This window comes from Schistocerca piceifrons, chromosome X (assembly GCF_021461385.2).
Source record: "Schistocerca piceifrons isolate TAMUIC-IGC-003096 chromosome X, iqSchPice1.1, whole genome shotgun sequence".
Lineage (NCBI taxonomy): Eukaryota > Metazoa > Arthropoda > Insecta > Orthoptera > Acrididae > Schistocerca > Schistocerca piceifrons.
This window is the reverse complement of record NC_060149.1, coordinates 646,823,013-647,111,370: the sequence shown is the minus strand read 5'-3', so window position 1 is coordinate 647,111,370 and position 288,358 is coordinate 646,823,013. Positions and strand designations below refer to the sequence as shown.

General features: G+C 42.4%; 1 protein-coding gene across 1 annotated transcript; it reads left to right on the top strand.

Moving 5' to 3' along the window:
• Nucleotides 1-51,469: 51,469 nt before the first annotated feature.
• LOC124722569 (BTB/POZ domain-containing protein KCTD12) lies at nt 51,470-178,514 on the top strand. The gene is made up of 2 exons (XM_047247709.1): nt 51,470-51,898; nt 170,398-178,514. The coding sequence occupies exons 1-2, from the start codon at nt 51,470-51,472 to the stop codon at nt 170,818-170,820; spliced, it is 852 nt and encodes a 283-aa protein (XP_047103665.1). The 3' UTR covers nt 170,821-178,514.
• Nucleotides 178,515-288,358: the final 109,844 nt, after the last annotated feature.

Sequence of the window (288,358 nt, the reverse complement as noted above, 5' to 3'; positions counted from 1 at the left end):
ACCATTTGTCAAAAGCCTGAATAACCACCTCTTGCAGTGTGGACAGACGAGAGGAATGCAGGAAGAGAGTTAATGAAGTTCTGGAAGGTGCTGACAGACATGTGGAGCTAAGTCAATTCCAGTACCATTGTCATTTGCACTAGCTTTCTCGGCTGAAGATCCATGGCACATACATCACGATCAAGATGGTCCAACAGATTCTCGATTCGATTATAAATCCGGGGAGTTTGGTGGCCTCGGGAGTACGGTAAACTAATTCTGGAGCTCCTCAAACCACACAAATACCTGTGGGCTGTGTAAAACAATGCATTGTCCTGCTCATAGATGTCATTGTCTCAAGAAAAGCCAAACTGCATATAGGATAGGACATGGTCCCCAAGCATAGATGCATATTTGTGTTGATTCATTGGGCCTACAAGAATGAGGTGAGATCACCCAGAGAATGCCACAGAAACATTCCCAAGACCACAATGCTTCCCAATCTGGTCTGGATCCTTCTGACAATTATTGCAGTGTACTTGCTTTCAGGTATTTCACGCTGTACACACTAGCATCCATCTGTCTGATGCACCATGAAAATACCACCCGTTGCCACATATTAGATGTCCACTTCTGGTATTGACATGCAAATCCCAACCGTCGTTGCTGACAAATAGCAGTCAGCATGGTTGCATGAACCAGGTGCATGGTGTGTAGGTCCATACGCAGCAACATTCGCTGAACGGTGATTGAGGAGACATTGTTGGTACCTCTTGGTTCAGCTGGGCAGTCAGTTGCTCAACAACTGCATATCTCTTCCCCAGTAGAGATCTCTGCAGCCGTCATTCACCCCTGTAATCTGTAGCCTGTGGTACACCACAGTTCCCTCAGGGCCAGTTTTGGATAGGGCTGTTTCGTCATTCACGGCATACTTCAACCATAGTAGCACACAGACAGTTTATAAACTTAACTCTTTCGGAAACGCTTCCACCCTTGGCCTGAAAGCCAATGAGCAAGCCCTTTTCGATGTCACATAAATCGCTTCCCGCCCACATTGTAACAATGACTACATTGTTGTTGTGTCCTCCAGACACACTCTATGTGCCCTCCACTGCTAGTGCTGCCACCTGCCGTCTGTGAGTGGTTGTCGTACGTTGATGTCGAACATAGGTGGTGGTCACATTAATGTGATCGTACTGTGTAGAATTAATTATAAATGCTACTTGTAACCGAACCCACCCATTTCACGTATGACCGATTTGCCTTTGTGTTTTAAATGTATGACTCGCGTGTAATCGAACTCTTTCTAAGATTACGTAGTAGGGAAAGGTATGCTTTTCAACTACTAAAGTAACAATATTTAGCCGTATACCTGCTAATATTGTTTAGAATGGAAGTAATAATGCGCAGAATAATTTTTGTGTATCTCCAGGAGTGAAAGTACGGCGGTGGGGCACTACGGAAAGTGAACCCGGTTGGTGGTCGAATTTACGATACCACGCGTAGCCGCTAGCCGCAGGGACTTCCTCAGAAAGAATAACTTTCGTCCCTATCGCACTGCCTACGTGCTGCATCTCATAAAAATACAGCTTTTAGTTCGCCCAGTAGAGCATTTTCATTACAACTGCACAACATTACACTGCTTTTACTGATATTAACAACAATCTCTAACAAAAATTTTGAGCCGTATTACGTGACAGAATACTATTATTAGCAAGACATCTGTTTATGATTTAAACTTTCCTCCGAGGCAAGGAGTGGATAATGGAGTTCGATTTTCAGGATTGGTGCACCACACAAGTTATTACACACACAATACTTTATATAGCCTACCTGGATTTGGTCTTATCCGCAACCCCAAAGCAAGCAGCTTATAGCTACGTAGCTTTACCTTACGACAGCTCCACTGAAAGAAAAACTATATGTAAGAATATTGTTCCGATCAGCACCTCTGAAGCAGCAATTTAAATACTTTCTTTCAGTTTATGTTATTGTAGCCCGGGTTCCCGGGTTCGATTCCCGGCGGGGTCAGGGATTTTCTCTGCCTCGTGATGACTGGGTGTTGTGTGATGTCCTTAGGTTAGTTAGGTTTAAGTAGTTCTACTAAGTTCTAGGGGACTGATGACCATAGATGTTAAGTCCCATAGTGCTCAGAGCCATATGTTATTGTATGTGCCACGATGACTTTTGTGGCAACAATTTTCCTTGGATGCAAGATGGAGGGAGACTGAGATATTCTTATACAGCCTAATGGCATTATCTCTTCAAAATGAAAATAAACAATTATTCTTGGATTTATTTTTATAAGACACTGAAATATTGTCGTAACACGAAAATTGATTAATTAAGATTTTTTTTGACAGTACAGAATGACACAAAATTTACATTTAACACAATGGACAGGGAACACTGGATCCGTATATGACTTTGGGATAATGATTCTCAAACACTTTTAACAAAACTATATTAAAACTTTGGCAAACTATGGGGTGGACTGTAACATCCTGATAGAGTGCTGAATACAGATAATACGAAAATGTCCTGCCTAGTTGGTTGCAGTCGTATCGGTGTTGAAGTTGTTGCTTGCTGAATGAAAATTTGGATGGGCTCTTCACGCCTCCACTGATGGAATTAACTGATAATTATCGTGCAGACATGGTAGCCATGTTAACTTGCTGAATCGTTTGCACCAAAATCCATCATATAAAACCATTTAGATATTCTTACTTTCCGATACAAAAAAAATGGGGACGATTTCAGGAACTATAAGCCACTGCAACATCAAATGTTAAGCAATGCGCCAGGCATGACACTGCAAGGATCTACTGCATTTCTCCCAAATTTACTTCTTTTCCTGCCTTGCGCTTCTCGCGCCAAGGTCAACCAAAGGACTGACAATCGAAAACCAATATTGGATTCCATACCTTAATGCTTTTAGTTTTTTTAAATGAATTACGTGCTCTAATACCCTTCGAATGTATATTCATAAATCAAATTCATTTCCATATTTTATTTTCCGTAAATTTATTAATGCTTTCACAAAATACACTCTCCTTCCAACGAACATTTATCACAGAAATAAAACTTTTAGTTATAGATGTTTCCTTAACACTAATCTTCAGTATAAGATCAATGAATTTACTGAATCGTTTTCCGTTTGATACATTTAAAAAAATTAAACTTTTATTTGAATTTAACTGTAGCATCACAAACTCTCGGCAGCGTCATTAGAGGTGTGAAACAGCGAAATTAAAATACACGCTTAACCACAAGCTGCATCGCATTCCTACATATACTCTGGATTAAGAGTAGATTTATTTGGAATACATGGAAGTAAGGAGAACGCCAACCAAGAAAATTCCAAAAGCTTACCAACTGTCTTTGCAGTATCTGTAAGAGAAAGCAATGCCATGACAACATCACACATATATGGACGGCTTGTGTTGAAATACACGCATACTTAAAATCAGTTGAACAGTTTCCTGTTATATCTTAACTCTTACTGTATTACAATTGCAAATCATTTGTCCCTTTAAGGACGTACCCTATCAGTATGGTTCATTACCAATACATTCTCCATGTAGACACATAAAATATACGGTTATTAAAGGTATAAATGCAGATATTTCTCTTGATGAGTGAGGGCTGTGTACTAAGCAATGATACATCAGCATTTCCCTTATTTTCAGAATAAAAATAATATAGCTATTACTATTAGTATGTTTTAAGGTTGGTTAGTACCACAAAGTATATGTGACACAAGCAAACTACTAATTTTTGTTTTCCCCTGAGCAGCATATCACGTATCTAAAGTATAGACATGTTGACACAAAATGGATAGTCTATAAGGACAGGTGTATTCCACTTAGTGGTGCAGTTATGATCATTCAGAAAATATCTGGTTTTAATTATATGATGTGTTTGTGGAAATACTGTTAGACACACAGAAAAAACAATTAACACATTGAAGTGGTGACGTATTAAGGTACCAGTTAACACAGTTTCTTTACCTATACCCCTAGTACCCTGAATATAAGAGCATAGAATTGACATCCAAAACATTGAAAGTTAAGTCTGTACACTATATGGCACTATATGTCCTGATAAAAGCACAGATTTGTACATCATCAAACACATTACAGTACATAATCATGGCTGTATTTGAATATGCAAATATTAAGACCTCATGGTTAAAATTGAAAACAGTAGAAAAATGCTCATATCATCACTAGTGTCACTGTGTAATCAGATTTAAGTATGGATTTGTAAATTAGTGTCATAGTTGTGATACTAAATTGAACAAATTATGGAAATGATATTCTCAACATACACAAGATTATTTTCATATTTGATCAGTCATAACAAATTGTTTTAAAGTTACAAACACATAAGAGTTGCGTGGTCAACACAATAACAGGTTCAGTATCAAGTTTGGTCCACCCACCTCTCACAGGTTTTTTCATGTCTCAGGTTGACTTGCACTTTCCGTGGTATTTAACACTGCGGATTCAGATAAGTGGACCCCAGAAGAATAGCTCCTTGACCTCAGAGTTGGCTGTCAACATGGTTGTTCTAAGTACAATTAACAGATCGATATCTCTTGTTATACAGCACAGGTACTTGACGGTGGGTCGGCCAGCTGAAGAAACCGGTCCTACCTCGTGCAGGTGTGATGGCCCCAACTGGTTCCATGTAGTGGGAACAATGTGCCACACAGGTAGTTTACCTTGGACGGCAGACCGAGCTGCACATGGGTGACAGCGTTCCCGTCTTCCCTATCTCGGTAGGTAGGGCTCAGCGGGTCTCCTGATTTCCCCATGCTTGCCCAACATCAGTGAGTCAATGTCAGCTTGCTTCCTTCCGGCACTTGCCTCCTTGGTCAGCCATCTACTCATTCTCATTACATCAGCAGTGTCGAGTGTTTTGCTGTGAAACAGCACTTTACAGATACATCAGAGATACAAAAATACCGTTTCTATGATCACCACAACACTCATTTCCCTTTACCATAAAAACTTCTCCTAATGAAAGAAAAATATTAGAAGTACATTAAAGCTCCTTAAGGGCCTCCTGAAAATGAACACGTAGAGCATTTTGGCTCCTTAGCCTCTTGAAATGAACAAACTGAATACCAAGGCTCTTTGGCCCCTTGAAAATGGACAACTGCATCAGTAATGAATAGAGTAAATACGACTTCCGCTTATGAATATAGTGGTGCAAACTAATTTTTAACCACTTTAATTAAACTAACGTTGGAAGAGAATGAAATTATTGTATTAGTGCATAGTTATAACTTTGCAGACATACTATTAACACGTAGCACATGCAAATACCAGTTCCCATTTAGCTTTCCAACAACGCTTGTCAGAATCCTCTCTGCACTGTCGTGCATGCAAATAACGTTGCCTATTGGCGCGCCATATCACTAACTATTGTGTAGGCCACATGCACAGATATAATCCCTTATTTTTGTATACTTTTATGCCTACATACAATGATCAGCCAGAACATTATGACCACCGAATTACTGTCGAAATACACCTGTCCGGGAGATAGCAGTGTCAGCTGGCGAGGAATGACTGCTAGTCAGACACACGCACGGTACATGTAGTGTCAATGAGTGTGCTGTCTGTGTGTAGAATGGGGAAGGCGTGCGTGCGATCTGTTATCTGTTTGAATTTGACTGAGGACAGATTGTGATGGCAAGGAGGTTCGGCATGAGCATTTCAGAAACTGCACGAATTTTTGGGTGTTCGAGGAGTGCTATGTTATGTGTCTTCAACACGTGGCTTGACCAAGATGAAACTATATCCAAACGTCTTGGGGTTGGGTGGCCACCCAGCATTACAGATGTCAGACGACATAGGCTGAGTAGACTGGTAAAACAGGACAGACGGTGAACTGTGACGGAATTAACATCAGACTTTAATGCTGGGCAGAGTACAAGTGTGTCTGAACACACAGTGAACGAAACACTACTAACAATGGGCCTCTGCAGCTGACGACCCTTGCATATGCCAATGTTAAAACCATGACATTGGCACCTACGACTGAAATGGGCATGTGACCATCGGCACTGGACATTGGCGCAATGGTAGAGTGTTGTATGGTCTCATGAATCCCTTCTTCATCATGCTAACAGGAGGGCGCGAATCCGTCATCTCCCAGGGGCACAGCTCTTGACACCTGTACTGTGGGACAGAGTTAATCTGGTGGCTTCTCCATTATGCTCTGGAGAACATTCATGTGCGCATCTATGGGTCCAGTGGAGCTCATGGAAGGCAACATGAAGACCAAAGAGTAATATACACTGCTAGCAGACCACGCACACTCCTTCATGACGATCTTGTTTCCCGATAGCATTTTTCAACATGATAAAGCGCCATGTCACAAGGCCAGGAATCTGACTGAGTAGTTCGTCGAATATAGTGACAAGTTACAATTGATGTGCTGGCTCCTCAACACGCCAGATCTGAACCCGATCAAGAACATCTGGGATGTGATTGAACATAGCGTCAGAGCTCACCGCCCCCTTCCCCGTACTTTACGAGAACTGGGTGAATTCAGTATACAGATGTTGTGCCAACTCCCTCCACCGATCTAACAAGGCCGCATTGCTTCCATACCACGATGTGTCGCCGCTGTTACCCATAACTGACATACTGGCTATTACGTTCAAATGGTTGAAATGGCTCTAAGCACTATGGGACTTAACATCTGCGATCATCAGTCCCCTAGACTTAGAACTACTTAAACCTAACTAACCTAAGAACATCACACACATCTATGCCCGAGGCCGGATTCGAACCTGCGACCGTAGCAGCTGCGACTGAAGCGCCTAGAACCGCCCGGCCACAGCGGCCCGCGGGTATTAGGTAAGTGGTCATAATGTTCTGGCTGATCACAGTATGTATGCTTTTGTTTCCTGCAATTCTGAAATTAAGTAGGTCACTCTAATTCTTGGATGACTCCTCTGAAACACATAAGACATACAGGCATAACTCATGACAGACAAAGCAAGAGATCACAAATTTCCTATTGTAACATACAATACAACAGCTAAATGTTTAGTAAATTTATTTCTGTATCTACGTTCGTGGCCTTACCTTCCCTCTAATTCCAAGTTATAGTATTCTTGATCAAATCATTTCCCCCGAAGGCTGCCCTTCTCCTTTTCTGTGATATTCATTATTACATTTAAGGACTTTCTCCACATCCGCTGCTAACAGCATAGACAAATAACACACAATAATCCTGCACCATCATTTGATAGGTTTCACATGCTTTTACATGATGTGATGTGTTCGTGTGTGGGTCTCTCTTCTAACATTCCACAATACCTCACGCTACTGGCTTTCTTAAACACAATAAGAAAGATCCTGACTGCCTCGGCACTCCATCGTGTCTGGCAAAACATCCATAGCCTGGTGCTACAGTGCCATTCCCAATGACACCTTAGTGCTTTCCGTTACGGGCTACTAATAACAAAACTACATCATGCAGATCGTCCTTATAGGGAAAACAAACCCAGATGTCATCCGATGCTATCATCTTCCATAGTGTTACAATGTTTTTAACCTTCATTGTACATGCACCGATGTGTTTGAGGCTGGTTGGTTGGTCCCTTACATTCTTGCTCAGTATGTTTTTTGAGTTGTGAAATGTCTTGCTATCCCTTTGACATGTAGCTTTTGAGGCTATCAATCTCTACTATGTTGTCAAGTATTATCTGCCTTACGTGGTACATTCCACGGTAGATGAAAAGAGTTCGCGACTCACATGCTTTTTCTTCTGCGACCTTTTCCTTGTCTTTAGTAGAACTCTGTTGCCTTCAACAAACTTAATTTGTCTTTTGGCGCTCTTTTTATTCATCACAATGCAAGCGTTTAACTTGCACACACAAACACATATCGAAATTCCCAACACTAACAAACTTGTGATACATATTACTCTACTTCCAGCGTTTATTGGTAGGCTCATTTCTTAAGACTAATAACGTGTCCGACAGTTCGTCTTCGTCATCACTGTGTAGCGTTACTTCTACCTTCTTCTCTCTTTCTACCTTCAGAACAACCAGACTTCGTACATGCACAACACAAACCTTCTCTCGTTGTCTCATCATCAGTTCTCCGTTCATGCTTTAAAACTTATCTCCACTCAAATAATCATCTTCCTCTGGTAATTGTAACGTGGTATCTGTCCACTCTTTTGTGTGGAGAAATATGTCAAACGTTTTGCCAACGTCTGCTAATGTATTATATCCCAAATGATTGTAATTTATTTCTTCATCTTCAGAGTCGCTGGTCCAAACATATTCCCGCTCGTCATCATCTTCACAACATTCTTCTAACTCCAATGCATTTCCCTCTGTTACTACTTCTGTCATCGCCTCTGTTCTCAGTACTTTTGATGAAATGTGTGTCACTCCTTCTTCTTCTCCTTTTCCTGATTTCTCATCGTCTATTTCTATTAACTCTTCATTCTCCGAACTGGTAATATTTTACCTTCAATTGTCAGTACGATACCTAACATTTCGCTGTTGCTGGCTGAACCATACTAATTAACCTTGAAGGTTAGCTTAATTTCACTATCATCTAAATGTTCTAATGTGTATCTCTGCTTCAGTTACTGCACCACTCAGTAGAATTTCGAGAAGTCGAGCCAGAGAATCTCCTTCACCGTCAGGTTATGTATAAGTAGAAAACTGGGACTTTATGTGTTTAACACCTGAAGATGGCTCTGACTTGTTCCTTAACTTCCGCACACTTCCTATATACTGCACTGTATACTCTCATTCCCTGCATCCTGAACATCAGCCACGTTTTTCTTTGTTGCTCACTTTTACACATCTTTATCAGGTATCGAGACTGGCCCTCCTGAGTCCAGAATACATGGCACCGTTAAGTCTCTCAATCACACGTCAGTTATGGTATAGACAATATCTTCTGTTCGATTTTGAACTTTGTGACAACTTCTGACCGTTTCCGTTCCAGTTCTTCACAATTTATGTGTAATGCTGCACGGTGTTGGACACCATGTAACGGCGAAGTCTCTACCTTAGCTGTTAATTAATCTGACCTAGTATTTCTTTCTCTGTAATTGTATCACTAATCTCTTTGTGGATCTGGACCACATACCTCCACAAGTTGTGTGCACTCTCTTTGCTGGTCATCTTCGTACTACATGATTCTATCTATTATTCGGACAACATGGTGGCTTCCATGATCCACGAGGACTGTTCCTGTAACATTTATTTCCTTTCTTCCAGAATGGACGCCTCATTTTCCATTTCGCATTTGCTAGTCTATGGTGTATTGGCTCATAGTGGGTTTGCAGGAAATGCACTGTTTGTCAATGTCTACTCCAAAATTGCTCCCAAGTCCATACAAAAAAAAATGCAGTAACATACCAACATCATTCATCTCTCAACCTGGAAGCCTAATATCGTTCTGTATTCTTTTCAGCAAATTTGTTTGGCAGGTTTTCAATAACTGTTTCCGCTCATATGGTGCGTCCAGGAACTGGTTTCGTTTCTCCATCTCCTGAATGTATTGAATTTGGTTATGAAACTGTGGTTCAGCATAAGGCTCCATTACCAGAGTCCCTAATTTCCTGCCCTCCTGTTTCTTTTGTACTCAGTACTCACGCAGAAATTCTTGTTTAAATTCTTTATAAGTCCTGACTGAGTCGCGGTTACGCGTATCATGGCTGGTGCTTCTTTCTAGAGATGTACACATATGAAGTTTATTTTGTAATCTGCAGACCATGACCTCAGAAGTCCATCTCGTAATTGTCGTATCCAAATGCGAACTGTTCGATTGATCTGTGAATAACGAATGCTTCTGTACCGATACAAAAGGCTTCCGAATATCATCCTCTTAGACTTCTTGGTATCCTATTCCTACAGGTATTTCTGCTTTGCCGCAGTGGTAATTGAGTTTCGCGTAAAATCACCGAAGTTAAGCGTTGTCGGGCTGGGCTAGCACTTGTATGGAAGACCATCCAGTCTGCAGAGCGCTATTGGCAAGCAGGGTGCACTTCGCCCTTGTGAGACAAACTGTGGAGCTACTTGACTGAGAAGTAGCGGCTCCGGTCTCGTAAACTAACATACGGACGGGAGAGCGGTGTGCTGACCACATACCCCTCTATATACGCATCCACTGACCCTGTGGACTGAGGATAAAACGGCGGCCGGTCGGTACCGTTGGGTCTTCATGGCCTGTCCGGACTCTCACGTCATTGTACGTCGGTTAGCTGGCGTAACTCTTCTTCTCGTTTTCACCTATCTTCTTCATTCCTTGATGTTTCTCCGATTCTACCACTATTCCCTAACTCACGGTTTCGTTCCTTTCCCTTCACTTATTCTAATAGTTTTTTCGATTTCGACATTTGATGTCCACCAGTTTTTCTTTAAAATGGAGTAACACCCTGTCTGAACCCGTATCGCTGTATAACGACAGCTGTTCTACTTGTCTGTTCACTTGCGTTACATCGTCCGTTACTTTGTTCTTCCATCCGTTAATAACATCTACATCATTACGCAACTTATTTGTCATGCCCTCATCGCTTGACACAACGCACGTAACTTATTCATGAAACTACTCATTTTTCGATCAGTTATTTTATTTGGTTTGGCCTGTGACTTTTTGATTTCTTTGCCGATCTTTTTGTCAGTTTCTACTGCCTTGTCGTCACACGCTGTAACGTAATTCGGTAACTGTTGCTGTATCTACTTAAAGTGTTTCTTATTTTCCTTGAATTGTTATTCTATCATTTTGAACGCTGCCTCGCTCTTCTCGTCTTGTTGTTTACCGATCAGTGTCAGTGCTGCGACATTTTCTTCCATCGTTTTGGAAACTCTCACGTCTTTATATAACGCTGTCTTTTTATAAGGCTCAATCGCTGTTTTGCAATGTTCTTGCGCCCTTTTGTACTGCTCTTCTCGCCTTTCATAATTTCGGTCGTTTTCTCGTACTGTCGCTTATTCCCCAAAGCAATGTTAATTAGAAATGATTAGAGATCAAAAGGTGTCAATAATGGAGCTATTGATGCATTATCTCTGTCAATCTGCGTCACTACCTCACGTTCAGCAGCTCCGGAGTTTTCTGTTGCTGCGACATTGTTACACTCTCCTCACACAACGACTAAGCATCCAACTACTGACCTGCACATTATTTGATTCATCGTCTAATACTACTGATCCCTGCAAATTTGGCCGGCCGTGGTGGCCGAGCGGTTCTAGGCGCTTCAGTCCGGAACCGCGCGACTGCTACGGTCGCAGGTTCGAATCCTGCCTCGGGCATGGATGTGTGTGATGTCCTTAGGTTAGTTAGGTTTAAGTAGTTCTAAGTTCTAGGAGACTGATGACCTCAGATGTTAAGTCCCATAGTGCTCAGAGCCATTTGAACCCTGCAAATTTTAACTTTTCCTAAAATTATGACTTTTCCTAACTTCTATACTACGCGAACTGTGTTGCGCAACTTCAATATTGAATTCATCAGTGGCACTTACGAATGGACGTACCATTTCCCTATCAGTTTCACTCATTCTTTCCAAACTATGTACATGCGTATCGGTTAAACTCGACGCACCTAAACATTGATAAAGATAAAACTCTTTCTCTTGTTATAAAGTTTACAACTTACGCATGTCACGAAATACAATAAAATCCTGAATGAAATTTCCAAAATGGCTCTGAGCACTATGGAACTTAACATCTGAGGTCATCAGTCCCCTAGAACTTAGAACTACTGAAACCTATCTAACCTAAGAACATCACACACATACATGCCCGAGGCAGGATTCGAACCTGCGACCGTAGCAGCAGCGCGGTTCCGGACTGAAGCGCCTATAACCGCTCGGCCACACCGGCCGGCTGAAATTTTCACTCTGTAGCGGAGTGTGCGCTAATATGAAACTTCCTGCAAGATTAAAACTGTGTGCCGGACCCAGGCTCGAACTCGGGAACTTTGCAAAGGTCCCGAGTTCGAGACTCGGTCCGGCACAGAGTTTTAATCTGCCAGGAAGTTTCACAATAAAAACGTAATAATAGCAAAAACACATAACATTGTTCTCCCAGAAGTTTAACATCGAAACTCAGGACAACGACTGACTCTAATTATCTTCCTTCTTCTTGCCGTAAGAGGAGCACAAACTAGTACAGCACATGCAACTTAAGTCTCAACGGTGTCCCTCTAGCAAGTATGTCCTCTACTCTCCTCTAAAGAACTTAGATGGTTCTTCCAGCGTTGGAATCTCGGAGGCCAATTGCAGTAAGCAAGACATCCTCACTCCACCTCCTGTAGGATGAATTACACATGCAACCACTGGCAGTTGTGATTACTGCTTGCAGTTTTCATGCATGTACTAGTTAGATATGCACACGTAATAATAAATACGTGCCAGTTTTTAGAAAGATCTGCCACATAACAGTAGCTATAGCGACTGGGTAGCCCACTGCTGCCTACACCTACTACTCCCAGCCGATCGGGTTCGTCGGCCTCATTTACTGAAGACTTTGGACTGGCTGCTGAATTCTCCCCATCCCATCGGCTGCTGCAGTCACTGCCTGAAGTCTCATCCACCGGAAATCATTCTCTCTGCTGTGTCGCTCTACATCAAAAGCAGCGCACTGCTTTCACCAGCTCTCAATATTTAGTAAAAGCATCACGCTAGTCGTGCAGTCAGCTTCTGGAAACGGATACATCACGGCCATTTGTACCTGCCAGATGGCCTGATAAGTGCCACGATGCTGGACCTACTACTTATAATTTTCAGTAACTCTGATGCAACAAATTTACAAGCTGCTGCGTAATTGAATACGTCTGCACCAAGTGATTTAAGCAGACATAGCATATGTGTGACTTTAACTCATTTTTGATGTTGTTCATTTACTGTCAAAAAGTAAAATCAAGGTGCTGTTTTCACATAAACATATCCCAGCTTAATCCTAAATCTCAGTATTCCTTCCTGACGGTCAAATGAATTAATTTAGCAATTTTTAACACTAGTAATTTTATTTTTGTCCTTTGGGGCGTGTTTTCACAATATTTATATTGTATTTCCCCATCGTCTTCTTCCACTCCTGCAGTTGGTATGCGTTGATGTTTCTTCCTGCTTTCAACTTTCGTTGCTTGTTATAGAGAATTCTTATGCACATGTTATTTCATTTTACTTTCTTCACAGCGATTATTTCATAAGTTCTTGCTATTCAGCGAAACTCCTTATAGTTCTCTTAGTCTTGTTGCTTTTTTCTATTATAAAACTGGTGATATCCATTAATTCAAGTCACATCTCATTCTTGAAAGTTCAGCTTCTTCTTTATTCTGCTTCGTACATCGAAATTCCATTGCCTTGATTGGTGATCATCGTTACATATGGACTGCTGGTTATCCACAAGCCAAAGTCGGTATATCTCCAGCGTCGTTTCCCATACAAAACATGTTTGCTATTTATCTTCCTACGTCTCATAATTCATTTCATTTCTTAGTAATACTTCATAGTCACATACCCTCATTTCGTCTGAATATTTCTTCATAAGTCTTCATAACATTGCGTCAATACACCGATGATTTCTTCATATAAATATGGCGTGAAGATACGTCCATGCAGTATATTTGTCTCTAACAATTTGCAAACGAAGCAAGCGCCAACGTATTGCATACTGTATTTAAGCCCCAAGTACATCAGACCCGCTTCGATGTCCTCACGTTTGAAGTCCAACAGTCTTTGTCCCCTTTGTCCCCAGTGCCTTTTTTGTTTTATATCCAGTCACCGGAAAAAATCTATTTCTGTTCTTTTCTTCAGTACTTTCGTACAGATATTATTAGCTTTGGCATACAGATGACCAATCGAATCGATTATTCACTTTATCATTCGCCCACATATTTTAATTTTAATACTCGCATAATTGCCGCCTTCTTCTTTAAATAGTTTTATTTCTTCTAATGAACGTCCCATATTAGACTTTTGTCCTTACGATTTATATTACTTTCGTGGCACTGGTTGCTTGTGGGCCGGTATATTTTGTATCTTCTCACTAGCGGGAGATTCCTGTGCTCTGACTGGCTGGCTGCTGCGATCCCATTTTCGACTTTTACACTTCCTGCCGTAACGGGACATCCTCCTCTAGCAGTAATTTTCCTCAACAATAGTTGTCGATACCAGTATTATTTTTCGCATTTTGGACAGGTCAATATTATCTCAGTTGCTTTTCTGAAAGCTTTCATACAATTTTATACACAGTGTGTTATACTTCAAGTTACAATTTGTTAAAATAAATAAAATAATAAAAATAAATTACTTTATAAAAAATTTTAGTTCGGATGTACAGTTAATTTTTTTTTTTTTAAGGAACCTTGGAAATGACGAACTTTTGGCACACTTAAAATTTATATTATTGATTACGCCATACTGCACTGATTACTATGTTTATTTCTGGATTCATTTATGAAATAATAATCGAATGTAATAATGTAACAGAAGCTAATAGAAGTGCATTTGTCAAGAAAAATTGTAAACCCTTTGGAATAATGTTACTTCCGCTGAGCGAGACAGTAGTAAGTACACCTCTGATGTGATCGGACGTGTGAACAATGTAATTTCGGCTTTCTTAATGTGAAATTTCAAAAGACTGTATGATCACTAAAATGTGACAAAATACATTAACGTAACAACAAAAATTCTGCAACAACAATCATCAAATTTTTTAGATAAATCCATCTATGAGGACCTTAAGTGTGACATTTTCAGCTTCAAGAATTAGACTCATAGACAACAAGAACTGAAGGTAAATCTACACGAAAAGCTAAGTAAACTAGAAAGTTTATTGTAATTCTCGCTCCTCCCAAATTTTTCATAGAAGACTTAGCTTATTGTAGACAATAGCTGAAAGTAGGAAGGAGGGGGTGCTATTCTTCTCCGCTCGGACCAATCCATACTTCCCCTTTGCATTCTACGAGTATATTCAATTCACTGTTGCATCCGTAACGACATACACTGCATTTGTTGTTTCTTCCTACTTCGCGGGGGTTTCTTTTCAACTGTCCGCCTGTATCGAAGGTGTTTGGCGTGCCCGACAATCTCTTTATGCGCTGTTGCCGCATGCGCACTATTCTTCCTCACGCCACCGTTCCTACATTACGGCCTATTAAGAGGCTTCGTACATCGTGTTCGATCAGCTTGAATATTACTCGTTCTTGTTCTATTATCATTTCCACTGTTGCTGTTCGTGTTTCTATTTCAAAGCTGCGTTTTTGGCGTGGAAGTTGTTGCACAGTCCAGTGCACTACGTTTTGTTCTTCCTCCTGTGCGTCGAAAAACTGCTTTGTTTTTATTACTCTTTCAAATAAAAGGCTATTTTCCGATAGGAACTTTCTGATTATGCATCTTCTCACTAATTCAGCCGAGTCGTTTCTAGCATTAACGTCGTATTCTTTTCAATAGATTTTATTGCGGACTGCAATTTATTCTCTAGTATTTCTTATTCTAGTGTCTTTTCCACTCTTACTTGTACTGGTTTTTGTATGTCGTGCCTACTTCAGGTTCTGTCGTCGCTAATTACTTCAGTACCGTCTCGGCGCCGGCCGGTGTAGCCGAGCGGCTCTAGGCACTACAGTCTGGAACCGCGTGACCGCTACGGTCACAGGTTCGAATCCTGAGGTTTAAGTAGTTCTAAGTTCTAGGGGACTGATGACCTAGAGAATAAATTGCAGTCCGCAATAAACTCTATTGAAAAGAATAGGACGTATTGCTCAGAGCCATTTTTGAACCGTTTCGGCTGTTGTCCCCAGCTCTCCTTAACTTCACTTTTATTTTCCACAGGAACTGTTGCTCCACTCAATTCATTATTTACTGCTGGCTCTGCCCTCTGCTTGCAGAGTTAGTTGTGTGTCCTGTGCTACCAGGCTCACGCTGTCTGCATCATGTTCTACCATCGCTGCTTCCTTTAACAGCATTTCGTTTTGTTGTTCCGGGTTATCCACAATTTACGTTATTTCCTCCTTCTTTCGTAGTTATAACTTTATTCCAGCCTTGGTTTTCTTATGTTCTTCCTGTCCTAAATTTATCTTCTCATCTACTCCTCTCTCCCATGTTTTAAGCATTTGCTCAAAACTCGGCACTAAATTTTTTGATTGCTTGAAGTTTTAATTTTATCTCCATGTTCAATTTTTTATCAATTGATGATTTGAGTTCTTTTATTCGCTTATCTGAGTTTTCATCAACTGATTATTTGAGTTCGTTTACTCGCTTATCTAATTTTTCATCCGTTTCCATTACTATTATTGATAAGAGTTCCTTGCTTTCATCTCTCATTATCGACCTCAAATCCTCCATTATTTGGACGATAACTATACTAGTTTCCAACTTTGTCTTTGGTGTTTCTTCGTACGTATCATGGATGCTATCTTTGCTTGTCACTATGACAAGTTAGGTTTAAGTAGTTCTAAGTTCTAAGGGACTGATGACCTCAGAAGTTAAGTCCCATAGTGCTCAAAGCCATTCGAACCATTTTTTTAGAACAATATTCCGCCTCGATGTAATCTAAGGTTTAAGTAGTTCTAAGTTCTAAGGGACTGATGACCTCAGAAGTTAAGTCCCATAGTGCTCAGAGCCATTCGAACCATTTTTTTAGAACAATATTCCGCCTCGATGTAATCTAATTAAGTTATATACAGATATTACGTGGCTGTAGAAAGAAATAACAATCCACAACTAATCTAATAATTAATCTTGTAAAAAGATATTTGTGTTATAAAACTACTATTTTGAGTACTATACTTGTTAATTTTGTATGTTTGAAGATTCTGTTTGTATATGTCATGTTCTGCATTTGAAATGTTGTTAGCGATTGCATTCAGCCGTGTTCATATATCTGTAATCCTCAGTGCTTCGTATAATCTAGTTTCCGTTATGCCTTCTATGTTGTTAAGTAATAACCTCTATCTAATGTATTTCTACGATTCAGGGAAAAATAATACCCTTAAAATAACGGAAATAATGGGCCAATATTACCAGTAGATAAGACCCAACAGGAGGATGTGTCAAATGAAGACGATTGTCAGCTGAATGAAGGGAAAACACAATAGTCTTAATCAAGGAGTGAAATTAAGCAAGAAAACACGTCCAATGAGTAGGCGTACCCGATCGGTAACTCAATAAGGCTCCTCTTTGAGGACAGCATGCGGCAAGAAAGCGCGGGAAGTCTGATCACATCTCAAACAATAAGCTCGAGAAGCGTAACACAAAGGTAATGTGAAAAAGCAAACAATAGAACTCTACGCAGCCTCAACTCCACGTGGTGCTGCATGGGCAACAGTGCCAGTGGCCTCAACTGCGTAGCATAATTTTGTTGCGCGTTGGTGGCCATGGATGCTGGCTAAGAGGTATGTGTGGAGCACTACGATCCGCATAAAGTAATAAGACAGCGGGTTCTAGTATTCAATACACAACTTGGAAAAAAAATGCAGTGCCACAGTATACGAGTAATGATAGTTTCTGCAGCCGGCCGGTGTGGCCGAGCGGTTCTAGGCGCTACAGTCTGGAACCGTGCGACCGCTACGGTCGCAGGTTCGAATCTTGCCTCGGGCATGGATGTGTGTGATGTCCTTAGGTTAGTTAGGTTTAAGTAGTTCTAAGTTCTAAGGGACTGATGACCTCAGAAGTTAAGTCCCATAGTGCTCAGAGCCATTCGAACCATTTTTTTAGAACAATATTCCGCCTCGATGTAATCTAATTAAGTTATATACAGATATTACGTGGTTGTAGAAAGAAATAACAATCCACAACTAATCTAATAATTAATCTTGTAAAAAGATACTTGTGTTATAAAACTACTATTTTGAGTACTGTACTTGTTAATTTTGTATGTGTATATTGCGTAATATGCATGATCTGTCGCTGTTATATATTAACACTGTTTGAATTACTGCTTCAGCACTTAACATTATATTTTTATTCTATTAACGTTATTACATTTATCAGGATGTGTTCATTTACATTGCTATTTAACAATAATTTTTTCACGTTTAGCGTGGATTCTAGAATAATGTCCACCCAAGGACTATTCTAATTACTTCTACTTTTGATTACATTCGTGCATAATGAGATTAAATAAATTGCAATCTTTGTGACATTCACGTTACTTGTTGTGAATTTTTTCTGTATTTTATTGTCTTTGCTGTATTTGTCTATGTTATGTCAGTGTTATCACTAACACTTGTTTCATCGTCAATAGTGGAGCTTCTCGAGCTATCTATGTCGACCCGTCTTTGTCTTCTGCACCTTCTGTATTGAAGATTCTGTTTGTATATGTCATGTTCTGCATTTGAAATGTTGTTAGCGATTGCATTCAGCCGTGTTGATATATCTGAATCCTCAGTGCTTCGTATAATCTAGTTTCCGTTATGCCTTCTATGTTGTTAAGTAATAACCTGTATCTAATGTATTTCTAAAGGAAGTTTTCTGGGGAAGCAATTTCCCTGCATGCTTTCTGAAAGCGACATACGATCCAAATACTGTATACAGTCACAAAATGAACCATGCCTCGGCTAGGGTTGACATGGCGCATCCACAACCGCACCCGGGTATTGGAGAGAAATGAACAGACTCAACGACCCTTATCACTTTCTTTCCACACTGTGTCCAGAAGCCAATTTTTTAGTTTGCATCTATCTTCTATGTGCTTGCCGGTGATCGGCAAGACTGTCTCAGGTCTACCCATCTTCAGCTAGTATGTTGCAGCCCGATATCTGATGGTTATGTCGATCATGTATATGCCAGGCACCAAATACATCGAATCGATCAATGTGACGCCGAACGCCCAAGTCTACGTAGCACACACCTCTGTCCCCGCTTACCTGTTCATGACCACAGCGAGTCTGTGTACGCATATACTAGCTGCAATGCTCAATACTGACTCCAAAAGTGCACAGCGGTTAATTCTTATGCAAGTGGTAATCTGTATCATGTCGAATTTAATATCACTAGTTTGTGAAGTACACTTTCGTCTTTGTTCAATGATTAGTCGCATGTGTTCCTTGAAGCTATGTCGTTCGTCAATCTGTACACCCAGAGATTGAATTACAACTTTGCGTTCTACGTTTGTTTCGTTGAATTTAATTGTCAGGTGTCTTCGAAGTGATCCTTTAAGCATTATGTTGTATGTATGTTGTATGTTAACCGGGGACCACAAATGTCGGAGAGGCTCCGTCCCCGCCGCAGCCGCAGTGGTCCACAACCCCACGACGACTACCGCAGTCCACTTCACCCCTCCCCCGCCCCACTGGACCCTCCTAGCGAACGTCTCACACCAGACGAGTGTAAACCCTATGTTTGCGTGGTAAAGTAGTGGTGGTGTACACGTACGTGGAGAACTTTTTTGTGCAGCAATCGCCGACATAGTGTAGCTGAGGCGGAATAAGGGAAACCAGCCCCCATTCGCCGAGGCAGATGGAAAACAGCCTAAAAACCATTCACAGACTGGCCAGCTCACCGGACCTCGACACAAGTCCACCGGCCGGATTCGTGCCGGGGGCCAGGCACTCCTTAACCCTCCGGAAAGCCGTATGTTAGACCGATCGGCTAACTGGGCAGGCGTAGCATTATGTTTACTGTTTTCTGTACTGCTGTGTATAATGTTTTTGGTTGCACCGTTGTTGTATTGTGTGTAAGATGTTGCTGGCCTTGTTTTCCAACATCGCTCTTGTGCTGGTTAATATCACAAGTAACAGATCATCTGCACACGCAACGATTCTGCCTGAAAGTTCATCTCCCTCGATTAAATTCAAGAGACGTTCAGTTGTGATATCCCGTAAGACGGGTCCACAGACAGAGCCTTGTGGACATACTTTGGTAAACTTTTTGACAACCTTGCGGTTGCCCTCTTGCCAGTCGGACACCCTGTTCCTACAACAGTCTTGGAGACTAGTGCACAGGGATCCGAGTACCTGGATTTCTCGAAATCGTGCAAACATTGCTGGCTACCAAAGATTATCAAAAGCGCCAGTAACGTCTGTAAGAATCGCAACTTTGTACTTCTCTGATGTCTGCTCCACAATACGGAAAGCCCGATTAATTGTGTCGCTAATAGATTCTCCTGGGGTATTGGTGTTGACAAAGCCCATGAAGTTCGCTGTGAGCCTGGAAATGGTTACACAAAAGCTCCTCATGGATCTTAGACAAAGTAATTAACAAGCAAATTGATCGGTATTATTTGAGTTCTGATGGATCCGTATCTGCGGCTTTTTTAATAATAATTATGTTGGCTGTTTTCCAGACTACAGGCACCCGTCCTAACTTCAGGGCATTATTTATTAATTGCTGCACTTCTAGACTACTCTCTACAGCAGTGATTTTTTAAATTAATTGGCTACAGCAGTTTGCAACACTTACATTCGCTGTTTTCTGGTTCTGCTGGCTGCTGTGTGCTGTAATGTGGCATTCACTTGATCCACTAACTCTTCCTATGGTCCAGCTCCATCTTCTCTCTTGTTTCTTCTATCGGTGATCTCGGCGTATGCTAACGTTTGGAAATTACTTCTACACTCGTTAACCTTATCTCGCGATCGCATCTGCAGATTAAAGCAGTTCACGCCCTTTCACACGTGGACAAATGTAAGTTATTCGCCTCTTTATTCAGGCTATCTGTATTTTAGAAGGCAACAGGACTTGATGGTTACGACAGCATGGAGGGCGAACTTACACCCAAGGTACACATGCCCGTTAAAGAAATTTCGTAACCATGTGCCTCCTGTTACGGGCCCTATCTGCAGCTCCAATTACTCTGATCATAATTCCTACCAAAATACTCTGTTATCATAAATATTATGAGGTTAAATGAATTTCACACTTAAATGAATTTCATACTTATTTGACAGTACTAGATTTATTGTACTTTTAACACAAGCAAGCCTAATCATACTCGCTCCACATTCGCATTCATTCGTTTAAAACAGTTTGAATCGAGTTTATCATTGCTGGTAAGTCCTTTACAGGCGGCTTTAATTTCAATCAATCCCTGACTCTCTAAATAATCTCAGTTCTATCAATTAATATCTTTTACACGCTATCGCGCACAAAGCGCACTTCGCGATGCCCCCTTTCCGAAACTCAGGCCGCGCCTCCTTTATGAGCCAAACAGAAAGGCCGACGCCAATCAGTGCCCTAGTAGTACAACGGGGCTTGCCCGTCAGCGATGCTAACTCGCTCGATCAAAGATGCGCAGAGGTCCGGGAGAAGATCGATATCTGTACTCTTACAGTAGTTACCTGAACTTACCACTATTTTGCAGGAAGAGGGGTACACAATTACCTTGAAAACCGTACAGGACCTATATTTACCCATTCCGAGACGACTGCCAGGATTGCAGTCTGCGACCGTAGCAGCAGCGCAGTTCCGGACTGAACCGCCTAGAACCGCTCGGCCACCGAGACGACTAGAAGGTTTTTGAAGGTAAACGGTTTTTCTACGTCGTATTAGGCATAGTAATGTGTTTTGTTTGTAGTTTGTCTCATATTTCTCTTGACCCTGCAAGTGCACAAAGCTCAATCACATTATATGTAATCAACTGCATAATTTTCCTTATTATTCAAGTCATTCACACAGCACTTAATGTTGAGCTAACTGTTCAAATAATCTTGTGTGATTTACGAACGAACTACACGCTGCTGCGGAATTCTTACTACTAAAGGACAATTCTGGAACCCGGAGCACAATACCCCAACTCGTTTGCAAGTTGTCTTTCTAACGTCTTCCGCGAACAACAAATATTTGATTTTCAGTGTTTCGCGTGGTTATTGAGCGAATTTAAAAATTTAAAACGCTGTGGTAATCTACTCATCAAGAGGTATAATCTTACGTTAAAAGTTTGACGCTATAAGACAGGTATTTAAGTTAGCAACTGTGTGTTTGCCTCGAGACAGTGCGCAAATGCCCGCAATATATTCATCCAGTTGATGAGAATGCGAGCACTTCGCGACTTTCAACCGACTTTGATATAATTCCAAACTCTTACCTGACATTTTCCTGCTGACAACCCTCACAAATGACGAAGGGAAAAAAGTTTATCGCTTACTACGTTTTCGTTGTTCGTGCAGTAGAAAGGCAGTGTCAGACGTTACGTTTTTATTTATTACATCATTACTACTAACTCTATTAGTAACAAACTCTGCAGACAGTGTCAAAGTTATATCATTGTACTAAGCATAGTTCAGGAGATATTACATCATAAACACTGAGATGCATGATAAACTAGATTTTGCTTAAAATGCAGTGTAAATTACCCAGTTTATATTCATCCAGTGCTTCGTAATGAGAGAACTTGGCGACTTCTAACAAACTTCAAGCATGATTTCAAACCTTTGCTAATCTTTTTCTCGTTTACATTAACTTATTTGCAATCAGAAGTTTGAAGCTGTGTTATACGTGGGAGACCGATTCCTCAAAGACTCGGGGATTTACTTGTATAATACCGTAGTAAAACAAGTAAATCCACCTGATGATGGGCATGGAAGCCAGAATTGGTCGTGGCATTAAAATAAAGCTTTTTAAAAGTACTTGTGGCCGCCTGCGTTCTCCACAAAAAATCCTTTATTGAAAAACAACGAAATTCCACAGTATCCAGCATAGATAAAGTACATTAAACAAATATTTATAGCTACTGAATATTTGATTTACTAAATAAAGATCTCCAGCTCTTAAGAGTCCTGTTTCTGTCTTTTAGTAAGCTTGAAGAATTCACTTGCTTACTAGAAAAAAATTCTTATCGTTATTCTGTTTAACTTTCAGCAGTATGACATAATTACACTTTCTTTGTCTTATCACGGCAGACAGCCTTGTACGTAATGTCTCGGATTTCGATGTGCGGCTAAGGTGTCTTAAATATTGGGGGAGGTTCCTTTTTTTATGCACTGGAGTTTCATTGACTGAAGTATAATTGTCTTCAGTGATGACTCCCACTTCGAACTGCACCCTGATGAACAGTGAAGTCGTGTCTGGAGACGCCATAGACAGTGGTGCAATACCCGCCATCCGGACCGACAACCAGCACTGATGGTTTGTCGAACCATTTCTTTTCGTAGCTGGATCCCTTTCGTTATCATGCGCGGCATCCTTATAGCACAGCGATACGTCGACGATATTCTACTCCCCGTTTTGTTGCCTTTCATGACTTTACATTTCAGCAAGACAATGTCCGCTCACACTCGGCCAGAGTTTATGCTGCTTGTCCTCGTGATTGCCAAACCCTACCATTGCCAGCAATGCCGCCGGATCTCTCCTCAATTAAGAACATCTGGAGATCGGGATTTTGACAATGTAACGCGTCATTTGTACAGAATTTGACATGACATCCCCGAGTAGGGCATCCAACAGCTCTGTTAATCAATGCCAAGCCGAATAACTGCTTCCATAAGGGCCAGAGGTAGTCTAACATATTATTGACTAACTCGATTCGTGAAGCTCTTTCCCTTCAATAAATCATTCAGTTTTTCTGAAATTGTAATCCTTTATTTGTCTGTTCATGCGTATTACTTTTTTTAGTGTATTCTCAACCCAAATACTTGTTTCTAGTGAGTCAAGGAACTGAATGTCGTCTACAAGAATTCAAAGAGATCTATGACTAAATCCCTCGGATTTATTATTTAAGTCAGATTGTAACTGCTGCTTTACACCTCGGTTAAGACTCTCCAGCTGATCGAATTTACGATCTCCGAAAATACTGAGTTGTTCAAACATTTCTACTAATGATTCAATATCAGCTTCAACTTTTTCTTTTTCCTATTTTGAAAGAACATGTTTAGCAACATCCTCAATTCTAGTTACTTTTGTGTGTGATTCTTTTAGAACATCCTTACTTAAAGTAGCTCCACACGTCCGTTTAACTAATATAGTTCTCCTACGTAACTTCGTTTTGTGAAAATGCTGAATACATTTAGTAGCTGCGTAACTAGTTTCCATTCTAGCATAACTATAGTAGCGATATCCACACTTAGTAAATACACTGCTGGAAAAAAAATTTGTGTACCTGGAAGGACGAATCGATTTTGATCCTATGACGGCATATGCCACATGCGCATTAGTGATAAAAGTTTCAACGTCGTCCTCCAACAGATAGCGTAGTGGCATAGCTACCAGAGTACCATCTGCGTCTACCCTTTAATAAGGAATGCTCACAGTCAGAAGGCTCAGCGCGGTGCAAACGTGTGAAGCAGGAAGGCAACCATGCCACGGAGACCCATTCGTGCTTCTTACAGCTAAATGAGCGAGTTTCAGAGGGGTCCCGAGTGACGGAATGGCCCTTTCAGTGAATCGCCAGAAAGTTGGACGTTCTGCGTTAGTTGTACAATGACGCTGGTCTCAGTGGTCGTGTAAATATTCTCACATGCGTATACGAAGTTCTGGACCTCCACACAGCTCAGACGCCCGGCAGGAAAGGCAGCAGTGGAAGATCGTACAGCTGCCACAACACAGATAAGAGGGGTTGTGAGGCCAGACGTGTCAATACGAACTGTTGCAAACCGGTTTTTAGCAGTTGGACAACAGGCAATGACACCTGCAGCGCATCTTCCACTCATGCCACACGGAGCGAAGTGGAGCAGTGGTTAGCCCACTGGACTCGCATTCGGGAGGACGACGGTTTAATCCCGCGTCCGGCCATCCTGATTTAGGTTTCTCTTGACTTTACTAAATCGCTTCAGGCAAATTCCGGGATGGTTCCTTTGAAAAGGCACGGCCTACTTCCTTCCCCCTGCTTCGATAACCCGACGGGACCGATGACCTCGCTGTTTGGTCCCTTCCCCCAAATCAACCAACCACTCACGCCACAGCATCGACGTGCACGGCTTGACTGATGCCGACAGAGGATCACTTGGAAGATGGAACGGCGCACCGTGGTCTTTAGTGATGAAAGCAGATGCTGCCTGCATGCAAGTGATGGTCGTTTGCGCGTACGACGTAGACATGGTGAGGGCTGACTTCTAGAGCGCATTTGTCGAAGACACACTTATGGTCTGGGATGTGATAAGCTACAGTTCTCGTTAACCTTTCGTGTTTCTGGAGAGGACGCTAACCAGCGCTCGGTACGTCCAGAATGCTGTTAGACCTGATCTTTTGTCATTCTTGCAACAAGAATGTGATGTGTTGTTCCAGCAGGATAACACTCACCCACATACTGTCCGTGAAACTCAACGTGCCCTGCAAGACGTGCAGCAACTTCTGTGGCCAGCACGATCTCCGCACTTGTCTGCAATAGAGCTCGTGTGGGATATAATGGGACCCCTGTGACATGTCAACCGACAACTCTTACAGGACTACGTGAACGTGGCATAACGTATCCAAGGACCCTATTCATCGTCGATTGGATGCCAGAGTCAGTGCCTGCATTGCTGCCCGTGCAGGCTGTACCGCATATTAATATGGGTGTTTCAGCATCTGTCGGTACCTGATATCTCAGAACTGTTTGTGCTGTTGATCTATAAAAGTTATCAGTTCATGTATTCCATATGCATTGCTGCAACAATACATCATGACTGAACTGTAAACCTCTAAAAGGGTGTACAATTTTCTTTCTTGGTAGTTCAACCGATCGAGGTCTGTTGTCATCGTCGATGATGACAAACCCCTAACCCTAAAGTTACTGGCAGTGGTAGTAATATATATCAACTTCATCATGTTGCAATTTTAATTCCTAAAATTCTAATTTCTTTGGGCTATTTGAATAATACGTGAAATGTATTCGTAGTTGCGAATGTGGACAACCGTCAGCAGAATAACATCGTAGTTCGGAATAACACAAGCACTACAATATAGTATTTGGAAAATTTGTTCATGATAATATGAACACTGTCGCACTGTCATGTACTACATAACCAACAAGTGTTCTGTATTATTGCGTCCCCGACTGACGATCAGTACCACTCATCGTGTTAGTTGTCCCTTAGTGGTGCCCTACGCTCCCCCTACACGCTGCGACGACAACGTCGTAGTCGGTCGCGACGGCTGGAGGCGGCAATAGGAACGGAAATAGCGGCGGCGTCGGCGGAGCGGCGGCAGCAGCGGCAGGTACCGCAGCGTGGGCGGCGTATGCTGACAGAAGCAGCAGCAGCAACCGCTGTGCAGGCGAATGGGGGGCGGCAGCAGTGGTGGCAACCATGGCTGCAGCAGGAGGGGACGATAGGAACAGTAAGATCCGCAACTGCACCGACAGCCAGTCAGAGGCCGTGGCCTAAGTGCGCCGTTACAGCAGTAACAGCTGTAGTGACAGCAATGGCAGCTAATGCAACAAAATCGATAGCCGAAGCAAAACCCATTACCGCAGCCACAGTTCATTCAGACTGAGCTCTGGACCAACAACTCGACCTGTCACCTCTTCTTCTTTATATCGTCTCCATGTGCACACTGCTTATTACCCTCTCTCCCGCTATCCTGTCACGGTCACCACGTGCGTAACGATGTGTAGGTGCTCAGTCCTGCCACGGACATGAGCCACGTATGTGATGTCTCGGACTTAAATGTGCAGCTGTGGGGAGCGAAACGGGAAAATCCCTTCGTGACCCTTTTACCGTCAAAAATCTCTCTCTCTATACCACGACAGTTCTCTTGCGACTGTTCCAGAGAGTTTACATCATTTCGAAATATCAAGCTTAAACTTCCCTGTTGTGGGGACAGCCCTCGGTCACGTACTTTATTTCGTACCACTCCCTTTCGATCATTCCATCAAAGAGATGATTGTGCAACAATTTAAAGCCGGCCTCTGTGGTCGAGCGGTTCTAGGCGCTTCAGTCCGGATCCACGCTACTGCTACGGTCGCAGGTTCGAATCCTGCCTCGAGCATGGATTTGTGTGATGTCCTTAGGTTAGTTAGGTTTAAGTAGTTCTAAGTCTAGGGGACTGATGACCTCAGATGTTAAGTCCCATAGTGCTTACAGCCATTTGAACCATTTTTTTGAACAGTTTAGACTGGGGAGAAAGACGTTGATAATCTCCTGTCTTCCTTTACAGCATCGTAAAATAATCAACGATTCACTCCTAGACCCTCCCATTAGAAGGCAGAGACTGGAACTTGCAGATCTATTGTAGAAACAGTACTAAACAATTTCTGAACTATATCAGAAATTCCGTACGTAGTAACAACTTAGTAACAACTTTTCTTTCATTTCTCTACAACATCGAAGTCAACAAAATTAAGAAAATTATATCTATGAGACAACTTCGGAGTGAACTATATGAAAAAAACGGGCGCGCCCAGAACAGCGACGGCCTTCGGCTCGCCTCCAGCAAAAGCCGGATATCCGTGGCATTCTTCGATCCGGCTATGCGCCACGCCTTATCCCACAATCTTGTGGCACGTAATAGAGATGTTCACGCACTTAAGCGGTGTGATGCAAAAACACAAAAAAAACAAAAAGAGGAACACGCACACACACAACACCAAAGTCAGTAACAAACAACAGCATACCGGTACTTGTCGTCATTTCTCCTTCACACAGTTCACACGACTCACTACTCACCACTGTAGGTTCTGAGTTACAATTCACCATGGCACACGTAGTTCAAAATGTTCAAATGTGTGTGAAATCTTATGTAACTTAACTGCTAAGGTCATCAGTCCCTAAGCTTACACACTACTTGACCTAAATTATCCTAAGGACAAACACACACACCCATGCCCGAGGGAGGACTCGAACCTCCTCACACGTAGTACACAGCGTCAATTCCCAGTACCTTAAATGATTTTGTATTAGTCAGAGGAGCTAGCTCCAGTGTACACATCAGGTTATTTCTGAAAGATTAAGTTAGAAGACTAGTTTGTTGATGAGCATCAGCAACAGTCTAGAGGACTTCAGTAACGTCCAACACGAAGACTGCATGTAGATACATGCATTTGTTCTTACGTGATGCAATGTTAGTGTTGTTGTTGTTGTGGTCTTCAGTCCTGGACTGGTTTGATGCAGCTCTCCATGCTACTCTACCCTGTGCAATCTTCTTCATCTCTCAGTACTTATTGCAACCTACATCCTTCTGAATCTGCTTAGTGTGTTCATCTCTTGCTCTCCCTCTACGATTTTTACCCTCCACGCAGCCCTCCATTGCTAAATTTGTGATCCCTTGATGCCTCAGAACATGTCAAGTTGTGCCACAAACTCCTCTTCTCCCCAATTCTATTCGATGTCTCCACATTAGTTATGTGATCTACCCATCTAATCTTCAGCATTCTTCTGTAGCACCACATTTCAAAAGCTTCTATTCTCTTCTTGTCCAAACTATTTACCGTCCACGTTTCACTTGCATACATCGCTATACTCCATACAAATACTTTCAGAAACGACTTCCTGACACTTAAATCTATACTCGATGTTAACAATTTCTCTTCTTCAGAAACGCTTTCCTTGCCATTGCCAGTCTACATTTTATATCCTCTCTACTTCGACCATCATCAGTTATTTTGCTCCCCAAATAGAAAAACTCATTTACTACTTTAAGCCTCTCATTCCCTAATCTAATTCCTGAAGCATCACCAGATTTCATTCGACTACATTCCATTATCCTCGTTTTGCTTTTGTTGATGTTCATCTTATATCCTCCTTTAAAGATACTGTCCATTCCGTTCAACTGCTCTTCCAAGTCCTTTGCTGTCTCTGACAGAATTACAATGTCATCGGCGAACATCAAAGTTTTTATATTTTCTCCATGGATTTTAATACTTACTTCGAATTTTTCTTTTGTTTCCTTTACTGCTTGCTCAATATACAGATTAAATAACATCGGGGAGAGGCTACAACCCTGTCTCACTCCCTTCCCAACCGCTGCTTCCATTTCATGCCATTCAACTCTTATAACTGCCATCTGGTTTCTGTATAACGTTAGTGCACTCTCAAAATTTTTAGCATTTTTCTATACGTTGTCGCAGGTATTCGACGAAAGAAGTGAGTCCCGTCAGCTATCAGAAATGTATAGGAAATTTGTACTTCACTGTCGTCGGTAATGTAACGTCGTATGGCGTTATGACCTGGTAAGTCGTCTAGTAGTACAACGTCTTAATTTTGAAAAGTTTTATTCAGTCGCATTTAATACCGTCTTCCTCTATTTAATTTCATTTAAATATTGTGTTAGAACCGCACTTCTACAGTCTAGATTGTTATAGTAAATGCGTGTAAGAAATGCAGGGAGATTAGGAGTAAACGACAAAGTCATCAGAGAAAGATAGGTCCGCATACAGTATGCCGTTCGTGTTTTCTTTGTTGATGACGTAAGAACTAGAGAGGTCAAATATGTGACGCCTCATACCTTACTTCTCTGGACTATCACCTAGTAAGTCATTGGCATAAACATCTCAATATTTAGACAGGTTTAACGACGAGTATGGTGTGACTGGTTAATTTAATCGAATCGGGCAATTGCGGAGTGCCCACATTGGATAATATGTTGGTCTCCGAACGACGCGTACTTTGCTGTCTAAATGTTCTTATTATCAACTGTATACGATGTTTTTTGTCATCAGTGGTGAACGAAATCTTGAAAATATATCTCAATGATTAATTTTGATTACTTAATCAAAATTAATGGTTGAGACATATTTTCAAGATTTTGTTCACCACTGATTACAAAAAAATACACAAATAGTTTAAAGATATTGTTATCATTAAAAACTTTATGTTGAAAACATTTTAATTAACAATCTAACTAATATGCACGACAGCTAACTTCTATGACGAGAGCTGTTGCAGTCGTTTATATTCTTTACACAAGCGTAGTATATCACGCGATTTCAGTTACACATGTCTCATGCTAATTTAAATACATTAGAAGGCACCCTCTAATTTTATTATCATACTCAACAGCGGTTGGAGTTGTTTACTTTCTATAAGATAGCGTTGTGTACTGCTCGAATAAAGAATGAACTGAATTACGTCGACGTACGTCATCACAAGTACAGTCAGCTCCGATAGCTGAGTGGTCGGCGGTGTCGGAGATTTTCTCCTGCGTGTTGTGTTGTCCTCATTATCGTCATCTCATCCTCATCGACCCGCAAGTCGCCGAAGTGGCGTCAGCTCAAAAGACTTGCACCAGGCGACCGGTCTACCCCCACAGGAGGCCCTAGCCACACGACATTTCATTTCGTCACAAGTACATACTGTTTACTTTTATAACTTGATTTATTTAACTTTAAATTCTTTTACGTTACATTACGCTTTTACTTCAATGAAACGACCACTATTCCTGAACAATGTTATTTTCATTACGATAGTTTTATTACCACCGTATTCAGTGCCACAGAAATCAATGAACAAAGCGTGTCGCAGTTCTAATCAAAGGCGATTCTACGTCGAAAAAGGTATGATTGCTCAGCAATTAACAATTATGTCATTCCCAGTTTGTTATATGGAGAGATAAAATTTATCTCAGTTCTGATTCTGCCCAACATGAAGAAATACACAATGTTCAACCGTACGCCGTAGAGTTACTGAAATCTTTAAATCCATCTGGGTTACCACAACATCAATTGCTTTCAAAGAAAAATGCTAATATTATGTTAATTAGAAATGTGCACGCTAATCATGGATTAATCAATGATGCAAGATTAGTAGTAACTCACTTAGAGGAGTACATCATCATAGTTAAATTCATTTACTCCAATAAAGCTGTACTCATACTCAACATTAACTTCACACCTTCTGATCCGACACTTTATTCAACTTGTAAACGTCACTACAGGTATTCGGATTTAGGTTATGACATGTTCGATATGCCTGCCATCATTAGCGATGATGTGGAGCAGACGAATAGCGGAATTCCGCTATAGTGTCGAAACGTCGATGCTGTCGATAACCTAATGAATGGCTGTTTCCAGCTCAGCTATGATTTTGGAGTTATTGCTCTACACCTTGTCTTCAATATAGTCCAAAAAGTCGCATGTGTTCAGATCTGGAGAATATGGCAGCCAATCGAGGCCCATGCCAGCGGCGTCTGGGTACCCCAGAGTCAGAATGCGATCCCCAAAGTGCTCCTTCAGGACATCAGACACTCTCCTGCTTCGATGGGGGTCGAGCTCAGTCTTCCATGTACCATATCTTGTCGAAATCAGGGTCACTTTGGATAATGGGGATGAAATCATCTTCCAAAACCTTCACGTACCGTTCAGTAGTCATCGTGCCATCAAGGAATATCGTACCAATTATCCCGTGACTGGACATTGCACACCACACAGTCAGCTGTTGAAGGTGAAGAGACTTCTTGATCACTAAGTAGGGTTTCTCAGTCCCCCAAAAGCGCCAATTTTCCTTATTGACGAATCCATCTAAATGAATAGGGGTTTCGTCGCTAAACCAAACCATACTGATTCCCATCATGGTCCACGGCCAATAATGCAGTTTGAACGTCCTAACGTAAATCGTTCGGAAATTAAGACGATTCTATTTCATATAGTTCACTAATTGTAAATATTTATGTTTGTGCTAAAGACACAAACAACCAAAAAGTAAACGATGATCACATTATAGCCACTTACATTATTTTCAAAATCTCTGTTGTAAAATAAAGAAGTTTTAGAAACCAAAATTAATCTGCTAAAGACAATATCTGATTTTTATACGTTTTACAATTGCCGTATGAATCACCAGTCACCAAAAATTCGATTGTATTTAATGGTAGAGATATTTTACAGTGAGGCTAATATTTGTTACTACTGTCCAAAATGTAATGTCTTTTGACTGTTAGTGACTGATCAGGATAGAGTAGGAAATATTCGCATGGGTCAACTAGTCATCATAAATTATGTAAAAAAATTAAATAAGAAACTTCGGGATGGTACATAGCGTACCATGAAGAAAAATTGACGATGGGAACCAATGTTTGGAAATGTCATTCAACTGTATTATGTACAAAAAGAAACATTTTGACAGACATCTACAGATAAACCATCCACGCAACACCCTTGGCTTCGTTAGCCACTGCAAATAATAACACTCATTCCCCTTCCCTACGTGACGATACCAATAACAGGGAACTATGACAACGAACCTAAAGTATAACGAATTCTAAATTCGTAGAGGTATGTACCGCCTATGCAACTAAATGAAGGCAGTTTGTTTCTTTACCTCCACGAATTTAGAGCAACTAAGGGAAAGACGGAAAACAAATAAAAATGATGAAATCTAAATTACTTTTTATCAGTCACCACAGTACACAGAATTGGTTTCAGTGGATAGGAATTTCACTGAGCGAAAACTGTAAGAGAAAAAAATTAAAGTACAGAATTACAGATGGTGTTCTAAAGGTACGTTTACACGGGCAAAAAAATTGCATATTGCACTGTGGCCTCAAGAATTTCAAGCACATTATCGACAACGTTGCCGGCCACTGTTGCGTGACAACGTTACGGCAGTCCATCTCTGGGTCAGATGTGTTTATATGGGCCTCATTATGGCCGCCAAATGGACGAAAGGTAGTTAGTCCAAGTGGATGCAGCGCTCCTGCATTTGCATTCCACAAAGAAAAAAGTTAGCATCACAAAGAGAACTCGAGCTCTGTAGATGTGTGCTTTTTTAAGTAAGCGAACTGCTTCCGAAACTTTAACTCGTGACTCATGCTGGATACATGCATTTTCCAGAATGCAGAAACACTATTTTGAATATATCGCTTAAAAGCAGTTCGTCCAAGAATTGGTACGAGTAACACCGATGTGTAAGACTGTATATCAGACTGACAATCACACTTCAATTGCCGGCCGGGGTGGCCGAGCGGTTCTAGGCGATACAGTCTGGAACCGCGCGACCGCTACGGTCGCAGGTTCGAATCCTGCCATGGTCGTGGATGTGTGTGATGTCCTTAGGTTAGTTAGGTTTAAGTAGTTCTACCTTCTAGTGGACTGATGACCTCAGAAGTTAAATCCCATAGTGCTCAGAGCCATTTGAACCATTTTTGAACACTTCAATTTTTGGCCATTGCTGATTCATACAGCAATTTGCTGTACCTCTCTAATATGTATTTGTCATCGATATGCCTCGAGGTATTAGGACTTTTCAACGCTTTGGTGGATGAACTTAAGGAATTCATTAAAGGAGTTTGCAATAACAGTCAAATGTTTATGTTAATATTTTGTTGTGGTTCAACAGTACCGTGACAGGACCATAAATTTCATAAATGTGATACATCTATTATGGGAAATGAAAAGTAATTTATACTAAGACGATAGTAAAAGAAGGCATTTGGCAAGTTGCTGACGACGTAAACGCAAACGCACGCGAGGAAGCTTCAAAAACGCTTAGAAGCCTTAAGAACATACATAGAATACAATTATGGCTCACTGCAAATAATCTACTACGACGGTAACAGTGAGAATGTCCTATTTCACGTTTCTACCATTTTATACATTACCTTTTGTGTTACATAGCTCTGGTAAATGGAATTTATGGTTCACCCACTTCCGCATTACTGTAGACAAGAAACAAGTACGCAGCATGTATCGAACTGAAGTACAATTATATTGTTTCACTGCTCACATTACGTAACTTGGCACTCCAGGGCTGTCGGCGAGAGAGCAGGAAACAAACCTGAGAGATGGAGGGAATTATTTACAGACAAGGACAGAGCTAGATATGACCCGGAATAACACCGGCAACACTTCGGCAAACGTTGACAACTACCTTCAAAGACCTGGTTAATCAGCAATGGTGCTACGCCACACTGAAATATTTACGTGTATTGCGGCCATAAACCAGCAATGTCGACGGAAACGCTATTGCGACCACATGTTACCGTAAAATATTGCTCTTGTCATCTATTTAATCTGCTGGAGTCTGCTTCAGATGTCCCATAGAAATAGTTTCTACACATCATCGTCAGGAGTAGATGATGGCTATAGTCTAAACCTAATTCTACCGATCCTCCTTCCGCTAGCAGCAGCCGGCGTGGGAGTCATACACGCCCTGACGTTGAATAATGCCTCTTCCGTGGACGAACTATAGGCACCGTCAATCCACAGAGTGGGTCAACGCTGTAAAATCGTTACTCAAAGAATGAGAAATAACAGGAAAACAGGTATGACGTAGGCACACACTCAGATTCTTACGTTCGTTGTTCGGTGAGGCAGTGCAAACGAAATACGTATCAGTCTTTTGGCACACGATCACTATCTGCATTATTCAGTATTTCAACGGAACCCTATCTGCGAACAGATACCGCTGTTCAGTCGTGGCAAGTCACCCTGACAACCGTGCCGCTAGCTCAGTTCACAGGGAGCTCTCTATCATCTTACTACTAAACACAAATAATTTAATAACGCCTGTGTTGTAAGAGCTGAAGCACCTCTAAAGTTACTGAAGGGATTGCCACCTGTGTTCTGTCAGCGTGAAACCTTAATTGATCCACATGTCTTCAGTGTTCTAAATATAGCTGGATGACACTTCCGGAAATGGATTCCTACAATAAATTGTTAGATGGTGCAAATGGCTCTGAGCACTATGGGACTTAACTACTGTGGTCATCAGTCCCCTAGAACTTAGAACCACTTAAACCTAACTAACCTGAGAACATCACACACATCCATGCCCGAGGCAGGATTCGAACCTGCGACCGTAGCAGTCGCGCGGTTCCGGACTGCACGCCTAGAACCGCTAGAACACCGCGGCCGGCTAACTTGTTAGAGGTACAGTGTACATGATTCCAGCAGAGCCCTCCCTTGTATTATCGGATACACCAGCGTAGTAGTACTCCAAAGTGAGTAGTCCTCGCCCGTCAAATGAAGATCAAACGGCACATCAAACGCAAGTACTGAATATGTTAGGGAAAATGAAAACTTGTGCCAGACCAGGACACGAACCCGGAGTTCCTGCTTTTCACTTTAAACGTTAAGTTTTCTGAGCACGTTTCCAGGCCTTGCTGCAGCTTTCGTTGTTACTTGTGTTTCATTCCACTATGTCCCAACAGTGCAGCCAGAAATTGTCCCACGAGGTATGGATATGGTGGGCTAAAGAAGCTTACCCTGTCTAACTAAAATTACTAAATAAATAAAGTAAGTGAAAATACAGTTGCATGAAGTTTTGTTTGCGAAATAATTTACAAATGTTGACTCTGTCGTGAAACGAAAATTTTGTGACAAGTTCGAGACCCAATTATCTCATAAATTTTCATTTGTCACAACATATCCAATAATAGCATTTCTGAACGGTTGTCGCTCATTTTCTTTCATGCCATTGTATGTTCGTTGACGCCATCAACATTGATTCCTTTTTATTTCAACGACTTTAATTCATTTCAAATGTCACTGTGCCTCATCGATATTAGCTTCCGAAACATCAAATACTGAGTGAATTAGGACTGAATAGAATGACAGGTGATAGACGTGTCATACCGTAATTTTTGTGCTTCCTACTACGACAACGATGCATGTGTGGGACCAGTGAGCACAGGGAAGTCGTGCTTAATGTGACCACAAAGCGACAAGCCGCGAACGCGTACACATACTCTAACGGACCACCAATCTACGTCCACTGTTTTGTCTTGACGCTGGAGCACTTTATACTGTCATCTGCTGTGGGATGAACTGATAGCGCGCATGACGAACCGTCGGCTTTCATTTTTCAGTAACCATAATCGCCTTAGACTGCAGTGAGCAGATGAAAGCTACTGTTTTCGTGCGTAGTGTTTAAGGACGAGACGTATAATGACAACCACATATGTGTTATATGCTATCGTAATGGTCATAATTACAATTGTACGGTAAACTATCATAAGTAATATAAAGGAACACTTCTGGAACACGAAAGTGCGGTGTTGTTGGAGAGCCAAAATATTACGCTCAAAATACCAGATCTGTTCCGCCGGTTGAAAACGTAGCAGACACACGTCTGTATCCTGAACGTGGCAGTTCGCGCATAAAGGCAAATCGGTAAGATGGATCGTATGGCGTCTCTCGCGAATAATCTGTTTTTTATTCACCATGACGTACCAGGTCGAACGTATGTCTGAATGTCTGAATTTAGCGTTATCGCCTTGACAGTGCGTCATACTAGCTTCTAATGCGTTAAGATAGTTAATTCGACGGCATTACGACCACTCAGCTATAGAGACAAACATTCATCACCTGGAGTGACTGGATATCATGGGAGTATTTCATTAGGCTACATTTCCGTCACCACAAGGCTTACACACGCGAACCTGCTATCATCTCAGGAAAAGAAGGTCGAAGTTTTGTAGCGTCACTGTATGTACATAATACGACACTCGATACATAACGCGACGGACATTTAGGCAGTACTTTCGTTCTCAAGCCCTCTGAAACAGGTATAGTGTGATGGTTCGATCTCTACGGTATTGGGGTACCTAAATTCGGCAATGTCTTTTTACATGGAGTAATATATGACTCATCTTTGACGAAACACAATGAGTGGGAACCTAAGTTCCCGCCAGTGGGATGGCTATGTGCAGAAGGTGTAAGATCAGTACTTCGATTTGAAAGGTGTCACACGACGGTGAATTCGGAGCTCGATATTGTACTGAATGAACAAGACGGGGTAGAATGCACAAGTTATGTTGGAAACGTGGAGCTCTAGTTGCGGGTACTGTGACACTGCGTGGGACAATGAAAATGATGTTAAGGAGGTCACGATCGGAAATGAGACACGCAGAGTGTCAGAATCACACAATATTATGCAGTTGCTGTATCGAGTCGCCTTAACTGTATAAGGCGAAGGAACAATAGCACCGCTAGCCAGAATTTACTACTGACACAAAACACGAATTCCGCTCACTGTGTGTAAAATCAATACATATTATATATGCACAGGTTGCACAGTTTCCAAGCTAGCGAAAGTAATAGCTCATTTTAGTATTGAAACATCGACAATTATTCTTCAGATCCCAGAACAGAGGTGGTTCCAATTATCTGTGCCCTTTCCGAATTTCCACCACTCACTTTTTGACATCAAATATGCTAAGATCATCGTGAGTTCAAAACCTACTCATCTCGCTCTCGCTGGAATTCTTTTGTCATAGAAATTCTTTAAAGTTCTAAAATCTGCGCATGACACGATGTTCAAATGGTTCAAATATCTCTGAGCACTATGGGACTTAACTTCTGAGGTCATCAGTCCCCTAGAAGTTAGAACTACTTAAACCTAACTAACCTAAGGACATCACACATCCATGCCCGAGGCAGGATTCGAATCTGCGACCATAACGGTCGCGCGGTTCCAGACTGTAGCGCCTAGAACTGCTCGGCCACCCCGGTCAGCGTCCCAGACGTGTTCCACCGAAGTTCAGACCAGGGGACTTTGGTAGTCAGGTCATCAATATGATTCACTATCATGCTTCCCGAAATACTTTTTTTTTATCGCGATTCTTGCGATGTGACACGGTCATAAATCCTTGATGGAAGATGCCGTCAACGTCGGGGAAGACATCAGTCATGAAGTGACTCACGTTGTCCGAAATAATGTTCACGTAGTCCATAGCTGTCACGCTACCTTCGATTAGTACGACACGTCGCATGGAAGGTCAGGTGAACGAACCCACTGCATAATATTTCCCCACACGTTCTGTGTCGGTGGAGCAGCGCATGTTTCGAGCAGCCGTTCGTCTAGATAATGGTGTACCTGGACCCGGCCATTGATCTGTTGTAGAAAGAAACGTGATTCACTCGACCAAGTGACACTTTTTCATTGGTCCACGATCGAGTTTCGATGATCACGTTCCCACTGGAATTCTAATAGACGATGTCGTTGGGTCACCATTGGAAAACGCAGGGATCGTCTGCCGGGGAACCACACGTTCAACAATGTGTGCTGAACGATGTGCTCCGAAAAAATTATGCCTGCAGCAGCATTGTACTCCGTGGTCAGGTCTATCACACTCCGTCGCCTATCCTGCCTTAACGGGTGAGCAAACCTCTGACCTCTGCGTACTGCGATGAGGCGTGGACACCCAACATCTCGTTGCTTACTCGTTATTTCACCGTTCTTCTACCGCTTTCCGTAAATGCTCGTAACAGTGGCACGCAAATAGCCGACCAACCGTTTTCGAGATGTTCGTTCCTAAACGTAGGCCTATGACAATCCGCCCTTTCTGAAAGTCCATTTCACTAACAGATTATCCCGACTGAGACTAGTCTCGTTATTTGAATGATTCCCCATTCGTCTGTTCACCGCTTATATACTTTCATTATGACGCCACAATCCGCAAAGCTACCATGCGGCATTTAGTCTCGTGTTTGGTGGTGGTTCAAATGTTCAAATGTGTGTGAACTCCTAAGGCACCAAACTGCTGAGGTCAGTCCGCAGCTCGTGGTCGTGCGGTAGCGTTCTCGCTTCTCACGCCCGGATTCCCGGGTTCGATTCCCGGCGGGGTCAGGGATTTTCTCTGCCTCGTGATGACTGGGTGTTGTCTGCTGTCCTTAGGTTAGTTAGGTTTAAGTAGTTCTAAGTTCTAGGGGACTGGTGACCATAGATGTTAAGTCCCATAGTGCTCAGAGCCATTTGAACCATTTTTGCTGAGGTCATCGGTCCCTAGACTTACACACTACTTAAACTAACTTATACTAAGAAAAACACACCCACTCGCGCGTGCCCAAGGGAGGACTCGAACCTCCAGCGGGAGGGACCGCGCAATCCGTCTCATGGCGCTTCAAACCGCGCGGCCACTCCGCGCGGCTTTGGTAGTGCTCATAATATTTTCGCTCATCAGTGTACAACTCTTGTATCTGTACAGTAAACTACTACCTGTTTAAAAAATAACTAAAAACGAAATGACTCAGCCACGTTGCAATAAGGTTGTGACAAGTGTGTAGTGGGTCAGTGAAGTAATGTCTCATGCATCTACATCTGCATAAATAATCCTCAAGCCACCTGACGATGTGTGGTGAGGGGACTTCTGGTACCCATAACAGATCCCCCCTTCCCAGTTCCACTCGCATATGGTGTGTGGGAAGAATGAGTGTCGTTAAGCGTTTGTATTAGCTCTAATTTCTTGAATTTTCTCTTCGTGATCATTTAGCGAGATGTATATTGAGGAAGTAATATGCTGTCTGACTATTTCTGGAAAGTACTCTTTTCAATGCCAAAAGTAAGCCTCTCCGTGATGCGCAACGCCTCTCGTGTAGCGTCTGACATTGGAGTTTGTTAAGCATCTCTGCAACGCTACTGCGATCACTAAACTTCCTTTGACGAAACGCACCGCTCTTCGTTGGATCTTCTCTATCTATTCTATCAGGTCTACCCGGTAAGGGTCCCAGATAAATGAATAACGCTGAGGATCCGCTGGTACAAGCGCCTCGTAAGCAACTTCTTTCGTGGATGAGTTACATTTCCTTAAGATTCTTCCTATGAATCCCAGTCTGGAATTTGCTTTTCCTTCAATTTCCTGTATGTGGCCATTTCACCTAAGGGTGCTCTGAATAATTACTCACAGATATTTTACGGTAATACTGTTTCCAGTAAATTATAATCAGTAGTGTAGTTGTACAATAGTGGATTACTTTTCGTATGTATACGCAATGTGTTACATGTATTTACGTTCAGGTCATCTGCTGGAGTTGCACCCTTCACCATTCCCCAGTACGCAATTTTGAAAATCGATACTGTCTTCTGGCGTTGTTACTTTTTTTATGGACTACCGCATCACCGGCAACAGTCTTAAAGAGCTTCCGACGCTTTTTACTAGATCGTTTATATACTCTGTAAACAGTAATGGTCCTATCATTTTCCTTGAGTTACTCCGAAAACTACCTTTACATCTATCGAATTTGTTCCGTTAAGAGCGTCGTGTCGAATTCCGTCTGCATCGAAATCCCGAACCAAGTGGCAAATCTGGTCCGATACAGGGTAAGCTCGTATTTTTTTTTTCAGTATTCGACAGGGCGGATAGGTGTCAAATGCCTTTCTGTCGTCAAAGAACACGGTATGAATCTGAGCGCCGTTGTGCAAAGCGCTGTGGATCTTATGGAGGAACAGAGCGAGCTGAATTTGAGCAATCCAGGTTGATTCTTACAGAAGAGATTTTCTTTCTCCAAAAATATAATTATTTAACACAAAAAATGTTCCATGATTCTACACTCCTGGAAATGGAAAAAAGAACACATTGACACCGGTGTGTCAGACCCACCGTACTTGCTCCGGACACTGCGAGAGGGCTGTACAAGCAATGATCACACGCACGGCACAGCGGACACACCAAGAACCGCGGTGTTGGCCGTCGAATGGCGCTAGCTGCGCAGCATTTGTGCACCGCCGCCGTCAGTGTCAGCCAGTTTGCCGTGGCATACGGAGCTCCATCGCAGTCTTTAACACTGGTAGCATGCCGCGACAGCGTGGACGTGAACCGTATGTGCAGTTGACGGACTTTGAGCGAGGGCGTATAGTGGGCATGCGGGAGGCCGGGTGGACGTACCGCCGAATTGCTCAACACGTGGGGCGTGAGGTCTCCACAGTACATCGATGTTGTCGCCAGTGGTCGGCGGAAGGTGCACGTGCCCGTCGGCCTGGGACCGGACCGCAGCGACGCACGGATGCACGCCAAGACCGTAGGATCCTACGCAGTGCCGTAGGGGACCGCACCGCCACTTCCCAGCAAATTAGGGACACTGTTGCTCCTGGGGTATCGGCGAGGACCATTCGCAACCGTCTCCATGAAGCTGGGCTACGGTCCCGCACACCGTTAGGCCGTCTTCCGCTCACGCCCCAACATCGTGCAGCCCGCCTCCAGTGGTGTCGCGACAGGCGTGAATGGAGGGACGAATGGAGACGTGTCGTCTTCAGCGATGAGAGTCGCTTCTGCCTTGGTGCCAATGATGGTCGTATGCGTGTTTGGCGCCGTGCAGGTGAGCGCCACAATCACGACTGCATACGACCCAGGCACACAGGGCCAACACCCGGCATCATGGTGTGGGGAGCGATCTCCTACACTGGCCGTACACCACTGGTGATCGTCGAGGGGACACTGAATAGTGCACGGTACATCCAAACCGTCATCGAACCCATCATTCTACCATTCCTAGACCGGCAAGGGAACTTGCTGTTCCAACAGGACAATGCACGTCCGCATGTATCCCGTGCCACCCAACGTGCTCTAGAAGGTGTAAGTCAACTACCCTGGCCAGCAAGATCTTCGGATCTGTCCCCCATTGAGCATGTTTGGGACTGGATGAAGCGTCGTCTCTCGCGGTCTGCACGTCCAGCACGAACGCTGGTCCACCTGAGGCGCCAGGTGGAAATGGCATGGCAAGCCGTTCCACAGGACTACATCCAGCATCTCTACGATCGTCTCCATGGGAGAATAGCAGCCTGCATTGCTGTGAAAGGTGGATATACACTGTACTAGTGCCGACATTGTGCATGCTCTGTTGCCTGTGTCTATGTGCCTGTGGTTCTGTCAGTGTGATCATGTGATGTATCTGACCCCAGGAATGTGTCAATAAAGTTTCCCCTTCCTGGGACAATGAATTCACGGTGTTCTTATTTCAATTTCCAGGAGTGTATAACAGATTGACTTCAACGATATAGGCCTATAACTATGTCCATCCGTCCTATGCATCTGTCCTACGACTCTCCTTGAAAACAGGAATGACATACGCTTTTTTGGCGTAGCTAGGTACCCTTCGTTGTTCCAGCGAACTACGGTAAACTGCCGCTGGAAGGGGAACAAGTTCTTTCGCATAATCTTTGTAGAATCTTACGGGCGTCTCATCTGGTCTTGATGCCTTGACACTACTAAGCGATAGTACTTACCTTTCTATTCCGCGATCGGTTCTCTCAATATCTGCCATTTCGACGTTCGTACGATGACTGAAAGGAGGGACCGCATTCCGATCTTACGAGGTGAAGCAACTTCAGAAGATCAAATTCGGTGATTCGACCTTTCTTCTCTTATCCACGTCTTTTATTTCCTTTGTTACTGGGTAGAATGCTTCACGTGCTCAAACTGCAATCTCAGCAGCTTTGAATATGTCGTAAAGGTATTTAAAGGTCCGTAGACACGGAAAATTTTCAATATATAACAGTACAATGCAAAACAAGAGTAACTGTCTCTTGATTACTGTGATATCTGCGATTAAATGCACAATAAAATCTCGCAATGTCTGCCATGTAATTGTTTTCAAAAGTTACGGCTGCCTCAGAAGTTGCAGTTTCAAGATAAACCGTGTATCGAAAGCTGTTGGGCTGTGTGTAGGTTGCACAGCTGGCTCCTAGTGAGAGGCGGGACTATCTGTTGTGGAGTCAACGATATCTATACCAGTTTATGAATGAATAGGGTGATGTGGTCTTCACTGATTTATCGTGCTTCAGTTTGAAGAATGATTGCCGTCGAAACCTCGGCAGGACGAAAAGTAGCCGCTACAGCCATAGAAACACTGTGGAAAGGTACAAAGAATATATACCACAAACATATGTGAGTTTTGCAGAGGTGCTGGTAATGGAGATATCCTTGCTATGGACAATAAAGCCCATCGATCTACACCGGTGAATGACACTGGTGGCCGGCCGGGGTGGCCGTGCGGCTCTAGGTGCTACAGTCTGGAACCGCGTGACAGCTACGGTGGCAGGTTCGAATCCTGCCTCGGGCATGGATGTGTGTGATGTCCTTAGGTTAGTTAGGTTTAAGCAGTTCTATGTTCTAGGGGACTGATCACCTCAGAAGTTAAGTCCCATAGTGCTCAGAGCCATTTTTTTGACACTGGTGAAGGTATTAAAAACGTCTACCGGCCATTGAGGACTCTGGATCTCAATCCTTTAAAGCAAGCAAGTAAGTCTGAGACTCAATTAGGAGAAAATTTGTAACTCGCAAAATGCTACTAAGACTCCTAAAAATATCCGGATACCTTTGTGCAGACATCCAAGCCACAAGACCTTCAGCCCTCACAAAAGAGACTGTGAAAGCCCTTCGTCAGTATGCGTCATACAGGAAGTCACAAGAAGATGTTGATGTAGAACAAGGTAATGCAACCGGTGCCTTGAGGAACAACTGGAAGACACCACTTCCGGATTCGCCATGGTGAGTACCACGTAGGAAGAAACATGAGCGACCACGCTTGCAGTAGGCCACCCGCGCAGCACCTGCTTTCGCCACTCGCCATTGCGACAGTCAGTCGACCTCCGCAGTTAATAATACAGCTGTGAGGAATTAGTCAATTGCATTTCCTATAAGAGAATGAACGCAGTTTTACACAAAAAGAAACTTACCGTTTTTCTACAGTACGTAGGGGTCACAAAACTAGTTTTCAGTATAAGGGGAATCAAAAAGTTTCCGTTTGAAGGCTTTGCTGTAGCGTATATGCAACGTAGAGTGACTCCGATTAGAGTACATAAGCACCGACATGTAGGTAAGGGATTAGAGTGGCAATGCGGAAACGTGAAGTAGTGCGACGTTATTACAAAATGCGCCCAAACAAGTCCAACGTGCTGTTATCCTTTTCTTGGCTGCCGAAGGACGAACACCGGTAGATGTCCATCGGAGAATGAAGAATGTATATGGGGCACCGTGTGTGACGAAAACCGCCGTTGTGGAACGGTGCGCCAAGTTCCGTGCTGGTCGCGATTCGACACAATACTCCGCCGTATCGCAAATGCCGTAACGCAGAAGTTACGCCGACTCGTGGGAGACCCTGGAGCACCTGCCCTATAGTCCTTACCTCTCCCTCATGCGATTGTCACGCCTTCGCATCCTTAAAAAGGGCCTTGAATGGTCGACGATTGATGTAGGACGAGGATGTGCAGCAGGCAGTTGCGGACTTCTCCATATAGCAGCACATGGCTTTTTACCAAACGGGTACCTTCAATCTAGTGCATCAATGGGATTATTACATCAATGCTTACGGCGATTTTGCCTCATTGGCGTACCGATTGAGGACAGTACGGCCTTCTAGCATAAACTTTGTGATAGCCTCTTACATGTTAAACGAGGTGGAAAGAAAACAAAATTAGAAAAGGAATTCAGAACGCCTACGTCCTGCACTGCAGCAATTTAGACACACGCAAGCCATTGACTTGGGCACTAATTCGAAGATGATGCCATTTTTACAAGGTACTTTTCTCTCGTCAGTGAAGTCCTCGTCTTGTGCTACTCGAGTCTGATAGACTCGATCGATATAGTATCTCCAGTTATCCGCCAGGTCTTTTCTCTCTCCGCAACACTAAATTCCAAAGACGCTCAGTCGCGTTGTATCTAAATACTTTCATGAATTTCGAGCAGCAGTATCTACAAAAATAACAGCACGATTCCACGAATTTAGCTTACGTAGCTATTTCCAGTTAATTGCAAAGTAATATTCAATGCAGTTGGTAAGGTACCAGTTCACTCGTTTGTAGACCTCTTTTCTGTGACATAGCAGGGGTGACGATTCATGACCTTCCAAATAACCCAACTATGAGCGATGAAAACATTATCTTCGTAAAACAAATTCCCAAAGCTTTTCCTACTCTGTTGTGGAATGGTGCTCTTTGAAAACTAGAAAGGGCATTTGACCTGGACGCGTACGAATCTGTAGGTCGTCATTTGGTTGTTTTGCAATATCTGTGTCAACGTGTGTTTGTGTGCTATCAACAATGAATCTCTTCAAAATGTCATTTCCAAATCTCGGCGTGCATGAGGAGGCGACTTGTAACTTCGTCTGAAATGTGTTGTACATACCTATTTTGCTTTAACTTAAGGAAAAATCATCGCCATCTGAGCTTGAAAAGCGCTGCTTGATGACTCCGAACAGGAAGAACCAATAAATGAACATTTGGTTCTAACATGATATGCTAATTGTACCCCATCCTCTTGCCACTAAGGCTCAAAGCTTACTAACCACTTGTCATTAACTGTAACGTGCGAAAGCGAAAAAAATTCAAATTCTGAAGTGAGACCACAGCTACTCCTTTGCAGTTTTGTTGGATAAAATTTGGACTTGGTTTTTATCCTCATCTCCCTCATCCATAAACCTGAAACTTCCTAGCGAGGTGGTGGTGTATGTAACGCACCAACATTACCATGCAAGATCCAACAGTTGGCGCCTCATTCAAGATACGAATCCCCTGGAGGATGACGCTGCTGCCTTGTAACTTCCAACACCGCCATCTGACTTCAACCACCCCACGCTACAGCGTCGTGACCGAGGAAAGTCAGTGAAAGGTCGACCGCAGCTGGAAAACGGTTTTGCGACTTTGTACGTTACTGTGGATCCTTAACATCATCAAACTACACTCCACCACAAGTTACCGAGGCTAGCGTACGCTGAAAAAATTACAAGTGCCATGCAAGTGTATTTTGATTTAATTCTTTGAAAATCATAGCTTATCTCTCCGTGTCTAACTGAATTTTCCAAGCAATAACATTTACTTGAAGTTATTGTGTTTCGCTGTTTCCGAACCGTAATTCGGATGCTGTATTTTTACTGCATACTGATTTAAATATAAGTCATCCTTCGACAGTTCAACTTGAAACAGTGGATTCGTATTCCATAACATCAAGGTTCAGTCCCCGTCTGTCTACCTAGGTTTATGTTACCGTTGTTTCTCAGATGACATTGGGCGAATGTCAGGTAACTCCTTAGAACAGGACATAGCCTATAGTCTTACATATTCTCATTTAATTCGTATTGTGCTTTCTTTCTGGCGGCTTTACATTAATGTATAATCCTCCCTCCCTTTTTGTAGACGTTTGTAAATATCAGCTTTTTACGTGCTTTGCCATCACTTGACAGACTCAGCACAACGGACGAATCTTCTTCAGATGTTTCACCTTCCTGCTCATTTTGAAATGGAAAATTTTGCCCACAGTGAGAAGATCGTAAATTCTCTTAATAACAATATATTTGGTACAGGTCTATTTTTGTAAAGCCGAATTACTTATGCATTTTCATTATCAAAACATGTTGCAATCTAGTTCTCTTCACTCATCTCAAATTTTATTGCTTCAGTTGTTCTCTCCTCTCTTGAGTATAAAGAACAGAATGTTCGTACAATTATGCGAAACTATATGAAAAGTCATTCTTTGTGATGTTGCCCAGCTCGCGTATTACATTCGCTCTTACTTCAGTCTTGGCGAACCATCAGAAACCGATTCCGCAATTTGTCGTTTTATGGTAGGTTCGTATTGATAACATCAAATCTCGTCAGACGTGATAAATTTTTTACACATTTTATGTCAATCAAGTCGCGGTAGGCGTCCATGCATCGTTGTTTTTGCTCGGGAGTGAAGTTGTGTGGAACGAACTTTGCACATACTTTTCTCTTCTTCAATCCGTTATGGAGAATTTCTTGAACACTTGTTTTAGACATGTTTAGTTCGTTGCTCCATTGCGATTTGTGACACAGAAACGATGACACACTACGGCCACACGCTCACCACTTAACACTACCTGCTCACAACTCACTGGTGGAGTGAATGTCTGTTGTTTCCAGTTATTGGCAGAAGCTGCTACCGTAGTTACAGCGCTTATACGCCAGAAATATAATCAGTCTTGGAAATTTTTGGACGAACGGTGTATTGTACCATTCCACCTTGTCCAGAAAAGGAATGAAGTCGATTTGGTAACAAATAGCACGGTTCGTCCCGCAAAATCTCTGAGGTTGGACATTATAATCACTAGTGAAAGGCGAAAAAAAGGGGCTTGAAGCCATATTGTGTGCCTAACAGCCGATTACGTAAAAATTAGTCATAAATTAGAAGCACGCCCTCACGAACACGCAACAGAGATGAAATCTACACTACTGGCCATTAAAATTACTACACCAAGAAGAAACCGTATGATAAACAGCTATTCATTGGACAAATATATTATACTAGAACTGACATGTGATTACATTTTCACGCAATTTGGGTGCATAGATCCTGAGAAATCAGTACCCAGAACCACCACCTCTGGCCGTAATAACGGCCTTGATAAGCCTGGGCATTGAGTCAAACAGAGCTTGGATGGCGTGTACACGTACAGCTGCCCATGCAGCTTCAGCACGATACCACAGTTCATCAAGAGCAGTGACTGGTGTTTTGAGACGAGCCAGTTGCTCGGCCACCATTGACCAGACGTTTTCAATTGGTGAGCGATCTGGAGAATGTGCTGGCCAGGGCAGCAGTCGAACATTTTCTGTATCCAGAAAGACCAGTACATGACCTGCAACATGCGGTCGTGCATTATCCTGCTGAAATGTAGGGTTTCCCAGGAATCGAATAAGGGGTAGAGCCAAGGGTCGTAACACATCTGAAATGTAGCGTCCACTGTTCAAAGTGCCGTCAATGCGAACAAGAGGTGACCGAGATGTGTAACCAATGGCACCCCATACCATCACGCCGGGTGATACGCCAGTATGGCGATGACGAATACACGCTTCCAATGTGCGTTCACCGCGATGTCGCCAAACACGAATGCGACCATCATGATGCTGTAAACAGAACCTGGATTCATCCGAAAAAATGACGTTTTGCCATTCGTGCACCCAGGTTGAGTACACCATCGCAGGCGCTCCTGTCTGTGATGCAGCGTCAAGGGTAACCGCAGCCATGGTCTCCGAGCTGATAGTCCATGCTACTGGAAACGTCGTCGAACTGTTGGTGCAAATGGTTGTTGTCTTGCAAACGTCCCCATCTGTTGACTCAGGGATCGAGACGTGGGTGCACGATCCGTTACAGTCATGCGGATAATATGCCTGTCGTGTCGACTGCTAGTGATACGAGGCCGTTGGGATCCAGCACGGCGTTCCGTATTACCCTCCTGAACCCACCGATTCCATATTCTGGATCACGACCAACGCGAGCAGCAATGTCGCGATACGATAAACCACAATCGCGATAGCCTGCAATCCGACCTTTATCAAAGTCGGAAACGTGATGGTACGCATGGTTGTAGGTGTCGCCACCGGCGCCAACCTTGTATGAATGCTCTGAAAAGCTAATCATTTGCATACCACAGCATCTTCTTCCTGTCCTGTCGGTTAAATTTCGCGTCTTTAGCACGTATTCTTCGTGGTGTAGCAATTTTAATGGCCAGTAGTGTACAAATGAACCACTACTGTCAGCCACCTCCGGTTCAGTTGAGTCGTCCCAGGTCTTTCTGTTTCGATGAAATCGAAGTATACTATTTGAAGTGGAACCCATTTTTTCATCGCAGTCATGGGTGTGCTGACATATAACGGTAAATAAAATTTGACGGGTTCCCAAACTACCTAATATTTGCGGAGAATTATAATTCTGCTTTTGTACAGGGGGATTTCATTATGAAATATGAGCCAGATTTCGTTGTCGTGAGAGTAGAAAAACTAGTTACCTCTATCATTTATATTTTCATACGCATCAACAGAGTTCAATTGTAGTTGACGTCTGTTCCTGACGTTGACCTGACAGAGCAATCAAGAATCTCAATTTTGTCTCTACATATGTCGGCAGCATACTTTCTTTTCAAGAGCAGATTAACACAGTGCAAGCACAATATAGATTGGATCCTAGCATAGATGACTTTCTGCTGACTCAGTAACTAGTTTGCAGCATTTCGCGTCTGTAGCACGTCATCTTCGTGGTGTAGCAATTTTAATGGCCAGTAGTGTATTTAGGGAGTAAAGCAAAATAGGTATGTCTTTCGTGTCAGGCGTTCACCGTTACTAAATATAGTTCCAGTAGTTTGTCCCTAACGTGGATGTTTACTTCCGTACCAACCGTTAGTATATTTCTGTGGTGACTTGCTCCTGGTATTGCCACGTGTAAATACACTCCTGGAAATTGAAATAAGAACACCGTGAATTCATTGTCCCAGGAAGGAGAAACTTTATTGACACATTCCTGGGGTCAGATACATCACATGATCACACTGACAGAACCACAGGCACATAGACACAGGCAGCAGAGCATGCACAATGTCGGCACTAGTACAGTGTATATCCACCTTTTGCAGCATTGCAGGCTGCTATTCTCCCATGGAGACGATCGTAGAGATGCTGGATGTAGACCTGTGGAACGGCTTGCCATGCTATTTCCACCTGGCGCCTCAGTTGGACCAGCGTTCGTGCTGGACGTGCAGACCGCGTGAGACGACGCTTCATCCAGTCCCAAACATGCTCAATGGGGGACAGATCCGGAGATATTGCTGGCCAGGGTAGTTGACTTACACCTTCTAGAGCACGTTGGGTGGCACGGGATACATGCGGACGTGCATTGTCATGTTGGAACAGCAAGTTCCCTTGCCGGTCTAGGAATGGTAGAACGATGGGTTCGATGACGGTTTGGATGTACCGTGCACTATTCAGTGTCCCCTCGACGATCACCAGTGGTGTACGGCCAGTGTAGGAGATCGCTCCCCACACCATGATGCCGGGTGTTGGCCCTGTGTGCCTCGGTCGTATGCAGTCGTGATTGTGGCGCTCACCTGCACGGCGCCAAACACGCATACGACCATCATTGGCACCAAGGCAGAAGCGACTCTCATCGCTGAAGACGACACGTCTCCATTCGTCCCTCCATTCACGCCTGTCGAGACACCACTGGAGGCGGGCTGCACGATGTTGGGGCGTGAGCGGAAGACGGCCTAACGGTGTGCGGGACAGTAGCCCAGCTTCATGGAGACGGTTGCGAATGGTCCTCGCCGATACCCCAGGAGCAACAGTGTCCCTAATTTGCTGGGAAGTGGCGGTGCAGTCCCCTACGACACTGCGTAGGATCCTACGGTCTTGGCGTGCATCCGTGCGTCGCTGCGGTCCGGTCCCAGGTCGACGGGCACGTGCACCTTCCGCCGACCACTGGCGACAACATCGATGTACTGTGGAGACCTCACGCCCCACGTGTTGAGCAATTCGGTGGCACGTCCACCCGGCCTCCCGCATGCCCACTATACGCCCTCGCTCAAAGTCCGTCAACTGCACATACGGTTCACGTCCACGCTGTCGCGGCATGCTACCAGTGTTAAAGACTGCGATGGAGCTCCGTATGTCACGGCAAACTGGCTGACACTGACGGCGGCGGTGCACAAATGCTGCGCAGCTAGCGCCATTCGACGGCCAACACCGCGGTTCCTGGTGTGTCCGCTGTGCCGTGCGTGTGATCATTGCTTGTACAGCCCTCTCGCAGTGTCCGGAGCAAGTATGGTGGGTCTGACACACCGGTGTCAATGTGTTCTTTTTTCCATTTCCAGGAGTGTATATTTTTAAACGCAGAAAATGATACCACGGCTTTCTGTCAATTGTCCTGTGTTTGAAATGCAGACTGATGGACAATTTATTTTGTTCCCGATTACACACGGGAAATAGCTCACCGAACCAGAACGCGATGATAATGGAGAAAAACAAAAGCTACTTAACGTCCGCAGGGAACATCGTTAGCCCGTAGTTAGCCACAGCGCTGCACCTCGTCGATCCGAGAGGCGACTTTGTGCAGCGCTGCCAGCACAGTCAAGGGTAACCGCAGCCATGGCCTCCGGGATGATAGTCCGTGCTGCTGTAAACGTCGTCGAACTGTTCTTGCAGATGGTTGTTGTCTTGCAAACGTCCCCATCTGTTAACTCAGGGGTCGAGACGTGGCTGCACGAGCCGTTACAGCCATGCGGATAAGATGCCTGTCGTCTCGACTTCTAGTGATACGAGGCCGTTTGGATCGAGCACGGCGTTCCGTATTACCCTCCTGAACCCAGCGATTCCATATTCTGCCAACAGACACTGGATCTCGACCAACGCGAACAGCAATGTCGCTATACGATAAACCGCAATCGCGATAGGCTACAATCCGTCCTTTATCAAAGTCGAAACGCGATGGTACGCATTTCTCCTCCTTACACGAGGCATCACAACAACGCTTCACCAGGCAACGCCAGTCAACTGCTGTTTGTGTATGAGAAGTAGGTTGGAAACTTTCCTCATGTCAGCACGCTGTAGGTGTCGCCACCGGCGCCAACCTTGTGTGAATGCTCTGAAAAGCTAATCATTTGCATATCATAGCATCTTTTTCCTGTCGGTTAAATTTCGCGTCTGTATCACGTCATCTTCGTGGTGTAGCAATTTTAATGGCCGGTAGTGTATTTAGGGAGTAAAGCAAAAAAGGTATGTCTTTCGTGTCAGGCGTTCACCGTTACTAAGTATTGTTCCAGTAGTTTGTCCCTAACGTGGATGTTTACTTCCGTACCAACCGTTAGTATATTTCTGTGGTGACTTGCTCCTGGTATTGCCACGTGTAAATATATTTTTAAACGCAGAAAATGATACCTCGGCTTTCTAACAATTGCCCTCTGTTTGGAAAGCTGACTGATGGACAATTTATTTTGTTCCCGATTACACACGGGAAATAGCTCACCGAAGCAGAATGGAGAAAAACAAAAGCTACACAACGTCCGCAGGGAACGTCGTTAGCCCGTAGTTAGCCACAGCGCTGCAGCTCGTCGATCCGAGAGGCAACTTTGTGCAGTGCTGCCAGCACAGAGGGGACTTCTCGATTTTTTTGCGCAGCGTTTGAATGCGAGGTGTGAACCGTGACGAGGCCGCCAAAGGTTAGCTAATGAGTCGCCGAGGCGGGACGGCACGCCGGAGCCGCAGCAGCCGCGCGCGCGCGCATGCGCGGAGCGGCGGCCCGCGTCGGCCGGCCGCGGGCCTCGGCGCGGCACTCGCAGCGGCGCGGCTCAGCAGTCAGCATGCAGGACGACAGCGGCGACTGCTCCGCGGCGGCAGCGGCGGCGGCGGCGGCCTTCCCCCCCGTCCTCGAGCTCAACGTGGGCGGCGTCTACTACACGACGGCGCTCAGCACGCTCACGCTGACGCCGTCGCTGCTCGCCGACACGTTCTCGGGCAGGACGGCGGTGCCGCCGAGGGACGCCAAGGGCCGCTACTTTCTGGACCGCGACGGCGTGCTGTTCCGCTACGTGCTGGACTTCCTGCGCAACGGCGCGCTCGTGCTGCCCGACAGCTTCCGCGAGGGCCAGCGGCTGCGCCAGGAGGCGCTGCACTTCCGCCTGCCCGCGCTCGCCGACGCCGTCACTCGACAGGTGCGCCTGCGCCGCGCGGCCCGCGCCGCCTATTACTCTAGCACTTCGCGGCGAGCCGTGCCCGACACCTAATGTCGCCCTTATTTCTCACTAGACGTATTTACAGCAACTCTCCCGCAAACACTCATTTACTGATAACTCGTTTGTTACCACAATAGTCTCGTACCAGACGTCAGGTACAGATACATAAAAAGTATAATTAGTAAAAAATAAAAGGCTGGTAAAGACTCCAAAATTTACGGTTAACCACTTGTAGAGAGGGACTACGAGACACTTGCAAGTCAATACGAATGTTTCAAAAAATTCAATTAAAATTACAGACTGAGAGGGCATAAATTTGGTTTCCTCACAGGACGTGTGACTGTCTTGAATCGTTATAGAGCACACAGGTTTGCGGTAACAGTAGTTGCATCAAAGTCCGGATCATTTACTAGCCTTATATGTTTCACTATCCGTAAGATACGATATCTCTGTGTAGCTGTACCTGATGATATGCGCACGCCTGCAACTAATACAGCAATATTGAACTAATTAGCGCTAAGAGACCAGTGGCGGGCAGTTTTTTATTACTCTGAGTATTTCATACAGTCACTGACAAATACAGAGCATTAGTAACGTTGAAAATTCGTCGTGAATCTCAACTGATTTTAAATATTGCTAGAATTTATGTTAGCTTTCTACTTAAGTGCAACCACTAGAGAGAGTTTTTTACCACTAACTTTGTCGTCATTACTTACTTCCATCACACATATGTTTTAAGAGCTCGACATATATACGTTGTGTACATTTTAGCACTACTTTTTTTTTTATTTCTGCACCTGTACAACCTACTACTGCCCAATAGAAATGGGACACAGAAAAATAAATAGATCCCAGGCAATGACACGTATAGAGGAAAATCTTGAAACGTATTGCTAAATGTCTTCACGACTCTCTAGCCTGTTAGTCTGCAATATTTTGAGAAGGAATAAATGATACAGCATTTCCGGAACTACTATCTGTCACTGTATCTATAAATGCGTCTGGTTCAAAATTATAAGTCCTGGTGTATAACTCAAGTATCAGTAATAAATTGTCTACTTCCTCTTCTTACTTGTACACAGTATTCTGCCAAAGCCAGCTTGTGTATTTCCTTGATAGAAGATTGATTAAACAATAATTTTGTATTTATGCTGCTGAAATTGTGCACTAGGATGATGAAGCTCTTTTAAGCATGACTATGGTGAAAGTATAAATTAAAAGTAAATTTAGATCTATGCCTCATCTGCCGTTGTATAATTGTAGCCTTCAGAGTAACAAAATCAAGCATTTTATTAATGGAACGCGATTTAAAACCAAGAAAAATGTTTTTGGAAACTTAAACATCCATTCTTGCCTTCACTGAACATTTTCAGTGTCGAACTATGAGGAAAGTAAAGATAAGCGTTTCTAGTGTATGTAAACACTGAGACTGTTAGTTTTACTTGATATTATCTGGAATAATAACACTTCATTTCATGCTGTGTCAGCTGAAACTTTTATTGCTGCCTAACAACTAACACATTACTTGTATTTCAGATTGACTCAGGCATCTAGCGTCACAGGTTAACTATCCTCTTACGTGTTCCATGATACGCTGGGTCACATACTGCTCTTTTTTTTCCCAAACCCGCGTCTTGGTCTCCTGTTACATGTGAATTCGTTTTTTCCTCACCCCTGATGGAGAAAAAAAATACGGAGACCTCATTTCTGATGGTTAACGTCCCGTAAAGGTCACAACAGGCACAGCATCACCTCAAGCTTACTCAGGAAACATTCCGCGACGGCGAAGAAGAGGAGATGGGGTAGCCATTGACTGTGACCTTCTCGGAGAAAGCAACAGTCGCCTGATGGGCCTGCCGGAAGCACTAAATTTTGTACGTCAGGATAAGAGCCTGCAATGACACTTTTAAAGATATATTCACATACACTTGCCAATTATCTGTGTTAAATAAATTACAGCTCAAGTCCACTACACCAGACAGCTGCCAATGATAATATAATGTAGGGTCATAAGACTAGATGATAGCACTTCATCATTTTCCCCCAACAAACTGCAAAATATGATTAACTGGCACATGGTTAACACCAAAAGATTATATCCCAATGCTAAAAAAATTCAAATAACTTCATACGTACACTACTTTTTGTGCCGTTTTATAGCCACAGAAGGCTATTACTGCATCAAAGAACTATCCTCTCTACACCATTAACCTCTTCGAGTTTACTGAATTCTCAGTTATCTGCTACATACTGTACGTGTAACACCTACGTTTCATATTAGTCCCACTAACCATGCAAAATATTACTTCTTTCATTTATTGAAATCCCTATTAATTCTGTCCAGCATCATTGTCATCCTAGTATGACAGGGTTTTCTGAAAATTCTTTCCTTCTTTAAAGCATCAAAATTTACTCTTTCGTGCAACGCTGTCTGCTCTGTCTCAGGGATAAAAATCACAGATTCTGCTGCTGACGGAGCAGAAAATGTCTGATCAAAAGAATAATTTTCATAGTACATCCCTTGCACAAGCAGTCTTCAATCAAAAGTTGAGTGAAAGTAGGGAATTATTTTTAGGTCAGCATAATTAAGCGTTACGTGCACCGATTCAAAAGACTACAAAACCTTTACCACTTTAATTTTCCCAATTACAAATAGCAGGACTTAGAACGACGAAACGTCCTCATTTATTTTTAGAAAAGTAACATTAAAGCTACATGTTGGAGTCGTTCGCAGTGCGTAAACCAGTTTGTTTTCGCCTTAATGATAGCACAGGAAATGCTTTACGGTGAAAGCGATCCCCGTAAATGAAAATCCGATGGGCACAGGGGATCTGCTTATCACTTCAAGCATACCTGCTTGAAACAGAAATGTAGCTCAATTATTTGAGATATCAAAGTAAGATAAGTAGGTTCACTGCATTGATTCCCATGAACTAAATGGTGGTATATTTGTTTCTAATCTTTTTTGATGATTGTACAAGATATGAGTCCCAAGAATACTCAACGATAGGGCCGTTTTTCTTATGAATGAGAAACACAAACAGTGGATGTTGTACAGTGTTAATTCATTTCGCGAACCGGTTCCCGGTTTACAAAACCATCATCAGAGAGTAACTGCTTCAGTCATCTACTGTCTTATGATATTGTAAGCAGGGAACAGGTTCACGAAATAAGGCAGTAAAGCGGAACGACTTTAGTTTGTGGTTGCCACTCATACATATGGAATCGTTCTACCAAACAGCGACCCAAGAATCCATTAAAGAGTTAGGGTTCTTATTTAAAATAAAGACGTTGCGAAATTTCACAATATTTCGGATTTGATTTTAATCTTCAGTGAACGTAATTTATGACGCTGATACACGAGCAACTTAGTATTGTTTATGAATGGGTAAAATAACTTTTCAGTTAATTGAACAATGTGCTAACATAATGAACAGACATGGTTACCTGACATGATCATTCAGTGCAGGAGGCAATCTATAATTTTGTATTGTAATCTTCTTTCGAAAACCAATTTATTTGCCAAGGTCGCTATGTTAACACAATAACGGGATTACTAGTTTTAGCAATATGTATTGCCACCCTCAGATCCATAAAACCGGACGGTGATAGTTACGTCATGCACTGCTTACATCGCAGGAGAACTATAAAATATGTATAAAAAATCAAGGTATTAAAATGACATTCCAGGTGTTCTGTCGTAAAGTATGTACAAGTTTGAGTACGCTTGAGATGTATCTGTCTTGTTTGACCCAGGCGTAGTCAAAATTGTAGATACTTTATGATAGAACACCTGTTATGTCATTGTAATGCCTCGACTTGAAGCAGATTTTATAGTCCTCATGTGACAGAATGGTGTAAGCATTGCATGATGTAACTATCACTGCCCGGTTTTATGGGTGTGAGGATGGCAATACATTTTACCGAAACTAGTGATCCAGTAATTATGTTAACACAGCGATCTTGGCAAACAAATTGGTTTTCGAAAGGAGACTATATTACGTAATGAAGTGAACCTATAGAAGGCTATGTTCGAGAGTTTTCTGTAACAAATTGAGATGGAGAAATTGAAATAAATTGTGACTGTACGTTTCAAAGAATCAAGAGGTATAGCTGCTGTGATAGTAGCGTGTGATTAGCTTCCATTTTCGTAAGGAGATTATCCTTTCGATAATTTAACAGTTATAGGGCACTTCGCAGCAATTACTTATAAGAAACTGAAATAAAATAATCTCATAATATGTAACTAATTACGTTCCGCTGAAAATGAATAACACGTATAAAACCCGTGAAGACTGTGATCAGACACTCAGTTATAAACAACTTTTAAGATGATTATGACAGTAACGCGTGAAGATTGCATTTTGATGCCGTTCATTGTCACATACCATCTCGGTTGGTCAATTCATATTATTTGAAAATTCATACGAGGTGTTGTTAAGCTTACTACGTTCAATCAAACCCGACTGCTGTACATAGCACCACAACTGATCACGTAGGTAGTACTTTATGGGTAAATTACCGAACCAAATTTCCAACCAAAATATTACCACATTCGTTAGTTATAGGGTGAACATTAAAAAAACCGACAAACTGCAGGTATGGATTCCTGGCTGAAAATGGAGAAAAAAAGGTGTTATGAATATGTGTCTGGAAACGGACGGTGTACGTGCAACGACGACAGTTGTTGGCTCTGAGCACTATGGGATTTAACATCTGAGGTCATCAGTCCCCTAGAACTTTGAATACTTAACCCTAACTAACCTAAGGACATCACACACATCCATGCCAGAGGCAGGATTCGAACCTGCGACCGTAGCGGTCGCGCGGTTCCAGACTGAAGCGCCTAGAACCGCTCGGCGACACTGTCCGGTGCAACGACGACAAATCGTCCCGGAACACAGTACAGAGCTACATCGCATCCACGACATAGCAGGTGTTCAAAGTGGCTTTCATGGGATGCAATGCATGCATTCACAAGTCACATCATCGTACTTCGGCTTACACCATGTTGGCGCGTCGCTTCCCTCGAGCTTTTACTAGGGTTCGTCGCAATTTCCTGTAGAACCTGGTCCTCGAAATCTGGTGTACGCACAGTCGGCCGCCTCCATGCACGTTCGTCTGTCGTAAAGGACCCATGATCACACAAAAGCCCGAAGAGATCCTGAAATGTTGTGTGATGTAGTTGGTGTCTGTGAGGATACTTGTTTTGGTATGACCGTGCTGCCTTTCAACCGTTTCCATATGCCTGGCCGTACACAAACACCATCTCGGCTCGTTCTCGACATGAATACGGGACCATTCTGTTACTTACAGTACTCTGCTTCGTTCACCCAGACTGCAACACGCAAATAATACACGGCGCTTGGTCAGAGGAAATCACCGAAGTTAAGCGCTGTCGAGGGTGGTCGGCACTTGGATGGGTGACCATCCAGGCCGCCATGCGCCGTTGCCATTTTTCGGGGTGCACTCATCCTCGTGATGCCAATTGAGGAGCTACTCGACTGCATAGTAGCGGCTTCGGCGAAGAATGCCATCATAACGACCGGGTGAGCGGTGTGCTGCCCCCACGCCCCTCCTATCCGCATCCTCCACTGAGGATGACACGGCGGTCGGATGGTCCAGGTAGGCCACTCGTGGCCTGACGACGGAGTGCTTTATTTGGTTAGAGGAAATGTCATTCGTCACGACCATCTACCCTGGCAACGATGCATTTGCGGACACATGTTCATAGGACATTTTTCTTCCATTTCCGGTCAGGAATCCGTCCGTGCAGTTTGTCGGTTTTATTAATATTTACACTTTATAAAGGGCGGTCAAAAACTTCGCGTGCGAAGACCGTACAGTCCAAAATAGTCATGCCAATCAGGCAGCATCGCCGTGAGCATTGAGGCAATTATACCACCGACGAACCAGGTTGAAGATACCCGTTTGGTAAAACACTGTGTGTTGCTGCGTGAAGAATTCCGTAACTGCCTGCTGCACATCCTCGTCGTACAGAAATCGCTGACCATTCAAGGCCTTATTCAAGGGAGCGAAAGTGTGATAACCACACGGGGAGGTATCAGGATTATAGGGATGGGTGCCCGAGGGTCTCCCACTTGGGTTGGCGTAACTTCTGCGTTACGACATTCGTGACATGGGGGCGTCACGTGTCGAATCGCGATCAGCACGGAACCTGGGGCACCATTCCTCAGTGGTGGTTTTGATAGACATGCTCCTCCGTAAACATTCTTCATTCTCCTATGGATGTATACCGGTGTTTGTCCTTCGGCAGCCAAGAAAAGAATAACAGCACGTTCACACTGTTTGGACGCATTTACTAATAACGCCGCCATCGTTGACGTTTTCACATTTAAAGAATGCATATCGGAAAGACACGAATGTCACTCTAATCCCTTGTCTACGTGTCGGAGCTCATGTACACGCTTCGGAGTCACGCTACGTTGTTTATACGCTGCAGCAAAGCCTTCAAAACGACGTAAATTTTTGATCGCTGCATATAATTACGCATGAATATTTTGTTTGTTATTACTTGAAGATATTAGTATCCAATAGCTCCGATACGAGAGAGGAAGTAATTTCTTTATTCAGGTAAATAGCCTATAGATATTAAACACCCTAATTATATGTTGTGATGACTGGGTGTTGTGTGATGTCCTTAGGTTAGTTAGGTTTAAGTAGTTCTAAGTTCTAGGGGACTGATGACCATAGATGTTAAGTCTCATAGTGCTCAGAGCCATTTGAACCATTTTTTGAATTATATGTTCGACTAAAACTGCACAAAGATTTATATACTTGTTGATTTGAAAAGAAAGAGTATGACTTAACGGCCCGTCATGACGAAGACATTAAAGACGGAGCACGTACTTGGATGGTGGAAGGAACTCGGCCTCTCCCATGCAAGGTATCTAAACATTTTCCTTAAGCAACTTAGGAAAACCTAAAGCTTGATGTGAGGATGGAGATTTAAACGCCGTCCTTCAATGCGACTGGATTATTTATTTTGTTTGAAATGGTTCTATGAGCGTGTATAGTCTCACACCTAACGTGCTAATTTACTGGACTCATATATGAGCCAAAACTGTATGGAATACAGACACATGACCGATGGCCGTTTGTGTTGTACAGGGCTCACCATTACTGTATTTCTGCGGTGGTATAGAAAGTTGCCGTAATGATTCCCGATCTGCACTCCGAAAATAGGGCATACAGGCATCTACAGTGCGCAGAAACACAAAGTATTTTTTACAAAATTTATGTAAAGGAGGAATAAATGAATTTCTCTCTCAGGTTAAACTGACGATAGGGCAGGAATAATAAACAATGAAAAATCCGGGGCGCGTAACGCGGGAAAAATTCTAGGAAAACAAAAAGATACCGTGTGTCATCCATTCTTCGCTGCTCGAATTCAGACAATGTGCTTTATTTCTAGCGTATCCTAATATTTATACTACGGATCCCGCTAGAGAATGAGCAGTTGCAAAAATTACTTGCTGCTGAATATGCTGCAAACTAGTTATAGAGCCAGCAGAAAGTCATCTATGCTGGGATCCAATCTATATTGTGTTTGCACTGGGTTAATCTGCTCTTGGAAAGAAAGTACGCGGCCGACAAATGTAGAGTTAAATTAAGATCCTTGATTGCTCTGTCAGGTCACCGTCAGGAACAGGCGTCAGTTACAACTGAACTCTGCTGATGCGTATGAACATATAAATGATAGACGCAACTAGTTTTTCTACTCTCACGACAACGAAATCTGGCTTATAGTTCATAATGAAATGCTCCTGTACAAATGCAGAATTAGAATTCGCCGCAAATATTAGGTAGTTTGGGAGACAGTCAAATTTTATTTACCGTTATCTGTCAGCACACCCATGACTGTGACAAAAAGAAATGCATTCCACTTCAAATAGGATCCTTCGATTTTGTTGTTGTTGTTATGGTCTTCAGTCCTGAGACCGGTTTGATGCAGCTCTCCATGCTACTCTATCCTGTGCAAGCTTCTTCATCTCCCAGTACCTACCGCAACCTACATCCTTCTGAATCTGCTTAGTGTATTCATCTCTTGGTCTCCCTCTACGATTTTTACCCTCCACGCTGCCCTCCAATGCTAAATTGGTGATCCCTTGATGCCTCAGAACATGTCCTACCAAACGATCCCTTCTGCTAGTCAAGTTGTGTCACAAACTTCTCTTCTCCCCAATCATATTCAATACTTCCTCATTAGTTATGTGATCTACCCATCTAATCTTCAGCATTCTTCTGTAGCACCACATTTCAAAAGCTTCTATTCTCTTCTTGTCCAAACTATTTATCGTCCATGTTTCACTTCTATACATGGCTACGCTTCATACAAATACTTTCAGAAATGACTTCCTGACACTTAAACCTATACTTGATGTTAAGAAATTTCTCTTCTTCAGAAACGCGTTCCTTGCCATTGCCAGCCTACATTTTATATCCTCCCTACCTCGACCATCATCAGTTATTTTGTTCCCCAAATAGCAAAACTCCTTTACTATTGTCTCATTTCCTAATCTAATTTCCTCAGCATCACCCGACTTAATTCGACTACATTCCATTATCCTCGTTTTGCTTTTGTTGATGTTCATCTTATATCCTCCTTTCAAGACACTATCCATTCCGTTCAACTGCTCTTCCAAGTCCTTTGCTCTGTCTGACAGAATTACAATGCCATCGGCGAACCTCAAAGTTTTTATTTCTTCTCCATGGATTTTAATACCTACTCCGAATTTTTCTTTTGTTTCAGTCACTGCTTGCTCAATATACAGATTGAATAACATCGGGGATAGACTACAGCCCTGTCTCACTCCCTTCCTAACCACTGCTTCCCTGTCATGCCCCTCGATTCTTATAACTGCCATCTGGTTTCTCTACAATTGTAAATAGCCTTTCGCTCCCTGTATTTTACCCCTGCCACCTTCAGAATTTGAAAGAGGGTGAACAGAAAGACCTGGGACGAATCAACTGAACCGAAGGAGGCTGACTGAAGTGGTTCATTAGTACACTACTGACCATTAAAATTACTACACCACGAAGATGACGTGCTACAGACGCGAAATTTAACCAACGGGAAGAAGACGCTGTGATAAGCAAATGATTAGCTTTTGAGAGCATTCACACAAGGTTGGCGCCGGTGGCGACACCTACAACGTGCTGACATGAGGAAACTTTTCAACCGATTTCTCGTAGACAAACAGCAGTTGACCGGCGTTGCCTGGTGAAACGTTGTTGTGATGCCTCGTGTAAGGAGGAGAAATGCGTATCACGTTTCCGACTTTGATAAAGGTCGGATTGTAGCCTATCGCGGTTGCGGTTTATCGTATCGCGACATTGCTGCTCGCGTTTGTCGAGTTTTTCTTATTGAAAAACTTTCGAATTTTTTCATTTAAAAAATCTGGGGCATTACTTTTCAGTACTCCCTCATATTTACACTACCGGCCATTAAAATTGCTACACCAAGAAGAAATGCAGATAATAAACGAGTATTCATTGGACAAATATATTATACTAGAACTGACATGTGATTAAATTTTCACGCAATTTGGGTGCATAGATCCTGAGAAATCAGTACCCAGAACAACCACCGCTGGCCATAATAACGGCCTTGATAAGCCTGGGCGTTGAGTCAAACAGAGCTTGGATGGCGTGTACAGGTACAGCTGCCCACGCAGCTTCAGCACGATACCACAGTTCATCAAGAGTAGTGACTGGTGTTTTGAGACGAGCCAGTTGCTCGGCCACCATTGACCAGACGTTTTCAGTTGGTGAGAGATGTGGAGAATGTGTTGGCCAGAGCAGCAGTCGAACATTTTCTGTGTCCAGAAGGGCCCGTACAGCACCTACAACTTGCGGTCGTGCATTATCCTGCCGAAATGTAGGGTTTCACAGGGATCGAATGAAGGGTAGAGCCACGGGTCGTAACACATCTGTAATGTAATATCCACTATTCAAAGTGCCGTCAATGCGAACAAGTGGTGACCGAGACGTGTAACCAATGGCACCCCATACCATCACGCCGGGTCATACGCCAGTATGGCGATGACGAATACGGGCTTCCAATGTGCGTTCACCGTGATGTCGCCAAACGAGGATGCGGCCATCATGATGCTGCAAACAGAACCTGGATTAATCCGAAAAAATAACGTTTTGTCATTCGTGCACCCAGGTTCGTTGTTGAGTACACCGTCGCAGGCGCTCCTGCCTGTGATGCAGCGTCAAGGGTAATCGCAGCCATAGTCTCCGAGCTGATAGACCATGCTGCTGCAAACGTCGTCGAACTCTTCATGCAGATGGTTGTTGACTTGCAAAAGTCCCCATCTGTTAACTCAAGGGTCGAGACGTGGCTGCACGATCCGTTACAGCCATGCGGATAAGATGCCTGTCATCTCGACTGCTAGTGATACGAGGCCGTTGGGTTCCAGCACGGCGTTCCGTATTACCCTCATGAACCCACCGATTCCATATTTTGCTAACAGTCATTGGATCTCGACCAACGCGAGCAGCAATGTCGCGATACGATAAACCGCAATCGCGAGAGGCTACAATCCGACCTTTATCAAAGTCGGAAACGTGACGGTACGCATTTCTTCTCCTTACACAAGGCATCGCAACAACGTTTCCCCAGGCAACGCCGGCCAACTGCAGTTTGTGTATGAGAAATCGGTTGGAAAGTTTCCTCAAGTTAGCACGTTGTAGGTGTCGCCACCGGCGCCAACATTGTGTGAATGCTCTGAAAAGCTAATCATTTGCATATCACAGCATCTGCTTCCTGTCGGTTAAATTTCGCGTCTCTAGCACATCATCTTCGTGGAGGTAGAGTTTGGCAAGCACGAAGACAAGTAGTAGAAACTCTCACCGTGTGCGGGAGGGCATTATCTTGCTGAAATGTAAGCCCAAGAAGGCTTGTCGTGGAGTTCAACAAAATGGTCCTACAGTATAGTCAATGTGCCGCTGTGTTGTAAGGGTGCTGCAGATGACAACATATGGGGTCATGCTATGAAGAGACGTGTCGTCCCAGACTATTATTTCTTGTTGTTGGGCGTCACCAGACACGTCTTCGCTGCTCATCGAGGCTCATTTCTAAACGAGGTTTATCACTGAAGACAATTCTACTCCTGTCAATATGAGTCCAGACCGAGGACGTGTCTGGAACTGTGGGATACCAACCTGACTGTCGCCCACCATAGGGCCCGACCACCAGGAGTGATGGTCTGGGGTGGCATTTCTTTTCATAGCAGGATTCCTTTGGGTGTCTTCCATTGCAGCCTTACAGTTTAGTGGTGCGTCGACGACATTCTACGCTCCACTTCGTTGCCCTTCACGGCAAACCATCCTGAGCTTACATTACTGCAAGGTAATGCCCGCCTGCACGCGGTACGAGTTTCTACTACTTGTCTTCCTGTTGGACAAACCCTGCCCTGGCCAGCAATGAAGCCGCATGTGTCTCCAATTCAGAGCGTTTGGAGCATTATGGGTAGGATCCTCGAACCACCACGGGATTTTGACGATCAAACTCACCAATTGGACAGATTTTGGCACGATATTCCTCATGTCGTCCAACAAGTCTATCGATCAATGCCAAACCGAACAACTGCTTGCGTAAGGGCCAGAAGTGGACCAACACGTTATTGAGTTTCTCAGTTTTTCAACCTCTTTCTCTTGAATAAATCATCCAATATTTCTGTACATGTATATCATATTTACCGATATCCGGACCATTCGGATAATTCCTTCGTGATGCGTTGCATCGTTTTCTTTGTCTTAGAGTGTAGTTGACAAGCGAATGTTTAACAAAGCGAAAATGATGTCAGAGCTTGACATTCTCACATTCGCTTAAATACCTTGCCACTGAGTGGTTGTAGAACAGTGTGACCCTAAGTTCTCGTTTCCAAAGCAAAAAAAAAGAAAAAAAGAAAAAGAATTGTTCACTCGCTAGCTCGTTGTCACGAGAACCATTGGCAGAGGTCTGCTCTGGATTTCAAATCATTTGGTCACCTCTCTCCTACCTGTCGTCCATGACACATCACTGACAGATCATAATCTCTCGTTAGATACAAAAACTCACTTTGGGCAACATGTAACCTATTGAGTTTCAACATCCGTGTGCTTACATATTTGTTTCTACATTCGTTCTGATTTTCGGACAGTATATCTGAATCTGAATTCCACTATCCACCGTTCAATGTTTGATACCGGTAGCATTACGCAGCAGTATCACATTACTCATAGCCATTACCAGTCGTGAACGGTATGCAGGAAGTAAGAACGTTGTTGTTACACCTTCGTTAATACCCAACTTCTTCCAACTTTATCGTTGTCGATATTACGTAGGATGATTGGAGAAACTACTACATTAATTGATTCGTCTTGGAACGTACATTCTCGGAGAGATGAAAGTAAGCCTTTTTCTTAGAGTTCAATGTTTTTCCATAGCGGCTCCTGCTGTGCCACTGATTATATAAACGCATAGTTCTTTTTCGAGTTTTCTCATTGTAGATGTCTGAAATAGACGAATTATACTCAAAACAGTAATTAACGAGAATTTAGAAAAATATTTCTATAAGATAGTGATATACAGTTACTAAGGGCCCTAGCAATAAATATAAGTCCTGCTCCTGCCTTCTTCATGCAAGATTTACGTGTTCGGTTCACCTTAAATCGTTCCTCGGTGTAACGTTACTATATCTGGCCCTATAGGTTATTTACGCATATTTCATTGCTTTTATTTATGGTATGTCAAGCCAACAGTCTCTGCTCCCAGTGTTGGCTGTCAGCACAACTCCCCGCGTTTAGGGACAATTCTCTAAAGGTACATCGAAGTGGTTTGCAATTAATTCATCTGCGAGGAGTCTCAAGGAGCGACTGACTTTAGGTGTGAAATTCTTCATACGTATACTGGACCGTAACGCTACTGTTCAACTTTCTTGCGGTATACCTGACGCTGGCTTATCTTCTAATTTTATCTTGTACGTTAAATGTATCCTCAGCAATTTAAATGATGCTCAGCGCTCCAGCTTCTACCAACTAATAACTTTCATGTGTAGCAATTGACATGTGGAATGTTTCCCGATTTGTAGAGCAGCAGTCACTAGATTTACCAAGAATATATCAGCTTATCTATCTACTTTTTAACTTTCCTAGCACTACTACAGTCCACAATCATTTTCCTTTTGAAACAATGTATACGTTTAATAATTGTTTTCTTCATTAACAAATTAACACTGTACTATTTTATTTTAAATGACTTGTATTACTTTTCTAGTAGTTGAATTATTCGTTCCTAGAGAGGATTCCACTCCAAAAATCATCTAAGCATACATTATTTCATTTTTGTTAGCACAGCTGTATTTCATGTCTAGTTATCCAAGTAATTTCTTACGAAGCTCGGAATATCTTTGCACATTACAAACAATTGCTTTGAATCCATCCAACACAATACTTAGTTTCGTTTTTAATTTTCTGTTCGTCAGTGAACAAATAAATATTATAATAGCCTTCGTTTCCGATATAAGTTCCTGGCAGCAAGTAATTCATGAACAGAAAATCTTCAAAGCTAAATTACATCTTGCAGTCAGCGTTTTCCGCTGCGTTCATGTTGTCTGGCGGTTTCGAAGAGCTGATCTCTCCTACAACCCGAGAAGGCAAATGACACCATAAATTGTGAAATATTCCAAAGTAAATCGCTCCTTTAAAATAAGCAAAAATTTTTCCTGAAGCTTCTAACATTTACTACTACGGCTACGCCTTGATGTTTTATTTTTAAAAACGTTTTGAGAGAAAATGAAATTATTATTCTGTGATAGCAGTAACGTAAGCATTTCCATTGCATTGTTGAAGGATTCAAAAGAAAATAAAACAACATGAAACAATATTAATTTAATCCAATCTTATGGCTTCAGAGGATTTCAAAATATTACTTCCATCTTTATTGAGACATCTATCCTTCTAGACACCGTTTTCAAGTACTGGTTGCAATTTCAGGGCCATTGTTAACTAGCTGTATTGACGTTGATTATCAGTTCTTGTCGCTATAAGGCTTTCTCTTTCCTAGTTTCCCTCTACAGTATTCACCGTCGGGATGGTGTCTTAAAGCAATCTCCAAGGTGCGTTGGCCATTAGTCATCTCTCTTTTGTATATGCGATGTATACCTAAGTTCCTTATGTTTTTCGATTCGATTCCGGCCCCTCGAGATGACCAAGCAGTTAATATTCTGTTCTCTTATTCAGAAACAGCGGTGTTCAATTCAAATGCGGCCGTCCTCATTTCATTTTTTCTGGGTTTCTTAAATCAGTTTAGACTAATGCCGGATATCTCCATCTTCGATCGTTACCAATCGAGCTACTCCTTCTCTAATAATTATGATATCGATGAGAAGTTAACATTTGACATTACCTCATTTCAAAATAAAGGATTTGCATACTTTAAAAACACTTTCTACAGTTTTCGTATCATTGTCTGTATTTTGTATTCGTTCATAAATGATTAGTTCTTCAACATAATTATTGATCTCACACTTTATGGTAATTCCCCTCTCTTTGGGGCCGGCCTTTGGTGGCCGAGCAGTCCTAGGCGCTTCAGTCTGGAACCGCACGACCGCTACGGTCGCAGGTTCGAATCCCTCCTCGGGCATGGGTGTGTGTGATGTCCTTAGGTTAGTTAGGTTTAAGTACTTCTAAGTTCTAGGGGACTGATGGCCTGAGATGTTCAGTCCCATAGTGCTCAGAGCCATTTACCAGCCCTCCCTTTGGGAACAAAATTGGAAATTTGAGGTAAGTTCTTATGGGACCAAACTGCTGAAGTCATCGGTGCCTACGCTTACACACTACTTAATCTAACTTAAACTAACTTACGCTAAGGACAACACACACGCCCATGCCCGAGGGAGGGCTCGAACCTCCGACGTGGGGAGCTTCGCGAACCGAGGCAAGGCGCCTGAGACAACGCTGCTAACACGCCCGCCACCCCTCTCTTTGTTTCATCGCAGGTACTCTATAAATTTATGAAAATAACAGCCGGATCAGACAAGATAACTTGATATGTCCTGCAGGAAATGTTGCTTGTGGGAAAACCGGGAGTTATAAAGTTCAATATTACTGCCATCAGAAAAAGGTCACATTGCTCACCCAGACATCTCTGTTTGTCACATGGCAATAAAACCGACATGGTTCGACACACTAGGGAAGTATTTGCTCCTCTTATTGCTTATAGTTGCGACATTTTATTGAGCTACAAGGAACTACACTCATTTTATTACCTACACAGTGACTTTTGTCCCACCTCTGCGACTTGCTTGCAATATTAATGACATTGTAGGGTAGAATGTATGCGTTTCCGATTATATATTGGCGAAGAGTCTTTACATTTAAACTGAATTTTGCACGTCTACTCTTCAAATAAAGTGTGAGTCAACAATCATTACACTCTGTAGATATACACGTAGGCCTCAGAGCCCACACTTTTTCTTCTGTCTGTAACGATTAGAACGGCATTGTAATAGTGGAATATGAAATATAAATACCACTAATGTGACGCAGAGGTAAACTGAGGCAGTGAAGGCAATTACACAGAAATGCGGACTGCAAATGGCGTTGGAACATTTACTGAACATATAACCCGCCAAACCTGTGAAAACCGTATTTTCTTGCTAAAAGAATACTCTGTTGCTTAGAGAATGTTTCAAGGGTTACTCAGTCTTGTGGACGTGCCAGAACGGCCTACTGTAAATATATGAACGTACCCAGTAATCTCTGTTAAAACATTCTGGTGATCAGGCTTTATCAATTTAAAGGCAAGTAGTTGGGCCAACACATCAATGCCACTCGCTCAGTATTTTACATATGAACTGTATTTTTCGTCTACCTTCCCAATGACAGAATTGAGTGTAAGATTTGCGACCATGCAACTCTTATTCCTATCTTTACGAACTTATATAGAGATTGCTATGCTTGCTATCTTCAGTGCATAGGGGTCGAGATCACTAGTTGCATTCAGTGGCGACCTAGATGATAATACTTGACTTTATTTTGTCTACTGTGCGACTCAACAATGCAAGTTGCCAGAGTACAGTTACCACGGTAGCACTTAACACGTATGCAGAAGCAACTGTAGGACAGGCTGAAGAGAAACATGCTTGCTGCCACCACATTTTGCCACTCAGCACGTCAGCGAGAACGTGATGTGCCCCATGCAGTCAGAAGTGGTTATAGATGCTGGGTAATGGAAACAAACGCAGTGGTGTGAGTCACACGAGTTAAACTTCACAGAAGACACCATTTCACCGTCGACACAGATAGATCCACATCCTTTACAGTGATTTAGTCAAGATTGTGGACGAAGCTGTAAAATCTACAAAAGCCATGAATATGTAATGGCGGACATCCCGTTCTGTGGTCACATTGTGTGGTTCAGTACCCTCTCTTTGCTATGTGTGACCTTATTCAGTACAATAGATCCACACACGCATCATTGTCGTGGCAGTAAATCCTCTACAACTGAAACGATAAGAAATTCTCACTTCCCGAAGACATATCACCGTTTGAACTCACTCATATACTGTCGTTTGGGCCTTTTGGTGATAAGTAGATCTACCGGCGCTTGATTTCGCGATTCCACTGCGTCTGGAAGCTGGGTATGGCGTAAATCTGACTTTTCGGCCATGCAATATAGATCGCCGCTATTTCGTATATGCAATTTCTGCCGTCTTAATCTCTTATTTCTCTTTCACTTGTCTACAAATCCCCCGCGTATAAATTTATTTAGGTCATTCCTTCTAGGTGTTGTATTTTCACGGTCATTTTCTTTTTCCAATATTTTCTTATCACAAACGCTACTGGCGTTGACTACAACAAGCGTGAGTGTTAAAAAGAAACTAAAGCTCTTTGATGTTAAGGAGCGCAGTACTTCATATTTTTCTGCATTTAAAGTCATTACCAGATATTAAATCAGACTTCAATATCATTTGGTGCTTAAGGCTTGTCGACGTGAAATATCGCCTCAGTGGGCGAATATAAATGTGGTGCCATTGGTTATAAAAGATATCGGTCGCGTATAACTGCTTTATTCTCAAGTGTTCCGGGTTGGAACTCAGTTATGCTAAGTGACCACAACATGAAATTAATTATTTTATTCTAAAATACTAATTTGAGACACCGGTATCCTTGTGACGTTTAATGTTGATGGTCGACATCTAACCTAGTTCATCCTCGGAATTAGCTAACGACAATATATGATCTGAAATACTACACTGAAAACGTTAGATTTTCTAGAATATTATGTTACCTAGAAGATTCCTCAGCGCTGAGAGAGGCACTCGTTCTATCCTGAAGGGTTTTAGTTTAAGTGATTTTCAAGTAAGGTACGTTAGGTTATACTACAAGGTGATTTTTTATTCCGTTAAGAAATCTTAATTGCGTTCCTTGATTTTACAAAATTTTTTAAACATTAAGTATCGTACACGGTCTATTACTTCTCATTGCCTAGCAGTTGCTCATCTGTTTCTGCTTCTTTTAGTGTCTACACTTTACAACTGACCGTGTGCGGAGGACCATGTGGACTACAGCGAGCGAAGCACAGAGGTCCTTAATGGAATCCAAGTAATCTTGAGCGCTATGGCGAAAATTATTTACATCTATGTGTCTACGCCGCAAAACACAAAAAAAAATGTTCAAATGTGTGTGAAATCTTATGGGACTTAACTGCTAAGGTCATCAGTCCATAAGTTTACACACTACTTAAACTAAATTATCCTAAGGACAAACACACACACACCCATGCCCGAGGGAGGACTCGAACCTCCGCCGGGACCAGCCGCACAGTCCATGACAGCAGCGCCTTATACCGCAAAACGTCTTATGGAATGTGTCTGAGAATATTTTAGGTATTTCCCGCTTCATTCGCAAATTTTCTGCGATAAATATTCATATGACCTCGAATTTCTTTCATTTCACCAACATGGTTATTTCGCGAGATACATATGGAAGGAAGTTGCTTGTTATTTGACCGTTCCTGGGCAGCACGCTCTCGGAGTTTTAATGGAAAAGCCAGCCACAACATTCAATGCATTTTTTGTAGTATGTTCTACTGTAGTTGGATGAACACTTCCGCAAGTATCGTGCTTGCCAATACGACCTATGACGAGACTTGATGCTGTTCCTCAAATAATTCTAATTAGTAAGTGTTCCAGAGGGGCAAACAATACTCAATATTCGAACGAATAACGATTTTGTAAGTTTAGTTCTTTTCGAGAATGAATTACGAGTACATTTCCATAGGACTTTTGCTATGGATCTCAGTATGGCTTCAACATTCCGTAAAACTAGTTCTACGTAGTAATAAAAATATAAACCGTTTGCGGCCGAAGGGCCTAGATATTTATAGTTGTAGCTGTAGACCAGTTGTCTATTCGCAAGCCAGAAAATACGTGAGGTGCACGAGCAGTGGGACTCAGTAAATTATCAGTAAAAGTAGTAGTAACCAGGCATTAAGCTTCAAAAATAAAAGTACATTTTTCCAAACGACATTAAAAATTTTTCTTATTGTTAATGTTTTTTTGGAGATAACGTATTCCTCAGCCTAAATTGTTAGCCAAACAAGTCTCCAAGTCATCTTACGCAGTAAAGACAATCTTTTAGCGTTGTGATACAACTGTATCATCCAGCAACTGCGTCAAGGGGCTTCCTATATTTTCCGCTAGATCTTGAACAGTAACTGCCCTATAACATTCACTTGTGCTACTCTGAAAGTTTCTATTGCACTGACGTTTCTATCCATTAGGAAGTTACGAATTACTCACAATGCTGGTCCCATAGTCGTAAGATCGTACCTTCTTCACTATCCGAAAGTGTAGAACTGTGTGGTATGCCTTCTAGAAGTCAAGGAACAAGGAATCAACATGGGCGCTTTTATGCAAGGTCCTCAAGATCTAATGTGAAAAAAGAGCGAGCTGTTTCACAAGACCGTAATTTACAAACTCCTTGTTAATTACTACAGAGGAGATTTCCAGCCTCGAAAAAGGTAATAATGCATGATCATAAAATATTTCCATCGTTCAACAACAGATTGGTCTACACTTACGTACCTTTGTTCGATGACCATTCTTCAAAACCAGAATGACTTTTTTTTTCAGCACATGGAACCATTCGTTGTCCATCGACCTGCTGGTATGATGGTATCAAGTTCTTTCACATACTCGCTATAGAATCGTACATGTACATCATCAGATCCAGTTGCCTTTTCTATATTGAACGATTTCAGTTGATTTTCAATCCCACGAGCGCTCATCGCAATGTCTGCGCTTCCCGAATACATGCGACAGTCGAAAGAGATCCCATAGTACTATCATACTGAGTGAATCAATTTCATAGAACCGAATTAAGTATTTAGATCTTCTCTTTATTAACCTGCGTCTCAGTTGTTGTATTATCACTGAGGCACATTATTTGTTTACTGACTTTATGCTAGATTTATATTGCCATAGGATTTCGCGTCAGATCAGTAGGTAATATTTCACTATCGACTTTACTGCACGTTGGTGGTGGTGCTTTCTTTACGCATAATTTGTATTCGTTCAGTTTCTGTTTATTAAGAACGCCGAACTTCAGTTATATCAGTGATTTCGCCATCTTTGCATATTTAAGAAATTTTAACACGGCTACTGAAGCACGGCGGGTTTTCTCGTCCTTCATAACCTTCCACATTCTCGTTTAAAGCTTATTGTGAAATACCTGTAAATTTTAGCAGTTGATACTCCACGTCTTGGACCTCTCTCTGAGCTGTATGCGACTTAACGTCTGAGGTCATTAGTCGCCTAGAACTTAGAACTAATTAAACCTAACTAACCTAAGGACATCACACACATCCATGCCCGAGGCAGGATTCGAACCTGCGACCGTAGCGGCAGTTCGGCTCCAGACTGTAGCGCCTAGAACCGCACGGCCACTCCGGCCGGCGTCTTGGACCTAAAAAAGACTGTAATATAATATAATATAATAATCATTGGTAAGGTAATATGACATCTGTTTCTTGCCACAGATGCGTGGGAACAATATTCCTTTATATTCTTTTCAACATCTGTGTCACTCGTGTCATGACAGCAGTAAGGCAACTGATTCCCTCCTCTTCATTAATTGAACAGAAACCATATATACACATCAAAAAAAGTTTTGAATCACCCCGGTTCCCAGAACTCGTGAAGATAGACGTTAACTGTGGGCATCACAGAAACAGTCTCTTTGACTGTTCAGAGATGTCACTAAACCCGCCCAAAGATGTAAACAACCATGCATGAGCAACGCCTATTAGACGGAAGATGTCCGACAGTCAATCAGTTGCAGTCATTCCACCAGGAAGGAGGTACACGGCTCGTGTTGTCTGTAGTTCAACCATACCTAGACGGTCAATACCGTGGTTCGATCGCGCCCGCATTTTTATTTTATGCCAGGAAGGGCTCTCAACAAGGGAAGTACCCAGGCGTCTCGGAGTGAACCAAAGCAAGGTTGTTCGGACATGTAGGAGATACAGAGAGAAAGGAACTGCCGATGACATGCTTCACTCAGGCCGCCCAAAGGCGGATTATGATGCGGAGGAACCCTGTCAGCAACGCCACCTTATTGAATAATGCTTTTCGTGTAGCCACAGGACGTCGTGATACGACTTAATCTGTGCGCAATAGGCTGCATGATGCGCAACTTCACTCCCGACGCCCATGGGGATGTCCATCTTTGCAACCACGACGCCATACAGTTCGGTACAGATGCCGAATTGACCGCTCAGGATTGGCATCACGTTCTCTCCACCGATGAGTGTCGCATATGCCTTCAACCAGACAATCGTCGGAGACGTGTTTGGAGGCAACCCGGTCAGGCTGAACGCCTTAGACACACTGTCCAGCGAGTGCAGCAAGGTGGAGGTTCCCTGCTGTTTTGGGGTGGCATTATGTGGGCCCAATGTACGCCGCTGGTGTTCATGGAAGGCACCGTAACGGTTGTACGATACGTCAATGCCATCCTCCGACCGATAGTGCAATCATATCGGCAACATATTGGCGAGGCATTCGTCTTCATGGAAGACAATTCGCGCCTCCATCGTGAACATCTTGTGAATGACTTCCTTCAGGATAACGACATCGCTCGACTAGAGTGGCCAGCACGTTCTCCAGACATGAACCCTATCGAACATGCCTGGGATAGATTGAAAAAGGCTGTTTGTGGACGACGTGACCAACCAACCACTACGCCGAATCACCGTTGAGGAGTGGGGCAATCTGGATCAACAGTGCCTTAATGAACTTGTGAATAGTATGCCACAGCGAATACAGGCGTGCATCAATGCAAGAGGACGTGCTACTGGGTATTAGAGGTACTGGTATGTACAGCAATCTAGACCACCACCTGTGAAGGTCTCGCTGTATGGTGGTACAACATACAATGTCTGGATTTTATGAGCAATAAAAACGGCGGAAATGATGTTTATGTTGATCTCTATTCCAATTTTCTGTAGAGGTTCCGGAATTCTCGGAACCAAAGTGATGCAAAACCTTTTTTTGATGTGTGTATTTTCTTTTTGTCACGTTACGATCACAATTAGATTCTCTAGGTGCCCATGATGTTTAGAACGATCTGAAATGAATTAATATTCCTGGAACCTCTTTAAATGAATCACGTCGCCCTCCCTGCAGCTGGTAAGTTTAAATCTCTCACTAGCACCAAGTGCAATATCCTCCAAATGTTCAATTATGTAGTTTATAAAAGTGATGTATAAAAGTATTTGATTACCAGCTTTGTCTCATCTCAGATTATTGCTTTCACCAGAATATTTCGCATTCAGAAACTGTAAGAACCTCATTAGATACTATAGAGTTCTTTGCTAAATAAATCCACAGCCACCACCACCAGCGTTCAAGCTATCCTCGCAATACAGGGTGTATCAAAAAGAATCATCCAATTTAAAAAAATCATAACCATTATGTTGTTTGATATACGTGTGTGAACAACCTACTGTTGGAAAGAGCAAACTCTCGAGTCTTACATGGCATGTGGAAATGCGGAAATTTTTAAATCAAAGGATTACTGAATGATGGATCGGTCACACTGGACCAAATGATTCAGCCTTACATTACTGGCCTCCAAGGTCACCGGACCTGACTGTATGTGATTATTTCTTGTGGGGGTTTATAAAAGACTCTGTTTATGTGCCTCCATTACAAACAACAATGAATGAACTGAGACATCGCATAAAAGCAGATGTGAGAGCTGTAACTTAAGACATGCTTGCTGCAATTTGTGAACAATTTGAATACCGCGTTGACATATTCCATGCATCTCAAGGTGTAATATTGAATACCTATGAAAAGATATGAAAAAACTGTTTCAGTTTCCCGTTCATCAAAAAGCATAATTCATTGTATATGTTTATTAGTTTCAGAAAACTAGACGTGCCAAATCGGATGATTCTTTTTGATACACATTACAACAGAAAATTAAGATTTCACTTATAGTCTCAGTTAGCTGTTTGTTCCAAGTAGTGTGTGAGCGTTGTAATATTTAAAGAGTGAGTATAATTCCTAGACCTTACGCTCGTCCATTTAAATAATACCGTATGCTCATGCCTGGACTCACTTTCGTGAGGACGATGGATCACATCCCCGTCCAGCCATCCACAATTAGGTTTTGCGTGAGTTCCCAAGATCGCTCCAGGCAAATACCAGAACGGTTCCTTTGAAAAGAGCACTGCCAGTTTCCTTCCCCCATCGTTTCGCACTCCGAGGTTGTGATCCGTCTCTAATTATCGTGATATCGACGGAGAGTTGAAGTCTAATTTTCCTTTCCCTCGTATTAACGTTTTTTTTTTTTTCACTGGCAGGACATTGGAAACAAATCAGTACATACTGTATTTTAAAGTCCCCAGCCGCGTTATTCGGTCAGTATGTGAAGGCTAGTCTCAGGAAACACCTTAAGGGTTTTAATACGGTTTTAACCAATAGATAAATTCATTCATGAGAAATGTTTGTGTATATAATTTATTACCACTACACCAGACAAGTCGTCTGGCCATAGGTTCTTAGTGCTTCCCGTGCGAAGCCGGGGCGGTTCGCTAGCGGACAAATAAATATTAACTCCCATCTAAGGAAAGGAACAATATTTTGAGCAGACATAATGAACAGTTTGTCTTTATCACAAATTTGCCAAAATGTCGGTGGATGTATGCAACATATAGTGTACTGATGGCGCTTATCGCTACATTCTGCTTTAGGTCAGAGAATAAAGAAAGACAATAAATAATAATCATATACAAACGCAAATAACTGTATGAAACAGAAACTTTACATAAGGCAAGACTTTCTGTTGGATTCTTGGGACGTGAATTAAAAGTGGTAATCAAAGAAAACCATAGCTCATGGCTCTTACGTGTTAAAAGTAGTAGATATTTCTAGAAATAATCAACAAAAGAATTATTGTGTGTGGTTTTGTAGGTGACAGAAGGCAGGCAATAGTAATACCGTAAAACGACCTAATAACTGGCCAAATCTAATGCCATAGCGATCTGTCCTCTGTGAGATTTGGAAATGGCATCGTTGTGCAGAAAATTTTAAAGCAGATGTAGTTCCTCCTTTAAAAGGCGTCGGCGTATCGAAATTATTAACCTGATGTAGCGTCTAGCGTCTGGACGGACGTTTCCATGAGTACTTCACGAGCGGTACCCTTCCACCTTCACGGAAATAAAAAAAGGGTATATAAACACATAATGAGGAATGGATCACAGATAGGATGTTGTTCCGTTTACATACTGCTGTCTTGCTCAGCGTGCACACAGGGTGATTCTTTCCAACGTGTACAAACCCCAGGGACTGATCGACGAGACGATATGCTCTAATGAACTTATGTCCGGAAATGCATGGTTTCCATGCTAGAGCCCATCTATTCAATCATACATCGTTAAAGAGCCTGCGGTCTAATACGCATTGTACCATGTAGCCACAGTTACAGTAAGCATGGTTTCCTCCTAGAGGGTGGTACCGTCCCCCATACGTCATGCCCTAGTGCCCTCTCCTGCCATAGTAATTGGTAATGTTGTGCCTGATTCACTTCTCTTGCTGACTCACCTTGTAGCGTATGTGATAAAGCGTTGTATGCAATGGTTCCGTATTCGAAGCACGAGCTTCCCGACATGATGTTTACTTGTGGAAAGGCAAATGGCGAAGGGTGGCGGACAACAAGGTTGTATCAGGAGCCCTATCCACGCTAACAACCACCTCAGCATTCAATGTTTGCAACAGTGTTTCGCCGTTTGGCTGAGACAGGGTCGTTTCAGGAAGCAGAAAAGCATGAAGGACGTACCCGACATGATCGGACACCAGACTTGGAGGAAAATGTGATTAACACTGTGGAAGGCGACCGCCGTGTCAGTACCAGGCAGTTGACCCACCAGTACAGAGTGAGCCAGACAACTGTGTGGAATATTCTTCATGATAGTTGTTACTACCCATATCACTTACAGCGTGTGCAAAACTTACTAGTGACGGACTTTCCGCATCGGGAGCAGTTTTGTCACTGGTTGCTTCACCAGGCAACCACGATTCCAGGATTTGTCATCCATCAAATTCACAGATGAGGCCACCTTTACGTGCAGTGGTATCTTCAACTTTCGTAACAGTCATCTGTGGAACAGTATGCAGAACCCCCATGGTACGGTGACAGCGAATCACCAGCATCGGTGCAGCCGGAATATGTGAGCGGGATAACTGGCGACCGTATTTTGGGGTCAGCCTTCCTTCCACGTCGCCTAACAGGCCGGAACCGTAGGCGTTTCTTGCGGGTGACTTTGATTTCCCTGCTGGAAGAAGCGCCGTTGGTGATTCGAAGGGTTATGTGGCTGCTATATGATGGTGATCCAGCTCACTTCGCCGTTAACGTCCGGATGCATCTCAATCGTGTCTTCCCTGGTCGGTGGATCGGACGAGGGGGTCCAGTTGCATGACCTGCTTGTTCACCGGATCTCAACCCATGCGATTTCTGGTTATGGGGCTATCTCAAAAGTATCATGTATGTAGAGCCCATTTCAGATGTGGAGACACTAGAGCAGCGTATTCATGCTGCCTATGTCACTGTTCGGATGCAGCCTGACTGATGTGAACGTGTGAGACAGAACATGCTACGGCTCATACACGCGTGCTTTGAGGCACATAGAAACCATTTTCAACACATACTGTAGCTGTGGCTGCGTGGTGCAGCGTGTATTGGACCGCAGTCTTTGTAACAATGTATGATTGAATAAATGGTCTCTAGCGTAGAAACCATGCATTTCCGGACATAAGTTCATTAGATCTTTTTTGTTCCGTATTCTCTCATTGATCAATTCCTGGAGTTTTCACATGGTGGAAGAAATCACCCTATATAAATAAACTGAATAATGTTCCTCTTTCTAATATGATGTCAAGTAGATAGAACTGCGACCCTTCTCTTCATAGATAAATATATGCTCTGACACCACGTTTGCGCTAAATATTATTAATTACTGTTAAATGTCTAATGAAAATATTTGAGACCACAGCATATACGATCTCATTGTGATTCTTAATGTGAGCATGCAGATGTTTCACAGCAGAATACCTGCGAATTTTTAAACAACCCTAGAAGCAATATAAATTAACATCACCTGCGATTCAACATTAACGTGTTTTATACATCATTATGTATCAAAGTATGGCTGCGACCATCTGAACTATTATTAGCAATTGATTTATAAATTCGAACTGCTGACGATGCTTACTACCAGGCCAATAAATAACGATTCATAAATAGACATTTCTCTACGCAAGACACAAGAAAAGTTGGTTTGTCACTTGACAGTACCATCAAGTAATACTAAGCTTTGAGGTAAATAAAAGTTCATTTTGGTTCAAAACAATTAACAATTACAAATTTCCTGTTAAAACTTTTGAAATAACACAACACGTAGAAACTACGACTAGGAATATTTTCTCCGAACATATTCTTCGTTGTATTTCACCAGTTCCGCAGAAAGTGCTAGGCAGACGCGTTGAACAATTCTCACGTATATTTCCACTTCTGCAAGTCGTTAGCCTTCAGTTTTTCGTCTTAATCAGTAATTTAACTGTGATTATGTTTAAAAACTTCATCTTTAACATTTTCATACCGTTCTTTATTCAAAACGCTTCTGTTTGGATGTATATGTCTTAACGAATAAGCCGTGTAGGAAACTCATCGCAATCCCTTTCACTAGCTTATTCCTTGGTATGTAAGCTGGAGTCCTATATTCATCGTCGACTGAATAAGCACTATCAGAGTATCACGAAATATGTGTTTACATCATTCTGTAGAAAACAAAACAGAAGAAAGGTTAGTCATATTTCAAAGTGCCAGTAAAAGACTGCCCACATCACATCCACTTGCTGTCTGATTACCCATTTTACAAATACCTCTTGGTGATTCTTGTATAACTCAGTGGATAGAGTTCATCATCTCATGAGAAATTTGATTTTATTGAGCATTTACTTTTTCACAAACTTGAATTATTACAGTCTACAGTTTAGCTTTTTCGGCTTCCAGAATAACTTTCTAATGTTGTCTTAGTAACACAAAGGACATTTGGGCATTCCTCAGTAAGTTGCCGGCCGCTGTGGCCGAGCGGTTCTAGGCACTTCAGTCAGGAACCGCGCGACCGCTACAGTCGCAGGTTCAAATCCTGCCTCGGGCATGGAGGTGTGTGTGATGACCTTAGGTTAGTTAGGTTTAAGTAGTTCTAAGTCTAGGGGAACTAATGACCTCAGATGTTAAGTCCCATAGTGCTTAGTGCCATTTGTGCATTTGAGTCAGTAAGTTGAATAGTATTTTTTTTTCGTTGGCATTTTCTAAAAGCTAGAAAAATGTGTTGCAACTGTGTGGTCACTAATTACTGTAGTAGTATTAATTGCATTGGAATTTCGGGGCTTGTCAATTGTCGGAAGACCAAAGACGAAACCATTACACTTATGTTGTCTCATTATTTGAGACACATAATTTTCGTTAGTTCGTTCAGGACAGTTTCGCAACAATCTCCAGCTCATACATGTAACAGTGCAGTGCGGTGGCTTACGAGTTACGAAGATGAGACAAACCTAGATATAATCTGCGTGACGTTTAACGACCATTTTGGATTTTAACCTATTTTACGCATTTTTATAGGCGGATGCCGGAACGATATCCCTCGCCTACAGCGACCGGAAAGACACGTGACCATAGGATTAAAGTAAAATAATTGCAGAATTGTAGATGGTTGATCGCTTGTCACTAGCGGGCCGTAACACAGGCAGGTTAAACATTTAAGAAAAGAAGAGTATTTATCATTATTTCCTGCGATTCATGTTCAATATCATTTTTAAAACTATAAATCTCAGTATTTTATTATGCAATCAAGGGGGGAAACTTGACTGGATTTTTCGCAAGGCGCTCCTCGCGTCACATCTGATCTGTTACCGATGAAGTCACTTCCAGCGTAGTGGACTTTGACCTATTTAGAGAAGATGGACGTAGGCAGTTTGCCGCTTAATCCGTCACAGAGGCAATGGGGCCTCCATCGGAGACGATTCCTTTAATTATCAACCGGAGAGTGCTGATCAACTGTAACTGTGATTATGTGCGTAGTGACATTTCTTGAGCGGGTGCAAACTTTCGCGTTCTGAGGAACGATTTTGGCCTTTCAGATGGAATATAATACACCACACTCACTTTGAAAATGATATCTTAAAACAAGCAAGCGAATGTAATCACTATCCTTGTACAGTATTTGCATCTCGCAAACTCGCTAAACTATCACAGGAAATGTCTTTACATCATTCTATAGCAAACAAAAATACGTGCAATAAGGCCATATGCATTGTAATGCTAATAAATGTCGTGCATGTGTACTTCTTGAATGTGGCCATTTTCAATGCACCAATGATTGTTACAAGAGGAATAGTACGACAGCTACCAAAAAAGTTATTTCTCATGCTACATAAAAGAAAAACCCACGAAAAATCAAGGTAATAGTGTTTATAGCACCGGAACATAATTGTAAGTTCCTGAAAGGTCATTTCTACATATCAGTGAACAGACACTTATTACACCTTGGGACTTGCACTTTGGTAGAGACGAATCGGCCATGGCTCATATCCATTATGTTTCCTTCACGTGCAACAAGGAGATAGCAAAACTTCTGACAGGACTATACCATAAATCAAACGTCTGGATTCGACAGTTTCAGCCTGAGCACCACCAAAAAGGCACTGTGTAAGAACTCCACGTTTGGAATCTAAACTGTCTATCAGACAATATATCAAACATGACTATAAACGGTCGTCCGAGGCGATGCTATCACACGGCTGATTTAGAACACGGCGAAGCACATGTGTAGCTGGAGCAACGGTCACGCGACCGCTGCAGTCAGGGACGCACGCGAGGCGAACACAGAGTCATTACTGAAGTTACGTAGGGAATCATCTTCTGTGAACGCCAGCGTTTGGAAAAGAAACTCGTCTCGAGGAAGCTGTCAGCATTGGCAGAAACACTGCTACAACGTAAAGTAGAAATAGTTCGCCGCACAGTTTAATGTGTTGGCTAGTACTAAAGCACGTGAGACGTACCACTAGAAAAACTTAAGCAACCAACCCCACATTCGTCTCAAACGTGTAGGGCGTCTACGGGAGATCTAAATAAAGATAATTGGACGCGGGTTGGAAGCTCGCTCGGTCAAAATATAAGTTCAGGGTCATATGGACTCCTTCATTGTTGTATAGCTTTTCTATCCTTTTATCTGGTACAGACAGATTACTTTTTTAAATTTTTTTCGTTTCGCTTTAAGTCTTTCTCTATCTTTGATTTAAAAAAACATAATAATGTCTTTATTGTTTATCGTTTGTCCTACTTTTTGTAGTGTCAGCTAATGTTGGGCTGTCATCCCCCTCGATTTCTGGATTATTATCGTATTATTTTAAGGCAGTTTGCCTATTGCTTAATGATGACCATCAGTTTCCCTAAGGGACGAAAGCTGTGCGTAAACCGTGTGAACTATGTCATTCACGTATTAACGTGTTTTCAGTAGAACTTATTATTAAAAAGTAACTCAAAAATGAGTCATTTTATCAAGTGTAGCATTCTGACTGAACTACTTTTTAAGGCTATTTTATTTGTAAGTTCTTAGTATCTTATTTGTCAAACTCAGATGAAATGAACCTTTTTCTGATCTCATGACATATAATAAATGTTGAAACTCATTGCCTATTTTATGTAGCAACGAGATGGCCACTTTATGTCATCAACGAAAAATTAAAGTGCTAATGAAATGATTTACAAACTACAGACACCACAAGAATATTTACTTGTCTTAAGCTATCATTTTCTAAGTTGGAGCGTGTGTATTCCATTCGACCCGACAAATGGAAACAGTTCGACAAAAACTGCATATTTAGACTCCGTTCAAGAAACATCCAAAATCATAATCATAGCAGTGGCTTATCAGGACTCTTCGGTTTGTAGTTAAAGGTCTCGTCTCTAATAGTCTGCATTTCCTCCTCAGCAAACTAGGCTCTAGCTTGCTTGATCTAAAAACTTACGTGCGCCATGTCTGGATAGGCAAAGCGTCCACTACACCGAAAGTTACTTCTTGTCTATGAGTAATTTTCTTAAACCATTCAACTCTCCCTACGATTCAAATGAGTTTCTTTCCATATCATTTCGTTCCCTGCGGCAATAGTCGAAGTTGCAAGACGACTTATACGAAAATTACTCCATTCATGCCGTAATAAAATATGTTATTTGAAATAATCTTTTTTTTAAAATTGCAGTAGGCAAAGATATAATTCATATGACCTTTTTTTTAGCGTTTGAGGTGAAACCCCGTGGCACAGTAGTAAGAAAATCGACTCGTATTCCTGATGATGGTGGATCAAATCCCAGCCCGGCCATCCATCTGTGGGTTTTGCGTGGATTGCCTAAACCACTCAGAGCAAATATCAGGACAGCTTCATTGGAAAAGACACGGCCAATATCATTCGACATTCTTTCATATTCCAATCCTCAGCTCTCTCTCTAATGACCTCGTCGTCGACGGGATTTTAAAACGTAATCTTCCCTTTTTAAGCATCTGTTTACTGTTGGTTGCTGGAACAGCTAAATGAATACATTTACGCAGTAATGCACAGAACTACAGAACTGTATTGTTCACAGTACTGTAGTTTAATGTAGGGCTGTGAAATTTCGGGAATACATTTGGCTAGGCAACATACTTAATTACTTAACATTGCAAGATCACAGGTTAATGTAAAGCGCGAGGTAAGTCATTGCAAATATGACATTCTGGTATATTGATGGTTCAAATGGCTCTGAGCAGTATGGGACTTAACTGCTGAGCTCATCAGTCCCCTAGAACTTAGAACTACTTAAACCTAACTAACCTAAGGACATCACACAAATCATTGCCCGAGGCAGGATTCGAACCTGCGACCGCAGCGGTCGCGCGGTTCCAGATTGTAGCGCCTAGAACCGCTCGGCCACTCTGGTTGGCTCTGGTATATTAATAACCGGTGTAACCGCCAAAAGGTTGAATGCAAGCATGCACATGTGCGTGCGTTATGTTGTACAGGTGCCGGATATTAGTTTGTGAGATGGAGTTCCATGCCTATCGCACTCGATCGGTCACTTTAGGGACGGTCAATGCTGTTTGTGGAAGACGCTGGAGTTGTCTTCCGATGATAACCCATATGTGCTCCACTGGAGACAGATCTGATGATCCAGCAGGCCAAGGTAACATATCGACACTCTGCTGAGTATGTCGGGCTACAACTGTTGTACGTGGACGAGCGTTATTCCGTTGGAAAACATTCCCTGGAATGCTGTTCATGAATAGCAGCACAATAGGTCGAATCATCAGATTAACGTACAAATTTACAGTCAGACTGCGTGGGATAACCACGAGAGAGCTCCTGCTGTCTAACTCAGTGAGATGTCAATAATGGCGTCTCTGTCGTCTTAAAGACATTCTTGATTAACATCAGCTCAACACGTCCAAAGACAAAGGTAACTAACGCTCTCGACCGTTACAGCGTATATTTAAAGCAAATCTGATTTGTACTAGCGCCACTGTCATGCGACTGGCGTGAAATTTGAACAGACATCATCCTTTAGGCGTAACTACATGCCTCCCGTCTTTCATTTATATCGCACAAGTCCTTCCTGATACTGTGATTTTTTTCCGTCAGTACATTATAGCTCACAAACAAGAATAAAGTCTCTGCACAGATCTTTCAAAATTAATGTGGAACTCACTCTCTTTATTAATGAAATTATGTTGGGTTACTATTACATATATGTTTTATATAGCAATTTTATATAGCATAAGCGTGCACTACAGCCGCCATATGTTTGACATGTCTTTACTGCTATGAAGTTATGTTGAGTGTGTTCCTCATATATCATAAACATCTGTTGTATAAGGTTCATGTAGACACGAACTATCACAACAAAACAACAAAATGTTTTCTCATATATGAACGCCATGTTCAATCACTGCGTGCACGCATATGAGGAGCTGGAGGGTTTAGAATTCACAGAAATGTATAAAAATAATCTACAAATTAAACTATTTGTGAAAATTATCAATTTCATTTTATATTCATAGGAAAGCAAAACGTCGCAAATAAATAATCAGCTGTCATGCCATGAATGATTAACAATAAAAAATCGAAAACAATTAGTCAGAGGACTAGACGAAGGTGGCTGAAGTAAACCACAGGTAGCCGACTATCATAGTATCTCTGTCGGCCTGAAATAATGAAGATGGATTCTCTGGTGGTTACTACAAGGGTGTGGTAGGAATGTTAATGTGATTTGGCTGTACTCGGCGAGAAATTGATACAGACTTTATAATACCTTACAAGGAAATTCAGAGCCTGTCCTCATTTGGAAACAGAGTGAGGTGGCGCAGTGGTTAGTAGATTGGACTCACATACGGGAGGACGGCCATTCAAATCCGTCTCCGGTCATCCAAATTTAGGTCTTCCGTGATTTGCCTAAGTCACTCTAGACAAATTCCGAGGTGTTTCCTTTGAAAGGACCCCACCGATTTCTTTCCCCATCCATAACAAAAAAATCTGAAGATGTACTCAGTCACTGATGATCTCATAGCACAGATTTTACACATCCAAGTCCATCACGTATTGAGGTCAAACCAGTATACACTATGTGATCAAAAGTATCCGGAAACCTGGCTGAAAATGACTTACAAGTTCGTGGCACCTTCCATCGGTAACGCTGGAATTCAATATCGTGTTAGCCCACACTTAGCCTTGATGAAAGCTTCCACTCTCGCAGACATACGTTCAATCAGGTGCTGAAAGTTTTCTTGGGGAATAGCAGCCCATTCTTCACGGAGTACTGCACTGAGGAGAGGTATCGATGTCGGTCGGTGAGGCCTGGCACGAAGTCGGCGTTCCGAAACATCCCAAAGGTGTTCTATGGGATTCAGGTCAGGACTCTGTTCAGGCTAGTCCATTACAGGGATGTTATTGTCGTGTAACCACTCCACCACAAGCCATGCATTATGAACAGGTGCCAATCGTGTTGAGATATGCAATCACCATCCCCGAATTGCTGTTCAACAGTGGGATGCAAGAAGGTGCTTAAAACATCAATGTAGGCCTGTGCTGTGATAGTGTCACGCAAAACAACAAGGGATGCAAGCCCCCTCCATGAAAAACACGACCACACCATAACACCACCGCCTCAGAATTTTACTGTTGGCACTACACACGCTGGCAGATGACGTTCACCGGGCTTTCGCCTTACCCACAACCCTGCCGTCGCATCGCCACATTATGCACCGTGATTCGTCACTCCACACAACGTTTTTCCACTGTTCGATCGTCCAATGTTTACACTCCTTACGCCAAGCGAGGTGTCTTCTGGCATTTACCAGTTTGATGTGTGGCTTATGAGCGGCCGCTCGACCATGAAATACAAGTTTTCTCACCTCCCGCCTAACTGTCATAGTACTTGCAGTGGCTCTTGATGCAGTTTGGAATTCCTGTGTGATGGTCTGGATAGATGTCTGCCTATTACACATTACGACCTTTTTCAACTGTCGGTTGTTTCTGTCAGTCAACTGATGATGTCGGCCTGTACGATTTTGTTCTGTATGTATACCTTCACGTTTCCACTTCACTATCAAATCGGAAACAGTGGACCTAGGGATATTTAGCAGTGTGGAAATCTCGCCTGAAGACGTATCACACAAGTGACACCTAATCACTTGACCACGTTCGAAGTCCGTGAGTTCCGTGAAACGCTCCATTCTGCTCTCTCACGATGTCTAATGACTACTGAGGTCGCTGATGTGGAGTACCTGGCACTAGGTGGCAGCACAATGCACCTAATATGAAAAACGTATGTTTTTTGGGGGTGTCCTGATACTTTTGATCACATAGTGTATGACTTCCACCTTTTGTAGTCACGCAGACGGACACGCTAACGTCGAAGCAAACATAAATATGAATGGCACTAGTTCATCGATGTCTGTTAGGTTGTAATCCACATAGCCTGACGTAAGGTAGTAATGCAGTGCAGGCTCCGCTCCTGAAGTGCAGATAAACTACTCGTCACCACCGACGCTAATCGTTTGTAGCAATAAACTTCGCCAAACTATGTACTCACTCATGTGTCTATGAGACTGATAAATTCTTGAAGAATTATTGCGTGAACACATAATATGAAGAAACTGGCCATCCCTTCACTAAGCAAAACATGTTTCGTAATGAAATGGTAACGAAACGATTTACCACGCATAGAAGAAGAACAGTTCGTAGAGCCCTTGTTGACTCATGTTTCAATTCTGATAACAGCTATACTTATTGCCATTGCATCTGCAAAGTTCGAATGATATATTTGTCAACATGGAAACGATATTAACCGTTACAGCGTAGTGTAAAGTACACAGAAATGCCAACATCTCTGACTCTGTGGTGACAGCAGTAAAATCTCTTCGGCTGTTGCTGCTTGTATGTTTGTTTGATGTTCTTACCAGTAACAGTAATTTTTCCCCGCTTTGAGAATGTTCGTATGCACTTTTGTTCCTAATATTTGAGGATATGAATTTATCATAGCTGTTCGTCAGATTACAGGTCAGTGGCAGCGCAAATATAGTGTATTACGTTTACCCCACCGCATATTCGCTAAGCTTTATCTCAGATAACTATCCACAAACGTATCAATTCCACGTTAACAACATATACGGAACATTGCGTTTTAGTGATTCAAAATATTATCTCGTATTCTCGTTCTTTTTCTCGTATACTGCTACTCCTACTTCATTTTCTTTTCTTTTCGTCGTAGCTTCTCATTTGCATTACAGTTACTACAATAATAACAAATTAATTCTCATATTTATTGCCATTCTTTGTCATTCAGAATAAGAGGATCCTTGTTGTACAACTTAGCATCTGAGTATCGCTTACTGCGGGTGTATATGAAAATGTAAATAATGGTAGGAAGATATTTCTGCTTAGTAACAGTTACAAGAAATAAATTTCAGATTTCTTATGCGGTCAACATGAAACATTTACCTTCTGAGAGTAAAACTGTTGAGTTCTAGGGTAATGTACAGACTAAAAAGCAAAGCTGTTCGCATGTCTTGATAAGGTCGCGTATCTTCCGTTGTGTACAGTTCGCAACAGTAGGAAAGTAACGCACGCTGGCAAAGGCGGCAGCGCCACATGTAACACACTTTTAGTGTTGTACTTGTTCCCTTCTTATTGTAAAGTTTTTGCTAATAGACCTTTTTGATTTTCTCTGATTGCGTATAATTACCTCATATTGTTTTATATATACATAATAACGTTTACTTTTATGTGTTTGAAACACCGAGATGTTTCTGTCTGTAGTAGACAAATAAGAGCAGCGCTGCGTCATAGTTACGTGATAGCACCGTGGGAGCGTTTGAGGATCTGGATTTATACGGGTAATTAAGGTTCATGTCGCCTCATTACCATCTCTCTTTCATGTTGTATTGTTTGTTGATGTGTTGCAAGCGTAACACGTATATAGCTGAAGTATGTCGAACGTGATACCATACTGCGTCACATACGGGTAAATCGCAGTCATTTACTACCAGACTGTCTCAACATACACAGGCCACGAGAAATAGCGTCCTGGCACTCCTCCAGTGTGATGGGTTCAGTGCGCTATTCCAATAAAGTGATTCAGTTCTAGCAGGACCATTCGCAATGGCCTTAGCTTCGAACGACTTTTGTAATTTACTCTTTCTGAAGTCCCGACGTATTTTGTGGAAAGTGATGGTCTTATAAAATTCTCTTGGGGCACGCTCGAAGTACTTTAACATCTAAAGGCTTGTTTCCGTTCAGAATGACATGCTGTGTTCTGTTTGCAAGTAACTCTTCAATCCAGTCCTGATCTGATATTCGGTAAGTTTGTATTTTGTCCATTAACTGACCTTTCGGGAATGCTTAGAACAACTTCCTGAAGTCACGGAACACGTCATCAGTCTCGACGAGCTGTGTTTCACATGATCTCTTTTTGCGGAATCCACATTGATTTCTACACGGGAGATTTTTGGTCTCCAGAAATTTGATAAAAAGCAAGAATAGAACGTCTTCTAAAATTTTAAAACGGACCGTCATCAGCGATATAGGCCTGTTGTTGAGTGTGTACTCATTTTTTCAGTTACTAGGAGCGTTTCGCTCCTCCAGCGACCCACGATACACGGATGCTAGAAGAGGAGTAATTTATTTCACACGTAAATTCGTAAAAATATCCCATCAGATTCACTCGCCTTTCCTCTGATGAGCAAATTTACTCAATTTCGTATTTCATGGTCACTTAATTCGATAGCTGTCATTTTCGTCATTTTTTCCAGACGTTCACACAGCGGTTCTAGAATGGTTCCGTGACCAACGAGTGGATTTCTGTCGTCGAGAAATTGAACGACTGTAACACTTTCCGACCAATGTTTACAGAAACTTGGTGATTATGTGGAAAAAAGTGTCATGTATCTGTGTCACTTTGAAATGTAGAGCGGCATTCAATAATAGTTACTTCGAAAGCCATAATAACGTTTAACTTACTTTCTGACATCCTCTCGTATACAGGGTGTTACAAAAAGGTACGGCCAAACTTTCAGGAAACATTCCTCACACACAAAGAAAGAAAATATGTTATGTGGACATGTGTCCGGAAACGCTTACTTTCCATGTTAGAGCTCATTTTATCACTTTTCTTCAAATCACATTAATCATGGAATGGAAACACACAGCAATAGAACGTACCAGCGTGACTTTAAACACTTTGTTACAGGAAATGTTCAAAATGTCCTCCGTTAGCGAGGATACATGCATCCACCCTCCGTCGCATGGAATCCCTGATGCGCTGATGCAGCCCTGAAGAATGGCGTATTGTATCACAGCCGTCCACAATACGAGCACGAAGAGTCTCTACATTTGGTACCGGGGTTGCGTAGACAAAAGCTTTCAAATGCCCCCATAAATGAAAGTCAAGAGGGTTGAGGTCAGGAGAGCGTGGAGGCCATGGAATTGGTCCGCCTCCACCAATCCATCGGTCACCGAATCTGTTGTTGAGAAGCGTACGAACACTTCGACTGAAATGTGCAGGAGCTCCATCGTGCATAAACCACATGTTGTGTCGTACTTGTAAAGGCACATTTTCTAGCAGCACAGGTAGAGTATCCCGTATGAAATCACGGCGGTGAATCGAGGAAGTACAGTACATACTGACGAAAGTAAAATGAGCTGTAACATGGAAATTAAGAGTTTCCGGACACATGTCCACATAACATCTTTTCTTTATTTGTGTGTGAGGAATGTTTCCTGAAATTTTGGCCGTACCTTTTTGTAACACCCTGTATAAATGACCTACTGGATGAAGTTGGAAGCTCCATCGGGCTGTTCGTGGATGATAATGTTGCAAATAGAGAAGTAACAACACTAGGAAATTGTTACGAAATACAGGAAGACCTACATTGGGTAGATGCTTGGTGCAGGGGCTGGCAGTTGAATCTGAACATAAATAAATGTAACGTCGTACGCATAAATAGGCGAAAGACCCATTACTGTGTGATTACACAACTGGATAACAATCGCTGGTAGCAGTGACGTCCATTAAATATCTGGGAGTACGCATCCCGAACGAGCACGTAAGAGTAATCGCAGGAAAGGCAGATGCCGGACAAAGATTCATTGGAAGATCCTTGTGATGGGGCAAGGAGTTAGCCTACAAAAGTCTCTTTCAACCGGAATTTCAATACTGCTCTTCAGTCTGGGATCCATAATAGATAGAACTGATAGAGAAAACAGAGAGTAGCCAAAGAAGAGCAATACGTTGTGTTACATGTTCGATTAGTAAGCGCGAAAGTGTCAGGGAGATTCTCAGCTACCTCCAGCGCCAAAGGCTACAACACAGCCGTTCTGCTTCACGGAAATGTTCGTGTTCTTGGTATGATATTTATTCACTTGTTTATTTTACCTTGTGTATGATATAGGATCGAATTCGTTACTGTGAACTCTCTGCAGAATAATTTCCTTCGAAAAACGTTGACGTCGTCTTTCCGGACGATATCTCAATTAGCCATCGAACACGCCTTCTACAAAAATGGTTTGTAGAGCACAGAGAAACATTGAGCGGTGCCCAGATAACTATGCTCTTTTGAACAATTATGGGAATTCGTGATATGAGCCATTCGGTTACTCGGTCAACCATGAAACATCACTTCCAAAGCTAGGCTTCGAATAAATTATGAAGAACCATTACTCCTTACCTCGTTAGCAATAGCTGCATAGGAAATTTATTAATGGTACAATACTGCTTTTAGTTACTTTTTTCAAGAATTGGAGTTCTCTTTGAGGTAAATTTGACGAGACAGAAGTTTTGTGGGCCTCAACGCAATTAATGAGTAAAAATAATATTTCTTAACGTACATTTCTTATTGCAGTTCTTTTATTGCCGGCCGAGGTGGCCGTGCGGTTCTAGGCGCTGCAGTCTGGAACCGCAAGACCGCTACGGTCGCAGGTTCGAATCCTGCCTCGGGCCTGGATGTGTGTGATGTCCTTAGGTTAGTTAGGTTTAACTAGTTCTAAGTTCTAGGGGACTAATGACCTCACAAGTTGAGTCCCATAGTGCTCAGAGCCATTTGAACCATTTAGTTCTTTTATTTTTCTGGTGTGGTTCTGAATAAAATACCACCAGAGATTATGCCATTGTCGACGAGAATATACGTTAAAGTTGACTAATTGTGTATTCTGTTTCAATTTAATTGGAGCCAGATGGAAGTATCCACCCCACAGCTCAGGTTAGTTGTGCTACGTTGAAGAGTAATTACACTAAGTTCTTAAAGAAATGTATACAGTGGGGAATTTTTATTAACGAGGAAATAGTTTTCAGGTGTGAAGGCAAATAACGTTACCTGCTATTAATTAATGAAACTAAAATGTACAAAGGGCAGCAGCATTGTCTGTATGATAGGTTCCAGATATATACCAAGCGGATCGCCTCACAATCATTATACCGTCAAAGAAATTCGCGAGACCAAAAGCTTTGTTCCTAGAAAAATTTGTCGGAGTTAGAATGTTAACAACTAACTAGGAAAACTAACGGCATAAAACAACGTACGAAGAAATTAGCATCATTCCAAGCATTTTTTGCTAATAATTCTCACTTAAAGTTCACTCTTCCTGTAGCTTATTAAATCAATAGTTATCTATATCTACATACGTACACCGCAAGCCACCGTACTGTGCGTGGAGGAGGGTACCCTGTACCACAACCAGTCATTTCCTTTCCTGCTTCACTCTCAGACAAAGCGAGGGAAAAACGACTGTCTATATGCCTCTGTATCAGCCCTAATTTCTCGTAACTTTTCTTCGTGGTCCCAGCGCGAAATGTATGTTGGCGGCAGTATATCGTTCTGTTGTCAGCTTCAAATGCCGGTTCTCCAAACTTTCTCAGCAGTGTTCTTCGAAATGAATGTCTTCTTCCGTCCATGGATACCCACTTGAGCTCCCGAACCGTATCCGTAACACTTGTATGCTGATCGAATCTACAGGTAACAAATCTAGCAGCTCGCCTCTGAATTGCTCCAATGTCTTCTTTCAATCCGACCTGGTGCCGATCCCAAACACTCGAGCAGCATTCAGGAACAGGTCGCAGTAGCGTCATGCGTGCGGTCTCCTTTACAGATGAACAACACTTTCCTACAATTCTCCCAAAAAGCCGAAGTCGATATGCACCTTCCCTACCACATTCTTCACATGCTCCTTCCATTTCATATCGCTTCACAACGTTACGCCCAGATATTTAAACGACGTGACTGTGTCAAGCAGGACACTACTAACGCTGTATCCGAACATTATGGGTTTGTTTTTCCTATTCATCCTCACGAATTCACATTTTTCTACATTAAGAACCAGCTGTCATTCATCACACCAACCACCAATCTTCTCTAGGTCATCTTGTATCAACTGACAGTCACTTACCTTCGGCATCTTCCTGTACACCATAGCATCATCAGTGTACAACCACAGATGGCTCCCCACATGTATATAGAAAATACACTACTGGCCATTAAAATTGGTATATCAAGAAGAAATGCAGATGATAAACGAGTATTCATCGGACAAATATATTATACTAGAACTGACATGTGATTAAATTTTCACGCAATTTGGGTGCATAGATCCTGAGAAATCAGTACCTAGAACAACCACCTCTGGCCGTAATAACGGTCTTGATACGCCTGAACACTGAGTCAAACAGAGCTTGGATGGCGTGTACAGGTACAGCTGCCCATGCAGCTTCAATACGATACCACAGTTCATCAAGAGTAGTGACTGGCGTACTGTGACGAGCCAGTTGCTCGGCCACCATTTACCAGGCGTTTTCAATTGATGAGAGATCTGGAGAATGTGCTGGCCAGGGCAGCAGTCGAACATTTTCTGTATCCAGAAAGGCGCCGTACAAGACCTGCAACATGCGGTCCTGCATTATCCTGCTGAAATGTAGGGTTCCGCAGGGATCGAATGAAGGGTAGAGCCACGGGTCGTAACACATCTGAAATGTAACGTCCACTGTTCAAAGTGCCGTCAACGCGAACAAGAGGTGACCGAGACGTGTAACCAATGGCACCCCAAACCATCACGCCGGGTGATATGCCAGTATGGCGATGACGAATACACGCTTCGAACGTGCGTACACCGCGAAGTCGCCAGACACTGATGCGACCATCATGATGCTGTAAACCGAACCTGTATTAATCCGAAAAAATAACGTTTTGCCATTCGTGCACCCATGTTCGTCGTTGAGTACACCATCGCAGCCTCTCCTGTCTGTGATAGAGTGTCAGTGGTAACCGCAGCCATCGTCTCCGAGCTGATAGTCCATGCTGCTGCAAACGTCGTCGAACTGATCGTGCAGATGGTTGTTGTCTTGCAAACGTCCCCGTCTGTTGAATCAGGGATCGAGACGTGGCTGCACGATCCGTTACCACCATGCGGATAAGATGCCTGTCATCTCGACTGTTAGTGATGCGAGGCCATTGGGATCCAGCACGGCGTTCCGTATTACACCCGATTCCATATTCTGCTAACAGTCATTGGATCTCGACCAACGCGAGCAGCAATGGCGCGATACGATAAACCGGAATCGCGATAGGCTACAATCCGACCTTTATCAAAGTCGGAAACGTGATGGTACGCATTTCCCCTCCTTACACGAGGCATCACAACAACGTTTCACCAGGCAACGCCGGTCAACTGCTGTTTGTGTATGAGAAATCGGTTGAAAACTTCCCTCGTGTGAGCACGTTGTAGGTGTCGCCACCGGCGCCAACCTTGTGTGAATGCTCTGAAAAGCTAATCATTTTCATATCACAGCATCTTCTTCCTGTCGGTTAAATTTCGCGTCTGTGGCACGTCATCTTCGTGGTGTAGTAATTTTAATGGCCAGTAGTGTAGCAACGGTACTATCACACTTCCCTGGGCCACTCCTTCTGTTACCCCTGTCTCCGATGAACACTCACCATCGAGGACAACACACTGGGTTCTATTACTTAAGAAATCTTAGAGCCAGTCACATATCTGGGAGCCTGTTCCGTATGCACGTATTTTCGTAAACAGTCTGCAGTGGGGTACACTGTAGATTGATTTTTGGAAATCTAGAAATATGGAATCTGCCTGTAGTCCTTCATCCATAGTTCGCAGAATATTATGTGAGAAAAGAGCAAAGGGTTTCGCACGAGCGATGGTTTCTAAAGCAGTACTGATTCCTGGACATGAGATTTTCAGTTTCTAAGAGGTTTAATATATTCGAACTCAGAACATGCTCTAGAACTCTGCATCAAACCGCTGCTAAAATTTTGTGGGTCCGTTCTTTTACCCTTCTTATATACAAGAGTCACCTGCGCTTTTCTCTAGTCGGCTGGCACTTTGCGCTGGTCGAGAGATTCGCCATAAATGCAAAGTAAGTAAGGGGCCAATGATGTAGAGTACTGTATGTAAAACAGAAGCGGGATTCGATCCTGATCTAGTGACTTATTTATGTTCAACTCTTTCAGTTGTTTCTCTAAGAAAGGGATGATTATTACTATGTCATTGATAAAGGACTCTTAGTGGTGGTCAAACGACGTTACGTTTGTATGATTCTCGTGCCTGAACGATTTCTTAAACGTGGAATTTAAAACTTCGGCTTCCTTTTGCTACCTCCTACTGCCAAACCAGACTGGTCAACGAGGGACTGGATGGAAGCCTTGGACCCGCTTGGTTATATAGTACTGATTTTCAGTATCGTTTGTAGTACGCTGATTATTTTCTCCTGCAGGTAATTATATTGAGTAGATATACTGTAAATGAATTTCGCCGTATGTTTCAATATGATTGATTTAGGTTGGCAGTTGTTCCACTGGGCTACACCTAAGAGTCAATTATTTGCTAAGATAATGGTGGTAGATTCCGAGAGACGCGTTGTATGAACCGAGGTAAGAACAATATATACACTGCCTGACAAAAAATGTGAATGACATGGTCAAATGTCAGTGTAATTTCGTACTTATCATTGGCGGATATGTAAACGATTAGAGTTGCAATTCTCTGTGACCAATAGAACGTCCACCAGCATGCATTATCGAAGTTATTGTTTAGTGTTGTTACCACGCCCGGTAGAGTAAGTAAGGGGTGTGAACATCGTCAGATGCAGAATGATGTTCGTGAAGAAGACGGAGATTACACATACTAGTGTAAGACAGCGTTATCAGTACCTGAGAAATTTTGAACAGGGCCTCATTGTGGATCTCTAATTGGGCAACTGGTCGAATTGTGCAATATCCGGATTTTTGGTACAGTCGGAACACACAATGGCCCGAAATTGGACTACATAGGAACATGAGGACAAGTATACTCGTCGTGAAAGTTCCGATCGACCACGTCTGACCACCACAAGGAACGTTCGTCGTATTGTGCACCAAGCGCTCAGTAAGCCGTTCATATCTGTGCCAGCAATCCGAGAGCAAATATTGGACTAGCAGCAGCCGAAACAGGAAATTACAGTCCCACCCGTAGGCTGCCGGTAACACCACACCACTAACGGCTGCGTTTGGTGTGAAACATTAATCAGGAAGCATGGATCGCTGATGAATGGCATCGTGTTATGTACGGCAGGGCTTAACAACTGGCTGGTTTTGAGCGCGAGTACTCGCGTCTGCTCAGTCTGCTCAGGCACGTGCTCGCGAGCAGGTGCAAGGTCGCGGAGTAGGGAGGGAGGGGAGGGAGGGGAAATGCGCGTGCGCGTTTGAATAGGGCCGCAGCGTGCCTATTGAATTCGCGCCGACTGTGTAACATTTAAAGTACTACGATCAGTTCTAACAGTCACTTCGCTCGTTAAGAATCATGTCAAGTCACCGTTGTGTAACCCCAACCATGCTTTCGCAGTTCAACCCCCACTGGGAGGAATTGTATCTGTTTACAGAAAAAGATGGTATTGCAAAATGTTTAGTATGTCACAAAACGCTGAATTCTTTTATGAAATTTAATTTTGCAGCGACATTATATGTCGTACCACGCGAAAGACTACGGAAGTGGAAAATATGATGGACCAGATCGTGCACAGGGAGTTATTAAACTTAAAAGGAAGCTGTCCGAAGAAGATCTGGACGACGAAGAATAATCAACTGAGGCAGCTCTCAGAGTGAGTTACAAAATTGCTTTGCTTTTAGCAAAATCCTTGCGCCCCTTCACTGATGCCGATTTAATAAAAGAATGTTTGGTAGTTGCAGCGGAACATTTGTGTCCATCTCAAGTTGAACAGTTTCGGATTGTGCCATTATGTAACATGACCATTATGCGTCGCATACAGGACATGGCAGACGACGTCCAGAGCCAGCTTGCAAACATCTGTAAAGATTTTATGGCGTATTCTCTAGCTCTGGACGAAAGTGTTGATATTACTGGAACAGCGCAGCTCGCCATATTTATTAGAGGTGTTAATAGAGATCTTCAGGTGAGGGAGGAGCTTCTCAATGTAGTAGCCATGAAGAACACTACAACCGGAGGTGATATTTTAAGTAGTGTTGAAGAAAGTGTTGAAAATACAGGATTGTCGTGGAATTCTTTAGTTTCAGTGTCTACAGACGGTGCACCAGCGATGACAGGGAAAAAAATCAGGTTTCGTTGCGCTGTTGAAGGAGAAAATGCAAAAACTGACCGTGCCGAATGAAATAAGGGGCGTTCACTGTGTGATCCACCAGGAAAACTTATGTGCAAAGAGTATCACTCTAAAAATGTGATGAGTGTTGTTGTTCGTACAACCAATTATATAAGGAAGCATGGGCTACAACACAGACAATTTAAAAGCTTTCTTGAGGATGTAGAAAGCCAGATGGTAGCCAGCCTTATTACAGCGAGGTCTGCTGGCTTAGTCGTGGCGAATTATTAAATCGATTTTTTTGCCTATTAGATGAGATAAATATGTTCATAGAAATAAATAACATGTGTGTTCCTGAATTGAAAGGGCCTTCACGGATATTTGATCTGTCATTCTTAGTAGATTTAACTAGCCGTCTGAATGCTTTGAACATTTCACTACAAGGTCAAGATCTGCTAATTACTCATTTCATAGATCAAATACGAGCTTTTAAAATGAAATTGACACTTTGGGTGAGTCAGCTGGAAACAGGAAATCTAGCTCATTTTCCTAAATTATCATCCATGTAAGATGTTCACAAAGACTGTGAACATTATTCACATAGTTTAGTTGTCCTTAAGGAAGAATTTGATCAACGCTTTCAAGATCTGACAGCATTAGACAGTGATTTTGATCTGTTCTCCTCTCCATATTCAGCGAATATTGAAGAGATTCGTCCTGAGCTGCAACTAGAAATTATTGACCTGCAGTGTGACAGAGAATACAGAGACAAATTTCAGAACAAGAAAAACATTTTGGAATTCTACAGACACTACCCTCAGGATAGATTTCCTCGTTTGCACAAACTGGCGGCTACAATAATATCATTGTTCGGTTCCACGTATGTTTGTGAACAACTGTTCTCTGCAATGAAATGTAACAAGACGCGCCTGAGAAACGCATTGTCTCATCGAAATTTAAACTGCACGCTGCGCCTACAATGCACAAGAACAATTACTCCGAACATAGACGCAATTGTAAAGGGCAAAAAGTACAAGATAACCGAGAATCCCACACATCAGTGACACCTTTTATTGTGTAACAGTTCACAAATTAATACGAATGTAGAGGCATACACTAAGCTAATAAAATTATGTGGCACCTGTACATTCTCCTTTATTTGTTTCATTTGTCGCAGTAATAATTCGTGAGTGATATCCCTGCAGGTGGCCGCGGATTTACATTGACTGGCGGCAGCTGTTGTGTGCCCCACGTGACTCTCCCCACTCTCCGCTCTGGTCCGGTAGTGGGGGTAGCGTGCTCGCGCTGCTCCGTGCTCGCGCCTTGCTGCTCACAGCTTGCTCCGCGATCACGTATGTTGTGAAGCCCTGAAGTACAGCTATGAATCACGGTTCTGCACTACCCTGGATGACCATCATCAGAGAGTATGGTAGCAACCTGGAGAGATGTCCGATACTTCCATTGTTTTGGAGAGGCACAGCGGTGTTAGCCCTGGAGTCATAGCGTGGGGAGCCATCAGGTATGTCTTCGGGTCACGGCTGATAGTAATTGAGGGAACCCTGACGGCACAACGTTACGCCACAGACATCCTGCGTCCTCAGGCATTGCCTCTCATGCGACACTATAGCGGTGCCATTTTGCAGCAGGAGAATGATCTTAAACATACGGCACGTGTCCCTATGCACTCTCTGCCAAATGTTGATGCACTCCCGTGGTCATCAAAATCCTCAGATCGGTCCCCGATAGAACACACGTAGTATGATCTCGTATGTTAACTCCATCCCAGTGCCAGTATAAAGGATATCAAGCCCTGGATATATACACTCCTGGAAATGAAAATAAGAACACCGTGAATTCATTGTCCCAGGAAGGGGAAACTTTATTGACACATTCCTGGGGTCAGATACATCACATGATCACACTGACAGAACCACAGGCACATAGACACAGGCAACAGAGCATGCACAATGTCGGCACTAGTACAGTGTATATCCACCTTTCGCAGCAATGCAGGCTGCTATTCTCCCATGGAGATGATCGTAGAGATGCTGGATGTAGTCCTGTGGAACGGCTTGCCATGCCATTTCCACCTGGCGCCTCAGTTGGACCAGCGTTCGTGCTGGACGTGCAGACCGCGTGAGACGACGCTTCATCCAGTCCCAAACATGCTCAATGGGGGACAGATCCGGAGATCTTGCTGGCCAGGGTAGTTGACTTACACCTTCTAGAGCACGTTGGGTGGCACGGGATACATGCGGACGTGCATTGTCCTGTTGGAACAGCAAATTCCCTTGCCGGTCTAGGAATGGTAGAACTATGGGTTCGATGACGGTTTGGATGTACCGTGCACTATTCAGTGTCCCCTCGACGATCACCAGTGGTGTACGGCCAGTGTAGGAGATCGCTCCCCACACCATGATGCCGGGTGTTGGCCCTGTATGCTTCGGTCGTATGCAGTCCTGATTGTGGCGCTCACCTGCACGGCGCCAAACACGTATACGACCATCATTGGCACCAAGGCAGAAGCGACTCTCATCGATGAAGACGACACGTCTCCATTCGTCCCTCCATTCACGCCTGTCGCGACACCACTGGAGGCGGGCTGCACGATGTTGGGGCGTGAGCGGAAGACGGCCCAACGGTGTGCGGGACCGTAGCCCAGCTTCATGGAGACGGTTGCGAATGGTCCTCGCCGATACCCCAGGAGCAACAGTGTCCCTAATTTGCTGGGAAGTGGCGGTGCGGTCCCCTACGGCACTGCGTAGGATCCTACGGTCTTGGCGTGCATCCGTGCGTCGCTGCGGTCCGGTCCCAGGTCGACGGGCACGTGCACCTTCCGCCGACCACTGGCGACAACATCGATGTACTGTGGAGACCTCACGCCCCACGTGTTGAGCAATTTGGCGGTACGTCCACCCGGCCACCCGCATGCCCACTATACGCCCTCGCTCAAAGTCCGTCAACTGCACATACGGTTCACGTCCACGCTGTCGCGGCATGCTACCAGTGTTAAAGACTGCGATGGAGCTCCGTATGCCACGGCAAACTGGCTGACACTGACGGCGGCGGTGCACAAATGCTGCGCAGCTAGCGCCATTCGACTGCCAACACCGCGGTTCCTGGTGTGTCCGCTGTGCTGTGCGTGTTATCATTGCTTGTATAGCCCTCTCGCAGTGTCCGGAGCAAGTATGGTGGGTCTGACACACCGGTGTCAATGTGTTCTTTTTTCCATTTCCAGGAGTGTAGGTTGTGGGCCAACGTGCCTTTGGAGAATACACAAAAGGATTATGACACCCTTCCGAATTGAATCAGTGCGCGTATCGAGACCAGAAGGGATGCCATGCTATACTGATAAGTTGGATCATATTGCCAAGTTCTTTGTAAACTTGTCTCGAGTATAAAAATATCATTACATACCCTGTCAAACTGTGAGGTTTCATTTCGTTTCCTCCTGCCCTTCTGTGTGCTTCACTTTATTTGTCAGATTGTATGTGTTTTAGTCGCAATTTCACTATTAGTATGAAGTTATCTGTAAATCCTACAAAGTACCTTTTATTTATCTAAATTTATTCAATCGAGAAATGCTTCTGTTAAAAAACTGTAACTTTATATCGAAGAAAGATGGTTAGTGTTAACGTCCAGTCAACGACAGGTTCCTTAGAGACGGAGCACAAGCTCGGATGTTGGAAGGAGGGAGAAGCAAATCAGTGGTAGTTTTTTCAAAAGAATAGTTCCGACACTTACCAAAATTACGGAAAATCTAAATCTGAGTAGCCTGGAGGGGATTATTGGCGGAATGCTTCCCAGCACGAGTCCAGAGTTTTACCACAGCACCAACTAGCTCCGTATCTTCATCTCCGGTTAAGAAAACAAGTATGTCGTTACTTTGTCTTGGTAAAAACAAGTTCTCAATATTTTTAACACGTTATGAATTATTAAAGTGGGACGTGTAACATGGCGCGTGTAACGTAACTATATCGGTGCATGAGGAATAGCGATCTATGATAGAGTTTCGAATTCAGAGAGTACGTCCACACTTGGAGTACTCTCTCCTTTAGCATGACGATGTCAGACTACACATAAACGTTGTGACATTTGATACAATCTGAGGCCTTGAGTGCACTGTCCCGACTTGATCCCATCCTATTTCCACCATTTTCCAAAACTTAAACAACAACTTCGAGGACTTTACTTTAATAACGATGAAGCGCTGCAAGCAGAGGTGAGGTAGTGGCTCCGTGAACTAAGCCAAACATTGTACAATGACAGTATTAACAAACTCTTCTCTCGTTGGGAGGAATGTGTTCGTCGATAAGGTGACTATATAATTGTTAAACATGAAGAATAAAGATGTAGAACGTCAATAACGTCTTTTTTATTTAAAAAGCTTCAAGAAAACTTTCAAGAAAAAATTCAGAGCCCTCGTGGACTGATATCCAAAGTCAATTTCTGTGATTTGGAGAAAAATTCGTTCTTGTTACCACATATTTCAGTTGCTCTAAATATTAGTACATTCAAAGCAATGTGCCTATACAGGTTTTGATACCGTCTTATTGAAGTATAGGATGGTTAGAGTTAGCATCTCACCGACAATGTGGTGATTATAGCCATCAGGGCCAAAGTAAACCTGCTTATTACAGTACTGAAATGGTTCAGCCTAACCATGGAAAGTGTGGTAAGAGGGATCGACCACATTTATCTTGTAATTGTGTGTCCATCCAACTTTTTTTACAGTTTATGCGGATAAGCTTGAGAAGTATTAACTGACGTACGAAAGGCTTGAGGACAAACACGAGTATTACACGTCTGTCTGGGACGGTTGACAGTCTATAGCGACTGAAGACACTCAACAGATTTCAGGAAGGCCAACACGTTAAGCAATAGATTTGTCAAGCAGGCAGTAGAGCTTTTTGAAATACTTTTATTCATCTGGTACTCACATAGGAGTCTAAGAAATTTTTACTTTTGCCTACGTACGCACTGTGTGAAAATCACGATTATCAGATTGGTGAAGTTTGGAGAATGAAGATTAGAATGTAACATCATGTTGACCATGAGGCTTGTGGGGTTACAACCCACACTCAAACAGCACGAAGGGGAAGGAAATCGGAGATTCCTTTTTGAAGGAACCATACTGGCTATAGTATTATTCGAATTAGGGTTACGAAGGATATGATAGATGCGGATTATCGAAACGGCATTTGAACACCAGGTCTCCCCAAATCGAGACCAGTTATTTTTTTCCTTGTGTTTGCTTCTTCTCTCCTTTACGGTATTTTTTATGTCAATGAATTTTTAGGCTTGTGTTAGTCCGATGTTTCACTCGTTATCAGCGCCTTCTTCTTTGGCGTTAAAAAATCTTCTCAAGAAATTTTTGCATGTTAGTAAGTACTCCAGAAAAAACTACAACAACAAATAATCTTCTGAAGCAAATTAAAATTGAAAAAGGCAGAACGATTAATGATTAACGTTCTCCCGACAACCCGATCATTAGGTATGGAGCACAAGCTCGGAATGTAGAATGATGTGGAAGGAAACCAGCCGTATTCTTTCAGAGGCACTATCCCGGCATCCACCTTAATCAGTTTAAATAAATCACGGGAAATCTACATCTGGGTGGTCGGACGGGAATTTTAATTGCCATCCTCTCGAAAGTGAGTCGACTGCCACACCACTGCGCCACATAGGTTCATAGTTAAAATTCCATCAACGCAGATAAAACTCAAACTGTTTTCAGCTTCATAGTAAATAACCAAAACTTAAAGAGAAAGAACTTGTTACTCGCATACATATTTACACAAGATGCGATGGGAACCTCCTGGAAGTAATCGTTCCAGACTCACATCTTTTAGCGTAACTCTTCTCCCATTCTTTTTTTAGTAGCCAATGTTGATAGCGGAGATGACCCCACCAGTCGCCCATTTTCCACAAATGCAGTGCTCAGAATAACGGCTTGCATGTGACCAAAAATCCAAGGGTAATTGTTGTTCCAATCGTTGTTCCTTGGAGCGGAAAAGATACTCCTGTCCGGTATGAGAGCATCCTCGATCCAAATGTACACTGTGCAGCAGAATTAAAGGATCACTTTTTAGAAACACTGTACCAGACGCCCACTGCGACACGTAAGTTTGAAAATTGTCTTAAACGTGCGAACAACCTTCCCCCATTACGGTGCAAAAGCTTGGCATCCAACGATGTCACCTGCGGGCTCGACGACGCTTCAAACAACGAGGTGTCGACAATGTGAAAAAAATGACCACAGCTCGAAATTTCACATGACTTGGAAGATGGGTTGATAATGTCAAAGTGGCACCAAATGTCACAACAATTTTGCCCTGCGCCATCGCGCACATTTAATACGATCGGAAAGTCATCACAGCCTCTCTTACTCGCATTTCACACCTTCTTTTGATACCTCTGCGATGGAGATCAGACCCACGACGCCCGGTGTTGAAATCACGTGGTTTTCTTAAGAGTTGGCGAGGAAAACATTTCAGGCACAGCGCTACTCGGGATCGGCACAAAAAGGCCTTAGGGGGTGGCATATAGGGTGCCAACTAAACTACCCTTTTTCCCGGGGTGTCGATTTCCGCACATTTCCCCGTCGAAAACGACAGGTCACAGCAGGAAAACGTTCTTGACGATCTTTGACACTGCTCACTACCTCGAACGTTTCAACCCTTTTCTAAGTAGATTGTGCCTTTGCATTCTCAATAAACGTGGACGCTCTCCCTTGGAGTGCAACGCGACTGCAATTTTTGCTCTCGTGTAGAGGTCGAAACCACAAGGGACCGTTAAAAACCATTCGACGAAATCAGAACGCGATCCGAAGGAGAAAAAGAGTGCTAATGCTTTTTCAGCCCTCTTGCTTTGCGTCCTCCTGTGGCGTGATCGCAGAGGGGTCTGGCACTGACACATGCGTGAATACATCTACATCTACATGTCTACTCTCCAAATCACACTTAGGTGCCTGGCAGAGCGTTCATCGAACCAGCATAGCAATAAATCTCTATTATTCCACTGTCGAACAGCACGTGGAAAAAACGAACACCTGTATCTACATCTACATGATTACTCTGCAGTTCATATTTAAGTGCTTGGCAGAGGGTTCATCGAACCACAATCATACTATCTCTCTACCATTCCACTCCCGAACAGCGCGCGGAAAAAACGAACACCGAAACCTTCCTGTTCGAGCTCTGATTTCTCTTATTTTATTTTGATGATCATTCCTACCTATGTAGGTTGGGCTCAACAAAATATTTTCGCATTCGGAAGAGAAAGTTGGTGACTGAAATTTCGTAAACAGATCTCGCCGCGACGAAAAACGTCTTTGCTTTAATGACTTCCATCCCAACTCTCGTATCATATCTGCCACACTCTCTTCCCTATTACGTGATAATACAAATCGAGCTGCCCTTTTTTGCACCCTTTCGATGTCCTCCGTCAATCCCACCTGGTTCAAATGGTTCAAATGGCTCTGAGCACTATGGGACTTAACATCTGTGGTCATCAGTCCCCTAGAACTTAGAACTACTTAAACCTAACTAACCTAAAGACATCACACACATCTATGCCCGAGGCAGGATTCGAACCTGCAGTCTCGCGGTTCCGGACTGAGCGCCTAGAACCGCTAGACCACCGCGGCCGGCTAATCCCACCTGGTAAGGATCCCATACCGCGCAGCAATATTCTAACAGAGGACGAAGAGCTAATTTTATTATGATGATCGTTTCTAACCATGCAGTTTGGTGCCAACAAAATATTTTCACATTCGGAGGACATAGTTGGCAATTGAAATTTCATGAAAGGAACCCGCCGCAACGAGAAACGCCTTTTTTTTTAATGATGTCCACCCCAAATCCTGTATCATGTCCGTGACACTCCTTCTCCTGTTTCTCAATAATACAAAACGTGCTGCCCTTCTTTGAACTTTCTCGATGTTAATCCTATCTGATAAGGGTCCCACAACGCGCATCAGCATTCCAAAAGAGGACGGACAAGCTTACTGTAGGGAGTCTCTTTAGTAGATGTTTTGCATCTTCTAAGATTAGATTAGATTAGTACTTGTTCCATAGATCATGAATACGACACTTCGTAATGCTGTGGAACGTGTCAGGTTAACAAAAGGTGTCTATACAAGATATTACATTACGCAAAATATTACATGACACTCAATATTTTTAATTTTTTTGTGAGGGTTGGAAAAATTACCCACTTACTATATCCAAAAATTCGTCTAATGAGTAGAAGGAGTTGCCATTAAGAAATTCTTTTAATTTCCTTTTAAATGCTATATGGCTATCTTTCAGACTTTTGATGCTATTAGGTAAGTGACCAAAGACTTTTGTGGCAACATAGTTTACCCCCTTCTGAGCCAAAGTTAGATTTAACCTTGAGTAGTGAAGATCATCCTTTCTCCTAGTGTTGTAGCCATGTACACTGCCATTACTTTTGAATTCGTTCCGATTGTTAATAACAAATTTCATAAGTGAATATATATATTGTGAGGCTACAGTGAAGATCTCTAGCTCTTTAAGTAAGTGTCTGCAGGATGATCTTCGATGAGCTCTAGCAATTATTCTGATTACACGCTTTTGTGCAATGAACACTCTTTTACTCAATGATGAGTTACCCCTGAACATACGTGTTCTGCCAATAAAATACAGTGTTTGTTTCGCCTTCCCCACCAAATTTTCTATATTTTCTTTTCAAGTTAAGTTTTTCATAATTGTAATTCCTACTTATTTCGTTAAATTTACGGCCTCTAGATTTGATTGATTTATTGTATAACCGATGTTTAACGGATTCCTTTTGGCACTCATTTGGATGACCTCACACTTTTCGTTTTTTAGGATCAACTGCCAATTTTTGCACCTAACAGATGTCTTACCTATATCGTTTTACGAGCACTTTTCATTTTCTTCAAAATGCATGCCGCGTACGCTTCCAAAGTCAAACTCAAACGCAACGGGACGGCACGCCACGCGTTCCGCATTGCGATGGGGCCGCTGATCGGTATCGGCATGTGACATGGCAGGTTACACACGCAGACCGGTCGTTTATAGGCTTCCTGAGGTTTCGGCCGTAACAAATGGCCCGTTGTCTGCCATGTTTTGTCACAGGACATGGTGCCATCTTCTGGCAGTTCTTGATGACTAACTGCCTGCTTGCAAGGAACGTCATAAAATATACGCGGCAGGGTACACCTGAGACTGAGGGTGGGGAGGAGGAGGTACGCAGACGCCGAGAGGGCAAAAATTGTGCATTCTTGATACCATGGAACATCGATGACATGGACGGAGTACTGTTGAGAACGCTTCCACATTCTACTACTTTCTGGGCAAATGTCAGAATGGACCTCGAACAGTTCAACGAGAAGGCAGTTTGTCGTTAGTTCATGGTCACTGCGAAGGAGGTATATTCCTTTTTGCTTTTACACAAGAAGTTTCCTTTGGAGAAACAAAAGAAAGTAGTGATTGCTTACCGTCTATTGCATATTTCTCGCTTGTTTTCTATGAATGAGTTGCATTTGAGCAAGCTCAACAACCTCACCAAAAAAAATCAAGCCAACCTGCGTGGTGCACAAAACTTACTACAAATTATTTACACAATAAAACTAAATATAATTAATATGCTGTAATTTTTAATATTTGGTCACTGTCAACATTTGACGTAAAGTTGTTCTGTTTACGTGTTAGTAATGTTACAAAGTAATTTTAACTACTCATGCCCTTACTGGGACCTCCCTTTCCTAATACATTATGTTATCTACCTCATTTAAGCATAAAGAGACATACTGGGAAACATGACAGTATTTAAGAATAATTGTTGGCCGTGATTTGTAGTAACCCGTGTAAAAGATACACACAGACAGAGGGAGTTAGGAATCAGTTCCATGTAATTTTGAATATGATGCTACAGGATACATTAACACACATTTTTCAGACAATTCCGACTTCTTCGAATCACTATATTTTTAATTAATTTATTGTAGTATGGATCCATAGCTTCTTTAAATTGTTTAAAAGACGTCATGCCCTCTTTTATCTATAACAGCTTTTATTTTGTTATTGTAATTTTATCATTTGTGCCAGCTTCGAACGAAGGTTTGTTGTTATATTATGTCATGGAAATAGGTTTCAATTAAGTCCTTGGAGGCCAACGACCTTGCATCAGTGGTAACACAGGTTCCCGCCAGATCACCGAAGTTAAGCGCTGCCGGGCTGGGCTAGCACTTGGATGGGTGACCATCCGGTCTGCCGAGTGCTGTTGGCAGGCGGGGTGCACTCAGCCCTTGTGAGGCAAACTGAGGAGCTACTTGATCGAGAAGTAGCGGCTCCAGTCTCGCAAACTGGCATATGGACGGGAGAGCGGTGTGCTGACCACATGCCCCTCCGTATCCGCATCCAGTGGCCCCTGTGGGCTGAGGATGACATGGCGGCTGGTCTGTACCGTTAAGCCTTCCAAGGCCTGTTCGGACGGAGTTTAGTTTAAGTTCTTGTAGGACTGTGTTACTTTAGATGGTAATAAAGTTGTTGACTGTTATTGATGATAATCATAGATTTGACATTAACAGGTTAAAGTAAGTCAATATTGTTGACTAAGTTCAATGTGCTTGCCAATAACATATCTATTCGTCTCATTACAAGAATGTTGTTTTAACCTACTTCTGTGGCATAACATAAAATGAAAGCTTGTGTTGTAAACGGCAGAAACGCCGTAACTGCAGTAGTGAAATGAAACCAGCTACAGCTAAAAGCGAACATGACGTCATTTAAACAACACTTTTACTTTATCTTTTTGTTTACACATACATATTTTGAAACCTACGGGTGCCGGATAAAAATACTGAAACACCGCGAGACATACATGCTTATAAGTGCAGATGACAGCCAAGCCTGCAGATTGGGCTGCTGTATTTGACGACATCATCCAGGCGAACGGCTTCTCGTAGAACAAGCCGCTCCGCGGACGAGGGCCTGTGGAAGCAGTATTATGCTAGCAGCGGAAAAATGCTACTATCGGAGCACAGAGAAGGCGAATATGCTTCTGTTTAGAAGATTCTCACTGAAAACTGGGGTCCAGCTGCCTCATTTTACTTTGACCAGAAACTTTAAAAATGTTCCCAAACATTTTTGTATGCATATTTGCATTCGAGTTCTTTTTAACCGGCAACTCATGTGACAACTCCTGGTTGTCGGGCCGTATGTCGGGCGCCAGTCAGGTTGGTATCCCACTGCTGTCCGGGGCCTCTCCAGACACGTGGTCGGCCTGGAATCTCATTGACTGGAGTAGAATTGTCTTCAGCCTCGAATTGAGCCCCCAAGGCCAGCGAAGACGGGGATGGGGTACCAGCCCGATTTGCGCCCGCCGTATGACCTTACAGCCAGAAGTGATATTCTGGGGTGCCATTTATTTTGTGAGCTAAACCCCTTTAGTTGTCCTCTGCGGCACCCTTACGGCTAAGGAGTGCGTCGATGATAGTCTACGCTCAGTTCAGTTTCCCTTCATGGCAATGCATCCTGGGCTTATGTTTCAGCAAGGTAAAGCCCGCCGCACAAGGCGAAAGTTTCAATTTCCTGTCTTTGTGCTTGCCAAATCCTACTATGACCAGCAAGGTTGCCGGATTTCTTCCCAATTGAGAAAATTCGGAGTATCGGGACTTCGACGATCTAACGCTCCAGTTGGACAGAATTTTACACGGTATCCCTCAGGAGGCCATCCAATAGCTCTATCAATCAATGCCAAGCCGAATAACTGCTTCCATAAGGGCCAGAGGTGCAACAATGCACTGTTGACTGGCTCAATTTATGAATTTCTTTCTCTTGAATAAATCATCCAATTTTTCTGAAAATTTAATCATTTGTTTCAAAAATGGTTCAAATGGCTCTGAGCACTATGGGACTTAACTTCTGAGGTCATCAGTCCCCTAGAACTTAGAACTACTTAAACCTAACTAACCTAAGGACATCACACACATCCATACCAGAGGCAGGATTCGAACCTGCGACCGTAGCGGTCGCGCGGTTCCAGACTGTAGCGCCTAGAACCACTCGGCCACTCGGGCCGGCTAATCATTTGTTTCCTGTACGTGTACGTCACATCTACTGATTTCCGTCCCATTCGGATCATTACTTCGCGATGCGTAGATTTTTTTTTTCTTTGAGTGTGTTTTTTGAAATTGCGTATAAACTGTAAAAATGAGCCGCTATTATTTTAAGTGAAATTGCTACCTTATTGAACAGTGTTTGGTATCAGTCAATAAAGTCTTGACAATATGGGACAGAAGACTGAACCGGCTGGTACCTCTATCACCGAATCCCTGTCATTCGGGTAAATAATGTTTTGTCATTTTACGTACATTTATTTCATAATTCCGCATAACATTAAACACTTTATACGTTGACGAAACCCGAATTATTAAACGGTTGAAGAACTGTCTTACTACGATGACAAACTCATCTTCAAGCAGTGTTGTCCACTTGCTTACACTGCTTAGCCCCAACAGTATGGTTCATACCGTAACAGTGTGGTGGCCCCCATTCATAGCACCATAGGGTAGAATTTCTTTGGTTAGTGTATGCCACATTGTATTAGCCCGTGAACGGTGATGCAAAGACTAAATGTCCATATATCGTTAAATGACATTCAAATTCTTGCTTTGTGGCTGATATATGGTGTGCATTTTGGTCCAGGAACAATCTGGAATTTATCACGCGGTTAAACTCAATGCAGCGACCTGCTCGTTTACTGCTTGCGGGAGTTATCGGTGTTAGACACACGGCGTCTAGCAGCAGTGATCCTCCGAGAAGCGTGTTTATCCTTTAGCCGAGTTTTGCGGTCTGTTGTACGCAGTGCATTTACATGTTAAGTCCAACGGCTATTTTATTTTCAACGTCAGCTCGACCATGAAATTGAAACCACAATGAAAATCCGGTGAAACTTCGTGGAGATGTGGTAATCAGTGTCTCTAGTTTACCCGCCTATCGTGTCACGTAGCACTTTTCACTTCTGAGTGCACAGTGAGCACATAAAGATGGCTAGAAAATAGTGTCTCCCGCCATGTGTGAAGTGCCTGCTGAGAAGTTTCGCCTTATTTCATGAAACCCACAAAATGTAACTGTCATTCATTTCCTTCTTCATGACAATTTTTCGTTTGCGAAGGGAAGACCAGCATAGAATACTGGCATAGGTCACAAGTATCTGACTTCTGACGAAGGTGTTGGAAAGTTGGTCCACATTTTGACAGTTGTCTAAGTCGGAGCGGCGACTATGTAGAGAACTAGCTGGAAGGTGCCGCTAAATGTTGCAAATAAAACATTTTTGATTTTCTCAGTGGTTTCCATTTGGGGAGCGAGTGGACGCTGAAAAAAAAAATAGCTCTCGTGCTTGACTCTGTGATTATGGCGCCCAAAAGCCACCTTTCGTTTCGGGTTTCATTGTGGTCAGTAAAGGCTGAAGACTGCTAGTGTAGATGACTGCTTGGTAGAGACGATCAGTTTATGCAATCACAATGCACTTAGTCCACAGTACGATTTTTTCTTTTCTTTTTTTTTTTTTTTTTTTGAAATTGTGTCTTCGTACATGGTGTTAGTGATGAAATTTATACAAGAATTGTCAATAAATTCAACATCACAGATCGATTACATACGTAGGTATGGATTTATGAACAGTTAGGATGTATAATACGTCTTTAAAAACACCAAATTAAGCAATAAAACAAGCTTTGGCTACCTATGGCCCATATTTCAAGTATGGAGGGAAAAGTGGGTCAATATCGCACACTTTAATATGGACAGTGGTGTTCGAGTTTTGCTCGTAGACTTAAAAATCCACAAAGTCATACCTAACCATCCACGTTTATAGGGCTATTTGAAAAGTAAGGTCCGGTCGGTCACGAAATGGAAACCACTGTGAAAATCAATTTATTTATTTATTTATTTATTTTTTAGCTAGACCTTCCAACTGTTTCTCTACATAGACATTTGTCGCAGCTTTATACCAACTTTCCGTCACAGAATGCAGCCGCCTGTGCTTTCCGCCAAATCCCTGTGCTGGTCTACAGCCAGAATGTTGTCTTCATAGCCAGCGGTTCATGTGAACATAAACGAAACTCAGTGGAAGCCTATTACGGGCTGTATTGTGGAGAATCAAACACTTCAGATCGAAAACTCTGCAGGAGCATCTTCATTACCTCTGCAAAGTGCGGGCAAGAATTGTCATGAAGAAGGAAACGCATGACAGTCATGTTATGTAGGCTGAATAGCTTCACACGAAATCTCTCACCAGACCCTCACACTTGGCGGGAGACACTTTTTTCTAGGTATCTTTAAGTGCTCACTGTGCACAAAATTGAAAAGAGCGACGTGACGCCGTCGATGGGCATACTAGAGACACTGCCCAACACATCTGTGCAAAGTTTCATCGGTTTTTCACTGTAGTTTAGATTTCGCGATCGATCGGACCTTATTTTCCGAATGGCCCTCGTATATTGTGGTCAGCCACGCACGTCTTTTACATGTCGAGAAGTGGACCATTTACATGCATACTGTCCTAAATTCCCGATCTGCAGAGCTTATAAGAACACGCTACCGAAGACGTACCTGCCGAATCAGGCGGCACTGATAAAGTGACGGCCCCCGAAACAGCCACGCTGGACAATCTGCAAGTGCCGGCCGCGGTGGTCTAGCGGTTCTGGCGCTGCAGTCCGGAACCGCGGGATTGCTACGGTCGCAGGTTCGAATCCTGCCTCGGGCATGGGTGTGTGTGATGTCCTTAGGTTAGTTAGGTTTAAGTAGTTCTAAGTTCTAGGGGACTTATGACCTAAGATGTTGAGTCCCATAGTGCTCAGAGCCATTTGAACCATTTGAATCTGCAAGTCTCAGTAATGACCAAAGACCAGAGTCGGGTAAGGCGTTTAAAACAGTGCATGCGCGCTGAGCGCGTGCGGTCCGACTCTCGGTCTATCTCGATCACTACTCGGTGCTTCTCGGTTTTGCTCGGTGCTTCTCGGGAGTACTCGATGCAGCCCAACATTACATTTATCATTGCGGTCAAGTATTGTTCGTTGAGCATGACTTCCTTCAGTTCGGCAGAATGGCTGTGTCAGCGCAGTTTATTCTTTGCTGTTTGTTCCCGGTATAATGGAACTCACAGACCCAGTGGCTGTTTGCACGAAGAGACGTAGTCTACTGATCTATCGTCTCTAGCCTTTAAAAATAAATAGCAACGACAGAAGAGAAGGATAGGAATTCTCAATATGTGTTATGTAGTACACAGGTGCATAATCGACACGTACCACAAATTTGCTGTGGAACGATATTAGAGTACTATACAGAAAGAATTTAAAGATTTAGTTATAATGAATCTTCATACTGAGAATCATTTCGGGCTAAATTTGCAGGTACAGAGTACCTGATAAAATTGGTGGTACGAGTAATAAATTTTCTGAATTCTCACCCAATATAACACTGTCAGTTGCAACAGTTTTTGGTGGAAAAGAACGAAGAATATATTGACTATACATATTACTGCAAAGGGCACTGGTCAAATCAAGGGGCGTACCTGGAAATATTTTTCGATTCAAAATCTGCTATTGTTGAATTTTTGAGGGAAAAGTGAAGGCAGGAACTAAACTTAGAACATCTGGAATGGATTGCAGAACTCGTATTTTAAGTGGAACTGGCTGCGGACAGCACACGGTAAGACGTTGCAAGGTGAGAAAATCGCACTACTTTTGAAGGGACAAATTCTGACAAAAAGCTCCGTCCGTATTCCTAAACGTTAAAGAAAACGCGAATTTTGAAGAATTCGTTATGGTGGTGCAAGAATTACAAGAGTAATGATCTAAAGATTTCGAGGACACTATCAAACTTCATCTGTTTCTGAACTGTTTTTGAGACCGTTTACCGCTTCAGCTGAAAGCGCTTCAATGACTCTGCAGATAGAACTTATTGATCTGCAATGTGATTCCCCTTTACGAAACAGATTCTTTAACAATAAAACTACCCAGGATTTCTAAGAAGTTTTCCTTGGCAAGAGTTTCCACATTTCCATACTGATGTTACGAATGTGATACAATATTTCGATCAACACGTGTGCGTGAAAAACTTTTTTCGATTTCGAAACTAAATAAGTCACAATTACGTGGCAACCTGAGTGACAAAAATCTTCGGAATTATCTACACCTGTCCATGCACCGACAGTTTGTACTAAATAAAAATTTTATCAAGCCTTCAGTGCGATAAAAATTATTAAATAACATTGAAATTTTGTTTTGTTTCTGATCTGTGTCGTTGAGAATATGAAACGAACCAGCTTGAAAACCGTTCAGTGTTTCTTATGTGACAGCATTTCCATTAAAACGCGCTGCGTTCTGTTTCCTCTTCTTCCCCTCGCCACTCACACAGCGTGGCGTAGTTGTGCGGGAAATTTGGAGCCAGGCGACAGTTCTCCACACACATGAGGAAGCACTGCTCACGTACAGAATTCTTGGATGTTCTTGCCACAGGTGAACGAAAACTTGATATGTCAACACTGGAAATAACAGCACTTCGGACGTCGTAAAATTCAAGTCCTAGCGAATCTGAATCTTCTACGCAACAACCAGTAAGCGAGAACGCTGATAAAACAGGTCCTGCCAAAATATTTTCCTTGAAGCTTTTGAGGGATTCTCGCTATGTAGTCGTCACAATCTAACAGACCCCAATGGTCTTTAAGGGTGCCAATGAAATTAGAAAAATGATCTTGTACTCTTAAATCCAACAAGGCAAAAAAAACCTAATATGGCGTCGAAGGCAACTTCTAAGAGGGCCACGCAACACCGAACGATTCAGATTCCTAAACTCCACTGAAATGTGACAGACCCAGTGAGCCCATTGGCATCTCATAAAAACAAGTGCAACACTCTCATGTATCATGGGCAGACAACAAAGAAGATTGAATGTAGTATCGAGGTGGAAACGATGATGGTTCAGTGATATTCTGTAGGGCATTCCATGCGCCTGGCAAGTAATTCTACGCACAGGACCAGGCACTGCAGCCTAATTACATAATTTGCATAAGTATCTAGTACGCTCCCTCAGCTTCCCAATACAGAGCGGAGGGACATGACTCTTACCAAGGCGACATGTCAGATTTATTCACTAGTTTGTGTATTTCAATTGCATTAGGTGATGATTTCAATTGATTAATTTCAAGAGAGGATCAGACACCCAATTGCAATTTTTGTGAATAGCTTCACACACTTGCAAAGGAATTAAATCTCATGGACACCTGGCAGCTTATTCACTCAAATATCATCACCTACAGGGTGTTTCATAATTCGTACTACATGTTCCTGACGATATATAATAGGGGTGGCCGAGAATTCGGTATGCGGGTACGAGTGCCTTAAAGCTCAGCCTGGGTGGCACTTTTCTCCCACCTCCACGCCACGTTGTCTCAGCGTGAGGAGGGGGAAACTGCGAACGCTCCGCACCTAAATGGCAATTCAGCAGCACTGCGGAAGACTTGGTTTTATATTTTTCGCTTCTCAACAACATAGATCACAAACAGAACGAATTTTCAGTGTTATTTAACTATTTTTGGAGCACTGAACTACGAAAGTCACTGTTCCCCGTCACCAGATGCTACGCGCCAAATCGGACGCTACCGCTGCCGTCTGTATGCCTGTGACTCGCAATTTTGACTGTGAAACAGACGGTAACTTTTACCTTCGTGGAAGTTTTCAACAAACATAAAAGATTTCCCCTATCACTCAGTGGAGTATTTGCATTGTTATTACTTGGGCAGATAACGAAATTATTATTACTGTCTTTCTAATCTGAACCGTATGTGCTCTAACTGGGTTGTTGTCGAACAATGAAGGCGATCGACTACTAATTCCGAAGTAACTGATGGATGTAGGGGCTCGATTGTATATTTCACCCTTATTACAAAAGACACTGCCTTAAATGAAACACTGCCTATTTTTGGTATCATTTGACACTACAATTACATCCGCCAGTTTAACAGCGTGTTGCAGTCACAGGAAAAGAGATGTTTGTAACTCACTATATTGAATGCTCTGAAATAAATATTATCTCTAGGTTCTTAGGGTAGCCCTGAAGGAGTTAGTTTGATTTTGACTAATTGTGAAATAACTGTGAATTTAATAAGCAATTATGTTAACTGTGCTTTGTACTTAAAATTACAAGATAGAAGCAAGCTGTAATGTTTCTAATGCCATTTTTATGCAACCAACTTTAAAACTTTTACGTAATTACGTATTGAAAATTATTAGCTGGGCTGTGAACTTTCTTTCAGCAATATTTACATCAGCGAATGGAAAAGCAAAGGTGTCTGATACATGTATCTTAGGTTCCAATCCATTTCAGTGAACTGATAAGTAATACTTACTTTGAAATACTCAAGTTTCGTAGAAGTTCTATATAATGCTAAAGATGGTAATTTTAGCACAATTTATTCTTTGTACTAAAATGACAAAGGTCTGAGTATAGAACAGTGGTGAACGTTCAATATAAAGTTTATTCACTGTTAGTAATGAACTGCATTATGCAAATTAATTATAACTTCACACCTTGACTACTATCACTGTTCCTCCGCACATGGATTCCTATTAAACAAATTTAATACTTTTCCTTTTCATGATTGCGTCATCAGAAGTGTGGTGTACTATGGTCTCACATGGCTTCTTCACGTCTCTGATAAACTGCTATAACCCAACCAACATGACGCTTCGCAGAACCATTATTCCAACGGTAGCCATGGCTTACAAGACTTTGTGCAATGCCCAAAATTCTTGCATCCACAACTTAATAATTTCAAAGATGATTTAATATCGTGCAAGTGAAAGCCATACAACTTTTATATTTCGATGCACTGTTTAATACCACTACAATTTTTACATTCGCGGCCATCGACAGAGCTTCTGCACCCTTCAAGGCCACACCACTGCCTGTCTGCCTCTCCTTTTGTACACGTCACCATGGGACATCACCATGGGACACATCAAGCCATTCGTCCAATCCAGGGCTTTATTTCGCGTAAATATTTTACTCTTAACTAAGTCATCATTTAAACGCTTGGAGTAATGCAGTCATTTACATTTACTTATTAATATAAAAACAACGAATTTTGTAAGTGACAAGTGTGTTTCCATTACCAAAACACACATACTGTTTCGAAACTAATCGAAAGACAGCTGCATCGAAAACGATTTAAAATGATATTATTTAATGTTTTTGGTATAGTTTTTCCATTATACCTGGGAGGTTTGAAAGTAGTCCGACCTTAAAACTTCTTTTACATCAATACAGTACAATTCTGGACAAGGATTCCTTATCAAAACTTCATCTAAAAAAATGGTTCAAATGGCTCTGAGCACTATGGGACTTAACTACTGTGGTCATCAGTCCCCTAGAACTTAGAACTACTTAAACCTAACTAACCTAAGGACATCACACACATCCATGCCCGAGGCAGGATTTGAACCTGCGACCGTAGCAGTCGCGCGGTTCCGGACTGAGCGCCTAGAACCGCTAGACAAACTTCATCTACTAGAGTCCCTAGAAGCTTGTAATAGGAACTGTGAAACATCCTGTATAACTGCTGCAACAGCCGCTAGGTTACCCCGAATGTACGACCAAACACCAAGGGTCACCGACTGTGAATGTTTGACTGTCAGTCTTTCTGAGCACACTGCGTATTGAGCACGTCAATAACGCGTTGGTCCATCTCTGTCCATTATGCAAGCAATTACTGCCAGACCAAAGAGTTTGATATAAATTAATTGGTGCAATAAACTTCACAGAGTAAAGCATATTCTCCGAGAAAGGAAATTTAGAAATTTCGACCGGATACAAAACTCGCAGTTCGTCAACAACTTTATCTTCACGTATGTACATCATATCACGTCTGTGCTCCCTATGACAACGGCAGTGGCACAGCAATTTTTGGCAGCTGCGTCGTAGTTCATCTGCAGCATCAATATCTTCAATGTGTCTTTCATTAACGCTACAACTCCAGATAATAACCGAATACTAGGCTCAGAAATCGATAACAAGAATTCAAAGCCGTATGTGTGAAATGGGCACATAATATTCTGACCGGCGGCAATGACAGATGACTCAACACTTTTTCCGCCTAGAATGGAGATCTTATACTCCAAACTTCAGTTGCATCGATTTGTATTACCTGGAAAAGAACTGCATAGACAAAGAAGTTCTTAAAAATCTACGACTCTCGTTTATAGCTCTTCGCTATTGCATCCGTCCCATCCAGCGATCTACAAGATTCCGTCCGACGACTGGTCGATGATTTGGGACAACGTGCATTATAAGACGCTTCCAACTTTCCTTCAGTCTGTTTGGTATGACGCAGTCACGGAAACTAGATCCACAAAGGAGAAAAGACACAGCATCAATCTCGCACCAAGCCTACTTTGTTATCACTGGCAAGTTATTAAGTCAGCAGTACACAGGTTTCTGTGAAAATGGCAATTCATAGCATGGATCTTGACAAGGAAGAAAATGGTGCTGTTGAAGCGCACGGCAGCACATTTGATTACAATAAAGCACATTTTAAAGCCGAGTTGGTGACGTTTCTAAAAGCCAAGCATAGCAACTGCGTGAAGTTGGTCGGAGTTTTGCACTTGATAATCCAGACATGTAAGATTTTTTGATAGGTCTTTCAAAACAACACTAGCAAATGAGGAATCAACTGAGTCTAATAAAGTCAACGACACGATCGTGGCGTACCTCCTTCCATTTGCATAGGTGACATGAGGTCCTTCACACTCGATTTCACATTGGACACCACGCTGTGACGAATAGCTACTTGCTGCAGCGAAGGGACCCTCCAATATGTAGTGAATGTGACTTACAGATCACAGTGTGCCACATTTTAGTTGAGTGATTTTTATTTTCAGACAAGAAGGCAGCACCTCATTTAGCCGCATATTTGCCTCTTGTTGTAGCTGCCAACGAAACGAATGTGGTACGACGTTTCAACTTCTGTTGAAAGTCCAACGTGCTCCCTAAAATGTGAGGGAGGAACTTTTAATGTGTTATTATCAGGGTGGCTGGCTCATCCACGTTTATTTGCAAGTGATCAGCCTGCCACATATCCCTTTTTCGTTATTTTAGCCTCTTTCTCATATTATCTGCTTTTTAAATAGAAAATTTTAGAAAATGTAATGGAATTTGCAATATTTTGAAGGACGCGTGATAGTGAGATTTTACGGGTAAAAGTGAGTGAAATTGGGAGAGAGTGCAATTTTAAGCATAGCTTGTCTATTATCTCTTTGTAATATTTTACAGATTTTCGCCGTATTCGTTTTTACTTATTTCAGTAACGGCGCTCGTAACGTCATCGTTGAGCGCCTATAAACCGCAGACTCACACACACACACACACACACACACACACATATATATATATATATATATATATATATATATATATACAACACCTATCTATCGCCTTGGCGGCGCTGTTTTCCTTGTAGAATGGCGTAAACTTCCGGGTAGCCAACCATTCTACGGCTGCAAATGACGGCATAAAAATCCTTATAGTGAGTGTATGTTTACTCCGTGATTTCTTGTTATATCTAAAAAAAAGACCTATATAAATGAAACTGTTTCATCGAGACTTGCTCTTGTGGCTGAGAAAAGGAAAGCGTAGTTTCATTAAAAAATATTGATACTCATAGCTCGGTTAAGTTAAGCAGACGCATTACTGTCTGTTTCATAATTACAAATACCTTTAACGTTTGAAAGCAATTTGAGGTGAAAAAGTTATTTTTATTTACTGATTTTTTATTTTTTTCTATTTATTTACTTATTTTGCTTGAAGCGTGCCCTTCATATGCCATGGGCATGCTAGATCCCGCAGTGGAGGGGTGATCATCATAACGTTTAATCACGAACTTTGGAAACAGAATAACTTCTAAAATAGAAATTATCTCCCTTGTACTCCCTACAGGCTCCTAAAAGAAGGGTAGAACTGTGGGAAAATTTCAGTGTATTCCTTCTGATTAATACGAAACATGGAATTCATCGACTGGAGCTACATTTGGGAAGCTCTAAAACATTCTTGCTTAGCAAATAAATTTATATAAATATAAATTGACTATTTTATTCCAGCCAGGTATTCAAATGATAACCTCTCAAGCAGTACAGTTCCACATGGTCAATTAAAAATTCACTCAAACTGAAACACTTGAGCAAGAAAAACTTAAAAACAGATTCAATTATGTAATCGATACTGCAGCGTAACTGTTCCCTTCGCTATTAGAACTAAACTTATTTGTAAACCCATCGTACAGGCTTGCGTCGCATTCTAACAAGTAATTGAGAAGAAATCTAAGAAACTAATAAATTCTGAAAAACCATACCGTAATGTAAATAAACTGCAAGAGAAATACCTTTGCTCATACAGCAAGATAAAAACAATATGTAGGAAACAGAAAACTATCTTCCGGAAAATGATGACTGTAGTGTTAACGGGTGAAAAGAAAACGTGTGTCAAATGAAGGAATATAGTAGTATGAGCTACCTTTGAGATATTCATAGATAATCGATGGCAATAATATCGGTATTTTTAGATTCCTGTAAAAACAACATAATTTGCTCCATTCATATCTTAACAGTCTTAAATTTTACCAGAGACTGTATGATTTTCTCAAAACCTCATTAAACGTATTTAAATTTCATATTTTGATATATTCTGACCCATTTAGAGTCATGAGATGTAATATGATTCCGACGTTCAATTAGGACATTCTCAGTGTGTACTGTGACGAGCTATCATGCTTAGTCGTACATGCATCTAATGTCACGTATAACTAATAGTAATATTGTTTGCGACGGCAAATAAGAGACTACAATTTTTTTACCTTTATTGACCCTTATTCTGAGATACTCTGATTAGCCAGAACATTATGATCACTGCCTATGGGGACGCTGGATGCCGCATGGTGGCGTTGTGGGCACGTGACGCGGGAACGAAAATATGTAGGCGGAGCAGACACGGACGGATGATCACCCTAGCGAAGATATGGACTATTGAGATAAGCGACTTTGACTAAGGACAGATTATTGTTAAGCAGAACCTGTGAACAAGTATCTCGAAAACGGCGAAGCTGGTCGAATGTTCACGTACTACTGTCGCAAGCATCTACGGAAAGGGATAGGAGAGTGAAACTACCGCTAGGTGCTAAATGGTTGGACGTCCATGGCTCTTCACAGTACATGGGGTTCGGAGGTTTTCCTGCTCTGTAAAGTAAGATAGATACTTTGATCTGTGGCATCGCTGCCGAAAGAGCACAATGTTGGTGCACGCACAAGTGTTCCGGAGCGCACCGTTCATCGTAAATTGTTGACCATGGAGCTCCGCAGCAGCCCACCCCTACATGTTCACATTTTGAGTCAACGACATCGTCACTTACGATTGCAGTGGGAACGGGGCCATCGGGATTCGACCGTCGATGAATGGAAACGCATCGGCTCTTCGGACGAATCACATTTTTGCTTTACTAGGTAGTTGGTCGTCTCCACAAACACCGTCATCAATGTGAACGGCGTCTAGAAACGTGCAGTGCGCCACGGATGCAGGTTGATGGGAGCGGTATTATGCTATGGGAGACATTCTCCTACGCTTGCATGTCACCTGTGACACTAATCAAAGACACGCTTGACAGCTGCGAACCACCTGCATCGCTTCATGCTTGATGACTTCCCCGACGGCGATGTCATCTTCCAGCAGTGTAATTATCCGTTCCTCGTAGCCAGAACCGTTCCACAGTTATGTGAGGAGTATTATAGCGAACTCGCGTTGATGTTTCGGCATCCAAATTCGCCTGATGTAAATCCTATGGAACCCATCTGGAATGCTATCGGGTGCCATCACCGCGTACGCAAATCAGTGGCCCGTTGTTTATCCGAATTACACGACCTGTGCGAAGGTATCTAATGCACATACCTGCACAAACCTACCAACAAACTGTCAGGTCCCTGATACGCAGAAGCAGTGATGTTTTTCGTTCCAAAGACGGACGAACAAACTATTAAGAAGGTTGTCATAATGTTTTGGCTCGTTATTGTAAATTCAATAGCTGGGTACGTAAGGATTTGGTGACTTAATTGGCACTTGTCTTCAGTTGTCACGCTATATATGGTGGTCAGAAACAGTCTGAAAAACTTGTAATGGTTTTTAGGGGAGGGTGTGATGATAAATAATTACTAAGAAAAAAACTGCGCCGTTTCCGAGTTAACTAGCATTGAAGTTAGCCAATTAGAACGTTGAGTCGCTAATTCAAGCGGTCCGCCAGATACAATTAGCGTCATTTATTCTCATGGCGTAGATGATTGTGCACCAGACTGTTCAGCTTTTGTCTCGGGTTCGCTCTCGTCCCGAATCCAATTTTTGTGTCGCTCTCTTGTTCGGTTTTAAGAAACCAAACGAAGAACATGTTTGGCGACACCGTCTCTGGCGGGCCGCTTGAATTTGGCGTGCAACGACCCCATTGCGTAACTTTAATGCTAATTAATTCGGAAACGAAGCAACATTTCAAATGTTTTTCTTAACAATTTCTTCTCAGCGCAACCTACAGCGCAACATCATTACAAGCTCTTGAAACTACTTTTGAAAACACAGACGTAGGATGTCAGACAGTAACATAGCGCCATTGGTTTGCTGTCACTTGAAGTTTCTTCAGGACTCTATGTGCTCAGATGCTTAGTTCGCCAGAGCTAACCATAACCTGTAACTTATACCCACGGTTCAGTTTGCAGGCTCATTTTCTGGGATATTATGACTGAACGGCTTCTTAACGTTCTAACGAGGGCAAGTAGCTAATGCGACTGGATTTGAGTTGCGGTTTTTTTTTAATATGTTTGCCACGAATATTTTTTGTTCCACTCACGTACCTAACATGATATTGTAACTTAAGTATCTTTAGATGCCGTAAACACTGTTTCGTTAGCTAATTCAAAATTTTCAGTGCATTCTGTGGTCAGAATTGGCCGTATCAAAAGTCATGTGACAAAATGGCCAATGTGACACTAGAGAAACCAGACATACAGTTTTCCTAGGTTGAAAAACAAGTCTAATAATTACATCCTTGTCTGACACATCATTTTCAACAGTTAATCCGTCCGTTTGTGGTTCTACCGAATTCGGAGCAACACACGTTTCTCAAATAAAGCAACGACGCGATAGTGGATCCTCCAAATATAGTGAGCATTATTGTTGTCCACCATAAACACAGAATATCATCCACTAGGCATTACAGTAAGATAGAGAAATGCAGCTGTAGCCGGCCGAAGTGGCCGTGCGGTTAAAGGCGCTGCAGTCTGGAACCGCAAGACCGCTACGGTCGCAGGTTCGAATCCTGCCTCGGGCATGGATGTTTGTGATGTCCTTAGGTTAGTTAGGTTTAACTAGTTCTAAGTTCTAGGGGACTAATGACCTCAGCAGTTGAGTCCCATAGTGCTCAGAGCCATTTGAACCATTTTTGCAGCTGTATTTATAATCAACGTTTCTGATGCAACGGTGGCAAACAATGGTAATAATATACATTGACGGAGAAAAAATCGCAAAATCAAGAAGAAGTCTTGTGACATCAACGAAAGTTGGTAGGCCTGTTTCTACGTCTGAAGGATGATGTCTATTCAAATTTCACACCAGTCGTAAAAGAGTGGCGCTAATACCGCTACTATGAAAGTGTCAATCCGGTCTACTTTAAATAAACGCTGTAACCGTCTCATGTCTTGACGTGGTGAGTTGACATTAGTCTGGAATGCATTCAAAATGACATAGACGCCATTATCAACACCTCACTGAGTTTGTACGAGGTCGTGTAACGCGACTACGAGAAGCTGGATGTTCCTTCTACGATATTCCAGAAAGACTTTGCAGGAATGTAGCCTCTGTACATGATTTCTTGCAGCGGTGGTCACGAGAACGTACGGTCGCAAGAAAACCGGGCTCCGGACGGCTACTTGGCACTACCGAGAAGGAAGACCATCGTGTTCGGTGTATGGTTCTGTCGCTTCGCACTGCATCTCCAGCTGCAATTTCAGCAACAGTTGGCACCGCAGTTACACAAAGAACTATTAAAAAACGGTTAATTCGCGGATAGCTCAGAGCCAGACGCCCTGCAGTGTCCATTCCAATGACCCCAAAACCATCCACATTTGTGACTTCAGTGGCATTAAGCACAAACTCATTGGAGGGCTCGGTGGAGGTCTGTTGTGTTTTCTGGTGGAAACTGGTTCTGCTTCGGTGCCAGTAACGGCCTTGTGTTGATTAGAAGGAGGCTAGTTGAAGGCCTGCAACCAACCTGGTTGCGTGCTAGACACACTGGATCCACACCTGGAGTTACGGTCTGGTGTGCGATTTTGTGTGACAACAAGAGTACTTTCGTGGTTATCCCACGCATCCTGGATGCCAAATTGTACGTTCATATGAAGATTCAACCTGTTGTGCCACCATTCACGAACAGCATTCCAGGGGGTGTTTTCCATGCCTTGGGGAGGGTTGACATGTCGCCTTGGCCTGCTCAATCACCAGATTTATCTCCAATCGATCACCTATGGGACATTAGCGGATGACAACTCTATCGTCATCCACAAACAGCGCTAATTGTCCCTATGTTGAACGACTAAGTGCAACAGGATGGAACTCTAACCCACAAACCGACATACGGTACCCGTTCAACACAACGCAAGTTCAAAATGGTTCAAATGGCTCTGAGCACTATGAGACTAAACTTCTGAGGTCATTGGTCCCCTAGAACCTAGAACTACTTAAACCTAAGTAACCTAAGGACATCACACACTTCCATGCCCGAGGCAGGATTCGAACCTGCGACCGTCACGGTCGCGCGGTTCCAGACTGTAGCGCCTATAACCGCTCGGCCACTCCGGCCGCCACAACGCAAGTGCGTCTGCATGCATTCATTCAACATTCTGGCGGTTACATTGGTTATTAGTGTACTAGCATTTCACATGTGGAATAGCTTGTCTCGCGGTTATATTAACTGTGATCTTGCAATATTAATCACTTAAATACTTTCCTAGACAAATGAATTCCCAAAATTTCATTAATCTTCATTAATTATTTTTTATGTTGGGATTTTCTTTCTTCAGTGTATGTCTCGAAAATACAGTAGACTGTATTGAAGTATATGAAGGCGACAGAAGGACACTTGTCTGATTGTGAAAACATTATGGACAATCCAGAACTTAACAATAAAGAAGAGTTGCGAGGAAGTAAGGGAAGTTAGGCATCCAGTTTCAGCCAAGCCGTCGAAAAGGAAGAAACAATGCGCTATTGAAGAACAAAAAACCGTTACAGACTAATACCCTTTTGAAGAAGGTTCCTTACTACTGGGAACAGCCTTTTTTGTGTCTGTATTTGACATGATATTTTGTTGATGAGCATTGTTTGGACTACCTATGCAAGAGCACAAACGACGGAAAGTATATTAAATTCCTGCATATCGTCAGGGAAATGGAACGAGGAGTCATACGCATCAGTTACACGTAGAGAACGACACCGGTGCATGCCAAGACGATGTTCGTAGCGGTTTATTTATCAAATGCTCTTAGATTTAAGGTATTGTGGATCTCAATACTCGATGCAGAAAGTGAATCACAATAAAATACAGGTAATTCTCTGGTAATTGGCAACCAACAGAATGGAACATAATGCCTGGATGCTGACAGAATGGCAGAAAATATGGGACAGCTCTGTTACAGGTGAACAGTAGGATGATCTGCTACCGAATGTCACAAAGGTTTGACATTAAACCGGAGACAGAGATGGTGCTGTTCTTGACTCACGAGGACCTTATCCAGATTATCTGTTCAAATATGTAGGACAGATAACAACAGAAATAAGTGTGGAGAAGATGGAATTTTTGAACATATTTCTTGTTATAAAGTGCAGTGAATGAGGAACTCTGAATTATCTGCAAATCTGCAGATCTATTCGATTTCGGAAAAGTTACGAGATAAAGAAAATTGTAGTATTTCGAGTTAACTAACAAATAAATTTTCACAAAAGGATCCTCAGTATTAGCGGAACCAAGAATCATATCACAAGTACAGACAGTGTCAAGTGTCAGACAAGGAAAATAAATGTGGACGGCATAATTGCTTTTGGAACTTTTACCTCACAGGTAATACTTAATCATAAGAAGTTCCAGTTACATATCGGCCTCAGAAAAACTGAGGGACAGCAAAGGAAGTCACAATGAGACAGCTGCGGAGATGCTAAGGGAGATGGAGACGTAGTTATTGTGTTGTCTATGTTTACATTCAACTTGCAAAAACCTGTACACATTGCCTGTAAATAATGAAATATTTTTTTAGCTGTTACGGGGGACAAAATCCCACTGGATAACCCTAGAGGGCAGGGTCATGAGGTACACAGCAAAGAGTGAATAAATGATTATATACTGACTTTATGAAATCATGTGTTGGGTATGCTATTGGTTTTCTTCCGAGCGTACCTCAACTTAATGGGCTGCAGCTTAACTATTTGGTATGAAATGATTGGCGTATGCTCCGTGACAGTGGACATTGGTGCAAAAAGAATAATACAACAAGGCAAAGCTAGAGTGATTCACACATCAGCAGTGACGCGTTATCACGGGATATGCGGTTTCCTGGCTTGCCCCTGCTGCAAGCTGTAGCATATAGTAGCAGATACTCGCTGCACAATATAACTACTGGTCTTTGGCGACAAGCAATATTGCCGTTTCTCTGTATTTATTGTAACTTCCCATTACGCTCGTTATTAAAAACAAAGGTTCTTCTGGGTTTTAAGATTTATATACAAGTCACGTGTGCGAAAATGATTATCAAAATGATGACTATATTTCAGTACACGCCGGATAGACACATCACATTCCTCATTCACGCAAAAACACACCCAAACCTTTAACCACACACACACACACACACACACACACACACACACACACACACACACACACACACACACACACACATACAGGGTGGTCCATTTATAGTGATCGGGCCAAATATCTCACGAAATAAGCACCAAACGAAAAACCTACAGAGAACGAAACTCGTCTAGCTTGAAGGGGGGAAACCAGATGGCGCTATGGTTGGCCCGCTAGATGGCGCTGCCATAGGTCAAACGGATATCAACTGCGTTTTTTAAATAGGAACCCCCATTTTTATTACATATTCGTGTAGTACGTAAATAAATATGAATGTTTTAGTTGGACCCCTTTTTTCGCTTTGTGATTGATGGCGCTGTAATAGTCACAAACGTATAAGTACGTGGTATCACGTAACATTCCACCAGTGCGGACGGTATTTGCTTCTTGATACATTACCCGTGTTAAAATGGACCGTTTACCAATTGCGGAAAAGGTCGATATCGTATTGATGTATGGCTATTGTGATCAAAATGCCCAACGGACGTGTGCTATGTATGCTGCTCGGTATTTTCCTAGTGTAACAAGTCCTACTTCGATACAGTATTTCCGATTTTTTAGTGAGAATGAATCACGACGGGGATTTAAAACCGAAGAGGGACGATAGGTTTAGATCTACAGAGAGCTACGGAAATTTTTATGGCGGTTCTGACAAGTCCGTAATCTTTTGTAGCTATTGTTGCGAATCATTTCTACAGTGTATCATTATCCATCCGTAGCATTACGAATTTTCTGTACAATGGGAGCAAAATATTTTTCAACGACTGGGTTCCTGCTCATAAGCCTTACTTTATTCACAAACGAAATTTGGCATTGTTTGCCGGACGGAGTGGTACCATAGTAGAGCGAAATAACGGTAAAACGTTTTGCATCACGGTATACGTCATGCTACAATGGAAACTTGCGGGTTTTATGAATGGCGAAAGTTGTCTAATACCCTTTGTAATGTCTAAACTGTAAAGTTGCGGCCGGTAAATTTAACCTGTTGTTCTGTCGATCGCTAAAAAGCATTCATGTTCATGTTGTTCTAGGTTACAAAACTCTCGGTAAAGGTTTCCAAGGAATGCTGATGAGCTGCTTCATTTCGATCGAAAAACAATTCGTAGATCCAGGAATGAACAACATACATATCAACACCATCCCATCTTGTAATCGAGAATAATAACGTGTAGTACAGCTTCAAATACTGATGGTGACATGCAAGGGGTTGGAACTTTAATAGTGGCAACTATTTATTTACAGCTCGTTCAAAATAGATACGTGTTTCAAAGTTTTACTGACCTTCAGAGTAGTCGCCAGCATTGTTATAACCCGCTGCCAGCGATGTGGAAGTCGTAGGATACTCTTAGCAGTGCCAGTTGTGTTGACAGTTCGAGCGGCGCGGTCTGTTGCCCGACGAATCTGTAGCAGTTCAGTCCAACAGAAAACAGGCACAATCTCTAACCTACCACATCCTCGGAAAAAAGTATATATGAAGTCGAGTGGTGGTAAGTCACCCTGTTAATGGTGAGACTTTAAACTAGAACGCTCCTTTAGTTTCATTCGAGAGGTGTGCACTATGTTCCAGCACCGTATTTTAGTCTTCCAAACTATTAAATTCAATAATCATTCATAGTAAAGTAAACGCAATATATGGTGAAGGGAAAAAAAACTGTAGGCACTGAAGCAATTCAGAAGTTCCGGCGAAGATCCATGAATATACGGTACTAGCTCCAGGTTTCTGAATCGAATTAATTGCGTGGCAAAGGGCCTATCTGCAGAAAAGGACATTATTTTGTCATTTGCAGTTGAACGATACCACGCCGCCTATTCCTCGTTTCCCAACTCCCCTCCTGCAGACACACACAAATATACGTAACTATCTCGAAATGTGAAATGACGTCAATGCTAGACGTTACTTCATAAAAAAGACTTTAGGTAAATTCCGTGTGCTGTTACTGTTGCTGAACTGCATACTTCACATCAGATACAATATTTTTGCAGCCTTCTCATTAGAAGTTGTGTCTAGTGATGAAGTATGCAAGCTATCCTGTGGATAGCGCTGAATTTGGAGACGAGTTAATTGATAATTTATGATCCATTGCGTTTATGATAAGTCTGTAATTTTAAATATTACTCTTATGTTCTATTACTGTGTGTATTCCAGAATTGGGCAGAGAATAAGCTTTAATTATATGCGATAGTTATTTTACGAATCGGTCCGGTGTCAAATATGTAAGCAATTTTAATGCTCAATACATTGGCGACAAATTATATATGAAAACCGGCGAGACCCAGTTTGACGTTCACTGTGTTCTTACCATAAGTTCCATTACATGTACATCCACTTTCAACTATTTTTGTTTGTTCTTATATGACGTAGCACCGATCGTCCCGGGTTCGATTCCCGGCGGGGTCAGGAATTTTCTCTGCCTCGTGATGACTGGGTGTTGTGTGCTGTCCTTAGGTTAGTTAGGTTTAAATAGTTCTAAGTTCTAGGGGACTGATGACCATAGATGTTAAGTCCCATAGTGCTCAGAGCCATTTGAACCATTTTTGAACCGATCGTCCCAGCGGCTGTTTTTACAGAGCGTTGATAAATGGCAACAGCGAATCTTGGATGAGAACTGTAAAAGAAAATTCTTATGTATAACCTACACCGTTTTTCACTTCGTGACGTAAACACACGCGTTGTGGGAACTTGTTATCAAAGAAAATATTTAAAATTAAAATAGGCACTACATATTTATACTGAATATTACTTTCATAGTTTGAGAGACCAGCCAATTGGATGACGTAATGTTGGAAATAACTTATTTCTAGTCTTTTTTCGTTGTCTTCATATTAGTCAGCCTGCCGAAGTGGCCGTGCGGTTAAAGGCGCTGCAGTCTGGAACCGCAAGACCGCTACGGTCGCAGGTTCGAATCCTGCCTCGGGCATGGATGTTTGTGATGTCCTTAGGTTAGTTAGGTTTAACTAGTTCTAAGTTCTAGGGGACTAATGACCTCAGCAGTTGAGTCCCATAGTGCTCAGAGCCATTTGAACCATATTAGTCACTAATCTGTGTTGTCTATTGTAACCCCTGTTCTCCATTGCAGTTATCATTTTTCGTTGATTTTCTTTTATTATCAGTCTAATTAATCTTGGTGACTGAATTCCCAAGTTGTTATAAGAGGCGATTAAAAAGTTTCCGTTTGAGGGGGTTGCTGTAGCGTTTATCAATGTAGCGTGACTCCGACGCGGGTATACAAGCGCTGGCATGTACGCGAGGGATTAGTGTGGCATTTGTGGTTTTCCGATGTGTATGTGGTAAATGCAGGAACGTGAACTACGGCGACGTTATTACCAAATGCGTCCAAACGGGACCAATGTGCTGCTATTTTTTTCTTCGCTGTTGAAGGACAAGCACTGGTAGACATCCATCGGAGAATGAAGAAAGTTTGTGAGCCAGCATGTCTGTCGAAAACCACTGTTGCGGAATGGTGGTGCTGCTTCATGATACCGCAGGTCTCCATAGCGCAAATTTCGTAAAACGGAAGTTACGCCAAGTCAAGTGGGAGACAGTTGGAGCATCCGCCCTGTAGTACTGATCTCTCCCACGTGATTATCACGCATTAGGTCCCTTAAAAAAGGCCTTGAAGGGTCGGCGATTTCTATCCGATGAGTATGTGCAGCAGCCAGTTACGGACTTCTTCACGCTGCAGGACACGATGTTTCACCAAACGGCTATCTATAACCTGGGGCGTCGGTAGGATGATTGTCTCAATGTTGATTGGCTTCCTATTCTGACCCTATAGCCTTCGAACGGAAACTTTTTGATCGTCTCTTTACCTTGTTTCGTTTTTACTCAAGTTGTGCCTCTTTTTATTGCACTTCGTTATTTAGTCCTTAATATCCTTCATCATATTTCCAGTTTTCTGACTGCATTTTTATGATGTCCTCATTTCCGAACAACATCGAACCCCGGCTTCATACTTGTAGAAGTTTCTACTTCGGATTCACGTCTGTATTTAAATTCGCCACAGCTCGCTTTCTGAAGGAAGTTCTCTCCTTTAAGTATCGGTTATCTCTTCTTTGTCTCTAACACATTGTACAAATCCACAAAAAACAGAAGCGTTGAAATGTTTAGTAATTTTCGCATTTTTTAAAAATCTGAATCCTTCATTTTATATTCCTTTCTTGTTTGTCGGCCGGAGTGGCCGAGTGGTTAAAGGCGCTACAGTCTGGAACCGCACGACCGCTACGGTCGCAGGTTCGAATCCTGCCTCGGGCATGGATGTGTGTGCTGTCCTTAGGTTAGTTAGGTTTAAGTAGTTTTAAGTTCTAGGGGACTTATGGCCACAGCAGTTGAGTCCCATAGTGCTCAGAGCCATTTGAACCATTTTTTTTTTTCTTGTTTATGCAGTCGGAAAAGACTCATGTTGATAGATTCTTCATTGATGCAGCTATACCGTTCTCCTGTTGTCTCTTACCGACTGTTTAGTACACAGGGTGAATTGAACGTGGCTGCGAACCATTCCGCGCAGCACCCTGTAACACAATTTGATATCTTGACTTTTCTTCTGGTCAATTTTGTAATTTATTTGACGACCTCTGCACTTAAGTTTACGTCTAAAAATTTTAATTCAATTTTTACGGCCTGAAAAAGATCAGAAGTGATATTCCTGGTTTCATTTCTCTGTTGTGTTGCTGAACTTTGAGCATTTTTTTTTTTTTTTTTTTACTGGAACCATTTATTTAACCTTCCACCATCTATTTGTTTTCTTGACTTTCAGTACATTGCATTACTTATCAAAATACAATAAATGAGCAACAATCGCTAGTTCTCACTGGACTCTTCATCTGTTTTTTGAACGCGAGAAGAGTCTGTTGCAACTTTTCTTCTTTCGAATGGTTCAAATGGCGCTGAGCACTATGGGACTTAACATCTGAGGTCATCAGTCCCCTTGAACTTAGAACTACTTAAATCTAACCAACCTAAGGACATCACACACTTCCATGCCCGAGGCAAGATTCTAACCTGCGACCGTGGCGATCGCACGGTTCCAGACTAAAGCGCTTAGAACCGCTCGGGCACATCAGCCAGTTCTTCTTTCGATTTTTATAGTCTTTGTTTCCTTCTAAATTTTCCGTCTTCGTCGTCTTCCACCGATGATCCCAGTAACTCTAGCAGTATTAAAGTGGGCCAAATTTCTTTACTATATCTTAATATTATGAGACCAAAAAGGAATATTTATTGTAATACTGATCACTTTTCCGCTCCTCAAACATATTTTCTCCTACAAGTGAAAAATTATTCTTCAGCGTGTACGTATTCAAAGCGCTCTGCCTATGCGTGTCCTCCTTTTTCTCCTAACGGAAAATTTCGCTTTTATTATTTAAGTTAATTTAACCACCGTTTCTTCGTATTTCTCTCCTAAGCATTCTACTTTCATTTGTTATCTTTTTATTTAGCAGCACATTCCCATAATGAAAACCAATAGCGCAACAGCCAGCAGCTGTTGAATCGTGTGGGATAACAGGACTGACTATGGAAATATACGAGTTCTCTCGAATTCTTCGATGTTCGTTACGTGTAATGTCTCTGTATCGACGTAAGAACTGCTGAAGCCATAGAGTGATTGTTATAAAATATTGCTTGAACTTATAAAAAAAGACTTAACGGACGTCTGTGACAATATGTGATTTGATAATGAATGAAAATGCAGAAATCGCCGCACTGTACCGCGGAAAATGTGGTTAAAAAAAGCTACCACCGGGAAAATTGCAATAATGAATACGTGATGGATGTCCTTTATTGAAACATTCGACCATGTGCGTTGATATTAATTGACGTTTTGTGTTATTCCCCATATGGGTTATTTTTCACATGTCCAAAATGACGTATTAACAGTCTCATTAAAAATTGTGGCACGAAAATTGAAGCACCGAGGGAGATCACAAGTTGATTCATGAATGGCAAAGCGTATGTAGATTACTGAATTTTCAAACAGCAAAAATTGATACACACCAGACGAAAAGTATTTGTTTAGTAGTGAGAATAAGAACTAGATGTTAGATATAAATGGACGTTAAGTTTTCACATTAGTGTAACCAATAGCACCGCTGTCTCCGTCTTTCGTGTTCCTGGTGTTATTGTCTCGTGCTCGGATCATTTCCCCATACGAAGTACTTCTGTTGTTTGATGTCATTCCTGTCGCGCGGATACTTTGACCTAAAACTGAACCGTTGACTGTGTACCCCATCTGTCTGTGAATCTTACACATCCTGTACAGTATATTTTTGTATTTAAAATAGTGATTTTATATCTGAAGGTTAAATGGAATTGGTAAAGACTCTAAAAACAAATTTAGCCCTTCCGACATATCAGACATATAGTCATTTAGTTAGCGCTCTGTCTTGCCCACGTTTGGTCTACCAGTGGGTTTGTTTTGTAACGGTTTCCAGTAACATAGACAGCTGCATTTGTGTATTCATATGTCAGTAAATAATTATAAGGTTTTATGTTACAAGGGTTAAAGTGCCCATGTTTAATAAGAAAATTGATATACAATGCACTTCCAAGCGATGCGTATTCTAATTTTGTGTTAGACTTAAACTAAATGATGTCTAACAGAGTAATATTGTCCCCATATAATTTTAACAGAGCGATATTGCCCCCATAGAATTTCAATTACGCGACAGTCAAACTTCTAGAGCTTTAAGAACCAGAAAGAAAGTGAAGTGAGGTGGAAACATGTGTGGAAACATGAAGTAGCCATAAGCGTCTAGGGTCCTTGTTCTTTCACAGGTATTGTGTTACAACATTCCTCTTTAACCAAGTGCCAGGACAACAGAAATTTGTCATTATCAAAAACAGTACAAAAATCTGAGTTGGATGTCAATGAACACTTTATTACTACGAAATATATCTGAGATAAAGCAAAATTAAAATTTTCACTAGAACACTCGTATTACTTGAAGTAAGTGGTGATAGTATAGGAAAAGAAAGTAAATTTCTGGCCTAGAAAAACATTACTCACTCCAATGCACTATAGGATATGTTCATAAATAGTATTCGTAATATCACGTTAATAGATGTACTGCACAATTTCGCATCACTTTTGTGTTAAGTTCGTTCTCATATTTACCACTTTGTCGATTCCAATTAGAAGGACGTGCTGCTTTTACTGCATTGTAGAAGTCAGTTGTAATTATGATACTAATTGCTTTGATAGTCTGTATGTAAACTGCTATCATCGTGAAGAATACTGATTCTTCAATGGGTAATTTGACTTTTCCAGCGGACATTTTAACGCATGATGCCCTCCCCGCAACATTGTTAACTCTGACGGCACGATGCGCCCACAGCTCACCACTGACCCAACGGGTGCAAAATGATGTCGGTCCCGTATTTTTTCTTCTAACGCGAGTTTCTAAGCTGCACTGAGAACTAAATTCCTTTACTCCTATTAACGACGTACGGTGACACACATACGTTTAAGTGCCGCTTTAATTAAGGTTGTCCAAAAACGAGACGTCCAACAAGATAATGACATTTTTTCACTGGCGAATGTGTACTCTTCTTGTAAACTGTTTGCGAAAAGATCACGTGCTAAATGTGTGCTCTTCTCTTCAACTGTGATATTCCGGGAAGATTTGTCTTCCTATCCGAGTCTTACGTTGCATATATGCTATGTACACCCAAAAATTTACTTGTAATTTACTAAAGATAGTGGAGTAGTGTATTTTTAATTCTATTATCGGTGATAAGCGAATATTCCAATATCTGTGTAAAAATAATTGGTCGATGGTTCAATATGAAAATTTGCAACTAACACACCAAACAACATTAAAATAAAACGACTGGGCTTTATACATGGCATATGGAACATTTTTTGAGTAACAACATGTGATCTTGCGGTTACATTTTAATCTTACACTACATGCCTCTGGTTACTCTTCAGTCCTCGAAAACTTTCATCGCTCGGTATTAGTCTTAACGTGAAAACATTATAAAACCTGTTTTGTTAGTTCACTTCCTGTTTTTTTACATTATTCCTTAGATAATATTTATTGATCAACATATTTACACAAATATACGTTAACATCTTCACTTACCAATAGGTTTCTTAAGATCATAAGAAATTTAATCGTTCGCCATCTACCGGAAAATATTATTTAGAATAAAATTCGGTCGTCAGCTGCACAGTTAGTTTTATTTCGCTTTACCGGTTTCAACAGATAAATCTGACCTCTTCAAAATCTTAATATCGATTTAGCACACGAAAGTTTCTTCTTCACAGAAACATAATGAAAGACATGTCCAAAAATGTACGTATTGTTTGTGATTATAGTAAACACAGATTGACGGATTAATAATTTACAGTAAATGAACCACATTTATGTACATAGTCAACTTGACTGTAAATATTATTGTGATTCATTCATTATAAATTATCTGTGTATCAATCTGTGTTTACAGTAGTCACATACGATATGTAGTCAACTTGAATATGTACTGAAATGGGATTCATTTACTGTAAATTATCAATCTGCCAGTCTGTGTTTACAATAATCATTTAGAAAAAGTATACTTTTGGACATGTTTCTGCGAAGAAGAAACTGACATCTGCCTAACCAAGGCTAAGATTTTGAAGATGACAAGTAATCAGTTGAAACCGGTAAAAGGAAATGAAAATATCTGCACAACTGATAACTGAATTTTATTCGGTAATATATACCACAATCGCCGAGAAAATAACAACTGTGAATAATGTAAGAAAATATTTTACACATTCGTGGTGAAGCCCGTCTTAAATATATATATATATTTGTATTGAATACGAATTCTGCGTTGGGATTGTGAGCCACCCAGCTAGGCATTCACGTTGTCAGTACGTTTTGTGACAGTTTTTATCAGTCAGTACTTAGCAGTGTTTCAGAGAGAACATTAGGGAACGACTGACAAGAACGGCGGAAAGAAATACAGTAGAAGAAGAATGGGTAGATTTGAAAGACAATATAGTGAAGGCAACACAGAATGAAGTAGGTAAAAGACGAGGGCTATTAGAAATCGTTGGGTAACAGAAGAGACATTGAATTTAATTGATGAAAGGAGAAAATATAAAAATGCAGTAAATAATAATAAGGAATATAAACGTCTCAAAAATGAGATCGACAGGAAGTACAAAGTGGCTAAGCCGGGATGACTATAGAGGATAACTGTAAGGATGTAGAGGCATATTTCACTAGTGGTAAGATAGATACTGCCTACAGGAAAATTAAAGAGTCCTTTGGAGAAAAGGGAACCACTTGTTTGAATATCAAGAGCTCAGACGGAAAACCAGTACTAAGCAAAGCAGGGAAAGCAGAAAGGTGGGAGGAGTATATAGAGGGTATATACAAGGGCGATGTACTTGAGGGCAATATTGTGGAGATGAAAGAGGACGTAGATAAATGATACTGCGTGAAGAGTTTGACAGAGCACTGAAAGACTTCAGTCGAAACAAGGCCCCGGGAGTAGACAACATTCCATTAGAACTAGTGATAGCCTTGGGAAAGCCAGCCATGACAAAACTCTGTCATCTGGTGAACAAGATGTATGAGACAGGTAAAATACCCTCAGACTTCAAGAACAATGTAAGAATTCCAATCCCAAAGAAAGTAGGAGTTGACATGTGAAAATTACCGAACTATCAGTTTAATAAATCACGGCTGCAAAATACTAACACGAATTCTTTACGGACGAATGGAAAAACTGGTAGAAGCCGACCTCGGGGAAGATCAGTTTGGATTTCGTAGAAATGTTGGAACACGTGAGGCAATACTGACCCTAAGACTTATCTTAGAAGGTAGATTAAGGAAAGGCAAACCTAAGTTTCTGGAATTTGTAGACTTAGAGAAAGTTTTTGACAATGTTGACTGGAATACTCTGTTTCAAATTCTGAAGGTGGCAGGAGTCAAATACAGGGAGCGAAAGGCTATTTACAATTTGTACAGAAACCAGATGGCAGTCATAAGAGTCGAGGGGCATGAAAGGGAAGCAGTGGCGGGAAGTGAGTGAGGCAGGGTTGTAGCCTATCCTCGATGTTATTCAGTCTAAAAATTGAGCAATCAGTAAAGAAAACAAAAGAAAAATTTGGAGTAGGAATTAAAATCCATGGAGAAGAAATAAAAACTTTGAGGTTTGCCGATGACATTGCAGTTCTGTCAGAGACAGCAAAGGACCTTGAATGGACAGTATCTTAAAAGGAGGATATTTGATGAACATCAACAAAAGCAAAACGAGGATAATGGAATGTAGTCGAATTAAATCAGGTGAAGCTGAGGGAATTAGATTAGGAAATGAGACACTTAAAGTAGTGAATGACTTTTGCTATTTGGGGAGCAAAATAACTGATGATGGTCAAAGTAGAGAGGATATAAAACGTAGACTGGCAATGGAAAGGAAAGCGTTTCTGAAGAAGATAAGTTTGTGAACATCTATTATAGATTTTTAAGTGCAGGAAGTCTTTTCTGGAAGTATTTGTATGGAGTGCAGTCATGTATGGAAGTGAAACATAGACGATAAACAGTTTAGACAAGAAGAGAATATCAGCTTTCGAAATGTGGTGCTACAGAAGAGGATTAGATGGGTAGATCACTTAACTAATGCGCAGGTACTGAATAGAATTGGGGAGAAGAGGAATTTGTATGACAACTTGACTAGGAGAAGGGATCGGGTGGTAGGACATGTTCTGAGGCAATCAAGGGATCACCAATTTAGTATTGAAGGGCAGCGTGGAGGGTAAAAATTGTAAAGGGAGACCAAGAGTACAGTAAGCAGAATCAGAAGGATGTCGGTTGCAGTAGATACTCGGAGATGAAGAACCTTGCACAGGATAGAGTAGCATGGAGAGCTGCATCAAAGCAGTGTCTGGACTGAAGACCACGGCAACGGCAGGTAGCAGGATACAGAATTTTATTTATCTACACAGAGATTGAATATTAAAAACTAATCATACAAAGAAACCTTCATTCTCGAAACACTTCTAACAACAGTTTAAGGGAAGTGCATGGGTATTCATAAGTACCTCTGCGGTTTCCGAAGACAAAAGCCCAAAACGTAGAATGTACACAGAGGAATGATAAGTGCCAGTGAATAGGGTATCCCTTCAAGTTTCGATTCGCAATACGCACCGTGTTGTACTTTCACGTGGCCGAGCGGTTCTAGGCGCTTCAGTCCGGAACCAGGCCACTGCTGCGGTCGCAGCTTTGAATCCTGCCTCGGACATGGATGTGTGTGATGTCCTTAGGTTAGATAGGTTTAAGTAGTTCAAAGCTCTAGGGGACTGACGACCTCAGATGTTAAGTCCCATAGTGCTCAGAGCCATTTTGAAAATTTCATTCAGGATTTTATTGTGTTTCGTGACATGCGTAAGTTGTAAACTTTATAACAAGGGAAAGAGTTTTATCTTTATCAATGTTTAGGTGCGGCGAGATTAACCGATACGCATGTACATAGTTTGGAAAGAATGAGTGAAACTGATAGGGAAATGGTTCGTCCATTCGTAAGTGCCATTGGTGAATTCAATATTGAAGTTAAGCAACACAGTTCGCGTAGTATCGAAGTTAGGAAGAGTCATAATTTTAGGAAAAGTTAAAATTTGCAGGGTTCAAATGGCTCTGCGCACTATGGGACTTAACATCTGAGGTCATCAGTCTTCTAGAACTTAGAACTTCTTAAACCTAACCTAACCTAAGTACATCACACACATCCATGCCCGAGGTAGGATTCGAACCTGCGACCGTAGCAGCCGCGCGGTTCCGGACTGAAGCGCCTAGAACCGCTCGGCCACCACTGCCGGCCAAATTTGCAGGGATCAGTAGTATTAGACGATGCATCAAATAATGTGCAGGTCAGTAGTTGGAAGCTGAGTCGTTGTGTGAGGTTTAAGTAGTTCTGGGGGACAGATGACCTCAGAAGTGAGTCCCATAATGCTCAGAGCCATTTGAACCATTTGTACTTTTGCCAGTGTGTAGGCATGCCAGAACATGTACACTAATCATCTGATCCGAAATGTAGCGCCATATTAGTTCGCGCTTACAGATAGGCAACCCAATTCACAGATATCCAAAGCGGGTTGCGTCTTACCGCGAAATCCGTATCAGCGACTTCAATAGATTGCACACACACATTAATCTTTGTCGCATTACAGATGGGGCCCGTGTTGAGCAATGTGTGTTAAAATCTAGGAGAAATTTCCTATCTACTTATAAGCGTCTAGTTTCTGAAATACATATTTTCGCAGTCTTCAGAAACCCTCGAAGTACTTATGAATAACCAAACATCAGGTTAAACAAGAATCCTTTATTTTCTATACCGTTATCAGTTACTTCTCTTGTATTCTTTATGTTATATTTCACTAGCTCTTAAAATATTTCTAAAACTAAAAATCCTATTGAGGAAGGGTAATGTAAGGGTGAGCAGATGATAGTAGTTGTCTGAAATCTGTCATTTAGAAAGCGAAGAAGGAAGGAGTATTATGTTTTAACAACCTGTGTACGACGAATTCATTAGAAAGGGTGTAGAAGTCTTAACTGAACAAGAAAGGGAAAGAAATCGACTGTGACCTATTAGAAGCAACTACTCAAAGATGAGTACCCGGACGGTCATCTCAGCGAGTTCGATGTCGTTAAAAAACAATGTCTGTTAGTAGTTTACGTAAAAGGTTATCACAGATAAAAGGCAGCTTCTTTACAAAAATAGTAAACCACAAGCGACTTTAGTTGAGTTCTCATATCAGTTGTAGTGGTCCAGGATGGATGGCCTCTACGGTGGCAGAGTTGGGTAGCTGCGGTGGGTCGTTTTAGGGATGTTGGCTGTCGGTAACACATGAAAACAACATTAATAGAAAAACATTTTGTTCAGATTGAAGCTACAGCACACGTAGCGCTGATTCGCGGCAACCTCGACCACGCTCCCATTTGGCGCGTGGTGAGGACAGCATGCGGAGGACCGCTGGCGACAGCAGGCGCCCAGAGGACAGCTGTGATCTGAGCAACTCGAGGAATGCTGGCGCCCGGAATGCGCGTTGCGACACATACACCAGCTATGCGTGGTGCGGTGGCTTGCGGCACGGCGCGGCAGCAGCGCGCAGGCCCGCTGTAATTCTAGCAGATGTCAGCCCTCAGAAGTGGAACTCGCCCTTGCGAGCGAAGGCGCGTGGCACCCGGTCGCCAGCACCAGTAAAGGAGGGTAAGTGGCTCCACTGCCACGGTTTCGAATGGCTGCCACCAGGGCAGAAGTTAGCTGTGGCCAGAGTGTGTCGGAAGGCAGCCCACAAGCGGGAAACTGTCGGGTCCAATGAGGAGGGCTCAGAGCCTACAGTCCGACAGATGGTGGTGCACGCACAAACTCGTGGTGTCTGCTTGCAGAACCATACCACCCCGTCGCCTGTCGTGGCTCACTCCTAGTTGTTGGTGCTGCAAAAATGGTAACACCTTAGCTAGAAATGCGGGTATTTATACTGGTTAGGCTCTCGTTTTTTGTGCCAATGAACCGCTTCTAACCATGTCAGTCGCTCGAAGGTGTGGAAATCAATCGTAGTAGCCCTGTCCTTCTGCTGTGTCGTCGTATTGTGATTGTCGGCTCGACTTGGCTGCCAATGTGTAAACAGATCGGTTGCCGCAGCCGCCATGACTGTGTCTTAGCTCCCACCAGATTCCAAGGGTTCTTGCAACTGCTGTGGTAAAGCTGCTATTTTCACAGTAGCGCCCAAGAAATAGTGGCACCGTTGCATAGTAATTCTTTGCAGGTTGTGGGTCATGTCAGTCACTAAGCTGTGGAAGGTAGCCCAGTGGTTAAAATATTAGACTCTACATCTAAACAGTGGACTCGCATTCGGAAGGACGACGGTTCAATCCCGCGCCCGGCCATCCTGATCTAGGTTTTCCGTGATTTCCCTAAATCGCTCCAGGCAAATGCCGGGATAGTTCCTTTAAAATGGCACGGCCGAGTTCCTTCCCTATCCTTCCCTAATCCTATGAGACCGATAACCCGGCTGTTTGGTCTCTTTCCCCAAACAACCCAATCTACATCTGACCACCCGGATATAGCCTATCAGCTGCTTTCCCGTAATAGCTTAAGGAAAATACCCGTATGGTTTCTTTAAGAAGTCCGTAGTCGACGTCCTTCGCCATCCCTACCCATATCCGACCTTTGGCTCCCTCTCTAATGTCAGCGTCATTGACAAGATGCTAAATCCTAATTTTCCTTCGGTTTAAGCGTCATGCCACACATCAGTAATATTCAAGTGTATTTCTCAACAAGTACACTTAATTTAGAGGAATAGGCAGTTACATTACGAAGAGATGCAGGGTAGTATTAAAAATAGAATGAGCCGTACGTAAGATGATGCTTTTTCAGTAGTTAGACCTTTTCGCTAACTCTTCTCTGTTTCCATGAACAGGGAGGGGTTCGTGGAGTTGCTGTACACACTTTTTGTATTTCTGCGAAATACCGTGATATTTAATGCCACCTTGGTTTCTTGTTTCTGGCTCAGCGGAATTCTCACAAAGGAAACTTTTATTATTGTAACCTTTTCGTTTGACATACCGTTGTTTAAAGTATTTCAATCTAGGCTGCCATCTGCAATGTTTATATTTTTTTAATGCCTCTGCAGACAAATACATTGGTTACTCCAGTTTTTACCTAAGTGTTACGGTGTCAAGATCGTCCATCGCCATTGATACTGTTAAATGCCAGGATGCCGAATCAGGATGATGAGAAAGGCCTTGACTGCGAAGAACTACACTACTGGCCATTAAAATTGCTACACCACGATGATGACGTGCTACAGACGCGAAATTTAACCGACAGGAACAAGATGCTGTGATATGCAAATGATTAGCTTTTCAGAGCATTCACACATGGTTGGCGCCGGTGGCGACACCTATAACGTACTGACATGAGAAAAGTTTCTAACCGATTTCTCATACACAAACAGCAGTTGACCGGCGTTGCCTGGTGAAACGTTGTTGTGATGCCTCGTGAAAGGAGGAGAAATGCGTACCATCACGTTTCCGACTTTGATAAAGGTCGTATCGTAGCCTATAGCGATTGCGGTTTATCGTATCGCGACATTGCTGCTCGCATTGGTCGAGATCCAATGACTGTTAGCAGAGTATGGAATCGGTGGTTTCAGGAAGGTAATACGGAACGCCGTGCTGGATCCCAACGGCCTCGTATCACTAGCAGTCGAGATGACAGGCATCTTATCCGCATGGCTGTAACGGATCGTGCAGCCACGTCTCGACCCCTGAGTTAACAGATGGGGACTTTTGCAAGTCAACAACCATCTGCACGAAGAGTTCGACGACGTTTACAGCAGGGTGGACTATCAGCTCGGAGACCATGGCTGCGGTTACGCTTGACGCTGCATCACAGACAGGAGCGCCTGCGATGGTGTACTCAACGACGAACCTGGGTGCACGAATGGCAAAACGTCATTTTTTCGGATTAATCCAGGTTCTGTTTACAACATCATGATGGTCGCATCCGTGTTTAGCGACATCGCGGTGAACGCACATTGGAATCGTGTATTCGTCATCGCCATATTGGCGTATCACCTGGTGTGATGGTATGGGGTGCCATTGTTTACACGTCTCGGTCACCACTTTGACCAGTGGACGTTACATTTCAGATATGTTACGACCCGTGGCTCTACCCTTCATTCGATCCCTGCGAAACCCTACATTTCAGCAGGATAATGCACGACTGCATGTTGCAGGTCCTGTACGGGCCTTTCTGGATACAGAAAATATTCGACTGCTGGACTGGCCAGCACATACTCCAGATCTCTCACTAATTGAAAGCGTCTGGTCGATGGTGGACGAGCAACTGGCTCGTCACAATACACCAGTCACCATTCTTGATAAACTGTGGTATCGTGTTGAAGCTGCATGGGCAGCTGTACCTGTACACGCCATTCAAGCTCTGTTTGACTCAATACCCAGGCGTACCAAGGCCCATATTACGGCCAGAAGTGGTTGTTCTGGGTACTGATTTCTCAGGATCTATGCACCCAAATTGCGTCGAAATGTAATCACATGTCAGTTCTAGTATAATAGATTTGTCCAATGAATACCCGTTTATCATCTGCATTTCTTCTTGGTGTAGCAATTTTAATGGCCCGTAGTGTAATTCCTCGGCGGGCGAGGAATCTGACATTAGTCGATATCAAAATCATATTTTATATAACAAGAACTCGCACAGTTGCCGCTTTCGGGGCAGTCCACCACAGCAAAACACAAGGCTGTGTGTTTGGGTGCGCTCGTGGCGAGAACACAGGTCAGTGTTGCAGCATCAGGGCCTTGCAGCGCGTGGTCCGGTCAGGCAGCAAGGTGCGGATCTGACGGACAGCCAGCAGGTCTGGCACGGACTGCGAACCCAGGACCCCTTGGAGGCGACCACATCGAGCTGATGGCTGCAATGGGGTAGTTCTCGGTGAAGGCAGCAGTCGAAGACAGATACGGCTAGATCCAGGCAGCAAGTATTTATGTCAAATTTTCCCAGCTTCGTTATGAAGCCAGAGAACAGCATGAGGCAACTCCGCTCAACACTGCGGCTGACAGGTGTCGTGCACCGTGACGCCTCAGCATTATTCTGGCTCTGACCGCGGAATTTCACAGGCAGCACGTTGGCAGCGCTGGATCCGTGTTGAGAAGTCTGCAGTGATGTGTATTTGCCTAACATCATATGGGCAGTACTATGATTCATAAGCACAATTCGCCAACTGTACTTTCTATACCTTCTGTTAGGTGGCATTCGCTTGAATGCTCATGACAAGCGCGCCCTGGGGTATGAGAGTAGCGTAAAGACACAGAAACAGTGCGATATGACAGGCATGTTCGCAATCGTCGTCTGGCCCTAGCAGGCACCTCAGGAAGAGTTCCCAACGCACATTGAAGTCACACAACTAAGCAAATGTGGAACGGTAATGCTATTTAAGGAGAGAGACGGTGACCTTGAGGAAACCACCCAAGCATTTGCCTCATGTCGTTAAGCAGAGATGTGGAAAGGTATTTTTTCAAATTTATTTTCTGCAAGCAATTCACTGTCCACCGTTAGGTACTATGACAGTTAGGAGAATACAATCTTATTATTAACAATAACAGTGATGCCATTCAATCGCAGTTCTAAATACAAGGTAATTTGAATGTAAAGTAATAATTTGAATAAGAACATCTCTTCTGAAATATTATGTACTCTATTAGCACTTCATCTCAAAAAATTAAGTACACACGAAACTGAATACGTTTTTGGTATAATTAATATGTTAATGTTACTTTTCATGCAAACATTTTTGAGCCACTCCCTTGAAAAGAGCACTTAAATTTCATTAAAACGGAAAAGATGGAATAGAAAATAGGGGGAGGTAGGGGTTAGGCCTCCATCGTTGCCGCTGGGGTTTGTAACTTTGAAACAGTTGGTCTATACCTCAGGCCTGGTTGTCTACATGTAAAGGCTATTTCTGCTTCTTTGATCCTGTAGGTACAGCACAGTTTCTGAAGATCTAGAGTCTGTATTTCCTTTACAGGACCACCTTTAGTGCTAATTTACGAATATTATGCAGTTTGGCATAGTTATAAATATATTACACATAGAATATATCTTTCTGTTACTGTAATACAATTATAGCACTACTCTAATGTTAGGTATTGTCTAAGATTATGTTTTTAGATTGCAAAAGCATTTATTTTCCCTCTGGAATAGGCAGTGTCAAAGGTTTAGGTGTTACTGAAGGTGTGAGCACCTAACGACAGTGATATCAGCTCCGCAAGCGTTATGTTGTCACTGACTACTTCACTTGCACTACTTGACGCTCACTTTTCACTCGCAAATATTTCTGGATCCTACTCCGTATTTTGCACCTACGGCAGTCTCTGAAGTCAGCGATTTCAGCTACTTATATATTCTACTAGCGGTCTATTGGAGACTTTGTTCGATAGGGCGTTTATTATACATCAGTTTCTGAAGCCTCTTACATTCATGTATAAACAGAGTGCGAACAGAATATTTTGTCGACATGTGTAAAATAAGTGGGCGTGGTTGAAAAGTAACGTCTCCAAATTTTTTATGTGAAACTCCTTACAACTTCTTAAACAAAACGAATTTTATTAACATTCTACATCTTTATTCTTCATGTCTACATATTAATTTCTCAACATAGTCGCCATGGCGACGAACACCTTTCTCTCAATGAAAAACCAGTTTCTCGATACCGTCAGTATAGAATGTTTGACCTCGTTGACGGAACCACAACCTAAACTCTGCTTGCACCGCTTCATCACTATCGAAGTGAGGTCCGAGGAGGCGTTCTTTAAGTTTTGCAAACAGATGCGAATCGAATGGAGCCAAGTCGGGACTGTATGGTGGATAATCGATGACAGTGAACCCAAGGCGAGTAGTGTCGCGGTACCTGTGTGTAGTCTGGTACCGTCATTCTGAAGGAGAGGGTGCTCCATGTGTGGACGAACTCTTCTAATTTATGTTTACAATTTTCTGAGGGCCTCGCAGTGCCTTGCGTGGTTTGATGGCGCCTCTATGCATAAATTCTAAGTGCACCACACCTTGAACCTTCCTGAACACTGTGAACTTGACTTTGCCTACTGACGGAATGGTCTTGAACGTTTTTTGGCGTCAGTGATCGATTTCGGGATGTTCATCAGCCTCACTCTCAAAACGCAAAAGAAATTGTTGTCAGATATCCTATCAGGTCTGTATCATGTCAGGAGTGAGGATTGCAGGAATCCACCGTGCACAGTTTTCTGTAGCGTAGTTCTGCAGTGATGTCCTGTGCACGTTCTCGTGTGCGGCACACTTACCTGAGAGATGTGTCTGTGTTATCCCCCAATTTTCTCTGATGAGTTCATCAATCCGATTCCGATGAGTCTCATCGGTTGCAGTACGCTGTCGTCTACACTGAGCTCTGTTGAGGTTAACACCACCGTTTCCTTTATTACCAGCACGAACAGCCCAACGTCGCACGTTACTGATGTCGATACATTCATCACCGTACACAGCTTTCATTCTTCTATGGACTGCAAATGGAGGCAGTTTTCCTGCGGTTATAAACTCGATTACTGCACGCTGTTTCTCATGCGCCGACGTAGTTACGTTACCCACCGCCAGTTTACAAGCTACGAGTTGGAAGTTTGCAACTTGCGTCAACGAAGCGGGAGAGTCGACCGAGGAATATGCCTGGCATGTACTGAGGGATCGTGACACACCATCACTGAAGAGGATTTTGTGCTGAAAACAGAATAAAAAATTTGGAGGCATTATTTTTCAGCACGCCCTAGTAATTCACAATAGAAGATAATGTGCTCTGCAGTTCCGTCGTCTCCGCATTCGCAGATACTTCTCTGACCAGATCTGAGGTGAGCAAGATAAGACCCGTGGCCTGTCAAAAAATGCGGCATGCCAGTGTTCAGGATTAGACGGTGCATTTTCAACCTTTTCCAAATATTCAAGAAGAGAAAACAAACCCGTCGGTATCTATCAGTGTTGTTTCATTGAGTCTAACTGTCATCCATTCTCCATTTTTTAGGATGGAGTTTTTTGCAGACCCTCAAACAAGTTACGTTCTGCGCAATGTCTAGATTTCCTCTCCTTTGCCAAAATTCAGCGTCCCTGTATCCGATTGTTATATCTACCGGATATATTCACAGAACCACATATAATGACTCCAGTTCAGTGAGTCGGAATGCCCCCGATAGCCTCGCACTCATCCCCTTCACTCGACGGACAGTTGTTCTATATCACTCGATACTACGTCTGTACGTCCATATTCTGAATACAATACTGACTATCTGTATGAATATAGAACAGTGGTACGCTTTCATCGTAGACAGCGGTAGTTATAAATATGTAGTACCTATTCTTGTTAACTTAAGCATTATTTAGAAGCCTTCGCCACTACCGCCGACATGTGTTCACTGTAATTTCTCATCATCTTGCATCCCACAATATCTGTAGGTTGTCTTTCTACCCATGGAGATGCCTGTTTTTAATACTGGATTTCGAAACACTGATAATCTACATTAAAGCAGCATTTAAACAGTTTCCTACACTCCAATTATTACTTGCTTTCTTTATATATATATATATATATATATATATATATATATATATATATATTTATATATATATATATAGTCACTTAACCGCTCCGGCACACCACAGGCTATGTTCACAAAATCGACTCATCGGATCGCAGAAACCAGTACTAGAACATCTTCAACGTGATCTCAGTAGTTTGGTCCCTTAGGAGTTCACCCACATTTGAACACATTCCTCAGCGTACACATCGATCCTATTTACATCAGTCCCCATGCACCAAAATTGAGACATTTTTCTTTAATGAGATCCCAGAAAACAGGTCTAGAGACTTCACTGCTCGCCCGTCGCAGTAATCGCGGAAACTGCGATAGTGACGCATGTGCGTGTATCTCAGAGTCGCGAGAACAACGCAGGCTACCGATGATAATCAAAGGAGCCTGGTATGTAGATCATAAATCGCATCGTACATTTCGGAGGTGTACCACGTCCAGTGCCTCAATTTTGGAGTCGCCTACCGATCGATCCTGTCTAAAACATATACGGGGGAGGGGCAGGAATGGACAAAAATATGATATGGAAACACCAAAAACATAAAATATTATCAACCCAATATCGTGCAGGAAAAGATCTGGTGACTGTGATGGTCAGGGAAGATGCGACAATATTCACCCTCGTGTTCACAGGAGCCCATGTCGCCTTGGAACGCAGCATTACCATTGGGAAACAAACATTGTAGCATGTGATGCACATGATAGGCAAAACGGTCACATCATCCTTGGCAGTAACGCAACGTTGCAGGGAACCTATAGAGCACGTGGAATACGACGATACGACCGCCTAAATCATCTCAAAACGGAAACAATGTTTCACTCGTGGGACGTAAACTCTGCCAGAAGTTGGAAACAGTGTGCAACGAGACTCAGCCAACTAAATGACTTTCTTCCACTGCTCCATCGTCAATGTTTTATGGCGCCTGTGTCACGTTCTTCTGTTATGGGAATTTGCGTCAGTGATGAGCTGTTTCGAAATGCCAGCTCGTTCAGCGATTCCAAGCTTACGGAGCTCCTTTCGTGTTATTTTGGGGCTGCAGGGTTCGCGAGCGCCACATTCAATTCTGAAGTGATATTTTCAACTACCATTCTCTTATTTTTCGTCAAAATCCTCTTCAGTGATGGTCTGTCACGATCCCTCAACACACACTTTCGTTCGCGATGTGGCTTAGCAGACGATGTTTTTCTGCGCTTCCTGCAAGCGGTATAAATCTTCAATATGGCGCCGCTTGGAACACCACACACTTTGGCTTCCTAGGTTACGGAAGCTCTCGTCGCAACATGAATTTCCCCACTTTCGAATTCACGTATCTCCGACGCAATGCGCTCACTGCTGCACAGAAGGCTATTCTGACCACGACTGAAACTCCAACGTACTGGGAACATTGAATATGTTCCGTTAGTGGTCAAATATACCAGCTTAGCCTGCAGGCTTGGCTAGCTTCCGAATTTATGGTCAAGCACACATTTCTAATGGTGTTTCTATTCTTTTGTCCAGCCTCTGTAATTGACGCCGGCTAAGTCTATGAAGCTTCCAGTGTGCCTCGAGTCTGTCACAGGTAGAGGCCGCTGGACCTTATACACGGTATTTTAGAGATCAAATAGGCCTGTAATTCCAGCATAACGAGGACTTCTTGTTTTCAAATGTATTGCTCTTGCAGTTTTCCACTATTCAGATACCCGTTCCAGTTGGAACGATTCATTTACAGGAGATGTTAAGTTAGGTACAACCGGCGATGGTAGTTGCTTGCAGGCCTTCTGCGGTGATACTGCCGCGTCCGGGTGTTTACCCTCTTATATTATTTACATAAGTGCGTAAATTTTGTAGTTCACACTGCCTCCACTGGGTCCACTACTCTATCATATGGGGCCATATGGAATATTTTAGATTGATGTTACTTACCATTCACTCTGTTGTATCATAGATTTGTGCCAGACCAGCTCAGGTTATTTTCCTCTAGCACACCTTCAACCGTTTTTTCACGTTCAACACTGTGACCTCAGAGGAGTACTGATCGTGCTTTCATATCTGCTGTATTTAATAAAATGCGCCTTCTCAGTTAATTTTCATATATCGTGAGATTATTGCACATAAACTAATGACATCCAACAACCACGATCTACCACTTTCCTTGCTATCGTCTATATGGTTAATGGTTTAGGTACCTTTGGGTATTCCATTTTGGATATGGCACTATAAATGTTGCCATGGCATTAAGATTGCCCCTTTATGGTCCTAGCATCAGACGGACTTCACGTCGATCCACCGGACATAGGACTCTTGGAGGCAAAATGCGTAGCCTCAGTGTTCATCTAACACTCTCCTAAGTTTTGCAGCCACATGTGTGATCAGTGTGGTTTTGAGCACCGGAAATCGCTATGTACTTGTGTAAAGGAGGTAAAACAAAATCTATACTTGTAATGTGGCTCAGTAGAACACGCCATACTTCTAATCTTGAAGCGGACAATGCGACTTTTGTGCACTGTGCAATCTTTCAACTTGTCTTGAAAGGCCATTTTAAGCTGTATGCACATCGTCACTCCGCGACAAATCCCTGTATCCCTCATAATAATCCCTATTTGCTCAGGATTCTTTGTTGCTAGAAGGAACGTTGTTTTATGCCTAATATCGCCTTTAAACTACGAACTACAGTACAAAACCGCTGCACCATAGGGTGCGAGGGAAGTAACAAGGCAATACCTTCAGTGGAACCTTGGTCAATGGCATCGAGTTCTCTTCACCGACAAGTGCAAAATTTCTCTGAAGCCTGATGATCGACGTAAGAGAGTGTAGAGACGGACAGGAGGCTGTGCACTTCTTGGTCATCAGTCCCACAGGTTCAGCTGGGATGTGCAATTTGCATGTTTCCGATGTGTGTCACTCAAGGATGTCGAAAACTCCTCATCGCTAGAAAGGGTAATTTGAAGGCTGTGAAGTATTGGACAAAAGTCGTCCAACATGTTGGTTATTGCTGTGTTTGTCCGCTCCTGGTAGCTGAGTGGTCAGCGCGACGGAATGTCATACCTAACGGCCTGGGTTACAAAAAAAAATGGTTCAGATGGCTCTAAGCACTATGCGACTTAACATCTGAGGTCATCAGTCCCCTGGACTTAGAACTAATTAAACCTAACTAACCTAAGGACATCACAGACATCCATGCCCGAGGCAGGATTCGAACCTGCGACCGTAGCAGCAGCGCGGTTCCGTACTGAAGCGCCTAGAACCGCTCGGACACAGCGGCCGGCGGCCCGGGTTGGATTCCCGGCTGGGTCAGAGATTTTCTCCGCTCAGGAACTGGGTGTTGTGTTGTCCTTATCATCATCATTTCGTCCCCATCGACACGCAAGTTGCCGAAGTGGCGTCAACTCGAAAGACTTGCACCAGGCGAACGGTCTACCCGACGGGAGACCCTAGCCGCATTTCCATTTCCATTGCTTGTTTTTATTTCTCAGTTAAAGCTTTTTATCATGAAGCTTATTCTTTCGTTTCCTGTTTCTCTAGCTTTAAATAACACGCGTTAACAGATATATAGACAACATAAAACTGTCTTGAGCACTTTAAAAAGAATTTTAGAACTACTGAGTGAGATCGAAGGACACACTTCTTTAAGGGTGCTGATTGACTGATTTCATTCGTGTCACCAATGGATTACGTATGTGTTCCTTAAGACTCAGATTCGAAGAGAGCCTGAGCCAGTACGTACAATGGATTTCGCCGACTAAGGGATATATACTCACCAGATAAGCTTGATAGGTACGAGAAGGCGTGAAAGAACTAAATATTAGAAAATTTACTCATGTGATTTTAGTACCTGCTCTTTGTGTCTCCATGCGGCCACGATATTCCTCCAATTATCAATGAAGATATGAGACTCTGTGAGTTCGTACAATCTGTTGCCTCCCCAATTCCCCATATCACAACCTTTCTACCACCAAACACGTCTCTTGCCTCGACGGTTCGGTGATGCCTGTACCAGCCACCGCTTTCCCTTCGGTCTAATAAGACTGAATTCAAATGTGAAGAGCAACTGTCGAGTTCTTTGATGGAATCGTAGCGATGTTACTAACCTTAGTATAAACTTACATACCAACTAACTGCTCTTAGCCTACTATTTTTTTTTATCAGAAAAAGTTAACTCAAGTAGAAACTTTAAACTCTTAAGCTACACAGATAATTGTCCTAGAGACGCCCTTGTATTTCATAATGTACTGAAGGTCTTACATCTGTTGGGTTGTGGAATCGTTGCTTTAAGCTGACTTTGGATTGAGGTACGACGAAAGTTACTATGTCTTGAAACGAATCGATCGACGATTGTGCCTCGTAAAAGAGCGTCCAGCTGGCGTGCTTTCTACTTCACGTGTACTAGCTTCAACAACAAGATACGTTCTGCCAACAACAGAAATGCAAAGTCGATAGATGCATTATCGATCTAATGCAATGATTTTTTATTTAGTTTCAATCATCTCCTGCTTCGAATCAGATAGTTCTATTTTACTACACCAATTGCACAATTGCGTTTTTGTGACTAAGTCTTGGTAGTCGTTCACACGGACTGCTTACCTTCTCTTATCCTCCTCATTGTCCTTAGCTTATGATTCTAATGTAATTCACAGTATCGACAGCTAACAATGCGCCAAGCGGTAATTATTTACTTTTTTATGCGTAATTCCAATATCTTTTTCTGTTGAGCTATTTAAAATAGTACTGCTTTCCTTTGGAAAGTATCATTTATCTTTTTAATGGCACTTGACAGCACTTAAAAATACTTTCCAAGACGATTTTTTGCTAGAAAATAGGCGTAAAATGTGGTAAATATCAAGATGAAGGCTGCTGACACTATGCATGGCCACCACATTACGCGATATCTAGTCTACTGTGGCTTCATACACTCCTGGAAATGGAAAAAAGAACATATTGACACCGGTGTGTCAGACCCACCATACTTGCTCCGGACACTGCGAGAGGGCTGTACAAGCAATGATCACACGCACGGCACAGCGGACACACCAGGAACCGCGGTGTTGGCCGTCGAATGGCGCTAGCTGCGCAGCATTTGTGCACCGCCGCCGTCAGTGTCAGCCAGTTTGCCGTGGCATACGGAGCTCCATCGCAGTCTTTAACACTGGTAGCATGCCGCTACAGCGTGGACGTGAACCGTATGTGCAGTTGACGGACTTTGAGCGAGGGCGTATAGTGGGCATGCGGGAGGCCGGGTGGACGTACCACCGAATTGCTCAACACGTGGGGCGTCAGGTCTCCACAGTACATCGATGTTGTCGCCAGTGGTCGGCGGAAGGTGCACGTGCCCGTCGACCTGGGACCGGACCGCAGCGACGCACGGATGCACGCCAAGACCGTAGGATCCTACGCAGTGCCGTAGGGGACCGCACCGCCACTTCCCAGCAAATTAGGGACACTGTTGCTCCTGGGGTATCGACGAGGACCATTCGCAACCGTCTCCATGAAGCTGGGCTACGGTCCCGCACACCGTTAGGCCGTCTTCCGCTCTCGCCCCAACATAGTGCAGCCCGCCTCCAGTGGTGTCGCGACAGGCGTGAATGGAGGGACGAATGGAGACGTGTCGTCTTCAGCGATGAGAGTCGCTTCTGCCTTGGTGCCAATGATGGTCGTATGCGTGTTTGGCGCCGTGCATGTGAGCGCCACAATCAGGACTGCATACGACCGAGGCACACAGGGCCAACACCCGGCATCATGGTGTGGGGAGCGATCTCCTACACTGGCCGTACACCACTGGTGATCGTCGAGGGGACACTGAATAGTGCACGGTACATCCAAACCGTCATCGAACCCATCGTTCTACCATTCCTAGACCGGCAAGGGAACTTGCTGTTCCAACAGGAAAATGCACGTCCGCATGTATCCCGTGCCACCCAACGTGCTCTAGAAGGTGTAAGTCAACTACCCTGGCCAGCAAGATCTCCGGATCTGTCCCCCATTGAGCATGTTTGGGACTGGATGAAGCGTCGTCTCACGCGGTCTGCACGTCCAGCACGAACGCTGGTCCAACTGAGGCGCCAGGTGGAAATGGCATGGCAAGCCGTTCCACAGGACTACATCCAGCATCTCTACGATCGTCTCCATGGGAGAAGAGCAGCCTGCATTGCTGCGAAAGGTGGATATACACTGTACTAGTGCCGACATTGTGCATGCTCTGTTGCCTGTGTCTATGTGCCTGTGGTTCTGTCAGTGTGATCATGTGATGTATCTGACCCCAGGAATGTGTCAATAAAGTTTCCCCTTCCTGGGACAATGAATTCACGGTGTTCTTATTTCAATTTCCAGGAGTGTATGTAGTAGTCTCTCCAATTTTTTCAAAACTTTCCCTGCTAACTTTAATAGACGACTTAACGCGGTACTCCTAATTTAAAGCGCAGTCAAACGATGTTAAAAGTACGTAGTTAAACTGAAATGATTATATTTGTTTATGTACTGTACTACATAGAACAATGACAATTAATGTCCATGTATTAAGAAGCTACTTGCCGCTCTAGGAACTATCACATGTCGAAACTTGAAAGCTAGTTGTGAAACGTTAACTTTGCATGAGGCATGTTTTGCAGTGCATCAACACTGACGTATCACCAACACTAACGTTTCACCAAAACTCATCCAGCTCTCTAAAAGTTTCATTTGGAATAAGATGTCCACCACGGTACGATGACTACTAATCCTTAATACAATGAAATCGTATTTAACACAAGATCTAAAACACAGAATTAAATCAGAGAAGAGTTACTGTTAACTGATTTGTTTTCAATTGTACGCAGGATACCTCGTTCTGACGCGGAATGTGTCAGTCCGCCAAATACATACTGTGTACCTCTCTCTCTATCTCTCTCTCTCTCTCTCTCTCTCTCTCTCTCTCACACACACACACACACACACACACACACACACACACAGACACACCACATGGGCGTACGTGCGCTAGGGTAAATGACAGTTCGAAAATTCCTTTCAAAGTACAAAATTGTCATTCACAACGTTAGGTTCGCCGTGGAGGCGTCAACGCTTTTTGAAATCGCATAATTAAGCCACTTTGTACTTCTGTAAGTCTGTATGATGTACCGTGAAATATACAGTGGTTTGTAAAACTGGAATACGAAAGTAATTTTCGGATGATGTCTGATTGCCAAGTAACATAACACTATAAAACTTGGACTATACATAGAAATAACTGCTACATTATGTTACATAGGGTAAGTGAAAGATATACGCAATCAGACGAACATAAATGGCCGGCCGCGGTGTCCGAGCGGTTCTAGGTGCTTCAGTCCTGAACAGCGCGACTGCTACGGTCGTAAGTTCGAATCCTGCCTCGGGCATGGATGTGTGTGATATCCTTAGGTTAGTTAGGTTTAAGTAGCTCTAAGTTCTAGGGGACTGATGACCTCAGATGTTAAGTCTCATAGTGCTCAGAGACATTTGAAACATTATGAACGAACATAAATGACACTTTTATTTAACCACAATAATTACACTTACTTATGCTTAAGTCACGTGTTACAACCTTTCGCTATATGAGGGTATGTAATGCATCCAGAAACACTGTCGAACATTATCGTTTTCGTGGTCTAGGTATTATGGTGTAGGGAGGCATAATGTTACATAGGCGTACTGACCTCCACGTCTTTCAACACGGTACACTCACCCGTCAGCATCATTGTGATACTGTACTCTCTGCCCACGTGCGTCTTTTCAGGAATGCATTCGGCAGTGACTTCATTTTAATGGACGACAATGCGCGACCAGAAGGAACTGTGCTGGAGGCGGAGGAGCAGCTCTTGGAACCAGAGGATATTCGGCGAATGGACTGGACTGCCCGTTCCCCCTACTTAAAACCAATTGATAACGTGTAGGATGCGTTGGAGAGACGTATTGCAGCACGACCACGTGCACCAACGACTAGAGCAGTTGACAACAGCACTCATGGGGGAATGGAACGCTACCAAATGGTTCAAATGGCTCTGAGCACAAATGGGACTTAACATCTGAGGTCATCAGTTCCCTAGAACTTAGAACTACGTAAACCTAACTAACCTAAGGACATCACACACATCCATCCTTCCCCGAGGCAGGATTCGAAACTGTGGCCGTAGAGGTCGCGCGGTTCCAGACTGACGCGCCTAGAACCGCTCGGCCACAGCTGCCGGCCGAACGCTACCAGAGGAACTCCTTTCCAACCTTGTCATCGTCATGTGAGCACACTGTAGAGCATGCACTACTGTCCACCATGACAACATACCCTATTAAGAACCATGTCTGCCTTTTGTAATATCAAGGGGACCATTATAAATCGCGGTGACTATAGTGTAATCATTGTCTTTGAAGAAAAGTGCCGTCTCTGTTCGTCTCATTGCGCTTTTCTTACAGTTGCTTTCTGTACCATAATGTTGCAGTTATTTCTACATTTGCTCCAAGTTTCATCCGGCTATGTTACTTCGCAGTGACATGTCATCCGAAAACTATCTTCGTCCTTAAGTTTTGCACACTAGTGTATTTTCACCCCTCTTTTACAGTGCGTTACAAAAAAGAAAAAATATATTTCAAAGTCTTGTTCATTGTGTGTGTTTTCATACTTTGTAGTCAGTGTTTCAAAAGAACTGGGGAATTATATTCGTGTCAATGTAAATTCAGTAACTTAAGTGCAGTTAACACGAGTATTGCTCGAAATGAGCATAACGTTGCTGTTTGCGTGCTACATGTGGCGCTATTTCATCATCCATATATTTTAAGGATTTCCGCAGCAACTTTTTGTCTTTTATAAGCTGTCTGTCATTGTTGTTGTGGTCTTCAGTCTTGAGACTGGTTTGATGCAGCTCTCCATGCTACTCTATCCTGTGCAAGCTTTTTCATCTCCCAGTACCTACTGCAACCTACATCCTTCTGAATCTGCTTAGTGTATTCATCTCTTGGTCTCCCTCTACGATTTTTACCCTCCACGCTGCCCTCCAATACTAAATTGGTGATCCCTTGATGCCTCAGAACATGTCCTACCAACCGATCCCTTCTTCTGGTCAAGTTGTGCCACAAACTTCTCTTCTCCCCAATCCTATTCAATACTTCCTCATTAGTTATGTGATCTACCCATCTAATCTTCAGCATTCTTCTGTAGCACCACATTTCGAAAGCTTCTATTCTCTTCTTGTCCAAACTATTTATCGTCCATGTTTCACTTCCATACATGGCTACACTCCATACGAATACTTTCAGAAATGACTTCCTGACACTTAAATCTATACTGGATGTTAACAAATTTCTCTTCTTCAGAAACGCTTTCCTTGCCATTGCCAGCCTACTTTTTATATCCTCTCTACTTCGACCATCATCAGTTATTTTGCTCCCCAAATAGCAAAACTCCTTTACTACTTTAAGTGCCTCATTTCCTAATCTAATTCCCTCAGCATCACCCGAATTAATTAGACTACATTCCATTATCCTTGTTTTGCTTTTGTTGATGTTCATCTTATATCCTCCTTTCAAGACACTGTCCATTCCATTCAACTGCTCTTCCAAGTCCTTTGCTGTCTCTGACAGAATTACAATGTCATCGGCGAACCTCAAAGTTTTTATTTCTTCTCCATGAATTTTAATACCTACTCCGAATTTTTCTTTTGTTTCCTTTACTGCTTGCTCAATATACAGATTGAACAACATCGGGGAGAGGCTACAACCCTGTCTTACTCCCTTCCCAACCACTGCTTCCCTTTCATGTCCCTCGACTCTTATAACTGCCATCTGGTTTCTGTACAAATTGTAAATAGCCTTTCGCTCCCTGTATTTTACCCCTGCCACCTTTAGAATTTGAAAGAGAGTATTCCAGTCAACATTGTCAAAAGCTTTCTCTAAGTCTACAAATGCTAGAAACGTAGGTTTGCCTTTCCTTAATCTTTCTTCTAAGATAAGTCGTAAGGTCAGTATTGCCTCACGTGTTCCAGTGTTTCTAAGGAATCCAAACTGATCTTCCCCGAGGTTGGCTTCTACTAGTTTTTCCATTCGTCTGTAAAGAATTCGTGTTAGTATTTTGCAGCTGTGACCTGTCTGTCATAACATTTTAAAATGCACCTTCTTTTTAAAAAAAACTTTAAAAATAACTTTGAATATCTTGATAACCTTTTTCCACCTTGAAGAATACTCATAACGAGCTCGATAATTACGAAGCTTTTTACCTAACATCAAGAACAGCAAAGGTACAGATATCAATTTTAGTTTTGTTTGTATTTCGGTATCATAAAAACATTCCCAATGGGACAAATTTAGCGATATAACTATTTCTCTGTTGGAACAAGAATGTACGTGGGTTATTCGGAAAGTAATGTACGATCGTTAGCGAAATGAAAATAGAGAAAATAAGAAATATTTTATTTGAAACAGTTAGCTACACCTTCCAACTACTTCTCTACATGGTCGCCGCTCAGACTTTGACATTTGTGATAGCGTTGTACTAACTTTCCAATACCTTCGTCATATAGGGCAGCTGCCTGTGTTTTCTTCCAATTCTTATGCAAGCCTGCAGCTCGTTATCTGTGCCAAAATTTTGTCTTCATATCCAGCGGCTCATGCGAATAGAAATGAAAGTCTGGGCAGTAGGGTGGGTAATCAAACACTTACCATCGCTGCTGGAGCGTCTTCATTGGCCCTGCAGAGTATGGCCGAGATTTATCATGGAGAAGGAATTGTCATGAATTTACGTCATGTGGGTATGCATGAAATCTGGCGAAATCACTCAACAGGCACCCATACTTGCCGGAAGACGCTATTTTCTAGGGATCACTACGTCCTTACTATGTGCTCAGAACTGAAAAGAGCGACGTGACACGACCAATGGGCATACTAGAGACACTGCTCAACACATCTGTGCAAAAGTTCATCAGATTTTCGGTCTGATTTCCATTTCGCGACTGATCTGACCTTACTTTCAGAACAACCCTCGTATGTACTACTGAAGTATTAAAAATTGGAATTTTTTGTTTTGGACTGATGTGTTGGGAAGAAAATGTGATAAATCATGCTTAAGTTTCATATGTTACAATGTTTTAAACCGAAATTTACAACATTTATTGTAGCGAGGAAGCAAAGATCACAGGCAAAATTTTTATCACTAACAATAGCCATCCCATAAATGCATGCCATGCCTGCCAAGACAAATGAAAGTATAGCATTTGATCTTTGATATAATAGTTATTAGTCACAGTTACGAGGATTTGAAAATAAAACTTTATTCTTTTAAAGTAGTTTAAGTTATTAGAAATATGTGTCGGTATTGACATTTTACATATGCGTTGCCCTTTGTATACTGTCAAATTGACGTACATATTAGAATGAAACAAAAGAAAATTCACTGAAAACCTTCTGTGCAGTTAGATTTGTGGAGCTGAGTTTTGAAGGAAGTTATCCCAAATCAAGACTATTTTCGTCGCAGTATTTTTCTGGGAGCTCCCTTATTGCTGCAACTGTATCTGGAGGAACTGATTTCAATGTGAAGTAGTATACTCTACACCTACACGTAAATATTTTCTCTGTGACTGTACAATGCTTGGCGCAGGGTACAAAAATGGTTCAAATGGCTCTGAGCACTATGGGACTAAACATCTGTGGTCATCAGTCCCCTAGAACTTAGAACTACTTAAACCTAACTAACCTAAGGACATCACACACATCCATGCCCGAGGCAGGATTCGAACCTGCTGCCGTAGCGGTCACGCGGCTCCAGACTGACGCGCCTAGAACCGCACGGCCACACCGGCCGGCGGCGCAGGGTACATAGCACAAGTATTATCAATTTTATTTCCTGTTCAGTTCGATTATTGTAGGAGGGAAAATTCACTGTCTAAATGTCACTGTATGCGCCCTAATTTCGTTTATTTTATTCTCATGCCCTACACTCGAGTTATACGATGGTGACAGCATAATAGTCACAACAAAGTCTTCTTCAAAAACACAGTCTCTTAATCAACCCAAGAGGGTGACGAGAGATCTACGTCGTCTCCCTTCCAAGGATTCCAATGTAAGTTCCTAAACCATTCCTCAAGCACTGTTTTGGATGGGGTATAATCTCAGCAGCGCGACTCGAGATTATTTAGTTATTGTTACGTGTACCTGGAAAGAACTTCAAATACTGCAAAAATTACGTAGAATTTTCCGCACTAGCGCATGTTATTTACCTTTACAGATTCGTTGCATTTTTTCAAAACACTTAGAGCAAATGTAAGTCTTCCAGCGGACTTCCTGAATAGTCACTTTCTGTAATCGTCCCATTCAGTGTTGCTTTTCAGTATTACTTCTAAATACTTGTACGATGGGTCGTGCTCAAGACTGTCATCAAAGTTCTTGTAGTTATATACACATGGTCTTACATTATGCTGAGTCTCCTTTCTTCCGATTCCTCCTTGTAAACTACATTTTCAGAGTCATAACTGCTGGAAATAACTGAACACTACTATTTCTTCCCACGTTCTTCTCTTTGTGCAGTTTGATGTCACACTTCGTAAATTAATACAACGTCAACCGATAGCTCCTTAATAAAATTCATTGGATACCTAAAAATATTAGCGATGTAATAACTATACAGGGTGAATCACGTAGAACTTGCAACACAAATATTGAGAAAATGGGAAGTGCTGTTGATCTGCTGCTTTCTCGGAATGGAATGGTAGTCAGCGGCTCGTATTGTTAGCCAACTAACAGATTGTAATAAATGTAGGTTGATTCTTACAAAGAAGAAGACAGCAACGAGTCATTATTAATACTGCTATTTATTTAAGTAAATAGCGCCGTTACCGGTTTAGAAATGACAACACACCAAGAATATTTCGCTACAGTGGAAGAATAAAAATCTAAAACTGACGATTATGTAAAGTGCATCTTGTAAATCTTGTGAACAGTCGTCTGATGATGAACTTGTCAGTTCGAAACCGGTTACGGCGCTATTTACTCAAATAAATAGCAGTATTAATAGGGGCTGGTTGCTGTCTTCTTCTTTGTAAGAATCAACCTAAATTAATTGTACACAGCCACGGTCTCACGATGTCAGTTTTTAGACAAAATAGCAGATTATAATAAAGCTTAAAAGTGTACTTATTGTAAATTCAAAGGCTTTTTAAACAGAACAATGACTATTGATATTAGCAAACCAAAAGTAGGGTAAATTAGAATGTCAGTGGTTTTTGTTGCAGGACTCTAGTGCGAGCCGGTCTTTTACTAGATACCGTACTTTGAAAAGTTCGCACACCGACACTTGTACTATACCTGTGGTAGCATACACTAAAGAACAACACAAGTGCATACGCTAGTTATGTGGGTCCTGACCAGTAATGAGAAAGAGGCAATTGACCATTACAGGTTACTTTCAAAATGACTACAGGCAGCGGCAATGCATGCTTCCAGTTTGGTTCAAATGGTTCAAATAGCTCTGAGCACTATGGGACTTAACTTCGGAGGTCATCAGCCCCCTGGAACCTAGAACTACTTAAACCTAACTAACCTAAGGACATCACACACATCCATGCCCCAGGCAGGATTCGAACCTGCGATTGTAGTGCCTAGAACCGCTCGGCCATCCCGGCCGGCTTCAGTCTGATATGGAACGACTGTTGCACACGTGCTAACATTTCATCGGAGATTTCTGAATAGGCTGCAGTAATAAGTTCCTTTGCATATCATCGGGTGTAGTTCGTATATCCTTGTAGGCAACGTGTTTCAGCTTTTCCCATAGAACAGGTCTACAGGCGTCAAAACCGGGGAATAGGCCGGCAGGTACAGGTCCTCTGCGACCAATACAACGATTTGTAAAGATTAGATTGGATTAGATTAATTATTCATTCCATAGACCCATAAAAGAGGGAATCCTCCTGGGTGTGGAACATGTCAGATAAACACATTACAAAAATGTAATTAGAAAAACTTGAGTTTCATTAATTTTAATGATTCTGAGTCAATAAACAGTAAAATTATGTACATGAATTAAATTTAAACTTCTAATATTTACAGGTTTAATACTTACATCTGCGTTCATTAAATCCATCATTCAGATATTTGCTAGTTTCTTGGCTATTACAACCAAGTATTGTCAAAAATTAAAGTAAATTATTCATTTCAGTGATCCTCAGTTAAGAACAGTCCGATTATGTACAAGATTTAAAATTAAACTTCCACTATTTACAGACTTAAGACTTACATCCGCTTTCCATACATCCATCATTCACAGTAGGTAGTTACGTGGCTGTTACGATCAAGTATTGTCAAAAATTAAAGTATAATAAATTTTCATTAAAATGGTCTACTGCACTTGTTGAGAAACTCATGGATGGAATAGAAGGAGTTGGCCATCAAAAATTCTTTTAAATTATGTTTAAATTGTGTCTTGTCTGAAACTAAACTCTTAATGGTTGCTGGTAACTTATTGAAAATATGCGTTGCTGAATACTTGACTCCTTTCTGGGCAAGAGTAAGTGATTTTAAATCTTTATGTATATTGTTCTTATTCCTAGTATTGATACTGTGTACTAAGCAGTTAGTAGGAAAAAGAGATGTATTATTTACAACAAACTTCATTAAGGAATAAATATACTGAGAAGCTGTGGTTAATATGCCCAATTCTTTGAACAGGTTTCGACATGATGTTCTTGGATTTACACTACTCATTACTCTTATTATACGCTTCTGTACTTTAAAAATTCGTGAAGACGTATTGTAGTACTTCGTGCACTATGAGCTAGAGAGTCCTCATGTTAGTACCACATGTTCCACTTTGTGTGCAGAGCAACGTATCCAGCATCCGTGGAAGTTGGTCTTTTAGGAGGCTGCGATACTTGTGCACGTTCAGTGTTCCGTCTCTGAAACACGAGTCTATGAGCTGATGGTTCATTACCCCACACTACACGTTTCCACTCCATGGACGAAGCTAACGGGAATTGTCAACAGGCCAGAAGTGCATGTTTCGGCGGTTAACCTGCCCATAGTTGGCTTCATCACTAAACAAGATACATGATAGATCAGGAGTATCCTGCCTTAATGCCCATGTACATAAGTTAACACGATTCATAAAGTCGTACACATGCAGCTCTTGATGGAGAGGGATATGCGACAGGAATGGAACCTATGTCGATGGAGAATTCGTAGCACACTTGCCTGATTCATGCTACTTCCTCGTGCGATTGCGCGGGAGCTAACGTGTGGATCAACTGCAACAGCAGCAAGAGCATTAATCTCCCCGCCCCTCTCCTTCTGTCGTCACTTGTTTCCTTCTGTTACGTTGTCTAGGTGTTACATTACAACTTTCATGTAACTGGTTAAAAAGGTTGATAATAATTACCGAGACGGTTGACGTCAGTTGTAATATCATGCCACATACACACTACAAGAACGAACTCTATTTTTCCTACTCTCTCCATACACCATAAGCATGTCGGTTTTTCTGCACTGGTAAATCCCATCGTCCACTCACGACCTATCGCTTGGACTGTCACACAATAAGTGACTAGCAAGTCGCAGTGCACTCAAGGAACACACAAGCACACTGTTACCAAACAAACAACGTCGTACTTAACAACTACGCAAACAAGTGTCGGTGTGGGAAATTTTCAAAATATTACATCTCGTAAACGACTCGCACTAGAAACCTACAAGAAACACCACTGACATTCTAATTTACACTACTTTTAGTTTGTTAATTTCAATAGCAATTGTTCGATTTAAAATAGTGTATGTTTGCACAAAAAAAATTTATAAGTATTATTACAATCTGTTGATTGGCTAACAATACGAGCCCCCGACTACCAATCCATTCTGCGGAAACCTCACATCAATAACACTTTCCAGTTCAGCAGCTTTGGGTTAAGATCTGCTGAGTTTGGGAGCCAACACATCAACTGGACTCGCCACTGGGTTCCTTGAACCACTTCATTACACTCCTGACCTTGTGACATGGCGTATTACCTTGCTGAAACTGCCACTATCGTCGTGAAATTTGATCGTCATGAAGGGGTGTACGTAGTCTGCAACCAATTTTACGATACTCCTTGGCCATTATGGTGCCTTGCACGATCTTTACTGGAACCATGGATGCCCACGTGGATGTTCCCCAGAGCATAATTGAGCTGCCGACAGCTTGTCTCTGTTCTGCAGTACAAATTTCAAGGAGCTGTTTCCCTGGAAGACGACGGATTCGCGCCCTCCCTTCGGAATGACGAAGATGATGTCGGGATTCATCAGATCATACAACGCTCTGCCACTGCGTCACCGTCCAGTACCGATGGTCACGTGACAATTTCAGTCGTAGTTGCCGATGTCGTGGTGTTAACATTGGCACATGCGTGGGTCGTCGGCTGCGGAGGCCCATCGTTGGGAGTGTTCGGTGCACTGCGTGTGCAGACACACTTTTACTCTGCCCAGCATTAAAGTGTGATGTTAGTTTCACCACAGTTCGCCGCCTTTTACCAGTCTGCTCATACTACGACGACCGATATCTGTAACGAGGGGTGGCTGCCAAACTCCACGACGTCTGGACGTGGTTTCACTTTGGTTCCGCCACGTGTTGAAGACACTCACCACAGAACTCCTCGAACACCCGACAAGGCGTGCAGTTTCCGGAATGCTCGTGCCGAGCTTCCGGGCCATCACGATATGCCCTCAGTCAAACTCAGAAAGATCGCGCCTTTCCCAGTCTACCCACGGACATCCCACTCACTGCTACTATACGCGCCGTTTGTGGGTCTGAGTAGCAGTGATTCCTCGCCATGTGACGATGCTATCGCCTGGACGGGTTTATTTCGATAGTTGGTCGGTGTTCATAATGTTCTGGCTGATCAGTGTATGTTTGAAGAACACAGTATTTGAAATATATTTCGGTGAACTCCATAAACAAATTCGATACACTAAAACGGTACCTCATTCAAATCATAAGAAGACCAATAAGTAGATGATGAAGAGACTTTTATTTCGGCGACACATGTTACTACTGAGAGTGACTCGACTTTCTGGGCTTCGCGTCATTCAAGCCATTGTAATACAATACAGAAATTCTAATTTGCAATGAACTGTTATTCTATGCTGAAGCGCCAAATAAACTGGTATAGGCTAGCGTATTCAAATATAGAGATATGTAAACAGGCGGAATACTGCGCTGCGGTCAGCAACGCCTATACAGGGTGTGTCATAATTAATGGCGTGAGCGCATATAGTTGAAAGTACACGATACTAGAAGCAAACAAGTCGCAGTAAACATAGGGTCGAAAATGCGTGCCTTAAGAGCTACGAGCAATTTTTCATCTTCGATACTGTGAAACAAATCTCTTCTGCCGAAAGCTCTTTGTTTTCCATATTTTGGGAAATGGTAATGTGGACCAAAACAAGAAAAAATGTCCAGTAAATATGTGCTCTAAAATGTATACCTTAAGAGCTATGAGAACGCGCTCATCTTCACTACATAGAAACACAACTCTTCTAATCAACAATTGCTCATAAATTTTAAGGTATGCATTTTAGAGAAAATGATTACTAGACATTTTTTCTTGTTTTGCTCCATACTTCTACTTCCCGAACTGTGAAAAGCCAAGAGCTTTCAGTAGAAAAAAATTATTCGTAGGTCTTAAGGTATGCATTTTCGACCCTACTGAGACTTTTTTGATTCTAGCATCATGTGCTCTCAATTGTATGCGTTTACGCCATTAATTATGATACAACAACTATCTGGCGCACTTGTGTCTAGGCGCCCCTCGGTTGGCCAGGACGAGAGGAATAGAGAGCTGACTGGAGAAAAATACGTCACTGAGAAGATAAAAGACCAAGCAACTCGTCTTTTTCACAAATTAGACGAGTATCGGGGAAATGTCCGCCAACTTGCGAATGTAGGCCAGGCCCTACCACAATATTGGCACAAATACAAGGTGTCTCGAGCCATTATTGCACCCCCACAGGACCATCAGAGATGATGCAATCTTCAGTTATTCGGTGTAGTTACTGTCCATCACTCGTACGACTACCTAACCAACACCCTCAAAGATCTCAAGGACCCATAGAGAGCCCAAGTTCCTTTGCAAGTGAACACACAATAAAGTGAAACCATTTCTCACACCTTGCCACTCCAGAAGCAAAAATCGCCAAAGGCGATCACTCTTTGGACACAACATGCCAAAAAAAATGGCGCAGTTGTTAGATCGGTTACTGCTGCTATACTCGCAGATTATCAAGATGTAAATGAGTTTGAATGTGCTGTTACAGTCGCCACACAAGCAATGGAACACAAAATCTCCCAGGTAGCGATGAAGTGGGGATTTTCCCGTAAGATCATTTCAGGAGCGTGCCGTGAAAATCAGGAATCCGGTAAAACATCAAATCTTTGACATCGCTGCAGTTGTAAAAAGACCCTGCAAGAACGGGAGCACCGACGACTGAATAGAATCGCTCAACGTGACAGAAGTGCAGCCCTCTCGCAAATTGTTGCAGGTTTCAGTGTTGGGCGATCAGCAAGTGTCAGCGTGCGAACCATTCAACGAAACATTATCAATATGAGCTTTCGGAGCCGAAAGCCCACTCGTCTACCCTTGATGATTGCACGACACAAAGCTTTACGCCTCTCCTGGGCTCGTCAACACCGAAATTGGACTGTTGATGACTGGAAACATGTTGTCTGGTTGGACGAGTCTCGTTTCAAATGGTATCGATCAGATGAACGTGTACGGGCATGGAGACAACCTTATGAATCTATGGACCGTGCCTGTCAGCAGGAGGCTGTTCAAGCTGGTGGAGGCTCTGTAATTGTGTTGGGGGGGGGGGGTGCAGTTCGAGTGATATGGGATCCCTGATATGTCTAGATAAGACTCTGACAAGTGACACGTAAGCAAGCATTCTGTCTGATCATCTGCATCCATTCATGTCCATTGTGCATCCCGACGGACTTGGGCAATTCCAGCAGGACAATGCGACACCCCACACGACCAGAATTGCTACAGAATGGCTCCAGGAACACTATTCTGGATTTAAACACCTTCTCTGGCCTCCAAACGCCCCAGAGATAAACATAATAGAGCATATCTGGGATGCCTTGCAACTCGCTGTTCATAAGAGACCTCCATCCCCTCGTACTCTTGTGGATTTATGGATTTATTATGTCAATTCCTTCCAGTACTATTTCAGGCATTAGTCGAGCCCATGCCACGTTGTGTTGTGACACTTCTGCCTGCTCGTGGGGGCCCTACACGATATTACCATGTGTACCAATTTCTTTGGCTCTTAAGTGTGTTAATTATAGTTAGACCTACAAAAGAGTTACATCACAGAATTTGTGTCTTTGTTATTGTTCTACAGTTAAAAACTAAAGATGTATGTTAAATTTTTTTAAATAACGTAGTTGATGGCTACATGTTATGATTAATAATAAGTTAATGGAAACAAATTGTTCATGAAACTTCCTAGCAGATTAAAACTGTGCACCGGACCGGAACTCGAAACTGGGACCTTGGCAAGTTCCGAGCTTACTCGTGGAAGTTCTCTGGTTCGAGTCCTGATTTGACACACCGTTTTAATCTCCCCGGAAACTTCAAATATGCGCACAATCCGCTGCACAGTGAAAATTTCATTCTGGATGTTCGTAATTGATTTACTGAAATTTTTTGGTACATAAAAATGGACTGCAGGCAACTTCATGCGTTTTATCATGTGAAAGATTACTCTCCCCTTTATTGATTACTCATGCAACATACACGATTTATTCTGGAATTCATATTCCATCATCAGATGTATTTAAGAAACCACCTCGTCTTTAACGATTCTGTAAAATACGTCCACGTGCGTATAGACGATATCTACTTTACCGCGAGGGGAAAAATCAACGAGCTACACTTGAAAAATGTTTTACAATACGTCAGACCTCTGTTTTGATTGGTAAGCTGGACAGTCGGTTTGGATTTTATACGTTTTTCAGAACAAAATAAAAATAATGTTTCTAAAAACGTGACGTGATTTTTACTTATGTTATAATTCTGTATAACTTTGTATCATCAGCCATCTACGCATGGGCGTACTCCATTGAGTCGATATACACGGCTGTCCATAAGATTCTAATGGTTTCCATAAGACAACTGCTCAAAAACTACGTGATACATAGAAAATAGACACTTATCCATGGATCGAGCATCTCTCCAAGTTTTTAACTATTTTAAAATGTGTTCAGCATGGGCACCGTTTGTGTCGCAGCAAACGTCAATTCGGGTGTGCAATTCATTGACGTCACCGACACGAACTGTTCTGGTAAGAGGTCACAACAGCCCGCTTTCGGAATCTGTTGGTTGGGTTGCCTGTCGATACCGTATGACAATATGTAGTGGATGATACGGGTGTTGGAGAGAAATATGGAAGTTCCAAAAACACAATACATTACCATGCCTTGTCGTCTTGGACCACAGCATCAATATTAGGGAACAAGCAGTGCACCTTGGGATTGATCTAATTAGCCAAAAAAGTCACATAATCCTTGGCAGTGATGCGTCGCTGCAGAGTAACCATGGGGTCGATGGAATACCAGGATACGATTGCACAAATACAGAATCGTCGCCTTATTTCACTCTTGGGACGTAAACTCGGTCAAAACTTCGAAACAGTGTGAAAGAAGACTTATCCGACCAAATGCCTTTCTTCTATTGCTCCATATTCTAGGTTTTATGCCTAGGGCATCGCTTGTCCCTCTTACGGGCTTCTGTTCCACTGGTAAGTGGTATTGGAATTCCAGCTCGCCTTGAAATTCCCTGTTTCTGTAGCTCCCTTCATGTGCCTTTGATGCTGACGAGGTTCGCGAGTGCGACATTCTGCTCTGCAATGACTTTTGTAGCTGTCATCCTGTTATTTTTCGTCACAGTCCTCTTGATCCTTCACGATCATAGAACATACACTGTCGTCCGCATTGTGACTTAGTGTAGATCTTCTTCAGCTTTCCATATATGTGGTATAAATATTATACGATGTAACATCGACCGGCCGGAGTGGCCGAGCGGTTAAAGGCGCTACAGTCTGAAACCGGACGACCGCTACGGTCGCAGGTTCGAATCCTGCCTCGGGCATGGATGTGTGTGATGTCCTTAGTTAGGTTTAAGTAGTTCTAAGTTCTAGGGGACTTATGACCACAGCAATTGAGTCCCATAGTGCTCAGAGCCATTTGAACCATTTTTGATGTAACATCAAATAGTTCAACTTATCGAGGACATTGCAGAGGTGCCGTTCGTAGTCAGATACAACAGCGCAAACTGCAGTCTTGGCTAGCAACTGCATTTATGGTACGTTCGCATTTCTTGCCGTTTCTCCGTACTTTTGTTCAACCCCCGTGCTGGAACGCACGCGACAGCATGCACTACTTAATATATTCCAAAACGTCGCGTATCAAAACTGGCTTTACTGAGGGCTCATACCTCCGTTTTTGTTGGTAATATAAAGGTAGGTTCAAGTGTTTTGTATAGTCCTTGTGCTAGGGACCATTTGTGTACCCAGCTGAAAAATCGACTTACTGTAACTATCTTACGGGTTGGCTATGAGCACTATGGGACTTAACATCTGAGGTCATCAGTCCCCTAGAACTTAGAACTACTTAAACCCAACTAACCTAAGGACATCACACACATCCATGCCCGAGGCAGGATTCGAACCTGCGACCGTAGCGGTCGCGCGGTTCCAGACTGAAGCGCCTAGAACCGCTCGGCCACACCGGCCGGCTCTTACGGGTCAAAGTTTGAATATTCACACTTCCTTAGTCAAATGAAGCAAATCGGTTGGTTCTTTTTAATTTACATGTGGTCTATGGTGTGCCTGAAGAGGTTTATGGAGCCACACTTTAATTCATGGGCGCTTCCTGTGAGAATCAGAAAACATGTCTTTTGGGTACCGAAAACGAGCCTCGTTTTCCATGACGGCTATGCACAAAAAGTTACTTTACTATGTATTCCTAACATTCCGATCTCGAACAACTTTAAATTTTTTAAAAAATCTTTATCCGTTTCCTAGATACATACGTTCAAAGTTATTCTACTCGTACACGTAAAATCCGATGTGAGGCGAAAACGTAGTTTATAAAGTGACGTAGCACGATGAAACATGCTGTAAAGTTTCTCCATTATCATCAGAATGCTTCTGGGGACCCCATGTTGTAGTACTGAAGTGCAATCAACATTTTTGTGCACGTCAAATCCGGTCTAAGGTGTGGAATTAGTTTTGTGTCATTTCAGTTTCACGTAAATAAACAGTCAAATCATGGTTCTTTTCATATGATTGATACTCCCTGTTTTAACAGGGAAAGAAGGGAATCAGCGGAAAAATCCTCCCATCGGCGCACTGACTGAAAAGTGAGGTACCAGTTGCCTCATTCTACCTTCCTCAGCATCTTTAAAAAAATTTCCAAAAATTTTGTCAAGCGAACATATTTGCGTTTCTTTTTTTTTTGTGCTGAGAGAAAACATACAGTGGCAGTGGAAAAGAGGTGGAAAAATAATAAATACAGGAAGATAGTAGACAGTTATTGTGGTAAAGAAATAGTGAAAGAGACGGTGGCAGTGTGAGAGAAAGTGAGGGACACAGTGACAATGGAACATAGTTGACTGTGGCGGAACAGTGCTAGAAAATGAGTGAAGGAGAAAGTGCCACTGGGAGGAGAATAAAGAGAAAGTAAAGTGGGCGAGTGTCAGTGATAATGAGCGTCTATGACAATGACAACGGGGAAGACAGACGTAGTGACAGTGAGAAGAGACAGCAGCAGTGGGAAGGAAGGAATGATATACACTCCTGGAAATGGAAAAAAGAACACATTGACACCGGTGTGTCAGACCCACCATACTTGCTCCGGACACTGCGAGAGGGCTGTACAAGCAATGATCACACGCACGGCACAGTGGACACACCAGGAACCGCGGTGTTGGCCGTCGAATGGTGCTAGCTGCGCAGCATTTGTGCGCCGCCGCCGTCAGTGTCAGCCAGTTTGCCGTGGCATACGGAGCTCCATCGCAGTCTTTAACACTGGTAGCATGCCGCGACAGCGTGGACGTGAACCGTGTGTGCAGTTGATGGACTTTGAGCGAGGACGTATAGTGGGCATGCGGGAGGCCGGGTGGACGTACCGCCGAATTGCTCAACACGTGGGGCGTGAGGTCTCCACAGTACATCGATGTTGTCGCCAGTGGTCGGCGGAAGGTGCACGTGCCCGTCGACCTGGGACCGGACCGCAGCGACGCACGGATGCACGCCAAGACCGTAGGATATTACGCAGTGCCGTAGGGGACCGCACCGCCACTTCCCAGCAAATTAGGGACACTGTTGCTCCTGGGGTATCGGCGAGGACCATTCGCAACCGTCTCCACGAAGCTGGGCTACGGTCCCGCACACCGTTAGGCCGTCTTCCGCTCACGCCCCAACATCGTGCAGCCCGCCTCCAGTGGTGCCGCGACAGGCGTGAATGGAGGGACGAATGGAGACGTGTCGTCTTCAGCGATGAGAGTCGCTTCTGCCTTGGTGCCAATGATGGTCGTATGCGTGTTTGGCGCCGTGCAGGTGAGCGCCACAATCAGGACTGCATACGACCGAGGCACACAGGGCCAACACCCGGCATCATGGTGTGGGGAGCGATCTCCTACACTGGCCGTACACCACTGGTGATCGTCGAGGGGACACTGAATAGTGCACGGTACATCCAAACCGTCATCGAACCCATCGTTCTACCATTCCTAGACCGGCAAGGGAACTTGCTGTTCCAACAGGACAATGCACGTCCACATGTATCCCGTGCCACCCAACGTGCTCTAGAAGGTGTAAGTCAACTACCCTGGCCAGCAAGATCTCCGGATCTGTCCCCCATTGAGCATGTTTGGGACTGGATGAAGCGTCGTCTCACGCGGTCTGCACGTCCAGCACGAACGCTGGTCCAACTGAGGCGCCAGGTGGAAATGGCATGGCAAGCCGTTCCACAGGACTACATACAGCATCTCTACGATCGTCTCCATGGGAGAATAGCAGCCTGCATTGCTGCGAAAGGTGGATATACACTGTACTAGTGCCGACATTGTGCATGCTCTGTTGCCTGTGTCTATGTGCCTGTGGTTCTGTCAGTGTGATCATGTGATGTATCTGACCCCAGGAATGTGTCAATAAAGTTTTCCCTTCCTGGGACAATGAATTCACGGTGTTCTTATTTCAATTTCCAGGAGTGTATTAGCAGTAAGAGAGAGCAAGAGAAAGGCAGTGGCAACGAGTGGAGACAGTAGTAGTAGGATAGAACGAAGGAGACTAAATTTGAGAAAAGACTCAGTGACAAAGAAATAATGACAATGAGTTGGGTTGAACGAGTGAGAAAGAATGGGCAAGCGTGCGTCGATGGGTATGAACGACTTACAGCGCTGGACTAGTGGGTGAGAGCGAGTTGCAGTTGTGGAGGTTGTGGGAGTGAGAGATCGAATATGTTCGCATGCCAAAACTTTTCAGAACATTTTTTAAGTTACTGAGAAAGGTAGAAAGAGGAACCTCACTTTTCAGTCAGAGTATTTTAAACAGGAGCATATTCGCCTTTTTGTGCTCCGATAGGCGCATTTTTCCGCTGGTGTCTACATATTCTAACTTGCCTACCCCATACTGCAAGTACGCCACAACGAACTGAAGCTGGTAGAGGTTAACTGACGTATCTCTTTTCTAGATGTCTTGTAGTTTTCGTACAATCGTCCTCTAAATCCCGGAGGTCCTTGTGAATCACCCTGTACAAGTGTTTAGTTCTCCAAGTACATATGACGATGGAACGTGTATTCCGAAATCAACCATGTACCAGATGATAAAAAGTCAGTATAAATTTGAAAAATGAATAAATCACGGAATAATGTAGGTAGAGAGGTACAAATTGACACACACGCTTGGAATGACATGGGGTTTTATTAGAACCAAAAAAAATACAAAAGTTCAAAAAATTTCCGACAGATGGCGCTTCATGTGATCAGAATAGCAATGATTAGCATAACAAAGTAAGACAAAGCAAAGATGATGTTCTTTACAGGAAATGCTCAATATGTCCACCATCATTATTCAACAATAGCTGTAGTCGTGGAATAATGTTGTGGACAGCACTGTTAAGCATGTCCGGAGTTGTGGTGAGGCATTGGCGTCGGATGTTGTCTTTCAGCATCCCTAGAGATGTCGGTCGATCACGATACACTTGCGACTTCAGGTAACACCAAAGCCAATAATCGCACGGACTGAGATCTGGGGACCTGGGAGGCCAAGCATGACGATTGTCATGCGCAGTCACTGACGTTTTGCAGTCCAGCGCCATCCGTCGGACATTTTGTGAACTTTGTTTTTTTTTATTTTGTCCTAATAAAACCCTATGTCATTCCAAGCATGTGTGTCAATTTTTACCACTCTATCTACATTATTCCGTGGTTTATTAAGTTTTCAAATTTATACTGACTTTTTGATCACCCGGTATTTTGTACGAATAATCAACATCAAAAATGTATAGCCCTCGGTAGGCTTTAATGTTTCACCTTTTCGCCTAATATAATACGTTGTTGCTGCTCGGCTCATTAATGCCATCGTCAACGATAGAGAGATAGAAATTTCCATGTGTCAAAATATGTTTGAGGTGAAAAGAAGGATGTTGTTCCGAGAACGGAAGCGTGATCGGTGTGCTTGTTCGCAGAAGGAAGAGGATCAGGCGTGTGCGGGCTCCGGCAAGGGCCGCGGAGCGCCCGGCTTCATCACGGTGGGCTACCGCGGCAGCTTCGCATTTGGCCGCGACGGGCTGGCCGACGTGAAGTTCCGCAAGCTGTCGCGCATCCTGGTGTGCGGCCGAGTCGCCCTCTGCCGCGACGTCTTCGGCGAGACGCTGAACGAGTCGCGGGACCCCGACCACGGGCTCAGCGACCGCTACACGTCGCGCTTCTTCCTCAAGCACTCATTTATAGAGCAGGCTTTCGACATGCTGCAGGAGCACGGCTTCAAGCTGGCCGGTTCTTGCGGTTCGGGAACGGCCGGCGGCTCCGTCGCAGACCTCAAGCCGGGGGTCGACACGGAGGAGAACCGCTGGAACCACTACAACGAGTTTGTGTTTGTGCGCGAGTAGAGCGCCTCCCCAGTAAGTAGTCCTTCCGACCACAACCCCCCCGCCCTCTAATCCCCGCTGTTACTAACTGAGAACCCGGTGAACTCAGTTCCCCTCCGAGGTGTACTGCTTAAATGCGCAGTCTCCGGGACCTCTAAAAACGTAATCGAGTTTTCTGTATCTGAGTCGTGGTTTCATCATTGCGATACAAACTACTGAACAGCACGCTTATTATTAGTCATTATCACATGCACAGCCGATGTTTTGGAAAAATACAAATTCTGCATGACAGCACGACGTATTAGCTGTGATTTCTAGATAGTCTGTGAGTCTCGAATTAGAGATTTGTCTCTTTCGCGACACTTTACGATGTAAAAGGGCCTGGTAATTATCTACCAATATCTAATCCCATGAACATCCGTAGTTGCACCAGTTGCAACAGATTTTTAGAGATATTTCATTTCTGGAAATAGTGTCCACGACTGTTTAGCGAAAAATTGTCACTTCGAGAACTTACGAATACGGAAAATTAGCAAATGGTAACCGTTTAACTTTCGATTTGGTGACTGTTACTTTCATATGTTGGCGGAAGGATAGTTATTGTGGTACTACTCTGTGAGTGACACAAAATATACTTTTTTAGAGAATAGTAACAAATTGTACAAACAAACACAAACGTATTGGCAACGACACGGCAGTGTAGTGCCGTAAGAATTAATATCAATGTGCGGCCTTAGGTTCTTGTTCCTTGGATACATCCTCTTTCCTTTCTGTCATAAATGGCATATCACCTCATCTGATGCAATGAAGAATTATTTGTAGTTGAAATTTATCGGACGAATATCTTCTATACCTACGAGATTGCAAAGTGTAATACTTACAGGTTTACAGCCAATTTCGTGAAATAAATATCTATTCCATGTATTATACACACTGTATTTAAGCCACTATTTACGGAAAAAGGGCAACGTTGTGCAATAATCTGTTCCTCATTTCCACACATATACACCGAATATGTTCACCTCACGTTTCGTTTTTATTTCGCCGGAGATGAACAGAAACATAAATTTTCATCACGAGTTCAGTGTTTTTAGATTATAGGTTACGAGTACCGCAGACGTTTTCAGCGGTGCATGCAAATGCAATTCTAACACCACGGCAACTGAATTCATTTTTTATTGTGACTCAGGGGCCCGAAATGGAGTTGTAGATCCGTCATTTAGGTACTGGCATATAAACCACACTGAAACCAATGATTAAAACCTTCGTTAGGACAGAAGTGATGGTAAATGATTTGTTATCATAGTAAAGCCTGAAAGGAGAACAATTTAGTGGGCTTAGGTATGCCGAAATAGGATATGACATTTCGGTAAATAAAAGACTAAAATTAAGCCTCTGCTGTGCACAGCGTTTTTGTTGTTCAGCGACAAATCGTTATTTGGAAGGGTATGCGAGGAACTCACAAAAAAGCCAACTAACTTTTCGTAGTATTTTAAGAATGTAGATGGATACAAAACTACACATATTCACTAACTGACAAAGACAATTACATAAAGCTGGCGGGCAGTTATAGAAGAAGGACAAAACTGACCCACAAGAGAAAGGAAAACTGAAGGTTAACTACGCTTACACGTTGTCTCTGTTTAGGATAAGTGACTCCTCATAGTGACGTAAAAATACTCACCTTAAAAGTATACTTTACTACGAATGATACGAGCTATAAACTGTTATTTAAGTTATGAATCGAGCTACTTACATGCGAAGTATTTAGGGACACAGGGCCCAATAAGATCTACTGAAGACGTCCAAGAAAATAAGTGTTTCTATGCAGATCTATTGTGATATGTGCATAATTTGTATAAAGTCGTTGGAAACTCAGCACACAGTGATGTTATTGTAGTTAAAGATATTCACACTGTTGCAGAACATTGGAGAAGCAGAGACGGTACCTTTAAAGCTCAAGAAAATCGATCACTTGAGGGAGTACCGAAAATTTCATCAGTATCCTGTATGGCAACGTAGGCGCTCATGTGCCTGCTTATGTATAGTATCAAGAAATCCACAACATATCTAATGACTGTCGGAGATATCGAAGCGACATGAAACACACATCTTTCTCTTTGTAGTCGTGGAACGTATACATCAAGAGGATATAAAAACTGCCTCACCCTTTTCCCTCTTTTGCTTTCTATCTCCCCTCCCCCCTCCAACCACTCAACCACTATGCCTTCTTCTCCCACATTCTTAACGCCATATATCTCTCATAGATGAATTTAGAATTTGCTTAAGGCATTAGTTACAGCACATATGTATCCAGATATGTTAGTTTGGCTATAACAGTAGGCAGTTTGATGTCTAACATGTTGACATATGATTTCAGTTAACATGAAACACAAAAGCACTTTGTTCATTCAGATACTGTAACTTAAATGACTTGTATTTCTCTCAAAATTTTTCTCCTCTGTACATCTGAGGCCGCACGTTACCCTTCATCCTGTGACCTCTCTTCGTTACTGCATATACTAGAAGTCACACATACTTTCAAAAATTTAAAACTTTATGTTTCTGAGTATGCAATGCTTTATTTCACAAATCTCATTTCTGTTAATAGCAAGTTTCGTTTTTAATCTCCAACCTTCTCCAAAAAAAAGTAAAATGGCACCTAGAAAGTTGAGACACAAAGAAAAAATATATACACATGCATTCAAACGATGTGAATGTGGGTTGTACCTTCTGAACAAGAGGAAAAATATTGTTACTTCCATTTCATTATTTTTTTTCTATATATAAGTGACCCAGTATCTCCCTGACCATCACAATTTCCTGCTTAATTTGGTTTTAACTTTTGATTTCAACAAACATAAAAATTTATTTCTTTAGATAATTTACTGCATCTCGCTCTTGGTATTTATTCAAGCATGGAAACATCAACCTCAGTAAATATTACAGTTCTGTGTCAGATGTACAGACTCTCTGTGAATAATGTTTATATAACTATTTCCAATCATTTAAACTGTTTAAGAGCTAAGATTTCTTATCAGGACACAATAGTGATACTTAATTTGTAACTTATTACAAAATTTCTGGAAAATCTGGACAATCGAACTTATAATATCTGGAATAGGATCTATACAAGGAACCGAAAAATAAACTCTCTCCCCAAGTCTCAAAGTTCTTATTTATATTCTACATGGCGCCGTTCTATGATTATCTCTTTACCATTAACTATGAAAGTTTAATTTTTTTCAGCTATCACTGAAAAACATATAGGTGCTAAAAGCAATTTTTCCCTTTAATAAATAGTTGTTCACTTATTTTGTACCACTAGATTAAGTGATTCTCATTTATTTACAAAAGTATATTCTGTGTGATTTTCGTGACTGTGTTGCAGTAAAACATTATTGTTTCTTAAGTCATTCCTTGAAATTTTCAAGTACAAAAAATATTCGAGCCTGTGTTCTGATGATAATTGATATATTTTTATTCACTTAATATTGGTTCACTAACCTATGAAATATTGCTCATAGATTCAAACACCATTGTCATTTGATGAAGCTCCACAACAGATCATACGTATGAAAAACTGCTTATTACTTAATTTGGAATCATGTGCCCAAATTTCTGTTAATCATTGACAATTACAATTAAATTAATGATTTCAGTTGATAATTTATGTTAATGCAATATTAAGTAATAAGTACATAACATTTTATCCCTGTAACAAATTAATAAATATGGTGATAATATTCATAATTCAGTATATTATGTTAACAGATATACAATACTGAACATAAACCATTTTAGATAAGAAGGAGTTTCTAGGGTAAGACAAATAGTTAATAAGACAAATAGTCTTTCCAGTTCGAACAGACATCGAATACTTCTGCATATAGACGTAAATAACATCAGGAACTTCTAGCGTTAGGCATGTAATCAATATCTGAAGCACTTCTTGTAAGGATAGAAATGAGACATTTACCATAGCTGCTCTGTAATATACTACATTATCGCCCAAGACAAAATGATTTGTTATAACAATAAATCTTCTACTATGTCATCACATTATTCGTTTTTGGCTTATGTTATTTCAATAGCTAGACATCTGTGTTAGATTATATGAAGACAATTGATATTAATGCTGATGTCCCCTAGGCAGATAAGGTATTCGTGAAGATACTGTGCACAAAGACATTAGCAAGCTCGATAGCCAACACATTGTTTATCATGGTGTGTGTGGGATATATCTGTGTGGGATGTAACCTCAAATACTCATGTCACTATAGCAAGCTCAATAGAGAACACACTGTTTATCATGGTGTCTGTGGATATGGCCTGAAATACCAGTTTTACTGAATATTTATAGCTAAAAAGGATTACAACTTGAAATTATAGTTACACTACATTCGATTTGAATAAATTATCCATAAAATAAAATGAAGTATTATGGGAAGGTTGATCTATTTTTTATGCTAATTAATGAGTGAAAGAGGTTGACAAAATTTAAAAGATCAACATAATTTGTTTAAAAAATTGTGTTTTTTGAAAGGCAAGAGTTTTGCAATGCCATAAAATAAAAATAGTTTCTGTAGTATTCATAACTGAAAGACACCACAATCTAAAAACGTGTTAGGCACAAAATTAATTTACTTCACAGTTCGATTTACTGTTTTAGAAATAACGTGTCCTTATTTTATTGTTCTCATAATAAAAAATTATTTTTGGAGAAACTGATTGGAGCAAAAACGTATTTTATGGTTTGCTATCAAAACAATGTAATGTGACATAAATGAAACATTATTCTATATTAGAAGTGAATGGCGTTGCAGTCATTAATATCACTTAGTCGTATTCTTGTCTCCTAAGTGGTTAAAGGTATGAATGCAATATTTCCTTGTTTTACTCTTATAAAATGAGTCTCCCCAAAGAGGTCCTGTGTGAGAAAAAAGATGGTGGGAGGGGCATGGAAGCAATGCAAGGTGCCAATTATGTTAGATTTACCTGATGTTCATTTAACTTATACTATTATTCCAATATATAAAAGTATAAGAGGAAGGAATACATCTTATTGTCGTCAGACAAAGAACATGTGTCATATAATGAATGTCGTGCAACCACTAGAAGAAGCTTAGTGGTGATTAGTGTGTCCAAGGGTGCGAACAACAAGACTGTTGTAAAAAAATACAACTAACCAAAAACTTTTACCAAGGGGTTTTAAATAACAAGAATCATTAACTACATAACTAAGCACACCTATAACGATTACAAAGCTTATGTAGTATGTCCAGTGTGTATTTGTCATACTGCAATCTGAGAAGGAAAAAATAATGATCTAGCATCTCCCTGCTGCTATTTCCTCTCATGTTTGAAGATATAACATAAGAGAACTTTAAATCTAAAATGTGAACTAGCAGGTTATGAACTTAAATGCCTGCTCCAGTTATTATTCAGCCACTAAAAGGGATACATATCGAAATTGGATAATCTTACCTGCACGGCTTATTGGATGAACTGTCCTAATGTAATAACATGAAACTTTCATGTTTATTTTCACGTCATGATAAACGATCATATTGGACAGGGGTTTTCCCCAAGTATGTGAATTGTCATAGAAACAATAGAGAGTCAATGAGATATTATTATCTGCCGATTTGTAAGTGAATTTAGAATTCCATTACACTTGCAACAGTGCGTAATAATTCACAATTTTCAAAGATGTTTTATATAACGTTATTATCATGAACTTAAAAACGGTACACCTCTTATTTTATGTTTGGTATGTAACTGGCACATAAGAAATGTGTAACCAATATATCAGTATAATTTTTCAACATAAAATGTTGATACTGTTGAAATGATGTTATATCACCATTAATTCTTCATTGCATCTAGTTAAGGTCATATTTCAAACAATATTTTAGGCACCACACTGACATTTTCATTTTACCATTTGTTAAAAGATGATTTTCACTTTTTGATAAATATATTTCGAATATTTTGTTGCAAGAATGGGAACTTGATGCAAGACAGTAATGAAAGATCACTTATTTAATTTAGAACAAAGAGTTGTATGATGCTTAAAATTACAAGTAAAGGAAATATCTCATCCAGAGTCTGTTAAAGTATTTCAGTTTTCTGAGGGCATAAAACTAAATTTTCTGTTTATGAAAAAATTTAATGAAGATACACAAATAACAAAAACATGCTACCATGTCAATAGTTCGATGGCTGTTCTTCTGGTGCATCTATTCTGTGTCCTGAAGAATGTAATTAGAAATGCAGAAATTTATTACCAAATGTAGATGGAGGAAGGTTAAAGCTAATTCTAGGTTTCATGTTTTTGCACTACAAATAATTTTAACACCAACTATCATCTCTTAAACTCTAGTCTAGGAGTTATAAAAACTGACTGCAAAAGTATAATACCAAGGACATATTAATTCACTAAGTTGACACTTATGCATGTATACATTTATAACTTGATGAAAAGTTTCTAACACAAAATACAGCTTCACATCAACACCTTACCAATATTACTTTCAAATTACATAGTAATTCATTGCCAAATACCAATGTATGAAGCTGAGGAATGTTCATATACGTTACTGTGTATGAAACTTATCTTGCCACATATATTAAGCCTCAATCAACCAACAGTTTCTTCGATAAAGCATCAATGACCATATGAAGAGGTTATTGAATTGACTACCATATCTATTAAATTTAACGTTCTTTTATTTATAGCTCTAGAATCAAAATAAATGCTCAATGGAAGAGAAATCATTACTTTAGTTGACAATTATCCAGCAGCTCCAGAGTTGTAAAATTGTCCTTACTGTAAGAAATACTCTTAACGTGAAACAGGTTTATCGATACATATATCTTAGAGAATGCAACACTATGTTATCGGAGACAGGGTACACAAACTCATTATGTGTCTACTGTTGAGTGGTAGTGACATTGGCCTTTATTTGTTAGATACAAAGATTTCTTTTCCTTTGTTTCACAGACCCAGGAAGAAATCAAGTCACTAATGTCCATAGTGTGTGTGTACTAGGTGGTGAAATGAAGTAACCATTTATCAGTAGTATACTACGTAAAGTGAAAGTGTGTTACTGTGTGGTAGACAAAATTTATAAATACAGTTCATCACCTCAGTTCCATATATGACAAATAACAAATCTATAAATAATAAATACTTTGTAAATCTTGCTCTGTTTAAAGTACATGTACACGATACTAATACTATCTATATTTTCTCTACTCAACTGTAATTCTTAACTGACACAGTTTCTATAGCAAGAAGTAAGGATCAACCTTCTGTAGACGATGTTTTGTGAACAATTACTGGACCACTAATTTTGTTACTTTTGTAGAACAATTGGGATAGAAGCTGTGATTCTGCTTGTTACGCTACGTTTAAGTCAGTTACTTTAGAACGTAATGTCTGTAGTAAATCATTTAACACAGAGTCAACTGAACTCGAGCGGTATTTGTCGTAATGCCAGCTGTGTAGCTGCACTAGATTGAGTAAGAATTTCTTAGAAATTTTCATGTAACAAATTTCATTTGTTGGATGTTAATGTAAAGGAGAAGTGATTCTCAGCATCTGTTATGTTCTCATAGTATCTAGTGTAAATAATGTCATTATCATTTGTGTCATCCGCCGTGTATTGGTTATTAGTTTGTTTCCACATAATAAAAGAAGATCTTTAGAACTTTATGGCTTTCTTTTCTCTTCAATAAAATATAAAAACCTCAAAGAACACAAGTTTTACAGCTAAAAACAAATTGTGTTTCTACGGCATTATTTGGTGGCTTTTTAGTTTTTACACAATTGTTAAACACAGTTCACCTAACTTGGAGACAAAAAGTTAAACACAATCATACGAACGAGTCTTTCTTCCAGTCTCAATCACTCTATAGCTTCGCGCCTTGCGAGAACAGGTTTCATAGTTTTTGCTGTCTGATAATACACGCCACTTGTGTCAAAGCATACAGACAGGTCGATGCATTATGTATTTTGAGCCTGTACGGCTATGTGATGTAGATACAAGCATTTTAAGTGGAAAATGCTTGTGTCTCTCAGCAGGAAGAGCGCTTAGCTCTTTGGGATGAACTTCAGATATAACGTCTTTGTTCAGTCCACTTCAAACTGTTTTGCTTCATTAGCATTCCCACGTCATTACAGACTAATTAGCAACGCAAACATGAAACTAATCTACACAGAAGGGTATGCATTACGATATTGTGATTTTCATGTGATAATGAGGAATTTTAGGATTTACTCAGAAGTGCCAATCTGGCAAACAGCTGAAACTCGTCTCTTTCTTTCAAACCAGAATATAATAATAGTGTGTTAATCTAAATGTAAGTACCTTATCAAGTTTAATGAAAAGAAGAGTAAGACTGAATTGCAAGTTATTTGGCAGTGAAGCACTTCATTAATATCACTAATAGCAACAACACTCAGCAAGGTACAGAGCGGTTGTGAACTAACCAAAAATATTTCAGTAAATAAATAAGATAAAAATCTCAGATAAGAAACAGAATCATTTAATTTAGGAGAGAAACGGAAGAATTAAATATACCACAGAACTCCCGTGATGTACTGACAATGGTTGGAATGTCCTCTGCAAATTTTGCTTGAATACCATAAGAATGAGAAAAAGCGTAGACTCACCGGACGAAGGGTTAGTCACCCTCTTACAGCAGAACATTGATCGCTTTTGAGCATAATAAATGGTGTATAAATGGTACCAGAAAAACATTTCACCCTTTGCCATTGTCGTACGTGATGGCCGTGAAATGGTATGTATACGCCATGCGGTTGTATGGAATCAAAGCAGTAGGATGGGTCGACGTGGAAGGCGACAAAGTGGCAGAAATGAGCTATCGTGTTCGGACATGGCCTTGATCACATCTTGAATGGAGTTTCCCGGTATGTTGGCGTATCCGCGTGAACATTCCGACGTGTTCTCTAGGAATGGTGCAACACCCACAGCCATTTAAGAACAATGGTCTCGAAACGATCCTAATCAACAGCCTCAAACCCAACTGTGAATGCAGGTCCATCTCAACCAGTTTCTGGGTGAATGTTGCGAAGGGAACTCCATAAACTGGAAATTTGGTACTGAGTACTTCGTAAAGAGGCCATTGGTCAAAACAGCATACAATGCTGCTTGTCTTCAGTGGGCCAAACAGCACAGAAACCATACAGTACCTGACAGGAGGCGTGTAGTGTGGTTCGACAAGTCACGATTTTGTCTTTCTTCAAATGATGCAAGTCCTCGAGTACACAGATGGTCCAATGCAGGGCTTAAACTACATTTTGTGCTGGGTTCAGTTTGGGCCAGAGGACGTTTTATACAATGTTCTGCGGTGTTTTTCGCACGTTGACTTTTGCCCACTCATTCAGATTACCGCGAACATTAATTAGAATATTTAATTCTACATTTTCCGTGACCGACTGTTGTCCTTTCTTCAGCATTTTCACGATGAATTTTCCAACATGACTGTAGCCGTTTTCACAGGTTGCGCATATACGTTCCTATTTTGATGAACACTCATGCACCATATCGCACCTCGAGTGGTGTCCTAAATAGATCGACTCTGGTCCCAAAGATAATGTCTGGGCCTCTTTGGAGGAGTAGGAGAAGCGTAACTATCAACATACCTCCAAATCTGGCATACGTACGGGATCTAATCAACAATTAGTGGCATCGGTTGGCTATGGGAACCATGAAGAGCCTTAGGGAACCACTTCCTCGCCGAACTGAGGCTATTATCAAGACCATAGGCCTAAGTTTTTGTTCAGTAGGCTTACAGTGGCAGTAAAGGGATCGAAGGAAGTGCGAGTATCAGCTACAGAAAACCCTATCGCAGAAGCACAACCAAAAGCCAAAGAAATGTCAGTCAAGTGTTAACATTTGCTGTAGCTATTCTTTTACGTGACAAAAGGGTAAAAAACAGACAACATAAAAATGAAAGCCGAGATAAATATCAAGTGATAATGCAAAATTTGCCTAAACTAGGACTCGAAGCCGAATATCGCAGTTTACCATAACCTTAGGCTATCTGAGCACGCCTTCAGGTCTCACTCAAACTTTTCATTGCCACTCATGTTTCCACTCATGATTTCCGATCACTGCTACTACTGGTCCTCTCGTAGGTTACATGCAGTGGTGGAACTGAGTCGTTGGAGCACTTTGGCTTATCCAGGCACTAGACATATATCTGAAATGAAGTACATGCACTATTCTCACATATGTTGTATGACAATCCTCGGTAGTAGTGTTTGGAAAGCATGGGTTGAAACATTAATGACAGTGAGAGTTGGAGTCAATTTCGAAGGAATACTCGAACTGGCTACTGAGTAAGGTGACTGATCGGGTTAAAAAGAGCAAATTTTGGCTCGAATCCCGGACTGGCACAAATTTTCCATTTTCACTATATGTTTATTACATTACAGGATCTGCATATCTAAATAGTTTGCATTGATACCATTTCATGTCACTGATTTCATCTCCATTAATCCATTAATTTGATTTCAGTGCCTTCGATCCATTTCATACATCGTAAATCTCGATTTGCTCCCTCAAATGCTACTTCACAACTGAAATTCGGATAACACTTATACCATTCAGTTCTGTAGTGCTGTAAAAATTAAACATAAGACTTCCCTGCCAGTGATGTTGAAGACACTAAATATCAACTATCCCAAGAGCTTAACAGAATCCTTGTCACATTCTGCACAAAATTTACAGCAGTCTTAACATCAATGATTGCAGATGTCCTGCGACGACGGCTGTTTCCATTGACTCGAAGAGAATACAGGTAACAACAATATAAATCGAAATAATGTAAAAGTATCTCAATGAACTATCGCTACTATAACATTAACCCATAACTATGACAGAATTCTAAAGCATGTTTCGGTTTCAAACATAATTATCTATATGAAAAAAAGCGTTTTTCTGTTGTCACGAACATGTATTTCGGAAACGCCAATTATAAAAAAAAAAAAAAAAAACCAACTCTTGTTCTTCACGTATGAATCCTAGAAGTCACGAACAGACATAACCTTTTTCCCGTGCTTGAAAGTTACGTCTAGCTTGATTTGTGGCTGGAATGAAAAACTTCTCCTTCAGAGTAACAGCTCACCATGTGCGGCGCCACGCGCTTTTTTAAGTAGGTTACAAGACCAGTATGTGCTACAGTAATGGAAATTTTGGATCTCACGTGTAAGGTACTAAAACTTGATTTAAACAGGTTTCTTTTCCAGAGGAGCGCCACAACAAAAATTAAACTGACTTAAAGAATTATTTCGATTAACTTTCTGCAAGTTCGGAAGTTGAGAGAGACGAAGATTCAGTTTTGTGCGTATCAAAGACTCATAAAACTCCTTGGCCTTTCCCAAATTGTACCAAGTGGCTGATATCTCTCCTGGCAACTCCCAATATATCTATCGGTACCTCAATTTAATATTCAATGATCCTACAAAAATTCATCAATTAAATTCATCCCTCAAATCAATCATAACACGACGACGACAGACTAAAAAAATCATACACATCTTCATCATGTTCCAGCATCTCAATGGTTTTGATTGAGAAATACGTCACCTTTCACAGTTATCGACGTGTATCTACACATCAGAAGTCGTAGACTAACACAGATGTTCTTAGTGTCAAGTGTAAACAAGATCTGATGTATCTTGGACAAATCACCTGAAATCGCAGACTTTCCACAGACGAAGGAGTTATCTATGAGAAAGTGTTATTCGGTACAAATTGTTTTATTATCGAGTCACATACCGAAAAAATATAAAAGGAACTGAAATAATGTCGCCTAGCTCTTAATGTGAATAAATATAGAGCTCAATACTGATCAATTGCCGTTCTAGCCGCTGTTACAATCTGTGAGAGTCAGTGTCGACGGGAGGACGACGGTTCAATCCCGTCTCCGGCCATCCCGATTTAGGTTTTCCGTGATTTCCCTAAATCGTTTCAGGCAAATGCCGGGATGGTTCCTTTAAAAGGGCACGGCCGATTTCCTTCCCAATCCTTCCCTAACCCGAGCTTGCGCTCCGTCTCTAATGACCTCGTTGTCGACGGGACGTTAAACACTAACCACCACCACCACCAGTCAGTGTCGATCGGGTACATAGAATGCACTTTTGACACCGTGCTATGTGATAAGAGCCATCCCTACACGTCCTTGGGTCTGGAATGTGCCATGCATTAGGTGATGCACAACGATGGAATTCATTCATATGATGCGCTTTGCCCATTCTCTGTGCGAACCCCCTTCGCCGTTGTGACAGTAGCGCTCTCTCTCCAAATCAGCCGCAGTCTGTCAGATATTTCATATATGGTAAGGTACCTTGGATCATCTCTAGTTACAGTGCTGCCCACAATCTCCTACCTACACAGTTCATACAAACGAACACATATTGTTATTCATTCCAAACTTCGTTTTTTATCCCATTCAGAATCATCAATTGGAGTCAGTCCCCTTTCCCCAATCCCCGATTTTAATAGTCCCATATATCCAGTTCCGTGATTTCCTTACGTACCGTTCACAGAAGCAAGATTTCCACTAGAACAGCATTTATCCGCAACATTTCCTACCTCGACATCGCCGAGTTGTCCACTACCATCTCCTACATAATAAACTATCATCAGCGTCGACTATAAATTTATTATAACCATCGCAGCAGCATTGTCACATCAATATGGATAATGACACATTTAGCACCCTTCACTTTGCAGAAATGTCATAGTTTAACAGACTGTGGAAGAAACCGCGGGAAAAATATTTGTGTAATAAGATTCAAATGGCTCTGAGCACTATGGGACTTAACATCTGAGGTCATCAGTCCCCTAGAACTTAGAACTACTTAAACCTAACTAACCCAAGGACATCACACACATCCATGTCCCAGGCAGGCTTTGAACCTGCGACCGTAGCGGTCGCGCATTTCCGGACTGAAGGGCCTAGAACAGTTCGGTCACAGCGGCCGGCTGTGTAATAAGAGCAGCATACTTGGTGCCTACTGCCTGACGTGTAACGAGAGATATATGAGAGAGATAAGAAACTGTCAGCAGCAAGGAGGATGACGATACGTTATTTGTAATAAACTAAAGGCATAAAAGTAACAGGGCAGAGAAGATACGAAAAGCAGAAAAATCTAAAGCGACAATCATTGTATCTCTCGCTGATGACTGTGACATTATATTTCCAGCAGCTCTGCCACATTTGTTACACTACATAGTTTTGAATGTTCTCGATTCGTGGCTACCTAAATATGGCCTCAGAACACCTCTTTATTACGTTACTGTCTGAAAGCTATGGAAAGGTTTGAGAGGAAGCTACCTGTGATTGATACAACAGTAAAAGCACACCCAGAACAGGTAGTAGGACAGTAATAACTTGGAGAGAGAATTAATGGTTGAGTATACTGGGTGAGACGACGAATGAATAAAAACTATTGAAAGTAATGTACGTTAGTGACGAAACTACTGAAAGTAATGTACGTTAGTGACGGACTGAATTCAGCGCCACCCACTAGTCAGCACAATAAACGCCTTTGCATGTAATGCAACTTTACATTAATATTTTGCATTTGTGGGGATCCACAGCCTCCTGATATTTAATAAACCTAAACATGGTCCGTAGTAGGTTGTGATGTGATTTTCATTTAATCTTGTGATTAGCTGATTTCGACTACTTGTCACTGCCAAGCACCTGTAAAACCAACACGGGGAAACACTAAATTGTCTGCACACATCGCCATGTGTAAATAACACTTCACACACCTCACATTAAGATAAAACATTGCTGCACAAATTTCTTACAACCACATGGTAACTGACATCAGCTAGTAATTTTTTATCACAGATACATATTCAAGCAAAGTCTTTAAGACCCTCGATAGCACATATGATAGGCACGTTACATACATTGCTGGCTTGCCAGACTTAGTTGATGTCATATAAAAAAACATTCAGCGACCAAAGAATACATTAAGGGCATACAAATAGACATAAAATATTATATACAGTACATGGTATACCACTGGGCAAACTACATTATTTTGAACATCATATTATCAAAAATATACATAAGTTACGTACAAAATTCTATAAATACTATAAATAGAATACTTCATCAACTGCTGGCGTGTCTGGTATAATGGCTGCCTTATATCGTAAGTCATCAGTGACTGAAAGTTATTTATAGACACACAGAAACCAGACATGATTATTTGTACGGAACAATAACACACAGATTTTTGTAAAGTAACAAGTAATATGTAATGCGTGAAAAGGTGGTAACAAAATGACACCTACGTTATGAAATGTGTCAACCAGTATTGGGACCATCAAGAACTTCATTACTTACAGTGTATGATAGTCTCATAATATACTCAACGTTCACTACATCAAACATTATTGGATATGTAGGATTTCCAAAACAATGTTTTCACAATATTGTAATATTAAGCAAATACCTGGTAACACATCACATACTTTGAGGAAAGCTATATGGAAACCAATAGTAGAATTAAGACAGGAACAGGTAAACATTGTTGTATCACGCATATCAAGTAAATGTATGAGCTAATGCACACTACTTATTCAGAATAAAAAAAGGTGTCATCATCTGTAAAATGTATGGAGGGGCAGCAAACACATAACATTTGCAACCAGAAGTGTGGGAGCCACCACTGCGTACACAATATAACATGTATAGTGTTGTCACGATGTAAATTCCGTTATAAAATTGTGAAATACATAAAAAACATTGTGTTCGGTTGAATAAAAATACATCGTATTGTAAAATGACGTCGTAAAATAACGGTAAAAATAATAAATTGTCAGAACTAGAAAGATTCTGAGGCCACTTAAAAATGGGTACAGTAGTGAGATATGGACCATAGTCCTACAGCAAAGTATATTGTGACGATACACATTCAGCATTACTACACCGTACATTATTGCATACGTAAAGATGCCAAAACATTGTTCTCATTTTCATATACATGACTCCAGTATTGAGCAAACACACAGAAACGGATCACGTACTTTGAGGGGATATATATGGTAACCAATAGCAGAACTAAGGAAGCACGGGTATAAATTATTGTATGTACATCGATTGACGAATGAGCTAAGACAAACTACTTATTAAGAATAAACACAGTGTTAATAGATACAAATGTAGGGAGGGGCAGCAAACAAATAACGCTTGCAATACGAAGTGAAGGAGCAATTGCTGTGTACACAATGTAATAGAGACAGTACAAGTTTACTCTTGTATCGATATAACATATATTATAAGCTTATACACGTAAAGAATCCTTTGGGAGCCGTTCAACGTAAATCAAAATTTTTCATGTTGGTTTTACAGGTGCTTGAAAATGACAAGTAGTCGAAATTAGCTAATCGCACGATTAAAAAAAAATCACATAACAGCCTACTACGGACAATGCTGACGTTTATTATTGCCTTAAAAAGCACCATCACATTTAAACAAGACCTTTGTGTATTCCCAATTATATTTTTTGAATAAGGGTGGAAGAAATCGTAGGAAAGTGGGTCCTTAGACGGATATCGATATCACAATGCTACACTCAAAACCAACACGGAACCTTATTTTATTGTAATTACTGAAAAAAAACATAGAAAAATAACATGAAATATTGAAGTTAATTATGTGGGCTTTGATTGGCATCGTTAGGAAGTCTGAGAGAAAAACAAAAACAGAGCACAATTCGCAATTAAAAAAGAGAATAGATGAACTCCGCAACCAGGATGCACAACTAACGAGATAAGTATGAGCTGTTCAGAGTACAGACTTGAGATATAAACCTAACACCTCATACTACTAAAAAAGGTTCAAACTGCACAGTCAACACCGAACCACAGCCATGAAACGAATGATAAGATTTGAAAGTTATCTGTTCTCAGCCAAAACTCTTTTTGGAGGAAAGGCCTCAAGCTTGTAGGCAACATGACAAATGTAAACGTGCCTCGAAACATGATAATGGAGGCGTAGTGTCTATAATACGGCGTAGTGTCTATAATACGGCGTAGAAATATAGTTGGTACCGAGTTTGAACGGACTTTCTGCCATTGTTTGACGAAGCACATACAGTATCTAGAAAGGGAGACAACACACACCGTTGGCTCAACATAAACACTTTCAGAAGCAGGTGAATTTCTCACGTCTCATGGAAACCAAAGGGAAGGATTCTTGATGACATCTGTGCTGAATATGCAGATACACTGATCAGCCAGAACGTTGTAACCACCGACCTACTATTGATATAAACCCGTAAAGGCGAAAGAACCGTCACCTGACGAGGATTAACTGTTAGTCAGACATATGCACGTTGCATGTGGTATCAGTGAACGTGATGCCCGTGTGTAGAATGGGGAAGGGGAGTGATTTATCTGAGTTTGACCGAGGGTAGATTGTGATGGCCCAGTAAGTGTGGTGAAATCAAGGTGAAACCGCATCCAGGCGTCGTGGGGTTCTGCCGCCATCCCTCATTACAGATGTTGGACATCGTAGGCTGGGCAGACGGTTAAACAGGACAGGCGGGGAACTGTGACGGAACGAACATCAGACTTTAATGCTGGGCACAGTACAAGTGTGTCTGAACACACAGTGCACCAAACACTGGGCTTCTGCAGCCGACGACCCATGCATATGTCAATGTTAACACCATGACATTGGTAACTACGACTGAAATGGGCTTATGACCACAGGCGCTGGGAATTGGTGCTGTGGCAGTGTGTTGTATGGTCTGATGTATCCCGACACCTTCTTCATCATTCTGATGACAGGACGCGAATCCGTCATCTTCTAGGGGAACAGCTCATTGTCACCTGTACTGCGGGACGGCGGCTCCATTATGCTCTGTGAAATATTCACGTGGGCATCCATGGGTCAAGGAGTATCACACGCTGGGTGCAAACCACGTACACCCCTTCATGACGATCAAGTTTCCCGGCGGCAGTGGCATTTTTCAACAAAATAATTCGCCATGTTGCCAGGAGTGTGATGGAATATTTCGAGGAGCACAGTGGCGAGCTCCAGTTGATGTGCTGCCTCCCAGACTTACCAGATCTGAACCCGATCGATCACATCTGGGATGTGACTGAACGTGGCATCAGAGCTCACCGCTCCCTTCCCCGGGATTTACGGGATTTAGGTGACTTGCGTGCGCAGATGTGATGCCAACTCCCTCCAGCGTCCTACCAAGGCCTCACTGTTTATCCGTGCCACACGTGGACATACCGGCTATTAGGTAGGTAGTCATAAAGTACTGGTTGGTCAGTATATTTGCAACATCTCAAGTGGTCACATGGGACCCAGACACTGTTCCGGCCGGAGCTTCATGATTAACTAATAGTGACCGCAATTTCAGAGCATCCGGAGCGGACTCTGGGTACCATACCAGCATCCCACCCAACTGGAGCAAAGCCTTCTTGTAGCAGTTCCACAGTACATGCGGGCTGTCCCACAATCTACAGCTTCGCGTGAGATCATTTCAGCCTTTTTTTGTTTTTTAATTGCTACATTCGTTCATTACAGAGAGTGGGCATTGCCGAAAAATTAACCGATCCTACAGACATAATACAAATTGAAAACTAAAAGTCTTCCTACTGAAAGGTAATACTGGCAAGATATGTTATGGCTAAAGACATTTTTTCAATAACATAAGACAAAAGAAATTGCTGTATGCCACGTCTTGTGCTTATGTAAATAACAGGAACAAAGTAATTCTAAGATACATTGAAAAAGTCAGTCCCACGTAAAGTTAAAAATTAAAATAACTTACATTATACATAAAATAGATTCGCGGATGCGGATACGAACAACAATCAGCTGTATAAGATAATGACGATAACGAAAATTTGTTCTGGGCCACCATTCGCGTGCCGGCCGCTGTGACCGAGCGGTTCTAGGCGCTTCAGACCGGACGTTCGCTGCTGCTACAGTCGCAGGTTTGAGTCCCTGCATCGGGCATGGATGTGTGTGAAGTCCTTAGGTTAGTTAGGTTTAAGTAGTTCTAAATGACCTCAGATGTTAAGTCCCATAGTGCTTAGCGCCATTGAACCCCATTCGAACCCGGATTTCCCGCTTTAGGCAGGAGTCGCTTTATCAACTTGGGTATCCATGCATGATCCACGGCCAGACCCAAATTTCCATCCGTCGTCGTCCCTGTGCCACAACCTTCGTACACATGCAGTGCCGGAAGAAAGATTTAAAAAATGGTTCAAATGGCTCTGAGCACTATGGGACTTAACATCTGAGGTCATCAGTCCCCTAGAACTTAGAACTAGTTAAACCTAACTAACCTAAGGACATCACACACATCCATGCCCGAGCCAGGATTCAAACCTGCAACCGTAGCGGTCGCACGGTTCCAGACTATAGCGCCTAGAACCGCTGGGCCACAACGGCCGGCGAAGAAAGATTAACACACCATTTAGAGGTTTCCAATTCACGCAAGATTTATTGTTACAACAGTGCATATGGAGTACTTGAAATGATTACATTTTCAGAGCAACAGCACAAGCGGTTCTGAGGTACCAGGTATCTACCAGTGCCGAAACACCCATATTAGTACATGGTGTAGCCTCTGTGGGCGGCATCGCAGGCTCTGACTCTGGTATGCAGTCGATCATACAGATGGCGAATACTGTCCTAGGATACGTTCTTCCATGCCTGATCGACATGTTCCCGTAGTCTTGTAAAAGTTATTGGTTGACGAGTCGCACGGGTCACTTCTCGTTCCATCATATCCCACACGCGCTCAACTGGAGGCTAGTCTGGAGATCGTGCTGTCGAAGGATGTTGCTGCACGTCTTGCTGAGCATATTGAGTTTCACGGACAGTGAGTGGGCGAGCGTTATCCTGTTGGAACAACACATCAAACTCCTGTTGCATGAATAGTAAATTACTGGATCTAACAACATTCTGTACATACCGAGTGGTGGTTAGCGTCCCGTCCAGACACACCAAAGGTGAACGAGAGTTGTAGCTTTTCGCACCACAGACCGTAAGACTTGGGGTGAGGCCAGTGCGTCTTGGTTGAATACACTCTCCTAGACAGCACTCAACAGGTCTACGCCGTACGCGCAAATGACCACTCTTGCGTGTAGGCACAGTCTGCTTTCACAGCTGAAAACTACAGCGCGCCATTGCATCCGAGTGCTCCTCTGACGGCACCAATCGAGCCATTCACGGCGATGGTGTAGCGTCGGTGGAAGATGGATTTGAGGTGTACGTGCCCGTAGTCTCACTGCTCATGACGGGTTGGCAACATTTCGTGTTGACACGTCTGGATTCACAAGGTCTCTTATCTGTGCAATGGTAGCTGTACAATCTGCCACTGCTACCGTTATAATACGACGATTCTGGCGGGCGTCTGTGCTGCGTGGACGTCCTAAACCTCGTCGAAGGGTGTGAGAATGTTCTGGTGACCACTGATACCACCACTGTTGCACAATTGACTCAGCACGTCCTGCCTGTGTGGCAATTCTCCAAATGGACCATCTTGTCGCTCGGAAGGCCACAATTTTACCCCTTTCAAACTCGCTCAGTTGGCTGTAGGAAACATGAGAGCGTCTCTGCGACACGGTTGCCTGCTTGCTTCACACGTTTGCGCCTCAGTGAACCTTCTGGCTGTGAGCGTTCAGTATTAAAGGGTAGATACAGACGGTGCTCTGGTAGCTATGCCACTACGCTATCTGTTGACGGACGATGTTGAAACCATTATCAGTAAACCTGCTATCCCACAGGTGGCATATGCTGTCATCGGATGAAAACTTACGTCGTCTTTCCAAGTGTACTAATTTTTTAATACAGTGTATTATGTAATTCCCGTACAGGGGAGGGCATTTTAAATGAAAGTCGCTGCCCGGTATCGGTGGATAAATACGATATTGCAGAGCGTGTGTTGTTAAGAGGAACGATGCAGTGTTCCTTGCGCCATACGTGCATGTCCAAAGAGGCCACTACAGCCGTTATGAAATACATGAAATATATTCGTAGATGCGAATACGAACATGAATTCATGTCCGAAGGAACACTGCATCATTCTTCTTGACAACAGAGGCACTGCAATATCGTATTTATTCGCCGATATTGGGCAGCGACTTTCAATTAAAATGTCCTGCCCTGTACAGTAATCACATAACATGTGTACGAGTGCAGGTTGTGACGCAGAAACGACGACAAATGGAAGTTTTAGTATGGCCGTGAGTCGTGCGCGGGTAGCCAAAGTTGTTTAGGCGACCACTCGGGTGAAGCAGGACATCCGGGTCGTCATACAGCTGATGGTTGTTGCATTTGCGAATATACTTCATGTGTTTCGTAACGGCTGTAGTCGCCGCATTGCCTGCTCCTTCGGAACATTGAACCGTTCATCTTAACAGCACAAGCACTGCAATATCGTATAAGTTACTTTCTTGTCTACTGCATCAATTGAAACTTGATATAAATGACTGAAGATCTAATGACCTAAGATCTATCAAAGTTATTTGTGCAGCTATACAGATCTTTAATTTATGTACAGATAATTAGGAAAGCATATCTCCCTATGAAGTATATGTTGACGTGATAAACATAAAAATATCTGCATGAAATTAAAAGGCTGTCAGCAATACCTATATATAAACAAAATTCACTGAGTATAAGCACAATTTTTGCAGAACTTAGTTACAACACAGTAATTGGATGTTTCTGTTTTCTATTTACTGAAAGACACAGAGTGACGTGCCAATACAACGACAAAAAGTAAAAACTTAGGCCTAAAAGTTACGCATTGATTAAAGACAATGGTGTTTACACAAGAAAAACTTCCAAACAAGTGTAAAACTTTACAAAAATTAATTGCTTATCAAAATGAGGCGCCAGCACAATGACAAACGAAACGTTTATATCTAAGATTTACAAATTGTGATTTAAGGCAAAGGAGTTTACCCAAGAAAAACACAATTACGTATGACTTTGACATAATTGTTTAGCAAGATTACGTTTAAGTTATTATTTGTGTGAGAAATGACAAAAATGTTTCTGTAGAAAACGTATTACAACTAAATATGTACGTTTATCGAAAGAAAATATTTTTTTTAACAAAAATCTCACTTCAGCATAATGGCAGTAGAAAAAGTCTTACAATGAAAGATTTAACTTAGTGAAAATGACAAAATTATTTGTGCAAGGAAAAACTTACGAATGGGTGCATAAAAAATTGATTGTTTAATAAAATTAACATGCCAGCAAAACGGAAAGCGAAAGAGATTTTGCTTAAAAATTTCACATTGTGAGTGTCCAAGTCAGCACAAATTGATTATAACACATTAACCTATTCTCCTTTTCTCATTTATCTTTCTGTGATGAGAGGCTCATCCGCATAAGTGAAATTACACCTAAGAGCGCAAATTTTACGCTAGCATATAACGTTAGGAATTATGTAATTCACTTTATCGTCTTTGACAAAACAGAGGTCCCACCACAGATAAAATGAGTGTTCGTGGGAAGACGCTATGTACTAACCACTAAACTATCACAGCCAACACAGTGATACAGACATCTGCATTCAGTGCGGTTCCCACCACCCGTTCTGTCTAGTAATCCGCCTTTTGTCTGCTCTGACTGTCTCTGTACACTAGGCGTCCCTTTTTGTACATCACATCTCGTGTTTGCTGAAAAATAGATAGAGATTCCTATACGCATGTTTGTTCCTCAATACAGTTTTTTAACCAGCTGGTAATCCTATCAAACAATTTCATTTTATTCGATTAAAAAAAAAAGAAAGTGTATGTAATAATAAAATTTTAAATAAGAGTTGCAATGCTTAACCGCACATTTAACTTATACAAACTATAAAAAAGACATCAACACGGATTACACAGTCAAGCTTTACTCTCTGTTAAAAATTTAACTCTTTCATTTAACTTTTATATTGTTTGAAGAACTACACCTCCCCCCCCCCCCCCCGAAAAAAAACACACACATAAATGATATTTTTAAGGTTGGTGCACTTTAACTTGTTTTTCCTTGTAATCATGTTGTTGAGACATGTGCTTTGCGAAAAAGTTTCATTTGGGTGGCGAAAACGACAAAAAATCTTTGTTCCTGCTGGCTATAGTGATAGTTGACACTGACACAAAGAGGAGCATAGTCCCTAACACGAACGAAACATCGCCCAGGGCACCCTTGGAAAACGTTGAGTCTGAAAAAACCCTCACAACATACCGTGCACAAAAATATATTCAACACTGGCCAGTGCTCACTTAGCGGCCTAGCATCTGATAAAAAAATTTGCATGATCTCAAAATTTCTGGCCAGTACCGCAGCACATTTGTTCATTACTAGTAGTATGCCATTTTCATAAAAACAGTAGAATTTGCAATGGGTCCTGTGACCTCTAAGTTCATCTAGAAAAATCTACAAATGTCACTTTTGCCATATACTCGAGACTTGCACCTCACCCTTCAAAATTTTTTACAAGCAGAGAAAATCTTCGTCTCAGCACAAATTTAAGTATATGGTGAGATAATGGGATTTGACACAAATTAAAAGAGGCAATGTATCTACAGTTTTAAAAATTAGAAGGAAAGATATTTCACTCTTATATCTTTCTATCGCACGGAGACAGAGCTGGAAAGAGGTATCATATATAGATGGGCACCCGTGACATCTCTCTTTGACTGCCGCTGTAGCGCTTCAGTTGGAACATTCGAGAAAAATGGCATAACACTTACGCACTCAATGATTACCAAGCCATGCACTTACTGATTGACAAAACAAAAAATGGCGGTAACTGGCTGGTGCAGAGCAATGTAGGACGACGCAACAAAGTCACTCGTAGTGAGAAAACGCGTTTTTCTCCAAAGTATATCTTGCTTTGTGAAACTGTGATGAGGATCTGGTTCGGACGCTGTAAGTATGTTTTCACGTAGAAAATTAAGAATATGATTGTACAGATGACTGATGACTGCAGGAGTGCCTATCGACAACAGCCTGTTTAGTACTTCACATGTTTCTTCGATGGCCCAAAACATAATATTGTCGTATGAGTATATTAATGTACACATTTCTTAAACAAAAACATGTTAGTAACAATATTTATACAGTAACGAAAGAAACTTTATTATATACACAGATACTGAGTGGGTGCTCCTATTTCCAGCATCCTTCACTTTTCCAGCATTACATGGCATATAAATCTTAATACTTATTGGCTATTTTTATCTTAATGACAAGATACACCACCCCCTTTTTCGTTGCTCATCTCAGCCTGACAGTTATCTCTGATCTCTTCAAACTTCAGAACAGTTGTGGTATATACCTGGTCTGCGCTTATACCTACTTCTCACTTTAATGTAACTCAGGTCTGATGATTCCTGTCTGTGGTTGGACTTTGAATAGCAAGTATTTACACCCCTTCATTCTCTCGCTCTGTTCGTTGGCCTTGTACAAAATCAGCCGGAAGGGATCTGCCGTAATCATTTCGTTCCCTCTGATGGGTACAATTTCTCCTGTAGAGTCTGTTACAGCTATTTCCCTCCAGGGTATTTCCATTTGTGTCCTGAACCCCATTCAAATTTTCGTATTAGTGTCATCTCAAAGCATAATTTTTCCCTTCCTGTCCTGTCTTACGTGTTCGTCCAAGTCTATTAAAATTAACCTGAACTCTTCTATGTCAGTTTTTCCGACACATAGCAAGGACTTTTCGTGATCCACCGAAACGTTTTTGATAAAAAGGTGACTCAACTCCCCACTATTTTAAGGCTGGTGTACGTGCTGATTTCTACTTAACGTATCATGTAAGTATTCCAAGAATAATTTGAACCTAGTAGCTGACAGTGCTGAGGCTTTGATGATACCTATTTGCACTCAGTTTTTCTCTGTGGTCGACCAGTATACCTTTATAATATCTACTTCAAAGTCGGTGGTATCTCTGAAGCCCCTGATTACTGGCAGAACTTCGCGGCTTATGTAGCTGCTTATGAACTCGAGTTTGTACTGAATTGGCCAGGAATTCGGCAAACCGTCTGTAAACTGATCGATCCATGTCTGTATGTGCAGATGTCTACCGGCTGTGTAAGCGAGACATATCCATAAAGAAAAGAAACGCTTATCATCGATATTTCGTCTGGTGACTGATGAAAATTCCGATGCAGCACCAGTTTCGCTCACAACAGCTCTCTCTTGCACTGACGAAGACATATCATAAGTCTGAGAACATTCTGTGATGCACTGCTCAGAACGAGCCAGCAATGTTTCTTCTATGTCTGACTTTGGTTTGTCATTGCATCGTATGAGCGCGACAAACTCCTCAGACTCTGAGAAGTGAACTGCCTCTCTTGTTTCTCTTTCAATACTTCAGCCTTCTGTGAAAGGGCTGTGTTTACTTCTACTAGAATTTTCTCTGGTGTGTCCAAGTTAGATTCTCCCTGCTCGAGCCGAGACACGTTTTTCTCAGCTGTTTTGGTCCTGTTGTTCAATTTCTCATTGGTTAATCAATTAATTGGAATCACAACGTTTGAGCAGCTCTTCTATACCTAACCTTAATTGCTTTCTGCCAGCCTCTGTTTTATTATCTCTTCCTTGTGTTCTTCTATTTCCTCCCCGTGCTTCCTTTACATCAGCTTCTCTAGAAGCCTGCGTTTCTTTCTTCTTCTTTCCTTTCTTCTTTTTAGCAGACTATATTCTTTTTCCAACATCTATATTACCCAAAATGAAGTGTCAACCATGGCTCCAAAATTTGCGCTGCTCTGTGCCACATTCGTTTCCACTTCGTTGCGAAATTACAGCTGGTTCTCGTTTCCCTGAAATGAACCCTACTAGCCTCATCCCTAATAGAAACTGAATAAACCAAACAAAAATATTGCAAAGTATCATTACAGTAAAAATAATTGACCATAAACACACAATAGAAGTCTTTACACGCCAAGTTTCAAACACAACACAAAATACACTAGTTATTCCCCCAAGATACACAAATACTGCAGCGAAATAAAACACAATATACTCAACACTAACAGTGACTGCTTTGCAGACGCGAGAAATATGTAAGCACATCAAAGATAAAGGGCTAGACGCTAGAACTTGTGTACCCTAAGATACACTTCATTGTGATGTCCTGACAACAGGACACAGGGGAAACTAGACCAAAGTATCCTGGAAAATATGGTCGCCATGATGGTAATCTGCATTAGTAACGGTTTTAGCTCCAAGATAAAACCCTGAGAGTGCTAACCACTCGTCATCAGAACAAACAGCTTTAAATGTCATGCAACATTCCCTTAATAATTTGGCCACTGCGCACAATGAAAACACTATCACACTAAAACAACACTATTCTGTGTTCCTTATTAAATAATGGTCGCTTAATCATGGCAGAAGTTAAAGGAAGTAGGCTTCATAAATGGCAGACTTGTCACAATACTGGTCATTAATTCAAATTCAAAACTAACATGGAATCTTATTGCAATCTGCCCCATGAAAGAAAAAAATCACAGAAAACTAACATGAACAACTGAAGTTAATCATGTTGGACTTTGATTGGCGTCGTTACGAAGACGAGAAGAATAACAAAATCAGAGATCCACAGCTACAGAACTCACATTTTAAAATAGGCAAGAGAAACGACCCAAGGAACTCCGCATGCAAGATGCACAAACAAGAAGATAATTGCCGGCTACTAGGAGTACTGACTTTGAGATATGAAACTAATACCCCACACTACAGAAAAGAGCTTCCAACTAAACAGTCAGCAGGGGACAACAGCTAGGAAGCTAGTGCTAGTCGTCATGGTACGACTCTCAAGAGAAATATCATAAGAATTCAAATTTCTCTGTTGTCAGTCCAAACACTCTTTGGAGGCAGCAAGCCTGTAGCCAATGTGACGAATGTAAATGGGCTTCGAAGCACGAAAATATACGAAACGCTACAAAAGATTCCCCCAAGAGCACCCATATATAATTTCTAAGGTTGGTACGAAGTTTGAGCGGTCTTTTGCTACTGGCTAGAAGGAGAGACAATACACAGGTTTGAGCGAACAGAAACACCGTTCAGATGGAACTAAACTGCTCACGTTCCATGGGACCGGAACGGCTGGATTCTTGCTGATGCACATGCGAAATACGTACTTGCAGCATCTGAAGTGGGCACTTCAGGCTCATGCACATTTGTGTCCGTGCATCTGGCATCGACCCTAACCTTCCCAGGTCATTTTTTGTCACACACTGTCCCAGGTGCAGTCTGACAGACCACTATGTTTCAATTGCAAAAAAAATGGTATTCAACAATGTCAGTGAGACAATTCAGTTTTTGTAAGTAAACTGTTACATACACATCACACAAAAATATATTGAAATAAGTTTTAAAGTTTATTTTTACAAAGAAACGCATTTAAGTAGAAAACTGCACAAGATAAACGTAACATTACATAATACTGTTAAAGCTATAAAAAGGTAAATACCATGCACTCCAAATTTTAATTTTTGCTATATATTATTGTTTATTATACAAGTAATAATAAAGACACAGAAAACTCTCACAGAACATTACAAATATTAAAAATACACTAGTACATTTTTGGTTTTTAGTTTCCTCCTCAGAAGTTTTCTTTGGACGCTCTGCAAATTTTTGTAGGGCATTAAAGGTAGATTGGCTTTTTTCCAAACGTTCTACAACGATTGCTGCTCTTGGTTCTGATACATCCTAAACATGGGGAATGGATACACGAAGTTCACGAGGTATGTGAGGGTTGTTGACTTGCTTTTCCATTTGTGGTGTCACCAACGTGTATGCAAGGCTCTACAAAAAATTAAAGCAGCTGATTTGAGAATTGTTTTCTAGGAGTTGTGAAGGGCAAAGGTAATTCAGCCTGCGTATGTCCAACATGCAGAGAAACAATGCCACTGGCTATCGTCGGGTACGTCGGGCAGTTGCATAACTGGCACACTAATCGTCTAGGGCATCAGCACCATCTTTGGTGCAATTATAGGGTGAAATTATTTCTGGTTTACCTGTATCACCATCTTCACATTCATCATGTGCATAGACGATATTATAATCATTTCGGCACAAATGAAACTGGAGTTGGGTCATGTGTGAGTGGATACATTGCAGAACCAACTTCCTTGCATCTCACAGGTAAGAATTTTTCTGGTGTTTCTTTTTTTTCAGTGTCCCCACGTACGTTGGTCCTCTTTATTTGAGTCATGTTGTTAACTCGATTACGCTAAACTAACTGTCTGAAGTAATATTGCGGTTAGTCTGTTCAATTCGTTTAACTAATCTAATCACAACCTCAGTTGGTTTATGGAACTTTTTCCTGCTGCGCTTGGGCTTTGTCCGTTAGAAGCCCTTCCTGTGTAATCATATGCATTAAACAAGTAACTGCTGCGAGCGTTAGTAAGTGACATGACATTCAAGCCATACTTTCATAGTTTGTTCGGAATGTAGATTTTGAATCTGCATTTGCCACGACATAGACACGTTCTCCAATATTATACAGCGTTTGATAACTGTCGATAAATTTTGTAAAAGTTTGTGAAACTGAAGCAAAAGGATCGTTTTGCTTGCCTTCAAAATTGTTTGCAGGGTAATCGAATCTCAAGCCTGTTACGAATGCACCAGAGCGATTTTTGAATATATGACAACGAAATATATCACGTCCACTACCACTTATGGCATAAAATGATTTCTAATCTTTTCTGCTGATTTTGAAAATAGTTGACTAAAATAGTAAACCGAAAAATGCTTTTAGTTCACATAAATCAGTTCATACCAAACATTTGAATCATATTTAGGCTTTTTTGTTTATTTTTACATTAGTTCATTTCCGTATGATACTCAAAATATCGTCAGTCATAAGCAGATTCCAAACGGTAAGAAGATCTGGATTATTACCTACCTGAGCAGGTTGCCGTACTGTCGATAAACGGATGATGTGCTGCCGAACACGAGACCACTTGAAAAGACAATTCGACGACCAGCCATATTTGTTTCGAAGAAATATATTTCCAGCAGAATGTTTAATTAAAAATTCAGTCTCTACACTTCTGCCCTCATCACTACCATCACTTGTTTCATTCAAGGAATTAGCAGCTGACAAAACAAATTCGTCTTCGCTTCCGCACTGTTCCGATTCTGAATTATGTTCACTTTCAATTTCGTTGTCACTATCTGGCCAAATACTACTTCCTAAACTATACTCAAACCATTTTAAAACAGAGCCCTCGAAGTAAGGGTCTGTAACACGAAAAGTTGACGAGGACCTGGCTACATAATCCATAACGCAAATTCCCAGGTGCGGTCTCAGAGACCGCTAGCACGAAAGAAGCGGTAATAGTATTGGTCCACGTCACGTCCAAGTGGCTACTTACAAAGAAAACTACGACAGTTTCGGGAAAGAGCAACTACACAACGCTGTAATCACCTGCCCATCTCCAACCCATTAGCAACAGAGTAAAAATAAACACTAGCGGTCTGTGAGACCGCACCTGGGAAGTTAAGGTCGAACTTACAACTTCAGAACAGGCCGAGGAGGAGCTTGGAATCACCGCAGAATACGATCCAGCTTGAGGAAAGCCTCCTTGCTCCAACTCCACAGTAGATGTGGTTTGCCTCAGAATCCACAATGTGAGTTAACGAGCATTGCGCTCTCATTTAAATATATGGCCGAAAGAGTCAGCCTACGGGAATTGTGAAACGAACCCTGTCGTCGAGGAACGTGTGCCACAAAGGGCGCAGATTCACCGCGAGATGGGGAAATTCACAAGCGTCTATTTTCTATTGAGGCCTAAGCTCTGTAGTGTGCGAGTGAGACAGACGAGAATCTACGTCATAGGAAAACTCAGAAGAAAGCTTTAGTCGCCAGGGATACGTAGCAGTGTTAAATGTGGCGGACCTAAGATGGACCATAAAGGGAAACATTTATGGAAACTATTTAATTCTATAGTAATTCAGGGAATCAAGCCCCAGTAATTTTAGTCTGCCATCCTTCATAAATTTTCATGATGATCCCAATGAAACCTGAATATTGATCATACCTATAATAGTTTAGGATTTACTGTTAAAGTGAAATTAACATGTTCTGTAACAAAGACCTGAGTGCTAAAATCTGAACGCTTTGGTTGATATTAACGATCGACATTTCATATAGAAGCACATCATTAAAATGACAAACGTTGTAAATATCAACTCTGTAACTTTATTTGTTTAAAAGATATAGTAAATTTAGATTATAAGTACTTACAGTTAAGCATCAGATCATCATTGCATCCACACAACACATTGAACGATGACAGCATGACACCTTATTGAATAATTAGGTAATAGAATATTTGTTGTGAAGTTTAGTGCATAATAGTTACTTTCGTTCTTTATTTATTTATCAGAAAGCACATTGGTGCAAGGCTACTGGCCGTGACGTTAAAAGCTAAGAAGGAAATTGTATTGGTTTTCCGTAAAAGAATTTAACATGTATTATGTAAAGGATATTATTGTTACTTTATTTAGAACGTGAAAGTGGTCAAAGCTTTGATTATTTAAATATATTAAAATGTAAAATAATGTAGAATAAGCTGTAACCAATAAGATGGACGGCTTCAGGGAAGGGAACTGCACTAGTCAATTGAGCGACGATGCTCGGCACGCCGGAAATGCGGCCGGGGACGGGCAGAGGGACAGTGTACTGGTGCAGACGCGAAAGCGGACAGTTCGGCTGCAGACACCAAAGGGGACAGTTCAGATTGAGACGTGAAAGCGGGCAGTCGGTCTTTAGGTAGCTAGGAAGTGAAACGACTTAGAAAATTTCGCGTTGTGTGGTTTCGTGGGACTCTCTGAGCGGTGAGCAGCCGCGCGCCTGGTGTGAACTCTAACTTTTCGCGTAGTTAACGAGGTGGAGTGTTGGACTTTTAATTCACGATGAGATTGTGAATGATCGAACTGTGTCAAATGGATATGTGCTCGAGTGTAATACTAATTCTAAATACGACTACTTTCGCTATTAGATTGCTTTCTGAATAAACATTATTCTAACCAAATTGCAACTGTGTGGCCTACATCATTTATGGGTCGTTAATTTATTTTCCGATATTATTATCGCTGTCATTATATATTATGTTAACTTTGTATTTCGCAAACTAGTCATCATCCAGACAATTTAACCAAAGGGTCACAAATGTCTAATTTATGGCGTGTAATGCGACACGTGCGGTTCAACCCCCTAGACGAGTTTGAGCCAAGACATTTCGACGAAGAGGAACCGCACGTGAGCCCGAACATCTTTGAGGATGTTAGCTCGCAACAGCTTCTAGTGAGGACCGTCCAGCCACCACCCAACAGTCAATATTGCCCACTTTGTATGTGCAAGAAACTGCAACTGAACTAATACAGATCGACAAACGATCTTTTCCGGTCATGTAATACTACGAACCCTGTGAGGCGGTCCACAGGTTTGACGTTGAGTACACGTTCAAGAAGATGTAAGGTCAATTACTATGGCAGGAGGGTTTCCTTAGAATAATGTCTGTCTTCAAGAAGCTATCAGTGAAACGTATTTGGATGTACAAACCTGATGAAGACATCCACATCCTTCAAGGAAGGAAAGAAAATTAGGTTTCAAAGTCTCGTCGGTGACGAGGTCGTTAGGGACGGGCCATCTATAGGACACAATCTATTTTCTACTGTATTCCTCCGAGCCTGTGGTCCGTCCCTAATGACCTCGTCGTCGAAAAGACGTTGAAACCTAATTTTCTTTCCATCCTTGAAGGACGTGGCTGTCTTCAGCAGGCATCTACAACCAAAAACGTTTCGCTGATTGTTTCATCAAGACAGATAGTATGGTAGGGAAGCGGTAGTGTGTGTAAGTTTTACTCGGTGTAACAGAGGAGAATTAACATATTCGGATAGAGCATATGTGACCCTTGTTCCACCTTTATTACAATTCAGTTCCTTAATCTCGATGCATTAACTATATTAAATTCCCTCAGAGGAGACCGTGCTACGAATTTCGTTCTTCTGCTTGCACTAACTTTTGTTTTCACGTTTTTAATTGTTTTTATTAAAGTTCTTTTCTTCAGTTAAGCAAGTTGCTTAAATATGGGTTTTTCTTTCGCAGTGTGTAAAATAGCTAACATGTCTTCCTTTGGATTTTCTAATTTATCGATAAAGAACACAAGACTTAATTTTTGTCACAACAGAGAAAAAAAAAGGAATTATTACACATTTCAGCTACAGGCGTCTCACATGGTGTTGTAACAGATTTAGATTTCTTAGTAAATCATCGTCAGATGACGTTACATTGTACGTCGACAACAGTAATATTCACTTCCATCCGTGAGAAGAGGTTTTTTTTTTTTTTGAGCTACTGTGCCTAGGTCACTTTTTACCTTTCTTTTTCACCGCTGCCACAATAATTCAACTAAACACCTCGTAAAAAATCTTCTATGACTGAGATAACAGGAATCTCAGCCTTACTTTTCATTTTATTCCCTCTTCTGTCACTTTCGTACTCACTCACTCACTCACTCCCCCCCCATATAAAACTCGTGATTTTGAACTGCATGTCATTTATTCTTCTCACACACACCATGCAACTTTACATCCAAAAGTATTTCTAAATATATAAGGTGGATGAACTTTACATTCAAGAAGTTCATTCGAACAATTTATGAAAAGTATGCTAAGGATTTCTCGTTATTGTGCGTCGTATATGAAGTTATATTGCATTTGCGAATAATCAGATGAAGTTCTTATTTGACTAGGACGTCTTGTACAATCTGGGTTGTGCTTTCCTCAAGATTTATTTGTGTTTAGCTTGAGCTTATCACAATGGCCACAGTCTTTCTTAGCCACTTACGTACTTATACGATGGGCGTTAAATAAGCAATGAAACACCTCTTTGTCTCTGCCAGTTTCAGTTTAAAAATGCAAAATTTGTTGTGGGGTATCGTAGAATAATCCCGTCCCTTTATTTTCATGAAGTTCTAATATGTGGCGTCTCTATATGCAGCCTTCAAAATGACGTCTGTCACGCACGTGCGTTCCAAACAGAAAGCTGTTATGAGTTTCTGCTGGTGCAAAACCAGAGCATCACAGATATTCATAGACGCTTGCAGAATGTATATGGAAACCTGTCAGTGAACAAAAGAACGATGAGTCGTTGAATGAGGCGTCTGTCAGCATCGCAACAAGGTCTCGAAAACCTGTCCGATCTCCCGTGCGCCAGCCGGGCCGCACACAGCTGTGACTCCTGCAACGTTGGAACGTGCAGACACTTCAATTCGAGTTGACGCAAACGAACTTCTCTTTCTCCATGACAGCTCAAGGCTTCACAAAAGTCCGTGCACCCGAGAGCAGCTCACAACACTTCACTGGACTGATCTTCCTCATCCATCCTACAGCCTGCATCTTACATGTTCCGAATTCGATCTATTTGGCCCAATGAAGGATGCACTCTGTGGGAAGCAGTACTTGGATGATAGGGAGGTTCTTGACGCAGCACGACGTTGGCTCCGTTGTCGACCAGTGAAGCAATACAGGCCATTCAAGTCAGGTGGCGTAAGGCCGTAGCATTGAAAGGAGATTATGTTAACAAACAAGGTTTTCCACTCAAAAGAGTGGGGAATAATATGGTGTTTTGGCATCCTGAATAAAACCAACCACCTTCCAGGAAAAATATGTTGCCCCTTGTACTTGATCTCTAAACACGAATCTAAGGGCTATTGGGTCCACTAATTCAGAATGCTGATATGGTAGGGTTGGTCTTAAAATCATTTTGCACACTTTTCCCGTGCTGATAACGTGTTGCAACTCGTCAGCCATCTGACAGTTACAGGGTACTGATGGTGTTAACACAGAGTAACCTTACACCAAGTATATTTAATCTGTTAGATGTTTGAGAACAGAATATACCAGGGAAAACCAGTATACTCTGTGTTAAAGAATCTCAGACTATGTTATGAAATTAAAAATAGTCGTTCATAAGTATTAATTACGTTCGACAGTGTACAAAAGGAAACGGATGACATCGGTTTCTACAATATGCTTTCTTGTTCAAACGTTCTTGGCCGATGGCAAGGGTTGCCATTAACGCTAAAGATAGTGTTCCACGGAAAAATATTTTTTTTTAAATTTGGTGACCAAGTCTTTCTATGATGCTTCAGTTTATTGCCCTTGATTTTATTTTCTCTAGACTAGATTCAGGACCTTTCTGAGAAAACATCAAATTATGTAAACCTCTACTTACAAGAGAATACTTGTACAACTCCATATGAACACTTCATTATCGACTTTATTCTGCTGAGAATTACTAACTACTTTCAACTGTGAATTTTTCAAGAAAGATACAGAGAAAAAGCAGCACGTAAATATTTATACATGCATTCAGGTGCATTAGTGTATCAGTTTAGTGAGTAAGAGCTTTCGAGTGGCATTCAGACCATAAGGCATTGGTCTTAATATTGAGTAGTATTAAGAGAGGATTAAGAAACGTATAACCACCAATCAGTAGTGTAAGCACATATAGACGTTTGAAGCGCCAATGTTGCCTAGAGATGTACAGTGTACGTAACTCGAATGAAAAATATTAATTCAGACTTTTACTACACTTCAGGAAAAGTACATTCTACTAAGGTGCTTAAAACACAGTTCCGATGCTGACAGTGTTGGGAACACAAAACCTTCTATACTTGAGTAAAATAAAGTGAAAATTGTATGAAAACTTAAGGTAGAATTAAAAGCAAGCCACAGCAACTGACTCTAAAATCCACAGTAAGATCTTTGCCAACGTTACTAGAGAGTTAAAGAGAACGAGTTTTCCAAGTGGGATACATAAATCTCAGAAGAAATTAAAACAAAATAAAATGGAGTGACAAAAGGTTCAAGGAAGAAATAGAAAGACTCAATTACCATTACACTTAAACAGGTAAGTAAACATTAGTAAATTACCCGAAATCTATAATGCTCATTTCTTGTCTACTGTGGGTAAACCGAGCCTAATCTTCCTACACAACACCAGTTTCTAATACGTCTCATGGTATTAAAGGAACTACAATATATGAACACGCTGGTAGCTATCAGAAAGGAACCTAAGGCAATATTTAAGTCTCGAGTGTTTAAGGTATTACATCCATACACCAAGTAGGGTAATGAAGGTTTGTTCTCCATGGGGTAGCAGATACTCAGTTACATGTGTAGAAACATCCTTTTAGGTAAGCTCATGCCAAGACAGGATATTTAAATATTGTTTCGTGAGACCTCTACATAAGATAGAAGAAGAAGGTGAGGCAGATAACCATGGCCCTATGTAATTGTTAACCAGAATCCTTAAGAAATACGGAAAATAATACATAATGGTGTAAATACTTATTTATCTAAGTAATACTTGCTGACGAATTCGCAGTTGATTTTGGGACTGATTCTTGTAGCTGAAAAGGCTATACATTCCTTAATGCTATAGTAGATTATTGAGAAAAAAGGTTGCAACAGTTGGGTATTTCATGTGACTTTATAAAGCCTTTCCACTGTGCAGACTACAGTATATTACTAAAAGTTGTGCAATTAAGCAGTAACGCAGCTCGTTGGTTTCAGTGTTATCTGTTTAGAAGAAAGAAGTAGATTTATTTACGCTCTCATATAACTGTGAATGATTTAGCATCCGAAGAGATTTCTGCAGTGAGGGGCATTCCCTCAGGGTTTCACATTAATACCTCGTTTTTAACTATAGTGGAGAGCTCAAAAGCAGTTTGGTACCGATAATTCAAGAATGGTTATTACACATTACAAAGAAGAAATGAACAGCTTAAAAATCATATTCTAGAGAGATGTAACTCTTGGCTCTCAGCCAAAGGCCTGGCTGTTAATTGCAGTACAACAAATTGCATCAAGTAAGTAATGCACAACCCTGTTTTTGATGACATTCGACACAAATGAAGCAAAGGACATCAGTGTATTTGGAATAAGAGCAAATGCTAACCCCTTATGTTAGTCACATCTTTTGCTGCATGCCTGGTTGGGACTTTGAACATCGTGCTAAAATTATTTATTGGACGACGATTGAGAGAATTTCTTCTTACCATGTTTTTCAGAGCAGCTACCGAATGGATTTTCAAGCTCTACCTCATCAATACTGTTCAAAAACTTGATCTAAGTGCCAAAGAAGTAACACTAGAATCGTGGGAGTTACAGAAGTATTATTATACTTCGCACACCCGTTGTTCACAAACTGCATTACATAAACAAATGGCATGAAAAAGAAAAAGTCCAAATGTTAGTCACACATTTCAGATATTCATTAATTCCTCGTTTTGCCACATATTTGTGTCATAGTTGGGTTTGGACCACACGCGTTGTAGTGCGTCCCGGGAGTCATGGTCATTTATATTCAAATCAAATGGCTCTGAGCACTACTGGATTTAACATCTGAGGTCATCAGTCCCCTAGAACTTAGAACTACTTAAACCTAACTAACCTAAGGACATCACACACATCCATGCCCCAGGCAGGATAGGAACCTGCGACTCTACCGGTAGCGGTTGCGCGGTTCCAGACTGAAGCGCCTAGAACCGCTCAGCCACACTGGCCAGCAGTCATTTATAGAACAGCGAAGTGGTTCTGGAGCTGATCCGACGTTCCTGTAGAGTCGCGTATGAGATTTATCTTTAAATTGTCTGCAGTAAAGTGAACAGCGATTTGTATTATCAGAAGATTCGAGGGTGCCTGTGAGAAGCGCCAAGCTATTCGCAGCACGCCGCCCGCTCCAGCGCTGCTTGGGTTCCTCGTTAAGGTACGACGCATTTCAGAGATGGAACATCATCTTACTCTGAGGTATCTTTCTGTAACGGAGACTTTTATTTCGTGCGGCGGAGGAGGTGCAACGAAAATTCTGCCCAGGTAAATAATGTCGAATGATATTATTTCAATATTAAAGAACATAAGTCTCCTTCGCGGAGTTTGAAGTTACTTACAAGTGTAGGAGACAAATAATGATTAAGTTGTCGGAGGTCACAGTTAAGTCAGTGCTTGGCTGGCGTAAGGCCAAAGTCTGAAGAAGTAAAATCATTGTCTAACCTCCGCAGGAACTAGAAAATAAACACTGCGAGATGACTGTTTGACGATGATTCCTTAGCGAGACTCTGATAGGCTGCGGATGCAGCCAATGCCTGGCGCCCAGCTCTACAGCTGAGACTGAACAGCTGATCCGTGTTTTTTTATATTTCATCCCCCTCGCCCAATATGGGCGAGGTGTGGGCTGTCAGCGGTACGATATCCCGCTCTCACTGCCAAAAATTAATTGAAGAAGTGACAAGACTTATTGATGGATGCAAAACTTAAAAAAGGGACATGAGGACAAATATACAGACTGGTTTTCTTCGTATAAAGTTTGAAAAGGAAATAAAAATTTTACGCTTAAAGTTAAAAGAAACAAAAATGAACGTTCAAAACTTTAAAGTGAAAGGATAACGTTAGTGAAGAAGAAGCACTGCACTTTCACTGAAAAGCTGAAGGACCTGCGCTGCGTGAAGAAGCTGTGGGGAGATTGAGTGCTTGGATGATGGTGGGGACAAATTTAATAGAAGTTGTATGGTACCTGTAGAAAGAGGGTAGGTGATAACGCGGTTACTGGGAAAGACGGAAATGGAGGATAAGTCTGGTGGGTGCGTAGGGCCGTGGTATCTTCAGAATAAGGGAAGGAATAAAATGGAAAGGAGGGGGGAGGGTGAGCCCTGATGTGGTGTAAAAATAGGTAGGAAGAGCTATAGCTGGTATGATGGATAAATATGGGAGCACATATTATTTCCTGGGAGAGAGAGTAAGTTGAAGTTGGGTTGGGATAGATTATGAAGTGTGTGTAGGTGTAGGGACGGTGGAACTTGTTTGTAAAGGCTCAACAGCATACCAGCGTTGGTGATTTTTGGAGCGTAGTTTGCGTATAGTATAGGAGATCCAGAAAGATGTTCATTGTGGTTGCAGGGGGGTGGAAATATGATGACATGGTAGAGGACCCATGTGGGGGAAGGTAAACGGTTGTGGAAGGTGAGATAGATTGCATGGCGTTCGAGAATTTGGAGGGACTTATAGAACATTGGTCGGGTGGAAATCCATGCAACGTTTGGAAAGCAGAGGCTGAGCTGGATCAGGGTTTTGTAAGTGTGGGGAGTAATCCCCACGTTGGGCTTATTTATTCTTAATAGTTTTAGTCTATTGTGAGCTTTCTGTTCGATGGTCAGTAGGTAAGGTTTCCACGTTAGTTTCCCACCGAAGGTTAGTCCAAGATATTTTAGTGCCTTAGTTAACTAGATAGGACGGCCGCAAATGTTAGGGTAGAAGTCATGGAGACGGAAGATGAGGATAGTTCGTCCTATAATTATTGCCTGAGTTTTGGTGGGGTTGATCTTGAGTAGCCATTGGTTACACCAGGTTGAGGTGGATTTAGAGGGATCTGGAGTGTGCGGCAGAGTGCGAGGAAAGTGGTGTCATCAGTTTACTGAGGGGTGTGGATGGAAGGGGTGGTTTGGGCATATTAGAAGTGTAGAGAAGGTAATGTAGAGGAGAGAGGTCGGAGCTTAGGGCATTTCTGCAGTGGGATGGAAGGTGCTGGAATTGATACCGCCAATAGTGACAAAGGATAGGTGATTAGATAGGAAGGATGCAATAAGGCGGACATAGTTATCTGGAAGTGCGTGTGCCTGGAGTTTGAAAAGGAAGCTTGAATGCCATACAGGGTCGTAGGCATTCTTGAGGTCGAGGAAGTCGATCCGAAGTTGAGGGCCGGCTTGAATAACGTCGCGGCGCCCAGATACGGAGCGAGCTTGTGGCGAGCACTTGACAAGTCGTAGAAAAATAGAGCCCGAGCTCGCAGCGCCGTGAACGTTGGAGAGCGCTCTGCTGGCAACGGACTTGCTGCCTCTTGTGAAGACTACCAGACACTCTGCGAACAATAAACCAACCAGCTGTTGCGTTTTTTTTTAACTATCTATATGCTGATGTAGGTTAAGGTCCAAGGAATCACATCCTGCAGCCATTCACCCTGTTGGGCCCTCGTTTGCGAGTAATCGAAGAAAAAATTTCAGAATTTCGCGTGATGCTTTATAGACTTAAAAATGGAAACTACGAGGGCTATCCACAAAGTACATTACGTTTTGGAATTAAAAATAAATAAAGAATTGGAATTTTTTATTATATACAGATGAAAGCCACACTTAAATACTACTTTTCTACATAGTTGCCATTTGTTAAGGCACTTATCGTAGCGATGGATGAGCTTGGAAATTCCTTCGTCGTAAAATTCGACCGCCTGCGCTTTCAACCACATGGTTAATCAGTAACCCGGTAGAAACACAATTTTTGTGGATTTCCTGGAAAGAGGCACTACAATAAACTCTCAAAGGCATTGCCAAACTCTGCACAACCTCAGAAGAACAATACAAAACAAGCACAGGGGAGAGTTGGGCTCAAAGATCTTGCTGATTCACGACAACGCCCGGGCCCACACGGCAAATGCCACTCGTGAAGTTCTCGAATCTTTTAAGTGGGAGTTGTTTCCTCATCCACCGTACAGTCCCGACCTGGCACCGAGCGACTTCCACTTATTCCCAGCAATGAGGAAGTGGTTGGCTATGCAGCGTTTTGATGACGACGCACAGCTTCAAGAAGATGTAACCACGTGGTTGATGGCGCAGGCGGCCGAATTTTACGACGAAGGAATTTCCAAGCTCGTCCATCGCTACGATAAGTGCCTTAATTTAAATGGCAACTATCTAGAAAAGTAGTATTGAAGTGTGGCTTTCATCTTTATATAATAAAAAAAAATTCCAATACTTTATTTATTTTTAATTCCAAAACGTAATGTACTTTGTGGACAGCCCTCGTATTTACAGACTGGCTGCATAGTTTAATGGTTAAGGTGATGGCTGCCATGCAAGGGGTTGTGGGTTCGAATGTCGACAGGTGCATTGAGACTCTTTTGTTTTTATATCTTTATTGAAATGACTTTGATCACTATTTTTATTCGATTATCCGGTTTAAATGTAATTTTTTTTCTATTCATTTGTCACGTCATATTAGTCATCGTATGAAATATATCATTTGCTCTCATTTCTCTTCGTATCAGTCTTGTCTACTTAAAATCCTTGTTCTTGTGGTTTTGATTATTGTTATACCGGGCGATCAAAAAGTCAGTATAAATTTGAAAACTTAATAAACCACGGAATAATGTAGACAGAGAGGTAAAAATTGACACCTCCACATCCCCCCAAACCTCACCTGCAGTCCTTTCTAGAGAGCCGGCGCCAATGGCGTGGGCTCTGTTGGCGTAACTTGCATGGTTCCGTCGTCGTCGTGGTCATCCGCCCACGTCGGGGAACTCAAAGCAAGATCGGCTTTCCTAGCTTCCTCAGGACACGGCATGGGTGCTTGCACTCCAGAAGGTGGTGGGCAGCATCTGTCCTGCATATCGGCATCCGATTTTGCCACTGTAGATATATGTGGTTTGTCCTCAGTTCCGTTCGGTGCCACACTGCAGGAAATGGCGGCTGCCTCTGTGGTAGCGTCATCATTGAAGGTGGAGTCGTCGTCCTCTGGAGGGTGTGTCGCATACCGTTCGGAAGTTGCTCTACGCCTCCGCTTCCGTCGCTTCGGAGAGCGTTGCTTCCTGGTGTGTCCTTCTGTGTCAGACGATGGCAAAGATTCACGACGTTCCGGCACAAAGGCAGCCGTAGGCACAATAAGCGAGTCTACGGCCATGCTATCGTCATGTATGTTGTTATCCGTCGACGAGGGCGGCGGCATCGGAGTTGAATCCGCAGCTTGTGGAACGGGTGTGTCATCATCGCCCTGTATTGGAGGATGGAGCCGCGACCCAACAGTGGATGTCGGCTGTCGTGGTGAAGTAGTAGCTGTCGTGAGGGCTGCTGCATAAGTCACGGGAAGCAGCGTCGGCTGCGATGGTGGGTCCGCGTCAGCCGGCGGCAGTTGAGTGATTCGACGTTGGATACATTCTGATCTGAGGTGTCCCTCCTTCCCACAACCAGATCAGGTCTTCGGTTGCCGGCCGCGGTGGTCTAGCGGTTCTAGGCGCGCAGTCCAGAACCGCGCGACTGCTACGGTCGCAGGTTCGAATCCTGCCTCGGGCAGGGATGTGTGTGATGTCCTTAGGTTAGTTAGGTTTAAGTAGTTCTAAGTTCTAGGGGACTGATGACCACAGATGTTAAGTCCCATAGTGCTCAGAGCCATTTTTTTTTCTTCGGTTGCCCATCGTAGATGACGATGGCACGGTAGCCACCGATATTCAGATATGAAGGTACATGAAGATCCAGTTGCTGCGTGAAATGCTTCGTTCTTCGGATGTTGACATTGCCCTGTTGCAAGAAGTGTATATAGAAGAAGTGACTTACCTTCCGTCAGGAAACGGGTTGGCGGTCACAGCACTGGGCACGCGCATCATTAACATTTACGCTCCATCAGGAACTGACCAACGCCGCGAACGATCGCTGTTCTACTCGGAGGATATCGCCCCCCTCTTTATCAGCCGCTTCGATCAATATATCTTCAGCGGTGACTTTAACTGTGTGCTCCACCCCAAAGACCAAGTCCCACATTTCTCGACTTGTCAAGAACTTCAGCTCCTGGTTCGAGATCTGCTTCTCACCGACACGTGGGAGAAAGTGCACGGTGACCGTCCCGGGCCGACATACCTTACTAGTCACTCAGCCAGTCGCTTAGACCGCATTTATGTCTCACGAGCTCTAGCGCCGGGAGTATTGGACGCCGAACGTTGGCCGCTTGCCTTCTCCGATCATAGCGCTTTCATATGCACACTCACTCTACAACAGCAGCGGATATGGCGCAGCCGAGGACCCTGGAAGCTGAATGTGGCACATCTTCAAGCCCCGGAATGCCGTCAGATTATCGCCAACACATGGCTGGATTGCGGACGTCGTCTTCCCCGATACCCTTCGACTCTGGCATGGTGGGTAGACTGTGCAAAACCAGCGCTTTGGCGTGTGCTAACACAATTTGGAAAAGATATCGCAGCTCTGCATCGTCACACATTGGACTTTTATTACACGATGCTTCGCGAACTCGACAGCCAACCACCATCTCCAAACCGACAAATGGAAAGCCGCCGAATTAAAGGTAAAACATTGTCTCTTACGAGGAAACGTTTGGAGGGGGTCGTAGTGCGATCGCGACGTCAAGACCGAGCGGAAGGAGAAAACCCGTCTATGCATCACATCGTGCTCGACAGCCGCCGACGCCGACAGCAGCTGATCACGGACCTCGTATTGCCAGATGGTAGGGTCGTAATGACTCAGGCGGCGGTTACAGAAGCCTTTGCAGATCACTGTCGCCGGTTTTACGACGAGGTGAATACAGAGGACGAGGAAGCGGACGATCACGACATACTGCAGCACGCGTCGCATACCCTCGACAATGCAGCAGCGGCGACGCTGTTAGGTGGAATTACACGGGACGACATCGAGGACGCGCTTAACAAGGGAGCACTCAACAAATCTCCCGGGCCAGACGGACTGCCGCTCGAGTTTTATCGGACTTCCCGCGATCTAATGATGCCCCGATGGATCATCATGTACCAAGAACTGATGACCCCCGGTTCCCACGTGCCACCTGCATTCGTGAAAGGTCTCCTTATACCGATACACAAGCCTTCCAGAGGTCGGACGGTCGAGTACTACAGGCCAATTACAATGCTCAACTCGGACCATAAAATCTTCGCCCGACTACTCGCCAGCCGCATAAAGAAAGTTCTGCCCCTACTCCTCTCAATGGAGCAAACGACACAGGGTGGAGTGACCAACATGCAAACGGCTACCAGTGAATGCAGGGATTTAATAGCCATCGCCACATCCTGTCGCCTTCGAGCTGCTCTGATCTCCAGTGATTTCGACCACGCCTTCGACAGAGTTCACCATAAGTTCCTTCTGTCCGTTATGGCCCGCATGGGCTTCCCGCCTGACTTCCTCGACATCTTTCAGCGCCTTTTCCGTGGAGCTGCATCCCGTGTACTGGTGAATGGACGGATTGCGGGTCCCTTTCCGATCCGACGGTCAGTCCGCCAACGATGCCCACTCTCCATGACCCTTTACGTGATCGCACTCGAACCACTTGTCGGAGGGTTGAAAAACAGGCTCTGGCATGTCATTGAGGGATCACACCTTTCACTGCAGGATATATGCTGATGACCTTATATTACTTGTCCGATCTGGTGACGATGTACGCTCGGTGATACAATGGATCAATCGCTATGGATTGGCAGCGGGCAGCCTCATGAATGTGGCCAAGTCGGCAGCGATGCCCATTGGGAGAGATCTACAGGAGGACGCTTTAGCTCCACTCCCACTAGTTAACAAGATCCGGTTCTTGGGCATAACATTTACACAGGATGTGCGCCGCACGGCTGCCATGAACTATGCACGATTACTACAGGCAACACGCACAGAAGTTCGCCGGAACTTACTTCGACGGATGGACCTCCTACAGCGTGTGGAATACCTCCACCTTCACGTGGCGACTAAGATGATCCCCATGGCCCAACGACATCGACAACGATGGCACACAGACTGCAAGCAGCGTTTGGATATTACCTTACCGCCGGACACCTATTCAAAGTCCGCTACGAAACACTCACCCTCCCTCCGTGTGATGGCGGACTGGGACTTATAAATGTACGAGCGAGACCTACAGCGCTATACTTGTGCACAATGATGAAATTGTGGACCCACAAAGATGCTTCCCTTACGGGACGTCTGTTAGAGGAATTGTTGCGGGCGTCTCTTCTGCCACCTGTCACGGTTGCGCACATTACACCCTCACTCTCGCACCTCTCGGCATTTATTCTTGAGTATAGTTACGTGCACCCAGACCTTTCCAACACTCGCACTCCCAAGGCGAGAGACGTTCACAGACTGCTGCTAAGGTCCATCCCTCGCAATGTGATTGAGGGGAAGAGCCCTACGACCCTATGGCCTGCAGTGTGGAGAGTTTCTTTATTATCTATCATGACACTATTAGTTTCAAATTCTATTTCATAGTTTAGAAGGAACTCTTGTTCTGTTGTTGCTACGGATGTACATTCTAATTTTGTTTGTCGTAACTGAAAGACGCCTTTTCCATAAAAAAAATAATAAAATAATAAAAAAATAAAAGATGGATAGAGCATCTGTCATGTAAACAGGAGGCCCTGGGTTCGAGTCCCGGTTGGGTCACACATTTTCAACTGTCCTCGTTGACGTATATCAAAGCCTGTATGCAGCTAAGGGTATTCATTTCATTGTATTGATTTAATTATAACAGAACACCTTTTGTTGTTATGCACGACATACTTATAGCACAGCTGAACGCCGGCGATATTCTACATCCCATTTTGTTATCTGTGGTAAGAAGCCATCCTGGGCTTACACTGCAGCAAGATAAAGTCAGCCTGCGCATGGCGAGAGTTTCTACCGCTTGTCTTCGTGCTTGTCAAACACTACTTGGCCAGCAAAGGCGCCGGATCTCTCCAAAACTGTGAATGTTTGAGCATTATTGGCAGGGCCCTCCAACCAGCTGAGGATTTTGACGATGTAACTCTCCAGTTGGACTGAATTTGGTACGATGTCTCTCAGTAGGACATCCATCAACTCTGTCAATCAATCCCAAACCCAGTAACTGCTTGCGTAAGGGGCATATGTGGACCAGCTCATTACTGACTTACTTAATTTGTGAAGTTCTATTGTCTTGAAAAATTCATCCAATTTTTCTGAAATTGTTATCATTTGTTTATCTGTAGATGTCCATTACATCTACCGATTTCCGTCCCATTCGGATAATCTCCTCGCAGTGTGTCCTTTTTTTTTTTTTTTGTCCTAGAGTATATGTCAGCTCTTATAATAATGTCATGTACCTTCCATAACAGATGCATGATTTAACCATTTGATCAAAGTTTTGAAACATTCTGCTACCATTTGAATGGAAAAAATTAATTAGTATCCATAACACTTAAAAGATTAAAATCCAGAGTAGAAACACATCTTAAAAACTCCATCCTATAATGATTAAATCACATACATATGCACACACGAAAGAAATCCTTACATTTATTTATCTTAGAATAGTGTTAAATGTTTCTTGACATTAATATACGTCAACAGGTACACATATAAAACGACTTCCATTACAAATAAAGTTACACAGTCACTTTTATCCATCATATGCCTTGTTACAATATGTCTTTGACCATCAATTGTGCTTGAAGTCTTAGTCAGCATATTTGAATGGATCAGACACAGTCAAAAGTTAAACGTTTAAACACATTTACTAAAATTAATGTCTGTACACGTTCTCATACATTAGCTTTTACTGTAAGAAAAAGTACTGGGTAGTTCATACACCATATACCACAGTAGACTATAGGAATCCTTATCACCTGGACATGTATACACAAATTCATTGAAAATATATCTTGCATCCAGGCCAACCTGACACTGCTCCCTGGATTAGCGTATACCGATGAGTCTATTATCTGCCATGACATTTTCCTGATTTCATGGTGAATTTCAGATCTCTTGGCAGACGGAATGGAGAGATGTGGCAGTACATTTAATGCGCGAAGATATCAGTATGGTACTGATAATTCTTGGATAGCTCCGAGCTTCTGTTAAAATACAAGTTGAACATTTGAACCAACACAGGCTGTAACAAGATGAACAAGTATTTATGGTTATTAAGGTATGCATTTTTGAGCCATGTTCAATAGACTTTTTCTTGTTTTGGTGTAAGGGACCTGTCCTCAAAGTCTGTAAATGGAATTTAGTTACACCTGGTACTTATTAGGCTATTTTCACGATATGGAATTAGATACCTCAATTCAGAAACTTCAGTTTTAATAATTTCTTTAGGTTCGTTTCGGAGTATGCTGATGCATTAGTTCCATACTTAACAGTCATATACAACCGTTCTCTCGACGAAAAATACGTACCCAAAGACTGGAAAGTAGCACAGGTCACAACAATATTCAAGAAAGGTAGTAGGATTAACCCACTAAATTACAGGCCCATATCGTTAACCTCAATAGGCAGCAGGATTTTGGAACATATATTGTGATCAAACATTATGAATGCCGGCCGGAGTGTCCGAGCGGTTCTAGGCACTTCAGTCTGGACCCGCGCGACCGCTACGGTCGCAGGTTCGATTCCTGCCTCGGGCATGGATGTGTGTGATGTCCTTAGGTTAGTTAGGTTTAAGTAGTTCTAAGTTCTAGGGGACTGCCGGCCTGAGTGGCCGAGCGGTTCTAGGCGCTACAGTCTGGAACCGCGCGACCGCTACGGTCGCAGGTTCCAATGCTGCCTCGGGTATGGATCTGTGTGATGTCTTTAGGTTAGTTAGGTTTAAGTAGTGCTAAGTTCTAGGGGACTGATGACCTCAGATCTTAAGTCCCATAGAGCTCAGAGCCATTTGAACCATTTGAACATTATGAATTATCTCGAAGAAAACGGTTTATTGACATACAGTCAACAAGGTTTTACAAAACATAGTTCCTGTGAAACACAACTCGCTCTTTATTCACATGAAGTGTTGAGTGCTATTGACAAGAGATTTCATATCGATTCTGTATTTATGGATTTCCGGAAGGCTTTTGACACTGTACCACACAAGCGGCTTGTAGTGAAATTGAGTGCTTATGTAATATCGTCTCAGTTATGTGACTGGATTCGTGATTTCCTGTCAGAGAGGTCACAGTTCGTAGTAATTGACGGGAAGCAATCGAGTCAAACAGAAGTGATTTCTGGCGTTCCCCAAGGTAGTGTTATAGGCCCTTTGCTGTTCCTTATCTGTATGAACGATTTGGGAGACGATCTGAGCAGCCGTCTTCGGTTGTCTGCAGATGACGCTGTCGTTTATCGACTAATAAAATCATCAGAAGATCAAAACAAACTGAAAAAAGATTTAGAAAAGATATCTGAATGGTGCGAAAATTGTCAGTTGACCCTAAATAACGAAAAGTGTGAGGTCATCCGCATGGGTGCTAAAAGGAACTCGTTAAACTTCGGTTACGTGATAAATCAGTCTAATCTAAAACCCGTAAATTCAACTAAATACCTAGGTATTACAATTACGAACAACTTAAATTGGAAGGAACACATAGAAAATGTTGTGGGGAAGACTAACCAAAGACTGCGTTTTGTTGGCAGGACACTCAGAAAATGTAACAGACCTACTAAGGAGACTGCCTACACTACGCTTGTCCGTCATCTTTTAGAATACTGCTGCGCGGTGTGGGATCCTTACCAGATATGACTGACTGAGTACATCGAAAAAGTTTAAAGAAAGGCAGCACGTTTTATATTATCGCAAAATATGGGAGAGAGTGTCACGAAAATGATATAGGATTTGGACTGGAAATCATTAAAAGAAAGGCGTTTTTCGTTGCGACGGAATCTTCTCACTAAATTACAATCTCTAACTTTCTCCTGGGAATGCGAAAATAGTTTGTTGACACCGATCTACATAAGGAGGAACGATCACCACTACAAAATGAGGGAAATCAGAGCTCGTACGGAAAGATATAGGTGTTCATTCTGTCCGAGCGCTATACGAGTTTGGAATAATAGAGAATTGTGAAGGTGGTTCAATGAACCCTGTGCCAGGCGCTTAAATGTGATTTGCAGAGTATCGATGTGGGCGTAGCTGTGCCATTTCACAATGGTACGATGTTCCGTGCAGTGGACCACGGGCTGTTTAACTGTCGTGACACAGCACTCGCACTGCCTGACGATCGGAAATTGCGCGCAGCGTTGTCTGCCACAGCAACAGCGATTTCGTCAACCACCTGTGGCGCAACCGGTCGTCGGCCTCTTCCCGGAGCGAGCCCAGTTCTCCATTTGATTCGAACTTCTTCATCATGCTCCGCACAGCAGGTACAGAAAGAAGACTCTTTTGTAATCCTTTCAGCCAAAGATATTCTCAAAGTGCAGCTGCAACATTAGTGTTGTTTTGGTAATAGAGTTTCACCAATAATTCCCTGCTTCTTTTGTCCAAGTTCATGTTGACAAGACAACATATGCACTGCGAGTATTCAGGTGTGTGAGACTACGAATCACGATGACTGATCACAGCACCTGGTGGCCACAGTTGGAACTAAACGGTGACGCTGTGACGCATGGAAATCAAACACCCCATACTCTGGACATTCATGCTACCAAATTGGGTACTCGTACGGTAATTAGTTTCCGTGTTATAACGTGTTAAATAGGAAAAGTTCAGTTATAACCACCCATTATAAGCTCTGGTACGCAGGTTCTCAGGTAACATTCTGCAGCTACATCTGTGTAGTCCAGGCCTGACATCAGACATCGAGTGGCTAATCGACCCTTGCTCCTGCTCGCAGAGCATCACAGAGTGCTGTGATCAAATGCCACATAGCTACTGAAATGAATTAAATTAGATTTATCCAGCCCTTTTCTGAAATCCACGTGGTTGTTAGTGGTGGACGTATTGTCCAATTTCTCCATCCAGCCCTTTTCTGAAATCCGCGTGGTTGTTAGTGGTGGACGTATTGTCCAATTTCTCCTATGTGATTAGTATTTACTCTACCACCACAATCTTAAGGCTTCATTCAAGATTCTTTCCACTGAAAGTCTACCCCAAGCTATCGTCAAATAGTACACCTCATCAGTTCCAGGAAATTTACAGAAGTAACTGCATGCAGCTCATCGCCTCAGCACCTCTCAACCCGCAAATTGATGGCGAGACAGAGAAAATGATTGACTTTCCAGCAGTACATGTTGACTCCAATAGGGGAGACGGCCAAAGAGTCAATTTTTAAGTTGTTTCCAATTACATACCAGACTACTCTGGTGAATGGAAGAAGTTCAGTTGAAGTAATTCAGGGACGTGAAACTAGGGCGCTGCGCAACATTTTCCACCGGAAATGAGATCACTCCACTCTGCCTCCATCATCCGTTTTCGCTCAGGCGTTCTGATAAAGATACAGGATTTTGAGAAGATCGCCCCTTGATGCCGGATGCCACCAACGGTTTTCTGATGTACACGATGGCCACCCCCAATGGCACCCGTCGGAGACATCAAAATCAGCTTCAGCTGAGGTAGTCAACGCTTGTAGGTTGTGGGTTAGCTAGTGCAGCGTCACCATCCAGGACGACAGCAAGCTCGGAGTAGCTGTCGCCTTGCTTCTCGATACCCTGACAATCGCTCCCCACCTATAAAGCGCAAGCTATGTGCTGGTTGTTTTCAGCCCGACGTGCTGAAACCACGAGGGACGGATTTGTTACCTGAGATAAATATCGACAGCAACTAGCGACCAGAGGCGGTGCACAGCAGGGCATGGCTCGACATCCAGTGACACAGAGCTCGACGAGTCGCCTAGGCAAAACCTTCTCTTCCGCTATCTATAAATCGACAACGGCGGAGCAGCACCAGCGGTCTTTCGTCGATGCATATAAACTAATGCTCTCATCTGCTTCGTGGGAGAGATGTCTATGATGACAGCCAGTGAACGAACAAGGAATTATATAGCGAAATACGGTGCTGTAAACTCAAGTGGACAGATTTCATCGGGAACTTGTGAGTCACATCAGAATCCTACTTTGTGCTTTATGTGTGTTATTAATGCGTTCAATAAACATCGGATCAGGGTCTACTGAACACTGCCGATCCCCTTCGTCACAGCAACTGCTAAGAGGGTCTGTCGATTACTGAGAGTACATCAGAGCCAGTGTGAAACACCATGTACGTAGAGAATGTGACCGACATTCCTTCGAGGACCGGATAAGCACATAGTTACGCGGACGACGGGAGCCTCTTAGAGAAATAGCTGGAAAGTCGGGAACGAATTCCAGTGTGCACTTGGTATGTTTGCCACGGTTGTCGTCCGAGACGTGGAGGAGGCCGTTCCGGTGGCTATTGATCACAATGTGCGCATCCGACTGCTAATCATAGCTCATATTGGCACGATTGACGTCTGCTGCTTCATTTCAGCAGCCAAATTCGTATCCTGTAGACGATTCGCGCAGTAGGCGCACACAGTTAGCCTTGGTCAATGTTTCTGAAGCACGACTCGCGATTTGCTACACCGTTTCCAGATCTGAATATCGTACTGTAGTTTCGATCCGAATGGAGGGTTTATTTCAGAGGTGTAGACGATCTCAAATGCTAATTGTTTGCCCTTCTCTATTTGGTGAAGAATTATAGTGCTCCCATTAATATTTAAGTCAACCGCTAGACAAAGAGAACGGATATTTGAGTAGCAAGGTATGTGTAGCGTGCGCAAGTGAATTTTGTATGAGGGAGCGATCAAAAAGTTTTCGTTCGAAGGCGACACTAACCTCTTGCCTACATGTCGGTGCTTGTATACACGCATCTGAGTTGCACTAGGTTGCATATACGCTGCAGCAACGCCCTCAAGCGGAAGCGTTTTGATTCTCCTTACAGGTTATTGAATTCTGTCCGTAGACCCGATTAACTGTTGTGTACCGTACTCAAAGACAAGAGTAAAGCACCAACATTAAGCTCCGAGGCGAACAGTTGTCCGATCAGAGCAGGAAGAAAAATCTTTAACATACACACATCAAAAAAAGTTTGCATCACCTCGGTTTCGAGAGTTCCGGAACCTGTACCGAAAATTGGAATAGAGATCAACATAAACACCATTTCCACCCTTTTTATTGCCCATGAAAACCACACATTGCGTGTTGTACCACCATACAGCGAGACCCTCAGAGATGGTGGTCCAGATTTGTGTACACAACGGTACCTCTAATGCCCAGTAGCACGTACTCTTGCATTGATGCATGCCTGTATTCGTTGTGGCATACTATACACAAGTTCATCAAGGCACTATAGGTCCAGAATGTCCCACTCCTCAACGGTAATTCGGCGTAGATCCCTCAGAGTGGTTGGTGTGTCACGTCGTCCATAAACAGCCCTTTTCAGTCTATCCCAGGCATGTGCGATAGGGTTCATGTCCGGAGAACATGCTGGCTACTCTAGTCGAGCGATGTCGTTATCCTCAAGGATGTCATTCACAAGATGTGCACGATGGGGGCACACATTTTCGTCCATGAAGACGAATGCCTCGCCAATATGCTGCCGATACGGTTGCACTATCAGTTGGAGGATGGCATTCATGTATCGTACAACTGTTACGGTGCCTTCCATGACCACCAGCGGCGTACGTCGGCCCCACATAATGCCACCCCAAAACATCAGGGTTCCTCCACAGTGCGTCTAAGGCGTTCAACCTGATCGAGTTGCCTCCAAACACATCTCCAACTATTGTCTGGTTGAACACATACGCGACACTCATCGTTGAAGAGAACTTGATGCCAATCCTGAGCGGTCCATTTAGCATGTTGTTGGGTCCATCTGTACCGCGCTGCATGGTGTCCTGGTTGTAGAGATGGACCACGCCATGGATGTCGGGAGTGAAGTTGTGCATCATGTAGTCTATTGCGCACCGTTTGAGTCGTAACATGACGTCCTGTAGCTGCACGAAAAGCATTATTCAACACGGTGGAGTCGTTGTCAGAGTTCCTCCGAGCCATAATCTGAAGGTAGTTGTCATCCACAGCAGTAGCAGTCTTTGGGCGGCCTAAGTGAGGCATGTCATCGACAGTTCCTATTTCTCTGTATCTCCTCCATGTCCGAACAACATCGCTTTGGTTCACTCCGACACGCCTGGACACTTCCCTCGTTGAGAGCCCTTCCTGGCACAAAGTAACAATACGGATGCGATCGAACCGCGGTATTGACCGTCTAGGTATGATTGAACTACAGACAACATGAGCCGTGTACCTCCTCCCTGGTGGAATGACTGGAACTGATCGGCTCTCGGACCCCTTGCGTCTAATAGGCTCTGTTCATGCATGGTTGTTTACATCTTCGGGCGCGTTTTGTGACATCTCTGAACAAATGGTTCAAATGGCTCTGAGGACTATGGGACTCAACTGCTGTGGTCATTAGTCCCCTAGAACTTAGAACTACTTAAACCTAACTAACCTAAGGACATCACACACATCCATGCCCGAGGCAGGATTCGAACCTGCGACCGTAGCAGTGGCACGGTTCCGGACTGCGCGCCTAGAACATCTCTGAACAGTCAAAGAGACTGTGTCTGTGATACAATATCCATAGTCAACGTCTATCTTCAGGAGTTCTGGGAACCAAGGTGATGTAAAACTTTTTTTTGATGTGTGTAACATCAGTAATCTGCATGAACGTAGTTGGTGTAGTCCCAAAAGTAGTCTCATTCATTATTGTGTACAATGCCCAGGTAGTATCAGAAAAAAAATCTAGTTGAAAGCAAAGGTGAACAGCAGTGAAATCTCAAATTTCGATTGGAATTGTACGAGGGCTTTTTTCTTTTCAAGGTCCAATAGGTCGATGCATTAGAACCACAGTGAGAATTCGATGAAGCTTTGCACAGATGCGTGGCGCAGTGTTTCTGGTGTGGCCATCGAACGCGTCACTTCACACTTTTCAGTTCTGAGCGCACGTATAGATGTCTGGAACAACAGAGTCCCCCGCCAAGCGTGAGGTGCATGCTGAGGGGTTCTGCCTGATTTCACGTAGCCTACGTAACGTAACTGTCTTGCGTGGCATCGCGGTGTGATAATTCATCTACATCTACATCTACGTGATTACTCTGCTATTCATAATAAAGTGCCTGACAGAGGGTTCAATGAACCGCCTTCAAGCTGTCTCTCTATCGTTTCACTCTCGAACGTCGCGCGGGGAAAACGAGTACTTAAATTTTTCTGTGCGAGCCCTGATTTCTCTTATTTTATCGTGATGATCATTTCTCCTTATGTAAGTAGGTGCCAACAGAATTTTTTCCCACTCGGAGGAGAAATCTGGTGATTGAAATTTCATGAGAAGATCCCGCCGCAACAAAAATCACCTTTGTTTTAATGATTGCCACTCCAATTCACGTATCATGTCTGTGGCACTATCTCCTCTATCTCACGATAATACAAAACGAGCTGTCCTTCTTTGAACATTTTCGATGTCATCCGTCGGTCCAACCTGATGCGGATCCCACACCGCACAGCAGTACTCTAGAATAGGGTGGCCAGGCGTAGTGTAAGCAGCCTCTTTAGTAGACCTGTTGCACCTTCTAAGTGTTCTGCTAATGAATCGCAGCCTTTGGTTTTCTCTACCCACAACATTTTCAATGTGATCATTCCAATTTAGGTTGTTTATAATTGTAATCTCTAAGTGTTTAGTTGAATTTACAGCCTTCAGATTTGTGTGCCTTATCGCGCAATTGAGATTTAGGGGATTTCCTGTAGTACACTTTTCGTTATTCAGGATCAGTTACCACTTTTCGCACCATACAGATATCTAAATCATTTTGCAATTCGTTTTGGTCATCCGATGACTTTTCAAAACGGCAAATAACACCACCATCTGCATACAACCTAAGACGGCTACTCAGATTGTCTCCTGTGTTGTTAATATAGATCAGGAACAATAGAGGGCCTATAACACTTCCTTGGGGAACGCCGGATATTATTTCTGTTTCACCCGGTGACTTTCCGCCTGTTACTACAAACTGTGACTTTGCTGACAGAAAATCACGAATCCTTTCGCACAACTGAGTTGATATTCCATAGGCACGCAGTTTAATTAGAAGACGCTTGTGAGGAACGTGTCGAAAGCCTTCTGGAAATCGAAAAATATAGAAACAATTTGTCATCCCTTGTCGATACCACTCTTTACTTCATGAGTATAAAGAGCTAGTTGTGTTTCACAAGAACGTTATTTTCTGAATCCGTGCTGACTATGTTTCAATAAATCGAAGTGTGATAATTGTGCAAGAATCTTGAAGCAGGACATGCAGATGTTCGTAATGCACGCGGTCAGGAAAGGAAGCGAGCATCAACCAACGACCTTGTTCAGTAAGTGGATCAGGCGATTCGATAAAATCGTCTAAGAAGGGCAGTTCAAAACAAGCGAAGAAGAATGTTCTCGTCAGGTATTTTCCTTCTTCTTGACACTGCTTGGCCGCACACTCCAGCTGCAACAATGGCACTCCTGCAGCGTTTTCTGTGGTAAGTGTTTGATTACCCACCATACAGCGCGGATTTGGCTCCCTCTGATTTTCATCTCTTTGCTTACTTGAACTGCTGGCTATGAGGACAGCATTTCGGCACAGACAACGAGTTGCAGAGCAACGTAGAGAATTGGCAGGAATCACACGCAGTTGTCTTCTATGAGGAGGGTATTGGAATGTTGGTACCACTTTACGACAAATGTCTAAGTCTGAGCGGAGAATATGTAGAGAAGCGGCTAGAAGCTGTATCTAAATATCACAAACAAAATATTTTTGATTTTCACTGTGGTTTCCATTTCGGAACCGATAGGATCTCGAAAAAAGTAACCCTCGTATACCGCAAACATATGGTGGATGTCAACGATGGTGGCGTTCTATTGCCGTACATAACTCTATTATAACTCATTAGATTAACACAGACTCCAAATTTCGAAATAAACTGCCTGTAGGTAAGATTCGAAGATGGTCCAACATGGTAGTCGGATGGTTACATAGACCACATTTTCAGCAGTTTTAGTAACAGGACGCTTCAGAGGAAACCTGGAGAATATCGTGCATGAATTTCCTAGGAAATTTCTACTCACTACCTCTACATTAGAAGGTTCAAGTAATCATATCAGATGGCTTGGTTCTCATAACCGTCCTATCCAAAAATTACTTTGGGCTAATTATTGTACGATCTACGCTTGAACGTAACGACTTGGAGCTTCTGATAGCAATGAGACGCACACTTGTGAATTCAGTTAATATATGGGGGTAATCAGTAGCTATTGCTGGAGGTGTTAAAAGGTATGTGATGAAACAGATGAGTAAATATCTACTCGGTAAATACGGCAAGAATTAGATGCTGAACAAAGGATGTAAGGGGGGAAAAATCTTTTGTGATTAAATACAAATTTTAGACAGCTGCCACGAAAACAAATAAAGCAACTTCACAGGTTTAAAGAAACCAATGAATTTTTGTCAGAGAAAACGGAACGAAACCAATTAGAAACGTATTCAATGAAACCGAAGGTAAAATTCACAAACCTTACGAAAAATCGCAAGAAATTTTGATCTTATGTAAAGTCTCCAAGTGGATCATAGTTATCTATAAAGTCGCTCAGTGGTTACAAGGGCTCCGAAACGGAAAGTGAGACAGAAAAGACCAAAACACTGGATTCTGTGTTCTAAACTTGTTTCGCTGAAGCATTTCGTAACATACTTCCCGCTACGGTCGCAGGTTCGAATCCTGCCTCGGGCATGGATGTGTGTCATGTCCTTAGGTTAGTTAGGTTTAAGTAGTTCTAAGTTCTAGGGGACTGATGACCACAGATGTTGAATCCCATAGTGGTCAGAGCCATTTGAACCATTTTTTAACATACTTCCTCTTTTTAATTCTGGTATGAGTGCGTAAATGAGGTAAGTGATCGTGAAATAGAACATACACTTAATTATCTCAACAGAGAAGAGGTGACTGGACCTGTCGAGTTTACTGTGCGCTTCTGTACGGAGGCTATTTAAAAAGTGACATGTTCTTACAAGCGATAGTACTGGTAAACATCAGAAAAAATTTCTGCAAACATATGTGCGAAAACAATGCTTGTTGAGATATGGGCCGTTGCACTTATGTCGAGAATGGTCAGTACTCTACAGTACAGGTTGTCTTCGTGTTGAAATATATTACTCATTTCTTATTTCTTGCGTTTATGTGTATATGTAGCCCACTGGCTGCGATGCTGTCGATAGACCTAGCACTTAAAACCATTTTCTACCTCAAACAACATATACGCATCGTTTTTATACTGTCTGAGTGCAAAAATGAAAGTATACGACCGGAAAAAGCTAATACGGTAGCTGGAAAACAGCAGATGTGGAGTATAACCCACAGACCATCCTACGTCTTCTTTGTCTTTTTTTTTTTTTTTTTTTTTTTTTTTTTTTTTTTTTTTTTTTTTTTACCACGTTGAGTATGTGACCTCTGAAAGTTTACTCATGCAAAACAAGGAGTTGTAGCCCTGAACGAGACAGGATGCATTATTACTAGATATCTTCGCCGTACACCTGTAAACCGGATCTATCATCTTATTGCCGTAGCTCCCCCAGAAGTAAGAACAACGGCTGCAGAGGTTTAAAAACAAAATCAAGAGTCAGACCCCAGGGACCCTATGTGTGGACACATTTCTCATCCGTTGAGACCGATATCAAGAAAGGTATTTTACAGTCACTATCCGAAAAGCCCATGTAACAACCAGAAGGAGGAATTTTCTAGGGATTTTAAACTCCCTTATACGACTTGGAAAGTCCTGAGTCGGCTAAGGACGGGTGTATCCCGGTGGGAAAAAAACTTTGAAGAAATGTTGTTATAATAGAACTGACGAACTCTGTGAATGTGACGAACTACAAGATCCGCCCAACTTGATTACCTGCAGAAATTTGAATGACCCGTGCACCGTAGACGACTTGGTTGCACCAAATAATAACACTGTTCAGTCAATACGGACAACGCTGCACAGAGTACCGAAGCCACATTAAATATTGCGATTTCGGCAAATCTGCTACTGCTGAACACAGCCTCAAGAACAAACTTACGATTACGTTTGATAAAACGAAAATATCGCATGCATCTACATACTTGGATTCTATCATTAAAGAAGCCGATGAAATCAGAATGTGTAACAACTCTAACATAGACAGTGCCCACACACTTAGTGGTGCATGCAAACGGGCGTTTGATGTTGAACATCGACGTAATCTCTGGTAGCATACAGAAGCTCCGTGACTTCATGATGTCTCCATGACATAATTCTAACCAAAGTACCTAACGGCATACTGAAATGTTATGACGATGACGACGGGGGGAGTTATCGAAATCGATATCGAAAACTCAGACGCAGCAAGCACAACGCGAAACATTTATTCATATTGTAATACAGTGCCACTATAAATTATTCATTCGTTTTCAGAGCTCTATATTTCCAAAATACTGTATGTACAAATATGATTGAAGCTTGAGAAGAGCCGTAAACTCACTAGGTTTGCCTTTTGCACCCTAGAAATGTTCTTCGAGTCCCCTCTGGTCACACGACGGACGTCCAAGTGGTAGTCAGGTTCGTTCTATACCTTATGTAGCAACAGCCTGTCAATCAAATAGATTAAAATTGTCCTGAACGCAGGAAAATATTTATTTGTAGTGGTAACCGGTTTCAACTGGAATGTGACCATCTTCAGACCTCTGCTCGGTTCACCGCTACCATTTACCATTATAGTATAAAAGGTCTGAAGATTGTCACATTCTGATCGAAGCCGGTTGCCAGGACAAATAAATATTTTATTGCCTTCAAGAATGTTTTTAATCCATTTTAAAGTATTTTAACTAGAGAACTGATTTTCTCCAGAAGAAATATTCTAAATGTTACGGTCCTGTCAGTGGTCATCACAGGGCATTGTTTCGTTCTGTGAGTTGTTCCAGAGTTTTGGCATGGGCGTACGTAAACACGATTCATAGCGTGCCGCCACAGGAATAAGTCACAAGGTATTACGTCAGCCGAACTCGAGGGGGCAAGAGAACAGAACAACAACATCTTCACGATGCGGAAGTACATCCTTAGGTAGCGACACACATTGATGCTCCAATGGAGAGAGTGGCCCGTTTTCTTCGAAGATGAAATATTTGCAGTCAGCAGTCAGTTGTGGTAAAAAACAAAACTACAACATGTCAAGGTAAGAAGTATCCGTAACAGCCTTCTCACGGAAGGAAAGCAATCCGTACAGCTTCACCTGTGACACTGCACAGAAAGCATTAACCTTCGGTGAAACTCGTTCATGCGCCACAATTTCATGAGGAGTTTTAGTTTTCCCACTATCATTTTGTGGAGATTAACATTTCCAGATAAATGGACCGTTACATCGTCGCTGAATATCAGCTTGAAGGTGAAATGTTCATCTTGAAGTGCTTCCAGCATTGTGATGCAAAATTAAAGGAGTTGACCATAATCTTACGGTTTTAATTGTTGCACGAGCTGCAGACGGTACGGTTTGAAATGTAATCACCGTCGCAAAATCTGCCACACAGTGGTTGCGTATTCGAAGTTCGGGGATCCTTCGGACAGTTGATTTTTTTTTTACTGTTCAAGGAGTTTTTCCTCACCCTCTCCACAGTTTCATCTGGCACACTTAGTCGACCGGTACTTTCTGTTTACTGAAACAACCAGTGTCTCTAAACTATCGACAGCAGCGCACTGTGCTCTTTTTACATGACGGTAATTTTCCATAACATCTTGTGAATGCACGCAGCACTGCTGTAAGAGACAAAAGTCTCGCATATTCCAACACACGATAATCTTTTTCTCGCTTTGTCATCATTTTATCAAATCACTGCGCTCATAACGCCAACTTTTGGGCACAATTCAAACTCTGCAAGTTTACGCTTCCATTCATGTATTAAGATATTTGTGCATATAATACTTTGAATAACTCATAACTCTGAAAACGAATGAATCACTTGTGGTCCTTACACGAAATGTGCGTTGGTGACAGTTCATTCGATCTGCAATCAGCCTCGAATGCCCAGCATTATTTAATATATTTTTAATGTGCAGAGTCGGTTCTGTTAACTACACTACGGGCCATTAAAACTGCTACACCACGAAGATGACGTGCTACAGACGCGAAATTTAACCGACAGGAAGAAGATGCTGTGATATGCAAATGATTAGCTTTTCAAAGAATTCACACAAGGTTGGCGCCGGTGGTGACACCTACAACGTGCTAACATGAGCAACGTTTCCACCGATTTCTCATACACAAACGGCAGTTGACCGGCGTTGCCTGGTGAAACGTTGTTGTGATGCCTCGTGTAAGGAGGAGAAATGGGTACCATCAAGTTTCCGAGTTTGATAAAGGTCGGATTGTAGCTTATCGTGATTACGGTTTATCGTATCGCGACTTTGCTGCACGCGTTGATCGAGATCCAATGACTGTTAGCAGAATATGGAATCGGTGGGTTCAGGAGGGTAATACGGAACGCAGTGCTCGATCTCAACGACCTCGTATCACTAGCAGTCGAGATGACAGGCATCTTATCCGCATGACTGTAACGGATCGTACAGCCACGTCTCGATCCCTGAGTCAACAGATGGGGACGTCTGCGAGACAACAACCATCTGCACCAACAGTTCAACAACGTTTGCAGCAGCATGGACTATCAGCTCGGAGACCATGGCTGCGGTTACCCTTGACGCTGCATCACAGACAAGAGCGCCTGCGATGGTGTACTCAAAGGCGGACCTGGGTGCACGAATGGCAAAACGTCATTTTTTCGAGCGAATCCAGGTTCTGTTTACAGCATCATGATGGTCGCATCCATGTTTGGTGACATTGCGGTGAACACACATTGGAAGCGTGTATTCGTCATCGCCATACTGGCGTATCACTCGGCGTGATGGTATGGTGTGCCATTGGTTACACGTCTCGGTCACCTCTTGTTCTCATTGACGGCACTTTGAACAGTGGACGTTACATTTCAGATGTGTTACGACCCGTGGCTCTACCCTTCATTCGATCCCTGCGAAACCCTACATTTCAGCAGGATAATGCACGACCGCATGTTGCAGGTTCTGTACGGGCCTTTCTGGACACAGAAAATGTTCGACTGCTGCCCTGGCCAGCACATTCTCCAGATCTCTCACCAATTGAAAACGTCTGGTCAATCGTGACCGAACAACTGGCTCGTCACAATACGTCAGTCACTACTGTTGATGAACTGTGGTATCGTGTTGAAGCTGCATGGGCAGCTGTACCTGTACACGCCATCCAACCTCTGTTTGACTCAATGCCCAGGCGTATCATGGCCGTTATTACGGCCAGAGGTGGTTGTTCTGTGTACTAATTTCTCCGCATCTATGCACCCAAATTGCGTGAAAATGTAATCACATGTCTGTTCTAGTATAATATATTTGTCCAATGAATACCCGTTTATCATCTGCATTACTTCTTGGTGTAGCAATTTTAATGGCCATTTGTGTAAATTTGTTTTAATACAATAAACTACAGTTTTAATTAATAATTTTACTATTAGTATGATGTCTTGGATCAGAACGAAAGGAATAAATAGATCAGAACAAGACAAGTGATTGGGTGGACCGTGAACTATGAAATCGGTAAATTGTGATTCTATTATTCAGCGACGGAAACGGCAAAGTTGGTTCTGAGCACTATGGTACTTAACGTCTCAGGTCATCAGTCCCCAAGGGCAAAGTATTCTGTGTAACACCGCTAACCAACTCTTGTATGTCACCATCAGATGATAGCGTAAGCTGTTACCGCACTGCGCGATACCGTCCGGCCTTAATATTAGGTCCGACCGCTTTTCAGCAAACAGTTGCGTTACCGATATCCGGGATACCATTTCAGCATTACGATATGGTAACTAAATGGCACCTGGGGTGTCTACACTCCGGATGAAGGTACATACAAAACCGTTCGGAGGCCGTACAGTCAAGAATCGGTATGCCGATCGAGCAATATCACCGCCAGCATTGAGTCAATCATCCCACAGACACACTAGTTTGAAAATATCCGTTTGGTAAAACGTGTTGTGCTGCGTGAAGAAGTACGTAAATGCCTGCTGCACATCCTCGTCAGACAGGAATCGTCGACCATCTAAGGCCTTATTTAAGTGACAGAAAGCGTAATAATGGCATGTGAAGATATGAGGTCTATAGACCGGGTGCTCTAGTGTCTGCCACTTGAGTTAGCCTAACTTCTGCGTTACCACATTTGCGATGTTTGGACGTGCGTTATCACGAATCAGCAGCACCCCTTGTCACACACCATTCCACAGCGGTGGCTTACGTCAGGCATGCTGCCCCACTCACATTCTTCATTCTCTGATGGATGTCTACCACCATTGGTCTTTCGGCAGAAAAAAAAGCATGATCGTCTCTTTTGGACGGATTTGGTAATAACATCATCACAGCTCAAGTTTTCGCATTTAATAGGAGCATTCTCCTGTAGCATCAGATTTCGATACAGTCTATTGTCTTCTTTTCTTAGTTGTTCATCCCCAACGTTTTACTTCGGTAGAAGCCTACACTGTAGATAAATACCTTTTATCCTTGTTTTACTTTTGTTGGTGTTCATTTCTTAACATCTTATCAAGATATTATCCACTCTTTTCAACTGCTCTTCCAAGTTTTTTGACGACTCTGACGGTATCAGAATGTATTGTCAAGCCTCAACGTTTTAGTTTATGTTCCTTGAACTTGAATTCCCTTTCCAAATTTCTCCTGCGTTCCTTTACTGCTTGGTCAATCTACAGATTGAATAAGACTGGGTAAAGGCTACAAGACAGTCTCAGTCCTTTTTCAGCTACAGCCTCCCTTTCATATCCTTCAATCCTTATAAGTGCAGTCTGATTTTGGTATAAATTGTGGATTACCTTACACTCCTTTATTTTATCCCTGCTACCTTCGGAGTTCCAAAGAGTGTTTTCCCTCAATGTTTTTGAAAACCTTCTCTAAATCCAAAAATGCTATAATGGTAGGTTTGTCCTTCTTCAGTTTATCCCCTAAGATAATTCGTACTGTCAGAATTTCCCGTGTGTTCAAACATTCCTCAGGAACCCAAAATGATCTTCTTCTAGGGCGACATCCAGTTTTTTCTCCTTTTCTGTAAACAATCCGCTCTCCGTATTTTGAAAACATTACTTACGAAACTGGTAGTTCCAAAATATTCACACCTGTCGATAACTGCCATTTGTGGAATTCAAATTATTATACTCTTCTGAGGGTATTTCACCTGTACCATGTATCTTGCATACCAGCTGGAATAATTTTGTTGTCCTGCTTCTCCCAACCATTACAATAATTCTGAGAGAATGTCGTCCACTCAATGTGACTTGTTTCGACTTAAGTCTTTGAGTACTTTGTCCTATCCATCGCGCAGTATCATATCTCCGTTCTCATCTTTATCTATTTCCTCTTCCCTTTCTGTAAGTTGCCTTTAAGTTCGTTTCCCTTGTACAGTCCTTCAGTATATTCCTTCCACCTCTTATTCCTTAGCTTGGCCTGCTACCTTAGCATTTAGTAATCATATAGGTTTTTCACTTCACTTTAATGTCTAAAGGTCTTTTTAATATTCCTATACGTAGCGAAAATGAAACCAATCATCATGCATTGATAAGGTGATGGTATTTTCGCAATTGCAGAAGAAATACATACAATGACCAGTCCTTTGTACCCAGTTTGTTGCAAAACAAATAGTCTTAATGATTTGGTTTCTGAATCGCTGACTGAAACCAAAGAAAGATTCCGGTGTTATCTTCCAGCGAAACTCTATCTTTATTTCTTTTCGTTGTGCTATAGCATCGAACAAACACTACCTCAGTTTTCGATAGAAGGTGAAGGGAATCGTTGGTAGATAGGTACAGGGAGTAACGGGAAACTTAAATCAGGACGTCCGGAGCGCCTTTGAAACCTAATGCTTGCCGATTCGATTTATCGTTCGCCCGCTGTGCTGCTTGCTGCCTTCAGTTGTTGAGACAATATTCCCAAGTTAAAATTTTTCACTTTGTCACTGTCATTCCTTTCTGCTTAAACTATCAGAATAAGCTCCTTGACACGGATATTTCCGTACTGCCGTTCTCTACCTTTTTTAATTCATCATCGGAATCGATATAATTTCATGTTGTTACGGACGTCCGCAATCTGTGTACACCGAAAATCATGCTGAAAGCTTCTCACCTATCTGTATATATCTTATTGTTATTCAAAGAAGCAAATTTCTTAGATAATGAAACTAACGCTACAGTAAGATATAGAAATGAAATAATTCAACGTACTTCCAAATAAATTTCCTACTTCTGTAAAAGCTATTTTGCAATAACTAAAAACATATAATTCTGCAGCATCACTCCAGTTGCGGTTAATAAGAGGGATTTAATACTTAATTTTGAGACAAGAGAGGTATAAATAACAGTTAGGAGAAGTGCATTTGTGAACGTATTCTCCTTCTAGATGTAGCTCTGTTCAGTATTTACAAGAGCTGCCAATTCATGATTTGTCAGTTTAGTTGTTCTAAGTTATTCCATTATGCTATGATATATATGGGTGACTGGAATTCGAGAGTAGGAAAAGGGAGAGAAGGAAACATAGTAAGTGAATATAGATTGGGGCTAAGAAATGAAAGAGGAAGCCGCCTGGTAGAATTTTGCGCAGAGCATAACTTAATCATAGGTAACACTTGGTTCAAGAATAATAAAAGGAGGTTGTACACATGGAAGAACCCTGGAGATACTAAAAGGTATCACATAGATTATATAATGGTAAGACAGAGATTTAGGAACCAGGTTTTAAATTGTAAGACATTTCCAGGGGCAGATGTGGACTCTGACCACTGTAGATTAAAACTGAAGAAACTGCAAAAAGGTGGGAATTTAAGGAGATGGGACCTCGATAAACTGAAAGAACCACAGGTTGTACAGAGTTTCAGGGAGAGCATAAGGGAACAATTGACAGGAATGGGGGAAAGAAATACAGTAGAAGAAGAATGGGTAGCTTTGAGGGATGAAATAGTGAAGGCAGCTGAGGATCAAATAGGTAAAAAGACGAGGGCTAGTAGAAACCCTTGGGTAATAGAAGAAATATTGAACTTAATTGATGAAAGGAGATAATATAAAAACGCAGTAAATGAAGCAGGCAAAAAGGAATACAAACGTCTCAAAAATGATATCGACAGGAAGTGCAAAATGGCTAAGCAGGGATCGCTAGAGGACAAATGTAAGGATGTAGAGGCTTCTCTCACTAGGGGTAAGACAGATACTGCCTACAGGAAAATTAGAGAGACCTTTGGAGAAAGGAGAACCACTTGCATGAATATCAAGAGCTTTGATGGAAACCCAGTAATAAGCAAAGAAGGGAAAGCAGAAAGGTGGAAGGAGTACATAGAGGGTCTATACAAGGTCGATGTACTTGAGGACAATATTATGTAAATGGAAGAGGATGTAGATGAAGATGAAATGGGAGATATGATACTGCGTGAAGAGTTTGACAGAGCACTGAAAGACCTGAGTCGAAACAAGGCCCCCGGAGTAGACAAAATTCCATTAGAACTGCTGACAGCCTTGGGAGAGCCAGTCCTGACAAAACTCTACCATCTGGTGAGCAAGATGTATAAGACAGGTGAAATACCCTCAGACTTCAAGAAGAATATAATAATTCCAATCCCAAAGAAAGCAGGTGTTGACAGATGTAAAAATTACCGAACTATCAGTTTAATAAGTCACAGCTGCAAAATACTAATGAGAATTGTTTACAGACGAATGGAAAAACTGATAGAAGCAGACCTTGGGGAAGATCAGTTTGGATTCCGTAGAAATGTTGGTACACGTGAGGCAATACTGACCCTACGACTTATCTTAGAAGAAAGATTAAGGAAAGGCAAACCTACGTTTCTAGCATTTGTAGACATAGAGAAAGCTTTTGACAATGTTGGTTGGAATACTCTCTTTCAAATTCTGAAGGTGGCAGTGGTAAAATACAGAGAGCGAAAGACTATTTACAATTTGTACATAAAGCAGATGGCAGTTATAAGGGTCGAGGGGTATGAAAGGGAAGCAGTGGTTGGGAAGGGAGTGAGACAGGGTTGTATCCTATCCCCGATGTTGTTCAATCTGTATATTGAGCAAGCAATAAAGGAAACAAAAGAAAAGTTCGGAGTAGGTATTAAAATCCATGGAGAAGAAATAAAAACCTTGAGGTTCGCCGATGACACTGTAATTCTGTCAGAGACAACAAAGGACTTGGAAGAGCAGCTGAACGGAATGGACAGTGTCTTGAAAGGAGGGTATAAGATGAACATCAACAAGAGCAAAACGAAGATAATGCAATGTAGTCGAATTAAGTAGGGTGATGCTGAGGGAATTAGATTAGGAAATGAGACACTTAAAGTAGTAAAGGAGTTTTGCTATTTTGGGAGCAAAATAACTGATGATGGTCGAAGTAGAGAGGATATACAATGTAGACTGGCAATGGCAAGAAAAGCGTTTCTGAAGAAGAAAAATTTGTTAACATCGAGTGTAGATTTAAATGTCAGGAAGTCGTTTCTGAAAGTATTTGTATGGAGTGTAGCCATGTATGGAAGTGAAACGTGGACGATAAATAGTTTAGGCAAGAAGAGAATAGAAGCTTTCGAAATGTGATGCTACAGAAGAATGCTGAGGATTAGATGGGTAGATAACATAACTAATGAGGAGGTATTGAATAGAATTGGGGAGAAGAGGAGTTTGTGGCACAACTTGACTAGAAGAAGGGATCGGTTGGAATGACATGTTCTGAGACATCGAGGGATCACCAATTTAGTATTGGAGGACGGCGTGGAGGGTATAAATCGTAGAGGGAGACCAAGAGATGAATACACTAAGCAGATTCAGAAGGATGTAGGCTGCCGTAGGTACTGGGAGATGAAGAGGATTGTGCAGGATAGAATAGCATGGAGAGCTGCATCAAACCAGTCTCAGGGCTGAAGACCACAACAACAACATGATATATATGTCATTTTATTCTATGTTACTTTTTAGCGTCGCTCCGAGGAATAGTATCTTGGCACAGCTCATGTAAGCATCTCACAAGACCAGGGGGCCACTCAGTAGACAGATTCATGGAAGAGTAAACCAGTATATTTCATGATAAACGCATTCCGAAAAACGTGTTGGTTTTGACAGTGCTGTTATTAGTTTGGCAGCCATCTTAACCTGTTGTGTGCATGCTGGACGTAATATATAGGGTGTGGCAAATGAAAGTGGTTTGGAGAACAGACTTCCAAGGTACAAAGAAACACAGGAGAGGAAAGCAAGTACAGTACTAACCCGGATATAGCAGATGTTGAAAGTGACCACCATTCTTCACTTGGCACTTTTGGGTCTTGGTCAGCAAGTTGCTGAAGGAAGGTCGAGGCTGGACTGTTGGAATTGCTGCAGTCTCATCTTAAACACTTTGTTGCAGTTCTTGAAGCCTATGAGGGTTGTCGCGATACATCTTAGACTTGAGGGCCCCCACACAAATTGCACACTGACGATCAGGTGACCCTGGTGGCCAGCTAGGGCCGCAATCAGACTGACCTGTGCTAACTACCTTGCCAGGCGTGAACTGCTCCAAGGTTTGCTCTTCTGTTTGGGCAGTTGCTCCAGCCTCAATTAACGCTGCCACAAATCCACGTCCAATCGTATGCACTCGCCAGGGCCACTTCTATTTGCCCCATCCTGTACAAGAGTAAATATGTGTCCGAAGTGGCAACCAGAATTAGTGCACCCATGTCTATAAGACGAGGATGGCGGTAATGTGTGCATTAAAAGGGGCCCGTTCACCATTTGACACATGGCACTGCGGCCAGAAAACAGACCATTCATGGCATGTGAAAATTACTTGATGCGATGTCCTTCTGTCGAGCGCCTATGGAACGCCAATAGTGGATGAGATGCTTTGGCATGCTAATACAAAATGCACAACACCTATGAATTCTACCAGTGCGTGCTGAAAAGTATTTTTATTCTGTTCTTAATATCGCTTGCGGTATTACGTATTATTCATATTACTCGGTGGCCTTCCCGATTCGATGACGCTAGTTGCAGCCCTCTGTTGCTACAAGGAACCTAATTCTAGCGTGTAACGTGGCGGTGTGTAACGTAACTACATCGGGGCGAGAGAGAACCTCAGAAAACTAAAAACACAGATTCGAAGAGTTCATCCAGACATGCAGCACCCTCTCCTTCAGCGTAATAATGCCAGACTACGCAAGAGCGCTGCGACATCTGCAACAATCGGACGCCTTGGAGTCACTGTCATCGATCGACCTCCATGCAGTCCCGACTTGGTCTCATCCGATTTTAATCTGTTTCTATAACTTAAAGAACACCATAGAGGATTTGACTTTGAGATAGATGAAGTGGTGCAGGCTGAGATGAAGTTGTGTCTCCGTCAACAAACTCAAACAATCTGCAGTGATGGTATCAATAAACTGGTCTCTCGCTGAGAGAAATGTGTTCGTCGTCAGGGGTACTATTTTTGGAAATAAATATTTGGATGTGAAAAACAAAGGTTTACAATGTTAATAAGGTTTGTTTTGTATAATTAGCTTTAAGAGTTTTCACATAAAAATGTCGGAGGCACTATTTTTAGCACGCCCTCTTATGAAGCAGGCCTTCCAGCATGGTTTACGGTGTACGTCAGCCCAGAGCGTCTCATCCGTGTTCATTGGAGTTAAGTCCGAGGTCGAGATATCCATATTTCGCACGTGATATCCTCACGTTGCAGGTACTCGTCCAGCATACCAGCCTTGTGTATCATCCATGAGAGTTCAGTCCCATATGCGCCATAGGAAGGGTGCACGTACCATCGGAGGATGCCATGCATGTAGACCACAGCCGCCACCGTACTCGAAGGAATGAGGCTTCAAATAGGAACACTGGTCGCTTCTGCCAAAACTGGAAGTAATTTAACATGTTCCACGGGTGCTCAGGAAACAGACGGAATCTGCATTAATATTCCGTATGCTATGTTATAATAGGTGGCGGAGGGTACATCATGTGGTTCTATTCCTTAACACTCTCCCCACTCCCAACACATTCATCGAATGGCACGTAGAGGAACGATCGTCTGTAAGTAAATGTATAACGTGGAACTTCTCATTTTACCTTCATAGCAATTGCGTGAGATATTCACGGAACAGAGCATCTGTACATTCGACCTCCCTTGGTGGCGTTCCGCTCAAGGGACGCCGTTAGGAAACTAAATAAACGGAGCGGAGTGGAGACAAATGGGGAATCATTCTCCAATAGGGGCCACAAATGGAGAAAACCAATGACATAAGCGTCTTAGCAAAGAGCAGATTCCTATGGGCCGTGCATGAGAACGAACATCTTGGAAACGGTGAAGAACGTCGACTCTTGGTGTGCTAGTGTCGTGAGTATGTATGGAAAGTGGTTGAAGGATAGTGAAACCACCAGTTGGTGACAAGGATCAGTGGACAAATTTCAAAACCATCGTACAATATGCATTAGATGATTATGTGCCAAGCAAGATCGTAAGAGATAGAAAAGAGCCACCGTGGTACAACAATCGAGTTAGAAAACTGCTGCGGAAGCAAAGGGAACTTCACAGCAAACATAGCCAAAGCCTTGCAGACAAACAAAAATTACGCGACGCGAAATGTAGTGTGAGGAGGGATATGCGAGAGGCGTTCAGTGAATTCGAAAGTAAAGGTCTATGTACTGACTTGGCAGAAAATCCTAAGAAATTTTGGTCTTATGTCAAAGCAGTAGGTGGATCAAAACAAAATGTCCAGACACTCTGTGACCAAAATGGTACTGAAACAGAGGATGACAGACTAAAGGCCGAAATACTAAATGTCTTTTTCCAAAGCTGTTTCACAGAGGAAGACTGCACTGTAGTTCCTTTTCTAGATTGTCGCACAGATGACAAAATGGTAGATATCGAAATAGACGACAGAGGGATAGAGAAACAATTAAAATCGCTCAAAAGAGGAAAGGCCACTGGACCTGATGGGATACCAGTTCGATTTTACACAGAGTACGCTAAGGAACTTGCCCCCCTTCTTGCAGCGGTATACCGTAGGTCTCTAGAAGAGCGTAGCGTTCCAAAGGATTGGAAAATGGCACAGGTCATCCCAGTTTTCAAGAATGGACCTATATTTCCAACGTCGATCAGTTGTAGAATTTTGGAACACGTATTATGTTCGAGTATAATGACTTTTCTGGAGACTAGAAATCTACTCTGTAGGAATCAGCATGGGTTTCGAAAAAGACGATCGTGTGAAACCCAGCTCGCGCTATTCGTCCACGAGACTCAGAGGGCCATAGACACGGGTTCCCAGGTAGACGCCGTGTTTCTTGATTTCCGCAAGGCGTTCGATACAGTTCCCCACAGACGTTTAATAAACAAAGTAAGAGCATATGGACTATCAGACCAATTGTGTGATTGGATTTCAGAGTTCCTGGATAACAGAACGCAGCATGTCATTCTCAATGGAGAGAAGTCTTCCGAAGTACGAGTGATTTCAGGTGTGCCGCAGGGGAGTGTCGTACAACCGTTGCTATTACAGGAACATTTAGTAATCGCGAATGTGTCTGCAGGAGACACGCTCAGTAGCTCGGACGGGCTTTTGTTGAAGTTTCGAGAACATACCTTCACCGAGGAGTCAAGCAGTATATTGCTCTCTCCTACGTATATCTCGCGAAGGGACCATGAGGATAAAATCAGAGAGATTAGAGCCCACACAGATGCATTTCAACAATCTTTCTTTCCACGAACAATACGAGACTGGAATAGAAGGGAGAATCGATAGAGGTACTCAAGGTACCATCCGCCGCACACCGTCAGGTGGCTTGCGGAGTATGGAAGTAGATGTAGATGTAGAAGGTGTTGGACGTCCACGCCTCATCACAGGTCGCAGGGTTCGGAAGCTTGCCTGCTCTGCAAAGCAGGACAGGCGGCGATCTGTGGCAGATGTGACTAAAGAGTACAACGGTGGTGAAAGTACAACTGTTTCGGAGCACATCGTTTCAGCGCACGTGGTTGAACATAGAGTTCCGCAGCAGATGATCCCTGCGTGTTCCCATATTGATCCAATGGCATCGCCAGTAACGGTTGCAGTGGCCATTGAAATTCATCCGTGGATCTATGGAAACGTGTAGCCTCACACTAGGACGATGGCCACGACCAGATTAGCCATCATCTAGGCAAACGGATAATCGAAACATGCGCCACGCCACGGACACAGGCCGGTGGGGACAACATCGTGCAATGGGGAACATTCGCTTGGGCTTCAGTGGAACCTTTCGGCAGTAATCGAAAGCACCATGACAGTTGTAGACTACGTGAAGATTACTGCGGGCAAGTTGCATCTCTTCATGCTTTATGACTTCCCTGACTGCGATGGTATCTTCCAGCAGGATAGCTATCCGTATGTGCTGCAAAGTAATAAGGTTATTGTCTCTTCTTGCAGCGTCTATCATTGAAATTTTAAATATCAGTCTCTCTGTGCTGCACAGTTCTTCTGTTAAAGCCTCTGCAAACAAAGGTGGATAAGAATCTCAGTGATTTTCTAGATCTAACTGAAAGAACTCGCGACAAAAGACATGGCTCATCTTTGCATCTTCTCCGCCTCTTCCGTTAATCTCCCGTCTTAAGGATCTTATACGGAGGAAAGATTCTCAGGAATTAGTCAGTCGTGTGTTTCGTCAGCTGCCCCTTCATCGATGAATTACGGTACTTTTATGTGGTAGTTCCACACTAAATCGCTGAAATTTTTAGATACTTTACGGTTATCACTGATTTCAGTAACAGTTCGCGAATAGAGCATTCGAACAATAATGGGTATTTAAGCCTATTTACCAGTAATAAGTTACTTTTTTGTGTTGAGGGCAAAATGTCACGCCCTTGCGTCGATCTTCTGCAGGTATTGCTTCAGTTCTATTTCTGGTAATGAGAATGTACTACATATTACAGCATTGTCTGTGAAGGGTCTCATGGAATTCCCGACGTTTTCCACAATGAAATTTTTATGTTTTGTGAACAGATCTGATCCTGTAATGCTTCTTTGATACACACACTAACTTCACATCTTAAGGGGAGGGGGGGGGGGGGGGGGTAGGACGTCAAACGGGCCGTCTTGGAGCAGGAGAGACACCACAGGACATTTTAATTCCCACTGTCCATACTTTTACGAATAAAGTCATAAAACTTTGTCAGTATGACCAGGAAGGATTCAGGATTCACACTCATATCAGTGGAAGTTCAAAACCATAAAAAAATATTTTTTTTACGTCTGAACTTACATCATTTTTTTCACTTACTATTGACTGCGTTTGTTGCTATATGTACACGTTTCTTCATAAGTTAGAGAGATTCTTCGATTAATTTTGCACAGAATACAAACCATACTTACAGGTGTATGAAACTCTAGAAATTATTTAATTTATGAAAAAATGAATATGCTGTTACATTTTAAACTTCGCGTGTAGAAAAAACTCAAATTTTATAGTTAATTATCTCAATTATTACCACAGTTTTCAATAGATTTGGAAAATTCTAGAGTTTCATACACCTGTAAGTATGGTTTGTATGCTGTGCAAAATTCATCGAAGAATCTCCCTTACTTACGAAGAAAAGTGTACCTATAGCAACAAATGCAGCCAATGGTAAGCGAAAAAATGTCAACTTTTAAATGTAAAAAAAATTATTTTCTTACATTTTTGAACTTTCACTGCTATTAGTGTAAATTCTGAATCCCTTCTGGCCATTCTGACAAAGTTTAATGAATTTATTCGTAAAAGTATAGACAGTGGAAATTAAAATGGCCTCTTGTACCTCTCCTGCTCCAAATCGTCCCGTTTAACGTCCTACCCCCCTTAAAGTCTCATTCCTTTAAGAACGCCATACCGATCTTTATTTGCCAGCAAACCTTCGGTCTAACTGGTCCGACATTCCTTGCTGCTGAAAAGGCAACAATGTGCAGTTGTATATAATACTTTCTGGAAGTCAAGGAACGCAGTGTAAAACTACATACTGCTGTCTAGCATTACATCGACGAACAGAGTGAGCTAGGGTTCACACGACTTATATTTGAGGAATGCATTCTGATTCCTAGAGAGAATATTTGCGGTATCCAAAACAGTAATGGTACGCAAGCATAAAATTTGTTCCACTACTTTACAACAGATTGGTGTCAGCAATACAGGCCCTTAGTTGCCTATATCTATTTGAAGACCCTTCTTGAAACGGTAGATGGTCCAAAACAGAGCACTTCGAGACCAATGGGCGGAAACAATATTTCATGTGATAAGAGGTCTTAACTGAGCAATGCATGTGAATCATGTATTTGTAAAGTGCTTCTGTTTCATAATAAAACTTGCTCTCTAGTTTAAGCCGTGACTCATCCGTGTATAGAACACTGCTCCTGGGCACGACTGGACGGTGTCTTTGTGTGAGGGGAATGTTGTTTCGCTAGGCGATGATCATACATCCTATCACACAACCTATGGCAGGTTTGATAAACTTAATGTTTGAGTAAGAGCTTAAATGTACTGAATACGAGCATCAATGTAAAAATCAGAAATATATTGAGAACAATGTTGCTGCGAGTATCACATAAATATGAGCTTCTGCTGTACTAAAATGAAATGCTTTACTCCTAGCAGCATAACTTTGCAATTTGTTCGTTTTACTGTGTTTCAACTGCATTTCTCCAGAATGGCACACAAATTCGGTTGTACGCAAAGTAAGGAAAGAGGCAGAGAAAGGAGAACGCAGTGCAGGGAAGCGCAGCGGCCGCGGCCGTAGATTTGCAGCGTGGCCGGTTTGAGAGCCACGCTCTCAGAATACACGGACATCGATCTGCAGCGACCTGTGAACCGCGCTCACTTGGCTTGCTCCGGCAACGCCAAATTTAGCAGCAACCTCTCCGCCGTTCCGCAGTCCAACTTTGCTGTCTGCATTATAAATCTGGTGACTGGCGTACTCCGAAAATAAAACAAGCAAAACACTGTCTGATACAATACATTGAAGTGATGTAATGTTGATCCCGTGTGGCAGCGTTTAATTCTCTAGGGGATTAAATAAAAATTCGAGAATGTTGTTGTAAGAAAGACATTTTCATATATGAACCGAACTTTCCTTGATGCCTTACTTTGGATAGAGTAATGCTATGATACAACTGTTAATATGAGCTCTCCACTCACGGCCAAATCAATGTCTCTGTCCAGCACGACACATGGTGTCTCATTAGATTTTTTATTCAGTTACCTATGTTTAATGTATTTCGCAAAGGATAATGCAGCAAAAGCACAGAAAATAGCGTTCTACACAGTAAGATCAAATTGAACATATCCTTCATAATAAATACATACATCTCAAGTGGATAAAATAGAACGAGATGTGATTACAAAGTTTTAAGAATGGATCCGCTATTGCTTGCTGGTTTGGCGGGCAGGTACACGGAGGGTGGGGAGTGAGTCATTGCCTTGTCCTTGAACGCGCTCTGACAAGAAAGTGCGTTTCCTTCATTCAGTTCGTTGTGGCAGCTGGTTGAGTGTGGGCCTGTTACGGCTTGTTGCCGGATTCTGTCTGCATGAAAATGGACGTAAAAGCGGAGCAACGAGTTTGTGTGAAATTTTGTTTTGAAACCGGGAAATCAGTTTCTGAGACTTACAAACTATTAAAAACAGCTTTTGGAGATAATTGTATGAGACAGTAAAATGTTTTTGTCTGGTTCAACAGATTTAAAAATTGCTGCAAATCATTTGAAAATGAACCACGGTCTGGCCGTCTTTCCACCTCAATAACGAATGAAAATGGTGTGAAAGTTCACAAATTAATGCGCTCTGATAGTAGACTTACAATTAGGGAGATGCCTGATTAACTTAATTTAAGGTTCTATGCAGTCAATTTTACCTGATGGTCTGAGCATGTGTTGAGTGTCCACAACATTCATTCCAAAAGTGTTGTCAAGTGACCAGAGACAATACCAAGGACTAAAAATGACCCAGATTTGTTAAATAGCATAGTTACAGGTTACGAATCGTAGGTATATGGATATGATCCTGAAACCAAAGTGCAGTCTTCGCAGTGGAAGACTCCAGGTTCGCCACGGACGAGAAAAGCACGGCAAAGTCGGTCGAAGATGTAGACAATGTTGGTAACTTTTTTCGATTCTACCGGTATTGTGCATCATGAATTTACCCCTGGAGGACAGACAATTAATAAGGAACACTACAGATGTATCCTTGAGCGTGTGCACGAAAATGTTCGGTAGAAAAGACCTGCATTGTGGAAAGACAGGAGTTGGGTGCTACACCATGACGATGCTCCAGCTCATCGTGCCTTCTCCATCGTTGAATTTTTAACCAAATTCTAAATTCCTGTGCTTCCACAACCCCTGATTTTGCCCCTTCGGACTTCTACCTGTTTCCTACACTGAAATTTTCACTGAAAGGGAAGCGATTTGACTCGATTGAAGACATCCAGGCAAATACGAAGAGCGTCCTTAACACACTTCAGGAAAAAAAATTACATGAATGTGTCCAAAAGTGGAGACACCGCTGGAGTCAGTCAGAAGGGGACTATTTTTAAGGAGATGCAACACAGTAGCATGTAAGTACCACCACTGTACAATTACAAACCCATTCTTAAAACTCTCGTACAAGCGCTAAATAATAAAGGTACCATTAACATGGTCACTGTTAAAGTATTTTCACATAATGTATCGAAGAAGAAACACAGGGTAAGATACAAACTATAGATGCTTCAAATTTCAGTGCTGACCGTACGTTGCTGTGAAGTGGTATAACAAATATATACATAGCTCCACACACAGACTGTGCAACTAATAAACATCTTAAACGTAATACTATTGGAACTTTGTTATTCGTATTCAATGCAGGCATGTATAAGTTATACTCTCCATAATAGATGTCTTGTGGACATGGGTTATGTTCGAAATTAATTGGCAAACAAGAAAAATAGCAGGTGTGGTTGACAAAATTTAACTCCTGCAAGACGCAGATCACTAAAAACTTTAATACGTTTACTGTTGGTCGTTGATACACACAAACTACGAATTAATACTGAGCCAAACCTTTCGTTGATTAGTTTCACAAGGAACAGAGTGAACAATACACATTTGATGGACTTTTTTTTCAATACCTCTCATTTCAATTCTTCTTCTCATGCCAACTAAATATTCCTTTTTCCTTGTGCAACGTCCGTTCGTTAGTAACGTCATCGGAGTTTGAATAAATGAATTGGTCATCAAACGGCATTTCATTAAATATGGGAACAGTGACCAGCACACTCAAAAAATTTATTTTCTTTACTCAGTAGAAGCATTCTTATTTTTTCTAATGACTATACGGTTTACATACCGTGCATCATCAAAAAATCATACTTCGGCCAAAAATAACAGTATATAGTTAAGGTGTTCTTTAAGAAAGAATTACAAAATATTTTTTTCTATGGTAGCTAACGTATGGTATAAACTGCAAGCTCAAAAACAGGCAGTCCCTTACCCTTGGTACGCACCACTTATTTGCTATAAGTAGACCGCAATTGCGACCAAGAGTGATAAAGGTGGCCCCTACTCCATATACACAATGGTATTTTTAATACTGTTTTTAACTTCCTGAGTAAGAATCAATGTGTTAAATATTTCTAAAAATGAAAGTCACATAAAATATGGAATTTGGGTACCACGGTGTTTTTAAAACTCTCGACTCCTGTTTCAAGCTGCACATACACCACTAAACCATGGGTGTAGAGCGATCCCATCATTTACAGCCACACAGGACCACCAGGTACCGAAACCGGTGGTTATTAGAAGAAAATAAAAGTAAGACCATAGACTAGAACTGTTCAGTTAATTACTCGGTTAACCTTTAACGACCACTATTGTAAAGAACCTAATAGTGAAATGCGATAATACTTTCCCATTACTTAGGCTTCAGTCACAAAGCTACATTGATAGTAGGTGTGTTCAAGGTTCTTATTTTGCAGTTTTACCCAGTGGTATATCGATGATGTTAGAGGCTAGCTGTAGCTGTTGCTATAGCAGATATGAGATGATCCGTCCCTACTACATTTAACCCTACCGTCAACTTACTATGAAACATGTGAAATGCTCTGAGAAAGTGGCACTATTGAACTTATCTTCAATTCATGTACTATTTTACTTGTACTATTTTCATTGTATTCATGGTAACTTCAAAAGTCCTCTGAGTGATATTTCTGTAAAAAAATATATTTGTAATGTAGTAATAATAGACGATATATAAGAAGAAAGGTGTTTTTAAAGGAAGGTGATAAGTAGCTAATGCTGTACTAACTTAACGGTATTCGCTAAGGGAAAAAGCAGAAGATGGTTCAAATGACTGAGCACTATGGGACTTAACATCTGAGGTCATCAGTCCCCTAGAAATTAGAACTACTTAAACCTAACTATCCTAAGGACATCACAAACATCCATGCCCGAGGCAGGATTCGAACCTGCGACCGTAAGTGCCGAAGTGCCTAGAACCACTCGGCCACTGCGGCCGGCAGCAGAAGATGTAAACACACCATTGCAACTGGGAACGAGAAGAAGTAAAAGAAAACACGAGCTAAAAATCACTTCGGACAGATGAGATTATGGGAAATAGCCACAACATGTCAACACAAATCTAAACAAAACTGAGGAAAGATGTAAGATGATATCGAAATGAAAAATTACTTTGAAAAGTAAAGTGTAACTAAAAGCATTATACTGACTACAAGAGTGACTTAAACACTTTATTTAAATGAGTCGAATCTGTGCTTTACTGTCAACTGCTCAATTGCATGAATTTTCAGATTCTCTGCGTAGCAATTTAATAATTCCTACCTTACCGTATAAGGTCGTTTGCGAGATATAAAAATAGAGTATCCGTGGATGTTACAATTTATATTTACCTTTAAACACAACTGTTTTAATACTGCTTCGCTAAATCCAAACGTCATAACAGGTACAGGAGACAAATGTAGGCTGTTGAAGAAAAATGATTTATAAAATTCCCCATGTGCTTTAATACTGTGAAAAGTTGGTTATTCAGCTCAGTCAAATATGTCACTTCCACTCTTTCCTATGAATGCAGCTATACTGTCATTGTGTGCAAGTTTTCACGCAAACAATAAATGAATAATAATATCTTGCAAGTAGTGAATTTAATCCATGATTAACATATTCATTGTAATCAAAATTTATTTTAACACGTTCTACTGTTGAGAAGGATTTCCAAAGAATTGTGACAGTCACTACTGTAGCCTGAAATAATCAAATTATCCCACCAGTGACTTTTCTTAAGCTCGCATCATATCTGAATATCACATTTTACATCTTGTAATAACAACCACGACAACTATTTCTTCTGGAACTGAGGCACAGTTTTGTGATATTACCATTGTACCCTCAGTGCTCATGTCTGAATGCTAGAGGTACCTACCGTGTCACACAAGCGTTAAGAAGTTAGGAAGTGCAGCGAGTACATCTTGGCCGGCCGCTGTGGCCGAGTGGTTCTAGGCGCTTCAGTCTGAAACCACGCTGCTGCTATGGTCACAGGTTCGAATCCTGCCTCGGACATGGATATGTGTGAAGTCCTTAGGTTAGTTAGGTTTAAGTAATTGTAAGTCAAGGAGACTGATGACCTCAGATGTTAAGTCGCATAGTGCTTAGAGCCACTTGAACCATTTGAGTACATCTTGTGTATTTCTATTCGCGTACAATTTTGATAGGCACGTGACACGGCACTTCTCTTCAAATCGTTCTAGACATTCCTTAGCGTTACTCTTTTACGGTAACAAATTATTTCACAATTTGCTTTCCGCTCCACTCCTTTAAATACAGTTGCTCAGTGGTCAGTGAATGACACCATGTCTCCTCAAATAAGAAAACTTTCCAATTGCTTCTGAGTATTACCGTCAGTTAACGACAAAAAACGTTGTCCACCTGATTCTGTTACTATTGTTTTCTTTTGTATTGTCTGAGGCTATCTAGAGAGTAAATATAGGTGTCGATGAAAAAGTTTCCGTTCGAAGGCAACGCTAATCCCTTGTTTACATATCAGTGCTTATATACCCGCATCGAAGTGGCACTGGGTTGCTTAAACGCTGTAGCAACGCCCACAAAAGGAAACTTTTTATCGCATGTTATATTACTGAACCTCTCGAGCGTTCTGCCTAATGGGTTTACTGAAACTTTGAAATACTTTGACGAACCAGCAGCTTATCGTTCTCAGACAATTAAGAGTTTTGGCTCACAGAGCTGTTCAAATTTGAAGCGTGGAATATCCCTTCTCCCTAAACAAAAACTGTATGTATACCACTTCGTCCTCTAGGCTGACAGCGTCGGAAGCGCCTGCCACGGATTTGAGTGGCAACCCGCCAGGCTTCCAACTGTTGCGGGCAGCAGCGGTGAGTAGAGCCGACGCGTCCGTCTTGCCCCTGGCACGTAAGCTGTCGCTGTTCAGTTACGTTCGCATCCTCTGTACTACAGCGCAATTCGGAATGAATATTGCGAATACAAACTTCTCTAAGTATTTAATGCATAGCAGAAATCGATAATAATTTACGAGAAAGTAAATGAAAGTTTATTTTTTACATACTTTATTGGTGTGTTACATCACTGTTCCTTGGTTACACGAGCAACCCTCTAAGAGACAATCGATTACATATTTTGCAACATGAACGTTTTTAAGAGGTGCAGTAGCATCCATGAATTGAACACAATATAGAGGAGTGATCTTTATGCCGAGAGCACATCCTTAACTAGTATTCAAAGACGTGTACAGTGCCCTCCATCATACATTATCACTGCATTTTCAGATAAATTGAAGGGTGTTAGGGAAAGATCGCAGTTTTAAAACCCAAAATGAATTTTTTCACGTGAGAAGATTCTTTTCTCCCCAGCAAGGATACTTTAGATCTATTTTCTTGAATTACAGAGATGTAATTTATTGAAGTGAACAAAATAGCAGAGAATACTACTTATATACTTCGGTCTACTTATTATAACTGGATTTGTAAATCACTAAAAGGCAACTGAAATTACGAAATTTGTTAATATAGATATCATGCATTTTTTACTTAATCCATCCACACTAATTTGATATTGTACTTGCGATCGTACAGCCGTCGAAACATATTCGCTCAATTACGAAATCTTTTAGCATCAACTGTATTGGGTGCAGCTATACTACCCATCGGCGAGATATGACAATTTGTGCCGCTCCGGGACTTAAACCCGAGTTTCCCGCACATTGAAAGTGGTCGCCTTATTACTTAGGCTATCCGAGCACGCTGCCCAGACCGACCCAAAATTCCATACGTCAGACTGTCTACTTTCTTATGCTATAATCTAACCTGTTTACCCATTAGTTTTTGCAACGTCACTTGTATTGGCGCACCAGAAAGAATGAAACTGTGAGGTACTGAGACTATTTTTATATGTCTGGCACAAATTTTCATACTTCATCGATGGGTGGTACAGCTGTATCTAATACAGCTGTGCCAATTTTTCAGATTTGTTTCATGAACTTTGTTAGTTGGCAATTTAAAGAGCACGATTAGCTTACAACGATTATGAAAGTTACTCTCTATTTTTTTTCATTTTTATCATTGAAGCCAGATATTTTCGTCAGTGCACTGTGTAGCAAAGCTTTCATCTGCTCATTTTGCACCAGTTATCTATTACACATCTTGCAAATTTCTAATCGTCATTAGAGCTTTTCTGAAGATGTTTCGGTTTTGCGTGTCTTCTGACAGTTTACCAAATCGTCTAGAATATAGATACCTCTTGTTGTTGATGCGTCAAGGTATTCGCGTTTACAACTTCTTCAACATGTATTTCGCCAATTTCGAGTTATTCATTTTTCTTACGTGGCCATAAAACTGAACTATGCGTTTTCGTATTCTGTCTGTATGGTTTTCTATTTTGAAATATTCTAGCGACCTGCGTTGTCTTCGTACGGGTGGCACTAATTACCTTCGGTCTGACGATATATCTGGCGTAGTGATAACAAATTATACACACAAACCTTGCTCTTGGATCTGTCTGTCTATTAATGAAAAGCGTATCAAAATCCATAAAGTAATTCCTGAGATCAGCTTTCACATACAGACAGAAAAACGCGGCGCGGGACATTGATTTAGTAGTATGTACAGATTTCATGTTACTATTACATATTAATATAGGTCCAACTTTTGTAATATTGTCCCAATAAGTTGTGAAAAGTCTCTCCGTCTTTTTTTTCAGATTTCGCAGTTAAACATCTTCCTGAGGGGATAAAAGCTCGGATATACATGGGTAGACTGGCTGTATGAGAGAGTTGCAATGACGAATTTAGGTATTTATTGAAAACCACTTTTTGCTGTAAATGTTCCATACCATTTGGAATGCTTTTTGCACTGTCTCTTGTTATCAAAGCTTCTTTAACTAGCAGATTAGCTGTATACTGTGGGCCTGGATATTTAAAGCCTTTCGCACGTTTTATTCTTACATACCTAGTCTTTCACTGTCTTTTATAGTTCTTGAAGTTTGACATTACATCCGTTGTTTTAAACGATGTTTATAGGTTACTGTGTTGTGATAATTTTTCCTGTACATTAATACGAGGACTGTTCGGAAAGTCAGCTCCGACAGACTGCAAAATTGAAACGACATTGAAAATCCGATGAAGCTTTGCACAGATATGTTGGGCAGTGTTTCTAGTAAGCCTATCGATCGCGTCACGTCGCTCTTTTTAATTCTGAGAACACAGTGAGCACGTAAATGTGCCCAGAACAATACTGTCTCAAGTATGGGCGTTCGCTGCGAGGTAGCGCCTGATTTCATGTAACTCCACGTATCGTACCAGTCATTCATTTCCTTCTTCATGACAGTTTTCGGCCGTACACTGCAGGGGCTATGAGGACGCCGCTGCAGCGTTTTCGATGGGAGATGTTTATCACCCATCATACAGTCCGGGCTTGGCTCCCTCTAATCATCATCTGTTCACATGAACCTCTAGCTATGGTTCAAATGGCTCTGAGCACTATGGGACTGAACTGCTGAGGTCATCAGTCCCCTAGAACTTAGAACTACTTAAACCTAACTAACCTAAGGACAGCACACACATCCATGCCCGAGGCAGGATTCGAACCTGCGACCGTAGAGGCCGTGCGGTTCCAGACAGTAGCGCCTAGAACCGCTCGGCCACTCCAGCCGGCCTCTAGCTATGAAGACAACATTTTGGCACAGACAGCGATCTCCAGACCTGCTTAGAGAAGTGGGAGAAAGCAAATGCGACTTCCTCCTATGACGAGAGTATTGTAAAGTTGGAACAACGCTAAGACAAATGTAACTCTGACGGCGGTTATGTAGAGAAGTAGCTGGAAGGGGTAGCACACTGTTGCAAACAAAACCTTTTGATTTTCACTGTGGCTGCCGTTTCAAGAACGATCGGACTTTACTTTCCCAATAGCCCTCGTTTGCTCTGTTCCTGTTTCAAATTTTCTGTCAGTATGGAAAATCCTCCGCAAAAGTTAAACAGCTTATTGCCATACAAAGTTTTAATTCCTTGTCCCATGCATTTTCTTCTCAGGTACAGTTGAACAGTGGAGAGAATCCATCTCTATGTAGAACTGTTGTTTTGATTTCTAAAAGTTTAGAAAAACACCACTCAAACTTTATTTTGGAGTTGATGTGGTTAAGGGCTGCTCTCATTATCCCTAGTACGTAGTTTCTGATCAACTCTCGTTTCTGCTACTATGCTAAGTACCACATTCGCTGGAGAATCGCCCTTTTGAAAATTGTCAAAGGTATATAAACAGCTGACACTTAAAACCGCAACGCCTTGAAGACAGCATACAACAACTTGGCACGAAGCATACTAAATGCTTAGTTATGCAAGTGATTAGCATTTCACTGCAACCACACAAATTAGGTAGGAGGAACGCCATCTACATTCTGTATATAACTAAAGATTATGCAGCGAATTTTTCATTCCGAGATAGCATTTGACTGTTGGTTTTTTGTGAGAAGGTCTCGTGTAAGAAGAAGAAACGTCTGCCAGCACGTGTAGGAATTCGACTGTGGCAGGATCGCGGCCTGTCGAGACAGCGGTTTATCGTTCCGTCATATTGCTGCTCGCTTTGGTGGCGATACCACGATTGTCACGCAAATTTAGAATGGATTGGGTCAGGATGGTCATACACAAGGCAATACAAGATCTCAACGGTGCCACACAAATAGGCCCCGAGAGGACAGACATATTGTTCTTTCAGCAGTGCAGGATCGTTCAGCTACGCCACTTACTGTGATTCAGGAGTCGGGCTTGTCTGCTTGAAGACAAGTATGCCCACAGATTGTGCAACGACGTGCAGCATCAGGATGATCGTATCTATTTGTGTAGCCTCCGAAGGAAACGATTGTTGCCGGATTGCGCTCGTCTTCATCATAATGTTCCAGCACCTGGCATCATGGTATATGTTACCACTAGGTCCACAACACGATCACTTCTGGTTCACGTAGTCAATATTACCGCCTCGGTAATGTGGACCGGAGGCGTTCATTTCTGATGTGTTTCGGCCTTTGCTGCGCCTTATCTCTAACGTCTCCTAAAGACCGAATGTTGCCTGGCCTTCCTACTTATGCAGGTTGTTCGAGTGTTGCCCTGACCAGCATGTTCTCTTGACCTATCACCATTAAAAAACAACTTAGTTGCTGAGAGACTGGCGAGGTACCACTTTCCATCCGCTACTGTTGGTGGGCACTGTCATAGAGCTGAAGTAGCATGTGTCTGTTAACCGGGCTCTGTTCAACTCGATGCCTCCTGAGTCTGAGCCGTTGTTGCTGTTAGATGTGGTAGCTCACTCTACTAAATTTTTTACCCAAAATCAGCTAAAAATTTTATCATGTTCTCTTTCTACTATATTTTAAGCGCATAAGAAGCAAAATTTCTTTATTTGCCAACCTTTCTGGTGCTGCAGTTTTAGCAGCCAGCAGTGCGTTACTGTTTTGAAGAAATCATACTGCAGACCCGATGGCGGTGTAAATCTGCTCTCTCTGGCAGCGATGCTATTTTGCTATAGTTTTAGGAGCAATTCACACTCTAAGCTATCAGATGGACAGCGTGGTTTTAGAGACAAGCGTGGGGAAACCAAAGCTATTGTTGCGTTAATTAGGGGTTTCACTTATGTTATGGTGATACCACAGATGGTCAGCAGATCTTGTTAGATAGCACAGAATGTATGAGACTGCTTATAGTAAACAACAAAGGAACATCAGAACTCTGTCATCAATGACTGCCACGAGCCGATTTTAGATTAACAGCTGAAGCGAACCACTTGCTAGAGAGAAGTCTTTGTGACATCTGCAGCACCCCAGTTCTGTTACACATGATCAGGTACACAAAGCTCTGCCAAAGGCTGCTTATGCAAAAACTTCTCGTGAAACACTTCTGATTCCTACTATATCGAAATCACACGATTGCACTAGCCCAAGTCTGTCACCGGTCAACATGCCAAAATGTGGTTATTGTGATGAAAAGAGAGGACATCTGAAAACTTCAATATACCCAAAGAATTCGAAGACATGACACCATTTTTAAATCAGAATAGGAGTCGTACAATACTCGTGGGAATGGGCATTTGCATCCAAAAACCCAACTTGTGCAAAAGTGAGAGTCTGGGTGAATACCTAATTACTTCAGAACTACACTACACGCACAGGTTTATCAATGTAATCATGTGGAGAGACTCGAAGAGCATTTCGATAGTGAGATTAGATAGGTAATAGATAGACTTTAGAAGAGAGAAGTGTGTGTAATTTTTTTAGCATCATGAAAACGGTCAATGGCATACTTAAGGAAACAATCATTTTTATACTTTTTTAAACTAAACGTGTATCAAAAGCCACCGACAACGCTTACCACTTTGGGCACGATGAGAAACTAGTAATTTTTCAAGGAGGAAACTCTGTGCGGAAATACATTATTTTGGCGCTCTGGGACGTACATACTTGACAACGGTGGCGCCAGTGCTTCTAGGTTGGTCTTTGGTGGCCTAATTAGTTATGCAACATACTAGACTTTAGTGTAAAGTGGATTCACGAACTGCGCTTCATAGCATGCCTGTCTTCTGTTTACCAGTACAGTAGCGTTGTTCACAGTATTTTGATATCTACCAGTACATGAATACCGAAATGAGCGATATGATGCTTGAACACGGCAAAGTTGGTCGCAATGGAACAGTTGCTGTGCAATTGTATGACGAAAGGTTCCCAACTGATATAATCCACAGCACTCGACATTCAAAGAAAATAAGAGGAGAGTACTAGATATCAGAAAATTGTAAGTAAGTTGCGTTTTTTTCCGTAGCAGTTTCTCCAAAACTACAGCGTACACCTACAGCAAATTGCGTTTCCTGTGCTTATTACATTTTCCTGCACATACAATAGTACTGCATAAATTTACTGTACTTATGGCAGGCTTTTAAATTCTGTATCAATGGTTCCGCATTTTTGTTCGGTATTAGGTGTCAAAAATGGTCAAAGGCTATCCATGATTTATTTGAATACCTGCCCTTGAAGAGGATGTTTCGCAACACATTGAGGAGTTATCCTCCAACAATACTTGCTATGGCCTGCAAGCGTTGCACATGTCTCGTACTGTCTGTGAACAGGAATTTCACTGTTTGACTAAAGAACTACGGCACCCATCAGAAGAGGGGGAAGCGATATGGCACATCACTGGTTGAGGATATGTGATGTTATTTCATTGATAACAAAATCGAGTCAAATTTACAAATAACTTGGCAGTATGAGCCCACTTATATCTATGACGCTGCATCTCCCCTGACCTGATGGCATGAAACCTGATGGCATGAAACCGTTGCATCCTCTACTGTGTAAAGCTGGCCCACAGCTCTTGTAACTGGTCCTTGATATCCTGGGTATTGGACGTAGTTGATTTCCGGACTGGTCCCATACATATCCTATAATGCTGAGATCAGGGGCTGTAGCTGGTGACGTGAGTACCCCAACATCATGCAGACAGCACATAGAGACGCGTACCGTGTGTGGGCGAGCACTGTCCCGTTCAGAAACAGCACTTCGATACTGTCGCACGAGAGGTAACATATGAGGCCCCAGGAGGTCTGCGATATACCGTTGTGCCGTCAGCGTACCCTCAGTCACTACCAGCCGCGACATGAATTCATACCCGATGACTTCTTACACCGCTGTGTCTCTCTTAAGCATTGAAACAATCGGACCTCTTGTAAGCGAACGTACCTTCGGTTTGATGGTGTTTAACGAACGTATGTCTATTTAATTCCCACTCACCTTCCACACTGTTCAGACCACGTTCGCTTCTTCTCTCATAGTACTGCACTACAACAATGTTGGAACGACCATGCAATTTTCAAATAAATACATAGGGGAATTGGGGGGGGGGGGGGGGCGGCGGGGGAGGTGTTTCACTGCCGAGTGGTGTCAGACGAGTCTGGTAGAACTTTATTATTAATCTTTTTGCACTTTACAGGGCTACACTGCTCACACACTAAACATGTTATTCTTGAGGTCACATTCACATCCATTCCCTGCAATCCACCAGGGCGACACTCGTGGCACAGAAGTTAAACCAATTCTGCCGTGGTGCTGAGTGGGAGATGCACGGGGACATCACTCATTTGGCGAACTAATGCTGCCTTCACGTGGTGCGCATGAACGATTAGACATCGATGATTACACTTTTATCACAACTTTACAATATTTTTGCGACCCAAGATTTCCGCAGTTCCGTCGCGTTAGACAACCAACCACACACTCCTCATCACATGGCACCAACCGTTCGCAAAAAGCGCCAAACAAAAGCGAAACCAATAGCATCACCGCACTATCGATAGCAGATATGCTAGTGCATATAAGCTTACATTCCCCCACGAAAAATCGTTTCTAAATTCCGAAAGAATGTAGAAAAAAGAAGACCCTCGGGGTGGGTGGGTAAGAGAAGACCGTTACAGGTGCGGAGGGGGGTAGGGGTTTACCCAAGAGAAAACAATTAACAAGCTAGAAAGGTAATAATAACCGAGAAGAATTTACACGAATGTCGATTGGTGTACTATTCCGCCATTAGGTGACAATACTCGTTCTATCATTCACTCAAAAATTGTAAAACTGCTGTTGAAATGTTACGGAACGTAATACGTGAAAGAAACTTGTATATGATACAAACACTAGTTACCAAATTTTTCCCTACAGTGCAGCCAAAATACAAACAAATTACAAGAACATAGTAAACATGAAAATTTGACTCTGTAACATCAAAGAGGAAAAGGGATTACAGACTGAACCTAAAACGTTGAAACCAAGAAAATTCATGTAGCATAATAGCGCTACCGTGCGGCGTCAATTTATCAAAAACACGAGGCACATGAATCATTCAGTATATCAAAAATACATTGAGAACATAAATAAACCTAAGTCACAACTCTACCACACGCAGTCTTAGAGATCACTGAAACAGAAACAACACTAACCGCCTGTCATTCACAAATTAGCGGCACTCGCAAAATTTCACTGGCACATGAGCGTTCACCGAAGAGAGAAGAAACAAAAAACATTAACCTTTACTCACTTAATCACTGCTGGAGAATGTGGGTTTCAGTAAACACAAACTGCAGTCTGCGCGACCAGCGGTTGACTGTGGCAGGTGTGTCGGCCGCTGCCGCAGAGAACTAACCAGAACGCTGCTTCGTATTACAGGCGTCAGTTCCCGCAGGCCATGAAAGACAGTAATCGCCCCTTTACTATTTGACTTACACGCAGCCTAATACACAAATTTCTTAAGGCTAACAGTGTGGTTTTTAAGATACTTGAAGTTTAACATAATTAATCCTTACTTTAGCCAAAATTACGTGACATCGAGTTATGCTCAAATCTTCGTACTGAAGTTAAAATTGGCTTCATAAAATGAAAAACAACAGTATAAGAATATGACACACATGCAGAATCTTAATAATAAACGTACTATAACACAATGCATGACTCAAAAGTTTATACAGCACAAGAAACATCATTATTACTGTACAATACATTTCATCCTCCTGTAACATTAATTCCCACACGATCATACATTGCTAACTGACCGAGCAGATTTGTCCTCATTATACATAAGAGTTCTTATAACATTCATCTTTATGATAGGGTTTAATGTTTTCAAATCAAATGGTTCAAATGGCTCTGAGCACCATGGGACTTAACTTCTGAGGTCATCAGTCCCCTAGAACTTAGAACTACTTAAACCTAACTAACCTAAGGACATCACACACATCCATGATCGAGGCAGGATTCGAACTTGCAACCGTAGCGGTTGCGCGGTTCCAGACTGTAGCGTCTAGAACCGTTCGGCCACCTCGGCCGGCTTAATGTTGTCAACATGATGATTTCCTTCACATTTCCCCAACTTTACAACCTCAAGTTCGACTATATTAGGACACTCAATGTCAATGATTTTGTATGGACCCTGTACTCCACATTAAATTTCCTTCTCTCATCTGTCATCTTAGACGACTTTGTATAAGTATAAATCAACACCAAGTCGCCCAATGAATGTTTAATTGGACGAACGATTTTATCATGATGATCTTTCCTTTGGTTCGCTTTTCTCTCCAATGTTTGCATTGTCAGGTGTATCTTGTCCTCCCATGACATAGTGGTTTTTGGAACATTTCTTGTGAGTTCAGCAAAAATAGTTTCAGGTTTCTAGTTTAGTAATAATTCACAGGGTGCGAAACCGGTGGATACATGTGTAAGGCTATGAAGTACAGTCTCAAAATCTTCAAGTTACTCCTTCCAATGACTATGCTTGTGATGCCAATAGGTCCTACACATACGGTAGATTTTCATCGTTAAACAATCTGCGAGTATAGGACCAGGTCCATATTTGGCAGTTAGTATTTGTTCAATATTATGCTGATGCAACATCTTTTCTTTTCTCATTCCGTGGAAACAAATTGGGGACCATTATCTGTGAGGATCCTCTTTGGTTTACAGATATTGACGAAATAATGAGTGGCCATCTTTGCCACCATTACTTTACTAACAGCTCTTCACAGAGGGTAAAACTACACATATTTGGACCCTACTCCCAACACTACCATAACTTGGGAAAATTCCATTGTAGCCTTTACAAAGGGCCCAGTAGACCAATTGCAATGACGTGCTAAGTTCAATCTGGTATAATTGGATGCATTGGCCATAGACGTATGATTGTCATAGTCTTTACCTTTTGGCAGGCATCGCATGTCCTCAGCACCTTCCTCACCTTTTTGCTCATACCAAAGAATACACACTTCTATTTTATTTTTTCTATACATTTATCAACACCAAAGTGTACACTGCTAAAATGGGTGTACCAAATCAACTTTTCAGTAGCATGTTCCAGAATGTGTACACGCCCTTCTTGCTTAGATTCATCTTTATTGTTGCTGTGTATCCGGTAGTACTTACGAAGACTCTCTTGACCTGCGCAACCATATTTGGTCTTTACAAGTTTTAGTGCCTGATACAAGTTTTGTTCATGCCGTATATTCTTTACAAGATTTTTCATATAAGCTTCATGTGGAACTCCTTTCATTAAATTAACTTTCATCTTATTCTCTTGAAACCATTCACATTAACACTTTCAGTGCCTAGAGGCATTCCGGGAAATGCATCTGGCACAATGTTTTGACTACCTGCCCTATATACGATCTCAAATTTTCATTTCTGATGTGCAAGAGTCCACCTGATTAACTTGTTTTGACGTAATTTACTCTTAAGTAGGAACGAGAGCGCCTTATGGTCTGTCACTATCTTCGTTGTTCTACTCATCAAACAATATCGAAATTTATCAAATCCCCGAAGCATTGCTATCGCTTCCAGCTCTGTAACTGTGTATTGGCATTTCCACTTCTTCAGTGTTTGACTTGTGAACGCAATGGTCTGGATTCCTCTCTCACTGGCGTCATACAGTAGATAGAGATGGACATCAAGCCAACAATCTGATGACTCACAAACCATACAGAACCCTTTATTTAAGTCTGAGTGTGACAGGGTGTTCGGATTACACAACTGACTTTCAATATCAACAAAGCCACGTTGACACTCTTCTGTCCATTGTAATAGGCTTTATTCTTCAGGAGGTTTAGCAGATGAGGATTTTATAGCGACCGATCTCGCACAAAATTTCTGTATAATCCGGCCATACCAAGAAATTCCCCTAATTGTTTTTTACAGCTTGGTGCAGGAATGTTTCTAATAGCCTATAGTTTTGCCTCATCTGGTTCAATCCCTCAGAGGTGATTTCTGTCTTTCGCAAGTTCATATTTTTCTATGTTCACGGCCACTCCACCTTGTTTGAACGTAGTTAAGAGAACATCCAAGATTTCTCCATGCTCTTTCCACGTTCCAACAGCTTTAAAAATATCATCGACATAATAAGTAATCTTTTTTAGTAGTTGCTCTCCCAGTACCGTGTCTAATGATCTGATGAAGGCAGAAGTTGAAATATTGCCTAAAAGGTAGAGCACACTAGTGATAGCTTTTGCTCTCATATATAAGAGCCGTATACTGTCTTGAGTATTTATGCAGCGGAATCCGCCAGTAGCCAGATCTCAAATCGATACTGCTAAATACCTTTGCTCCATGGAATTTTTGGAGTAGTTTCTCTAAGTTCTGAGGTCTATCTCTCTAAGGTAAGATGATCTCATTTACAGGTCTGGCATCGCACACAATTCTGACATCACCATGCCCTTTCTCTACGAGAAGCAATGAGCTAATATACTGGCTTTGATCTCTCAGTGACTCTCATCTTCAACATTTTTGTTATTTCTTCACTCATAGCCTTTCGTTTCGCCTGTAGAATAGCATACGATTTTGCGGAGAATGATTAGTTCTCCCTGACAATTAACTTTCATTCTGCTGTTTTAATTCTACCCGGTTCGTCTGCAGAAACTAGACTGTCCTTTCTCAATATATCCATGATATTCTTAATTTCCTCACGCTCATCTTGCTTTAATGAGGTTATCTTTCTTCTAAATGTTTGTTCAGAGTCCTCAACATTAACCTGATTTTCCCCATCTCCAATGTCTCTTGTTTAGTTCTGTAGTATCACCTTTGTGCATATGTTGCGGTACGTTTTGTGATTCCATTAAGTATAATCTTATCGTTCCTATAACTTCACGTACTACCATGGCACCCTTAAAGACAATAACATCCTCGCTTCCTTCGTTAAACACTCTTACATTCCCATCATCAAAGATTCAGCGAGCTTGCTGCTTCGCAGTCCCATCCCAGGCACAACTAGTGCCGAAACCTCACAAATTCTCTCATCAATCTTTACAGCGACCAAACTCTGCTCCTTTACAGCCTCGCTTTTCGTACCTACAGCACCCACAATGCGTACAACATTCACAGGAAAAATCATTATTTGTTTCCATTGCTCTAATTAAGTTGTGTATAACTTTTACGATATAACATTAATAGGACTCCCTGAATCTAAAAGAATATCATATGTAATCCCAAATATCTCTCCCTCTATGTCAGTTGCACACCTTCTTTGAGCACACTTCCTTCTTCCTTTAGTAGATCATCCACTAATTCGTTTCTGTGCTCCATTTTCCACATCGACTATATCGTCGGTCCTTTTCCTTTAATTCCTAATCGGACCTCATCAGGACTCGTTGATAGTTTTCCTCACTTCTTTCGAACTGTAGCCAATGATGGTCATTGTTTAGATGTGACTCTGCTTCACCTGGTTCATTCACCTCTAGCGTATCCCTTCCAGAGTTGTGGCAGGTGGCTGTAACATCTCTCCCTCTGTAGTCATTATTTCTTCATCGAAATCCTCTAACAAGCGATCCTCTGTTATTAGAATTACATCTTGTTTATTATACCTGCGGCCATCATTTATTCGTTCTTCTGAGGTTCTTCCAAGGTTCGTTGGCTGTCCTCTACCTCGATCGAATTCCATCTCATGTCAACTTTCTTCTAATGAATCCAGCTGCCCTAACGCTGCCTTGACGGCTTCTACGTCATCTTTTGGGATGGCTAGTAGTTTATCCTGCATTATCACTGGCAGTTTACGTATTATCAGTGATATCATTGCTTCATTACTTATTGGTCATTAAAGTATAAGCTTTTCTCATATAGATCTTGAAAAAGACTTCTTCAGACTGCTGTCATATTCGTAACTAAATTTCATGTTTTGATAGAGGTCATTATTAACCTCGTTTTGCATTCTCGCTGACCATTACTGATTTAGGAATTCCTTCTGAAAATCTAAATATGTTTCATACTTTTGGCCAATCCTCATTCCCCATGTACTTACCTCTTCGTCCATTCTTGAAACCACAAATCTTATGTTATTTTGACCATCCGGCAGCTCTGATAATGCATTCTTAAATTGATCTAGGATATCACGCGGATGCATTTTTCCATTTTGGTTCAAAATTTCTTAAGTCTGCCATGTTCACAAACACTTCCCTGCTCTGTATTCCTACAAGATTATTTACAATTATGCCACCATCATGCAACAACGATTTAATCTTATTCTCTATCTGTTGTCCTATTTCTTGCTTCACTGTTCCCACATCAGCATATACAGCATCCACACGATCCATACGTTGCTTCTGTTCTGAACCAATACGCAAAACAGTTTCACCTAGTTCTTTAATTGTTTTGTGTTAGACTCAATCTGTCCATTCACGTCTGTCCTTACAGCATTGATGTGTTTTGTTGCCTCCTACTGGCGTCGGTCACATGCTTGCCCTTACTGATTAATAACTGACTGAACTACATCCATCTCCATTTTATAATCTTCTTCCACCCTCCGGATCTCTTCCTTAAATTCTCCTGTCACTTCATCCAGCCGTTGATCCTGTGTTTGAAGCCTGTCATCAAACTTTTTCATGAGAGCTTCTTGAGCCTTTTACTTTATTTTTTCTCATTCTTAATCTCTTTCTTAATTTGTTTACTACCTCTTTTTATATTTTATTCAGATATTTTCAGATTCCCTGTTAATTTTTTTCTGGTTCTGGTTAGTGTTGTCTTCCAAAAGCTGCTTTATCACAGCAAGTAAGTCTAGGTTATGATTCCTTTCTTCATGTTTAATAAATGTGCAAGCTGGGGGGAAAGCCACACCTGAACTTCCCACATCACTGACCATGGAAGTATTACTCACAGTGTCATCATGTGACACTTCCTGTCAACCATCTCGGTTACATGCTTACACATTGCCTCAAAATTGGAGTCCTCTAAACCCTTATCGTCTACTACTTCCGTCTTTTCCTTCATCAGATTAACATATATCACATCACTTAAAGCCTCTTCGTCAACTATCTCTCTCTTTACTCTCCTTAGATCTACTTCCTCAGTTTCGCAGTTAAGTAACCATGCTACATCATCCATATCTGTATTCACATCGGTAGTTGGATTACATATTTTTATACTTCACACTAATTACATATACAGAACCTATCCCCCACGCAAGAACAACTCTACAAATCAAGAGCACTCCACACTGACAAGGACAGAACTCAACACTAAAATACACCATCAGTTCATTAATGCACAGCAGTGAGCGCTGGCAGCAATCTTTAACACTCGTTAGCTGCTCAGATATATCTGACATTTGCAAAATTAGGTTCGTTTTGGAATAACCATAACTGTTAATTAGTTTCGTTATGCTATATGATACAATGTATTTATTGATCGCCTTATTAGTGTTAATACAATGCATGGTGCGCTACTGTCGTTAATTTATGTCACGCAAGTTCCGCGACACTAAGTCTGCTAACTTCTAGAGTGCACCGGCTGAATGTTGGTGTGTGACGTCAGCACTGCTCGTGTTCCATTGGGTGCGAGGTGGATGGAGTCAGATGCGGCTCTCGATGCTCAGTTGTCTTGATATCATCTCTATTGGTGCGCCGCGGCGTGGACCAAAGCTGAAATGCTGTGATATTCAGCTGTCATACTCCAGCTTCCATTAGTGGTGGGGAGATGATACGGCTCGCGATGCTCTATTGTCCTGAGGTCAGCTCTTCTGTGGCGCCACAGTACGAATCATTGCCAATGGCTCCGATCGTCACTTGTTCGTCTGGTATGGTGGGAAGCTGTTACAATCTTATTGCCACTTCTTTGACCGCAAGTTCTTTGCATATACTCACCCTGCTATTATTTCAACTGGGATTACTGGGCACTTAAAGTTCTTTGTCTATCACACACACGTCACAAGCACTACACACACGTCACAAGCACTTGAGTACAATTTCTCAGTCCCTGCAATCGGCACCTCTGATCCGATAATTAGAAGTCCTAAGACATATTCGCAATGTAAGCGAACGTACCTTCGGTTGGGATGAGGCCATGTATGCAGGATGTTAAAAAAAAGTGTAATACTTTGAGAGGTGGTAGTACTTATCGAAACAAGCGAAATGAATACTTTCTGTGATAAACGCGTGTTTTCAGGAGGTGTTCAACGTGGTTTAAATTCACAAGCCGCCCCTCTTCCCTTCGGCGTAAGTAATGACGTACATCCGGTTGTTATTGTACCTGCTGACACGCAACTGTAGTGTCCGCATATCATTGGTTGGCATAGCGCAGACTAATTCCTCGAAGTGTTCCCATAACCAAAAGTTTAGGGGTCTGAGGACTGGGGAACGAGCACGCCGAGAGGTTAGGCTTCCTGATCAATCCAACGGCCAGATGTTCGAGCAGATTGTGACGAAAATATGCTGGTGCACCATCATGCATGAACCGCATTTTTATTCGTTGCTACTGTGGCACAACCTCCAGCAAGGTAGGCCATACATTAATGAGAGAGTCCAGATAATGCGCCCCAGTTCACCTATGTGATAGCACGTATGGCCCTATTAATCTATCGCCAGGTACGCCTGCCCATACGTTGATTGAGAATAGGTGTTGATGCCTTCTTTCCTGAATTACTTGGGGATTTACATCTGCCTATACATGCTGGTTATGGAAATCCACAACACCATCTCTTGTAAACCTATCTCACGTGTAAATAAAATCTTGGGTGTAACTGTGGATCAGCGGCACACTTCTGTAACAGCCATTGACAGAGCCGCCGTCTGCCATGATGATCCTGTGGCCTTAGGGCCTAAACGCGCTGTAGATGATATGGGTACAGCAGTTGTCCATGAAGTAACTCCCAGATAAGAGAGTGAGACACCCCTTCTGCTGCTAATCGCTACGGTCGCAGGTTCGAATCCTGCCTCGGGCATGGATGTGTGTGATGTGCTTAGGTTAGTTAGGTTTAAGTAGTTCTAAGTTCTAGGGGACTGATGACCTCAGCAGTTAAGTCCCATAGTGCTCATAGCCATTTGAATTTTGCTGCTAATCGTCGCACACTGGTCCCAGGAGTTTCCTCCACCGAACGTTACACACGCTCCTCCATGTCAGGCGTGCAGACTGTACGGAGTCCCCCACTATCAATCTTCCGTGGAACAAGGGTATCTGGATCCCTCAGACGCTGGAAAAGTCTGCCGAACAGCTTATCAGAGGGCACTCAGCGCGGTGGACATTTTAAAGGTAGAAGGCACGGGCTCGCAGACTACGTCCATTTGCTAAATCATTGCAGAAAATCATATCCGCCATTTCACTTGCCGAGTAGTAGGCTTCCATTGCTAACAAGTGGTGGAAGACACAAATGTAAGTGTACTACACCAATTGGACATAAAAACATCGCAATAACAGTAAAGATACAAGTGAATCCGCATTTGGTAGAAGGTAAAACGCCATGATACGTAGCCATGGTTGACACTACTGTACAATAAGGCACACAAACGCTACGAAAACTAACGTAACCTACAACATGACTCGAACCACACAACTAACTGCAGACTATTTAATGGTAGGTAGAGTACTGTAAGACATCATAATACACTGTCGACACATCTGACTGAGCGCCAGTGCAACCGGGCGTCGCGCAGCCCCTTGTATAAACACGTGTTTATCTCGGAAAATATGCGTTCCCGGACCCATGTTTATTGGACATATTTTTCTTGTTTCGATGAGTGCTACCACCACTCAAGGTATTCGAAACTTTTTTAACACCCTGTGTATATGATGATGTTTAACGTCTGTATGAGCCGGCCGCGGTGGTCTAGCGGTTCTAGGCGCGCAGTCCGGAACCGCGCGACTGCTACGGTCGCAGGTTCGAATCCTGCCTCGGGCATGGATGTGTGTGATGTCCTTAGGTTAGTTAGGTTTAAGTAGTTCTAAGTTCTAGGGGACTGATGACCACAGTAGTTAAGTCCCATAGTGCTCAGAGCCATTTGAACCATTTTTGACGTCTGTATGCTTATTTAATTCCCACTCACCTCGTACTGTTCAGACCACGTTCGCTTCGTCCCTCGTAGTGTGCGCTGCAATGATGCTGGAACGTCCCTGCAATGTTCAAATAAGTTCAGAGGGGATTGGGGAGGGGAGCAGGGGGTTCCTACACTGACGAGTGACGTCACATGAGTCTGGTGGAACTTTGTAATATTTCTGAGCATCACAGGGCTGCACTGCTCTCAGTCTAAACATGTTATTCTCGAGGTCACATGCACATCCATTAACTGCAGTCACTCATTTCGCGAACTACTGCTGCATTCTCGTGATACGCACGAGCGATTGCACACCGGCGATGATACTTTTGTCACAAGTTAATAACATTTTTGCGACCCAAGATTTCCGCGGTTTCGTCACGTTAGACACTCAATCACACACTCCTCATCACTTGGCGCGAACCGTTCGCAAAATGCTCCAAACAAATGCGAAACCAATAGCACCACTACACTATCGATAGCAGCGATGCTAGTGGATATAAGCTTACACTCTCCCCAGGTCGCCGCTGTACCGCCGTCTGTCATTTGGGGTAATCCAGAACCGCGATGTTTCTCTGAACACAATTCGACGCCATTCACCAGCAGTCCATTCTTCTCGCTCACGGATCCACTCCAGACGCAGCCGCTTGTGTCAACGGCAGACTACACATATAACGTTAATTCACTAGCCCGGCTGCTGATAATCTCGGACCAACGATCTGACGTAACACACCATTTTGCAGGGAGTCCTTTATTCGTTCTTTTATGGCAGACACAGATGTGAATGGGTTACGATGTGTTTAGTGCACAATACGGCGATCGTCCATTGTATTGGTCAAATGCGGTCGACTGGAACTCTGACGACCCTGATATTCTAATGCAGTGCACCATCTGACAACTCTCGCATCAGAATGCTCCAAAAATCTGGATATTCCACTATTCGACCAGCTGGGCAAATGGAGGTCCAAAATGAGGCCCCTTTCAAAAGGTGTCATGCGTTGATACTGCTGTCTCACAAAAAGCACCTTGCATTTCTGTGCCCTCCACAACGACCACCGAACACCTGATGTTAATCATGCATCTCATACTCCTCAAGGCCAGGTAACAACACTAATCACGAACAATACTAATGCATTCTGGTGGCTGTTCTACCTGTCACAGACAATCACAGCTCCAATCATTTACATACTTGTCGATGGCGTGTACACGTATAAAGTTACGAATATATTGACATCTAACCAAGTTTTCTGGGTACTCCCGTTTTTTGGGAGGCAGTGTACACTCAAACGGCCAGCAGAAAGTCCAGACATAGCAGTGGAGGGCTACCCAAGACGAGAACAGTTTGAGAATGTTATTCATATTTTTTACTTGCAGCCGGCCGGAATGGCCGAGCGGTTCTAGGCGCTACAGTCTGGAACCGCGCGACCGCTACGGTCGCAGGTTCGAATCCTGCCTCCGGCATGGATGTGTGTGATGTTCTTAGGTTGGTTAGGTTTAAGTAGTTTTAAGTTCTAGGGGACTGATGACCTCAGCAGTTAAGTCCCATAGTGCTCAGAGCCATTTGAACCATTTTACTTGCATGCATGTCCGAAAGAAGGGAAACTGTTGACGATCCACAGCTGTACGAAATTAATACACTGACTGAGAATTTCTTGACATCACTTGTATTAGGTATAGATCTACTACCCAATAGTGACATATGAAAATCTGTGTCCGATCGGGACTCAAACCGGATTTCCTGTTAATCACTGACAGTTGCCTTCACCACTCTGGCTATTCATGCACGCTGCCCAGACCGACTCAAACTTCCGCATGTCGCACTGTCTACATCCTTATATCGTAGTCTATTAAATTCATCATCTAATGCTCGCAACGCTACTTGGATTCCTGCAACAAGGAGAATGATAGAGACTGAAGTTTGGGTCTGTCTGGGAGTGTGTAAGGTTACCCAAAGTGGTTCTCGCCGAGTGCACATCGTACGGAGCAATGCAGCCTCAACAGGCATGTTTAGATCGCCGGGCAGTGTTCGCGGAAAGGAGACGAGCAGCGTGCTGAATTGAAAATTGGAAATTTGTGGTAAGTCGTATGGGACCAAACTGCTGAGGGCATTGGTTCCTAAGCTTACACACTACTTAATCTAACTTAAACTAACTTACGCTAAGGACAACACGCACACGCACACCCGAGGGAGAACTTTAACCTCAGACGGGGGTAAGCTGCGCGAACCGTGACAAGGCGCCCTAGACCACACGGATACCCCGCGCGACGAGCTGAATTGCAACATAACATTAGTAAAAATGTAGACGTTCACTAGAGCCCAAAAGGCTCAGCGCGTTTTTGACTGCAATGCTTTGAGCCCGACGGTGTTTGAAATTCATAAATTGTTATTCGAAGATCTCATATTGCCAGGAGAAATAGTAGATACATTCCAGCTGGGCTTTATGTAGTACTCACTACTTCTCAGATTCATAACAAATGACATTTGCAAACAATCTGTAGAAAAAGACGGAGGCGTGCATAAATTCCAACACACTGACGGTAGTGTGAGCTGTGTTGAAATTGGGCAATCTGATTATGGTGTTCAGCAAGTCGGGATATTTAATGTGCAATCTGGATATCCGAATGAACTGACTACTTGTGCCCTTATTCAGTACGGTGTAGTGCTATCAGTGAGAAATAGTCCGGTGCCCACCGATATAATGTTAACAGTAGCGTGAAAGGTGTTCGCGTGGACCTCAATAAACACATCCCCACTTATGTCAGCACTGACAGATGTTGGGGTCAGGTATGTATATCGGCCAACCCCCAGCTTGTTCCATCTATCATTCGATGGAACATTTAAGGATGAAGTGTGCGAGTAAACGCTAGCTGGAGCTTCCCCATGAAGGTGCTGTGAGCGCTGGTGGCACTCTTGTTCTGTTACTGAATGGGATAGTCGTGGGCACGGTATACAACCCCAGCAGACGGTGCAAGTAGACGAGGTGGAAGCTACTGTTCCTTCGCATATCATTACTAATGAGACACAGGAACTGATGGAGGTTAATCTGGGTCCATCACTCTCACCAGAACAGTTACAGGCAGCAAACCAGGGAACTTCAGTTGCAGTGGAAAGTAATGCAAGTGAGATTCCAGAACAGCTGGAGGTCACTTTGCCTAGGCCACCTTAACTCCGCCGCCCCCATCGGCAAACGCATCAGAGGACAACAAAAAGATCACATATGAGGAGGAGCAGGGGTAATATTGGCAAAAAACAGAACCTAGATACGTTGGCCAACGCCCCCGTATCAGAAAACTTAAGTGAAACGGAAGGTACGTACTCGTACGCTCTGCTTGACGAAAGCGTCGTTCGGCAAGCCCGCATCTGCTAGCAAACCGAACACCTTGAAGGCACTGAACACGTCAAAAGAGCAGGGCGCGGCGTCCGCTAAGCGCAAAAACGAACAGAGTAGCGAGAGCTACCACAGTGGACAAGTAGAAACCAGCTACGACAGTCTCGGGCTCCACTCCTCGGGTGGCCTGGCGGAAGCAGCAATTTCGGCCGACGTAGCTGGGGACGGCGTGGGCAGGACAGCGCTCGCTCAGCACGTCACACTGACAGCCTTGGTCCGTGGCGGTAGCAGGAGGACGGAAACATGCAGTAGCACCCCTGCCTCAGTCCCTCTGTCGCGGAAGAAATGTTGTACACAAATCCCTAGTAATACATCTACATCGACGTGATTACTCTGCAATTCCCAATTAAGTGCCTGGCAGAGGGTTCATCGAACTACAGTACCTTCAAGCTATTTCTCTACCGTTCCGCACCCCGAACGCAGCGAAAGAAAAACGAGGACTTAAATCTTTCTGTGTGAGCTCTAATTTCTCTTAGTTTATTATGGCGATCATTTGTCTCTGTGTAAGTGGGAGCCAACGAAATATTTTCACAATCGGAGGAGAAAGTTGGTGATTGAAATTTCACGAGTCGATCCTGCCGCAAGGAACAACGCCTTTGTTTCAATCATTACAACCCCATTTTGCGTATGGCACTCACTCCGTGGCACTCACTCCCCTAATACAAAAATAATTACCCTTCTTTGAATTCTTTCGATGTTCTCAGTCAGTTCAATCTGATGCGCATCAAACACCATACAGCACTATTCCAAAAGAGAGCGAACAAACGTGGTGTAAGTAGTCTCTTTAGTAGATCTATTACACTTTCTAAGTGTTTTGCCAATAAATCGCAGTCTTTGGTTTCCTTTACCCACAACATCACCTATGTAATCGTTCCAATTTAAGTTATTCGTAATTGAAATCCCTAAGTATTTACTTCAGTTAACACCTTTTAGATTTGTGTGATTTGTCTTGTAACCGAAATTTCATTTAGACCTCATGTGGATGAATTCACAGTTTTCACTATTTAGAGTCAATTGCCACTTTCGCACCATACAGATACCTGGTCTGAATCATTTTGCAATTGATTTTGATCATCTGATGATTTTGTATGACAGTAAATGACAGCATCATCTGCAAACAATCGAAGAGAGCTCAGATTGTCTCCTATGTCCTTTATGTAGCTCAGGAGCAGCAGATGGCCTATAATACTTCCTTAGGGACCGCCAGATATCGCTTCCGTTTTACTCCTTGATTTTCTGTCAGTTACTACGAACTGCGACCTTTCTGGCAGGAACTCACGAACCCAGTCGCTCAACTGAGGCGATACTCCATAGGCACGCAATCTGATTAGAAGTCACTTGTGAGGAACGATATCAAATGACTTCCGAAAATCTAAAAATATGGAATCAATCTGACATCCCCTGTCGACAGCACTCATTACTTCGAGATACTAAACAGTCGGTTGTGATTCAAAAGGACGATATTTTATGAATCCGTGCTGAGTATTTGGCAATAGGTCGTTTTCTTCTAGGTAATTCATAATATTCGAACACAGTATATGTTCCAAAAGCCTACTACAGAACGACGTTAGCGATACGGATTTGTAATTCAGCGCATTACTCCTATTTCCTTTCTTGGGTCTTGGTGTGACTTGTACAGCTTTCCAATCTTTAGGGTAGGATGTTTCGACGAGCGAGCGGTTGTATATGATTGCTAAGAATGTATCTATTGTATTAGCATACTCCGAAAGGACTCTGTCTGGTATACAATCAGAACCGGAGGCCTTTTTTTTATTAACTGATTTAATCTGCTTAATTACATCGAAAATATCTTCTTTTAAGTTACTCATAGTTGCAACTGTTCAATAACTGAATTCTGGAATATTTACTTCGTTTTCTTTAGTGAAGTAGTTTCGGAAAGATGTGTTTAGAACTCTCCTTTAGTGGCAGTGTCATAAATAGTATCACTATCGTTATCGTTCAGTGAAGGTACTGAGTGTGTTTTGCCGCTGGTATATTTTGCGTATGAGTAGAATCTCTTGGAGTTTTCTGCCAGGTTTCGAGACAGAGTTTCGTTGTGGAAACTATTAAAAGCATCTCGCACTAAAGTTCGCACTAAGTTTCGATCTTCTGTAAAAGCTAACCGGTCTTGGGGATTTTGCGTTCTTTTAAAGATGTCAAGTTTTCTAGTCGCTTATACAGTAGTGTACTAACCAGTTTTGTGAACCATAGGCGATCAGCACTGTGGTGTCACAGCCAGACACCACACTTGCTAGGTGGTAGCCTTTAAATCGGCCGCGGTCCGTTAGTATACGTCGGACCCGCTTGTCGCCACTATCAGTGATTGCAGACCGAGCGCCGCCACACAGCAGGTCTAGAGAGACTTCCTAGCACTCGACCCAGTGGTACAACCGACTTTGCTAGCGATGGTTCACTGACAAATTACGCTCTCATTTGCTGAGACGATAGTTGGCACAGCCTTCAGCTACGTCATTTGCTACGACCTAGCAAGGCGCCATTACCAGTTACTATTGATAATGTAGAACATGTACCGTCAAGAGCGACGTTCACCATTTATGGATTAAAGTTAAGTATTCCACCAGCTATGTCAGTTTTTTCTACAGTCTAATTTCCTTGTCCTGTTCCAGACCTCACGCCAGCCTGCGTGAGCTAAAACGCGTGCCTTTCTGCTTCCTCTCATACCGGTGTTGGCTCTCCAGCCAACCCACAACATTTGGCGACGAGGCCACACCGCGTTCGTAACTATACTGCCCTGGTTTACTTGTGTAATGGCTTCGCCACCATCTCCAGATGTACTGTCCGAATTATATCGCTTACAGAATCAGCAGACGCAGGCCTTACTGGATGCCCTTGGACAGCTCATCCAGGGTCACGTGCAATGCAAAACGATGCGGCAGCCGCCGCTCCACCGCTAACGCAGCCACAATACGCAGTTGCACCAACTTTTCGTCCTTTTGATGCTGCACTGGAAAGCTGGACGGAGTGGTCACGCCAATTTGGATTCTATCTCGCCGCCTACAGAATTCAAGGTAACGAGTGGCAGCCTTTTTTATTATCTTCCGTCGGGGTCGCCACGTACCGTGTGATAGTCAAATTATTTCCCTGATGTGACGTAGCAACTCTGTCCTACGACGAAATTTTGTCTGCATTAGATGCATATTTCAAAGAATCAGTCAATGTAGTTGCCAAACGGTATACCTTCTTTCGTACAAAACGTATGGCAGGTCAGACTCATCGGGAGTGGGTTGCAACCTTGCAAGGCCTTACTAGGGATTGTGCTTTTGAGTGTCAATGTGGACTCCCTTATTCAGATACTATGGTACGTGATGCAATTGCACAGAACGTTTCTGATGTTCGTATAAGGGAACAGATTTTGAAACTAGTCAATCCCTCCCTTCAACAAGTGATGGACATATTGGATCGGCAGGACACACTTGACTTTGCTCAGGAATCATTTGAGATTTCGCCACCCGTGTCAGGTTAACCGGCCCGCCGGGCGAGTTGCATGGAACAGTAAACAGTCCTCGCGCCCGGCCACGCCAAAGCCGCCAGGCTCTCAGCCATATGTACCGCGCCGGCAAGCAAATGCAGTGCTCAAATCATGCCCGCGGTGTGCTACTAGACATTCACGTGAGACTTGCCCATCACACCAAGCTATTTGCTTTCACTGTAATAAAAAAGGACATGTTCAAAGTGTTTGCCAGAAAAAGCTCAGATCGGAAGCTCAAAACCATTCCAGGCCCTTTGCTTCGCGCCGGAATCGGAATCGAACCAAGGATACTCAGGCCCGCGACACTTCGCCTATGGAAATTCATATAGTTCATGCCACTCCGCCCAGTGCCACTCTCTCTAACAGTGACTGTGTTCGTCCCACAAATAGTGTGCGTCGACATCGCAGGCACTCCCGTCAAGTCACAAGTGATTTTGTACCAGTGTCACTTCACGATGCACGAGACAGTCGCTCTTGTCGTCAGCAGGACAATAAACTTTTTGTGGACTTGGACATTAACGGCAAAGTGATACCATTCCAGCTCGATACCGGGGCTGCAGTTTCACTGCTCAATCAAGACACTTACAAACTGCTGGGCACACCTCCGTTGCGTGCCGCAAATGTTAAGTACCTATTTAGGTCAAGTGATCCCTGTGTTAGGACAGTGCAGCCTTCTTGCAACATACAAGGGACAAACAAAACTTGTCATTTTACGTCCTTCGTTCTTCTTCTGCAGTGAACTTGTTTGGTTTCGATTTATTTCAGTTGTTTAACTTGTCTATAGTAAATCAGGTCCTATCAGTGAACAGGACTGTGCCTTCAGCCAGTGTTTCTCGTCTGTGAAGAATATGCAGACATTTTTGCACCGGGCCTCGGTTGTGCTAAGAACTATAAGGCACATTTGGAACAGGAAAGTAAACGCGCAACCGAAATTTTTCAGAGCGCGCAATGTTCCCCACGCATTGCGTGATGAGGTCGCAAAAACGTTACACGATTTGGAATCACAAGGTGTAATTGAACGTGTGCAGGCTTCTCTCTGGGCATCACCCTCAGTATTTTTGCCAAAACTTTCCGGAAAATTGAGACTTTGTGTGGACTTCAAGGCAACAGTGAATCCACAACTAGTGACTGCCACTTTTCCTTTACCCCGCCCGGAAGATCTTTTTGACAAACTGTGCCCGGGTAAATATTTTTCGAAGTTGGATCTAGCAGATGCGTACTTGCAAATACCGGTGGACGAAGAATCCCAGCGCGTTTTGGTGGTTAACACGCATCTTGGTTTGTATCGATTCAAACGACTGCCATTCCGATGTGCATCCGCCCCTGCATTGTTTCAGCAATATCTACAAACTGTTTGTGCGTCGGTCCCTACTGCAGCAAACTATATGGACGATATTGTGATCTCCGGAAAGATGGAAGAAGAACATTTAGCCAATCTCAGAACATTATTTCAGGTCTTGAGACAAAATGGTCGTCACTTTACCATCATCACAGGCCACAAACCTTTGACATCGCTTTTTCATCCGACCAAGCCTGTACCTCCACGTACAGCGCAGAAATTCATTCGCTGGTCTATTTTCCTCTCGCAGTACCGCTACGATATCTTGTATCGGTCCACTGCTAAGCACGGAAACGCCGATGCGTTGTCCCTTTTGCCTGTTGCTGAGGATAGAGCATTCGATTCCTCCGAACTTGCTTGCATGTTCATTGATTCGGAAACCGATGACGTGGTCGAATCGTTTCCGATTGATTTTCGTCGTGTAGCTACAGCCACAGCTGCCGACCCTGTCCTTGCTACCGTTCTGCGTTTTGTTGTTCCGCAATGGCCCTTGTCAAAGTCACGGATCGGGGATCCGTTGGTTCGCCGATTTTTTGCTCACAAGGAGACTTTTTGTACGACGTGTTTTGCTGTTGCGTTCAGATAATGATCAGTCCATGGTCGTGGTACCACGTTCGTTACAGTCCTCTGTCTTACGGCTTCTCAACCAAGGACATTGGGGTATAGTGCGAACGAAACAACTTGCTCGTCAGCACTGTACTTGGTTCGGAATCGATGCCGCGATTACGAATATGTGCTCTTCTTGCATGGTGTGTGCCGAACAACAATCAGCACCACCGCGGCAATTTTTTGCATGGCCAAAAGCCACTTCCCCTTGGCAATGCTCACACATCGATTTTGCTGGTCCATTCTGGAATGCTCGATGGTTGGTTGTGGTAGATTCATTCAGTAATTTTCCTTTTGTTGTCCGGATGTCTTCCACGACGTCATCTGCCGCCATCCAAGCGTTATCTGCTATCTTTTGCATCGAAGGTCTTCCACAGACTACTGTTTCCGACAATGGCCCACAATTCATGTCTGCAGAATTTCAGTCATTCTGCAAGACCAATGGTATTCAACATCTGACGTCCGCGCCGTTTTCGCCACAGTCAAACGGTGCCGCTGAACGATTGATCAGGACTTTCAAGTCACAGATGTTGAAGTTGAAAGAGTCGCATTCTCGGGAGGACGCGTTATTGCTCTTTTTGTCCTCGTATCGCTCTCAGCCCCGAGATGGTCAACATGGGGTCCTCCCCACGGCGGGCGGAAGCCTTATGCCAAAACCGTGCGTCGATTTGCGGGGGAGGAATGTGGTGACACAGCCAGACACCACACTTGCTAGGTGGTAGCCTTTAAATTGGCCGCGGTCCGTAAGTATACGTCGGACCCGCGTGTCGCCACTATCAGTGATTGCAGACCGAGCGCCGCCACACGGCAGGTCTAGAGAGACTTCCTAGCACTCGACCCAGTGGTACAACCGACTTTGCTAGCGATGGTTCACTGACAAATTACTCTCTCGTTTGCCGAGACGATAGTTAGCATAGCCTTCAGCTACGTCATTTGCTACGACCTAGCAAGGCGCCATCACCAGTTACTATTGATACTGTAGAACATGTACCGTCAAGAGCGACGTTCACCATTTATGGATTAAAGTTAAGTATTCCACCAGCTATGTCAGTTTTTTCTACAGTCTAATTTCCTTGTCATGTTCCAGACCTCACGCCAGCCTGCGTGAGCTAAAACCCGTGCCTTTCGGCTTCCTCTCATACCGGTGTTGGCTCTCCTGCCAACCCACAACAAGCACCATCTCTTATTAATTTATTTGGTATGTATCTCTCCATTGCCGTCGATACTATTTCTTTGAATCCAGACCACCTCTGGTCTGCGCTCGCATAATCAAATCGGAAGGAGTGGAGACTGTCTCTTACAAAGGCGTTAAGCGAATTTCTTTCTGCTTTTTTAAATAGATGTGCTTTACGTTTATTTTTGGTGGATTTGAATAAAGTAGTGACGTGATTTCGGTATCTTTACAATCTAATGTCTACTAATTTTGCCAATCTGTGTGTCGCAGATGTTTTCTACAAAGCAGTACCTTTATTCCGGTTTTAGTTTTACGTCAGTTTTACTTTTTACACTGATTTTACTTCTAGAAGCAAATGATAGCACAATACTTTTTAATAACTTATTTACATTCGTATACTGAGTGCACAATTTTTATACTCACTAATAAAAATAGGTTGGAAGCGTTTTGCATTTCAACACTCAGTATTAATGCAATCTCAGTTATGCAGCAAACAGTGTCTTTTATTGATTTTCGAAAGTATGGCGAATTTATGGTAATTTTACTACAAGAAATGCCTACTAATGGTTTTGATAATATAACTGACTATGACTCATGTAGAATATTAACCTCGACACTAAATGTGCACCGTAATTGTTTATAAAGACGTGCTTGCACCAACATACATCCAGCTTTTACCGAAAGGCTGCGCCAAAACGTGTATTATCAAGGGGGTTCAATTTCCTAATATTTATGCGCCGTTTGAAAAAGATAACACTCGCGCCAAATCCACCCTTTTTAATGAAGGTGTTGGTCTTTTTTTGGCCGCGAGCCATCCAGTAGTCATCGGCGGAGATTTTCATTGCGTTACGGGCTCGGCTGAGCTGGATCCTATGCCTACTAAATATCCCAAACTCAAGGAGTTCTTGGCTTCTAAGGAATTATTGAGCATATGGTGGCATGCACATCCAACTTCGGCGTAGTTCATGCATATCTTCGAGTATAATGGCGGTGCCAATAGGATCGACAGGCTCGAAGTCTCGATGTGTCTCTGAGCTGATTAACGAACTGTTGCAGTGCATCCTGTGACTTTCAGTGACCGCTCTGATTTTGCTTGTAAAACGAAACTGCAGGGTGATAGTTTCGTGACAGCCTCATATTTATGGAAATTCAATACGAGTCATGTTGATTAAGCTGGTCTCCACTCTGAGGATTGCTGAGCAGGGTTACAGTTACGAAGCATCCTTCTGGAAATGGCGCACGTTTGCGTTTCTTCAGCAATGTCTCCAAGATGCACTCGACGTTCCTGTAGGTCACGACGCAGTTCTTCGCCTGCGTCTCAGTAAAATAAAAAAACAGGGTCCTTCGCATCGACGTGAACAGGCGAAAGGGATCCACGTCGCAGCTGCCCCCTATGCGACTTCAGCGACGAGGTACCGTCAACCTATCACCTGCCGCGAGAAACGCGACATGCACGTAGGAGACAAGTTACAACTACAGTAACGATTGCTGGTGGCCGCTGTTTTAACTCTCATCTCGGACTTATTTACCTTCCTCTTTCGCGCTACCGATGATTATATCGCTGCCATATGCTGCTTGTTGGAAGGAATGCCCCACGTTATGTCTCACTCTGATCGCATTGCATTACGTGCAGTAGTAGCCGACCGCGACAGACGCAGCAACAGATAAGTAACCCGCTTTTGTGACATTTACTAGGTCCGAACCAGGAGCGAATTTTATTATATCATCTGTGTGCTTTAATAGTTTAGTTTCTTGAGTTTCTGAGTGTAAATTTAACATCTAATAGCCACAGTTCTCGCGTTTTCGTTTGCGTCAGAAAGTAAACCGATTTTGTGATATATTACAAGTTCCTTATCAGGGGCATGTTATTTAGTTTCACCTCAGTTCTTCGGTAGTTAGGTTCTTGAATATCTGCGTATTACTAGACACAGTTCGTCCGTTTTCGTCAGGGTCTACATTACAGTTGCGCAGCACGTGCCGATAGTCCGTTTATCTGCATAGTTTAGTTTTCCACGGACTTTGGTATGGACAGGGACTGCGATTGTTGTGTGCGGATGCGAGCCGAGTTGGTGACACTTCGCTCTCAGCTTCAAGCTGCGATGGCTTCGGGTACACAGCTTGAGGCTGCAGTGGATGGGCACCACTGTTGTGAACCGGCCGCGGGGATCCAACGGACGTCCAATGCGTCAGAGTCCTCCGATCGGTCCTCACCAGTGGCCAACCCAATTACTGAAGTGTTGGCAGAGGAGCCAACACTGTGTTGCTAGAGGAGGCCGAAATGCACGCTTTTAAGCTCACGTACATTGGCGTGAAGTCTGGAACAGGTCAGAGAAATAAGCCTAGCAAAACAGGAGGTAACTGGTAGAATACTTAACTTTAATCCATAAGTGGTGTACATCGGTCTGACGGTACAGACATCACAAGTTAAATATCTATTGACAATGGCGCCTTGCTAGGTCGTAGCAATTGACGTATCTGAAGGCTATGCTAACTATCATCTCGGCAAATGAGAGCGTAGTTGTCAGTGTAGCATCGCAAGCAAAGTCGTCTGTACAACTGGGGCGAGTGCTAGGAAGTCTCTCTAGACCTGCCGTGTGGCGGCGCTCGGTCTGCAATCACTGGCAGTGGCGACACGCGGGTCCGACGTATACTACCGGACCGCGGCCGATTTAAAGGCTAGCACCTAGCAAGTGTGGTGTCTGGCGGTGACACCACAGTTACTGCTTGCACTGAGGCTGACCCCTCACCTGTGGTCGAGTGGGAGGTCGCCCTAGGGCGAAGCAGGCGGCGAAAGACTTCCCAGGTGGCCGCACGTAAGGCCTCCCCGGTTTGTCTGACAAATGTCTGTGGCTGACACTGTCGCTGAGCCAGATGCTGTCACCTGTCCTGTTTCAGAGGAAACCACTCAGCCTGCTAGATCCGGGCAATCGCAGAGGGTGGGACTATTGGTAGTTGGGAGCTCCAATGTTAGGCGCGTTATGGGGCCCCTTAGGGACTTGGCTGACAAGGAGTTTAAGAAAACCAATGTGCACTCCGTGTGCATACCAATGTGGAAAGGGTCCTACCGCATGAAATGAAGAGCAAAGGGTGCAGCCAACTGCAGGTGGTTGCTCACGTCGGCACCAATGATGTGTGTCGCTTTGGATCATAAGAGATTCTCTCTGGTTTCGAGCGGTTAACAGAAGTGGTAAAGGCTGCCAGACTTGCTTGCAAAGATGAAAGCAGCGCTGACCATTTCCAGCATAGTCGACAGGACCGATTGCGGACCTCTGGTACAGAGCCGAGTGGAGGGTCTGAATCAGAGACTCAGACGGTTCTGCGACCGTGTAGCCTGCAGATTGCTCGACTTGCACCAAAGGGTGGTTAGGTTTCGAGTTCCGCTGAATAGGTCAGGTGTCCAATATATTATTTCGAGCAGTTAGTTCGTGAGCCCGGTTGCGAAAACACACTTGACCTCTTAGCAACAAATTATCCTGTGTTAATAACCAGCTTCAAAACCGGTATAGGGATTAGTGAACACATGGTTGTCGTAGCGAGATTGAATATTATACTCCCCAAATCCTCGGAAAATAAGCGAAAAATATCCCTATTCAAAAAAGCAGATAAAAATTCAGTTCACACCTTGCTAAGAGGAAATCTCCTCTCATTCCAAATTAATCATACAAAGAAATAGTATCGGCAGCAATTGAGAGGTTTATACCAAATAAATTAACAAACGACGGAGTTAATCCTCCTTCGTACACAAAACGGGTTAGAACACTGTTGCAGAAACAACGAAACAAACATATCATATTTAAACAGACGCAAAATCCCCAAGATTGGCGATCCTTTACAGAAGCTCGAAACTTAGCCAGAAGTTCAATGCGAGACGCCTATAACAGTTTTCACAACGAAACTTTGTCTCGAAACAAGGCAGAAAATCCTAAGATATTCTGGTCGTATGTGAAGTATGTTAGCGGCAAGAAACAATAAATGCCTTCTCTGCGCGATAACAATGGAGATACTATCAAAGACTGTGCTGCCAAAGTAGATTTACTAAACACAACCTTCCGAAATGCGTTCACAAAAGAAGACGAAGTAAATATTCCAGAATTCGAATCGAGAACAGTTGCCAACATGAGTAACGTAGAAGTAAATATCCGCGGAGTAGTGAAGCAACTCAAATCACTTAAAAAAAGCAAGTCTTCTGGTCCAGACTGTACACCAATTAGGTTCCTTTCGGAGTATTCTGATGCATTAGCTCCATACTTAACAAACATATACAACCGTTCGCTCGACGAAAAATCCGTACCCAAAGACTGGAAAGTTGCACAGGTCACACCAATATTCAAGAAAGGTAGTAGGTCTAATCCACTAAATTAGTCATATCGTTAACGTCGATATGCAGCACGATTTTAGAACATATATTGTGTTCGAACATTATGAATTACCTCGAAGGAAACGGTCTATTGACACACAGTCAACATGGGTTTAGAAAACATCGTTCCTGTGAAACACAACTAGCTCTTCATTCACATGAAGTGCTGAGTGCTATTACAAGGGATTTCAGATCGATTCCGTATTCCTGGATTTCCGGAAGGCTTTTGACACTGTACCACACAAGCGGCTCGTAGTAAAATTGCGTACTTGTGGAATATCGTCTCAGTTATGTGACTGGATTTGCGATTTCCTGTCAGAGAGGACACAGTTCGTAGTAATTGAGGGAAAGCCATCGAGTAAAACAGAAGTGATTTCAGGTGTTCCCCAAGGTAGTGTTACAGACCCTTTCCTGTTACTTATCTATATAAACGATTTGGGACACAATCTGATCAGCCGTCTTCAGTTGTTTGCAGATGACGCTGTCGTTTATCGACTAATAAAGTCATCAGAAGATCAAAACAAACTGCAAAACGATTTAGAAAAAATATCTGAATGGTGCGAAAAGTGCCAGTTGACCCTAAATAACGAAAAGTGTGAGGTCATCCACATGAGTGCTAAAAGGAAATCGTTAAACCTCAGTGACACGATAAATCAGTCTAATCTAAATGCCGTAAATTCAACTAAATACATAGGTATTACAATTACGAACAACGTAAATTGGAAAGAACACATAGAAAATATTGTGGGGAAGGCTAACCAAAGGATGCGTTTTATTGGCGTGTCACTTAGAAAGTGTCTGACCTACTAAGGAGACTGCCTACACTACGCTTGTCCGCCCTCTTTTAGAATACTGCTGCGCGGTGTGGGGTCCTTACAACGTAGGACTGACGGAGTACATCGAAAAAGTTCAAAGAAAGGCAGCACGTTTTGTATTATCGCGAAATATGGGAGAGAGTGTCTGAGAAATGATACAGGATTTGGGCTAGAAATCATTAAAAGAAAGGCTTTCTCTTCTGGTAAACCTTCCGGGATGTAAGGTCGTGGTCCATGAAACTCTTCAGCTCCTAACGTTTCGTCCAGAGCTGCGCTGGACATCTTCAGAGGGGTGTTTCTCCTCCGGTGAGTCTTGCCGACTCGGCAAGACTCACCGGAGGAGAAACACCCCTCTGAAGATGTCCAGCGCAGCTCTGGACGAAACGTTAGGAGCTGAAGAGTTTCATGGACCACGACCTTACATCCCGGAAGGTTTACCAGAAGATATGTCATCCGGTCGTGAAAGCCTTCATACTGTGATCAAAAGGCTTTTTCGTTGCGACGGAACCTTCTCACGAAATTCCAATCACCAACTTTCTCCTCCGAATGCGAAAATATTTTGTTGACCCCGACCTACATAAGGAGGAACGATCACCACAATAAAATAAGGGAAGTCAGAGCTCGTACGGAAAGATATAGCTGTTCATTCTTTCCACGCGCTGTACGAGATTGGAATAATAGAGAATTTTGAAGGTGGGTCGATGAACCCTCTGCCAGGCACTTAAATGTGATTTGCAGAGTATCCATGTAGATGTAGATGTAGATGTAGATGAAGTTTCGCAGCATGGTGTCGCGATGGTTTTGAAAGGATGCCCTAAAATAAAGTCCCCAGGCTCGGATGGTCTTCCTACGGAATTTTACCATGCACTCTGGGATATCATTGGAGACACATTTAAGGAGGTGCATCATTCAAGCAAGGTACAGTTATACCGCGCAAAGTTCTAGAAGGCTCCATGCTGCTGATACCAAAGGCACAGCAGACGTGTCGTGTTTCAGACCGATGACCCATAACACTTTCGAACTTTGATTACAAACTTGCAGCAAGATGCATCGTGACGAAAACGAAACTTGTCGTGGACAAAGTCATCTGCCCATATCAGACATCTGGTGTCAGTCGTCGTAACATCTTCTACGCTGCATCAGTTTACATGGACAGTCTCCTTCAATGGGCTCGATGGGCTCTCCGAGGAAATTGTCGGTTGACTTCACCCGTGTCTTCGACCGCATCATCCACAATTATCTATGGTGGGTCGTAGCTAAACTAGGTTTCGGTCAACAGTTCCTGCAGATGGTCAAGAACTTCCTCATAGGAGCGAGGTCTTTGGTGATCATTAATGAAGAAGCCAATTGCTATGCAACCGTCTTTTCGGCAGGTCTTCCCAGTGTCTTGTTCTTCTTCTTCTTCTTTTTCTTTTGTGATTGCGGTTGTCCCTCTGCTGCGAGCCAAAGGCCGCACGGGTGGCACCCTCAAGTGCACAGCCTATACTTATGACGTGGGCATCTTCATACAACAAGCCAATGGCATTTGTTTGATTCGGCAGTTATTCAATATGAACGCGCACCTCGGGAGTGGCACTCAGTTGGTTTAAAACAACCTCCACCCAACTGGCCACACAGAATTGACAACAGACAAACTTGGTACCGTGTCGTGCTCGAGCACACGATATTGGGGCTTGGAAAAATGGTTCAAATGGCTCTAAGCACTATGAGACTTAACATCTGAGGTCGTCAGTCCCCTAGACATAGAACTACTTAAACATAACTAACATAAGGACATCACACACGCCCGTGCCCGAGGCAGGATTCGAATCTGCGACCGTAGCAGCCGCGTGGTTCCGGACTGGAGCGCCTAGAACCACTCGGTCACAGCGGCCGACTGGGGCTTGGAGTCACCGCATGTCCGCAACAAATAAAGGCACGAACCCGGCGACGAATTCATGTTACTATAATGGGACTTTGTAGAATATACGCAAATAGCAGGACTACCTGCATCGAAAAGTGATACTAATCAAAACGTTTATCTTATCCACAGCCTGGTACGTTGCTCAAATGCTAAGTCTGACAAAGCTTCTCGGCAGGCCAAGCTGTATCCTTGCTGCTCTGGAGACACGAGATTTTTAAAGTCAGTGCGCTGACAAGTGCCCTGGACATGGCTGGTCGACTTCAAAGTATGCGCAGCCAGCTTGCAGGCCAGCAGCCCGGACGGATCGACAGCGGCACTTCTGGCAGTCTATCGGCCGCGTAAGAGTGGGCGATACTTCCTCGCCAGGAGTTACATTTTAAGGACGGCCGCGGACAGGCACAGGGCGGTTTGCCTACTTTATGCTGCAACGCTCGGACAACCACAAGTCGACAACCTGCAAGTTCGGTTCCTGCAACGGGTGTGGAAGAATATCAGTCACACAGTGCTGCCATCAGATGTTAGCGCGCTTGGTGTAATCCAGTGAATAATAGATTACCAACAAACCAGTGACCCGTCGACATCAACCTACGCGCATCAGTTGCATGTGGGAAGTATTGTTACTCCATACACGTGAACATCGATTCCACTGTCGCTCCGTCAAAGCAGTGTGGGAACTCTACCAATTCATTGTGGGAAAGGAAAGGAAGGCTGGATTTAACGTACCGTCGACATCGAGGTCATTAGAGATGGAGTACAAGCTCGGATTGTGTGAAGGATGGAGATGGAATCGGTCGTGCTCTTTCAAAGGAACTATACAGGCATTTGGCTGGAGTGATTTAGGGAAAACATGGAAAACCTAAATCTGGATGGCAGGACGCGGATTTAAGTCATTGTGGCATTCGTCATTATGGCATTTATCTACAGGACCATTCGTGCAAATGCGACGGCCAACAGTGTTACCCTGTCAGCTTTTCAACCCACGCCAAAGCCGAAGCGTAACACGACACTATGGTTCCTCGGCCATGCGGTCTATGCCTTCATAGTCGTTCAAACTGGAGATGCGATTTCTTACTTGGCGTATATATGGGAACACTACTTGCAAGTTAAAAAAATTGACAAACATCGAGAATTCGGTCCCAAATTTTTGTCAACTGCTCTACATAACGATTATGAAAAGTCTCTTTGCACTTGTTCTTAGAATCAACATTCAAGGATGGGATACAAAAGTTTTTGTTTTGCTGTACTGGAGTAATGCTAAGTGCGGTCAAGTTATGGTGCTCTGAAGAGGAGTGCTTCCTGTTTTCCAGACTATCTGTCCTCGGTTTCGTATTGGACTTTTACTGATTTAGCTTTTGATTATTTCTCAGGAAGATTTTAATCAGTTTGTATTGGAGCTATCTTTGGATCGCAGAAAGCAAATATTATTTTTTTTGTTTTAAATTCAGGACTGCAGCAGTATCTTTCTTCTTCTTTCGATTCCTATTTCGTGTGTCTGGAAACGCCGCTCATTTTCGTCAGAGAACAATCAACAGTTTCTTTTTTAAATGCAACAATGCCGTTTAGGGTTTCCGAGGAAGGACGAGTTTCATTTTAGGTGCTGAAGCATTCCTTTCTTTTAAGATGGATATATATTTTAGTTTCAAAAGAATATAAACGCCTTACTTTGCTAACAAGTGGAGCTCTTCAAGTCCTTCAGAATGAGTTTCTAAAATGTTTGGTTTTCTTTGGTTTTCAATTGTTAGGGAGTAGAGAACGCATTTTGTTTCCTGCGATTGAGGCGTTTGCGTTTCGCCTACCAACACATTTCCATCGTCTGAGTGTACACAGAAGGGTGGAGAAAGCATATAATTATGGCAATGAAGCTCGCCGATGAAGGCGCAGTTGGCGTGAGCAAGGAAGGGCTATAAAGGAAGATGGGAGGACCAAAAAACAAAAAATGAACTTTAAGAAAAAATAAATTCAAAGTGTTTAAGCCAACCGCTCGCGATCAGTGGGATATCCAGGTTCGACTCGCAGTGTGGCGCAAATTTCTCATATGTCCCTTTTGGTTATGCCTAATACAGCTGATTTCAAGGAATTCGCAGTCAGCAATTACATTTCGATGTATTTCGTAGAGCTGTGGATCGTCAACAGTATCTGCTGTCTCAGACATGCTCGTAATTATTACAAGCCTAAACAGGCACACAGCGATAACAATATTGGTCTCGATTACTCGTTGTCTCATTCTCCTTCTTGCAGGAATCGAAGTAATGTTGCGAGCATTAGGTGACGAATTTACTGAACTACGATATAAGGATGTAGAGAAGCGGTGGCCAAGAATTCAGCTCGCGACCCGTGCCCTGGCACAAGTGCCGTAGTGCTCAGTTGGCTGGCACATTCCCCCCCACCGCCACACCAGGCTATAAGCGAGGAAGAGAAAGAAGGCGAAACTGCGGACGCACCGCATTTAAATGCCAATACAGTCGCACTTCATACGACTTGCTTTTATATTTCACGTACCTCAACAACATAGATCACTAACACAAAAAATTTCCAGTACTATTGAATTATTTATGGCACGCTGAAGAAATAGTGTAATTATTGTTTGGTACAAACTGTCGACATAGAGACAGACACACCCAATTTCACAGATTTTCGCAATCAGGTTACCACGTAATTGTGACTTCTTTAGGTTCATAATACAAAAAGTCTATCACACATATGTTGATCGAATTGTTCTAGCACTTTTGCAACCTCGTTATGGAGACGTGGAAACTCTGCCTGAGGAAAACAATGTAGTTGTACTGGGCAGTTTTAACCTTAAAGGGATTGGTCATTAAAATGGGAATTACCTTGCAGATCAATCAGTTACATCTGCATATGCAAGGGGTGCTTTCAAATGAAACGACAAACGGTCTCGAATACAGTTCGAAAACAGATGTGAGATTGGCAGTGTCTTCAAAACGTTTAGGTAACTGTCTCGAATGAAACCTCGTAATTCCCTCAAGGTTACAATGAATTCTTCAAACCTCGTGTTTTCTTTAACGCCTGTGAGCTTGGGGAAATTGACTGTGTTTCTCAGAATGCGTCCCTTCTTTTTAAATGCTTTCCCTGAAATCAGAAAGAAGTTGTTTCTCACCTTGCAGTGTCTTAGTGCGGGCAGTGTGCAGTCAGCTCCACTAAATGCTTAAATTCTGTCTGCATGATATTGCAACTGAGATGTCCAACTTGCTTTTGTGAAATTCTTTTGCGATTGTTTTGTAACCTTTCTAACTTCCTGCATAACTATCCTGTTCTCTCAAAACTTTCCCGTCAAAGGGTTTCTTGTGCAGCAAGCACGAAGCTATTTCGGCTCGTTCGTAATGCCGTGGGTTTCTCTTCGAGAGTAGCACCGTGGCTTTTGTGGTGGCCCTGTGCTAGATGCCGTGAATGACGCGGACTGCGACGACAAGCGCGGGTGCAGTCTGACGTTGTGTATCTAAGGTGGCTGTTACTTGTGCAGTAGCGTGGTCCGGCTTGCCATTGCTAGAGGCACGTATGTATCGAAGGGCTCTGTTAGCTTCCTGAAGAGTGGACTCTTGTGGGAGACTTGTCAGTTATTCTTACTCTTGTACCCTGTCGTCACAGTATTAATTCTAGCTGGTTTAGAGACCTAAGCTATGGTTCAAATGGCTCTGAGCACTATGGGACTCAACTTCTGAGGTCATCAGTCCCTTAGAACTTAGAACTACTTAAACCTAACTAACCTAAGGACATCACACACATCCATGTCCGAGGCAGGATTCGAACCTGCGACCGTAGCGGTCGCGCGGTTCCAGACTGTAGCGCCTAGAACCGCTCGGTCACTCCGGCCGGCCCTAAGCTATGTGGCGGTGGTTTCGTTCAACCGAGTCCTCCAGAAAGCTATGAGAATGTTTGTATTAGTTAAACTATTCCTGCGCCCTGGTTACATCTACAATCCAATTTACGTTTATTCTCACGTCAAAGTGTGAACAGAGCTGTGACTTCAAACCCGCCATGTTTCGTTAACATTCAAACGAATAGCTATTGCACGTAACAGGTGTATAAATGCCATCCTTTATGTTTTAGTTACGTTGGTTGTTTGTGGTAACAAATCTGTGTTTCAGGTATTCCTACCCAAATCTTCCTCTTTGTTAACGCTTAGCAGAAACCATCTTGATGACAGTTGTTTTGTTAAAAACCAAGGAAGCAGCCATTTCTTAGTGGGGCTTGTATTTGTGTGTTATTTGGAGCCACTGTCTTCAATAATCTGGGTTTTAATTTATGTTGTAAGCCAGTCATTGTTTTAATTTGGGACTCTGTAGACTAATCAGTGGTAATTATTACTTGGTGTTACAGAAAATCGCTATTTAATTCTAAGCCGTCACTACTGTTTTCTGGAATTATCACTGTTGCTAATGAGATACATCCGCTCCCATATGTAGATAATCTTTGAAAAGGATGCGTGATGTGTGCCCTGAGATATGCGTTACTTGATATTTGTGTATTTAATTTTAAATGTTCAATAATTGAAGTTACATAGTTACTGTTGCTCTTTTTAAAATCTGTTCACTGCAGAGAACTTTGCTGCAATGCCTTTTACAAGTTTTAGTAATTTATTACAATGAAATGAATACCCCTAGCTGCATACAGGCGTTGATATGTCAACGGGGACCGTTGAACAACCGGAACTCGAACCCGGGATCTCCTGATTACACAGCAGACGCTCTATCCATCTGAGCAACCGAGGACACAGAGGATAGTGCGACTGCAGGGATTTATCTGAGACCTACATTCCCAACTTATTGTCCCGCACTATATTCATAGAGCCCCTGCCCATTATCTGATTACTCGCGGCTTTTTTTGCCGTTTCCCGTAAGAGTTTGGGCACTGTTTGTGCATCCGCTCAGAAGAAGATGGTCAAATGGCCGTTGAGCCTTAAAGGTATCTGTTTTTCCGAAAGAACAGATACCATCGTCATATATGTTTTAGTAATTTATATGGTAATTGCCAGGTCAATCTTCTGGAATTGAATTACGTCAAAAGTCGCGAAAACGTAACTACGTTTCCAACTCGGGATTTAACCTGCATAGTTGTTACCTAGGATCTATGAAATTGATTTCAGTTTTTAAACCTTCCTTTCGTCATCTATAGTCAGTGTGTAAAATTTGTGGTTTCAGCTTTGTTTCATGTGTATCATCATCACACTGTTAAACTGTTATTTCTCGTAGCACGATATCATCGTAATTTGTAATATGAAATACATTACATGTGTTATTTATCCTGTGAAAGTTAAAACAAGGTTTTTGCGTATTGATATTGAAGTTCGAATTTCTGTGTAATAAATTATTCTAAGCAAAATGTGTAGTTTAATTTTGGCCCAGGAACTTGCCACTTCCTCCCCGCTCCTACCACTACAATGGTAGACGAGCGTTGCGAGGAGTTGGAGGATTCTGATTCCGTTTTGTGGTGGGATTAGGGTAAACGGTGTACTGTTGGTGAATGAGCTTATTGTATCTGTTTTCTTAGACTTCAGGTTCCTCCCGGGTGAAGTATGGAAGCTAGACATGTGCTGGTTATATCTTATTTGAACAAGGTGCAATTGGAGTACAAACTGGCCATCCACGGAGAAAAATTTGGTGGTAACGTGGTGGAACTGGCCCAGCGTCTGCGCTGAGTGTTAGGGCGCAACCCTCTTATCAACAGTAAGTCTGGTGGCTTTATGAGTGAGGCCTGTTCTTGTTCTCGTCGCCTCCTTGACAGCGTACAGGCTAATTACAGTTGCTGCAGGGGAGTGATCCTAACCGTGTGCAACTATTTCGAAATCAGGCGCAAATAAATCATTTGGTCAACCACATTCAGTATTTTGATGCTAAACAAAAAGAGGTTATTCACGAACTAAGAGATAAAGTAATGAACTTGCAACTGGAAAGTAGTTTATTGAATTGACAGGTTATCGAAAGCGGGGAAGGTGCTCATATATCTGGCCAGATGATTGAAATGTTGATTAAGCCTAGTAGTGTTGATAATAGTATAGAGTGTGGGGGAGGTACAATAAGTTATCAAATCCTTTTTCCTCTCTCTTAGAAGGCATTTCTAGTCTTTCAGTAGTAGTGGGTATTATGCAGGCGGATGCTTTTGACGTTGTGCGGTGGTGCTACTCGGCGGCTGTATCTGGGTGCCGGCTTCTCGGCTAGCGTCACCGTATCTGTAGCAGCTAGATTCATCATCGTTTAGTGTCCGTCAGGTCACTTATCAGATTCACCCTACACTGTGAATCCGATATATGACCTATCGGACACTGAACGACAGGAAAATGCGAACACATAGTTTCAATTCTTCGGCCTTTGAAGTCATTGTGTCTCAGTCCCACGGATTTGCTCGTTATTTTTTTATATTCTCTTTTTACTAGAGTTCCTCTTGAAGATTGTTTGTAGTTAATTGGTGAAAAGTTGGGTAAAGCAAAAACTAAAATTTGTCGCCATGT

Bases quoted from the DNA above. Each gene is read 5' to 3' on its own strand.
- LOC124722569 (XM_047247709.1), top strand. From the start codon at position 51,470: ATGCGCGGAGCGGCGGCCCGCGTCGGCCGGCCGCGGGCCTCGGCGCGG. The intron at 51,899-170,397 runs GTGCGCCTGCGC...GCTTGTTCGCAG, and splicing joins CCGACGCCGTCACTCGACAG to AAGGAAGAGGATCAGGCGTG.